Source organism: Saimiri boliviensis, chromosome 13 (assembly GCF_048565385.1).
Source record: "Saimiri boliviensis isolate mSaiBol1 chromosome 13, mSaiBol1.pri, whole genome shotgun sequence".
Lineage (NCBI taxonomy): Eukaryota > Metazoa > Chordata > Mammalia > Primates > Cebidae > Saimiri > Saimiri boliviensis.
The window spans coordinates 31,334,892-31,590,302 of NC_133461.1; the positions used below are offsets into that span (position 1 = coordinate 31,334,892).

The window sequence follows — 255,411 nt, forward strand, 5'->3', positions numbered from 1 at the left end:
CGTAAAGCCAGGAGCAAGATTGATTCATTTCACTGATTCCTTCAGAAGAGATTTACTGAGCACAAAGTATGTGCCAGGCCCATTTATAGTAACTGAAGTTACAGCAGCTACTCTGCCCTTCTGTTGGAAGTTAATCTAAATAAACACTGAACAAGTAACAAGTATAGAGAATATTATGTAAGAAAGTGAAGTGCAGGCAGATACCACCTAGTGAATCTGCGAAAGCTTCTTGGAGGAAGTGTGTCTAACCTGAAATCTGATACATGAGTAAACATTAACTCTGAAGGTGAAGGGTTGGGAGAAGTTGGAAGGGTGAGGAGAGCTTTAAGCAGTGTAAACCTGGTGTGTAAACTCTGAGGCAGGTGAGAACAGGGTCTTAAACAAGACAGTGACATGACCAGATTTGTGTTATTTGCAAGATCCTTCTGGCAACAATATGGGGAAAAGATTGGAAGGGAAAGCAGTGGATGTGGGGAGAGCCATTCTAAATAGGACAAGTAGATGCAAGTGGGTTTAACAGCAATAATTATGATCACTAATACTTATATAGCACTTACATGCAGGATCTGTATCAAGTGTTTTGCATATATTAACTGGTATAGCCTTCACAGCAACTCTATGGGATAGTTTCTTTTTTCATCCCCATTTTCCAATGGGAAACCAGAAGCACAAAGAGAGTAGGTGACTTTCCTAGGAAGCCACGGGTAGAAAGTAGAAAGTGGTGGAGCTAGGATTCAAACTTCATCTTCCAGTGTTCATCTGTTCACCGCTACACAGAAAAGTAGAAGAGATCAAGTTGGGGGTTGAACTGTGTCCCTCAAAAAGATGTGTTGAATTCCTAACCCTTGATACCTATGAAGGTGACCTTGTTTGGAAACAGGGTCTCTTTGCAGATGTAATCAAGTTAAGATAAGATCATACTGGGTTAGGTTCGGCGTTAGATCCAGTGACTGGTGCCCTTATAAAAAAAAGATTTGGAGACACACAGATGCACACACAGAAGACCATGTGACAACCGAGGCAGAGACTGGAGTGATGCATATATTAGACAAGGTATACCAAGGATTTCCAGCAACTTCTGGATGTTAAGAGAGAGGCATGGATGAGATTATCCTTCAAAGCCCCCGGAAGGAACCAACCCTGCTCACGCCTTGATTTCAGACTTTTAGCCTCCAGAATTACGAGAAAGTTTACGTTAAGCCACCCAGTTTGTGCTGCTTTGTTATGGTAGCCCTAGGAACCTTATGTAGCCCTAGGAATCTTATGTAGATCAGAAGATATTTTAAAAGTAGAGGCTATGTACGGTGGCTCACAACTGTAATCCTGGCACTTTAGGAGGCCAACGTGGGCAGATCACTTAAGGTCATGAGTTTGAGACCACCCTGGACAACTTGGTGAAATCCTGTCTCTACTAAAAATACAGAAATTAGCAAGGTATGGTGTTGGGTGCTTGTAATCCCAGCTACTCAGGAGGCTGAGGCAGGAGAATCACTTGTACCCTGGAGGCAGAGGTTGCGGTGAGCCCAGATCCCGCCATTGCACTCCAGCCTGGGCAACAAGAGGAAAAATGCCATCTCAAAAAAAAAAAAAAAAAAAAAACTGCTACAAACTGTTAGAATGGTTCGGAAATACTAATACTTTTCCCTCTAGAACTTTGTCTTCCACATTTTGTCTTCTCTACAGAGGCAGCATAGAAATATTTTGCCCGTGCATGTGTTTGGAATTTGGTCCCCAAACTAAGGGAAGATACTACATTGGCTTGTTTAAGTTGATAAGCTGTTGTTTAAAGATATCTAAATACATTTTAAAATAGAAGTTTAAAATATTTTAAGTATTTATTAAATATAGTTTATATAGGTGCTTTCCTGTTGCCTAGATTTTCTTTGTCTTTTATTTTTTAATTTAGGTTTTAGATAAGCAAATACAGATTTTTATAGCAAACTCCTTACTGGTTATCCTCCAGTTTTGCTTCTCTTGGGTGAAGCTGAGCATGTTCTTCAGTGGTTTGAAATTCTTCAGTTCTTCAATATCTGTAGCCTTCAATATAAACTTCAACACGCTCACATGATTTACAAGCCCACCATAAGGTACCCCTTCCTCCTCCTCCTCCTCGTTTATGCTTTCCCAGTATTTATCCTGTGTACCATTTTTACCACTGCTGAGACTTTACTCCTCAGTGACCTTGATGTAACTCCTTTCTTTAAGCGGCTAGCTCCTCAGCCTGTCAGTTAAGACCATGCCGGCCGCAGTGGCTCACGCCTGTAATCCCAGCACTTTGGGAGGCCGAGGCAGGTGGATCACGAGGTCAAGAAATCGAGACCATCCTGGTCAACGTGGTGAAACCCCGTCTCTACTAAAAATACAAAAAATTAGCGGGGCATGGTGGTGCGTGCCTGTAATCCCAGCTACTCAGGAGGCTGAGGCAGGAGAATTACCTGAACCCAGGAGATGGAGGTTGCGGTGAGCCGAGATCGCGCCATTGCACTCCAGCCTGGGTAACAAGAGCGAAACTCCTTCTCAAAAAAAAAAAAGAAAAAAAAAAAAAAAAGACCTACCTCTGGCATTGCCCTTTCCCACAAACCATCTGTGACCCATCTCCATGGGTCATATCACCACTGTAGTTTCTTTTCTGTCTCCTCCAGTAGACTGAGGAAAAGGATCCTCTTATCTTTACAGTTCTGTCAATCAACGAATGTTTTCTAAATAATTAAATAGCTTTAACATGATCATATTCTTGCAATTCCTGATATGAGGGATGTGTGCATTTTTATAAATAATTTAGCCAGTATTTTCACAGTAATATAGGGAATATGTTGTGTCTTCTAGTTTTCCACAATTACGTTAATTTCTGTTTAGTACAACAAAAAAATGCCACTAGCAAAGTAGATTTTGATGCCTGCAAAAATTGTTCTTACTAGAGTTTTTGTTTGCTTTATCCAATATCAATTTGACAAGTATTTGTCAATATCCAATACTAGGTATATTTTATGAACACCGCAATAGAAACACCTCACACATGAATCAGTGTATTAGTCAGCTCAGGCTGCTAATCACAAAATGCTATAGACTGAGTAGCTTCTCACTTCAATTTTCTCACTGTTCTGGAGCCCGGAAATCCAGGATCAGGGTACAGGCATAACTTGATTCTGGTGAGGGCCTTTTTTCTGACTTCAGATGGTCAGGCTTCAGGCCTTTCTCTAAGAATAGAAAGTGGGCTGCAGTTAACTGAGAACTTACTATATCTTTAAATTATTTCAGTGGTGATGCCTAAATTATGTTAATTCCAGTATTGTAGAGTTTTATCTTGTTTTGTCGAAGAGCAAATTTTTTTTTTCCTGGGAGTCACTCATCTCACATGTAAAAAATATGTTTAAGCAATTTTTTTGAACAGATCTAAAAGAAAAAAGATTGCTGGGAACTATGGTTTCCAATAAAAATGGAGTGCATAGTATTTAAAACAAATCCTTTTTACTATATGAGAAATTGTGGCTGTGGATGGAAAGGATTGATAATTTTACCAATGATAAATTTTTGAAACAAGTGAAGAAAATGAAACTATCAATATCATGTAAACGTGGTTTTAAAACATAATTTTAAATACTCTAGTGTGACACCACAGAACCTATCCTAGCCCTGAGGATGTTCATGCTGTGGGGAGGAAGACCTAATTGCAGAGGGCTTTCTCTAACATGAGCTTCTACAGGCTTTCTTTTTAAATTTTGTTTTTACTTTTATCAAAGCAATATGTATATGTTTTTCAAAGTCAGAAAGCTCTTCAGTTTAAAGAAAGATAGAAACCTTCTGTCTCATTCATCCTCGACCTCAGCCCCATTCCTTAGAAGCAAACTATTGACTTACGCTGTGGAAGGGTTTCACACAATTCTACCACCAGCAGCACACTCAGGCTTGAGTGAGCACGAGCATACTAGTCCTCCCTCAATCACAGTTTCGCGTTCCACAGTTTCAGTTAAACTGCAGTCAATCACAGTCTGGAAATATCGAAACGGTAAATTCCAGAAATGAGTAATTTATCCATTTGAAATTGTGGGCCGTTATGAGGAGCATGATGAAGTCTTGCACCATCCTATTCCATTCCACCTGGCAAATGAATTATTCATTTGTCCAGCATCTGCGAGCTGTGTATGCTACCTGCCTTAGTTACCTGTTAGTCACATAGCAGTTAGTTGTCTTGGTTATTAGAGTAAATGTTGCAGTATGGCAGTGCTTGTATTCAAGTAACCCTTATTTCACTTAGTGACCCCAAATTGTAAGAGTAATGATGTTGGTGTATTGTTCTAACTATTCTATTTTATCATTAGTTACTGTTGTTAATCTCTTACTATGCCTAATTTATAAATTAAACTTTACCATAGGTATGTATATACATTAAAATATATATATATATATTTATTTATATGGTATATATAGGGTTTCAAGCATCCCCTGGGGATCTTGGAACATATGCCACTGTGGATAAAGGGGGATTACTGTAAACATACTTCTCCATCTCTCCCTTCTCCAACTAATTATTGGTTATATTAGAATTCCATATTTACATTACTATCACTGTAAGTATTGCTCATAGCTGAACGGTAAAAAATAATGACTTTTATTCTTATAGTTGATTTGTGATTTAGGTATAGCATTCTAGATTGAAACTAGTTTTTCTGCAGAGTTTTGAAGACATTATACCTTTTAATTTTCTTATTTTTCAGTGTTTCTGTTAAATTTACTGCCATTTTGTTTTCTGGTTCTTTGTAGGTAACCTGATTTGGCTAAGCCTTTAGGATATTCTTGTTATCTTTATGAATTTGAAATTTTACAATAATGTGAACAACACGAGGGTCTTTTTTCATTCATTGGGTGGTTTTCTGATTGGACCCTTTGGTTAAAAAGGCTCATGTCCAGTTTAGGGATATTTTCTCTTAACATTTCTTCAGTAATTGCTTCCTATGTTTTCTTCTCTCTTTTTGGAACTGATTATTTTGACAGATTTATACTCTAATTTTCTTTTTTCTTTAATTTTGTTTGGTAGGTTTTATTAATTTCATCTTTCAACCCCCCTTTATTTTTGAACTTTTTATCTTAATGTAGCAAGAGCTGCTTGACCCCTGGATGGGATCTATTCTTAGGTATTGTGTTCTTGTTTCATAGCTATAATGGCTTTTCTCTAAGGATGTTCATTTAAGAAATTTATTTTTCTACTTCTTGCATCCTCTCTTCCTTAGAGTCTCCATTTCTGTTTGATATGTCTTTCCATATTAAGAATTATTCTTTCTTGACTGTTAGTTTATTTTTAATTGTAAGGCACTGAGAAGCTCTCTGGAAGTTCTATGTGTGGGGTCAGGACTTGTTTACTGGTGGGTCTCACTATTAAGTGAAGGAAGAAATTGGCTATTTCATTGAGGTGAGGCTCCCAAATGTCAGTATTGGAAGGAAGTCTTTGTTCCTAGACAACTGGCCAATTTCCAGAGTCATTTTCTAACTTCCTGACTGTAGAATATAAGTTTTATACATTCAGACATATGTGAGAGATAGAGCACATGGGCAGAAGTCTTACAGGTTGGTATTCAGACTTTTATTCAATCCACGCTCCACGGCTGTCTGCAGGTTCAGAGCTTCTGTGTTTCAGTCTCTTCTGAGAGTAAACAGCCCTTCTTCTGATGGGGTAAGAGAGGCACAGTCTAGGGACAGGAATGAGGGGAGTCGAATTGCTTTTATATAGACTTTCTTTTTTTGTTTGTGTTTTCTTTTTATGAGACAGGGTCTTGCCCTGTCACCCAGGCTGAAGTGCAGTGGTATGATCATGGCTCACTGCATTCTCGATCTCCTGGTCTCAAGTGGTCACTACAGGCACACAACACCAGGCACAGCTAATTATTATTATTATTTTGAGACTGGGTCTCACTTTGTGGCCCAGGCTGGTCTCAAACTCTTGGGCTTAAGCAGTCCTCCGTCTTGGCCTCCTAATGTGCTAGGATTTCAGGTGTGAACCACTATGCCCAACCTAGACTTTCAGTTAATCCCGGTTTTCATCTTTGTCACCTACACTGGCATTTTAAATTTTCACTCACTTTTCTAGAGTTAGCCCAATTCACTTGTTTTGTTTTTTATTATGTACTTCCTGTTGGGTTTAAGTTTCAGCTTTTCTGTGCTAAGTCAGTTATTCTTCTTGAGTTTTTTTTCTTATTTTCCAAATTTTGAAAGATTTCTCTTTCCTGGAGATTTCTTTCTTGTTAACTTATCCTTTTATTGTGATTTTTGGTAGGGTATCCAGAGAAAGCTAAGAAAAAAAGCTTTTTTGTTTATCCCAGAACCAGGCTGCTTTCTTATTGTATAAAGCTGTTATTTTAGGTTTATATGAGTTAGGAAATCTTCCTAGTCATTCTATCTTTCCATAGACATTTTCCAGTAGAAGTTACGCAGTTTAGAAGGTTACAAAGCTGATGGTGATCATTTTGTCATGTATGGCTAAAGAGACTAATATTAAGTAGCTTTTACCATGCTATAATTAGTTAAAGGCCGATCATCTTTGAATTTAAGATTACACAAAGAGGACTGCCATTTAGAGGAGAATGCCGATTGAGCTACCTAAAAGAATGAAAGAGAAATATATGGAAGAAAGAAGTTAGAGTAAAACATTGTACTAATTACACTGAAAGAAAATGTATTTGCTTGCCAGAAAGATAAGTAGACTCAGAAATGAGGGTGATGTTGCCCAGGCAAGATCCAGGTATATTTTGTGTCCTTGCTTCTGCAGCACACATTATTTCACATCTTAACATTTCTGAAATGGTTTTTTAACTTGGGTAGATGTGTACATTTAGTATTGGAGGATTTCTTCCCCCTGCCCTCAAATCTACCATTGAATGATAGGTTTATTTTATAATTCATGTGTCTTAAAAATGAAGAAATAGGCTGGGTATGGTGGCTCATGCCTGTAATCCTAGCACTTTGGGAGGCCGAGGCAGGAGGATTGTTTAAGCCCTGGAGTTTGAAACCACATAGTGAGAACTCATCTCTGTTTAAAAAACAACAACAACAAAAAAATTTATGTATATACAATGAAATAGAGTTCTTTGGAAGTCTTGTTTATGATCCTAGAATTTACCTTATCTTATCCCCGATTAACGGTTTATTCTTATTTAGTTTAATGTCACAGACATTTGCTCAGTACTTGCTGTGAGGTGGGGAGTGGGGAAGAGCAGAAAGTTAAAGAAAGATGGCTAAATTGTAGTCCTTATCCTCCAGGAATCTGTAATCTTTTTTTTTTTTTTTTTTAATCACCAAGGGAATTTGTAATCTATGAGGAGACACCTGAAAACAACTAACCAAGTAGGAGAGCAAAGTCAATACGATCAGTAGATTATTTGGGTAGCAAAGAAAAATGTTTATTCTGACACGTAAGTGGGAATCAGGAAAAGCCCTGACATTGAAGTCAGACCTAGATCAGAAGTTGCCTTTATCATGTACAGCCAGCCGGGCGCAGTGACTCATGCCTGTAATCCCAGCGCTTTGGGAGGCCCAGGCAGGTGGATCACTTGAGTCCAGGAGTTCAAGACCAGCCTGGGTGAGATGGTAAAGCCCCGTGCCTATAAATAAAGTACAAAAATTAGCTGGATGTGTTTGCATGTGCCTATAATCCCAACTATTTGGGAGGCTGAGGCAGAAAGATCACTTGAGCCTGGGAGGTGGAGGTTGCAGTGAGCTAAGATTGTGCCACTGCACTCCAGCCTGGATGAGTGAAACCCTATTGTACAGCAACATGTACAGCAATTAGAGAGTAATTCAGGGGTCCCCAACCCCCAGGCCACGGACCTAGTAGGAACTGGACCACCCAGCAGGAGGTAAGTGGCAGGCGAGTGAGCTAAGCTTCATCTGTATTTACAACCCCTCCCCATGGCTTACATTAGTGCTTGAGCTCTGCCTCCTGTTAGGTAAGCAGTGGCGTTAGATTCTCATAGGAACATGAATCCTGTTGTGAACTGCGCATGTGAGGGATCTAGGTTGCTCACTCCTTATAAGAATGTAATGCCTGATGATCTATCACTGTCTCCCAACACTCCCAGGTGGGACTGTCTAGTTGCCCGAAAACAAACTCAGGGCTCCCACTGATTCTACATTATGGTGAGCTGTATGATTATTTCATTATATATTACAGTGTAATAATAGAAATAAAGTACACAATAAATGTAATGCGCTTGAATCATCCTCAAACCACCACCCCCCTCAACCCCTGTCTGTGGAAAAATTGTCTTCCATGAAACTGGTCCCTGGTGCCACAAAGGTTGGGGACCACTGGAGTAACTGACTTTGAATAGGAATACTTGGAGGGTTGTGGTAGGATATAAAACTAGAATGTCAATTTAAGGAGTTTGATCTTTATTCAGTAGGCAATAGGAATTGAGGTAGTAAGATCTAACCTTTAAGGGAGAAAACTTACGGGGTTGAGACATCAAGATCACAGGAATATCTGTTGAAAGAGTCTTGCAAGAGATAGCAAACGCTGTGATAGTGATAACTGTGATGGTAGTTATACTATGGCCGTCCAAAAAAGAACGAAACCCCTGTGAACTGGAAGGGCTATAAGCAGAGCCTGAGCTAGGTTCTGTGAAGAGTGAGTAGGAGTCAACAACAGCCCTGTTGTAAATTTGAATTTTAAATTAGTTTTTATTATACCACAGCATATCTCATTGACAACAAAGCAAACAACCATTATTTAGCGTTTTATTTCAACCAAATAAAAGTTGATTAAAAGTGAAATCTTATTTCCCGATATTTGAGTCTTTCAGGTATATGTATTTTTAAAAACTGTTCTCTTCAAGTTGAAGGGTTAGCGTGTCAGGAATTAATTAAGCCCTGTAGTCATACGAGATAGGAAAAAGTGGACCTGAAAATGAGGACAAGAGAAGGACAAATTGTAGAAATGAGGACATGTAACTCTTCAGAAGAATGTGTCGCACAATAGAAGGAGTATTAGTGCATTAAAGAAATGATGATCTGTAGTGTCACAGAAAAATGACAAAAGAATGTAAAAGAGTCATTTATAGAGGATAAGAGTAGGGTCGTAGGGTAAAATTCCTCAAGTCAAAATTAATAAATTACGACGAATTATTAAGGAAAAAGAGAAAAAAGGTAGGTCCTGCTGGCAGACTAGATCATGCTTTGGAAGCCCAACCAAGCTATTACAGGTTTGGATCATAATCCAAAAAGACACAGTCCTGGATGCCATAATTCCTAATGTCTCAAATCTCAAAAGATTAAAATCCCGAATCTTGAAAGATTTTCAACTCTGTCAATTTTGGCGAAGGGATTAGTGTGTTTTGGGTATAAGCAGGATAGTTATATCATGGTAGGTGCATCATGTTAGGCAGAACTGTTACCTTGTTCTTGTCTTTATTTGCATTGGGTGGAAGATTCAGGTGAGTGGGTTGACTACTAGATGTTGCAGCGCCAAAAAGTTCGGTTTAAAAATGTGTCACCTCCATTAGCATTCCTTCCAGCTGATGGTATTCCTGGAACTTTGAATGAATTAAAGCCACATTTGCCAGAAGAAGCCAGTGAAGTTACTGTCTGGTTCAAAAATAATTATATGTGGCCGGGCGTGGTGGCTCATGCCTGTAATCCCAGCACTTTGAGAGGCTGAGGCAGGTGGATCACAAGATCAGGAGTTCAAGACCAGCTGGGCCAACATGGTAAAACCACATCTCTACTAAAAATGCAAAAATTAGCTGGGCGTGGTGGTGAGCACCTGTAATCCCAGCTACCTAGGAGGACAAGGCAGAGAACTGCTTGAATCCAAGAGGCGGAGGTTGCAGTGAGCTGAGATCATGCCATTGCACTCCAGCCTGGGTGACAAAGCGAGGCTCCGTTAAAAAAAAAAAAAAAAAGAAAAAGAAAGAAAAAATTATACGCATAGTAGGGTAAGAAGACACTGATGTAGCAGTGTTGCTGCTTGATCACCCATGGATTTCTGGGTACCTAAAACAACATAGAAGCATGGCACAGAGGATGGGAACTTTTAATAGGGAAAGCTCATGTTGTTATATATCAAACCATGGAAGAATTTCAAAAAGAGCAGTGCCACTTAGAAAATGAATGTGAGTAGTATGTCTGAGGAAAGCCAGGTCCTAAAAGAAAAAAAAAAGCAGCTATTCATTGTGACACAAGACATCAAAATATAGTTAATGATGGAGAAAGTCAACTAGCTCTTAAGGAATATCTCCAGGCAATTGCCCATAATCTATCCCTGTAATAACACATTATCATGTCACATTTTTTCAGCTTTTTTTCTTTTTAATTGTTTTCACTATTTTCAATTGTCAGCATTGGTTTCCCAATGCTGTGTATGTATTTCATCTTTACATCATTTGCAATACTGGAGGTATAAACTGTGTAGAGACTTTGAGAGAGTTTTGATTTGTTTTATGCATTCTTTGCAAACTTGACTGCAGAAGGACATTACCACAGTGTTGACTTTGTGTATTGGCGTTGTGCATGTATGTGAAAACATGCTCAGTAAATGAAGAAAGGTTATTTCTGTATATCTGTCTGCATTTGTGAAAAAGAAAATTTGTGATCTCAGCTCTTTCGGCAATTGCATATGTACTGGTGACCCACTGTATTTTTCACTGATCCTGTCAAAAGACTTAGGTTGTTTGTCATGGTATTCAGAGGACCACAGTTACAAAGCTAAGTTAACACACTTACCAACCATAGTGATAATGTGTTTATACATGATAATGTGTTTATTACATTTTCCTTTTTGGCCTGTTTCTTTGTGAATACAGTTCACTTGCTCATGGCTGTTATATCTGTGGGACTGCCATTAGTATACCTTAGTGCCACAAAAATATATGTGCTGTCATTGCCCGTTTTTTTGTGTAAAGTGGCCTTTGAAGTGTTCTATTGTATTTTTATGTTTCTCAAATAACACATTTGCCTCTTTTTAAAACTTTTTAAATTGAGACAGGGTCTCATTCTGTCACCAGGCTGGAGTGCAGTCATGTGATCATGGCGTACTGCAACCTCGACCTTCCCCGGGTTCAGGTGATCCTCCCACCTCAGCCTCCCGAGTAGCTAGGACTATAGGCGCATACCATCACACCCAACTAATTTTTGTATTTTTAAAATACAAAATTAGGCTGGTCTCAAACTCCTGGGCTCAAGTGATCCACCCACTTTGACCTCCCAAAGTAATGGAATTAGAGGCATGAGCCACCATACCCAGCCCCCCAAAATTCTTTAAAAGATAACTCCCCTTTTAAAAATGTAAATGAGGGCTGGGTGCGGTGACTCATGCGTGTAATCCTAACACTTTGGGAGGCCAAGGTGGGTAGATCACTTGAGCCCAGGAGTTCGAGACCAGCCTGGGTAACATGGCAAAACCCCATCTCTACTAAAAACACAAAAATTAGCCAGGTGTGGTGGTGTGTGCCTATAGTCCCAGCTACTCGGGAGGCTGAGGTGGGAGGATCACCTGAACCTGGGGAGGTTGAGGCTGCAGTGAGCCATGATCACACCACTGCACTCCAGCCTGGGTGACTCCAGCAGGGCAACAGAGTAAAACCCTGTCTCAATTAAAATAATAATAGTAATAAAAGAAATACTTAGGCCAAATGTGGTGGCTTGTACCTGTAATCTCAGCGCTTTGGGAGGCTGAGGTGGAGGATCACTTGAGATTAGCCTAGGCAGCAAAGGGAAACCCTGTCTCTATATTATTATAAATGATTTTCTAAAAAGAATCAAAAAATTATTCTTCCTAGAATTACATGCTTGAGATTTCAATGTTTATTGATTGTCATTTTTGGGATTTTAGACTTCAGGGTTTTGATCTGTTGAAATTTCAAGATTTGGGATTATGGCATTTGAGATTTGTGTATTTTGGTATTATGATCAACTCCCACTTTACCAGATTTACTTTAAAAGTTTCCCCAAGTAATGTAGACAATGATTCTCAGCTACAGCATTTTTATACTAATGATTTTGATGGATTTTTATAAATTCTGAATTGAGCTAATTATAATAATTATGTAGCTTGACAGTTTGGTTTTTAGTTGTGACTTGAGAAGTATTTGAATGGTATTTTTAAAAAAGAAAAAAAAGCAGTTACAAAGACCATCTTCACTAAATTAAATGCCATGAAATAATTTAGACTGTAGTTTATTTTATAAAATCAAAGTGTAAATGAAGTGAAATGAGGGTGTTGCTATCAAAATTTTAAAAACTAAAATGTTTAACTCACTATTGTTTTAACTTTCCTTGAAAGTCATGACTTTACGTCTTTAACAAGGTCTCAAGCTAATCTGTTAGAAGATGCTAGTGAGGGAGCAAAGCAAGTATGTGATAACTTTTAACACAGCTAATCTTTATATTATCCAGTTGGCTGGGGAACAGACCAGGGAATTGGTGGATTCGGAGAGGAGCCGGGAATTAAATCACAGCTAATGAACCTTATTCGATCTGTAAGAACCGTGATGAGAGGTAAGAAGAAAAGCTAATAGAGCACTCTTAAGTTTTAATGTTGTGGTTTTATTTAAGTAGCAAAGCTTCTGAATGTGGATACCACATATGCCATTTGTAGTGGGAATTTTTTTTTTCTCTTAAACATGGCTTTACTGCTTGAAAGTTAATGGGTTTTTTCTTTTTCTTAGTTTGCCTCTTATTTCTTTCTAAGCCAGTTGGTACAGAATGCTTATAATCTGTATATTTGTGTGTTACCTGTCACAGCTCATAGAAAATATATATTCTTGCCTTTTGGGAACTGTTGCTTCCAATTTGTAAAATCATGCACAGTATTGGGAGGCTTTCAAGAGAAAGCTGGGTGCGGTGGTTCACTCCTGTAATCCCAGCACTTTGGGAGGCTGAGGCAGGCAGATCACCTGAGGTCAGGAGTTCGAGACCAGTCTGGCCAACATGGTGAAACCCCATCTTTACTAAAAATACAAAATTAGCCGGTGACACATGCCTGTGATCCCAGCTGCTCAGGAGGCTGAGGCAGGAAGATGGCTTGAACCCAGGAGGTGGAGGTTGCAGTGAGCTGGGATTGTGCGATGCCACTGCACTCCAGCCTGGGAGACAGAGTGAAATTCTGTCTCAAAAAAAAAAAAAAAAAAAGAGAGAGAGAGAGAGAGAAATAAAGATCTCATGTCTGTCATTCTACTGGAAAATATTTTTTAGCAATTCAAGAAAAAAGAGTTCAAAAACCTTTTATTTAAAACAATTATAATTAGGGTCCCTTCTCCCTTTAACAACCTTGGATACAATGTTAAATAAGTTCATTTTTAATGTAGTAAATTGACATTACAGAATTTTCTTTGCACTGTATTTCTAATCTTAAGTGTCAGTGGCAACCCTGTGGGTCTACTTCTGCCTGAGTCTGATGCACTTATGTTCCCAGGGTTATACCAGGACCATCTACAGATGTTTCACATTCATCTGATTGTTCCAGTGCAACCCTTATTCCTAGTTATACAGACTTTCTTGAAAATAAGTTTTGGATTTCATGATCTAAAGTATTTTAGAATGTCCCTGTAATAATTATTTATAACATGATAATGATGACATATTGTTAGATATTTCCATCCTTCCTAGAGGCTAATAACTATTTCCTAGTTTTTTCTCTGATTTTTTTTTTTATAGTAACAAACTTTTTTTTTCTCTTTTTGCAGTGCCATTGATAATAGTAAACTCAGTTGCAATCGTGTTACTTTTATTATTCGGATGAATATCACTGGAGGAAATGGAGACTCAGAAGAAGACATGCCAGTAGAAGTTGTTACTTCGGTCATTATTGGAGTATTTATATCACTAGCTCACCTTGCACTTGTCAAAAATGTAAAGCTGAAAATAAAACCAGAGTTTCTATTTATCTGTTTTTTTTTTTTTTTTTTTTTTTTTTTTTTTAATGTTGCACTTGTGGTTTCATTACCAAAAGATCAGATCATGAGAGGGAGTAACTCTTCAGGACTGGAATATCTGATTGCTCACTGTTAATAGTAGTTCATGCTGTGGTGAGATTGTTAAAAGAGTGCAAGACCGTTCCTTCTCTTTTTTTTTTTTTTTTTTAAGATATTTTTCTATCTCTCACTTCTCAGGGATGAATTTTGTTTTGAAAGTTTTGAAGTTCCTTGCAACTTAGCCAGGATGTGAGTGGTTATCCCAAGATAAAATTTAAAATATTTTTTAAAAGTAATTACTGCACATAAAATGAAAAATAGGTAATTTGAATAATTTTATTTTAAACTCCTTGGTTATTTTGTCTATATATTGTCTCAGCTATAAATTCAAATTTATAGATACTATTGACTATTAATACTCTGATTTCAGGGAGAATTCTGTCAGTCACATGATGATTATGTTTTTGTTTAGCATTCTTTCCATGCATTTGTTATTTTATTAATTGGCCTGAATGATGAGACCAGACCAGTATCTACAGATTTTCATTGTCAGAAAAATCTACAGGTCTGCCCTTTTTACAATGCTTTTTTATTTATGCTTTAAAAAAAAAAGCATAAATATTAGTCTGCAAGAGCAGTCCTAAACAATCACAATTAAACTACTACATAAGAAGACCATTTATCGTGAAGCATTTACCTCTCAAAAATCATTACGTTTCTATTTCTTGGTGGAGTAGCACATTGTGGGGTGTGATTCTTAATTCTTATTAAGTTTGACAATAGGACATTCATGCTGGATATGTTGTCTTTTGTTTTATTTTTATGTCTCAGACCATCGTGTGAGGTTGCTCATCTCATAATACAGTTTTATGCAGAAAGGTTGAAACTGTGTAAATGGTTTTTGTTGAAATTATCAGTTACAGTATTTTAAAGGGATACAATGGTGTCTTTGTTTATAGGAGAACATTTGTAAATAAAGTTGAATTTCTAAGTCAAGCATTTGTTTCTGTACCTTAGTATAAACCTGTCAGTGTTAGCTGCATTAATCTCCATTTTTTGTATAGCACCTTTTATTATATGTTCTTTGCTATAAAATTGCCAATTACAGATTTAATGAAAGTAAATATTTACATCTATTTTTTTTCTTCAGTGAATTAACTGAATTGCTGCCCTACATCCAAAAGACTCAGGAGCAACTTTTATTTTATGACTTAAGTTACTTCTAAAACTATGGAGCAGGTATAAGTTACTTCTAAAACTATGGAGCAGGTATTAAGTACCTTTTGGCCTTACCTGAGTTAGAGATGGATGATCTTTGGACTGTGGGCTTGCAGCTAGAGCAAGGAATGTACAAAGGATTCTTAACTGATTACTTGACTCGTGAATAACTGACTAATTTGGTACTTAGAGGCCATGTTCTTTCAGCTGTACAAAGAACTGAAGCATGAGTCTGAGCTACTGACAAGATTCAAAAGAAGCAGTTACTTGAGGGCAGGCCCATTTCCCCAGATGGTATGAGCAGTCCAAAATTTTTTAAAAAGAAAGAAAAGAGTGACCTTGATCTGATGCTATTTTTCATGTAAGATATTACAGCATACCTTCATATTTAATTCATTGTTGGGATATCGTCCCAATATTCTATCAGGGAGTAGTCACAGAAGGGCCAGGATCAAAGTGTTCTGTAGCTAAGTAGTTCTGAGGAAAGTGAAGCACTGGACATCAAAATATGTCATATTAGAAGGCCACTTCATAATTCCACTTTTAATGCGGCTGATGAGGGGTCTGTAAGCTTTCACAGGTCAGTCCTGGCTTCCCCAGAGCAGTTGTGATTCAGTAACCATAGTGTGTTATTTTAGTAGACAACTTAAGTGCCTGTTGGCCTGCCCACGTCCTCCCCTTTATCTGTTCTCAGGATTTACAATTTGTGATTATTCTGGACTCCAGATACTGATGATGTTTATAGTCCTTATATATTCTGGCCCTATGTTTGCATGCCTCTGAACTGAACGAAGGTTCTTCGCTCTACTTTATAGATACTAACTAAATTTATACCCTAATCCCTAATCAAGTACAGTGGTTTTCAAACTCTTATTATTAATAGCAGACTCAGATTTTCAAAGGAATTCTGACATAGAACTGTAACATTCCAATATCGAAAACAGATGAGAGTAGGTCCATTTATTTGTTTTTAGTTGAAATAGGGCTGGGACTCAAAGGCTCACTATTCAGCCTCCACTGTACTCCGTCAAGCGTCCCAAGGCATTTCCATAAAACCCTAAATTTTCAAAAACATAGCTATAAAGTACCTTTTAAAAATCCCTGCTTTAGCTGGGCGTGGTGGCTCAAGCCTGTAATCCCAGCACTTTGGGAGGCGGAGGCGGGTGGATCACGAGGTTGAGAGATCGAGACCATCCTGGTCAATATGGTGAAACCCCGTCTCTACTAAAAATATAAAAAAAAAAAAATTAGCTGGGCGTGGTGGCGCGTGCCTGTAATCCCAGCTACTCAGGAGGCTGAGGCAGGAGAATTGCCTGAACCCAGGAGGCGGAGGTTGCAGTGAGCCGAGATCGCACCATTGCACTCCAGCCTGGGTAACAACAGTGAAACTCCATCTCAAAAAAAAAAAAAAAAAAAAAAAATCCCTGCTTTAGCTGGAAAAAAGAAATAGATCATGTCTTTTGTAGGAACATGGAGCTGGAGGCCATCATCCTTAGAAAACTAATGTAGAAACAGAAAAACAAATACTGCATGTTCTCACAAATGGAAGCTGAATGATGAGAACTCATGGACATAAGGAGGGCAGCAACAGACACTGGGAGCTATTTCAGAGTGGAAGGCGGGAAAAGAAGAGAAAAAATAACTATTGGGTACTGGGCTTAGTACCTGGTTGATGAAATAATCTGTACCAAAGCCCCGTGACACAAGTTTAGCAATTTAACAAACCTGTACGTGTACCCCTAAATCTAAAATAAAAGTTAAAAAAGTAAAAATACAAATACTTTTTAAAAATCCCTACTTTAGGGAGGGTGGGAGGGGTGAGGGATAGAGAAGCTACGTATTGAGTACAATATACAGCAGTCCAGTGATGGGTGCACTAAAATTTCAGACTTTACACCAGTATATAATTCATCCATGTAACCAGAAACCACTTGTACTCCTAAAGCTATTGAAATAAAAAGCTAGCTGAGTTCCCCAACCTTCCTCCCCCTACCAAAATCCTTGCTTTAGATGCATAAGAATAGGGAATCTGATCTGTGCTCTAGATGGGTTACATGTGTTAATACTGGTGAAATAACAAGAGAAAACAAGATACTTGACTAGTAAAAAGAGTAGGAGGCAAGATATTTCTAATATATCAAGCAAACCTTTTACCATGCGACTGAAAGCCAGCTTCCTAGGATCTCAGTAGTTTTTGGTTGTCCTATCTGTAAAATTGGTTAGTAACTTCAGAATAGAAGTCTGGCCAGATTGTCATATATATAATCTTTTACAGATCACTAATATTTGATTCTAGATGTGCTTCAACCAAAGAGATGTTCTCCTGAAGTAAAATGTTTTTTATGAAGTAAATCATTTTCTCATTATTAGTGTCTAAGTTATTACCAATGTAACATTTTGAGGCTGGGCACAGTGGCTCACACCTGTAATCCCAGCATTTTGGGAGGCCAAGGTGGGCAGACTGCTTGAGGTCAGGAGTTTGAGACCAGCCTGGCCAACATGGTGAAACCCCGTCTCTACTAAAAGTACAAAAGCTGGCCAGGTGTGGTGGCACATGCCTTTGATTCCAGCTACTTGGGAAGCTGAGGCACGAGAATTGCTTGAGCCTAGGAGACAGAGGTTGCAGTGAGCGGAGATTGTGCCACTGTACTCTAGCCTGAGCTACACAGTGAGACTCTGTCTCAAAACAGCAACAACAAAAATAACATTTTAATACCAATCAGAATGGAATTCTTCTTTTGTGAAGACTTCTCTTGGCCCTGATTGTTCATTGTAAGTCAAATATTGCGAAAACATTTGGTGCAAGGACCTGGGACACAGTGGGCAATGCCCATGGGTATCAATGGTCAAGGTAAATTTTGGAATCCTGTTGGTGTTCCAGTTCAGATACTACTTTATGTCTTCATTCCTTTGGGTTTTTTGCCCCTTCTTTTTTTTCTGAATCCAGTCCCTCCCTTTGGAGGGTCTGAATTCCTTCTTTATATATCTTGCCTTTCATCAAGTAGGTCCATTTGGAGAGGAGAAAGCCATTAGTCCTATTCCATTATTCTACATAATGTGAATGAAGCGGGGCATTGGTACTCACTCCTGTAATCTCAGCACTTTGGGAGGAAGAGGTGGAAGATTTGCTTTAACCCAGGAGTTTGAAACCAGCTTGGGCAACATTGTGGGACTCCACCCTGTCTACAAAACTCGAAATTAGCCGGTTGTGGGGGTGTGCACCTGTGGTCCCAGCTACTAGGGAGGCTGACGCAGGAGGATCCCTTGAGCCTCGGAAGTCGAAGCTGCAGTGAGCCATGATTGTGCCACTGCACTCCATCCTGGGTGACAGGGTGAGGCCCTGTCTCAAAAAACAAAATAAAACTGTCAGTTACATTACCCAATTGCCCAGTCTTGGAGGCTGACAATTGATGCCTTCTCCCTAACCCCAGTCTAATTTGTCACCAGTTTCTGTTTTGCCCTCTGCTTTGTTTCCACATGTTCTAGTTTAAGTATCTCTCTTGTCGCCCTGCAGTGGGTCTCTTATCTGGTCTCACCCATTCTGGTATCTCTTCTATCCATACTGCAGGCAGAGGCAGCATTTACAAAAATGCATTTCTTATATTACCTACTTAAAATCCTTTAGTGATGTCTTTTTTTTTTTTTTTTTTTTTTTCAAAGACCTTGGATGGTGATGCCTTAATCTGGTCAAAGACTCAGCTGGCTCATAAGAGGAAACTAGGACCAAATTCTTTTTCCTTCAACCAATTATACCCTCACACAGAAAACTTAGCAAATATGAGTAAGGCAAAACAACCTTCAGATCCAGTGGGGAGGAAAAGCAGAAGGCTCCTAGTCCAGGGGACAGAATGGGGGCAGAAAAGCAGAAGGCTCCCAGTCCAGGGGACAGCTCCTAACAGGGCTGACTGCAGCCCTGGGTAGTGGGGCTGCTAGGTTGTGATATACGGGTGGCATATATGGGTCCCCAGTCAAGGACAGAGCAGTGGTCTTAACAAGGAGTACAACCCTGTATGAGGTGTAACCCGAGTCAGTATCCTATTATGTCAAGACTGATCCAGAAAGTCGTTCAGTCATTTTCACAGTGCCTAAGAGTGACCTTTCTGCGCTGTTATTCAGGTCCACACAACTTACCTGGATCAAGAGGAGACAAGTAGAGACCCCCACGAGTGTGGCAGTGGAGCAGGGAAGGAGGTGGTTCTGAGTGCACCAAGATAAGAGCTCCCCTGGAACAGGAAGGCACGGCCTGTGGCGGCTCTAACCCAGAGAGAGGCAGGGTGAGAACACTAAACTTTCGGGATCGCTGAAGCGGAAAAGGAGGGACGTTGCGGCCTGAGGGAGTAGTTAATGGAGAAACAAGTGCCAGGTGTTATTCAAGTAGCTAAGGGGGAAATGGCGACTTCGGAGATTGGGCGTGTTTAGTACAGTATGACTTCTTAAACCTCGAGAGTGAACAAACGGTGGAGGAGGGAGGGTGCAGGCAAACAACGCTACTCAGTAACGCTCGGTTCAACAGTGGTGCTGTAGATTGGCAAACAGCTACCGAGCAAAGGCAGGGGATTATTTTTCCTCGTGCATCCTGACCCAAGAAGCTGCGCCCTTGCGGGAGTGGATGCTGCAAAGGACTGCGCTTTTTGTCAATGGCGGTGCAAGTGGAGGGCTATTCGGCTCGGTGAGTGGATGCAGGCGGAGGACTACTCGGAGGGGCGGGGCGGGGCGGGGCCGGGCCAGGAAAGGCCGAACTTCCGGCGTGGCCTGGCCAGCTTCCGGCGTCCGTCGGTGAGCTGTGGGGCGCTCTAACCCGGCTGCGAGGACCCTGAGGACTGTGCAGCTGACTGGCCTTGCGGTCAGCGGGGTGGGGGCGGCCTTTCCTGAGGACGGCGTGCGGACTGTAGGTGAGGAGCCGTTGTAGGACAGAAGCAGAAGAAGCGGAATTGGGGCCGGGAGGCTGCAGTTTTTGTGACAGGGGTCCGGTACTACCAGCATCGCCCACAGGCCGCCCTTCCTGTGGGGCGGGGCCCGCCTGCGCTCTTGCTGTGTGCTCATCCCACGCCTTCCGCATCGGGACCGCCCCCTTCTTCGTGGCCCCCGCGCGTGCGCACAGCTGGGCGCGAGGCGCGTCGAGTCTCTCTCCGGGGCGGATCCTGACGCTAGTGTGCCAGTCATTCCTCGAAGCGTGCTCTTGGACTGTGTTTCGGAGCTAGCATCCCTCCTGGTCAGTTTGGCGTTTGCCAGGCCCTGGTACTTGGACTAGAACCGAGTGCACTGGCGAGTCTTGAGGAGTCTTCCCAGCCAAGAGATGGGCGGGGGGGATCGAAGTTGAGTTGGTGCTGAGTTTGTTGCTGGGGCCTTACAGCTCTGGACACCGGGATACTTGAGTTTAGTTAATTCAGAATGTTTCTTGAACACTTAACACAGTGGGAAAGGCAACACAGCCCCTTAGGCACAGAGCTCAATAGTTTAATAGGAGAGGCGCGGGCTGGTAACCAGGACAGTGGTAAATGTAGTGGGAGCACAGGTGCCTCCTAGCCCGACTCTGGGAGAAAAGGAGTTGGACCCAGGAGGGGCACGCCAGAGGAAATGATGCTTATCGGAGACTGAGGGCTGAAGGGATTGGGCAGGAGACGGGAGGATGTAGTGCAAGTAGTTTCAGACGGAAGTCCAGCAACGAGAGAGGCAAAGTGTAGAGCTCTTGGCCGATTGCGGTACCATGGAACTTGGGTGCCAGTAGAGACAAATGAGTCGGAGAGGGTAAACCAGGACTCTGTCCGTCAGTGTTCATTGTTCAGACTTAATCCGGAGGACAGCGGGGAGACACTGGAAGAATTTTAACTGGAGAGTGGCTGAATAATGCCATCATTTATTGAATGCATACAGAAAAGTCTGGAACCACATAGGGAAGGAAAGAGAATTTGTACTTCCCAGGGGTTTTAGGAGGCATGTTCTCTAGAGCCCCAGTCTTCCAAGGGAAAGTTTGTATTAAAACCCCTTGTTTTCTTAAGTGTGCAGGTTTTGAATAATATTCCTTAATGTATCTTTAGATAGGTTTTCTCAAATCCCCAAGTTATGCGTTAGAACTTTGCATCATATGTATCCTGTGATTTTTGTAGCTGTTGATATTTTCATAATGTTCCCTCCTTGCTTCTCTCGCCCAGCCCTCCACATGCGTAACCCAACTTTTCTATGAGCGGAACACAGTTCACAATTCTTTATACGTATTACTTCTTTAATCCTTTTATCAGCCATTAGAGTTGTGTTATTATTTCTACGTTAGCAATGGAGAAACTGAGACAAAAAGGTTGAAGTTACCCGGGTGCACCCAGCTAGTGAATGGAGATTTATCCCCAAGCCATGTACAACTCCTTTGTTCTTGTCCTTAACCACTGTACTGTAGCATTTTAGGGAATAATTTAGGGCTGGTAATGAGGGAGAAGATGCAAAGTAGAGAGGACAGTTAAGTTGTTGAAATAGTCCAGATGAGAGACGATTTCACACTTCAAAAAGATGGTTTTAATAATGAGAAATAAGTGGATTTCAGACTGTAAAGGAAGTAGAACTGACATACTTTGGCATCTGGCTTGATGGTGCTGCCAGCCGCTTTTCAGGATGGCTGGGAAAGAGCACCTTTGAGGGTGAAAGGACTTGGAGTGAGATGGCCCTGTGTTATTCAAGCCCAGATGTCCTCTGAAGTATCTGGAAGTGCTCCTCTTGGGATGAGAAAGTTTGCTTTTCTTCTTTTCAGTGAAGATGTACCACTGTCAGTGGTTTATGGCTGTTCTAAGGGGTGTCCCATGTAACTTGTTCCGATTATGAGAGGTGGTGGGTATGGAACCAAGATAAATTCAGGCACTACCTTTGAAGACTTTATAGTTATTTCAAGGGTTATACTAGTATTTTACAATTACATTTGATCAAATACCGGTTTGTAGTTCAGGTACTGAGTATTAAACAGGTTCAAGGCCAGGCATGTTGGCTCATGCCTATAATTCCAGCGCTTTGGGAGGCCAAGGCGGATGGATCACTTGAACTCATCAGTTCGAGACCAGCCTGGGCAACATGGTGAGACCCCCATCTCTACTAAAAGTACAAAAATTAGCTGGGCGTGCACATCTGTGGTTCCAGCTACTTGGGAGGTGGAGGTGGGAGGCGGAGGTGGAAGGATGACTTGAGGCAGGGAAGCAGAGATTGCAGTGAGCTGAGATTGTGTCACTGCTCTCCAGCCTAGTAGATAGAGTCAGACCTTGTCTCAAAAAAAATAAAAAATAAATAAAAAGTTTGGACAAGAAGAGAGGTCATAGTGATGAAGTGATCAAGTTAGTGGGGCTAACTGAAGAAGTAAGTATATTTTGAGGTGTGAGTGGTATGCCTCAATTTTATTCTAGGCTTTTGTCACTCTCAAATATGTGGTGCTCCAGAAGAGCATTTTAGAGATTAAAAGGTATGTTCTGTGGAACTGATGAAAGCAAAGAATACAGGCTTTTAAAATGTTTTGGTAGCATTAAGCCTGTGTGGATGCTTCAATAAGGATTAAAATGATAAATATTTATGACAGTTCCCTGGCTCCAAGTAAATGGTAGAATTCTAACTTTCACTATTTTTCTAATCTTGTTCATATTTTGTTCTTTAACCACCTTCAGAGGTAACATTTTTTATTGAATGTTAGATGTCTCCCATGAAAGTTGGATTTTGAGAGAAGCAGTTTTAGATTCCTCTGTATATATGAAGAGAAAATGCTTTGCCTTTTTTTGTCCATCCTTGTGTGGTGCAGTTAGTGTACTTCAAAGAATTTTTCAACTATTTCACATCCAGATAGAATCCCTAGGAACGGTCTAGTCTTTTGACAAACAAGCTGTTTTCCCTCTCAGGGAGGTAATAGTTGATGCTATTGTTTAATCCTTCAATTCAAGGTCACAATAAAGATCAGAAATAGAATAACATGTGGACTATTACAAAAGGGAGGATTTTACCATTGAAACTTGATTAACCACAGCTCTTACTATATATTTTTAACTTCTGCACTCTTTTTTCTCCCTCTTTCATAAGATACATTATGAAAGACAAACAGAATCAGATATTTACTTAAAATTCAAAATGGTTTGGAGGTGGAGGCTTTTATGTGGAGTGTAGAGTAATTCTCTGGACTGCTGGATTAATTTAGTTTTTTATAACTATTAAATGTATGAGAAATACCTGACTATAAAAAAGACTCATTTTTATTGTGAAATATATCATCTATACAAGAGTTTGTAAAACATAAATGTTTTAAATAATTATAGTAAAATCAAAAGCACTCATATTCTCATTGTCTAGGTTAAGAAGTAGAGTATTGCCAGACCTTAGAGGCTCGCTTTTTACTCCTCTTGGTTTGCATCTACTTCCTATCCTCTGGAGGATAATCAGTATCCCTACTCTTGTGATAATCATTCACTTGCTTCTCTTTACAGTTTTACCACCCATGTATGCATCTGTATTTTTGAGTACTATAATATTAAACCATGCTGTATATATTCTTTTTTCACTTGCTTTTTTCACCCTTAGTAGATTTCTGAGCGTTGTGTAAAAGATGATGTTTATGAATTCTTTCTACTGCCTTTTTTTTGTGTGTGTATAAATATACCACAACTTATTTATTCATTCTGTTGTTGATGGACATTTGTATTGTTTTCATTTTCTGCTGCTGTGGAAGTCTTTGTTCATGTCTCATGGTACACTGTGAAAGAATCTCTCAAAGCGGAATTGCCAGATCGTAGAGTATGGTGGAATTGTAATCTGAAATTACAACATGTGGAAAAGTAATCTAATCTGGAAGTAGAATTGCCAGATCGTAGAATATGGTGATGCCAGACTGATTCCAAAATGCTTGTATTATATTCTTTGACTAACAGCATATGGGAATTCCTGTTGACAACCTTTGGTATTTGCAGACTTAAATTTTGCCCATCTGTAGGTTGGTGCAGTGATCTCACTGTGCTTGAAATTTGCATTTTCCTGATTACCAATGAGTTTTGAGTATTTTCATTTATTTGTTGTTCAGATTTGTTCTTTTTTTCCTTCTTCTTTTGAAACAGAGTCTCACTCTGTTGCCCAGGCTGGAGTGCAGTGGCATAATCTCAGCTCACTGCAACCTCCGCCTCTCAAGTTCGAGAGATTCTCCTGCCTCGGCCTCGTGAATAACTGGGATTACAGGTGCCTGCTACCACACCCGGCTAATTTTTGTAGTTTTAGTAGAGATGGGGTTCCACCATGTTGGCTAGCTGACCTCGGGTCATATGCCCACCTCAGCCTCCCAAAATGCTGGAATAACAGACATGAGCCAGCACACCCAGCCAGATTTACTCTTTTGTGAAAGATATGTTAAGATCTTATGCCATTTTTCTGTTGGGTTGTTCATCTTTTTCATAATATTTATACTTTATATTTCCTGCAATCTTGTCTTTTCCACAGAAAAATAAGGTCTTTTTCTGTATTTTCACTCCGTGGTGCTTTTGAAATATAGTTGAATTTATATGTCTTTTCTTCAATGGTTTGTGCTTTGTATGTCTGATTTTAGAAAGCCTTTCCTGTCCTCAAGTCATGAAGATACTCTCCTATCTCAAAGTTTTACAATTTCGCCTTAAACATGTGGTTGTTTAATCTCCTTGGAAAAAAAATTGTTTTGTATGGTGTGATGTGGGAGTCTAATTTCATTTTTTCTCATATGGATAGTCCGTGGTTCCAACACCATATCACTGACCACTTTATTTTTTCTTTACTAATTTGAAACACTATTTCTATCATATATCAAGTTTCTATACATATTGAGATCTTTTTCTGTATTCTCTGTTCCGTTGATCATTTTGTCTCTATATGTACTAATACCACATCATTTTAATTAATTGCAAGACCTTATTAAGTCTGGATACCAGGCCCGCTTTCTTTGTCTTCTTCGATCTTGGCTGAAGTGTCTTAGCTATGCTTGGCCATTTGTACTGGTTGTAAGCATTTTAGCATCAGCTTATCAAATTCCACAGGATACTTTTTGGGATACAGGGTCTTGCTCTGTTGCCCAAGCTGGAATGCAGTGGTGCCATCATAGCTCACTGCAGCCTTGAACTCCTGAACCCAAGCAGTCCTCCCACCTTAGCCTCCCAAGTAGCTAAGACTACAGGCCCATGCCACCACGCTTGGCTATTTAATTTTATTTATGGGATTTCTTGCTGTTTGGGCTGAAAACTAGTATTTTGAGGGAGTGTTTATATTTGCTCTAGCCAAGCACCTGCTAGTCAAGGTCATACTAATTAAAATCTTGAAGTTTTTCTGAAGCTTGTCTTAGGTAAATTGAATTTGGTCTGCAAATTGGGCCCAGTGCTGGCTTATGGTTCAGATTCTCTGCAGCACTTTCTGCCTTCCACCCTTTTGGGCCACGTTTCAAAGCAGTTGATTTTCTTGTAGTCAACTGAGACAAGATAGGGAGGGAGTGCTCAGGATTGGTTTATTTCTGGCTCACCTTTACAATGAAGTCTTGGGTTTTAGGTCAGAGGATCTCTCTCTTCAAATGGGCTCTGAGTTTATCTTTATTCCCTGAAGAGACCCATGGGGAAAAAAGATAATTCAGGGTCACATAGTATGACAGGTGCCTTTAGAGCCAAAACAGGCCGCAGTGTTCTGCTTATCTCCTGAGTTTCTTGCTTTTATTCAGATCTAACAGTTTCTTTCTTCCTTGCTGCTTACGGCTTACACACGCACACACACATATAGTTTTTTTGATCTAACATTATCAGGTTTTATTTGGAGAGTTAATTTGATACTTAGCCTGGTATATTATGGAAGCCCACGTTTAAAGTAATTTTTAAAAATAGCATACCAGAGTTTATTCATCAATAAATGTTTACTCTTTAAAAGTAGTCAAGGTAGGAAACGATAAACTTCTACATTGTTCAAGATATTTTTGGACTCCTGTTTTGAAATTGCCTTCAGAGCTAGCACATATTCTTTGGGATATTTTTATTGATTAAATTTTGTATGCTTTAAAGGTGGGTATAATTTTGAAAGTGTCAGAATAAAGCCTGCCGAATGAGCTGGGTAGTCAAGAAGAGTAATGCCACTTGGAGTTAAAAATAAAATGGAGCCATTGGTTAATGAGGCTGATTTTCATGTGTGGCTTATATGCCAACATTGATGGTAATTCCTAAAGAGAAAAATCCAAAAATGTTTTGAGTAATAGTTACTTTAATAAATATTTCTTATCATTTCTAATTACCTTCAGTTAACTAGAAAAATAACTTTACTAGAACACTGCATTATTTCTTAAGCATCATGAATAGTTGTGTCTTTATTGTGGTGAGGAAATTTATATACTATATATATATTGTCTCACTATATCGCCCTTCCTGCATATAGCTCACTGCAGCCCCATAGGCTTATGCAATCATTCTGTCTCAGCCTCCCCAGTTGCTGGGACTACAGGCACACGCCACCATGCTTGGCTACTTTTTATTTATTTTTTATAGAGATGGGGGTCTCACTTTGTTGCCCAGTCTGGTCTCAAACTCATGGCTTCACGCAGTCCTCCTGCCTCAGCCTCCCAAAGTGCAGGCATTACAGGTGTGAGGCACTATACTCAGCCAACAGTCTTCTTTTAAAAGAAAAATAGCTTCTTGGACACATGCTTTCAATTTTTTTCATTACATTTTTATTCCTATTGTGTGTCTGATTTTATACATTAATAATTATTTGCATTGATATAATGTATTATAAATAACATGTCAAAGATATATTTAATATTTGTGTGGTATGTCTGGTACATTGTGTGTAGGAAGGTAAATTCTGTTTCACTTAAGAGTAGTTTGTCAGGCACATTGAACCTTTAAAAGAAGAAGGCCAATTTAATAATACATCTTTGTTGGTAATTTCTTCATTTGGCATTGTCATCCTCAAGAGAAGGTAATATCTGCATAGACATTCTCTGAACCTTGGTTTTCCCAACCAAGGTGTAAAACCAGTGTGTGTAAAAAGAGGGGCGAGGGGTGGTTCAAGAGCAGATACTCTTGAAGATCTTGTGTAGCTGTAATGTTCTTTTTGTTCATTACTTAAATATTTATGATCTGTTCTCTTATTCTTGTATAGTCACATATACTTATCTCATTATTTTTTTTCTCCTCAAAGCCCACCTTTTGCCCTCACACTTTTAAATAGAAGCATATACAAGTTTTTTCTTTATGAGAACATGTGTACTCACATTCTGTGACCATATAGGTTATAATGTTATGTGTGTGTCTCTGTAAATAGAATTAGGGGTGTTTAGCTTGCTGGTTTTAGGGTTTTTTGGTGTGGTTTTTCTTTTGTTGTTGTTTTTGCCACTTTTCTCGCATAGGAATCTCCTCCCCTAGCACAGGGTCAATAGACTTTTCCTGTAAAGGGCCAGGTAGTAAGACTTTGTAGGCCAAAAAATAGAATTGAGAATGTTGTATAGATATCTATGTAACAGGAGAGAAAATTTTTTTCTACAAACTTTTTTTTGATGAAATGAAAAGCTTTTATTTAGGGAACTAAAACTTCAATTTCATACTATTTTAATGTGTCATAAAATATAATTCTTTTGATTTTTTTTCCCAATTATCTAAAGATCTATATTATATTAGTTCATTCTTATGCTGTTATAAGGACATACCCAAGACTGGGTATTTATATAGGAGAAAGGTTTAATAGACTCTCAGGTCCACATGACTGAGGAGGCCTCACAATTATGGCAGAAGGAAAAGGAGAAGCAAAGGCACATCTTACATGGTTGCAGGCAAGAGAACATGTGTGGGGAACTGCTCTTTATTAAACCATCAGATCTTGTGAGACTTCACTATCATGAGAACAGCAGGGGAAAACCCGCCCCCATGATTCAGTTACCTCTCACTGGGTCCCTCCCACAAGTGGGGATTATGGGAGCTACAATTCAAGATGAGATTTGAGTGGGAACACAGCCAAACCATATCAAAATGTAATCAATTATCAGCTTACAGGAAAAGACAAGATGAGTTTGGAGTAGCATGTAGTTTCAGAAGCAAAGAAGTGCTCAAAAAAACAAAAGGATGGAGGCACAGGAGCCAGCCTGAAAGAGCTCTCAATGGCCAAAGCTAAAACAATTTCAGCAACAAAATTAATGACTTAGTAGTAGCTTATGGCACAAAGAATAGAATAAATATCTGTGAGCCCATACCAATTACATAAATAAATGATTAAGTAAATAAATGGAGAACAAGTCTTTCTCACAGAAGAATTTGAAATAATATATGAGGATACTCCTATTTTTAGAAGGTAGAGTTTAGTTCCTCTCTACCCTCTTTAATGACTCACTCCCAAAGAATAAAATATGAAAAGGGAAAAATACTGAATGTGGAAAAACCTGAGAAATATCATTATTTATTAAAGTAGCCTTCTGCTGATGGTCATTTAGGCTATTTTTAATCTTTTAGTATTTGAATCTAGCAGTAAGTAAAATAAAGATAATACATCAGGACTGCATTGGATTTGTGCAGGATTGACTTAACATTAACTGACCTTATTGACAGCTTAAGGGGGAAAATCTGCTCATCTCATTGGATACAGAAAAAGTAGTAGGTAAAATCCAATAGCCATTTATGACAAAAATTTTTAGCAAACTGGGAAAGAAGGGAACTTTCTTAACTGGATAAAATATCTGCAGAACCCGACAGCAAGCTTACTTAATGTTTAAATGCTAAAAGCATTCCTTTTAAAATCAAGAACAGAATAAGGATGCATGCTGTCACTACTTCTATTCAATTGTCATGGAGTTCCTAACTAGAATAATAAAACAGAAAATGAGAAAAATAGAAAAAAAATTACCACTTGCAGTTGGTGATTTTTCTCTATGTAGACAATAATTTTCTATGTAGGTAATAATTACCAACTACAAGTGACAGTTTTATTTCTTTTTTTCTTATTTTAGAATTAAGAAAGTTTGGGGTCAAGCGTGGTGACTCACATCTGTAATCCCAGCTCTTTGGAAAGCCAAGGTGGGAGGATCACTTGAGCTTGGGAATTGGAGACCAGCCTGAGAGACATAGGGAGACCCCCATCTTTACAGAATAAGCCAATGTGGCGGTGCATACCTATGGTGCCAGCTACTTGGGAGGCTGATGAGAGAGGATCACTTCAGCATGGGCAGTTGAGGCTGCAGTGAGCTGTCGTTATGCAACCACCCTCCAGCCTGGGAGACAGAACAAGGCCCTGTTTCAAAAAAAGTTTGTAATAGTTAAAGGATATAAAACAAAAGAAAAAAAAAAACCTGTATGTTAGTACACCAACACCAAACTCTTAGAAGAGGTAATTTAAAATAATTTACTATAATATACTATAGCAATGATAGGGTTTTATCTACAAATACATGCAAGCCATTTATGTAGTTGTTTATAAAAGTAAAAAAACTTATGTGAATGGAGAGATACAGTATGTTGATGGATAGGACGGCAATATAATAATGATCTTATTTGTCCCGATGTTGCTGTGTAGATTAAATGCAATTCTAGTAGAATCACAAAAGTTGGATTTTGGTTTTACTTTTGCTAGAATATGAAAGGCACCAATATGGCTGAATCTCAGAAATACAATGTTGAGCAAAATAAATCATGAAAATTGTGAAAGAATGTGTACATTGCAATTTCATTTGTATAACATTCTAAACATTCTAAAATGTATAACATTCTAAACCTTCTAAAACTAAGCAATCGGTAAAAATATGAAGAAAAGAAAGAAAATGATTATCATAAATTCATTGTACCAGTTACTTCAGGACAGAGGAAGGAAATTTAACTGACCAGGTTCTTACAGGAGGCTTCGGCTGTATTGCCATTAGCTCTGTTCTTAAGTTGGCAGTGAGGTAGATACATGGAATTTCATTTTTTATAACTATTACCATTATTGAAGAAAACATTCGAACTGTTTTCTTCTGTCACACCAACACAACAGTCAATACAGAAGACTTCTGTGACCTCAAAATATGTGGGGATTTTTTTCCCACCAGCAAGCAAGCAATCATTTCTGCATTAGACACTAGCTGGATGTCCTCCAATTCAGTTCCAACACTGTCTACCTGGAGATAGTGTCAGATCCCACAAGTTGAGGGCTTAGTCTCCAAGACTGTCTCCTCCATTTTCAGACACCAGTCATGAGTCCTGGCCTGTGGAACTATTTACCGACTGGCTTCAGGTTGAGGTTTTCACAAGTCCCACTTTGGAGAATTTATTAGCACAGCTCACCAAACTCAGGGAAACACTGACTTACATTTATCAATTTATTACAAAGGATTTTTTAAAGGATACAAATAAACAGCCAAATGAAGAGATATATAGGGCAAGGCCTGGAAGGGTCCAACCCCAGCAGGAGCTTCTGTCCCCATGGAGTTTGGGTGTGCCACTCTCACAGCACATGGATGCGTTCTTGTTCACCCTTCCTATAGGCTCCATGTGATCAGCTCTCTGAAAGCCTCCAGTGGAGCCTATCAATGGAGACTTCATTGGACAGGTATGACTGAAGCATGCACAACTTTGTCGAAATGTGATTGGATGTAAAGGGTATGATCTAAACCTAGTAAGGCCTGTTTAGATTCTTAACCCCTCTGCAGCATTCCTTCCTCCAGAGTATGAGACAGAACCTCTCTGGAATCAGGGTCCTTTGACCTATAATCAGGTTAGAGTTCTGCCTTGGGCAGGGTGTAAGGGGGACAGGAGAAGGTCAGAGAGATTGTATTTACTTCAACAAAGGCTATGGGAATTATAAGCCAGGAACCGTGGACAAAAACCATTGCCCATTTTTGTATTTATATATCACACTATTACTAGGTATGAAAACATCCTCCTTTTACCCACTTTGATAAGAGCTGTCTTATCAACTTATTTTTCTCAAACTTTTTATGTTGAAAGTTTATAAGAATAGCGTAGTAAAAACCATATACTCGTCACCTAAACTCACTAATTGTTCATCCTTGCTCCATTGGCTTTATATTACTCTCTTGCATTGCATTTAGTTGCTGTGTCTTTTCAGACTCCTTTAATTTGATATCGTTCCCCAGGCAATTGTTTTGTACAATTTTCTTTAATTTGAATTGCCTGATTTTTTTCCTTATGACTCAACTTGGGTTGAACATTTTCAGTAGGAATCCTACATAGGTGATATTGTCTCTCTTAGGAAACACATCGTGTCAGTTTGTCCCGTTATTAATGGTGTTAATTTGACCGTTTGGTTTATGGTATGTCTGGCAGGTTTTTCCACTGTAAAGGATTATTTTCTGCCGAATATGTGAGTGATTCATTGAGCCTGGAGGAATATTCTACAACAGTTTTTCATCCAGTGGTTCTAGTATTCATTGGTGATTTTTCCCCATATCAGTTATTACCATAGTGGTCGTAAAATGTTGATTTTCTATTTCTAGCATTCTTACTACATTTATTAATTGGCATTCTTCTGTGAAAGGCTTTACCCTTTCTCATCCCTTTTGTTTTTCAGTTCAGTCTGACCTCTTCTCATTTTTTTTTTTTTTTTTGTTGTTGTTGTTTTTATTTTGATGCTCAAATTGCTCCATATTTGGCCAGTGGAAATCTCTTCAAGCTGGCTCCTTTGTCCCTGTCCTGTGTCTTCTGTGACCTGCTGAAACAGCGTATTCCAGCCTCTACTTAACACTTTCCCTGCCCCAGTCCTGGTTTTGTTCAGTGGATTTTAGTGTGCTCAGCACTTTGGAGTGTTATTGCTTCTTGATTCTTTTAGTGGACAGAGCTAAGACATACTTTTTTTTTTTTTTTTTTTTTTTTGAGACATAGAGTCTCACTCTGTTGCCCAGGCTGGAGTGCAGTGGCACAATCTCAGATTACCACAACCTCCACCTCCTAGGTTCAAGCGATTTTCCTGCCACCCAAGTAGCTGGGACTACAGGTGCCTGTCACTGCACAGCTAATTTTTGTATTTTTAGTAGAGACAGGGTTTTACCATGTTGGCCAGGCTGGTCTCAAACTCCTGACCTCAAGTGATCCACCTGCCTTGGCCTCCCTAAGTACTGGGATTACAGGTGTGAGCCAACGCGCTTGGCCCATATTTGTTTAAATCATGAATTCATAATGACACTTCCAATTCTAAATCAATACCACAGGTTCTTCCTCTCCTCCCATTCTGTGTGTATATGTCTTTTCTTCCACTTGAGAACTCTGATTTTTTTTAACGTCAACGTCTTTACTCATTATCTCAACTCTGTGGTACACACAAAATAGTTTTGAAGTCATACTGCTACCGTTACCAACTAGCCTATGAAGTAGGTTCAAGATGTCCTTGCGATTTGTTTTGTTCTTCGAATATATCCTTTTGAAGGAATAGGGTCAGAATGTTAGATTTAAGAGCTTTTCTAGCTAGTTTAATTTGTTTCTGTTTTTCTTCCATTTTGAGACTGGTTTACTTAAATTTGAACATATAAAACACAAACATGGTTCATAGTCAAAACTAAAAGCATGGGCAAGTTAGCAACTTCTCAGTGCTTGTTTCCTCAACTGTGTAGGATTGCTAAGGAGTTTGAAGCGATAAAGATTGCAGAGCACTTCGAGTAGTGCAGAACACACACAGCATCCAAAATGGGAGCTGGTTTTACTTTTCTTCTGTCTCCATAGATTCCTCCCAGATGCCTCTTTGGCTCCTTTCTTGTAGTTTGTGGCCCCAGGCCATACTTGGGAGGGATCTGTCACATCATGATTAGCGAGGAGAAAGAGGTCTCACAGCTTTTACCTACTACGTATGTGCTAACCACTACTGGGCATTTTCCTTGACTTACTGAATGCTCAGAATCCTGTAAGACATAAGACACTTACTCCTCTTCCTTTTCTGCTGCTGCTGTTTCTTCCTCTTCTTCCTCCTTGTCTTCCTCTTCTTCCTCTTTCTCCTCTTCTTCCTCCTTCTCCTCTTCTTCCTCTTTCTCCTCCTCTTCTTCCCCGTCTTCCTCCCTCTCTTCCTCCTCCTCTTCTTCCTCCTCCTTCTTCCTCTTTTACAGATGAGGAAATGGAGGCTTAGGATACTGAATGCACTTGCCCAGGGTCGCTCAGCTAACGTTGAACCTGTCTGACCCTTACTACCTGGCTCCACTTTCCGCATCATCTGCATCTCCCTCAGTTGGGGCCCAGGTTTGAGCTGGGTGAGTGGAAACCCAGCTTAGATCTGGTGGACATGTATAGTGAACACAGCAACCTGGGAGAGCAGGCATGAGGCCTTCCTTCCTGGCTGGTAGGGCCTTTGGATTCAACCAGAGTCCCATCTCTGTGCCTCCTTGGCTCTGCTTCCCTCCCTAGCCCAGCCCATGCTGATAGCTCTATCCTGCAGAAAAATACATTTTTTCCTTCAGTATACCCAGTCCATGTCCACTGTACATGCTAATCAGTAGTCAGTGCTTGCCAGCAGTTTGCATTAGTTCTGGGGTTTGCTCTGTTTTTTTTTTTAATATTTATACCTTGTGTTTGGAAATCACTGACTTGGAAGCAGGGTGGTTGCAGCCACTCAGCAGAAATGAGTGGCTCATCTTTCCTATCCATTTCAAAGGGTAACACTGGACAATCTAGAGTATTCCTGGCAGCCATGGGAGGTGGGCCCAGTGGGGATTAGCAAGCCCAGGTTAAAGGGGAAAAAAAAATCAAGGCTCTGGAGAGTAGTGCAGCACATTGACTCCATCTGCTGGAGGCAGTAGGTAAAGATTGAGGCTTCACCTGCCTCCCTGCTCCATGTGTTGAGGAGAAACAGGCCTGGAGAGGGTAATTTGGCCAAGGTCACACAGTGAGTTTGAGGTAGAACCAGTATCAGCACCTGGGCTTGCTGACTGCCAGGCCTGAGCTCTCGATTGTGTCTCATAGGCAGCTAGCTAGGAGGGAGAATCTTCCAGCCACCTGCTGTCTGTCCCAAGATAAGATTCAACAAGGTACCTGAAAGCCCTTCCCACAGCATTTTCTGCAAATTCTTTATAATTTCTCACGTAACATCTCCCTAGCTTCTTTCTAGCTGAGCATGGACCCTTTGCCTGTGCTTCACCCTTTAAAGGAGATGGCTCCTGCAGCTCTGCTGCTGCATCAGCGCTTGAGATGTAGGAGGTGCTCAGTCAACATTTGCCCTATGAAGATAGGAATGAACAGGGCAACCTAGTGAATCCTGTAAGGGAGAAGATGAGCACACACCCTCAGACCCAGCCAGACCTGAGAGAGATGCTCACACTCGTGTTTACTGGGAGACAGGTGCAAGGATGTTCATAGAAACACTCTATTATATTAAAATATGCAACATTCCCTGAATGTCCATGATTGGGAAGACAGATAATTAAATCATGATGTATTTATACAATGAAGTATCATACAGGGGTGAAAATAAAGGAACTATAGCTACATGTGTTAACATCTCAAACATACAGTGTAGACTGATAAAGCAAGTTGCTGAGTGTACACAGAGTACCATTAATATAAAGCTTTAAATATATCATAGTTAAGAGTGTCTATCTTGGACAGGGGCAGAAGGGAGAATTGGATGGCAGAGGAGTGTATACAGAGAGCTCCAGCTAATCTTGTGCTTTATTTTTGAAGCTGAAGAATAGGTGAAGGAGGTTCCTGAAGCATCTTTGATATCTTTTTGTATGTCTAACATACTTTATTATAAAAACAAGCAAACGGAAAGAAGAAATGACTGAATAAATGGTTTAATTTAAAAAAAACCCTAAAAATTAAAGTACCATCTTCTGTTTAGTTTCCATACTGTTCTTACCTACCTCCTTATTATTTTTAAATGATATATATCTTACACTCTGTATATGGGATAGCTCATAATGTAATTTTTTAATTTTTTTAATTTTTTTTTTTTTTGAGGCAGAGTCTCTATCACCCAGGCTGAAGTGCAGTGGCATGAACTTGGCTCACTGCAACCTCTGCCTCCTGGGTTCAAGCTGTTCTCAGCCTCCAAGGTAGCTGGGACTGTAGGTGCACCACCACGCTTGGCTAAGTTTTTGTATTTTTAGTAGAGACGGGGTTTCATCCTGTTACCCAGGCTACTCTCGAACTCCTGAGCTCAGGCAATCAGCCCACCTTGGCCTCCCAAAGTGCTGGGATTACAGGTATGAGCCACCGCACCTACAGCTCATAATGCAATTTTTAAAAAAGAAAATACAGAAAGGGAAAGTTGTACATTGTAAGGTAAGAAAACTGCCTCCTTCCTGTAAAATTACTGTGTAACTTGAAATTTAATCTGAAAGTACTGGTAACTCCTTAGCCACATATCTGATTTCTTTTTTTTTTTTTTTTTTTTTTTTTTTGGAGACAGGGTCTCATGCTGTCCCTGAGGCTGGAGTGCAATGGCACGGTATCTCAGCTCACTGTAACGTCTGCCTCTCATGTTCAAGAGATTCTCATCCCTTAGCCTCCTGAGTAGCTAGGATTACCGGTGCCTGCCACCATGCCCAACTAATTTTCACCATGTTGGCTGGTCTTCAACTCCTGACCTCAAGTGATCCACCCGCCTCAGCCTCCCAAAAGTGCCAAGCCACTGCACCCAGCCCTATTCTTTTTTTTAACAAGAAGTTTCTTTAAACATCAAGATGCTTGACTTGAAGGGAACACTATCTAGGATTCTTTTTTTTTTTTTTTTTTTAAGAGTAATTTTTATCTCTGCCTAAAGACAGATTGCCCTACATGTAACAGCTACACAAAAGGTATAAAATTGTCCTTGGTTTTACATTGATAAATTAAAAACATTAAAATTCTCCACTTGAACAAGATACGCAGGGATTTTTATGTTTTTTTGTTGTTGTTAAAACAGAGCAAAATAACTTCCTGAAATATAAAGATAGCTGAGTGAACATGCCCCTAATAGAGAAAGGGTATATTTACAGAATTGGTATTTTTCCCCATCTCACTTCTACCTGATGTCAATCAGAATGTACCATTGGCTGTTTAGTTAAAAAAAAAATGCAATATGCTTTTGAAACTATACCATTACTTTAGGTACAGTAAAAGAATGGGGAAGGAGGAAGTGAAAGAATAGAGAAAACTGTAGTCAGCAGGATGTGGTGGAATCAAATTGCCATTTTCTGATTAAGAATGTAATCTTGGTCCATAAGAACAGAATTCTGGAGTAAAGAAATAGGTTCCCTTTTTGCTAGACACTTTCTGTCTGCTGCTGGAATACATCCATTGTATCTTCATCCTCCATTTCCAAATGTGCAGGTGTGTCTGTTTCATTGATTCATGGCCCATCAAATCGGAATCTCATCTGCCTCCCTGACAATCCCTGTCATTCACAGTAGTATTTCATGAGTTTACCAAGTGGTGTATGCCTCTTAATCTTAAACTGCACCACAGAACCATCCTGCCCTGCCACCTTCACATTAATAGGATTGTTGTTCTCAGTTTTGACTTCTTCCTTGGACTTTTTGTTGTCCACGGTGACTGCCTGAGTCTCCTCAGCTGCCACTTCATAAAAAAGGTACCATGTCTGCACCAGGAGCAGCAGAAGGAGGAGGTGGCAGTGGTGGATGAAGGAGAGCCACGTATTCTGTTACAGGATACAGCAGCAAAGAAGGGCAATTGGAATGTTTTCATTTTACGAAACCAAAGATGAAGAAGACTTTGCTAATGACTTAGTCTTTTCATTTACCCATTGTTTATAATATTCTCATGTTGAAAAATAAATGAATGAATTTTTCACCAGAGTTCTTTTAAAAAACCTGAAAGTAAGTAGGGATATCTCTGTAAGCGTTTTCCTTCCTATAGTTTTAATTTCAGTGGTTTTTTTTTTAAGTATTTTAAAAGTTTTATGGATTAAATTTTGGATTTGTAATTTTAAAAACCAGTTTTTTCCAAAATGGAAGCAAGCAGTTTAACACTAAGCAGGATTTTTCTGGATACTAGTGATATTTTTGAAGACTTACCAGTTTTTAATTGTCCATTGTTTCCTAAACTGTATTTTTAATTTCATTTGCTCTCTCCTAGGGAATGAAGGATGGCAGCACGCCGTGCATTAAAAGCCGTTTTGGTAGATCTCAGTGGCACACTTCACATTGAAGATGCAGCTGTGCCAGGCGCACAGGAAGCTCTTAAAAGGCAAGCTATCCTCCAGGTTCAGCTGACAAATATGTTTGTAAGTGCCATTTTACCATGGCAGATCATTAGCTAAATGGATGGCCTTAAGATGGCATTTTACCAACTTACCATATATAGGAACTGCCTTGGGTTTAGCTAGAAGATGTATGCATTATAATTTCCTCCATTGTTTTCTAAGCCTTTATTAGGTTTGGCCTTTTGATCTAGTCTTTTTGTTCTATGTGTGTGTCGTTTTCTAAGTCAGTAATGTAAATGTGGGAATGACGACTCAAGATTCTACAATGTGGAATAAATACCATTGGAAAAAATAACAAATGAATCCTGGAATCACAAAATAAAACACAGACAGGCATAGTGCTGCTCTCTCCTGTTTTCCCTAAGATCTAACATTGAGTGTGCAGCTGCTCAAATAAAGTTTAGCTAAAGAACTTGAAATTTTAGAATTACTTCCCTCAACTAAACGCTTTTAAAGGCTAAGGACTGTCTTACGTTTCTCATCTACCAACTACAGTACTAAATGGAAGTCTGGATACAAATGAGATACCCAGTAAAAGTGTGTTAAAGTAAATGGGTTATGAATGTTTGCTTCTGGGTGTCCTAAAAAAAAAAATACCAACTCATCACAACAGAACTAATAATCTGTATTCTTTATCCTGAAATAATTTAGAGAAGTTTTCAACTCAGCAGTACTTAGTATGTGGTACATATTTGCCAACCTTAAAATGTTCATAGTATGGTGTTAGTCAGAAAAGCTAGTGACTCATATCTCAGTGCCAGTTATTAAGCCAAAAGATTGACACAAACCTCACTTTCTTTCAAGGAGCTTACCTTTCATTTGTGGAATCAAGAAATACATACTTATATATCTGACAGGAATCGGTTGGGAGTTACCAGTTAGGAGTCATAATGTTCATTTTATTAGGTGGAAAAGTAGTGGACAACATGGTGTTTAAAGTGAAAAAAAATCTGTTGCACAGTTGGACTTTGTCTTGACTCAACCTTGACATGGTTTCTGTCTGAGTTAGCTGGATGCCTGTTAATCATTGTGCTCCTGTTGGACAGAGCTTTTACTGCTTTAAAGATGAGCTTTCTACTGTAGATTGAAAGAAAAATATTTTTATATCTGGTGAACAATGACATCTCTAAGTAGCTGTGTAAATTATAAACCTGTCATTCTGGAGGGGCAGGAGCCTACAAATTGTCATGTTGCTGGCACCGATGGGTTCTCATCCCAGAGAAATCACTGTACTAGCACCGCCAGCTTTAGTTTCTGTGACAACAAATAGACTAAGAGAAATTTAGAGACTAGTAAAATGAAAAGTTAAAAAAAAAATTTTAAATAGTGATTATTTCAGTAGACTTCTTCATTTTTAGGATAATAGTAAATAGAAGTAATCAGTTTCTTAAAAGATGAACCACCAAATTTAATATGTTTTGTAGAGAAGAAACCACACAGATATTATAGAGGTAATCATAATTACAGTGAATTATTTAATCATATAAATTTACTTAAAGTTCTTTTGGGTGAATTTTTTTTTTTTTTTTGAGATGGAATCTCGCTCTGTGGCCCAGGCTGCAGTGCAGTGGCGCCATCTCAGCTCACTGCAACTTCCACCTCCTGGGGCCCGGTTCAAGCAATTCTACTGCCTCAGCCTCTCGAGTAGCTGGAATTGTAGGCATGCGCCACCATGCCCAGCTAATTTTTGTATTTTTAGTAGAGATGGTGTTTCAACATCTTGGCCAGGTTGGTCTTAAACTCCTGACCTTGTGATCCACCCACCTTGGCCTCCCGAAGTGCTGGGATTACAAGCGTGAGCCACTGCACCTGGCCTGGGTAAATATTTAAAAATCTCTTTTCTGTTTTATTTACTTGCTTGATTTAAATTGTGATTATCACTTTCATGCTTTGCGGCCTTTTGGGGGCAAGTGTAAAATAAAAGCAACAGGGTATTAATATAAAAATCTAAATTGTAGATACGTTAAAATTATTTTTAAATTTTTTTTGAAACACTATAGGACCAAGAAAATAATTTACATTTTTAAAGAAGGTTAGACTATCATGAATTCTTTCTCTGATACCTGATTGCCAGTTTAGGTTTCAAGAGCACATCTTAGAATCACATCAATCATGTATGTAAGTAGTTTGAAGGGAAAACAGATTTTGGTCTATAAAAATAGAATGTTGCCTTCAGCTATCCAGGTAGTTTCTCTTTATAAACTTAGTAACCCATTAGAGCTTAGCCAGTCTCTAAAGATATTCTGAGGTGTCTTCTGCTCTCTTAGTGTAGGAGATCAAACATTGTACCAAGATACCTAAATATGGAGTTCTTGTCTCAGCTTTACTGCCACCCGGCTGTATAAAGCTGGGCAAATCGCTTAACTCCTCTAGGCCTCTAGTTTTTCATCCTTAAGAAGAAAGTGTGGCACCAGTAGATAATCTCTAAAATACCTTTCACCTCTCATATTTGTATGAGTTTTTTTGTTCTCTCCTTTTTTTTTTGAGACAGAGTTTCGCTCTTGTTACCCAGGCTGGAGTGCAATGGCCCAATCTCGGCTCACCGCAACCTCCGCCTCCTGGGCTCAGGCAATTCTCCTGCCTCAGCCTCCTAAGTAGCTGGGATTACAGGCACACGCCACCATGTCCAGCTAATTTTTTGTATTTTTAGTAGAGACGGGGTTTCACCATGTTGACCAGGATGATCTCGATCTCTCAACCTCGTGATCCACCCGCCTCAGCCTCCCAAAGTGCTGGGATTACAGGCTTGAGCCACCGCGCCCGGCCTTTGTTCTCTCCTTTACTAAACTCTGCAATAGAATGCAGTTAAAGTATAAAAGGTCCTCAGAAAAGGTAAACAGCTTTAACAGTTCAACTTTACAGCCTTTGGATATGAAGCTGCCCAAAGGTTGTAGATAATTTGTAAGGAACGCTGAATAATTTTTTTTTTTTTTTAAAACAACAACAACAACAACAACAAAACCTTTTGACCATAAAAACATTTGACACAGTTTTAACAAATTAGGAGGTTTTATGGGACCAGAAGTAAAAGCTGCCTTTTGACTTGTGAATTTTGCTTCTCTAGGTTACGTGGTACTTCTGTAATCGTTAGGTTTGTGACCAATACGACCAAAGAGAGCAAGCAAGACCTGTTGGAAAGGTTGAGAAAATTGGAATTTGATATCTCTGAAGATGAAATATTCACATCTCTGACTGCAGCCAGAAGTTTATTAGAGCAGAAACAAGTCAGACCCATGCTGCTAGTTGATGATCGGGCACTACCTGATTTCAAAGGTCGGGAAGATTTGGAAAGTTTAAAAATTAGATCTTTGTATGTACTTACAAATAATTTTTAAAACTGGATGTTTGGAGATGTTTATTCTGATTTCCCTGTTAGTGTTGAATATTTGGTAATGCTGATAGTTTGAACCTAAATTGGCATTTCCCAAACCTTTTTTGACTGTAACCCATAGTAAGAGAAACACATTACATAGTAACCTAATATGTATCTATATGTGTGTCTTTATGTAAGTTAAGCAATACTTATTCTTGCTGTATAACATGTATTTTGTTTTCTTTTTGGTTTGATTGTTTATTTGATTACGATGCTGCATAGAGCCCTCCAAATTAGTTTTACAATCTAATAATAGATCAAAATCCACAGTTTGAAAAAACACAGGTCAAAATTACTTTGAGTATTATAATCTAATCCTCAGTGCAGGAGCCACTATATTAACTTGATTAAATGAGATATGCCAGGATCTCTTTGTTTAAAGTAGATGTCATTCTGGATAGTGTGAAGTTTTTACAAGTGAACATGAAATATTTTTCAATCAAGAGAAAAGTGTTTCTCTTTGAAAAAGTCAACAGATTCTGGAAGAATATCATAGTTTTGTGAAGCTTTGCCACATTGCCTCTTTTCAGGGAGGATACTCAGAGTGAAATGACACAATATAGAAAATGGGGTATAAGTTCAGCCTGGCTATAGAGTTGGGCAGACCTCAAAATTAATACAACAATGTACCAATCAGAATTATTATTTGCAAGAAATAGATACAAACTTTGGCTGAATTAAACAGAAAATAAATTTATTAAAAGCATCTGAGTGCTGATGGGAATATAAAATGACATGAAGCCTGTGGAGAGGAATTTGGCAGTAGCTAGCGAAATTACAAATGAAGCAGCACTTGTAGGAATCTATCTTTAAAATATAGTTACAAAAATACACAATGACATATGAACAAGGTTATTCATTACTTCGTTATTTGTAACAACCCAAATGTTTATCAGAAGGGACTGATTGAATAAACTGTGATATATTCACAAAATGGAATGGTTTGTAGCTGAAAATTAAATAATGATGACAAGTTCTATCTCTTGATAAGGAGTGCTCTGCGTAGGATGTATTAAATGAAAAAAGTAAGGTGTAGAAATCTTTACATATTTTCTGTGTAGGAAAATGAGAAGAAAATGGATATACATATTTTATCTTGTATTTGTAAAAGGAAGCCAACGAAGGATAAATGAAAAACTAATAAAAATGGTTACCTAAAGGGGAAGCGAGGGAGGAGGGATGGATCAAGAGAGGCGGCTTTTTAAAAAGTCCCCATTACATATTTTGACTTTGGAACCTTACAGATATTTTGTATAATGGAAAGACAACAAGTGAAAAAACAGTCTCTAAATAGAAATGAACTTAACTCTGTATCAGGCTGATGACATCACCACTCAGAGAAAAGAATTACTTTAAATGACTTTAAAGTACAGTATTTTGACCTGTTCATTCATAGTGGGATAGATAAACTCTAAGGACAAATGAACTACAAAGAGATCTTAAACTTCATTCAGGAGTCTTATTGTTATTAGTAATACTGTTTGTTTTTTTTTTAATTAAAGGCATATATGGGACAAAGTGAAGTAGTAACTATTAGATTTTAAGAGTCAGTGAAAAAAGATGCAAATGTAAAAATCAAGTAAGTTAAATAAAAGTTGTGTATTACTACTTTTAAATAGAAAATATCAACACATGTTTTCTCTTAAATAATACGTATTGTGTAATCCTCCACTGGAAGGGCCTAAAACAGTGATAATGCAGTGCTCAGACTGTGGTATCTACTGTCATTTCCCATTGTAGTTCTTTGGAAAAATTACTGATAACAGATCTGGGCAGACATTGTATGAGTCTGGAATAGCTTATTGTGTTAGCAGAGAAACTACTGGAGAATACTCATGGCTACTGGTAAGGAGGAAGTTGGAAAGCCTGGATATGTGCATCCAGTAAGAGAGGCAAATAGAAATTGGTTTATGGATAATCCATGGAACCTTTAATCAGACTTTTAATAATTATGGAGAATGTCTTTATTTGATTGTCATGTCTGAAGTTCTGTTATAATGCCAAGGCCTTTAATTTAAAAAAAAATTCTGAAACTAAAAGTAGATTAGGCATTATGTAGAAAACTGTAGACTCAGGAGAGAGATCCAAGATGGCTGATCACTAGCAGCTCGGGATTGTAGCTCCCAGTGAAAGCGCAGAGAATGAGAGGATGCCACACTTTCAGATGAATTCTTGCTGCTCACGCACCAAGAGATTCCCAGCGGAGGAGCCCCATGGGTCGCCAGCGCGACTCTTATGACTGGCAAGGCGGTTTTGCCCGTGCCTCGGAGCGTCGGTTCTTGGTGCAGAGTCAGAAAAGCACCATGAATCTTAACACCGCTGTTCTAGTTGGCGCAGTGGGTTGCTCAGATTCCGGTGCTGAGAATCAATAAGTTGGACGTCCACTCAGAAACCCAATTACAAAGACGGTAATTATAAAGACCACAGATGGATAAATCTACAACAAAGGGAAGAAAACAGCCAAAAAAGGCTGAGAATACCCAAGACCAGAACGCCTCTCCCTCTACAAGGGATCACAGTTCCTCATCAGCAATGGAACAAGGCTTGATGGAGAACGAGTGTGTTCCAATTACAGAAGCAGGCTTCAAAACGTGGATAATAAGAAACTTCTGTGAATTAAAAGAACTTGTTCTAACCCAATCCAAAGAAACTAAGAACTTCGAAAAAAGGTTTGACGAAATGTTAACAAGAATACACAATTTAGGGAGGAATGTAAGTGAATTGATGGAGCTGAAAAACACAATACAAGAACTTTGTGAAGTATGCACAAGTTTTAACGGCCGAATTTATCAAGCAGAAGAAAGGATATCAGAGGTTGAAGACCAACTCAATGAAATAAAACAAGAAGACAAGATTAGAGAAAAAAGGACAAAAAGGAACGAGCAAAGTCTCCAAGAAATATGGGACTATGTGAAAAGACCTAATCTACGTTTGATAGGTGTACCTGAATGTGACGAAGAGAATGAATCCAAGCTGGAAAATACGCTTCAGGACATTATTCAGGAAAATTTTCCCAACCTAGCAAGGCAGGACAATATTCAACTCCAGGTAATACAGAGAACACCACAAAGATATTCCTCAAGAAGAGCAACCCCAAGGCACATAATTGTCAGATTCACCAGGGTTGAAATGAAGGAGAAAATACTAAGGGCAGCCAGAGAGAAAGGTCGGGTTACCCACAAAGGGAAGCCTGTCAGACTTACAGCAGATCTCAGCAGAAACTCTACAAGCCAGAAGAGAGTGGGGGCCAATATTCAAAATCCTTAAAGAAAAGAACTTTCAACCAAGAATTTCACATCCAGCCAAACTAAGCTTCATAATTGAAGGAAAAATAAAATTTTTTGTGAACAAGCAAGCACTCAGAGAATTCATCACCACCAGGCCTGCTTTACAAGTGGTTCTAGAAGAACCACTACACACAGAAAGGAACAAACAGTATCAGCCTTTCTAAAAAATACCAAAAAGTAAAGGGCATCACTATAATGAAGAATTTCCATTAACTAATGGGCAAAACAGCCAGCTAACATTAAATGACAGTATTAAACTCACATATATCATTATTAATTCTAAATTTAAATTGACTAAATTCCCCAATCCAAAGGCAGACAGGCAAATTGGATAAAAAACTAAAAGCCATCGGTATGCTGCATCCAGACCCATCTCACATGCAAGGATACACAAAGACTCAAAGGGATGGAGAAAGATTTACCAACCAAACGGAGAGCAAAAATAAATAAATAAACAAAAAGCAGAAGTTACAATTTTTGCCTCTGATAAAATAGTCTTTAAAGCAACAAAGATCAAAAGAAGCAAAGAAGGACATTATATAATGATAAAAGGATCAATGCAACAACAAGAAGAGCTAAAGATCCCTAAATATATACGCACCCAATACAGGACTACCCAGATATACAAGACTTATAAAGAGACTTAGACTCCCACACAATAATAGTGGGAGACTTCAACATTAATATTAGACAGATCAATGAGACAGAAAATTAACAACGATATCCAGCACTTGAACTCAGATCTGGAACAAGTAAACTTAATTAACATTTGTAGAACTCTCCACTTTAAATACACAAAATATACACTCTTTTCAGTACCACACCATATCAACTTAGAAGTTTAAGTGAAATATTGGTTGGCTCCTTGTTTGTTATTCTCTTCCCTCATTTTTTTTCGTGTCTCCATTATTAAGCACAATTATAGGCATACCCATATTTAGACTGCATTCTAGCCCGGGCAATAAAGCAATACCCCCATTCTCTCTCCCTCTTCCTCTTTCTTCTTCTTTATTCTTTTTTTCTTTCTAAAAAAAAAAAAAAAGAAAACTAGACTCTACAGTGCATTTCATATTAATTATGAACATGTTAACCTCAGTTGTGTCAATTAGAAAGTCTAATTTCCCTTGCCTCTTAGATTCTCAGTCCCTTATCTGTTGCTATTGATCTGCTATTTCATAGGGAACTCATGGCAGTTCTTGTTGATTGTAATCAGCAAAGCATTTTAAAGTAAGAAATTGTTATTTGAGGGCATCAGGTTACAATTTTCAATTCAGATCTTCTGGTTACTGAGTACCTGTAGACTGTGTACAAGGAATGTGGAAAAATATTAGATTTTCCTCCTTTCTTTTTCCCTCCCAACCCCCGTTTCCCTCTCCTTCTCCCTCTCCCTCTATGTACTCTTGTACTTCCAAAATACACTGGGGAGGATAATTCATTAAATTTTGGATTATGGCTATAGCAAAAGTTTGCACTTGATTGACTAGAACTATTTTGTTTTAAATGTGACATTGTTTTAAATTGTGTTTTCAACAATTATATTTTTTTCCATTCCCAGGAATAAAAACAAGTGATCCTAATGCTGTGGTCATAGGATTGGCACCAGAACATTTTCATTATCAAATTCTGAATCAAGCATTCCGGTAAATCTAGCTATTTATTTTTCATCTGATCATATAGTCAGTCCCCTTCTTTCTTTCCTTTGTCATGATCATGATTGGGTTTATGTGTTTTACTTTCTGGCCACCTAAATTGTACATTAGGAAAGACATCTTCAAGATCAACGTAAAATAATATTTATTACTATCTTGACTTTTTTGTGTGTGTAGTTTGTTTTTTTTGTTTGTTTGTTTTGTTTTTTTGTTTTTGAGATGGGGTCTCACTCTGTCACCCAGGCTGGAGTACAGTGACATCATCACGGCTCAACATAGCCTTCATCTCCCCAGGCTCAGGCTTGGGTGGTCCTCGCATCTCAGTTTTTGTATTTTTAGTAGAGACGGGATTTTGCCATGTTGCCCAAGATGGTCTCGAACTCCTGGGCTCAAGCCATCTGCCCACCTCAGCCACTCAAAGTGCTGGGATTACAGGCATTTCCACTATGCCCGATCAGCAGTTTTTTCTTTTATTATTACTCCTGTGATTCTCCATTTACTATGCTAATCTCCGAAGGAAAACATTATCCAGGATAATTCACCAAAAACAATAAATGTGATTCTACCTCCAGTGAGAATCCAGGCTATGGAAAAGAGTTGACACATTTTACCACACTTTAAAAGAAATTTATTTGATGGGTGGTAATGATAACAGTGAGCTGTAATAGTGGCAGTGGCTATGAAGAAAAACAGATTCAGATACCATCAACATGTCTTGCTTTCGAGTTTGGTCAGTGAAGTAGAAGAGTGCCACAAGGGTACATCCAGATTTCTAACCTGATCAAGTAAAATTAAGAACACTTGGTTTGGGATTTAAGAGGTGATGAGTTTAGGTTTGGCCTGTGGAATATCCAAGCTGAGAGATATCAATGGCTGTGGGTAGAAGAAGAACTAGTACATAAGATGTTACAAATCTTCAGTTAATGTGTACGTTTCACTTAAATGAACTTTTTGCTGCTACTTCTAAAAGGAAGGCTGCATGATACTTGTTCTTATACTTCCCAAGATAAATTGGATCAGAATTTATCTGCAGATCTGCTATAGAATGAGATTGCAACTTTTTCCTTTGGATTTTGTAATTTTTCATGTTTTGCCTTTTATTTCTTGTTAAACTATTAAACAGTATAATTTACCTTTGAATGTATGTCAAGTATATATTTCAAAATGTTACATAGAGATACATTGAACTAGCTTAGAAAAAAGTTTTTAATAGCCTGGTAAGGTTTTTGTATTTAACTGCAGGAATGCTATTTTAAAAACCCAGAATTTTCTTACCAGTGCAAGGATCTATAAGAACCCTTCTAACTTAGACATTATATAGAATTCATTTCTTCACGGATATACCACAGAATTAGAATATTTATAGGAAACTATAAACATTGGTTTGTGACTCTAGTCACTATGATAGTCAAGCCCTTGTTTAAAAGGAACAAACTCACTTTTCATAGTTGTTCAGTATCTGTTTACTGTAATTATTTCCTGGACATTCACTGTTATGCCAGCTCACTTGAAGATGTACTTCGATGTATATGATATTAAAATTACTTTTGCTTCCCCTACTTTTTTAATTATCCTACTTTGGCTTTTGGTTGAGTGGGAAGAGACTATGCCATCTGCTCCTTAAGTAAGTTCTACAGCTGTACCAATATCAGTTTTCATTTGAAACAGAGCATCTGCCATTATTTCTTCTGAATTTATTCCTTCTACCTTTCACTCATTTATTTAACCACAGAATTCAAGGAAAAGATATTGATTTTAGCTGGTAATTTGGGAAGGACATATTTAATAGGAAATTGAGAGGTCTCTGTCTTAGATGAATACTAGACTTAGGGTAATAAAAATGTATACTGACATAATACTGACTTTGTAATTGCTTGGATGCTGTCTAATTAGTACACTTTCCTAACCATATTGATTTTTTAAACACTGCATTTTAAAACATTACAGTGTACTTATAGGTCAACTCTAATTTCACAAGTGCACTTAACAGCTGGGTAGAGAGTTAACAGAAGGATTTTAGGTCTTGTCCTTCTTTGCATATTGATGTTTCCACAGGGACTGTCTTCCAACCAATGACTGCAGCTGTTTGGATTGTGTGTTGCAAATGTAGACATCTCAAATGAACCACCGATTAGTTAAATTACTGTTTAGGCTGATAATGACAATAAACATTGGATTTTAAAGCCCATTGCCTGCCAGCTTCAGGGGCACGTTACATCAAAGCAGATACATCAACTTTCACATTACGCTGCATCTTATTTACTTTGTTTTTAATGGATAGCCCTCCACAAAAATGCATAGTACAGCCTTTCTACAAATATCTCTTAAATGCCTAAATGGAATTGAGAATAGACTTTTTTTTTTTGAGGTTGTATCTCGCTCTGTCGCCCAGGCTGGAGTGCAGTGGTGCTATCTCGGCTTACTGCAACCTTTGCCATCTGGGTTCAAGTGATTCTCATGTCTCAGCCTTCCAAGTAGCTGAGACTGCAGGTGCATGCTGCTGCACCCAGCTAATTTTTGTATTTTTAGTAGAGGTGGGGTTTTACCATGTTGGCCAGGCTGGTCTTGAACTCCTAACTTAAAATGATCTGCCCACCTCAGCCTCCCAAAGTGCTGGGATTACAGACGTGAGCAACACACCTGGTGACAATAGATTTTAAAGAATTGATTTTGAGGAAGGGTATGACTCAGTTATAGCTGATAGATATGATATAATTTGGGTATGAATTTTATAAAACATTCAAATCCAAAGAGCCGTTGGTAGCTTTTTTTCCTTTTACCCAGTACTGAAAGATATAAAGAACAATGTAATGAATACCTGTATGCCTATCAACCATTTTGAGAAACAGAAATTATTGACACATTTGACACCCTTACGTATCCCTTCCCAATGTTATCAACCAGGACCCATAGGTAATTAGGATTATTAATTTAATGTTTATCATTTTTATGTATTGCTTTTTATTTATAACATGTAAGTAGATATTCCTAAATAGTATATAGTAGTATTTTTGTATGTTTTATACTGTGTTTTCATTGATTTGCTTTTTTCCCTAGTAATATTGTATGATTCATTAGTGTGAATATCCATAGCTCTAATTCATTGATTTGCACAACAGCATTACTCATACTGCCTTATACTAAAATTTTAAAAATTTCAATAGCTTTTGGAGTATAAGTGGTTTTTGTTCACATGGCTGAATTACATAGTGGTGAATTCTGAGATTTTAGTGCAGCCATTACCCTAGTAGTATTCATTATCCCCAATATGTGGTTTTTTTATCCCATACCTCCTCCCACCCCTCCTTTTCTGAGTCTCCAGAGTTCGTTATACCACCCTGTTTGCCTTTTCTTACTCATAGTTTAGGTCCCATTTGTAAGTCAGAACATACAGTGTTTGTTTTTCCATTCCTGAGTTATTTCACTTAGAATAATGGCCTCCAGCTCCATCCAAGTTGCTGCAAAAGACATTATTTTTTTTCCTTTTTATGGCTGAGTAGTACTCCATGGTGTATGTATGCCACATGTATATTTTTACCGACTTTACCGACTCATTGGCCAATGGGCACTTAGGTTGGTTTCACAGCTCTGCAATTGTGAATTGCGTTGCAGTAAACACACGTGTGCATGTGTCTTTTTCATACAGTGACTTATTTTCCTTTGGATAGATACTAGTAGTGGGATTGCTGGATCAAATGATAGATCTGCTTTTATTTCTTTAAGGAATTACCATGCTGTTTTCGATAGAGGTTGTATTTTACATTCCCACCAGCAGTGTATAAGTGTTCCTCTTTCACCATGTCCACACCAACATCTGTTGTTTTTTGACTTTTCAGTAATGGCTATGCTTGCAGGAGTAGAATGGTTTTAATATCTCATAGTGGTTTTAATTTACATTTCCCTGCCTTATAGTTTTTTTTTCATCTTCATACCAGAGTTAAAAACCCGAAGAGTGGCCAGGTGTGGTGACTCATGCTTGTAATCTTAGCACTTTGGGAGGCCAGGGTGGGTGGATCACCCAAGGTCAGGAGTTTGAGACCAACCTGACCAACGTGGTGAAACCCCGTCTCTACTAAAAATACAAATATTAGCCAGGTGTGGTGGCACGTGCCTGTAGTCTCAGCTACTCACTGGGGAAGCTGAGGCAGGAGAATTGCTCGAACCCAGGAGGCGGAGGTTGCAGTGAGTGAAGGTAGCACCACTGCGCTCCAGCCTAGGCGACAGAGTGAGACTCCACCTTGAAAAACCCCCAAACCCCAAAAACCCAAAGTTTGAGCATTTAGGTAATGGGCCAATTATAATTGAACTGATGATTACTATTAGGAAAAAGACAAACAGGTCACTTATAATCTAACCTGAACTTAGTATTAACAAGGCTAAAAATTTTCATAAAGTTAATAATATATCCTCATTGTGGAAAAGTTTAAATACTCAAGAAAGATAAATTAAAAATTACCTATAACCCTGCCACCTAAAGAGAACCACAGTTAACATTTTAGCACATAGCTAGTTTCTTTGTTTCTATGCCCATATATGTTTACACAAAATTTATGTATACCACGTAGTAACATATGTTTTAAAAACCTAATGTATTGTGCATGCTTGGTAGTATTCCTAAATATTCTAAAACCTATTTGATTCCTACAAAATATTCCATTTTAAGAAGCACAATGAAAATTGCTTTGCCACAAGTTCCTATTACTGTTGGTATTCCAGGTTTTTGAAATTTGTTTTAAAAAACTTCTGAGAACATGTATTTATGCCTTCCTTATGATTTTTTTTATTCAGAAGTATAGTTTCCAGGCAAAGGAATTTTGGGAAAAAATTACATGGAATTGCTTAGCCTAGAAAAAGTTTGAGGCCTTTTTTTTCCTGAATTGAGCAACTGCTCTCCACCTCCTAGAGGAGCTTATTAAAATGTCATTATACCTGAAGAGAAATGGCATCACAACTTTCATGTTTAAATGTATAGGCAAAGGCTATTTAAGAATAATGTTATTTGAAGTTTTGTTGATGACATTCTTCCCATAATTGTTATAGAGTTTGAGAGTCCTCCAAAAGTCTTAGAGATGTACAGATTTTTTTTTAAATTTTTCAGGATGAGCTTCTTATCACCATAAGTGGTCTTTGTTGACTGTTGGATTGCTTGCTTTCCCCCATCTCCTTCTTAAGGAAAAATTGTAAGTTTAATTGCTCCAGTATATTCAATCCTTAGTAAAAGGAAGAAAAGAAAGAAAACAAACAAAAATGGCCTCAGTACTGTATTTGTACAGTAACTCCTGAATCTTTTCCAAGTACTTGGAGCCTTGAGCATGAGGAATCCCAGAAAAGTGTAGCAGCAGGATTTAAATTAGAAATATATCTGTGGACTTTTCCCATTTTTGAAAGGGTTGACTGCTATGCAGTATTCTTAATAGTCCATACTGCAAAATATTGTGAAATACTTTGGAGGTGATCAATTGTTTTAAGATTTCAGAACTTCAGCTATTTAAAGCATTTCATTAGTGTGCGTGGGAGAAGTTTATATGCAGATCTGAAAATCATAGAATACAGAATTGAGTTGAATATCAGAATCATTGTTCTTATTTTGTAGTTTGAGGATATATTTACCAGGCAGTTCCTGCTACTCTAAATAAAAAGTTCATGTGAATAAACCACAAAAATGTATTGTTACTGATTTTTCTAAATTGAGGTATAACATGGACTGTACATTATACAAATTTTAAGAATGTAACTCAATACAGTTTTACACATAGATATACCTATGTAACCCCCATTTGGTGACCAAGATATAGAACATTTTCAGCATCCCCGGTGGCTCCCTTTCCCAGTCAGTACCCTCCTTCCCCAGGATAACCATTGCTCTGACTTCTATCATTACTGCCAGTTCTTAATCTTCATGACTGAAATCATAGAATCATAGTGTTTTTTTGGTCTGCTTTTGAGATTTATCCACGTTTTTGCATGCATCAGTACTTTGGTTTTTATTTTGCTTCTTTGTTGTTGTTGTTTGTATAGTAGTAGTCTATTATATGAATATTCCACAGTTTATTTATTCATTCTGCTGTTAATGGACGTGGGTTGCTTCCAGTTTAGGCTGTTATGAATAAAACTGCTGTGAACATTCTTGTATATGTCCTCTGGGGGACATGTGCATTCAGTTCTCTTGGGTACATACCTAGAAGTGAAATTGCTAGCTAGTAGAATAGGTAATTGTTTAGTTTTAGTAAATATTGCCAAACAGTTTTCCAAAGTGATTGTACCAAGTTGTACATTCTTGCTAGCTACAAATGAGAGTTCCAGTGCTTCACATTCTCTGTTTAATAGTAGCTGTTCTGTTTGGTGTATATGGTGGTGTCTTTATTGAGCTTCTATTTTTTTGTTTTCATTTTGTTGTTATTTTTCAAAGACAGGGTCTCACTCTGTCACCCAGGCTAGAGTGCAGTGGCACTATCATAGCTCACTGTAGCCTCAAACTCCTGGACTCAAGAGGTCCTCCTGTCTTAGCCTTCCAAGTAGCCAGGACTACAGGTGTGTGCCACCACACCTGGCTAATTTTTAATTTGTTTTTGTAGAAATGGGTTTTTGCTGTGTTGCTAGATGGTCTCAAACTCCTGACTTCCAGTGATCATCCTGCCCCAGTCTCTCAAAGTGCTGAGATTGCAGGTGTGAGCCATTGCATCCAGCCTCAGTTTCAATTTGTATTTCTCTGATGAGTAATGTTGAAACCTTTTCATATATTTATTAGCCATTTGGATATCTTTTGTTTTATCTTTTCTGATTGGGTTGTCTTTTACTTACAGATTTGTCAGAGTTCTTCGGGTGTTATATCTATGAGACTTTGGTTCAATATGTGTACCACAGATATCCCTGTCTTCATTTTGCCTTTTCACTCTCTTAATAGTATAAGAACATCAAGTTCTTAATTTTGATGTAGTTCAATTTGTCAGTATTTTCTTCTGTTCTAAGAAATTTTTGCCTACCCCAAGGTCATGAAGATATTTTCCTGTGTTTTCTTCTGTAAGCTTTATTGTTTTACTTTTAACAATTAGGTGTAGAATCTATTTTGAATTAATTTTTGTGAATTGTGTGAAATAGAAGCTCATTTTTATCTGTAGATATTCAGTTGTTCCAGCAACAGGTATTGCAAAGATCCGTTCTTTTCCCCATTGAATTGCAATTATGCTTTTGACATAAATCAGGTGACTAGATTCTTTATCTGTACTTAGGCCATTCCACACTGTCTTGATTATTGTAGCTTCATGATAAGCCTTAATATCTGGTAATGTATATCCTCCATCTTTACTCTTTAAGATTTTTGTGGCTATTCTACATCCCTTCTGTTTCCATACAGATTTTGAAATCAACTTGTTAATTTCCACAAGGCCTGCTAGAAATTGGTGCTTCATTAAATCTATGGATTTGGGTAGTATTTATATCCGTACAATAATATATCTTCCAGTCTACGAAAATAAAATGTATTTCTATTTTTTTTGGGTTTTTTTTTTTTTTAACATTTGCTTTCATCAGTGTTTTATAGTTTTTAGAATGTGTGTCTCTTAATTTTTGTCTTTCATGTTGTTTGATGCTATTGTAAATTGTATTCTTGTTTTTGTTTTTCTGAGAGGGAATTTTGTCCTTGTTGCCCAGGCTAGAGTGCAATGGTATGATGTCAGCTCACTGCAGCCTGCACCTCCCAGATTTAAGAGATTCTCCTGCCTCAGCCTCCCTTATAGGTGTGTGCCACCATGCCCAGCTAATTTAGGTATTTTTAGTAGAGACGGTATTTTTAGTTTCGCTATGTTCAAACTCTCGACCTTGTGATCCACCTGCCTTCACCACTTCAGAGTGTTGGGATTACAGGCGTGAGCCACTGTGCCTGGCCTTGTATTTTGTTAAATTTTATTTTTATTTGTTTATTGCTAATACGTAGAAAGCTGATTGGGTTTTTGTATGTTAATATTGTATCCAGCAGTCTTCTTCCATTTACTTGCTAATTGTAATAAAGTTTTGTATTAATAGAATCTTTTGGATGTCATTTTCTACATAGAAAATTGTAGACAATAATGACAGTTTTGTCTCCTTCCAATGTTAAAATTCTTTTCATTTTTCTTGCTTTCTTACACTGTCTGGGACTTAGAGTACACTATCAAACAGATGTGGTAATAGTAGATAGCCTTACCTTCTAAATTCAGGGGTAGAACTTTCAGTATTTCTTACTAGGTCAATAAGCTGTATTTGTTTGTTTTTAATCCCAAAGACTTCAAAACTGTGTTTGTTTTTTTTTTTTTTAAATTCTGATTATAATTAGAAATAGCAGTGTTGAAGTTGTCTTAAGATCTTCTATTTTAATTTTTCATTTTATCTTTCACTTTGGATGTATAGTATTCTTAGTTTTCTATTTTATGTGGAACATTGAGTCTACAAATTCATTATGTTTTCTTCAGTAATTAATGAGAGAATTACTGTGTCAGTGTGAAATTGGAGGTATTTTGGGGGGTTTCAATTAATTAAATGTTAATGGGATTTTTCTTTGGTATTTTTCATGATTTACTAGTTTTAATTTGAGCTTTTGATAGTTTATGTTTGTTGAGTTGATTGGTATTACTTTTAAATGTGTTGAATGTTAACACTTTGGCATTACTTTTGTTCAGCGATTCTCAATCAGGGGACAATTTTGCCCCCTAAGGAATATTTTAACATTTGGAGACATTTTTGGTTGTCATAACTGAGGGAGAGGGGTGCTACTGGCGTATGGTGGGTAGAGACCAGGGATGCTGCTAAATATCATGTAATATATAGGTCAGCCCCCACCACAGGCATTTTCTGGCCTAAAATGGTAGTGCTGAAAAACCCTGATCTAATTTAGCACTTCGTTTGAAACTAAAGCCCACAAATGTGAAGTTACTTGCCATTATTTATTTTTAGTGTAGTTATTATACTTCCTACGTTTACGTATACAAATAGTCATCATAGCCGGGCACGGTGGCTCACCCAGCACTTTGGGAGGCCGAGGCAGGTGGATCACAAGGTCAGGAGATCAAGACCATCCTGGCCAACATGGTGAAAACCCGTCTCTACTAAAAATAAAAAAAAATAGCTGGGCTACCATGGTGGGTGCCTGTAATCACAGCTACTTGGAAGGCTGAGGCAGGAAAATAGCCTGAACCAGGGAGCCAGAGGTTGCAGTAAGCTGAGATCATGCCACTGCATTCCACCCTGGTGACAGAGCGAGATTCTGTCTCAAAAAATAAAAGAAAGTAGTTCAGGACACTGAGGCATACAGAGGCTCATCCATGATTTAATTTATTGAATAAACATTTACCAAAAAGTACCATTTTTTTTTTTTTATATAGGACGTACAGTGATGACTAGAACTGATAGGCATTATGGAGACTGTAGTGAGGAAGACAGACCAACTGTATTCTAGCGAGGAAGACAGACCAAACACAGTAGGATAAAAATTCCCAATCGTGGCAAGTGATACAAAGAAAAAAAAAGGGTTGAGATAGAAATAAAATGTGAAGAGGGAGTCCATTTTATTTAAAGAGACATTGAAAATGACTTCTTTGATTTGCTGACATGTAAGCTGAAACCTGACAAATGAGCGGAAGAAATCTATGTGAAAAGTATGGAGAACCGTTTCAGGTAGAGGGGGCACCATGTGGGGGCTGAAGCAGGAAAGAGTTTGACATTTTTTGAGGAAGTGAGAACAGAGTATATTGTGGCTGGAGCTCAGTCAGTGATTGGGAAAAGTAACTCAAGATGAGAGTGGAGTTGTGGGGTGGGAGGCAGATAGGACAAGGCCTAAGGCCCTAAGATAGGGCAAGGACTGTGCTAAGGACTTTACTGGTTGCAGTAAGAAGCTATTAAAGAATTTTGAGCAGGGAAGGGACATGATCACATCTATCTGCATTTTTAAAACTCCCACAGTTGTTTATACAGTGGATTGGAATAATAGGTCAAGAGTAAAATGCAGGAAGACTGGTTGTAAGGCTATTACAGTTCAGGTGAAGGAGTAAGACAGTTTTGAGATATTTTAATTTTTGTTTCCCAATTGGAAATTACTGGATTTCCTAGTGAATAGGGGGATGTGGAGGTGGTGGGAGAAAGTGAGAAATCAAGGATGACTGCTAGGGTTCTGGCTTGAGTAACTGGGAGAAATTACTGAGCTGGAAAAGATTGGGGAAGGAACACTTTTGGGGAGTGGGGTGAGAGGGTAAGAGGGACTTAACAGTTTGATGTTGGACATATGGTAGGTGTTTAAACTGCAGTCTAATTCATTACTTAAACAGCAGTATAATTTCATTTCCACATGCTTCATCTTCAGGGAAAATAGCTAAGTTATTTAGAACAACAGCGTAGTGTTCAGGCCTACCTCTTTTTATTTCACTTTGCATTATTGCACTTCACAGATACTGCATTTTTTTTTTTTTTTTTAACAATCTGAGTTTGCGGTAACCGTACATTGAGCAAGTCATTGGCACCATATTTCCAACAGCATGTCCTCACTTTGTGTCTCTGTGTCACATTTTGGTAATTCTTGACAATGTTTCAAACTTTTCGTTATTATTATGTATTGTAATGATCAGTGATCTTTGGTATTACTATTGTAATTGTTTTGGGGAGCTACAAACCACACCCATGTAAGATGGCAAATTTAATGTTTTGTGTGTTCTGACTGTTCTGCCAGTCAGCTGTTCCATCTCTCTTCCTCTCCTCTGGCCTCCCTATTCTCTGAGAAACAATGATACTGAGATTACGCCAATTGATAACCCTACAATGACCTTTAAGTGTTTAAGTGAAAGGAAGAGTCATATGTCTCTTACTTAAAGTCAGAAGCTAGAAATGAGTAAGGTTAGTAAGGCATGTTGAAAGCTGACATAGGCTGAAAGCTAGGCCACTTGCGCCAAATAGCCAAGTTGTGAATGCAAAGGAAAGTTCTTGAAGGAAATTAAAAGTGCTACTCCAGTGAGCACATAAATAATAAGAAAGCAAAACAGCCTTATCACTAATGTGGAGAAGTTTTAGTAATCTGGATAGAAGCTCAAACCAACTACAACATTCCCTTAAGTCTCTTCAGTTCTGGGAAGTCTAAGAGAGGTGAGGAAGCTGCAGAAGAAAAGTTTGAAGATAGTAGAGGACGGTTCATGAGGTTTTAAAAAAAGAAGCTGTCTCCATAAACTTGCACTAAAGTACAAGATGAAGCAGCCAGTGCTGATGCAGAAGCTACAGCATGTGTACAGTGGCTCACGTCTGTAATTCCAGCACTTCGGGAGGCTGAGGCAGGTATATCACAAGGTCAGGAGTTGGAGACCAACCTGGCCAACATAGTGAAACCCTGTCTCTACTAAATATACACAAAATTAGCCAGGTGTGGTAGTGCATGCCTGTAATTCCAGCTACTCAGGAGGCCGAGGCAGGAGAGTCGCTTGAACTCGGGAGGCAGAGGTTGCAGTGGACCAAGATCGTGCCTTTGCACTCTCGCCCAGGCAACAGCGCGAGACTCCATCTCAAAAAAAAAAAAGCTACAGCATGTTATCCAGATCTACCTATGATCATTGACAAAGGTGTCTACACTTAACAACAGATTTTCAATGTAGATGAAACTGTCTTTACATTGGAAAAAGATGCCACCTAGGACTTTCATAGCTAGAGAGGAGAAAGTCAGTGGCTTCAAAGGAAAAGCAGACTCTTGTTAGGGTCTAATGCAGCTGGTGACTTTAAGTTAAAGCCTGTGTTCTATAAGTAGAGTAACAAAGCCTGAGTGACAGCACATCTGTTGACATCATGGTTTATTGAATGTTCTAAGCCCACTGTTGAGACCTACTAATCAGAAAAATAGATTACTTTCAAAATAATACTGCTTATTGACAAAGCACCTGGTCACCCAAGAGCTTTGTTGGAGATGTGCCAGGAGATCAATGTTGTTTGCATGCCTGTTCACACAACACCCATTCTGCCACCCTCGGATCAGGGAGTCATTTGACTTTCAAGTCTTACTATTTAAAAATACATATTTTCTAAGACCATAGCTGCCATAGATAATGATTTCCTGTGATGGATCTGAGCAAAGAAAATTGAAAACCTTCCAGAAAGGATTTATCATTCTAGATGCCATTAAGAACATTCATGATTCATGAAAGGAGGTCAAAATGTCAACATTAACAGGAGCTTGAAAGAAGTTGATTTTAACCCTCGTGGATAACTTTGAGGGGTTCAAGACTTCAGTGAAGGAATTAACTGCAGACATGGTGGAAATAGCAAAATAACTAGAATTAGAAGTAGAGCCTGAAGATGTGACTGAATTGCTGCGATCTCATGATAAAGCGTGAATGGATGAGGAGTTGCTTCTTTTGGATGAGCAAAGAAAGTAATTTCTTGAGATGGAATCTACTTCTGGTGAAGATGCTTTGAACATTGTTAAAATAACAAAAGATGTAGACTATTATATAAACTTAACTGATAAAGCAGCAGTAGGGCTTGAGAGGATTGGCTCACAATTTTGAAAGAGATTCTGTCATGGGTAAAATAACTGTCAAACAACATCACCTATTACAGAGAATTCTTTCATGAAGATTAAATTGATGCAGCAGACTTCATTAGTTTGAGACATTGCCACAGTGACTCAGCCTTCAGTGACTACCACCCTGATCTGTTGGCAGCCATCAACATCGAGGCAAGACCTTCTACCTGCAAAAAGCTTATGACTCCCTGAAGTCTCAGATGATTGTTAGCCTTTTTAGCAATAAAGTATTTTTAAATTAACATATGTTTATTTTTTTAGACACAATGCTGTTGCATACTCACAGACTATGGAAAACCAAAAAATTAATGTGACTCACTTTATTGTAATACTTGCTTTATTGCAGTGGTCTGTAGCTGAATCCAAGATGTCTCATAGACATGCCTGTATTTAGAAGAATGCCAGATGTGTTTTCAGGTTCCGGGTTCCAGCACTGGTTCTAGCTCTCCTTGATTGGTGCCAGCATCTCAGATGATCTCATCTGCAAAGTAGGGCACATTGGACTTGATGTTCCTTTGGATCTCTTTCAGTAATACTCTGTGACTCTTTTTTTTTTTTTTTAATTCTGGGGTACATGTGCAGGATGTGCAGGTTTGTTAAACAGGGAAACGTGTGCCATTGTGACTTGCTGCACATGTCAACCCATCACCTAGGTATTAAGCCCAGCAGGGATTAGCTATTTTTCCTGATGCTCTCCCTACCCAACACTCCTGACAGGCCTGAGTGTGTGTTGTTCCCCTCCCTGTGTCCATGTGTTCTCATTGTTCAGCTTCCACTTATAAGTGAGAACATTTACTGTTTGGTTTTCTGTTCCTTTGTTAGTTTGCAGAGGATAATGGCTTCTAGCTCCATCCATGTCCCTACAAAAGGCATGACCTTGTTCCTTTTTATGGCTGCATAGTATTCCATGGTGTATATGTACCACATTTTCTTTATCCAGTCTGTCATTGATGGGCATTTGGGTTGATTTCATGTCTTTGCTATTGTGACTAGTGCTACAGTGAACATATGCATGCATGTATCTGTATAATAGAATGATCTATATTCCTTTGGGTATATACCCAGTAATGGGATTACTGGGTCAAATGGTATTTCTGGTTCTAGGTCTTCGAGAAATCATGTGGCTCTAAATTTAAATCATCCCTTCAGCTTTCTCTTGCTGCCCTGCCTGAGATTTTTATATGGTAGCCCTGCTCCCTGGCTAGGATTTTTTTTACAGTTTATTTATTCACGTACGTGGAATTTATAGCCAGAAATTTTAGAATTAGGCCTTCTTTGTGCCTTTAAAAAACAATTATATATATAATATGTAATTATTATAAGAAATAATTATGTGACTTGCTCTAGAAGCAAAAACCGAAAACCCAAAAAACCAGTCTAGCATTCTTCCAAATACAGGCGTGTCTATGAGATATTTTGGATTTGGTTGCAGACCACTGCAATAAAATGAGTATCACAATAAAGTAAGTCACATAATTATTTCTTATAATAATTACATAGATATTATTTTTAGAGATGGAGTCTCTCAGACTGGTCTGGAATCCTGGCCTCAAGTGAGCCTCCTACCTTGGTATCCCAGAGTGCCGGGATTACAGGCATGAGCCACCATGCCTGGCCTTTGACTTGCTTAGAGTTAGAAAATTTTCAGATTTCCTGCTGACATATTATCTCTGTATTAAAAACAACTATATTTTTCTATTTTGTGCTGCTATAACAATATCTCAGACCAGGTAATTTTTAAAGAACAGAGTTATTTCTTATAGTTCCGGAGGCTGGGAAGTCCAAGGTTGAAGGTCCTGCACCGGGGGAAAGCCTTTCTGCTGCATCATCCTGTGGTAGAAGGCAGAAGGTCAAGAGAGCACGCACGCAAGAGAGGGAAGGGGCCAAACTCATCCTTTTGATCAGGAACCCACTTTGCAATAACTAACCCACTTTCTGAGTAAGGGTAGAATTCTCATGACCTAGTCACTTCTTAAAGGTCCTCCCTCTCAACACTGTTGCCTTGGGAATTAATTTCTCAACACATGAATTTTTGGGGGGACAAGCCATAGTCACAGCCAACCTTTTGTTGCCAGTCTAGTAAGTACAAAAATACTCCAAGTATTGGGGTGGCTCTATTTTATATTTAAAAAAATGTTTTAACTATAAAATATCTTTTAATCTGTGTCCTAGAAAACATTTACTTTTCAGTCCATCCTCAGTATGCCTTGGCTGTTCAAAGATCCAATAAAACTTATGCTTTGCAGAGAAGAACAGGTTAGAAGGAAGAACTGCTTCCCTGAGAGATGTACATCTTCTCTAGCCTCATGAAGAACCAGCTCCCATTTAGAGAAGTGTAGAGGAACCCACAGTTTCAGCTCTTCCAGGGAAGGCACTAAAGTACTGCCTGGGAATTAAGTACACACATCAATCAAGCTGATAAGTCTTATCCCCAGTTAATATATAATAAAATATTAACAAAGCTAAATCAAATGAGTTTTCAGTTTAGCTATATAAGTGGAAAGCAATTTTGAGGTCTGTTGCATAAAGAATTCCAGTTCCGTGGTAGAGTAGCAAATAAGTGGGCTTGGGGGTGGGGTGACAGGAGAGGAGATAGATAAGTCACCTGTTAGTAACTCATTGCTGTCAGCTGTAGGTCTTTAAGGCCAACAGAATGGCTTTGCTAGGTTTCCTAATAGTTGTGTTTCAAGAGAAGCTTTAAGAAATAAATTTGTATTAATATTAGTGAATAAATTTGAAGGATCTGTCCAGTGCTGTGAGCAATTTGTAGTAACTAACAGTAAGGCCCTCTAATAGTATTGGTTTTTACTTAATAAAATATTTAATCATAAATGTCTGAATTCTGCATCTCCCGCAGGAAGGCATTTCCATGCCCACTGACAAAAATAATTTAACAGTTTCATAGTTGAGCGCTTAATTACTCATAATTGTGAAGGGCAAGATATGATGAATTCTTCCTTGATGGACATACTAAATATTTTAACCAAGCATGTGACTTAAAGTAAATTAAGCTAGTGAGATCAATTACTACATTGGTTAAAAGCAGTTTAAGAAATATATCATGTCCCGCGTGCCATTAGATGATAACACGTGCATACTTCTGTCATATGACTGAAGGCTGTATGATTGTGATGGATGGCAGTTGTTTTAGGTTGGGTGCTGGAAAATGAATATTAAACTTTTTGACTTGTTTTATTGTTTTGCCTGAGTCATTAATGATGATTCTTAGCTATATGTAGAATTTGCTTATCAAAACAATGGGAAAACTCTTTATGTCCTTTTGTTCGATGTGAGAGTATTGTTTGTCCTATATCAGGATAAAGGAAGGGAAGATGGCCTGATTTGCAAAATAATGTTGAAAGCAGTCAAAAGGTAAAAGAAGGAAAAGTGCAAGTAGAAACTCTTTGTGAAACACTTCATTAAAAATTTCTGAATTAAAAAGAAACTTAAATTTTGGAGTAGAGGAAACAGGAGTCCAGATATTTTAGGAGTTAACTTAATATGTCACTGCAGCAACACTTGTGTAGTATTGTAAAAGGCTCAGGAGCCTCCTGCCTACCATTGGGGAAGGTTGAAACAACTTGTCTCATTAAGTTAAGCTTCTTCCCTTGAGTGTCTTACTTGCTTTAGTTCTCTTTAATTCTCTTTCCCTGGTGATTTGGGTAAAGTGTCTGAAACCACTAAAGGTAAAAGGTTGAAGCAATCCCAAATTTAATAATCTATCACCTTTCTTTAGTGTAATTCCCAGCAGTTCTTTTTGAATTCATTAGAAGATAGCAAGCCATTAAAAGTTGATAAGAAACTATTTGTTTCTGTGGGTGTGAATAAAGCCACTTTGTAAGTCTAACATTCATTCCAGACATAAAAGCCTTGCTTTCAGCTAGTTTTCTTTTGTTGTTCTCTCTAGGTTACTCCTGGATGGAGCACCTCTGATAGCAATCCACAAAGCCAGGTATTACAAGAGGAAAGATGGCTTAGCCCTGGGGCCTGGACCATTTGTGACTGCTTTAGAGTATGCCACAGACACCAAAGCCACAGTCGTGGGAAAACCAGAGAAGACATTCTTTTTGGAAGCATTGCGGAGCACTGGCTGTGAACCTGAGGAGGCGGTCATGATAGGAGATGTAAGTAGAAGAACCCAGGAGGTGCTCCCGGCTCACCTGCCATGCTGGGAGAGCCAGCTTGGAAACACTGCTTTAGGGAAGGGGACATTCTGTTACAGACAATGTAGACAGTGTAAATGGCTACCTATAAAACGAGGTTTCCTGTCAGTGGTATTCTTCTGAAGAACTGAAATTTTTATTATTCCTGACATTTCTTCATAGTGTAATGGGAGATTTGTGTGTTATACATACATATATATATAGTTAACTCTGAAAATATGTATAAATATATTTATATATATATATAATTCAAAAAACCATTTATTACAAGTCAACTGAATTCCTAAATGTCTTTTTGAGGAAAACCTCTACACAAATGAGAACCTATACCAAAGAATTCTGCCACTACTGTTTTTTCTCTTACATGCTTTATGGAAGAACTTCTCTATATGTGTGCCACAAATAGCTAAAGATATTGATCACCTTAGCCCTGTGAGTGGCAGGGCTGAGCCTGAATTGATTAGAGGCCCTGGCTGGTCACCTGTGGCCTTGAGCACCTTGTCAGTTTACCCCAGTGTACTAGGCAAATGCACTTCCCATGTATGTCATGATGGGAAAAGAGCTGAAAGGCACACTGCCACATGGTAAGTTGGTGGCCAGGATTATATTTCAGTTTTTAAATAAAAACATGAAGCTGGGAGGGATCATCACAGATTTCTGGTCCAAAACTCTCGTTTTATAGACTGGGAAACTGAAGCCCAAAGAGGTGAATCTCTAACCCTGAATTCCCATAGCTAATTAGCACAGTCGGAAGTAGAACTTGAGTTCAGGACTCCCTCCCTAGCTGTCTAACTTGTGATGGTGGAAATGTATCACAGTCTTCCTGATTTTATCTTCTGTTTTTATAATCATTCACTTAAAATTAAATAGGATAATCACTGCGCTCACTAGTATTTTGAGAAACTATCTTTTTAGTCATTTTTAGTCACATGTGTTTCTCTTGGCAAGCCTTTAGCTGCCTTAAATGTGTCTAAAGAAGTGGTTATTTGAGCTGGAGACTTCAGAATCCTTTATCCCAGGAGATGTGCGCCCTGGGACAGGATGAGAGGTGGGAAGGGATGCAGCAGCTGTGTTCAGCTGCATGGAGGATTGTTGGTTATCCAGGAAAGTGGTAGTTCCCCCACTTCTTTTTCCACCTTCACTTTTTCCCATCTCCCTTACTCTTCTGGCCCTCTCTGTTCTTCAACAGGACAAGTTTAGCTGTAACAGGAAAGGTTTGAAGTTGGACCTTGAATGAGGATTTTGACATTCTGAAACTCATTTTCAAGGGCTGTTGCTGAACAATCAATCCTGCTTATAGACATGAGGTGGCGAGATTAATTTTTTTGATGTTTCTTTCAGTCCTTGGAATTTTAGTTACCTTGCATTCATCATCACAGTTAACCAAGTATATTTATCCTTCTCTTGAATAATAACTAGAAAAAGGAGCTTCTTTTTCAGACAGATCTGTTATTCCCAAGTGTGAAATGGACATCAGACAGTCAGAGTCCAAGTGTCTGGATTTAACTTGATGCTACCTGTTACGACAATGGGATGAAAAGTGAGGATAATATACTACATGGTCCACAGAAAAGCTATCTTCTGAGTGTAGCTCATGCACTGTCTGCAGTTGGATTATTTACTGCCAAATGGATAAAATGCGTTTCTCCATGATCTGTTTAACAGGGAGATAAATAGATGTAGATGTGGCAAAGATGGAGAATCGTAACTCTGCTGTGTCTGTTTGGTTACCAGGATTACTACTCTATTGTATACCTTCCACTTCTGAGATACTTCCCTTTCCAAACTTGGAATGCTTCCTTAGAGTACTATGTATGGATTCACCTTTCACATCTTCTCTTTTTTATTTTAATTAAAAAAAAATGGCATTACAGTTGGACATCCTAGGCTAATAAATCAGTTGGTAAGATTTGTTGGCTAGTTTACTGAAGACATCGGACTAAATACTTCCTTTATGCTTTTCTAGGATTGCAGGGATGATGTTGGTGGGGCTCAGGATGCTGGCATGCTGGGCATCTTAGTAAAGACCGGTATGTATCTTCTGTATAAAGCGTTTTCTAAAACAGGATAGTAGAATACACAGTTGCTTAAAGAACAATCTTTGCAGAAATGGCAGAGCCCTGGGCACTTTTGTTCTCTTTCTTCCACAAAGCAAAAATAAAATGGCTTAAGATTATAGGAAACAAGTGGGGAGGGGCCTGTGCTGTACAAAGTGAGGAAGATCAGGGCTCAGAGGTATTTTAACACCTTCCTAGAGATAACCATTCATGGTTGACAGCATTTATATGATTTCCTGGATGTACAATTCACCACAGAGGAATGGAGCAAAGGACCATGGATTGTGGTGCTCTGTAAAAATACCTTTTATTTTCTTGCTGGCCATATGACTATGATACTGATCTCTTTAGGAACTGGCCAGCTAAGTAATCTGATCCTTTGTGTGAATGTTTGAACTTTTACAAAAATACTCAAAAAACTTTTTTCTCTTTATTTGTTGTTTGTAGTGAGCAAAAGGTTAGGAATTATTTCCTCCACCACAATTAGGTCTACTCTATATGATATCGCAAATAAATTTAAGAAAAAGGAAAGACGTTATTGGGAAGGATTCACTAATGCGGTATTATGACTACCATAGACTGGTTAAGTGCCTTGGGTGCTGGTCTCAGCTCTGCACTAACTAGCTGTGTGAGACTTGGGTCAAGGCTCTTCCCCTTTTCAGGCCCCGTAAAAATGATGGGATTGGTCTGGTCCCTTCTCGCCCTCCTAGTTTATGATCCTGTGTAGAGTGTGATCATAAAGTTCTTTCGAGGTAAGGAAAGAACAGGCATAAGATCTGTGAGTAGGGCTGAATATTATTGCATTGGGAACTTAATGAGCTGTTACTGTTATAATGAAAAGCCCTTCTTCCCCTGCATGCTGCCCCTCAAATGGCACCTGCTGCATTTGGAATTAACAGCATATGACAGCCAGAAATCTTGTCCAAGAATTGTTATCAGACTCTTATAAATCAAATAACAGATAAGTGGTTCCATAATGTCTCTGTGAGCTCATTTGCCTGGTTTCATATCATAGTAGTAAAACTATTTAGTAGGCTGTTTACAGAAGGAAATATTTAAACATAAAGTCAAAGAAGAGTTACCACTGGGAAATTTTTTAGAAAAAGTGACTGTGATGTGTGTTCAAGAAAATGTGGTTGCATGAAATCTGTTTTGAATTTCAAATAGAAACAAGAAATGTAGGTGGAGCTACAATTGAATAAGAAGTATGTGGAAAGGCCTGTACAAAGAGTGAAAGCACTGTCTGCTTGTTCCTGGGGCCTGAAGTGAACAGATAACCAGTCACTAGAATTAACACAGTAGGTTTGTTCAAATGTCTCAGTCACAATGACCACCTTCCCAGGAACATAACAAACCCTGTGATGTAAGTAGAAAAGAGGAAGAATGAATTAAAATCTGGAAAAGTAGCGACACTCATCAACCTTCATGTCTCTTTGTTTCAGATTCCTGCCTTTTCCACTTTTATTTTCTGGTTATTGAAGAAATCCTTAGATAACTATTTTTACTTGTGTATTATTCCCATGAACGTTTTCTTTCTTTCTTTCTTTCTTTTTTAGCTCATGTAATTAAGGATTTACACTAAGCTTCAAAATGGTATTTTTGCCAGTGTCTTGATGGGCCCAGCCCCCCTGACTGGTCTCCACTGGCTCTGTTGTATTTTCTGACTGGCATTTGGTTGTGACCAGCCTTTCACAGGCATCATTTTAGTCTTGAGAAGCAATCAGCATAACACAATCAAGTCTAAAATGTGTAATTAGTAAATCAACTAATTATGGCTCACGGAAACAGGCATATCTGTACCTTTGATCTTTGGTCAGAAAAGTCATGAATAACCCTACTGTTCTAAAAAACATGTGGAACAGCCAGCCCCATTGATAAATTTTAACTCAGTTCAGTGGACAAGTGCTAGGCTTCCCATTGTTGAAAATTACCTTAAATATTTTAATTCATATTCAATAACAAGTGCTTTTTGTGAATCATCTTGAGCAATTTTGTTTCTTAAGGGGTAGCACAAGGTAGATCCTCAGTATACATTTGCTCAGTTATTTGTTAGTAACGATTTTTGACTAGTCCTAACCAGAATTTATTTCTGTTTAACTTATGAAACAGTCATCTAGAAAAAAAAAATAGGATCTTTCTTTGCCTTCATGTATCATTAACATAGCATCCTGTTTTCTCCCTTCATTCATCATTTATCCATCCATGAAAGCACAGGCAGCTGCAGTGAGTCAGCCATGAGCAGTGAAGGCTGCTTCATTCACTCAGCGAACGTTACTGGGCCCCTGCTGTGTGCCAAGCACAGTGCTAGGTGCAGGAACTAGAACATACACCTCAGCCACTTTTGTCAATTTGTACTTTGTAGAAACCCCACTTGCAGAGCCAGACTAAGCAGAAGCTTTTAACTCCACAGCCAGGAAGCTTATTTATTTGTCTCTTAGACCACTGGATCTAGAAAGTAAGTCATATACTAATATTTAGTCATTAACTTACCTGTGAGACCAAATAGAAACCTTGCAAAGGAGTTTATACTTAAAGCTTGAGAAGAAAGCTGGCAGTAGAGTTTGCTGTGGGGACCATACTATGGACAGGTGCCTTGAGGGTGCTAACAAGAGTGAGGTGTATATTAATTACCTTGGTACATTTGATGCTGGCTTCCTTCCTGTAAGAAGTTATAATCAGTAAGATCAGACAGGAAGCATCTCCACCATGATGCAAAGATGTGGAAAAGAGGGGTTTTCAGGCTTTGTGTTTGTCCGGCAAAGCCTCTTAAAGAAGCAGTTGTAGAAAACAGTGGGTCTGTTACTGAAAGAGCTGAGTTTAGGCAGAGAAAACTGGGAAAAGCAGAAGAATCAACAACAGAGACCACAAAGGGATGAGAGAGCAAGGAGAAAGGTGAAGGGCAGAGGCAGCCCTGGTAGCTACAGGGCAGGAGCTGTGTTCTGCCATTTCCTCCCTCCCTCCCATCTCTTCTTCTCTCCATTCATTTTTTAAAAAGATACTTACAGGATGGTTACTATGTGCTAGTCACTATATTGGGTACTTGGAATACAGTGGGATGTGTAATAGGTATAGTCCCCGCTCTCAAAGAAGTTAGTCTTCTTAAATGAGAGACAGATGTTAAACAAATAAATGCATAATTACAAATTGTTGTAAATGTTGTGGAGGCAAAGAACAAGGTGAATAACAGGGAGGGGATTTAGTTTGTATGGGAATGTGGGATCTGACCTGAAGCATGAAGGAGGTAGTCAGGTGAGAAGAATGGAATGTGAATGCCAAGGGAATGGCAGGTACGAAGGCCCTCAGAAGAGCCAGGTCCAGCCTGGGACTGCAGCCTGGTGAGCCAGTAGCACATGCTTAGGTGAGAGGGTTGCTGGGGCTGCATGACAAAGGGCATGGTAAACAGCAGTAGAGATTTTGTATTCTTTGTGAAGGGCACTGGCACCCATTAAAGGGTCTTTAAATAGGAACCATGCACCTTCTGACTTACGTTTGTAAAAGCTCTTTGTGACCACTGTGGAATGGTTACTCTGCTGTGTTGGGGTGTTAAATTTTGTGCCAGGTGCTAGGAACAGCAGGCCATCTTGAATTCCAGGGTTGAGGAGAGTCAGGCAATGAGCCTGCTGCTTTATGCCTGCCAGGTGGCCTGCCTGGCCCCAGGCCTGTGAGCATCTATCACTCTTTCCCACCCCACCCCGGGGCGCTCTCATCTGCCAGGCTCCCTGGATCTGTGCGTGGCAGCAGCACATCCTATTCCCAGTTGCCATTGGGAGAAGATGAGTCCTCTGCTTTCTGGGGTCTGGGCTTCTATTTTAAAGCATTGATTTAATCACCAATCTATCTTTGGGGCTGAGGGTGGGGGAAAGAAAATTATTTCATCAGCTGTGGATATGTGAAGGGAACCTTAGCTGTCAGATGACCCAATACCTGTGGTAGTCCATTGTGAATGACCAGAGGGCCTGGGGAAAGGCTGAATGTGACATTTCTTTGAATTGCCTTATTTTACTTCCTGAAGCCACAGTAAAAGGTGATTTGAGAGATGTGTGGCCCCTGATTCTCTCATAATTGTAAGGGTGGTTCTGTGATGAGACAGGTGCTCATGGGGTGTGATTAATTCAGCATTTTGGTGGTAGCCTGTGTTTACTGGCTTTACTTTCATTTCAGGGAAATACCGAGCAGCAGATGAAGAAAAAATTAATCCACCTCCTTACTTAACTTGTGAGAGTTTCCCTCATGCTGTGGACCACATTCTGCAGCACCTACTGTGAAGCACTGTGTGCTTCTGAAGCAACACGAAACGCAGCTTCTTATTGTCTGGAATGACTCCCTTACCAACTCAGTGCCAGCATCGGTAGACACATACCAGTTAGTGCTGATCGCTTTTTAACCCTCCTTTATTGTGCGTTAATTAGAAAGAAAGGTATTGAATTGCAGCCCGCCAGTAAGCCGTGCTAATCCCTTTTATTTTGTAACTGAAGATGAGACCCAAAGAAAGGGAAAGCTGAGATTTTGTGGCATTCCTTTTAAAATATTCATCAGGTTAGGTGGGGCTGAGAGGGAGAAGCTACCACAGGGAAGAGTGTTCTCTGCTGTCTCCTCACTGGAAAACAGGGAGGGAGGAATTCAGACTGTGAATAAAGTTGAGCAGTGGTTTTTAAGTTATAAAATAATGTATTAAAAGGTGCATTAGGCCATAGTTCTGAGTTCAACTGTGAAATCCATCAGAAGTGCCAAATGGAGAAGACAGAAGCAGCAAAGTGAATTGTCCTTTAGCCCGAGTGATACAGTGAATTTGCTTTAACAGATGTTAAAAACTAAATTTTCTACTGTTTTCCCATCACGGGTGACTTCTTCTTCTCTTCATTAGCCAGAGATGACTAATTTAAATTTAGAACCAGATTTTAATTTAAAATAATATTTCCATTAATAACCTATTCATTGCAGATACCTATTATACTGTGTAACAGTTGTTTTGGAAATTTTATGTAAAATTAAAACTATCAGTATTTTACAGATGTTTTAATTAGACATTGTTATTAACAGGAACAGTGCAGAAACTAGAATCAAGCCTTTAATGTCTTATAGACCATGCATTTTTGAAGTTAGTGGCCACTAGGGTCCTATTAACTGTACATTTGCAAGATTTCATTATTTTTGCCTCTGACACTATGGGAAAAATTTTTTGGAAGCTATTGGGACAGATTCAAGCTTTTATATACTTGGTTACTACAGCTGTAAAATGAAATCTCGTCTTGTAGCATGGATTATTCTTCTCATGTTAAACCCACCTAAATGAAGGGGACTAAGTAGGTAATGATTTTCCTAGTGCATTTGCATATCCTGATAATCCTGGGCCTTTGCAGTTGTTTTACGGGGCTCTTGGGCATTGAATTATTAGGATATAATTGTACATCACTGTAGTGTTCACCTTACTGAAGCTCACACTGATGTTAATGAGCTTCGGGTTTTGATGCTTGTTTAGAGATCAGCAGTGTTGGATGGAACGGAACAAAGCTAAATAAATGGTAGTTTGGTGAGCACTGTGTTTTTGTTTTTGCAAATGCCTCACCTTAGTACTCATATATCCCAGAGTGCAAAAGACAGATGTGGTATGACTACCACCCCAAATCAGAAGGATGAGTGGAGTGGTTAAGAACATAGTCTCTGGATCCTGGTCCACACATACCTAGCTCTCTGGCCTTGGGCAAGTCACCTCACCTCTTGTGCCGCCTTTTCCTTATCTATAAAATGGGCCACGTAGGGTTGGTGTATTACATGGATGAACTACATGTTAAGTACTTAGAATATAATTGGGTACCTGGTAAGTGCTCTGCATTGTGATGATGATGGTGATGATGAAGCAGGACTGTCCACATTTAACAATCTGAAAAAGGTTGGTAGAATTTATCTTTACATTTATCTCAGTGGAGAAACTCTTCCTGAGGATTAAAAAAAAAAAAATTCTGTGCTACATTTAGACTTCTTCATAGCAAAGCTGCACAGTGAGAGAGCTCAGCCTGTGGGTAGAGAGCTCAGCCTGTAGGTAGAGAGCTCTGTGGTGCCTGGTGGGTGGGCTGCCTTCAACTTTGGCCTGTTGATTAAATGCCTGGGTCAGTGATGCCTTGGCCTAAGCATTATCAAATGTTTGCTAGTTGCTATGTACTGAGTGCCTGGATTATGGTGGGAAATAAGCATATTAAGAAAAAGATTTTGCCTCAAGGATCCTTTCCAGTTGAAGAGCTAAGGAGAAGAATACACATTACTCAAGAACACTGAAGATCCAACTTGACGTTCCTCTCCTCTGATGTCCATGACTGCAGGATGGGGTGAGGCATCCCCTCCTTCATGTCCATGTGGCACTTTAAAAGTGTACCTAGGTCTTCACATGCTCTTCTCCCCTCTAGACAGGACTGTATCTCATTTTTCTTTTAATTTTGCTACCCAGTTATATTTGAGTTGCATCATTCTTTTCTATATCTGCTGCAACACAGGTAAGCACTCAGATGGATATTGAACCAATAAAAACTAACTATCATAGGAATGTAAGGCTAGAAAGCATAGCTTTGAGTGGACAGGAGAAAATGTTCATTTTAAACTTGTTGTCTTAAGGTTACCTATAGGGGAGGCCCCATTAAATAAACACTTGGAAGTAATGAATCAGATGCTCTGGAGACAGGTTAGCCCTAAAGCCAAGAAGCAAACATCACTGATGGGCCAGGAAGTGAAGAGGGCAAAGGTCTCCTGAGTAAGATGGACCCAGCCAGGAGAAATGGCTTCTCTCCTTTCCTCCATTCCACTTTATCCCTTTGGGCCCTGAAAAATCTTAGTTTGACATATTTAACAAGTATTATATAGGGCTTGCTAACTACCTGGCCCACAGTAAAATTCATGAGAATAACTAAACATCTTATTTATAAACATTCCAATCCATGTAGTCTCAGCTGGCTAGACTGCCTTGGCCTTGTGGAGGAAATTTGGTAACTGAAGTTTTTAAAAGGCTTCATTTTCTGTCTGTCCCATTTCAAGGGCTCTCTGGTATTAACCTCAAGGGTGGAGTTTGCATCAGTTTTATTATAATCCTGCCTTGGGCCAGAAAAGGGACCATGTAACACCTTGGGACTGGACAGGTTGTTAGAAAACATCCATTGTCAGGAGTTGAGTGTCCCACATCTGCTGTGAACCAGGAGTGTGGATCAGGGCAAGAGCTCGAGTCCAGGGGAGGACAGATGGTTGTTCCATCCCCTCCACCACACCTCCAAAGTCAGCCACAGGTTGCAGTAGCTCTAACTGCCATGCATTCTGCATCTGTAAGAGCTAATCGTAATGGCTAGGAAAGGAAAAGGGGGCTAACCCACCTCATTCTAAGTGACAGCTCCATCAAACTTTACCTATAGCTGTGATGTCAGAAATTCCCATGGAATGATAATGTCTCACTTCACACATAGTCCCACATTTTAGAACTTACAGTAGTGTGTTGGATAGGGAAGTTAAAAACACCCACGCTGATTGTGTTCAATTGGTTTTTGGATCAGTGTGTATTCATGTAGGATAAAACTGAAGTCCTCGGGCACCTATAATAGAGAATTTAAAGAACGACACTGATTTAGTTCATTAAAACACTGCCATGAGCAGTAGAATCCTTTTGTCATATTAGCAGTTGTTTGCAGAGGGCTGTATTTGCATTATCATGTTTATTTGACATAAGTCACAAAAGCTTTTTTTAGTCTAAATGCACAAGACTTTTGGTGACTTCTGTATTATACCAGCCATCGAGGCTTCCTATCCCAAGTCATGTTGCTGTCTTTAAGGAGCAGAAATGAGGGTGCCAAAGCACCAGAAATCATTTGTTTCAAACAGTTTGAATGCTTTTTCCAGTGCTTTATGTCATACACAGCCCAACTCCTGTTTGTTAAGCTGACGCTCCCAAGAAAAGCAGTTACTTAATGTTCCCTGTGAGTAAAGCATAAGGGAGATGGAGAGAATACAGCTGTGGCTCCTAAGGTGCATGTCTTTTAGTTGGGAAATTAACACATATAAAAATATGTAACAATACAAAGGACTCTGACAAGTTCAAAATGGTTATATAAGTCCTCTAAGATCACAGGCAGTAAGAAAATGCATGGGAGTAGTAGTCACAGACAGTGCTCAGATAGCTTTTGGCCTATGCCAATTTAAAGAATGTTTAATTCAATGGCAGTAAAAAAAAGTACTCCAGTGTGGAGCTTACGTTTGGAGGAACAAACAGAAGTACATGCATATATACACAGCTGCCTAATACGATGAGAGATTGATGAATGAGATGAATAAGCCCAACAGGAATGTGGTTACTTTAGGTAAGTGTGGTCCGCCAAGGAAGGCATTTAAAGGTAAGTGGGAGCAGGCCATGAGAATTCTACAGGTGTATAGCTAACCTTGATTGCCAGCATCTGAACATCAGGAGATTCTAATGCAAATCGACTACTTGGTTTTCTAGGAAGAAGGGAAGAACTGGCTACGTTAGGTCCAGATTTCTATGTCCAACTGGAGCGGAGTCATTACTCTGTCTTTCAGAGAGTCCCTAGCCCTCTCTGGCTCACCACAGTCTCCACCTCTGCTTTGCCTTACATCCATCTTCTCCATTTGCTACTACATTCCTTGTTTCTGTAGGCCTTTGGGCTGTGACCTCCGCTTGGGAAGAAAATAAACTTTCCTCCAACAGCTATCAGGCCAATCTCCTATGTAAACTTAGACATACACTTCTAATCTACTTTAAAAAATAATCATAGAGACTAAACATAGTAGGTTAGTCATATGTGTTGGTCTCTTTTTCTCAAAGCCACACCAAAATAAGAGTAAAAGGAATAAAACATAAACCCACAGGGTCAGCCCACAAGAGAAGGTATCAGTGGATGAAAAGGTATGATAATCTGAAAGGTGGAAACTGGTTGGAATGTTGATAATCAAAATCAGTGCAAAGAAATACAGCCAAAATTCATCATGTAGAACAACCTTAAAGACTCAAGGCTTGCAGACAGCGGGTAGAGAGGAAGAGAGGTACAAGACAGGATTGAAAATGAGGAAGTGGTTATAAGTTGGAGCCTCAGGAAACTTCCCCACCCTGAGCAGTCAGATGCCAACTTCTAGCCAAGGCAGGAGAATTGAAGTTTTCCATTATTCTCTGGAAAAATGGAACCATGGAAATGAAGGCTTTGGGGACAGTGGGCATGATGATGGGCCGGGGTGAGATGCAGGGCTGGAAATGAGTTAGGTACAAATCTGCTTGTTCTACCATGGTCCTCTGCTCCCCATTCCCTTAGAACACCAGGACCAGAGGGGGTAGGGAGGGAGTGAAACGTTTATCTGGTATGTTTGGCCATTTGGAAAAGAATATTGATGGGTACCTGATAGGTCTAAAAATATATTGTCAAAAAATATATAGATATAGATACTAAGTTAAGCAAACAGAAAAACAAGTCAGTGTTAATTCTAGGAAAGACAAAACTCAACAAGAAAGCAAATGTAATCCCAATTCACTGGCCAGCTCTGCAGTTAACAATGTACAGTTCTAATAAAGATACTAATTATTGAGTTAACTTAAAATCTTAACTTTTGAGATGATGGAGAAAGACATGTATATGTGGTAAGGAAAGAGCAGAGAGATGAAAGAGCTACACTTCATTTCATCCAAAGCAAGAATAAATATATAAAACATTAAAAAGTCACACCTGTAATCCCAGCACTTTGGGAGGCTGAGGCGGGCAAATCAAGAGGTCAGGAGATCGAGGCCATCCTGACTAAAATGGTGAAACCCCATTTCTAATAAAAATACAAAAAATTAGCCGAGTGTGGTGGCACATACCTGTAGTCCCAGCTACTCAGGAGGCTGAGGCAGGAGAATTGCTTGAACCCAATAAGTGGAAGTTGCAGTGAGCTGAGATCACCCCACTGCACTCCAGCCTGGGTGACAGAGCAAGACTCCATCTCAAAAGAAGCCAAAAAGCCACCAAAGTAAATGCATGACTAAAACATCCACATGCCTAAGTATTTGAAGACAAATTTTCTTAGGAAAAAAGGAGTGGAGAATTGAATATGTGATTGAATATAGAGGTAGAAATGTTAAAACCGTGGACTAGGCGGTATTTAACGGGAATGGAGGATGTGGAGATGTGGCAGGCACACAGGCTGCATATGGGGTTTTGGAAGTGGAAGAAGAGTTAAGTGTATTTGCTGTGAGGGATGGCAGAACTGCACTAATCCCGAATGCATTCAGGAACGGGCAGTAAGCAGAAAGCACCCAAATGTATCATCACAAAGCATGCTATCCACAGAAGCATTTCCCCTGTCCCTGTACGCAGGCACTCTTGGGTACACATAGAGCACCAACTTTCCAACCACAGCAAATTAACGGCAGTAGAAATTTTACGAAATTAGAAATAATGGTAATGGCCATAAGCGAATGGACTAGCAGCTACAAGAAATGTCAGCTGATGGCCTGACAAGAACAAACCCCCAAAACCACAAAGACATTGGAACTTGGACAGTATATTAGTCTGAGGCCATTCAATGGAGAGCCTTCCAGATCAGTGATCCTCAACCTTCTTGGCACCAGGGACGGTTTCGTGGAAGACAATCTTCCAATGGACCAGGCCTGAGTTGGGGGCGGGGGGTGGATTATTTTGGGATGAAACTGTTCCACCTCAGAGCAGTAGACATTAGTTAGATTCTCATAAGGCGTGCATAACCTAGATCCCTCACATGCACAGTTCATAATAGAGTTCACGGTCCTATGAAAATCTAGTGCCGTCGCTGATCTGACAGGAGGTGGAGCTCAGACAATAATGCTCCCCTCCTGCTGTGCAACCCAGTTCCTAACGATCCACAGATGGGTACTATGGATCCATGACCTGGGGGCTGGGGACTTTATATGCTTTGTGTCACTGATGCTGCCTAGTGTGGTGCCTCATGGTCATAAAGAAGTTAAGGATGTACTGAGATGAAATCTTTTATTTCCAATTTGTTAAATAAGGTATGTCTTCAATTTGACATTTTCCATGAAATGATGTTTAAAGAGGCATTTGAGGATAATCTCAAAATAATCAATGCCCCCCGAAAATGCAGTGGTTTTGTTTAAAAGCGTAAAATCCTTTGGGTTACTTAGTTATCCAGAGTGTCACTTTTTCTGGAAGGTTTTTCTCTCTTGAAGAGTCTGTCTGCAGGGATGATGAAAACAAAAGCAAGAAAGAAGAAAAAAGGTAATTTCCCGTAGGTGACTTAATAGTAGGGGAAAGAAGTGGCATTACTTAACTGGAAGCCTTCAAAATTTATCAAGGACTGAAAGTAGATGCCTCCGATTGTGCGTTTCTGAGAGAGATGCTTCTAGCTGTTTATAACCCCTTGAGTGGGGAAGAGCCTAAAGGCAGGGAAGACTTGGAACAAGTGTTCTAGAATCTCAGGTGTCCCATCCTAAGCTTTGGATCTGATGAGAAGCTGTGGCAATGGAAAGAGAAGGGCAGAGCACACCGAATGTGAGATGAGAAGAGTGAAAAGTTCTGGTACTGGGGGCCAGAACTCAAAACAGTCAAACTGCCAGCTGGTGGTGATGGTGTGCTAGTCACCCCGGCTATTAGTTCTAGGATCAAAATGCTCAGTGATATTTTTGAGTGGGGCCTACTTTGGGAGGGGTTTGCTGCTGACAGAGCTGGATGGGGTCAGAATTAGGGAGTGCTGATGAGATTCAGAATACTGTCCAGAATGAGAAACAGACTACATTGCCTTCTCTGCTCCTGTCCTCCTCCACCTTGGGACTGTCAGCTGGGCAGTGCCTGTCACTTCTTCTTGGCTGCCCCAACTGTGTGTGGTCAACACAACTTTTCTAAGTACATCTTTTTCTTCAAAAGTTTACAAATGAGCAACAATACAGAAAATTGCTCATTAAACTTTTATGGAGTCTAATTGTCAAAAAATCTACATTGTATAACCTGTGTGTGTGTGTGTGTGTGTGTGTGTGTGTGTGTATAATTGAAACCCTCAATATTTTGCTGACATTAGTAATAGTAAATTAATAAATATATCTCAGCTATTCAAAAGAATACAGTGACCCAAATTAATCCAGTCTTCAAAAATAATTTTCTTTTCCATTCCAATCATTTTGTTCTTCTCCTGCGGACACTAATAAACTAGGAAGCCTTTGTGGTTGCCTTTGTGGCCAGGTTAGGGTGAATGTGGTTTCAAACAGACTCGAACTCTCTTTGCCAGGCTGAGTATCTCTGAGCCAGATTCTTTGCAGAGGGCTTGGTGTGAGTTAGCACATCCAGAAAGTCGGCGGTGGTTACTGTATCCAGCTGAATCCCTGGTAAGTTGCTGCTTTCTAGGATAAGAACACAACAGTAACAGCACAACAATCGACCTCTTGGTGATCAATGCTCTTGAAACGCTAATAGACCTTCTTTCAAGACAATGCATAATGCAGCATTCTTAATGGTTAATGCAGCAAAAGGCAAGACTAAAGAGGGCTGGGGAAAAAAATCTTTAATGTGCAACTGAGTCAGCCCCTAAGGCCCAGACAAAAAATGTGACTTAAATGTATTGTTATCAAAGTATTATTTAATATTTATATAGTGCCTCAAATGGACCCTGCCCAACATCAGTGTGCCAGAGAAATAAAAGCCTGAGCCCTAAGGAGTTTATCATCTGTGAGCAAAGTCGGTCTGAATTAGAACACCCAAGGAAGGAATGAGTTGAGTGCATACGGTATGATTTGACCAAAAAAAACGCATTGCAAGTGTAAAGACGCACCAGGAACGGGCACCAGGCTCCATCTGCTGGTGAGAGTGGGATATTTACACACATTTCCCAGAACACCTTCACCGTGATCCAAACCATACCTGACTGGTGATTTTCAAGTGCATCGAAGATCTTCCTCACAGGCCGCATGGCTGCTTCCCTGCAGACGAGCTTAATGTCTGAACCTGAGTAGCCCTCGGTCTCCTGAAACAGCCACAAAGCCAGCCATTGGCCAGTGGGCAGAATGCTCCTGGCCATTACATTCTTACAGGCAGGACCCAGTATCAGAAGTCCTGTGTAGATTCTGTATCTGTCACCCAGGAACACCCTAAAAAGACTCCCAGATAAACATTGCTTGAGGAAGAGGCCCTGCTAGCATTTTGGGATAACCTAAGCAGCTGGGCAGGCATGGCTTTCCAACACCATCGAAATATGCTATAAGATGCCTGTGAAGGAACAGACTGCCCAAGTTAGCCTATCAGGGCCCCTGTGCTCAAATCCAAGGATGGTCAAATTTGGTAGGTATGTTTGTTCTTGTGAATAAGTACATACCTGCCTTTTAGGAACTTCAGAGAACATGGTGTTCAAATGTTCACCGAAAGCAGGCAACGTGTCTACAACACCCTGGGAATAGACACCAGTGATAATGGGGATAATAGTCATGTACCTGGAGCTTTTCTGTTACGTAATCATCGCAGTCATTCTTTATGGCTCATCTGCTACCCATTTTACAGATGAAGAAACTGAGCTCAGAAAATAAATGACTTCTCTGAGGTCACACAGCTAACAAGCAGCAGGGCCAGGATCTGACCATAGGTTCTCTGAGTCCAAACCCTATGCTGTTTCCACTGCCTCACGTTGTTTCTCCCTCTCTGAATATTTTTAAGTTGACAAGGAGCTTATTATTCCATGAAGAGGCCCATTGCATTACGGGGCAGCTTGGATCTTTTCTAAGTGTCTCAAGCTCCTAGTGGCTCATGGTAAGACCTGGTCTACAAGATGGCCATGTGGTGGGCCTTTGACCTACACGTGCCCCTCTCCAGGGCAGCTGACCTGGCTCAGCAAACTGTACTCCAGCTCTGTGCGCAGCTCTAAGGCCCTGCTCTTGCTCACAGGGGGCAGCCAGTGGTGGATCATGGCCTGCCTGGCTTCCTGGCTGGGGAGATCGACCAGAATCCTCTTCTCCAGGCGGCGTAACATGGCACAGTCCAGCTCCCTGAAATGACACCAGAAATGGAGCTGGACAGGGCTGCAAACACACTTCCTGAATAATAACTGTACTTTAAGAACAATTTAGCATTGCAAGAAACAGTTCTGCATTCTAACTGTCACTCTACATCTGTGCCTGAGTGGATGGGACAATTATTATTATTTGGAGAAAGAATTGGTGAAAGAGAAAAAGGGAAGTGAGGGAGGGAAGGAAAGATGAATGGAAGGAAGGAAGGAAAGAAAAAGAACATATCCTCAAAAACTCTTAATGAAAAGAAAGTAATTTTAGGTGACTTAATTTGGGGTACAAAACCCAACTAACAACCAGCAATCATGAGTATTCTCATTGCAGTTGTAACATGAATTATTCAATCTGATCTTGCCAGTAAGTAAATTACGGCTGACAATAACTTGGGCACTCTAAGTACATTAATTCTTCCAAAACTCTCAGTCCTTCTGGAGTGAATGACCTCCTCACTTCATTACATTGGCGAACTTAGCACCAATGGCCCTGCCTGGGTGCCCAACACAAATACGGCTTTTTCAGACACACTTTTGCTCCTCCCCAAACTGTCAGGCCAAATTTCTGTAATTTTTTTTTTTTTATCTCCTGGCCATTTCCTTATACTTCTTGATATGGTTTGGCTCTGTGTCCCTACCCAAATCTCATCTTGAATTGCACTCCATGATTCCTACGTGTTGTGGGAGGGATCCAGTGGGAGAGAATTTGAATCATGGGGGAAGTTTCCCCCATACTCTTCTCATGGTAGTAAATAAATCTCACGAGATCTGATGGTTTTATCAGCGGTTTCCGCTTTTGCATCTTCCTCATTTTCTCTTGCCACCACCATGTAAGAAGTGCCTTTTGCCTCCTGCCATGATTCTGAGGCCTCCCCACCCATGTGGAACTTGTAAGTCCAATTAAACCTTTTTTTCTTCCCAGTCTTGGGTATGTCTTTATCAGCAGTGTGAAAACTGACTAATAAATTGATACCAGTAGAGTGCTGTGTTGCTGAAAAGATACCAAAAAATGTGGAAGCGACTTTGGAACTGGGTAACAAGCAGAGGTTGGAACAGTTTGGAGGGCTTAGAAGACAGAAAAATGTGGGAAAGTTTGAAACTTCCTGGAGACTTGTTGAGTGGCTTTGACCAAAAGCCTGATAGTGATATAGACAGTGAAATCCAGGCTGAGGTGGTCTCAGATGGAGATGAAGAACTTTTTGCCAACTGGAGGAAAGGTGACTCTTGTTATGTTTCAGCAAAGAAACTGATGACGTTTTGCCCCTGCCCTAGAGATTTGTGGAACTTTGAACTTCAGTGACGTGATTTAGGGTACCTGGTGGAAGAAATTTCTAAGTAGCAAAGCATTCAAAATGTGACTTGAGTGCTGTTAAAGGTATTCCGTTTTTAAAAAGAAGCAGAGCATAAAAATTCGGAAAATTTGCAACCTGACAATGTGATAGAAAAGAAAATCCCATTTTCTGAGGAGAAATTCAAGCCAGCTGCAGATATTTGCATAGGAAACGAGGGTCTGAATGTTAATCCCCAAGACTATGAGGTAAATGTCTCCAGGGCATGGCAGAGAACTTTGCAGCAGCCTCTCCCATCACTGACCCAGAGGTCTAGGAGGAGAGATTGGTTTTGTGGGCCACCAAGCCCAGGGTCTCCATGCTGTGTGCAGTCGAGGGACTTGGTGCCCTACATCCCAGCCACTCCAGCCATGGTTGAAAGGGGCCAACTTAGAGCTCAGGTCATGGCTTCAGAGGGTATAAGCCCCAAGCCTTGGCAGAAATAATTTGAATCATGGGGGTAATTTCTCCCATGTATGCTGTTCCATGGTAGTGAATAAGTCTCACGAGATCTGATGGGTTTATCAGGGGTATACGTTTTTTCCATCTTCCTAATTTTCTCTTGCCACCACCATGTAAGAAGTGCCCTTTGCCTCCCACCGTGATTCTGAGGCCTCCCCATCCAGTCCAATTAACTTTTTTCTTCCCAGTCTTGGGTATGTCTTCATTAGCAGTGTGGAAATGGACTAATATACTTCTTAATATAAAAATTTCAAACAAACATAGAAGTACAATAAAACAATTGAACATCCATATACCTACCATCTTGATTCAACAGCAGTTCACATTCTGCCGAATCTGCTTCATATCTCTTTATCGACCTATTCTTGCTAAATTATTTCAAAGTAATTTATTTCATGAAACCTCATCCCTAAATATTTTAGCATGCATTTCCAAAGAAGGACATTTGCTTACATAGCCACGATATCATTATGACACCTGGCAAAACTGATTCTGGAATGTGTCTAGTGCTCAGTCTATATTCAGAGTTCTCCAATCAAGGTGGAGGGTGGGAGGAGGGAGAGGATCAGGAAAAATAACTATCGAGGTACTGAATACCTGAGTGATGAAATAATCTGTACAGCAAACCCCCATGACACAAATTCACCTACACAACAAACCTGTACATATACCCCTGAGCTTAAATACAAGTTAAAAAAATAAAATTCTCCAACCATTCCCAAAATATCTTTCATTTTCTGACAAAGTCCAGTAAATATGCATTATGTATGTTTATGTCTCTTAAATTTCTTTTTATCTAGGCCAGCTTACTTGCCCTAGACCCTTTTTGAAAACACAGGGTCAGCTGGAGAATGTCCCACATTCTGAACTTGTCTGATGCTTTCCTTGTGATATCATGTAACTGGTTCCTCTATTCCCTAAGAGGGAGGTTAGTTCTAAAAGCTTAATGAGATTCAAGGTAAATATTTTTTGGCAAGCATATTGCATAGATGATGTTGTGTTTTCATATTCATCAGGATCCACATGTCTGTGTGTTTTACTGTTGGTATGGTGTTTGATTTTATATTGGCCATGGAACTCTTCATTGTAAAGAAAAACATCTTCTCTCAGCAAGTAGTATTTTATGTACAATACTTTGGCACCATGGGAATGCCCAATTCCCTACACCCTTTCAACTAATGGTTTTAGCATCTATTAATGATCTTTGTCTGAATCAGTTATTTCACTGGAGGTTGCAAATGCAGATTAAACACACAAACACAGACATATACACATACTTGGATTTTTTTTTTTTTTTTTTTTTTTTTTTTGAGATGGAGTTTCGCTCTTGTTACCCAGGCTGGAGTGCAATGGCGCGATCTCGGTTCACCGCAACCTCCGCCTCCTGGGTTCAGGCAATTCTTCTGCCTCAGCCTCCTGAGTAGCTGGGATTACAGGCACCTGCCACCATGCCCAGCTAATTTTTTATATTTTTAGTAGAGACGGGGTTTCACCATGTTGACCAGGATGGTCTTGATCTCTCGACCTCGTGATCCACCTGCCTCGGCCTCCCAAAGTGCTGGGATTACAGGCTTGAGCCACCGTGCCCGGCCATACTTGGATTTTTTTTTTTTTTTTTTTTTTAGCCAGGGTCTTTCTCTGTCACTCTGGCTAGAGTGCGGTGGTGCCATCTCAGCTTACTGCAACCTCCACCTCCTGGGCTCAAGTGATCCTTCTGCCTCAGCCCTGAAAGTAGCTGGAACTACAGGTGTGAGCCCTGTAGTTCCAAAAAAAATACAACATTTTTATATTTTTTCAGAAGTAGTTTCACCATGTTATCCAGGCTGGTCTTGAACTCCTGCACTCAAGCAGTCACCTACCTCAGCCTCCCAAAGTGCTAGGATTACAGATGTGAGCCACCATACCCAGCCTGGATTTTTCATTCCAAATATATTATTTGGATTTATTATGAAGTTACATAGCACTATTATGTAAAGCAGAGCCTTCCCTCATCAGCTGAGGCTATTTGGTTACTCTAAATCACCATTCTTATCATCAATAGATCATCTTGAGTGTGAGTCTGTGAACTATCTGATGTTCTAGGATAGAACTTAGGAAATTCCTGTATGTTGGCTTTAGCCTAACCACTGATAAAGAGTAAAAATGGCCGGGCGTGGTGGCTCAAGCCTGTAATCCCAGCACTTTGGGAGGCCGAGGCGGGTGGATTCACGAAGTCAAGAGATCGAGACCATCCTGGTCAACATGGTGAAACCCCGTCTCTACTAAAAATACAAAAAATTAGCTGGGCGTGGTGGTGCATGCCTGTAATCCCAGCTACTCAGGAGGCTGAGGCAGGAGAATTGCCTGAACCCAGGAGGCGGAGGTTGCGGTGAGCCAAGATCGCACCATTGTACTCCAGCCTGGGTAACAAGAGCGAAACTCCGTCTCAAAAAAAAAAAAAAAAAAAAAAGTAACAATGAGCTGGGTGCAGGAGTTCACGCCTGTAATCCCAGCCCTTGGAGAAGCTGAGGAAGGATATTCACTGACTAAACTGGGCAACATAGTGAGACCTCATCTCTACACGATATAAATAAAATTAGCTGGGTATGGTGATGCACGCCTATAGGCTCAGCTACTTGGGAGGCTGAGGTGGGAGAATCACCTGAGCCCAGGAGGCCGAGGCTGCAGTGAGCCGAGAGCACACCACTGCATGCCAGCCTGAGTGACAGAAATAAATTATTTTAAATAAAATGAAATTTAATTGCAAAATTTTCTTTTTTAAAAAAATAATGATGAAAATATCACCAGGTATTTCTCATTCAAAAAAACACTGAGAATGTCTAAACTGTCCTCCCCCTTTTTCTTATTCTCATTCTAATCTATGTTACAATATTTCTTTTTAAATTGAAAACATCCTTTCAGGGAACATATCTGAATCCTAAATTACAGCATCCAGATTTTTTTAAAGAGTGTGCCTTTTCCTTTCCTATGTTCGTCTGACCCGGAGCTGAGAATCCATAGTCCAGGGGTGTCTTACCGACAGTAACCATGACCTATTTCTTTTTGCACTTGCTTTGTTCTTTATCAGTCTCACCCTGTTGACATTCATCTCACATCAGAGACTCAGCAGCCACCTCTTGCCTTGCACAATCATTCCCCCTCTCAAGGCACATTTATATTCAAGGCACAGGGTCAAGGAAAAGAAAAAGCCATGCTTCATAGCAGAACTTTGCCTAGCACTCCAATTAAGGATGTGCTCATCTTTGCTTCAAATGCTTTCTTCCTGGTTCATACTCAGCAATAATATGCAGCCAGAAGGCAGCAAGAGTGATGCTCTTTCTGTCGATTGGTCAGCACCCACACCACACCGGTTGTTCAATATTTTGAATATCACCCCTGCATATAAGCCGCAAAAATACATTGTCCTTCCTACCCAAGAATGTTCCAACAGAAGGCTGTCTGTGTTACTAAGGTGAAAATAAAAATACTGTTTTAGTCCATTCTCATACTGCTATGAAGAAATACCCGAGACTGGGTAGTTTATGAAGAAAAGAGGTTTAACTGACTCACAGTTCCACATGGCTTGGGAGGCCTCAAAAAACTTATAATCATGGTGGAAGGCAAAGGAGAGAAACAGGCACTTTCTGTATAGGGTGACAGGACAGAGTGAGTGAAAGCAGAGGAAATGCCAGGCGCTTACAAAACCATCAAGGCGCAGTGAGATTGCACGAGAACTCACTATCATGAGAACAGCATGGGGGAACCACCTTCATGATTCAATTACCTCCACCTGGTCCAGTCCTTGACACATGGGCATTATGAGGATTATAATTGAAGATGAGATATTGGGTGGGGACCAGCAAACCATATTACACTTCATTGTTGATGAACTTTAAATTAACTAAGACTGCACTTAAATTTGGGGATAAACACAATCACCTCTGCTTCCTCCTACTAAATACCACCGAAAGAGTTTTTTAATGGCATAAACCACAAAAGCAAAGAGAATTGGAGAAGAACTGATTGAACCGAAGATTTGAAAGCATAATGATGAGGAAAAGAAACTTAGTGGAACTGAGAAGCTGCTTTCCACATCAGCAGTAAAGAAAGCCAGGAAACAATCTTCATCACAGAATCCCCAACAGACTTGGCAGTGTCTTCTACTTTTAGAGGTGAGTGTGAGGGTCAGTTGAAAATAGGAGGTTTGATTGCCAGTTTGTATAAAAAAAAGTTAGACAACAGATTTTTTTTTCTCCACCTTCAATAGCAGGGGAGTTGCCTCTCTCATACCCTGGCAGAGGGTAAAATGAAGGGTCTCCAGGCTGGGAAACACCAGGCTCAGTTGAAAATAGTGAACTGTATTAAAGCAATGATATACCGACTACCTCTAGACTATCAACAGCCAGACTCTTGCCCTCCAGGCAGCAGATTGTAAGAATCGTCACTTGGCAATCTGACCACCCAAACAGAAAGACCTAAGGACATTGATATTGGGAGTTCTCCAACACAATAACCCAGTCAAATCTCAGTACATGGATCCCACCATTGGCAAGCCTTTCTCACATGCACAGAGCTTCCTGTGTGTTTTTTTAATCCCCTTTCCAAACATTAGGCAGCCAAGAAGATCTACATCTATGAAACTCCTCTAACTTAAAGACAGAGCCCAAAACAAATAAATGGGAGAAAATATAAAGAATCTTGGAGAAAACAGAAATGATTTTTTAAATTTTTAAATGAGAACATTATTACAGAAGAGCCAACAGACAATAGGAGATTTTAAAAAAAAAAAAAAGAAAGAAAGAAAGAAAGAAAAAAAAAAAGGACAGAAAAAACAGAAGGGAGGAAATAATTTAAGAAAACTTTCCGAAACTCTAAGAAATAATTTTCTGCATGTGAAATATTAATAAAAGCAAATGCTTAACTAATACTTACTAAGTGGCAGGCAATGTCTCAAGCATTTTACAGACATTAATTCATTTAATTCTCACAACAACCCTGTGAGGCAGACATGAAGATTTAACTCAGTGAGTCCCTGAGCTTGTGCCTCAATTAACTGCTAGTGAACTCCCAAGTCACATTGTGGTAAAATTTCAGAACCTGGAGAACAAAGAAAAGATCATAGAAGCTTCCAGAGGAAAAAAACGGGTTACGTGCAATAGATCAATAAGACTTCTCAACAGCAATGTGAGACATTAAAAGAAAATAGAACACTGCCTTCAGAATTCAGATGAGAAATAATTTCTAGCATAGAAATCTATCTCTTGATGAAGACATCAATTAAGTTGGAGGATAAAGATATTTTCAACATGCAAGGCCTAAAAAAATATACCTCCCTTGTACCTTTTATCAGGAAAACATTGGGGGATTCTCTCCAAAGGAGGAGAGTAAACCAAACCAAAGGACTATAAGGAATTCAAGAAACAGCAGCTCCGATGCAGAGAGTGAAGGGCCCTCCAGGAGGACGATGGGGAATCCCAGGGTTTCTGCTATGGACTGGGTGCAGGACAAGCAGGTCAGCCTGGAGCTGGTAAGAAGGGTCTTACCAGCCTTCTCTCCAAAGGGATGAAACTCATCGAATGCCTGATATGTCTCAATGTATCAAGAGTCCATCTAGACAGTTAGCAGAGAGTAACTGAATCAGTGGGAGGAAAAGGTGAAGTGATTGGGGAGATGAAAAGGAGAGAAGAGAAGGGAGATTCTTTTTTTTATATTTTTGAGATGGAGTCTCACTCTGTCGCCCAGCCTGTGCACGATCTCAGCTGACCACAACCTCCAACTCCAAGGTTCAAGTGATTCTCCCACCTCAGCCTCCTGAGTAGCCAGGATTACAGGTGTGTGCCACCATGCTGGGCTTTTTTTTTTTTTGTATTTTTAGTAGAAAAGGGGTTTCACCATGTTGACCAGGCTGGTCTGAAACTCCTGACCTCAAGTGATTTGCCCGCCTCAGTCTCCCAAAGTGCTGAGATTACAGGCATGAGCCACTGCACCCATCCGGGAGATTGGGTGCAGTGACTACCAGTCATTACATTTATACCTTAGGAATTCAGTGCCATTCAGCAGTATTTACCACCTGCCATGTGTATTGTTACTGCTATTCCTCCAATATACAGAAACAAATAAGACACCCTCTTCCTTATATGTAATTAAAGGCAGTAATATAGAGGGTTGGGCCTTGGCCTGTGGGATCATTGATCCTACACATTTCAAAGACAAAATAAGAGATGATTTCAGACTGAAAACCCCGAGGGAAGAGAACATAAGCCCTCAGAAATAGCAGAGCAAGGGGTGATGTGCAGTTGCTGTATTTTCTTCCATGCCCTTTCCTTTGGATCAGCTGCTCACTTCTGAAAGACAGGCTGCTAAAGAAGAAAGATTCTTTCATAGGGGTTCCTTCTTCCTGCTGTCCCCATCCCATCCAGAGTGACTTCCTGTCTAAAGGAAGCCCAGAACCCTCCAGAATGCCCTAGGAAAATGGAGTCATGCAGATGGTGTGGAAAACAATCCCTCATTACAGATGTCTGTATTGATCAGCTAATGCCCTAAAGCAAGAGATTCACCTCGAAACTGTTTGTGGGCGCAAAGTAAGTGCAACTCTCTGACAGCCAGGCCTGATGAATGCACTTTTCATGACATCAATAATCATATAATCATATGAGGGAGGAAACGAAGGACAAATGGAATGTACCCAGGAATCATTCTTTATGCCAATATATTTATTATACTAAAAAAAATGTAACCTGTGGGAACCAGAAAGCACTCCCCTTAGCCCCTGCACTTAGAGTTTTGAACCTAGTTGTTCCGTTTTAATGTCTCCTTCTTTTGTTTTGCTGGTACTTCTATCACCTCGAAGGTCAAAACTACCAGCAAGTGTGAAGTGCAGCGAAGGCTTACAGACCTCAGAGTCCCATCCACTGGACCCATGTCCACTGCTGGGTAAAAGATGCAGCACCCATTGGCCACTTCCACAGTTTACATCAGGCTCCAAGGCCTTGCATCTGATCACCTGAGCACCTGTGTCAACCCTCAGGTACCTTCCTAAGTCCCTTGTCCTGTCTCCACTGTTAAACCAGGGTTCCTGGGACAGAGATCATTCCAACTTTTACAGAATGTAGAAGCAACATAATTCTAGTTTATTCCTTCACTAGTTAAAATGTATTAAATTATCAGCATGATAAGAGAAAGCAAACTTCAGTTTTAAAAGTGAAGTCTTTGCAGCATGTCTGTGTAACACCATGAACTGAGCGGTCAGGAAAACTCTGGAAAAGCAGATTAATATTAATATTTATTAACATTCTGTGGTTGATTATACGGAGCCAATGACTAAGCATTCAAGGGTACTTTGTCTTCCACAGTGAGCCCAGCATCAGCTGTCCCCCATCTGCAGTTCCCACTTAGGCCAAACTGATCTGCTTGCCATTCTCAGAATCCACTTTTGCCATCCTAGTTCTCAGTTTCTACTCAGGCCATTTTCCTTATGTGGAACTTTCACTTTGTCTATCAAAAGTGGAGTCTTTCTACCTCATAAAGGCTTTTAAAACTATATGTCATCAGAAATTGACTCTTTCCCTTGTATAATTTTGTTCTACTTATTATTGTCTATACCAGTCACATGGTTCTGGCTGTATGTCCACCTCATAGTTATTTGTGTTTCTTCCCATTGATTGTTCAGTCAGATTGCCAGTTTCCAGAGGCCAAAGATTATTGGACCATATGACATGGATTCCTCCTCCCTCCATCACACAGAATAAATATTCAACAGGTGTCCAAGAAATAATATTTAGGGCCAGGCATGGTGGCTCACGCCTGTAATCCCAGCACTTTGGGAGGCTGAGGGGGCATTATCACCTGAGGTCAGGAGTTTGAGACCAGCCTGACTAACATGGTGAAACACCGTCTCTACTAATAATACAAAAATGAGCCAGGCATGGTGGTGGATAACTGTAATCCCAGCTACTCAGGGGGCTGAGGCAGGAAAATTGCTTGAACCTGGGAAGTGAAGGTTGCAGTCAGTCAAGATTGTGCCACTGCACTCCAGCCTGGGGGACAGAGTGCGACTCTGTCTCAGAAAAAAGAAAGAAAGAAATACTACTTTGGCTGGACACGGTGGCTCAAGCCTGTAATCCCAGCATTTTGAGAGGCCGAGGCAGGTGGATCAGTTGAGTCCAGGAATTTGAGACCAATCTTGGCAACATGGTGAAACCCCAGCTCTACCAAAAACACAAAAATTAGCCAGTCTTATAACCTAGTCTCAAAATAAATATATATATTTTAAAGAAATACTACTTGGACACATGACTGACCTGGAGGTGCAGAGCTACTGACCTCATGTTAAATGGCCTGCTTCCTTAACATCTAGGAATTATTTATGAAGGTGAATCTGCTGTGTTGAAAATTTTAGCATTTTATAATCACGGTTAGTTCTAATCAGTAGAGAAAAGCTGCATCAACTTGGGCAATGGAAATAAGACGTTATATTTTAATCTTTAGTGAAAATAATGGAAACAATGAGTTTATGGGATGATTCATTGAACCCACATGGCTGGGCAGTACTTTTGAAAATCAGCTGACAGATGTGGTCTCCAGAGACCCCACTTCTCATTCTAAGCAGTGAGTTCAGAAACATGAGGCCAGAGGATCCTGCAGGAGAGTCTGCAGCTATCAGTTCAGTTTATGTCCTACTGATGTTTGGGTTGAGAGCATCATTTCTTTATAATGAAGAAGGAAAATTACTTCTAATTGCTACAATTTCAACAAAGAAGATATATTCCTCAATTACTCTTGCCAGAAAATATATTACCAAAATTGAGAGGAAAAAAATGGGAAGGCTGGCTCTGTTTCCAGCAAAAAGATAAACTAGTTTCTCTTGTTATAAAGTCTGAATTAATTATAGGAAATACCTTTTGAATGCACAATTGAGCCCTCAAGGAGATGGTCAAAATTCTCAAGGGCCAAAAATAAAAAGGAAGCTGAAAATGAAAGCTGGGCCATTGAAGCTATGGCTGATTAGGAGTGTTTGTCTCTTGGTTTCAAAAAGGTTTGAGTTTTAAAGACTACATGTAGAATGGCATAGAAGATCTTGGGCCCATTCAAGATGGGAGGTGGCATCAAGGCCCACCACACAAAGTAAAAACTCAGTATTGCTGAAGTGCACATGCCAACTATCAAAGGGTCGATTAGGAAATCTCCCCATTAGCAATGGAAGGCACCAGGGAAATCTGTCTGTCTTGTACTTTGGGGTGAGAGAAAGTGTCCACTGGTAAGTTAGGACCACAGACCTACTCTTGCTGGCATGGTCCGAAAAATACTGAACAGGGAAATTAGCTTAAAGTAGTCTAAAGACTGACACAGTAAAACAAATATTCTCTGGAGAGACACATGCAATAATCCCACAGATAGAGACCACGTCATTAAATTAAGCTCACAATCTAAAATTACAAAACACTAGCCAGGTGTGATGGCACCTATCTGTGGTCCCTGAGGTGAGAGGATCACTTGAGCCTGGGAGGCAAAGGTTGCGATGAGCTGAGATTGCATCACTGCACTCCAGCCTGGGTAATAGAGTGAGACACCCTCTCAAATATGAATGAATAAGTAAGTAAATAAATAAATAACATAAAATTACAAAACACGTAATAAACCATCATAAATGAGAGCTGGCAGAAAAAAAGACTAACAACATAAATAGACTCCACTGATAGACCGTGTAATATAAATTATGTTTATGGACAAATATATGAATAAGACTTTCCCTTTGGCCAAGAGGGAGTAGCCCATTCTTCTCTAGTTCACCCTCTTACAACTAAAAATCCTGGATACAATACAAGAAATAAACATGGAGAGACACTGAATGGTGGGAAGATGTGGACTGGCTAGCTAGGGACCTCAGGACTTGAGGAATGGCGTGGCAGTGAGTTCCCTGGGTTTTCTCTTTACTTCCCACCTATCCCAATAGAATTCAGGCAAAGCCTGCAATTCAGAACTGCTAACATGCACAGATTCAAACACCCCATGACAAGCCTCAGTAGCCAAAGGACTGAGGAAAGGCAGTCTACCAGAACAGAAAAGCTTTTTGATAATACCTGCCCTACTCCAGCTAAACACACAGGCTGGCACCAGATTAAAAACGTTCAAGAAAAAGAAAAGTCAAATCAACTATGGTACACACATACAAAGGGGTTTTATGTGGGATTAGACAGATTTTCAAAGTTGTCCACAATAGATTAAATAAAGGGGAAAAAACAGGCCATAGAACAAATATGATTTCCATCTACAAGACAACACATTTTTGTTGCTGTGTGTGTGCTCTAAACACACACACACGTAAAAGAGTCCGGAGAGACATCATTTCCCAGGGTATAGTTACAGGGGACTATTCACTTTTTTTAAACTTTTATTTTAGGTTCATGGGTACATGTACAGGTTTGTTATATAGGTAAACTTATGTCACGGAGATTGGTTGTACAGATTATTTCATCACTTAGGTACAAAGCTCATTACCCAATAGTTACCTTTTCTCATCCTCTCTCTCCTCCCACCCTCCACCCTCACATAGGCCTCAGTGTCTGTTGTCCCCTTCTTTGTGTTCATGTGTTCTCATCTCACTTATTAGTGAAAATATGCGGTATTTGGTTTTCTGTTCCTGTGTTAGTTTGCTATGGATGATGGCCTTCAGCTCCATCCATGTCCAACAAAAGACATGATCTCATTCTTTTTATGGCTGCATAGTATTCATGGTGTATATTTACCACATTTTCTTTACACTATCATTGATGGGCATTTAGGTTGATTCCATGTCTTTGCTATTTTGAAGACTATTCACTTTCAAACAACAATAAAGCATATAAAATATGATTTTTATAATAAACAAGTTTTACTTTTCTAAATAACCAAAAGAGTGAAAACCGTTTTTCTCTTGGGAACAACAGCAACAACAACAAAATTACCAGAGAAGGATATGGAAGCAAAAGATGATAAATAACTAAACTGTTTTCACCAGAAGGGGTCATACAAAGATGGTAATACTTGCATCACAGTGGTGAAATCAGAAGTATTTTTTTCTAGTTCTCAATTTTTCTATAAAATGGTTATAGTAATTTTGTAATGTTTTAAATTTGATTTGAAATATATGATTCGCATGTCGGCCTTCACCCTGTTAAGAAGAAAAGGTAATGCCAGAATATCCAGTTTGAAAGTTATTTTTGTCTGATGAGATCAAACAAACTGAGTAAGGTGTGGATGAAGCAAGAACAAAGTTACTGCTTAGTAACCTCCTGCTAGTCATCATGTGCCCACCCCACTGGACCTACCAAACCCTACACAGTATACATCTTTCCTGGTCGTTTCGGTTTCACCTGGAAAACATACATGGAAGATGATGGACTTGATATTGTATGGGATAGTGAGGTTTTGTATGTAAGTAATTCCAAGCAAAATGATTTGACCACTAGTAGGCACAAAAATACTATTAAAGATGAAAAGCCTACAGGTAGGACTGAATGCAATTGCAATGAAAGATGCATTCATCATATCAGGGTGAGGTAATATAAACTAATGTCTTCCAAAAGGTTTTCAGATGGAACACTGGTCTTATGTGATGCGAGATGCTCCTTGAGGAAAGGAATGGGGTCAGATTAAGTGTGAAAGTAGTTCTCTATCTTACTTTTCACAGAGAGCCACAAAGCATAATGGCATCTTTTTTTTTTTTTTTTTTTTTTTAAAAAGACAGGGTGTTGCAACTCAGTTGCCTAGGCTGGAGTGCAGTGGTGTGATCATAACTCACTGTGGCCTTAAACTCCTGCCTCAGCCTCCTGAGTGGCTGGGACTACAGGCAGACACCACCGTGCCTGGCTAATTTTTTAACAATTTTTTTTTTTTGTAGAGGTGAGGTCTTGCTATGTTGTCCAGGCTGGCCTCAAGCAATCCTCCTGCCTCAGTCTCAGAAAACACTGGGATTATAAGCATAAGCCGCTGTGCCCAGCCTGCAATAGCATCTTTTATTTATTTATTTTTTGCAATTAAAAAAAGAGTTGAATAAACACAAGGCTGGCCATGCCGCATGGTAAATTGAGTCATTACTCAAATCAATCTCCCCGAAAATTCGGAGGCTAGGCTTTTTCAAGGATAGTTTGGTGGGCAAGTTAATGTGTGGAAAGTGGTCCTCTTCTGGGGGCAGCCACAGGACTGGTTGTTGGGTCCAGGTGGAGCCAGAGGGTGTCAGAAATGCAAAAACCTTAAAAGATATCTCTAAAGGCCAATTTTAGGTTCTACAGTAGTGATGTTATCTGCAGGAGTAACTGGGGAAGTTGCAGATTTTGTGACCTTCAGAATAATGGCTGATAACAACTTAACCGACGTTAGGCTCCTCTCATCCTCCTAACCTGGTGGTCTTCCATTACCTTTAGGAAGGCCATATAGTTTTCAAAAAGGGTTATTATCACTTATGCTATGAACGAAATGTCTCCCAAAGTTAGCTTGGCTTGAGCCCGGGAATGATTAAAGGCAAGATGGAAGTTGGTTAGGTCAGATCTCTTTCACTGCCATAATCTTTACACTGTTAGAATTTTTGCAAAAGCAGTTCCAGCAATAAAACTATTTCACAAATTTTACAAAAACAAAGGACCATGAGGACATTGCTGGGGACTCTCCACGAGCCAAGGAAGAGTCCCAGGAAATCAAGGGGCTGTAAACATTAAGGGCCATTAATTCCAAATTAGTATCACTTCTGGTGACAGCACATAAAACACAAGGCAAGAACACAGCATAGGGAGCTGGGGTTTTAATTCTAAATGGAATGTTGAGCAGATGACATCAGAGCAGACACCTGAAGGTGACCAACAGAGCCCTGCAGATATCCGAAGGGGAAGGGGATGGGAGTGCCACTGCTTTCCAGATTCTAGACCCAGGTGAGTGCGAAAGCCCAGAGGTGGAACCACAATCCCTTCCTTCCTTCCTTCCTTCCTTCCTTCCTTCCTTCCTTCCTTCCTTCCTTCCTCCCTCCCTCCCTCCCTTCCTTCCTTCCTCCCTCCCTCCGTCCCTCCCTCCCTTTCATTTTTTATACAATCTTTGCTGACCTGTGGCAGACTGCTTTTGGAAAAATGTTGATCTATTCAGGGCACAATCAAGGCTACAAGGCCTGACCTCAGAGAGCACAGCTTCTCCCTGGAGCCCAGAAATGCACATGGTTACTATGGAAAGAACAAGGGCCACATCTGCTGATCCCTCCAATCACATGCATGCATTGCTACAGAAATGTTACACCAGCAGGAGAGGGTTCATATGGGAAGAAGTAGGTTAACATAGATAACACAAAGGCATTCCTGTTAGCAGTTGCCCCTTGCAGGTTTCAAATTTGGCTGAAAAAGTAAGTTCAAGTCACCAGACAACGGCACAGGTGAGCCACTACTGACTGACAGCTCTTTTCTCTGCTGATTTTCCCCGAAAGTGAACAAGAACCCTTTTATTCCGAGTGCAATCATCTCTTGGATCTTAAGTTTTTTTCTAAATGTTAAGGGATTTTTTAATCCAGAGTTTGGTATACCAGGTATCTGATTTTTAAGAGTTACTGGGATTTGTTCCCTTTTACAAACTGCGAGGAAAACATGAGTTTCATCGTGTTTCATACATTCAGTCTTCACACCTTATTTGTACAAACTCCCGGGGGTTAAACAGACATTTTAAAATGACATTTGCGTTAATGGTCCTGTTCAGTATTTTGTTTCCTGACTCGTAGGCTTGAGCTTGTGAATACTCAACAATCAAGGGATGTCAAATTAGTCCTAACTGTGTTCACTAAATTTCTTACGTGGCCATTATTTTAAGCAGTAATATTTAAGATGCAGCACTTGTTATTCCTCTCCTTGCTTGTTTATATATCAATTGACACACATGAGCTGTTCTTTCTTCTGGCCTTCTCTGTGATGTTATAGACTGGGGAAGGTGCTCTTTGGAGGAGAAGCGCTGAATAAACAAGTCTGCACACCTGTCACTGCTGGGAAGGGAGAAAATGATTGCCCCTTTGAGACAGAATAGATGTGTCTAGAGAAAATGGTGGTAAGTTAATCAGCAGTAAAGAAGAGCCTAGTGCCCTGGAACATGCAATAGATGAGAACTGCCACTAACTGTAAGGAATTTCTTTGGGGATTTTAAGACTGAGTCTTTACATCATTTGGTATGATTTAGTTATTTCCCCTAGAAGGACAGACTGCTTGAATCAGATAAGTCTATTCCCTCATCTAAGACCCTGAAGCCAAGAAAAATATCTGTCCCAATATTCTTGCTAAAAAATAACACTCTTTTCTCATAGAAAGACTTCAGCAATATGTCACAAGGGACTTAAGAAACATCTAAACCCTCTGCTACAGTAATCTGATTCTAGAAATCCATCCTAAGGAAACAGCCAGAACTTCAGTCAAAGATTTTTATGCAAGGAAGTTCATTTCAGTGTTATTTATAACAGAAAGTTTGGGATCATCATATATGTTCAACAAAAAAGGAATGATGATATATTCATGTGTGGGAATTGTGAGCAGCCATTATAAAATCCAATTTTCAAGGGTTATTTAATGACATTGGAAATGTTCTTACTGTCATGTTAAGTAATGAAAGCAGGACACTAGTGGGAATGCAAAGTGGTACAACCTCTGCAGGGGAGATTTGGCAGGCTCGACCATACTTTCATGCGCATTAGCCCTTTGACCCAGCAAAATCTACTTCGAGGAACCTACCCCAAAGATAGACTAGCAAATATACTAAGTGTGATCTCCCCACTGCTGCTCACTGCAGTGTTCTTTTTAATAGCAAAAGAGCAGGATTAACCCAAATGCCTGTCATTAGGTGGCTGGTGGGATAAATTATCATATACACAAAACGGAGCCCTGCACATCTATAAAGGGAGTAAGGAAGAACTTTATGTACTTATTTGGAAAGATTGCCAGGATATTTTGTTAAAATAAAATCAAGATACAGAAAAATTAATGTAATAAGCTACACTTTGTGTAAGAAAACCAAGTTCAGTTATTTTATGTTTTTTTTTTTTTTTTTTTTTTTTTTAAATAATAACCTTGAGAGTTTAGCTGTGGAATAGACGTCAGTTTGTCTCTATGCGATGTTTATCAAGTCCTTAGATTAGTCCAGTGATCCTCAACTGTGGGGATTTTGCCTCCAAGAAAACATATGGCAATGTTTAAAGACCTATTTTGGTTGTTACAAGTGCTGGGGAGGAGGTGCTTCTGGCATCTAGTGGACAGAGGGCCAGGGATGCTGGTAAACATCATCAGTGCACAGGACAGTCCCACCACAAAGAATTATCTGGCCTGAAAATGTCAGTAGCTCTGTGGCTGAGAAATCCTGCATTATTCTTTCATCTTAGTTAGGCCAGGTCAGTACCATTTTCCTCATCAGAATGTCACTGTCATGACAGTATTGGTGTTATTACTGAGAAACTCTGTGATATACACACATGTATAATATTTACAGATATTTGAGTAAAGTGAATATTAATTATATTAATGCTAAAAACTGAGATTTTCACAGAGAAAAGATACAAATATAAAATGAAATGTATTAAAACTCTGTAATCTTAAATTTGAATGGGAAATACTAGCATGGATCCATTATTTGCCTCTTATTTTAAAGATATGTATTTCCCAGCTCTGTCTAATCAAAAGGCCTAATTGTGAGACCGTGATCTCTAAATATTGATATCATTTCCCACTAAAGGCACCAGGGCTTCATGAATAAATGGCTGATTCCAGGAACAAAATGTACAAAACGGACCTGAGTCATCCTGCACAAATAACAAGGAAACTTGGCCTTGACCACACCTAACAGCAGGGGAAGACTAAGAAAGAGAACTCCCAAGTTGAAATTCTATTCTTCAATTCAAAGGATGAAATAAATGTTGGGAGGCAGTTGTCCATTTCTGCCACAGCAGCATGAGGGAAGACAAATGAGTCTCCGGATCTGTACTCTCTCATATGGTAGCACCAGCCACATGTGGCTTTTGGATATTGAAACACAGCTATTCCACACTGAGGTGCAATGTAAGTGTAAAACATATGCTGGATTTTTCTAATTTAGTATGAAGATAGAAACTACAATATCACAGTAACTTTTATACTGATTTTTTATTGCATTTTAGGTTTTGGGGTACATGTATATTGATTTTAAAATAATGTTTTGAAAATACTGTGTTCAATAAAATACGTTATTAACATTAATTTCACCTATTTAGTTTTTAAAATGTGGTTACTAGAAAACATAAAAGTATGCATGTGCCTCACAATATATTTCTGATAGACAGTGCTGCTGTCGAATAACCAGGTACAGGGTCTTCTGAAAGGTCCCAGGCTTGGGAAATGGGATATACATGGGAAGTTTAATAAAGCAGAGAGAAAAAGGAATAAAAAAGTTCAGAAAGGAAGGAAGAGAGAAAGAAAGTGAGGAATAGAGAGGACAAGGGAGGGATAGAGTGATGGAGGGAAGGACAGAAAGGAAGGAAAGGAAAGAAGGAAGGAGCAAAGAGAGGGAGGGAGGGACTACGGACCACAGGATGGAAGAAATTATTTACAAGTCATATATCCAATAGAGGGCTTGTATCCAGAATATATTTTAAAAGTCTTATAACTCAATAATAAAAAGAAAAAATTTAAAGTGGACATGGGATTTGAAAAGACATTTCTCCCAAGAAGATATGCAATTGGCCAATAAAGACATGAAAAGATGTACAATATCATCAGTCTCAGGGAAATGCAAATCAAAAGCATTTCCCATCCATTCAGATGGCTACAATAAAAGAGACATATAATAACAAGTGTTGGTGAGGTTGTGGAGAAATTGGAACCCTCATCCTTTGCTTGTGACATGTGATTTGTTTCATGTGAAATGGCATATATATATATATATATATATATATATATAGAGAGAGAGAGAGAGAGAGAGAGAGAGAGAGAGAGAGAGAAAGAGAGAGAGAGAGTCAGAGTCTTGCTCTGTCACCCAGGCTGGAGTGCAGTGGTGCAATCTTAGCTCACTGGAACCTCCACCTCCCGGGTTCAAGTGATTCCCCTGCCTCAGCCTCCTGAGTAACTGGGATTATAGGCATGTGCCACCATGCCCAGCTAATTTTTGTATTTGTAGTAGAGACATGGTTTCACCCTGATGGTCAGGCTGGTCTTGAGCTCCTGACCTCAAGATCCGTCCCCCTCAGGCTCCCAAAGTGCTGGGATTACAGGCGTGAGCCACCGTGCCCAACCTAGATAACATTTTCAACTAGAGATTATTTACCTTCTATTTACTGTGCAACATTAAAGAGATCTGCCTCCTAACTTTAAAAAAAAAAAGTTTAATTTTAATACTATAAAATTCAAACATATTATTTCTGGAATATTCTTTGAGTCCTGGAGATTTTAAGCATTTTATAGTTCTATGCCAAAGTCCTACTTAATTTAAACATACTATATAATTTGGCTTTAAACTCTAAATGTCATTTTACGTATTGTCAGTGGTCACCCCGGCCAGAGTTCCCTCTGTTAAGGCACATCTTTCATGGTACAGACAGCAAGGACTGGGGATCTGAGCAGTAAAGCCTTCACATTAATCTTCCAGGGCTGCAGCCAAACCACACAGCTTTGCCCGAAGTGGTCAATATAACATTTTTATTTGTACTTAGTAACTCCTGAAAATGTATTCAAAATGCACTCTCTTGGTCTCTTACCATGGCAGGTTAGAAGCTGCTAAGACAAACACGAGATCTTCTGAGCGCGCCAGCCCATCCATTTGCACCAGTAACTCTGTCTTCATCCGCAAGCTTCCTTCATGTTCTCCCCTACAGAGGGACAAGAGGTGATTCTCCCAAGTGTCAGAGCCTTTGCTCTCATGACAAGAGCAGCATTCACAGCCACGTCCCTGTGACTGTAGAACAGTGTCTGTTCTGATGGCTAATGAAGTCACTCACACTAGAGTTAGGGAAAACAAGCAATTTGGTGTTATTTTCACATAGAGCATAATGGAAAGCAAGTAAATGAATATAATGGTGGTATTTAAAAGAAAACCAAAGGCTGGCAGTGAGCTAGAAAATAACTGAAGGGTATGAAGTGCCACTGGCAGATTAAATACAGCCCAACTGTGTCTACCTGCAGCATTATTTACCTCTTTAAAAATGGCATAATTGAGGATAATCCCTTTCACTTACATAGCACACAGACAAGTACTTTCACACCCTCAGCCTCCTGAGTAGCTGGGACCTCAGGCACAAGCCCCGTTTAAGATACCTCTCGCTAGGTATATGGTTTTTTTTTAGGATCTATGCCCCTTAAATCTCAACTGCCTTTCCTAAGAGAGAAGATCGTCTCTCAGTATATATATAATATTTATTTATTATATATATTACATATATATACTATGTATAATACACATATACTGAGAGAGTCTGATATACTTATATACTTAAAATTAGTAATAATATATAAAATTAGGATTTGCCCATATATTTGCTATATATTTAATTAGCATTTGTGCATAACTGTGAGTCCTTTAACATAATACGATCAAAGAAGTCTTCAGAGCAACCCTCCTTATTTCCTGACCCTTTGAAGACTCTAAGTTCAAAGTCTTTGATCCCAGACAAGGAAACAGAAATTCAGGGCAGAACCTGGAACACACGCAAGGACAGCAGAGAAAGAGTTTTCTAATTAGCCAGATGAAGGCTGTGGGAAACAGGATATTGACAAAGCACGTAAAAACAAGTGCATAGGGAGACCTGGTCTTTGTAGAGTGACTATGAGAGCAAGCTGGTGCATTCTCGTCTGGGTGCCTGTGCAGTTGCCTGCTCCTGTCAGGCCTGGTATAGAAAGCAGAGCACTCCAGCCTAGGGCTGACAAGCACCAGCTCCAGTTAAGCCATGGAAAGTGTCCCGTTTCAATGAATTACATGAATTCCCTATTACTTGAGTACATCTTTATGGTTGGTTTTCCCTGCTGGGAAAATGGTTTCCAATGAATAAAATTTCATAAATTATATTCTATTTATACTTCCAATGGGCTAATTAATTGCTTTTTATTACTATTACTTCTGCTTGATGATAGACCATTAAAGGTCATTAATAAATGCAGCTGTGTTGAGATTTCCCAGAGATCTGTTTTTTCAAGCCAGGGGGTGCCAGATTTAGTAAAAAGCTTCAGTGGGAAATACCTCTGATCAAGACAGAAAGCTGATCTTAAAAACGAAAGAACAAAAAGCACAACACTACTCAGGCGTTTGGAAGCACAAACAGAAGGCTTATTACAGTCTGAGAAGTGTTCCTTCCTGCTGAGGACATTTGGTGACACTCAATCTTTAGAGATAATATATGTGACGTATTTAAAATTAGCCCTGCTGAGCCATAACCTGATGCCACAGAGAAGTGGTGGCTTCCCAGGCTTCACACACCGTCGAGGACTACCTCTCAGGAGTGAAGTCCAGACGTGGCCCTGCACAGTGGCTGAGTGGGCAAGCCTTGTTCCCCGGGAGGCAGCCCCTCGGGCTCCAGAGGAGGCCATCACAGTGGCTATTTTCAGCCAGCAGGACCCATACGGCAGCCTGGGATCCTGGGGCTAGAAGATCTTCAGGCCTGAAAACCACTCTGTGGGGAGCAGGGGAAGGGAGGATGGCATTTCCTCCGGTTATAAAAACTACTTAAATCAGCTATTCAGTTAACAGGATCTACTTTAAAGACCTTTCCATGTGTCTGCAGAAAATCTGTGGGCTTATTAATAGGCTCATTCTGCTGGTAAATGTCGATGGGCTTCCGACTACCAAACACACTTACAAGAGGGGAGAAACGATGACAAAAAGCAACAACAACAAAAACCCCAACCCTGGCCATTACCCAGGAGCCGTGCCTCTCTGACTCATCACTGACTCCAGCTCGTCCAGGAAGATCGTGGATGGGGCGTGGTAGCGGGCAAGTTCAAATAACACCTGGGTGGGGGAAAAGCAAGGAAATGTTCAAGCTTATAGATTTAAAGTCCTCAGATGCTCCCAGGGAGTAAAAGCTTAGAATGACTGTAATGATAGGTATTTATGCTGCACTCTGTTATTTTGCAATAGCTTTATGATCATTACAATTATTTCTCCCTACCTCTACCCCACGAGGTTGGATGGTCCAATTATTTCCATTTATCACTTGATAAAATTAGAGGCAAAGAGAGGGTGGTTACTCCAAGGTTACTAATCATAAATATGAGAGCCTCAGATACAATTTGGTTTCAAGGCTTGCAGTCAGCTGGTTAACTCTTGAAACACTCTGCCAGTACTGTTTCATATGGACACAAGAGCCTTGGAATATGTATAATCATTTGATAATTCTTCCCTTAAACTTTGGGGACAATGGGAGGTTATTCTCAGAAAAAAGGATTTCAGGGGAAGGACTGGGTTCCAGTCATGGTAACAAGGCTGACAAATGTTGCCCCTTTGTGTTCCCCAAATTACTCCACAGCCTTCCCACACTGCCTCAACAAGGCTGCTTGGTAGGTTCAGGTACCAGAAGGCAGTTCTTGATTGAATACAATGTTCTATTCCAGAATAAAATGAAATATTATAGACTGAACAAGAACAGGAAAGGAACCAGCAAAAGAACAGACATATAAAAACAAAATAAAGAGCTCTAAAGGGAGATGTGGTAGTAATGAATAGAATATAACAACCTAAATCTTTTTTTTTTTTTTAACCCTGAAACTGATTTCTTGAGCATCATATACAATCCTTCACCAGCTGATGGGAGAAAACAGTAGAGATTTAGAAAAGAATAGAGATTCTTTAATAGGCATGAGGGATTTATTCTCCATATCACTTAGCACTAGCAAAGCATCACAGAATCAGAGGGAAAGGGTTCTGAAAGAGCCATGTTGTGGTTTTACAAGCAGCAGCAGCTCATCCCTCACAGGTATCCCTGTCACCAAATGGGAAATTCCTCACCTTCCCCACTGCTGGTGGGTACATCCAAGCTCATGCACCAACATCTCTCTTTCACAAAATTGTTTTATTGGAACAATTGGCGGAGTTTAATGAACTGAGAGAACAATGGCAATGCTGGGGCATTCATCACATGCCTTTCAGATACAATAGAGACCACCTAATTCAGAGCAAATAACTTTCTGTCCTTGTCACACACACACCCAAAGAAGCCCCAATATACCTAATATTAAGGGTGATCACAACACTGGCAATTTACCTAATAAGAAAGGAAATATTAGAATCCTTTATTAGACCCATACATGTTTTTCAGGTGCTCGCTAAAGGCGGCGAAACCAAGAGTCTCTGCTAGACCAAACACCCAATTGGAAGAGGAACCACACCTGGAGACTAGCTTCCCATACTGCCCATTGCATTGCTCTTTCCGCTCCCACGGAGTACACAGGATCCTGGGTCAGTGTTTCTAGAAGCATTAGCCTAAAATTTTCAGAGGAACCTGGAGGAAGTTAAATCTTACAACTGAGGGGCAGTGCATTGAAAGACGTAAGCATCAACAGGTGTATGCATTTGCTAAAGAGACTACTCAACTATTCAGTAGTGATCAGCTCCTAAGAGGCATGAGCATTAGGAGTGGAGGGAGGAACATAACCCAATGGTTCCCTATAAATAACTCTTTAATTGGAATAGAAGGAGAAACAAACGGTAGAAAAAGTTTCTCTGCTTTAGGGGAAAGTCCTGAAGGGCTTGCTTTATTTGAAAGCTTCACAGTAAGGAGCCTAACAGCATGACCAAGATTGCTGAGCTGAGGGTCTTCCCAAAAGCTCATAAAACAAGGAGAAAATGATATAATTTCTGAAAGGAAATGAGATGAGCTCCTTCAAGGTTAGCAGAGGTTATCTGTTTCTTCTTGTATTGCTCTTTAAAATATCCAAAATAGGCCAGGAGTGGTGGCCAGGCTCACACCTGTAATCCCAGCACTTTGGGAGGCCAAGGCGGGCATTCACCTGAGGTCAGGAGTTGGAGACCTGCCTGGCCAACAAGGTGAAAACCCATCTCTACTAAAAATACAAAAATTAGCCGGGCGTGGTCTTGGGAGGCTGAGGCAGGAGAATCTCTTGAACCTGGGAGGCAGAGGTTGCAGTGAGCCAAGATCTCGCCATTGATTCCAGCCTGGGTGACAGGAGCAAGACTTCATCTCAAAAAAAAAATCCAAAATAAAAATGCATGTAACAAAAGGATATAAATACTTTCTAAACCTTTCAAAAGATGCTCAAGTTCATTCAGAATCAAAGAAATACACATTCAAGCACTGAAATATTGAAATGTACATTTAATCACTAAAATACACTATTAGTTTTTACTATTAGATTGGCAAATGTTTATTTAAAAAAAAATTGGTGCTACTCAGTGTTGGCCAGGGTGTGGAGAAGCAAACACACTCATGAGCCATTGATGGAACTATAAGCGGGTACAACCCTGTTGGCAAGCAGTCTGGCAATCAATGATGTCTATTTCCTCTGACTCGGCAATTCTACTTTGTAGAAATTGTCCTACACTACTATAAAGGCAAAAACATGTGTACCTATAAGACTGCCCACTCTAGCTTTGTTCGTAATAACAAGAGACTAGAAATAACCTAAAGGCCCATCAAGAAAAGACTGGTTAAATACATTTTGGTGCATTCATGCAATGAACTACCATATAAACAAATAAAAGAACATGCTTTGTCCATCTATAATACTGCGGAACAATATCCAAGTTATATGTAGTAAGTGGGGGGAAAAGCCAGGTACAAAAGGGAAAGAATGGTATGTCTCTACTTGTACTTGGAAAAACAGAAGCCAGGTATGGTGGCTCATGCCTACAATCTCAGCCCTTTGGGAGGCTGAGGCGGGAGAACTGCTTGAGCCCAAGGGTTCAAAAGGAGCCTGGGCAACATGGTGAAACTCCGTTTCTACAAAAACTACAAAAATTAGCTGGGCTTGGTGGCATGTGTCTATAGTCTCAGCTACTGGGGAGGCTGAGGTGGGAAGATTACTTGAGCCCAGGAGGTTGAGGCTGCAGTCAGCTCTGATGGTGCCACTGCACTTTGGCCTGGGAGGCTGGGTGACAGAGCAAGACCTTGCCTCAACAAAACATCCAAAAGAAACAGTTGTTGACATTAATGTAGATAACAGATAAATGTTCTGCAGGGCTACTCTAGCAACTGTTAATAGTAGTTACTTCTGGGGAAATGGAGTCTGTATATCCTTTTATACTTTTTTTATTTAAGGCTAGTTACTTTAAAAACACAGTAAAAGGCCAAGGTGGGCAGATCATGAGGTCAAAAGATAGAGACCATCCTGGCCAACATGGTGAAAGCCCATCTCTACTAAAAATCCAAAAAAAAAAAAAAAAAAAAAACAACTTAGCTGGGTGTGGTGGTGTGCACCTGTAGTCCCAGCTACTGAGGAGGCTGAGATAGGAGAATCGTTTGAACCCAGGAGGCGGAGGCTGCAGTGAGCCAAGATTGTGCCACTGCACTCCAGCCTGGGTGACAGAGAGAGACGTCATTTAAAAAAAAAAGAACAAGAAGAAGAAAAAATTGGAAAAGTAACCATTTCCTCACTCTTTTTTATTTATTTTTATTTTTGCTTCCACTCCACCAGTACTTTTCTTCACTCTTAGAATCCTAATGAAATAATATTGAACCAGAGGAAAACTTTAAGTAAATACAGGGCTCTCACAGGATGGAGAATTCTTGTTAATTGACTTTTCTGGCTATTCAACATTAAACCAGAAAATCCATGTAACTTCAGTCTTTGTTAGGGATATGAAAAACTTTCTGAGTTTCCCCTTCAGCCTAGGTAAGCCCTTTCCCGAGAGTATGTCATCTTTCTTGGTGCACCGTGCAGTGTCTTATGCTCGTGATTCTAAACACCACTTTTCATGATGGGAGATGAACTAAACTAATTCTGGGTGGTATCTTTTAAGAGTTTTGTTGTTGTTCAGCATATAGAAATGAAATGTTAAACAAAACAAAACAAAACAAAAACTTCAGTGTGATAAGAATTCTAGTTAGATGAATTTCAGCTGTAGTCGTCTCTAGGCATATGGAAGATTGGTTTCAGAACCTCTCCCTGCTCTTCCCACACTCTCCCCGGTACCAAAATCTGTGCATACTCAAGTCCCACAGTCAACCCTGGAAAATCCACATATACTCGGGTTTTTCATCCTGTGAATACAGTATTTCACTGAAAAAAAAATCCCCATATAAGTAGACCTGTGCAGTTGCAGGGTCAACCATTGTTCAAGGGTCAACTGTAACTGAACCTCCAGCTAACTAAAATCACATGGAACCATAACTGGAAGTGCAGCTAAATTCAAGCCCCATCTTTGGAACTGGCACTGAGTTAGACACAAGATGAGCAAAGAAATAGAAGTTATTAATGTAAATTTCCACAAATTACCATCTTGAAGGGGTAATAAGAATTTATAAAAGCTTATATATTTGCAACAACTTGAAAATGATATCAAAGTAATATTAGGTTATTTTAGGTAAGTCAATCCTTTAACCATATTCTATTATACCTTCCAAATAGGTCATAATATTTCAAAAGTCATCTAAGGGAGTGTAATTTGAGCATAATTTATTAATCACTTTTCGGAAAATATGTAATATTTTATATTCACTTACATTGATTAGGTATCTGCCATTCTACCGACTGTGATAGTTTAACAGGATTCCCAAGAAGGACCCATCTTACACTGGGACATAAACCATAAATAGAAGTGCTCTTACTGTCATTGGAAGATTCAGTACTATTTTATAATATAAGATACAACATCAACTATAAATGTGATATTGTAAAGATAGAAACAACCTCTTAATGAGAGCAAAAAAAAATCTTACAGGCTATGGGCACTATGGAAGCAAAGGTGCTCAGAACATCTGAAAAAATAATGAAGTTTAAAGTTTCTTGATTCTTTTTTAGAGTATCTAGCACAGGGACTAACATACAGTAGTAGCTTCTCAATGAATGTTAACCAAATATAGTGTACATGTTAAATAATAAATGCCTCTTGAATGAAGAAAAAATATGCCACGCCAGAGATTTTTTTCCCCAGCTTTCATGCCTAAATTGCATGAATCAAAAAAGAGCTGTTGATCAAATTCCCAAAGGAAAGGAGCTCATGTTTTGCTCATGGGGCCACAATTAACAACCTTATGTAATAGTCAATCCATTTCCCAAGCTGGTGGTAATCAAGACCCAGGATTTAATCTAACATAAAATCACCTAAAAGCAAAGCAGTTCTGACATTATTTTGTACCGCTGTACTATACTAGAACTTATTTTTAAAAACAAAACTAAGAATTCCTACCCGAACAAGTTTTTCTGAATCCCCTCTCCATTTGCTGACAATGGTGGAAGCAGAAATGTTAAAGAAGGTTGTCTTACATTCAGTGGCCACAGCTTTGGCCAGTAAAGTCTTTCCTGTACCTAGGGGGAGACACATAAAAGATGAGCAGGCATTTCAACTCCATGAACTCCATCCCCCTGCTTACAGACAGAAGTCAGTCTCACACACGAGGGAGTGGCTGCTCAGCTCTCATGCACCCCAGTCCTGAAGAGAGGACAGAAGGAGCAACTCATCCTCTGCGCACACATTTAACACTGACATCAAAACAGGAAGCTGTGTTTACCTGGAGGGCCATAGAGCAGTAGTCCTTTCCAGGGGGAAAGAATTCCTGTAAATAGCTGGGGATACTACGGAAACAAGGAACAAGGATGAGGTTTGGTGCTGACACATCAACCTGCATATTCTCAGCACAGACAACCCAGGAAAGCTGGAGCAAAAGCAGCACAGATCTAAGATTACGGCTCCCTTTTTTGCTTAAGGTCATCTGCCTCTGACCTAAATAAACAGATCTTATTCATCCCAATTTTATTTTCACCCTCGATTAGAATGCCTGACTTAATTTTTGTGGCTTTTTAAAAGAGGAATTTTTTAAGGAAAAGAAAGGTATATGTAGGTACTCTTCCTCTCTGTTATAACAGTTATTTTTTACATGCATAACATCACTTTCCCCAGACATCTATATGCAGAGCATTTGGCAATCTTTTGAATGTTGTAAAGCAGGTATGAATTTTAAAATACATTCTAGAACCAACTAATAAACATTTACTCGAATAAAGTACAGAGCTATGGGGAAACCTGTTTTAGAAGTTGGGAGTATTCAGGGGCAAATGCATCAAGAGACACTAACTCTGAACAGGACATGCATAGCCTTCAGTAAGTCTCTCCCATTACTTCAAATTCAAACAGTCTGGGGAAGATGGGTGGGAAGGGTTGGTAGAGAACGGGGGAGAGGGGTGTGGCAAGGAATATTAGTAAAATTACAACTGGCTGTCAGTTTCTTGCTAATCCTGATGCCAAATCTTAACACATATGGAGCTTGTAATGCCATAGAGAGAACAAATCCAGAGAATTTCATTGAGATATTCTGTCCTTTCTAAATGTTTTATGCTATAGTTCCACTTAAAGGAAAAGGTGAGTAAATTGCCATTAATTCTGAACACCAGTGTATTTCTTACCCGTAAGTCTGAACACAGAAAGAAAGAGCGGGGAAAGAGACTCCAAATGTATTGATTTTGTCTTTTTAGAGAAAAGCATCCAAAACTCAGGGGCCATGTGGGCTCCGTGGTAAGACTAAATAGGTTATTCAATAAAATAAATGAGTAATCCTGACAGCAGGAGATTACAGAAAATGGCCACGAATTATCTGTCACTCCTTTCATCAGGAAGTAGAACCTGTTTCTCCAACATTTTAATCTGGGCCTGGCCTTGTGACTTGGCCAGTGGGACTGTAGCAAATATAAGAGACTTGAAAATATAAGGCTAGCAAATATAAAAAATAAAAGAGGCATGAAAGATGCTTGTGAATTAGAACTTGCCCTTTCTTGCCTCTTTCTGGGGATCTGCTGCCACCATGTGAGCAGAAGTGGGCTTTCCTGCTAGAAGATGAGAGGCCACATGGACAGACATCTTAGCTGTACTGCTTGCCCCAGACTTTTCACTCTCTCCATCTTTTGCAGCTACTCTGGCTGATGGCTCAGACATGTGATTGAGCCCAGCCAATACCACCATGTAGAAAAAGAAATGAGCCAGCCCAGCTGAGCCCAGTCCCAACTGCCTAGCCACAGAATTACAAACAAATAAATTGTTGTCTTAAGGCACTAAGTTGTGGGGTGGTCTGTTATTCACAAAAGCTAAATTATCACTTACATCCTTATCACCCTATTTGTAAATCAAACATGGAGAGTATTGTTTTTCTATTTTTCTCCCCGGTTTGAGAACAGCACAGAGATGTGTCAATAATAAGTAATGAGTGCAACAGGCTGGCTTTGCTGGTCACTGCCCTGGAAGGGGCTGTTCAGTCTTCACAACCAGCCAGAAGCAAAGCCCCAGATGATCCTGTGGGTAGGTGGGGAGGATAAAGGAAGGATCTGTGGAAACAAAGTGAGAGATTCTCCCCTACCAGAGGCATTTCTACAACGGTAAAATATTTTTAAGGGAGCAGGCTAATTTGAATCAATCTGACAAATCATGTATACCATAGAGTCTTAGATCTTAAAGTTTGACTTAGCTCAGACACCTGTCTTGAACTAATATGTAACATGGTTTTAAATGATCTAGAAAGGACCAGGTTTTGGTGCTCCAGGGTTGAGAAAGCGTTGTAACACAGGCAAAAATTTAACGTGTGGACAGAAAGTCATCCTGCCCTTCCCTTCCTGATAGGTGTGTGACATACAGCTTGTCCAATGGATATTGAACAGAAATAACCCCCAAGAGGCTTCCCGTCCTTACCCTTATAGGATACACAACAGCTTCTTTGACTAACTGCTTGGCTGCATCAAGTCCAATAATGTCATTCCACTTTATGTTTGGATTATGGAGATAAATGTCCTGCAATGCACATTTGATCATTTTGTTAAAACTGGTGTTTTCCTCTACAGCTGTAATAAACTTGGGAGCAGCAGAATACTTGACTTACAACAGGATATAAAGTACTGGTGATAAAAACTGTTCGTATTAGATATATATACGTATATACGTTGTAATTTTGGGTTAGTTCACCAAAGGCATGCCATGAAAATATTCAATGATTTTCTCTAAAAAAGACATCGATAACACAGCATGGTACTTTCCAGGGAGAAAAAAAAACCTCCTAACAACGGACTCTGCCTGTCTTCAGTCAATAGCAAACCAGGTTGATTTATAACCAAAATTAAAGAAGCTACAGAATATGCCTTCAAATTACATTCGCTTTTACTGTGAAACATAGTTCCTAGCCAGCACCTGGCCTTGCTCTTGTTCCTTGATCTCACAAACACTTTCTTAATTTGTTGCATAAAAGAGATAATGCTCCTCTGAAACCAATTTTTCTTTTTTCCCTAGCGATCATTCCTTACTTCCAGCAGGAGCAATTGCTTCTACAAAATTCAAGGAAGCCCACAACGGAGCGAAAGTGCAGTTTTTCCCTCTTAGAGTAGAGCCCTGTAGCAACCATCTAGCGTAATCAATTAAGGTAGCTTTTACTGATAACTAATTTAGTTTCCAAACTTCAATTTCACCAGACATCTCTGAGCAGTCACTAAGGGGCCTTTCTCAGTAGGAGCCGTTTCGGGCAAACTGAATATCTAGAAGGTTTAAGGAAAGAAAAAAAAAAAAAAAACTTCCTTTCCAAAGTCATTCTGAGTGACTACAGAAAAAAAATCTGGAAACTACCGTTATATTTACATAATTTTTTTTTTTTAAATAGAGTCTTGCTCTGTCACCCAGGCTGGAGTACATTGGTGCCATCTCAGCTCACTGCAACCTCTGCCTCCTGGGTTCAAGCAATTCCCCTGCCTCAGCCTCCCAAGTAGCTGGGACTACAGGTACACGCCACCACGGCCAGCTAATTTTTGTATTTTTAGTGGAGACAGGGTTTCACCATGTTGGCCAGGATGATCTCGATCTCCTAACCTCACGATCCACCTGCCTCAGCCTCCCAAAGTGCTGGGATTACAGGCATGAGCCACCATGCCAGCCATAATTTTAAATAAGTAATATATGCACATGGTCCAAAAATATGAATTTTTTTTTGAGATGGAGTCTCACTCTGTCATCATGCTGGAGTGCAGTGGCATGATCTCAGCTCACTGCAACCTCCACCTCCCAGATTCAAGCAATTCTCCTGCCTCAGCCACCCCAGTAGCTGGGATTATAGGCATGTGCCACCATGCTCAACTAGTTTTTGTGTTTTTAGTAGAGATGGGGTTTCATCATGTTGGTCAGGACGGTCTCAATCTCCTGACCTTGTGATCCACTCACTTTGGCCTCCCAAAGTGCTGGGATTACAGGCGTGAGCCACCATGCCCAGCCTAAATACATTTTTTAAACGCTGGTGAAATGTTTGTGCCTACCCCTGCTCCCTACCCATCCAGTTCCCTCCACCATAGGCATTTCACATTTATTTTTAATTTTTCTTAAAACAGGGTCTCACTCTTTAGCCCAGGCTGGAGGGCAGTGGCATGATCACCACTCACTTCAGCCTCAACCTCCTAGGTTCAAGCAATCCTCCCACTTCAGCCTCCCAAGAAGGCACAAATCACTATGTCCAGATAATTTTTTCATTTTTGGTAGAGATGAGGTCTCGCTATGTTGCCTGGGCTGGTCTCAAACTCCTGGACTTTAGTGATCCTTCTGCCTTGACCTCCTAAAGTGCTGAAATTGAGATTACAGGTGTGAATGAGCCACTGTACCCAGCCAACTTTCACTTTTATTAGAGACAGTTTTTTGTTTTTGTTTTTGTTTTTTTGAGATGGAGTCTCACTCTGTCACCTAGGCTGCAATATAGCAACCTCTGCCTCACAGGTTCAAGCAATTCTCATGCCTCAGTCTCCCAGGTAGCTGAGGCTATCGGCACACACCACCACACTCAGCCAATTTTTTGTATTTTCAGTAGAGATGGGGTTTTGCCATGTTGGCCAGGCTGGTCTCAAACTCTTGGCCTCAAGTGATCCACCCGCCTCAGTCTTCCGAAGCGTTAGGATTATTGGCGCAAGCCACTACACCTGATCTAGAAAAAGTATTTATACAAGTGCTTTGGTCTTGCACGATATGTATAATCCATTCTTGGGTGGAATGACAGAGAAAGGACTGAGTCTTCCTCACTCTGTCTTTAGAGCCTGGATCTACAGGGAGGCCCACCAGACACTCACATTCTTATTACCACCCTTCCTCAGGGAAATCTTGGCACACAAGGAAGATTCACTTTCCTAGGTATTCAAGGCATCCATAGATAGCAGAAGTATTTCCTGCCCTCTTCGAAAGTTGAGTTTCACAAGGTAATGTTTAATTTCCCAACTGACAGCTTCTTCTTATAGCAATCCAAAGTTAACAGTCAGAATTCAATAGGACTACCTCATGAGGTGGTGAGCCACTCATGAAACCCTGTAAGTAGGGTTTCTGCCTTCCATGCTACTATAGAAAGGATTCCAGATGGAGTCATCCCAGGCCACTTTCACTCTACAGTTCTATCCTCATAGTCATGTTACCCTTTTGCAAAATTGGTAATAAGATTATTGATTTGGGTTGGTACAAAAAATACTTTGCTCTGCTCTCTTACGCATCCATTACTGCAGCCTGGCTCAGTCCCTCATCCCTCTCACCGGTCAAAACCTCATACCTGGTCTCCCAATCTCCTTTTCTTTGCTATTCATTCACCTCACTGTCATAGAACAAGCTATCCACAAACACATGGGATGATCCCATTCTCCAATGGATGCCTTTCTAAGGTCCCATCTTCTACAGGCATGTCCCCAGCCCTGGGTACTGCTCATGGAGCCCTTCCTCCAGAACTCTGACTCTCTCCACCCATTCCCCCGACTCTCTGCTTCTTAGGTGGCCAATGGGAAATGTGCACAAGCTGCAATTTCTCATGGATGTGCCTATGCCCAGGACGCCTCCCAGCCTCCCTCTTCCCCTTTTTCTCTTAGCGATTTCCTGTTTTCTTTCCTAACACTTTCCCCACCCCTCCCTCCTTCATGCTCTCAAAGCAAACCTTGCCCATGGGATGATGAGACACTCCTGAGGGCAAAGCCTGCTCTGACTCGTTCACCTTTGTGTCTTTGGCCCATAGCACACACCTGGCACATAAGAAACAACTGCTGAGCTGAACAGAGACAGCTTAGGAGCCCTTAGCTTCTCAGAGGAGCTGTGAATTTTTGGGATCATTGTAAACACCCCTCTGAGCCTGCCTAGGTTTCAGTCTTCAATTAAATAAGAAGCATTAGAAATTAGAAAAATATCCTATAACTCAGGAATCTGTTTCCCAGGAACTTGCCCAATGTCACACAGCTAGCAAGAGAAGGATCTAGAAATCAAATACAGGTCGGCTAATTCCAAAGCCTATTCTTCACTGCCTTCTGATTCCACAGTGCAAGCTGGAAAAGCCAGTAGTCTGGATGGTAAAGTCTTTCCTGCTAATCGTGTTCTTCATGGAAATTTTCGATGATAGTATCATCAGACTTCCAATGTCTCCATTTCTAGGCTCTGACTTTTTAAACCAGATACAGACATACTCTTTTCTTCTTTAAGAGGCTTTCTTTCCTTGACTCTTGGCTCTGCTATAAAACCTTTCACCTGTCCCTTCATTCCTAAGTCTTTTCTCTCTCAGTTTGCTTGGCCTCTATCATGAGATGGTGGGCTTTTTATATTGTAATTTTATGATTCTATAATTTATTTATCATGCATTATTGTGCCTCTAAACAATATGAGTGCCTTTGCAAGTGGGGGCACTTTATAAATAAATGATCATATTTATTGTTATTAATAAAAGAAGCAGCCCACAAAGCTCCAGAAGCCCCAGCCCGCCTCCGTAAATTTGTGAATTGAGAATCAGGATCTTACCCGGCTCACCACTGCTGCCAATTCTCGCATCTCACTGTTCATGCCAATAAATGCACTCAGAGGTTTCAGTAGTCGTTCCTGATGAGAGGAGCAGAAAGGCTCACATTACAATATTGCTCTATAATTTAGGAAGAAACCCCGGGCACGTACGGGTCTCGGTGAAACAAAACAATGGCAGGTGGCTCTGGCCTTTGACTTGACCTCAAGGTTTACTCAAAATTGTATTTCCAGAGTTCATCTGGATGTTGGCAATTTGAAAGATGAATGTCACATCTTCGCCACTTACTGAGGGGTCTGGGTTACGGTCGAAGGTGTTCAAGGCAAGTTCACCGCTCGCTCCCTTGATGGCATCTGTGAGCAGCCCTTGGAAGTCAATGATTTGGCCCTGAAAGGTAGGAATGGTTATTTATGCCCTGAGAACGTAAGAGAAAACTCTTCTTAATAACTCACTGTCATTAAACCAAGACATATTTATATACCCTGGTATATAGAGCAAACTTAAAGTTAAGCTTTAAAAAGAACCAGCACTAGTGTTAAACAAGATGATTTCCTCAAGTTGGAGCACCCTAAAAAATTGTAAGTACATTTTTCAGAATGAAGTGGATTTGAATAAAAATTCATGAGTATTTCTCAGTTCCTGACACAGACCATCTGCTTCCTTGTATGTTCACTTTCCCTGTATGGTCTCATCCTTTTAAAATGTTACAAATGCAGAAAGAACTCATTGGCTCAACAGTAACGAGAGTTACTGAGAGTTACTGTAACGAGAGTAACGAGAGTTACTGTCCAACGACTATAATGCATGTTCTCCATTCTGTTGAGTGCTGGGCACAAAATAAGTGTGCAAAGTTCTTTGTGAGGACTATTTCTTTTTTGTTATTTTTAAAATTTTTAATAAATTTTATTTTTTATTTGCATAAATTGATTGGGTACAAATGTAATAAATTTACATTTCCACAACAACGTATGAGTTCCCTTTTCTCCATATCCGGTGAGGATTATTTCTAATCCTTTTTGTTTTTTTCTTTAAGAGACAGGCATGATCTCACTCTGTTGTGCAGTGGCACAATCATAGCTCACCGAAGCCCTAAACTTCTGGGCTCAAGGGATCCTCCCACCTCAGCCTCCCAAAGAGCTGGGACTATAGGTGTGCACCACCACTCTCAGCTGGCTTTAAAAAATTTTTTTTGTAGAAATGGGGTCTCATTATGTTGTCCAGGCTAGTCTCCAACTCCTGACCTCAAGTTATCCTCCCACTTTAGCCTCCCAAAGGGCTGGGATTACAGGTGTGAGCCAGCATGCCTGGCCTTTTCTAATTCTTATAACACTTCCAATAGTCAGGAGTGACACCGGGCTTCATAGATGTGGGAGTAAGTCCAGAGAAGTTAAGTGATTTGCACAGGACCACACAGCTAATAAATGACTTAAATCCAGAATTTAAACCCACTTAATCTATCTTCCAACCCATAATCCTGTCTCCCCTAGAGGTAGAAGGGAAAAAGCAAGGATGCACACAAAAAGCATTAATAGTAGCCAACATTATGCAGTGTTTATTATGCGCGAGGCACTGTACCAAGGCTCTCCTTTCATTATGACGCTTAAAGTGGGCACTAGGATGATTTCCATTTTACAGATGAGAGAAATGAGGCTTGGAGAGATTATAAACAACTTTCCCAAGGTTACATACTGGGGGAGCATCTGAGCTGGGTTTTGAATCCAGACAGGCTGACTCTGAAGCCTATGGCCTTAAGAACAATATACCTACTAAAATTTGCAGGGAGGCTTGGGTGTCCTAAAGCTTGGGTTCTGATATAGTTAGAATGGGTACCCCTTCCAAATCTCATGTTGAAATGTGATCGCCAATGTTGGAGGTGAGCCTGGTGGGAGGTGTTCGGGTCACCGGGGAGGATCTCTCATGAAAGGCTTGGTCTTCTTACCACAGTAACGAGTGTGTTCTCGCTCTATTAGTTTATGAGGGAACTGGTTGGTTAAAGGAGCTGGGCATCTCCCTCCTCTCTTGCTCCCTGTCTTGCCATGTGACATGCCAGGTCCCTTGCCTTCTTCTTTGAGTAAAAGCTTCCTGAGGCCTCATTAGAAGGTGACCAGATCCCTGTGCCATATGGAACTATGAGCCAAATAAATCTCGTTTCTTTATAAACTACTCAACCTCAGATATTCCTTTATAGCAATGCAAAACAGACAGACACAGGTACTAACATAAAGATGACAGATCTGGGTTTTTTTTTTTTTTTGAGATTGGTCCCAAGCCGTATATCCTCATATAACCTACGAACATGTGAAATGCTAGGGAGAAATCCATCTACATTTGGCTCTGAAGATATTTCTGCTGGTAAGAGGATTTATAGTCAGACTATTTCAAAGGTTAAGTGCTGGGTTAAATAGTCCCTTCCTTGTGACCCAATCAAAAACATCCATTCATTTCAACGTGAGGCATTCACAACAGAAACTAATGCCACAAAACAGCCAGGCAAAGGTGACTGAAAACACAATAGCAGCAGTGAAGGTGAACAAGGAAGCATTTTTCAGAGGGTGGCATTGATTCCATTGGTATCATCTCCAGCAATTACCACGTAATTGAGGCTCTGAAAGGGAGTCAGCTCAGGCCAGTGAGGTCACTGCCCTTGATTTTCAGGAAGGTGCTCCAGTCACCCCTCCAAATTCACACACACAGTGTTAGTTTTTCTACGACCTGGCCAGAACTAAGTCAGCTCTCCAGTGGTTTAAGAACTTGGCTGAAGAAAGAAAGAAGACTCTTAAATTCAACCTTGGAGAGTATGATCAAAAGAAACGCTGTTCATTTCCAAATCACATGTTTTAGTCTACCTTTTGACTATATCCACCCAATCTGGGTCTTTTCTTCTTAAGACATTATTATTGACAAATCCAGACATGAGATTGATTATGAAAAAAGTAGAAATAATCTATCAAGGACAAAATCAACCCTGTATCAACAGATGTTTCATGGTTCACATGAAATTACATTTAGACCAGGAGCCATCCCTCCAAGGAGAAAGGTGACACCAGTAATCAGCTGCCACTGACAAAGCAGAGCAGAATGAGTGTGTGTTTCCAACTCACTAAATAATGCAGATGTCCCAGCACTTTGGGAGGCCCAGACAGGAGGATTGCTTGAGGCTAGAAGTTTGAGACCAGCCTGGGCAACATAATGAGACACTATCTCTAGAAAAACAAAAATATAGCTGAATATTGTGGTGCATGCCTGTAGTCCTAGCTACTTGGGAGGCTGTGGCAAGAGAATTCTTTGAGCCCAGGAGTTCAAGGCTGCAGTGAGCCATGATTGCACCATTGCACTCCAGCCTGGGCTAAAGAGCAAGTCACAAAAAAAAAAAAAAAAAAAAAAAAAATGAGAACAATGCAAGATAATCACACCAATGTTTGTCATTGTAATTACAGAGTTTTTAAGCTGATGGGAGCACTAGAGACAATCTCTTCCAAGCCCCTCAATTTACAAATGAGGAAACTGAGCTCCTTAGAGATGGGGCAGTTCATGGCAGATCATGCATGGAGAAAGGGATTCCAGAGAAGAACCCATTTTCTGACCCTCTTCTCCATTTACCTCACAGCAACATTCAAAAATCACATCTTCACTGTCCTGTTTGACAAAAATAATGTTTTTTTGTTTTTATGTTTAAAAAGAAAAATAATTACCCCTTTCAGTGTTAGGTTCAAGAGTTCCACTTACTCTTCGTGGGTGGTGGGCATTTTCCTCTCCACTGTCTTTATTGATTCTTGATACAGTTAGGCCAAAATCGGCACTCTCCAGGCGATTGTTACTAACTACCTCCTGAAGAAAGAGAAACAAGAAAACATGGGCGGTGAGCAGCCGTGGAGAGATGCTGGCTGTACCTGCCTACTCCATCATGCGAAGTCCGACGCTGGATAGCAACTCTGTAAACGCAGGTGTGCTCATGTAGCTTAACCATTTTTGTGCAGACCCAGGAAGATGCGTGAGCTGTCTGCCTGCACTGTGTGGAAGTTGTTGTTCCTGGAAGAATGAGAAGGTGCCAGACCATGGGCCTTGAGCAGCTTTTCCAAAGGAGGAAACAGTTGTGCCTCAACTCAACCCCATTGGCTGGCTTTTTTTTTTTTCCCTGTGATCAGAGGTGTTTTTGGCCAGAAGTGGCTGAATATTAAGTGTGCCAGCCTCCCATGGGACGTATCCTGCCCCACCTTCACCTCTCTTCCGTCTGAGTCAGGCTACAGCAGCCAGAACCGTAGAACCTCCTTGAGGAAAGAGAATCCTTTTGACCAGTCGGGTTTTGTGATTATTCCTTTCCATTATTTGACATTAATTTTTTTTCATTCCTTTTCTCAGTTTCCATTGGTCTTCTTTCCTTTGAAAACTGGAATGTTTTGTCCTAAGAAGGTTCTGGACGTGAGCCTCCTGAGTCAGAAGCCATTGACTTAACTCACCTGCTGGGTTCTCTCCTTGCTGCCCTCTTTGGCCCTGATGAAGTCCAGTGTGAAGGCCTGCGGTAAGGGCTAACCATGTGCGATTTGGAGAAGCCCAACAGGAGACCTAGAGACCCAGCCACACCTGAAACCACGCCTGGCCTCCACTTAGGAACCCAGCAATGTGTTCTGGGGCAGGAAGACCTGCCATCTTGGTTCGCTCAGTTACCTCAGATGAGAAGATCAAGCTTCACAGCAACCAGGCTCTCTTGCTCTGACTGGGCCCCAACCCCACCCTGGCTCATCTCCCAACACCCAGAACAAGGGAAAGACTTGAAGGAGACAAAAGTCCTCCTGCTCGAGTTAAAAAACATTAGGAAATCTAGGGATGTGTCCACGGTTTTAGTCCAGTGTACTAGAAAAAAAACCTAGAATTCAATTAGATCACACCGCAGCATAGGCCCTCAAAAATTAAATAAATGTGACTTTTTTCATAGAGCTATTTTTTCAGCCAAGTTTGCTATTCCCAAAGACAAGCCAAGCCAACCTGACCTGATTAGGATGTTCCTTATTGAGAGACTTGGTGTCCACTGTTTTCCCCACCGTGGTTTTAGAGCGGGGCCTCTGCTGACTGATCTTGGGAAGATTTTGGCAACTGTCGTTCATCACCCTAAGGGAGAGAACAAAGACCTTGGAAGAAATTATTCTAGTCACTTAATTCTAACAACTGTTCTTAAGAACAGCACATTTAAGAAAGCTATGGAAAGATACTCAGGTGGCCACTATAGGGCCCTTCCACCTACGCTATCCCCCCACCAGGTTCATTCTGGTCCTAACTCCCTCCAGGATACTCATAGGGTTCTTCTAAGATCCCTTCCTGGAGCCCCCCAGCTCACCCTCTTCATTTCTCTTTCACATCACATAGCTTCAGCCCTTCTGCAAATAGCTTTAGTTCTTAAGAACACATTGCTTTACAAGCATTCTTCCACTGTTCCTTCCACCTTCCTTAAAAGCAGCATCGGACGAGGGGAAAGGTGTGGGGGAGGGAAAGAGGTTCTCCCATTCAAACTAAGAAACAGTAGGAAATCCAGGGATTGGCCCATGGTTTTAATCCAGTGTCCTGGATGTGCCCTGCCCACTTAAAATACCTCTCAGCATGCTCTGTGTAATAAACGTCAAAAGGGGATTTCACAAAGCAAACAAACCTTCCCTCATCAATGTTATCCCAGACCAATCATAGCTGCCAAACAAATTTTCATCAACAATTGTTTACTTCAGGCAAAACAAACTGATGGGGCTGGAAGTCAGGAGAGTAGCTAACTGTGATGGAGATGGGGAGAATTTGAGAAGGGGCAAAGAGAGCCTCCTGGTGGCTGCAACTGTGGTTACAAGAGTAGATGCATTTACTATAGATATAGTAATATATTCAGCCAGTGCTCGACTTACGACCACAGTCAGGACCGCGAAACGGTCGTAACACGATTTTGGTCGTAAGTTGAGTAGGCTTTATGTACAGTTGAAATGGTGCACGCGGAGATGGTAGTGCTGCCAGAAGCTGGTCCTCACTGTCGTACGCCCAGCTGGGCAACGTTTGCTCTGCCAGACGTGGAGCAGTCATGGCTAGCGATTGCAGTCGTAAAGTCGAATGGTCGTAAGTTGCATAGGTCATAAGTCGATCAATACCTGTATGTGGTATGACTGTATATATGTTAGATATCCATCGAAAGATCAAATAATTTTTTTCACTACATCCTCATAATTAGACATAAAATTCAGTATTGGAATATGTGTATTTTCCCATAGAAGATGACATCCAGAGAGACAGGACTAGCATGGGGGGCAGAACATGAACTCCGCCATTGTTGCTTAGTTCTCTTAGTTCTTTTGTCCCTGTATGTGAGAAACAGTTGCAGAAGGTCCTCTAGAAGCATGTCTCCTCGTGTTCAGAGTGATCTCAGAGAGCTGCTGTTTCAATTTTTTTTCTTGATGGGGTAATAAATGTACACGTCTAATATAAATGCACAGCTATTTGGCCAGCAAGACCACCCATGTCGACAATACCACCAATGTCCACATGGTGACACCTCTGTGAGTGCTGGGCTCACTGCAGGGAGCCTCACGAGAGGTGGACACTAACAGTTCTTGGGGTGCTTTTTTTTCTTTTTCTTTTTTCTTTTCTTTTTTTTTTTTTTTTTTTTTTTTTTTTTTGAGAGAGTCTTGCTCTGCCACCAGGCTGGAGTGCAGTGGTATGATCTCAGCTCACTGCAACCTCTGACTGCCTGGTTCAAGCAATTCTCCCACCACAGCCTCCTGAGTAGCTGGGATTACAGGTATGCACCACCATGCTCAGCTAATTTTTGTATTTTGGTAGAGATGAGGTTTCACTCTGTTGGCCCAGATGGTCTCAAACTCCTGACCCCATGATCCACCTGCCTCGGCCTCCCAAAGTGCTGAGATTACAGGCATGAGCCACCACGCCCGGTGCTTTTTTCTGTCTTTAAACTTGGAATAAGAATGTCTTTTTCCAGCCCTTTGCTGGCACAAAAATGAAATATCTATGAAATGAAAACCAAGCATTTTACAAATGCAAATTTATATTAATGAATAGTGTTGACTTAAGGGAAGTTATATATATATGTGTTTGGGCATGTGTGTGTGTGTTTATGTGTTTGTGTTTGTGTGTGTGTGTGTGTACTTAAACTTGCCTCACCATCCTCACTCCCCTTGTGGAGCTGGCAGGAAACAGGGACTCTATTTTCCCACACTGATTTCCCATTGGATGCAACTGATGCATAAGATCTGCTTTAACATGACCAAAACACAAGAGCACTAATGGACAAAGCAATGCAATTCATTTTCAATCAGCTCTGAGGATTGTAAAATTCTTCTGAACATGGAACCAAATTCACTCTGCTTTCACTTTAACCACTAGTCCTAGATGCACCCTGTGGAATTCTGCAGAGAGGGCCTAATCGCCTTTTAGAGGGTGAACTGAAGCCTGCTCCTGCATTGTTCTAAGGAGGCCCCCTCCACCAACCCTCTGTTCAAGCCCAACATCTCCAGTTGCTCTAGTCATTCCTAAAGTTACCTGGCTCCCAGATTCTTCCTCATCCTGGTCACCTTCCAGAATAGTTTGACCTCCTACTTTTTGGACGCTGTATTTCTATTGATGGGGCTGGGACCACAGTAGCATTGTCACACTGTTGGCCCAGGTAAACTGAGATTTCTAGGTCTCTAATTTTGTAATGAAGGAGCTATTTGTGGTAACTCTTGTTCAAGCTTAAGCCTTATTTTATTCAATTTCAACTTGTTACTTTGAACTCATCTCTGGAATTGCCAAGACCTTCTGAGATCCAAGTTCTGTTATCCATCACATTGGATAACCTTTCCTCCTTTGGTTCATCAGTAAATCTTTAAGCGGGGATTTTCCAAGATTAGGAAAAGACACTTTGGTTTGCTAATATATAGCCAGTCTCGTGATATGTCTCACTTCAGTAACTGTATTTGAGTACAAAATTGTCTGCAGAAACACCATTCATTACTTTCCTAGTTATTCCTCCTGACTCTAACCAATTGCTATTCAGCCTTTACGCTTGCCACGTACAAACATCTACTCAGAGAGGAGCTGAGGAGCCCCCACACTGTCAAATGTGCCACGTGCCCCAACCCTAAAGGGAACAAAGCACCCCAACGCCATTCACTCACAGAGCACTTGCCAGAGAAGAATACTGAGAAGGTTCCAGAAAAATCATCAGAATCCAAAAGCCTTCCGAAGCTGGCCTCAAATGCTCCTCACAATTTCTATGCACAAGCAGTTATCATTTATTACCAGAGTCTGACTAGCTTTGTGGAAACTATAAATAAAAGAATACCACTTTTGTCAAAGCAATAAAACTCTTCCTGCACAACAGCACAAAGCAAAGGTAGCCCGAGGCCAAGTATTACGGTGAGTAGGATTGAGGAGCATTCGTGGGCTCCTCAGCCATTTTTGCAAGCTGTGTCCACCAGCCCTGTGAGCTGTCCTATTCCCTTCTGAGGCTGGAACAAGAGAACTGGAGTCTCAGGAGCAGGGAATGTAGTGGGGGCATGACAGAATCCCTACCTCTTGAGGGCCTAGTAAGTTGCATGTGATTACAATCTAACTTTTCTTTTTCCAAGAGCATTTTAAGATTTTAAACACTTTTTTCACTGCCTGGATGGCTGTGTGGACCCTGCAGGAAGCCTACTCTAGCCTTCCTGTTAGGTTTAGGCTCTACTGTAATAGCAACAGCCCACAGGTTGTGATGCCCCAAAGCTGGCCCTCACTGGCATCCAGCAGCAGCACCCTAGTACCCCGGGGTATTTTGGAACAGCTCTGGGGTAGGGAGTGGGGAGAGGGGAATGGGAAGGGCACTGGCAAGAGTAGGGGCCCTTGTGAGAGAACGTGTGTACCCAGAAAGGTCAAAAGAAAGAGGGGCTCCCATCAGAGGCTACAAGTCCCAAATGAGATTTGGACTTGAGAAGCTGGAGAAAGGAATGCATGATGAGCCATGAATAGAAGGGAAAAGCGAGAGAAGAACGGCTCCCCGCAGGCCAGGACTAGCGAGGGCAGAAGCGTGAGCTCGTACCTCCTGGCTCATTATTGATCTTTAGACAGGTCAGGACATCTGATTTGGGAGTGCTTGAAATTAACTAAATGATGAAAAGAGAGAAAAATAATATTTCTTGGGTGCTCAGTGTGTGCCAGGAACTGTGTCCAAACTTGCTCCATACTTGTAAACAGCAGAGCCAGGAATTGAACCTGATCTTTTAACCTCTAAGGTTCAGACTTTTCATACCACATGTTCTGGAAAGACAGAGCATCACAGGATGCGCTTATTTACAGTAAAACCAGGAGAATAAACAGACACTGGCCCAAATCTGGAGCAGCTGTAAAGAGAGAAGTCCTGGGCTGGGCCAGGTCGCATGACTGCGGTCAGTATTGCTGGGAGACAGTCACGGAGCTGTGCTGGCAAAGGTTCTGGAAAGGGATCCCACAAGCTCCTTTAGCTCAGTTGACTAAGATAATTACCATTCACTTTACCTTCTGGTCTTCCCTCCACTTCTTTGTGGTAAATTATTTTCTGCTGTGACAGAACAAACACAGGGAGGAAAAGAAAATAATTTTAAGAGTGACAAAGTGATTTTTCTCAAGTAGGTTTCCCCTTTATGCATTGTTCTTAAAATTTGTGCTATAGACAACTGAAATCTAGAGACTTTAAGCTATTCTCATGTAGAGAGAACCGAAATTACCAGTGAAGAGAAAGAGGCCCGAGCTTCTCAAGCATCTCCTCACAGAGAAGGATGGCAAAGGCCTCAGATATTAAATGTGTTAAAGACTGGACGTAGTGGCAACTCCAATATAGGCTAGCTTTACAGCTACCATTTCATTACGCTTTCACGAACTTGGCACCATTTTGCTGTGTTACATGGGGCACCAGGATGATTGCACAAATCTGGCAGGGAATATTTAAGTCATACTCTGCTAGTTAAAATAAAAATAATGTGTCCAATATCATAGGAGAATTTTGGTATCATGCTAGATGGGAACTAGCCATCTAGAAATGAGATCATGTCACTAACAGTGCCGAGCACCCTGTGGTTAGGAGTCTGGGCTTTCTCTACAAGACCCATGAATGCTGCATTGGAAGGGAGCTCAGACAAAATACCTCTTTGACCTTTTCTGGCTCTGAGATTTGGCCCCGGCTATTTTAAATTGATGTTCCTCTTGGTTTCCCGGTCCCTACATGAAATGTTAAAGTCTGTGGCTTAACAAGTGCCTTGTAAACAGGACAATGATCTCCCTTGGTTTATAATTACTTCCCCCACTTACAGACTTCTCAGTCAATGTTACTACAAAGCACAGGGCCCTCACTTTAGATCTTTCCTCCAGCCAGCCTCGTTGACTGCTAACCTATACTGGGTCTTTGTATTATATTGATCATTATCTGGATTGATGGCTTTCAAAAGCATTTCATTATCTATACATGAGCTATTAGCTTCCCCAATACTCATTTTCATAGTTATTTTCAAAATAGACAATAGGTCTCCTAAGAAGAAAAAGTCTTTTATCATTTATCCTCTTCCAACAGCTCTTTTCATCTCTAAAAAAAAACGTAAGTAGGCTGGGCATGGTGGCTCACGCCTATAATCCCAGCACTCTGGGATGTTGAGGTGGGTGGATCATGAGGTCAGGAGATCAAGACCATCCTGACCAACATGGTGAAACCCCATCTCTACTAAAAATACAAAAAATTAGCCAGGTGTGGCAGCACACTCCTGTAATCCCAGCTACTGGGGAGACTGAGGCAGAAGAATTGCTTGAACCAGGGAGTTGGAGTTTGCAGTGAGCCAAGATCGTGCCACTGCACTCCAGCCTAGGTGACAGAGCAAGACTCCTTCTGAAAAAAAAAAAAAAAAAGGAAAGGAAAGGAAAAGAGATTAAAAGTAATGTTAATTATCTGAAAAGTACCTATGATACACTGGGGTTTTGCTTTTATTGCCTGAAAATGCATTTCCTCAGACAAATGCCAACATGACTAAAGGGATGTCAATGTCCAGATGATCATATTGCAGTTGTCTGTGCTGGATGTGAGGATGGCCACACAATCCTTTGGTGTACGCTTTTGGTGCAGGGTGAGGGTCTCCATCTATCTGGGAATAAGATGAGAAAGAAACACTAATCTTACAGATGAGATAAAGGCTTATTTCTAGAAAATAGCTATGTACCTGTGTCTGATGCCTTTTTGACAATTTTGGGGTATTTCTGAAATTTTACAAAATAATAACTCTCATATTCCATCAAAATAGTTTCAAGATCAACGTTGTCACAAACTTCAAAGCGTCGTAACCCCAGTTTAGTTTCTTGCTCCAAAGCATTTGCTGTATCGATATATCTGGCAGTTTCACAGAAGAAAAAGAAGAAATTAACTCAGGTGAAAAGAATAATGGCTAACAGGCATTACAAGTCTAAAGGGATGTAATACAAAAAGTAAGCCTATATATAGCACATTAGACCAAAACTAGTATGTGCATATGAGGTTTGCCTATACAGAGCCCAATGGTTGTTAAGTATATTTAACTATTTCTTTCAGAGCAGTTGCCTTTGAAAGTTACATATTTATTCTGGTGATGTCACCACTGTTTAGGATGTTTTTGGAAGTGCTTAAAAAGTTAAATAAGTAAATCAACCAAGAAACATCTTGTGATTTGTCTTTACTCATTTGCATCCTAAAATGGGAATTTCCCCAAACTTGGTTACCGCTTTATTCACAGTTATTCATTTTAGGTAACATTTGGCAAAGTGATAAAACCCAAATTTAACCCAAATTTGCCATCACTGAGGTAATTCAAATGAACAGGTCATGAGCACTGAAGGAAGTTCCAAAGATCTACTAATCAAGATCATCAAAGAACTTTCATATAAGATAACTTCCACTTGGAATGTATTATTTGGGTAATTTTTTAATCAGTCACACATTGCACTACAGGGTGTTTCTGTATAAAAGTAGCACCTTCACCTTGGTTCCTCACTGTCATTTTTACCTTGTTCAGTTGCAAAACTATCCAATTTAAGTAGTCTTAGCACAAGAAGCAAGGGATTTGTCTCAAAATCCTCTGAAAGATGAAAGACTTTCCAGGTTTTAAATTTTAGTTCTTAACTTCTTTTAAAACCAACAATTTTCTCCTGAAAAGTGTGCACATGTGCAAATTAGCATATAATTTCAGGAGCTCATCCAAGGATCCCAGATTCAGCTCATCAAAGGACCCCAGATTCCGATTTCTGCTGCAAGTTAGAGTTCTTTCTGTCTCATTTGAATCTAGATCTAGGAAAGTAGAAAGAGAAAACTTTCTTTTTTATTATACCCTCTTTCTCTTTTTCTCTTTCTTTCTTTCTTCAGACATGGTCTCCTTATGTTGCCCAAGCTGGTCTCAAACTTCTGGCCTCAAGCGATTTCCTTCTTGGCTTCTCAAAGTGTTGGGATAGCAGGTGTGAGCCACCATGCCCAGCATAAACTTTCTTAAAAGAGGTTGCCATGATTATTTTCAATGACCTTGAAATGTATATATCTCTCCTAAGCTAATTTTAAAGAAGCTGCAAATAACAATCACTTGACTCTAGTCTATCAGCTCTATATTTTTTCATGTTTCACCATGCTTCTATAACTATGTCTTATTCCCCATTTTGCAGAGAGAAAAACTAAATCAGTTTTTTATGAATAACTTTAGTATGGAGTAATACATATTCACTTAAGAAAAAAACTAGAAAATGCTGGTAAATCAAAAGAAAATTCTGCCTCTCAGAGAAAATGACTAACATTTCCTCTGTCTTTAGAAACTTTAACATTTTTTTTTCTTTTTAGAGACAAGGTCTTGTTCTGTCACCTAAGCTGGAGTACAGTGGCACAATCTTGGCTCACTGCAGCCTTGAACTCCTGAGCTCAAGCAATCCTTCCACCTCAGCCTTTTGAGTAGCTTGGGCTACAGTTGTGCACCACCGTGCCCAGTTATTTATTTTACCTTTTTTTGTGTGTTTAGAGACAGGGTCTTGCTATGCAGCCCAAGCTGGTCCCAAACTTCTGGTCTCAAGTGATTCTGCCTCCTTGGCCTCCTAAAGTGCTGAGATTATAGGCATGAGTCACTGCACTTGGCCCAAACTTTTAAAATGATTAAATACTTATACATATGCACTTTTAAAACAAAAAGAGGCCAGGAGCAGTGGCTCACGCCTATAATCCTAGCACTTTGGGAGGCCGAGGCCGGCAGATCACCCGAGGTCGGGAGTTCGAGACCAGCCTGACCAACATGGAGAATCCACATCTCTATTAAAAATACAAAATTATCCGGGTGTGGTGGTGCATGCTTGTAATCACAGCTACTCAGGAGGCTGAGGCAGGAGAATCACTTGAACCCAGGAGGCAGAGGTTGCGGTGAGCCAAGATCGAGGAGATCACAGCATTGCACTGTAGCTTGGGCAACAAGAGTGAAATTCCATCTCAAAAAATTTAAAAAAAAATGGAGAGAGGGAGAGAAAGAAAGAAAAAGTGAGAGAAGGAGAGACAGGAAGGATAGAAAGAAAGAAGATGGAAAATGGAAACTTGCACCATAGATTGCTTGTAGTCTTTACTAACTTAACATTATATTCTGAACTCTTTCCAAGATCATGAAGCCTTACCTAAAACAAAAATTACAAAAATAAATGACTGCAAGCCCCATGTTTCCTAAACTAATTGGCCAGAAGAACAAAACTGCTTCTGTGTTTTCCTGTTACACTGAGTTTGAATGAGGTTTGAATTCAATGTGGTTGGCAGGAGGAGCCGCTAGAGATTCTTAACCAACAGAGGGACAGGACAGGACTTTAGAGAAGAGTACTTTTCGGTAAGTAGTGTGCAGTCGTGTGCAATAGTGGGCCTTAATAACAAGACACAAGAGAGAGACGGGGAAGCTGCTAACATAACCCAAGCCTGAGAAGATGGCAATGGAGGACTATTAATAGAAGAACCGGCATCCACGACCCTCCATTGCCTGCTGCACCAATTCTCACTCACACATTCAAACTCTGGTCTTCCTGTTTACTTAATTGTTCCACTTAGGCTGTGCCGCCTCTTCCTCTGCGCCTCTGCCAGGAATGGCCTCACCATCACAGTGGTCTATTCATATTCTACACATCTTTCAAGTCCAGCTCACGTCACCCTCTCTACAAAGCTTTCCCTGCTTGCTTATTTTAATCCATAGTAATCTAACCTCTTGCTGAATTTATAGAACTTCATTAAGGCAGATCTCTTTTACTGACATTCATATGTCCTTAAAAGTACCTGTAGTTAACTGTCATTTTGATAATCCACTTATGTGTCCCTTTTCTAGCAGGGTTTCGGGAAAACGATCAACTCTAGTAGAACTTTCACTGATTCGCGATACAAAGAGCCACCTCGTGGCAGAAAGGAAAAATGCATGCTTTGTAGGCAGCACACTCTTGGCCTTAACAACTACATCTGTGACTTTTATTCGTCTGTCTTTTTGTTTTTACAGTTCTTCTTTCTGTTACAATTTATGGAACACAAAATACATTGTAATAAAAAATCAGGGATTATTTGTGAAAATGGTTTTGTCTTACTTTCTAATTATTCTACCCATCTACATTCTAGTAAGTTCCTCATTGGCTATGCAAATAACATTTACTGAGCATCTAATACTATGTTCACAGTACTGGGCCCTGGCATGGTGAGTTTAAGTTTTATAACAGGCAACTAATCCAGGAAGGCAGCATTCTCAAAGTGATCTGTGGAAAACTAGTCTCTAAAGATGGTTTCATGGGGGAAAAAAAGGAATTCCTTAGGCCAGGAGTTCCTTAGGCCACTTCCTTAGTGCTGAGATTATGCCAGTAATCTCAGCACTGTGGAAGCCAAGGCGGGTGGATCACTTGAGCCCAGAAATTCCAGACCAGTCTGGGCAATATGGCTAAATCTCATCTCTACCAAAAAACAAAACAAAACAAAAAGTAGCCACAGTGGCATGTACCTGCAGTCGAGCTACTTGGGAGGTGGAGGTGGGAGGATTTCATGAGACCACAAGTTCAAGACCAGCTAGGTCTACATAGCGAGATTCCATCTCTAACATAAATAAATAAATAAACAAATAACCGTGTGTGGTGGCACATGCCTGTACTTTCAGTTACTCAGGAGTTTGAGGTGAGAGGATCACTTGAACCCAGAAATTTGAGGCTGCAGTAAGCCATGATCAGGCAACTGCACTCCAGCCTGGGCGATAGGCGAGACCCTGTCTCCAAAACAACAAGAACTTCAAACCCCAGGAAAAACCTTGGTCAAATTGGTTTGCAAGACCTTGAATACTGTGACTTTAGTGTGATATTTACATTGCACATAGAAAATTAGATGGTCCGAGAAGTCCTGAAATAAGGAAACTTGTTTAGTTGAATCCAATATCTGCCAAGCTTACCTGATCACGAAACTCTTAAAGTAACACCTGTTAACACTCTGATAACTACTGTTCCAAGTGTTGCACACACTTAGAAAAGTACTTTGAGGTATTTTAACTCAGGATTCTTTGGATAGAGCTAGTATTCCAGCAAAAGTTAATGTAAAATGGGCCAAACCCACATTCCAATTTCTTTAAGTTCTTTGCTAAACCAAGTTGGTTATTAAGAGAATAAAACCCAAATCCTATCAATAGTAGAAGTATAAGTGTAACTGTTGGGCACAATTCTAAGCAAGTTACATATTTAATCCTCTTAATAATGGCATCTACCTGATACTTAGCTATACCCCATTACTCCATTCTACAGACGAGGGAACTGAAGCATAAAGAGAATAAGTAACTTGTCCAAGATCACAGAATAGCAAAAAGAAGAGTGGGCATCTGAAAGAAAACAGTCTGGTTCCCAAGTCTATCTGCATATCCTAGAAGCCCCCCCATGACAACAAGCCCCACAGCCTTGCCTTAGAGTGGACGCTTGGTGCTTTTTCATATGCTACCCTGGGGGTTACATTTATTAGGTGTCGGGCGAATAGAGCAGAGCAGCCTACTGCCAACATGCAGACTGTCTGGCTTGTCAATTTCAGAAATGCCCTTATAGTCCAGATGGAGAAACAGAGGCATGGAAAGGACCAAAGTCAGCCCTGCCCTGCTCCGAGGCTTGATATCACCCCACTATTCTGTGGAGATACAGTGTTTGAGCCTACACTGAGAAGTGACCGTTCTGTCTGCTAACCATGGGGTGGGCACACTCATTTCTCTAGTCTGGGAGTGGTGGGGCTGTGGGAAGAATGAGCTGTTTTCTCAATAAAATGTATTTCTCTGAACACCAAAAAGAGAAGTGTCTAATAAAATCATGTGTTTCGGCCGGGCGCGGTGGCTCAAGCCTGTAATCACAGCACTTTGGGAGGCTGAGGCGGGTGGATCACGAGGTCAAGAGATCGAGACCATCCTGGTCAACATGGTGAAACCCCGTATCTACTAAAAATACAAAAAATTAGCTGGGCATGTTGGCGTGTGCCTGTAATCCCAGCTACTCAGGAGGCTGAGGCAGGAGAATTGCTTGAACCCGGGAGGCAGAGGTTGCGGTGAGCCGAGATCGCGCCATTGCACTCCAGCCTGGGTAACAAAAGCGAAACTCCGTCTCAAAAAAAAAAAAAAAAAAAAAAAAAAAAAAAAAAAATCATGTGTTTCAAGGTGAGTAAGAAATGTTTTTGTGTTTAAACTGTTGCAATTCATTGTATTTACCAAAAGGAAGTCATTCTCAAAATTCTGATACTAAAGTGTTATGAGGAAGGAGGAAGGCTACATTTTGCAATTAAACAGCTTACATGGTCAGTCAAGGGGAGAAAATAAATCAGATTACTCAATAACAAAGTTTGTTCAAAGGTGCAGTGTCGTAATTGACTACCAAATGCATATACCTGAAATTTTGGGAAAAAGCCCACAAAGAGAACCCCAGATCCTTTAATGACATAAATAATTTTTAAAATGCTTAAGTGCAATTGGAGAGATTTCATTTTCTTTAAAAGACTTTAGGGGCACATGTTCTCAGGATCTCCTAAGGGCTGTGTCATGGAATTAAAAAACAAAAACAAAAACAAAAACAAAAAAACAAACTTTAAAAGATCATAATTCTAGGCTGGGCATGGTGGCTCACACCTATAATCCCAGCACTTTGGGAGGCTGAGGCAGGTGGATCACCGGAGTTCAGAAGTTCAAGATCAGTCTGACTAACATGGTGAAACCCCGTCTCTACTTAAAAAATTAGCCAGCATGGTGGTAGACTTTTGTAACCCCAGCTACTCAGGAGGCTGAGGCAGGAGAATCACTTGAACCTGGGAAGAAGAGGTTTTGGTGACCTGAGCCTGCACCACTGTACTACAGCACTTTAGCCTGGGCAACAGAGCAAGACTCTGTCTCAAACAAAACGAAACAAAACAAAACAAAACAAAACAAAAATCGTCACTCAAAACAAAACCTCAGAAAACATGACCCACACACATTATGATTTTTCCGATGTGATCCTCAAGCAAAAGCAAATCTTCAACACTGGAGCAGACAAATAAAGACCCTGGAAGGCTTTTGGGTCAGGACAAGCCTGGAAAGTTCTCCCACTTAGACCCAGGTGGCCTCCTGACACAACCTTTGACTCTTTGAAGACTGAAAGTCTTCAAGCATAAGATAGATACCCTGATATCTACTATAAAATATAGAGAAAAATACCTCAAAGTCTCTACAATGGCCATTCCCTTCAAGGGGGCAATAGGTTTGTTAAAAACCACAGAGGCTGGCATGGCTGAGAGAAGCAACGGGAACTCTCAGTTCCTTGTCAACTGCCTCCTACCCGCCCCTCCTTTTTCCTTTGTACTTCTCTAGGACTAGGTTCACTGGAGTCTCAAAACTGGCTTTTAGTTCCAGTAGCTCCCTTATTTCACTAGTAGCTGCCATATTTAATAAAGGAAAAGATGCTCATCAGACTTTCTGTGAAAATATCAAAAGTTGGTTTTTCTTGCTCTAACTGCAGATTTCTCCATCTTGGCACTGTTGACATTTGAAGCCAGATAATTATTTATTATGGTGCTGTCCTGTGCGTCAGATGGCATTTGGCAGATTCCTTGGCCTCTACCCACTAGGTGCCAGTGCGACAGCAAAAAGACCTCTAAGCACTGTCGAATATCCCCCAAGGGGTAAAGTCACCCTGAATGAGAACAACTGCTCTAACTCAAAAGTTTTAAAGCCCTAATTCAAATGACCGGAAGGTTGAGGCAGGAAGATCACTTGAAACCAGTAGTTCAAAACCAGCCTGAGCAACAGCAATAAAATAATTGCTCCTGCCTCTTAAAATAATTTAAATATTAGCTGGACATGGTGACATGTGCCTGTAAATCCTAGCTACTAGGGAGACTGAGGCAAGAGGATCCCTTGAGCCCAGGAGTTAGAGGCTGTAGTGAACTATCATCATGCAGCCTAGGCAAGAGAGTGAGACCCCGTCTGTAAAAGAAAAAGTTTGTATGCTCTTAGTCTGAAACCTAAATGTTTTCTTCCTGGCTGAAATTTAATAAGAGAATATGAAGTAGACGTGTCCTTCCAACAGTTTGCGGACCAGTTCTCTTCCCGTTATACCATCCAGCACAGTAGCAGCAGCCCTTACTGTAATTGCTTGTGTGTTTTTAATGAGGTAGGTGGTCAAACCCAAAAGTTTTCAAATTTCCTCTCCCTGCCAGTTATAGAATGGGTATTGCGAAGAAGAGAGCTGGGCTTAGGTTGTCCAAGTAAATGCAATACTTTTATTTTGAGGAAAGGAAAAGTGATTAAGAGATTTATCTTTGTGTATACAGCTACCAGTGGGACTATAGAAAAACCTCTTTATTATGCCGTCTTCAAGTGTGTAGAGGAAAGGAAAAGTACTTTATATACTGGATAGGCCTGTTGAAAAAGTGAAATATATCTAGGTAAATGAGGCAATAAAGGCATACGTCTGAGGCCAGGTGCAGTGGCTCACACCTGTGATCCCAGAGTTTTGGGAGACTGAGGTGGGCTGATCGTTTGAGCTCAGGAATTCGAGACCAGCCTGGAAAACATGGTAAGACCCTGTCTCTATAAAAAAAAAATGCAAAAATTAGCCAGGCATGATGGTGCACGCCGGGAGTGCCAGCTACTGGGGACGTTGGGAGCAGGGGTATGTGGTTAGAGGTTACAGTGAGCTGTGATTACACTCCAGCCTGGACAACAGAATGAGACCCTTTCTCAAATTTAAAAAAAAAAAAAAAAAGTGCATGTCTGGGTTGCTGGGGCAGGATGAGGAATCAGCATTTTTAGGGAAGCAAAAAGATTCCGTATGTTACCATATTGGCAAATACATGACCATTATACATTTGTCAAAACTCACAACACAATATAACTCAAAGAGCATACCCTAATGCAAACTACGGACTTCAGTTAATAATGTATTGGCTCATCAACTGCAATAATATATCACATCAATACAGATGTCACTGGGAGGGAAAACTGGAAAAGGAAAGGGGTGTACAGAACTCTGTACTTTCTGCTCAAATTTTCTGTGAATATAGAACTGTTTAAAACAAGAAAGTCTATTGTATTTAGAAGTACACATCTGGGAAAGTGGAGGGCAGAGAAAGAAGAATTATCTCTGTAAATGTTTGCAATGTAACATACCCTTCTCGTGTTAAATAATGCAAAATCAAAATGAGAAGATTTTTTCGTCGTGCTTCTGTCCTCATCTCGCACTGTGAACAAAAAGAAAAATTTAGGTAGGACCACAAGAAAAATAACACTGCTGTTGTAGCAACAAACCCTGGAAGGTAAATGTAACTACCTTTCAAAACCAAGCAGCAGGACTTAAAGGCTGGAAAACAGTTCAAAGTCTCTAAGGACGTATAAAGTTGTTTTCCATTGTTATTTTCTTCTTAAAGCTGCCTTCTCAATTGTAAACTTAAGGGACAATGATTTAAATTAGGATCGCTCTTTATCACTTGGACTTCTTACTGCCGAGCCAGTTGGCCTTTTATTGCTTATAATCGTGAAGAAACAAACGCACATCTACTACTATTGGGACCAGTTTAACGAAAGTGATTAGAGTAAGATAATCAGCTGTGAGCCAGACATCAGCTGTGACAACACAGGCACTTGCCTGCTCCCATATTTTAGTTCACTCAGAGCCCCACCCAGTCCCTACCAAATGCAGAGAGGAGTTCCCACAAACTATTCAGGGGTGACTGCACAGGTAAGCATTTAGAATAGCCACTGAGAATAGCAGAGACCATAAAAGGACAACTCCTGTGTAATAAGGTCCTTGCTCAAACTGGATGAATCTGTGCATTTATTCTCAGTGTTAATGTGCTACATTTGGAAATCTCGTATTTACAAAATAGTCATGTTTAGTAATACTTCCCTTATTTGAAAATAACTTATCTATCTTTATCTAAGGAGAATACAGGTAAGGACTAGATAAAAGCCGTAAAAGGTCTTTGTGTGGCCTAAATTACATCATAAACTCTAAGCAAAAACACTTATATTTATGATACATATAAATACTTCAGGAGCTGGGCATGGTGGCTCACACCTGTAATCCCAGGTATCTGGGAGACCAAGGTGGATGGATCAATTGAGGTCAGGAGTTCAAGACCAGCCTGGCCAACATGGTAAAACTGCATCTCTACAAAAAATACAAAAATCAGCCAGTGATAGTACCACGCATCTGTAATCCCAGCTATTTGAGAGGCTGAGCCATGAGAATCACTTGAACCTGGAAGTCGGAAGTTGCAGTGAGCCAAGATCTTGCCACTGCCCTCCAGCCTGGGTGACAGAGTGAGACTCTGTCTGAAAACAAAAAGTGAAATACAAACAAACCAAAAAACACTTTTCAAGCATTCATGCTTGAAAATTAATGTTGTAATAAAATTAAAATTAATGTAATAAAATTAAAACGTATATAATTACTTGAAAATAATACTAAATTTTTTTCTAAGTTGCTTTTTGTTGTGGTGAAATATATGTAATGTAAAATTTACAATTTTAACCAGTTTTTTCTTTTTTAATTTTTTTTGAGACAGTGGTGTGATTAGTTCGTATGGCAGCCTTGCCCTCCCCAGGGTCAGGTGATCCTTCTGCCTCAGCCTCCCGAGTAGCTGGGACTATGGGTGCACACTATCACTTAGATAAAACTAATCTGGCTGATTTCTATACTTTTTTATAGAGATGGGGTCTCACAGTGTTGGCCAAGCTGGTCTCAAACTCCTGGCCTCAAGCGATCTTCTTACCTTGGTCTTTCAAAGTGCTGGGATTACAGGTGTGAGCCACCACACCTGGCCCATTTTAATCGTGTGTGTGTGTGTGTGTGTGTGTGTGTGTCAAGCCTTGCTCTTGTGTGACAGGCCACTCCTTGCTGGAGTGCACTGGTGCGATCTCGGCTCACTGCAACCTCCGTCTCCCAGGTGCAAGCAATTCTCCTGCCTCAGTCTCTGAAGTAGCTGGGATTACAGGTGCTTGCCACCGCGCCCAGCTAATTTTTGTATTTTTAGTAGAGACAGGGTTTCGCCATGTTGGCCAGGCTGGTCTTGAACTCCTGACCTCAGGTGATCCACCCGCCTTGGCCTCCCAAAGTGCTGAGATGACAGATGTGAGCCACCATGCCCAGCCATCATTTTAACCACTTTTAAGTGTACAGTTCAGTGTCATTAAATACATTCTCATTGTTGTACAATCATCATCACCAACCATCTCCAGAAAGTTTTCATCTTCCCCAATTGAAACTTCATTCCCATTAAAGAGGAACTCCACATCTCTCCTGCCCGCAGCCCCTGGCAACCACCTCTCTACTTTTCTGTCTGTGGGCCGGGATAGCTTTGAATGCAGCCAAACATAAATTCGTAAATTTTCTTAAAACATTATGTTTTTTTAAAGCTCATCAGCTATCATTAGTGTTAGTGTATTTTATGTGTGGCCCAAGGCAATTCTTCCACTGTGGCCCAGGGAAGCCAAAAAATTGGACACCCTTGCCCTAGAGGAAACAACCTTAATTATTTTAGCTGTTTCTTCTGATATTTACTTTCATGTTTCTAAATAATTCATCATTGTTTCATGATATGTGTGTTAGGCATTAACTATTCACTTCCATTAAGGTAGATGAGAACTGAGCTGTCTTATACGCTGTTTAAACTATCCTTCCCTACAGTTGGATCAATATTTAGTGATTACATTATTAGGACTAGGTAAAAATGGTTTACTGTAGAGCCAAAAATACCACGGTTACTTTTACATTTCCGTACATTTTTTGAAATGAATAGCCACCCCATTTTTATTGGGTTACTTTTCAACATACCTATTGTTAATAATCAAAACACTCGAACATCTCCTATCACTTCCCATGCCATCAAATACATCAAATTTTGTGTCCTTTCTACTCACTCATCTCTTGCTTCCCTCTTGGAGCCACTATCCTCCTGTTCTGCTGCAGAGGCTGACTCTTACACCTGCAATAGATGGTTTTTCTGGGATTTCCTTTTGACATTTTCCTGCATTGGATCCCCTAGAAACTGAGTCTTTCTCTTTTCGGGTCCCTCTCTTGTTTTGATAGCACACATTATCTTGAGTAAAGGTGTATAGGATATAAATGTTGAGAATTTGTATGTCTGAAACTGTCTTTATTCTACTTTAAGCTTGATAGCCTAAAAAGGTATAACATTACCTTCTTATTCCTGATCCTCCACATGTAGTGTAATTTTTCTTCCCAGGAAACTTTTAGGATCTCATTTTTAACTCTAGGGTTCTAAAATTACACAATTTCTTTTTTGGTGTGGGTCATTTTCAATTCACTGCCTAACCATTGTCAAGCTAGAAATTCTCATGTTATCCTTTTTGGAAAACTTCTTTTATTATTTCTTTGGTAAATTATTTTCCTATTTTCTCTGGTTCATTTTCATAAATACGTATTAATTGGATAAGGGATATTCTGGATTGACTTTTAAAGGCTTTTTCCAACACTGTTCCATTCCTTTGTCTCTTTTGTTCTATAATCTGGGCAATTTCCTTGGCCTTATTTTTGAGCAGAATTTATTTAGATGATAAAATTTTTGATTTCCAGAAGATTCTTCTTATTCTCTGATTCTTCTTTCATAGCATCTTATTCTTGTTTTTTTTTTTAGCATATTCTTTTACCTTATGATTTAAAGTCATAACAAAGAGGTTCAGTTATATTCAATATTTGATGTGTAAGTAGTCAGGTAAAACAGTAACCTATTTTATAAACACGTTCATCCAAAAGAATTCAAATAGAAAGCTTTGTGCTTAAGATGATAAGCCTTTATTCAGCTTGCTAGAAAACACAACACATAAGGCAACCTGTGTTTCAGACAAGATCGGGCGCGTTCAGGGTAGTATGGCAGTAGACAAGGCAACCTGTGTTTCAAAATGTTTGTAAAGGGAGCATACTAAGTACCATTTGTTTGACCACTTTTGCTCTCTGCCATTCAAAAACTAGTAGTTGCTTTGAATTTAGTCTGAAATAAATAAAAGTCAGGACTCTCAGATGTCCAAAAGAAAAAGAGATTTAAAAACATAATCCTTGAACTTTTAAGGTAGATGACATAAAAAGTAGTGATTCAGAATGAGAGAAATAGTTGCGAAGGTCACGTTTAATAAAGGACTGGTCTCCAAAATATACAGACCCAGAAAAACCCTCTTAAAACTCAACACATACACACACACACACACACACACACACACACACAATCCACTTAAAAATGGGCAAAACACATGAACTGACACTTCACAGAAGAAGATATACAGATGGCAACCAAGCATATGAAAAGATAACATTATATGTCATCAAGGAATGGCAAATTAAACAACAATGAAATACCACTACACACTTACTGGGATGGTGAAAATTCAAAATACCAAATGCTGGTGAGGATGTAGAGCAGCAGAAACTCATTGATTGCTGGTGGGATGCAAAACAGTGCAAACACTTTGGAAGACACTTTGACAGGTTTTTTAAAGTAAAGACTAACCATACTCTTACCCAGCAATTACTCTGACTAGCAATTGCACTCCTTGGTATTTACCCAAATGAATTGAAAACTTATGTTCACAGAGAAACTGGCACAGTGATGTTTATAGCAGTTTTATTCATAACTGCTAAAATTTGGAAGCAACCAAAATGTCATTCAGTAGGTGAGTGGATAAATAAACTGTGGTACATTCAGACAATGGAATATTATTCAGAGCTAAAAGAAATTAGCTATCAAGCCATGGAAGAACATGAAGGAAATTTAGATGCATATCACTAAGTGGAAGAAGCCAATTGAAAAGCCTATAAACTGTATGATTCCAAATATATAAACTTCTGGAAAAGGCAAATCTATGGAGACAGTAAAAGGATCAGTTATTGCCAGGGGTTGGGGAGAAGAAGGGATGAACAGGTAGAACACAAGATTTCTAGGGCAATGAAACCACTTTATATGATATACTATAGTGAGAGATATGCATCATTACACATTTGTCCAAACCCACAGAATGTACAACAGCAAGCATAAACCCTCATGTAAAATGGACTTTGATTGACAGTGTAGATTCGTCAATTTAACAACAACTTAATCACTGTAGTTTGGGATGTTGATAGTGGGGGAAGGTGAGCTTGTGGAGAGGGAGGTATGTGGGAATTCTCTAAACTTTGTTCACTTTGGCTGTAAATCTAAAACTGCACTTAAAAAAATTCTATTTTTTAAAAAGTAGTGACTAATTTTTAAACAAACATGTCAGGCCTACTGTACTTAAATGGATGTTTATGCTTTCAAATTAGTTCCTTGGCAGATCATGTTCTTATTCCATTGCTCAAAAAACTTCTGAAACTCTTATTATAAAATTGTATTCAATACAGATTAATGACCACGTCTTCCCCTCAAACTGTATTTACAAAAATAATCATTGTTGAAAAATGGGACAATGCATAAAACCATGAGAAAAAAACACACGTGGTCACATTCTTTTTTAAAATTTATTTTTATTTGTTTAGAGATAAACGGGGATCTCACCATGTTACCAGGCTGGCCTTGAATTCCTGGCTTAAGTGATCCTCCCACCTCAGCCTCCCAAGTAGCTGGGATTACAAATGTGCACCACTCCATCCAGCCTATACTTTTTAAGTCCTCTTACAAAGTAGTACCCTCATGTGATATGATAACTTGTTTTATAAAATAATATTTTGTACATATTTTTCCAAGGCATTAAATGTTTTTACAATACTTGACTTTTTTTTTTTTTTCTTTGATTCTCAGGCATCAGAAAGGCTAAACTAATCAGATGATTAGGTTTGGTATGAAAGGATTCAACTCAGAGCAGATAATTACTTGGAATGAATTATGGGGAAGATTATGAATGAATTATGAGAAGACCTATGGGGATTGGACACCGACCCTAGGGTGGTTCAAGGGGCGGGTCATTTGGATTCCTTATTAAGGACAGAGCCCAGGCCCTTCCTCACTATTTCCAAGTCTTTGGCCAACTGGTTGCTTGGACTTGCCCTCTTCTGAATCTGGTCAGAGCAGAGCATGGACATGAGAACAAGAACTGTCACCGAGAAGCCGTGGTGGACCCTGCCCGAAAACTTTGATGCTCCAATGGTGTTCCACATGGAAGCGGACCAGGAAGAGCTTATCTTCGGTGAGTGGCTCTTGCTAATGTCCCTTTCTTCAGCCTTGTCTTCTCGGGTTTCAATCTTTCCCTACTCTGCCACCTTCATAGATCTCGGCTCCCTTCCCCCAAGGCCACCTCCCCACTCCCCAAGGGCTGGTGGCTGACATTCCCTCCTCTCACCTCTTCTGCTCCCAGGGCACAGTGACACATACCTTCCCTGCATCGAGATGAACAGCCGCACCCTTATTCAGCTGGAAAGCTGGTTCACAGCTACAGGCCAAACTCGTGTGACTGTAGTGGGACCGCACAGGGCCAGGCAGTGGCTGCTGCACGTGTTCTGTTGTGTGGGGAGCCAGGACCCCTATCGTCATGCTCGAGGTAGGTATCCTCGGCTGAACTGTGGTGGTGGAGGGGCTTGATGGTGGAGTTCTGGCTGAGTTGTGTGGCATCTTGGGTTCTTGAAGAATCCCTTGTGTGGCTGGGGAATCCAGGTGCTTCCCAGAGTCCATTAGGAAAGGAAGGGCTCATTTCTGTGGCCAGGTAGCCAGGAGGTATAAATGGGTTACCTTGGAAAGCCAAGGCTGGGGTGACATCCACCTTGCAATGTCCCTGGTGGAGTCCCGGCCTGCCAAGGGCCCCAGTAATGGGCTTTGCTTCAGCAGCCCTGGACCTTTCTTTTTTTGCAGGTCTTGAGATGCTGGAGCGTGTCCGGAACCAGCCCCTGACCAACAATGACCTGGTCGCCTCCATTAGCCTGCCACTGTACGCCGGAGACCTGTCTTTGGCTCCCAGGATAAGTGGAACCATCTGTCTTAGCATTCCTCAGCCTTCCCCTTACCAAGTGATTGGCTGCTCGGGATTCCATCTCTGAGTTCACTCTATCCATAATTAAGGACTGATCTCCCCTGGGAAGTGCGGATGAGAGAAGTCTTGGCTTTGCTTTTGGTGAGAAAGTCAAGAAACACACTGAAGAAAGCTTGAATTTCTGGGTCGAGTCCTGCCTGTCCCTCTCATGCCTTCTAGGCATGTGTCTGAGGGAAATCCGAATGTAAAAAAGCGTTATATTGGCAAAGCAATCCAATAAAATAAGCTACTTAAGATGCAAAGCCTTTCATGTGCTGTCCTCTTTTTCCTTGGGATGAACTTATTTAGCCCTGCAGGGGCTTCTCTGGGCAAGGCCAGTGCTGAGGTCTGGGGAGTCCCAGCCCAGGGAAGGAGCCAGGCACAAAAGTCAGCTCTTTCGGGAACTAGTCCTCTCAGGCCTGGAGCCTGGTTAGGCTGCTCTGAGTTGAGTGAAAACAGGGGCTTCTGAAAAGGGATCCTCCTCAAAGTCCAAGGGTTTTCCTGGACCTTGAAGTGTAGACCAATGGGGAGAATGGAAAGGTGGGAGGAAGGGTCCAGATAGAGGTTCTGAAGTCCCTCAAACTGTCAATTAATACCTTCCAGAAGTTTCTCCAAATGCCAAATCTACATTTGGATCTGTCTAGTCAAGATTGTGGCAAGCTAATCTTGTCCTCAGTTGAACCCTTCCTGTTCCAATTTGTTCTTTCTCCAGCAGTCTGTATCTTTTTTTTTTTTAAAGAAAGAAAGAAAGAGAGAGAGAAAGAAAGAAAAAAATAATAATAATAAAATAAAAAGATGCCGGGCGCGGTGGCTCAAGCCTGTAATCCCAGCACTTTGGGAGGCCGAGGCGGGTGGATCATGAGGGCAAGAGATCTAGACCATCCTGGTCAACAAGTTGAAACCCTGTCTCTACTAAAAATACAAAAAATTAGCTGGGCATGGTGGTGCGTGCCTGTAATCCCAGCTACTCAGGAGGCTGAGACAGGAGAATTGCCTGAACCCAGGAGGCGGAGGTTGCGGTGAGCCGAGATCGTGCCATTGCACTCCAGCCTGGGTAACAAGAGCGAAACTCCGTCTCAAAAATAAATAAATAAATAAATAATAAAATAAAATAAAAAGAATAAAGAAAAGGAAGAAAGAAAAAGAGAAAGACGGAGAGAGAATGGGTGTTGCTTTATTGCCCGGGCTAGAATGCAGTCTAAAAATGAGTATGCCTATAATCGTGCTTAATAATGGAGATATGAAAAAAATGAGGGAAGAAAATAACAAGCAACCAACCAATGTTTCATTTAAACCTGTAAGTAGGTATAATGTGGTACTGATAAGAGTGTGTCTTTTGTGTATTTAAAGTGGAGAGTTCTATAAATGTTTATTAAGTTTACTTGTTCCAGATCTTGAGTTCAAGTCCTGGATATCGTTAATTTTCTGTCTCATTGATCTGTCTAATATTGATGTTGAAATCTTCCACTACTATTGTGTGGGAGTCTAAGTCTTTTTATAAGTCTTATATATCTGGGTATTCGTGTATTGGGTGCATATATATTTAGGATCTTTAGCTCTTCTTGTTGCATTGATCCTTTTATCATTACATAATATCGTTCTTTGCTTCTTTTGATCTTTGTTGCTTTAAAGACTATTTTATCAGAGGGAAAAACTGCAACTCCTGTTTTTTGCTTATTTATTTATTTTTGCTCTCCATTTGGTTGGTAAATCTTTCTCCATCCCTTTGTTTTGAGTCTTTGTGCATACTTGACTTTTAATGTACGAAGAGAATGTATCATAACTTAATCAATCTTCTATTGTTATGTAAATATATGCCTCTTCCAATTTACAAATACTATTAGGAGATCTGGCTATTTCTAAAATCCAAATTAATCCTCAAGGACAGATCAGATACATTAAGGGAGCTTTAAAAGCATACAACAGTCCACTTGGAAACAATGTTACTGGGAACGTTTGTACCTCCGTCCTTGAAGACAGTGGTGAAGAGGGGAAAATGGCTAACAAACCCAAAAACAAACTACTAAGAAAGAATCAAGAAGGCAATTACAGTAATCTTCTTTGCTGTATTTTATGTTATTGTAATATATACATATAATTTATACAAAAAAGTATATAACACAGCCATTAATTTTTAATAATAACCACCACCTAGATTATGACCCAGAGCACCTTCCGTATCTTAGAAGCTCCCTTGGGTGCTCCCTGCAGGTGGCTCTCCTCCCTCTCTCCTGGTAATGACCATCCTGAATTTTGTGCTAATCATTCCCTTTTTCTTTCTGATTTTTACCAGATACGTATGTATTCTTTAAAAAAATGTATCTGTTTAGTTTTCTCATGTTTGAACTTTATATGAATGAAATGTGCATCTGTTTTTGGTGACTACTTTTGTCCAACAGTATGTAATTTTCTCAATGAAAATTAATATCAACATAAAGATTCAGAAATTAGCCAGCTATTCCATGAAATTTTCATTTAAATTATCTGCTCTGAGGAATCACCACAGCATTTTTCACAATGGTTGAAATAATTTACATTTCCACCGACAGTGTAAAACAATGGAGCTATGCTCTTATGAACATTCATGTTTCTGTTTTTAATGTATGTGGAAGGAGTATTGTTCCTTGTTGCCCACTTCTGAAGGATAAAAATGTGCTAAGGATATTAAAGACATTCATTGCCAGATCAAGGTTGACCCTTCTTTTTCTGAAGAACATTAGACTGGAAATAATGTAGCCTTGGCCCACATCCCCTCACCGAAATTTGAAAGTGCTGAGTAATGGTTTGTTTGTGCTTTTTGTTTGTTTTTGGGTTTTTTTGTTTCTGTTTTTGAAATGGAGTTTTGCTCTTGTTGCCCAGGCTGGAGTGCAATGGCATGATCTCGGCTAACTGCAACCTCCACCTCCTGGGTTCAGGTGATTTTCCTGCCTCCCCTCCCAAGTGAGTGGCTGGGATTGCAGGCACCTGCCATCACACCTAGCTAATTTTTTGTATTTTCAGTAGAGATAGGGTTTAGCCGGGGCTTAGTCATGTTGCCCAGGCTGGTCTTGAACTCCTGACCTCAAGTGGTCCACTTGCCTCAGCCTCCCAAACTGCTGGAATTATAGGCATTAGTCATCGTGCTTGGCCAAGTGCTGAATAGTAGGGTTTTTGTTTTTTGGTTTTTGGGTTTTTTAAAGACAGAGTCCCATTCTATCGTCCAGGCTGGAGTGCAGTGGTGCGATCGCAGCTCACTGCAACCTCTGCCTCCAGGATTCAAGTGATTCTCCTGCCTCAGCCTCCCAGGTAGCTGGGACTACAGGTGCATGCCACCACACCCCACTAATTTTTGTATTTTTAGTACAGACAGGGTTTCACCATGTTGGTCAGGCTGGTCTTGAACTCCTGATCCGCCGGCCTCAGCTTTCCAAAGTGCTGGGATTGCAGGCGTAAGCCACCACACCCGGCCTGAATAATAGTTTTTAAAGCTTCCACCAATTCAGATATGTTTTTAAACATGTGACATAAGAATAAAATCTTGACTTTTTTTTTTTTTCTTTGCTGGAGAAGTGACTTTTTGGATAAGGGAAGAAAAGCCAAGGGCTGTGAACATTTACTGCCATACTGAAAGAAAATTTAGCATTTTTTGGACACATTTTTTCTGTAGGTTTTGATACAAATACAAAATACTCTGGGTGCAATGGCTCATGCCTGTGATCCCAACACTCTGGGAGGCCAAGGCGGGTGGATCACCTGAGGTCAGGAGTTCAAGACCAGCTTGGCCAACATGGTGAAACCCCATCTCTACTAAAAATACAAATACTAGCTGGGCGTGGTGGTGGATGCCTGTGGTCTCGGCTACTCGGGAGGCTAAAGGAGGAGAATGGCTTGAGCCCTGGAGGCGGAGGTTGCAGTGAGCCAAGATCATATCATTGCACTCCAGCCTGGGTGACTGAGAGTTTGTCTCAAAAAAATAAATAAATAATATAATAAAATATGTAGATAAACATACACAAATACACTGGGTTATGTAAATATGTCTGTGTAATGTCCATCTGTGAGTATTTTTTGCAAAAACTTTCAAAATAGAAGTCAGAGGTCATTTCTCTACCCAGCCTCCTCAGAATCGGCGAATTCAGTCAATTAGCTCAGCTCAGATGATTCCAATTAGTCAATTAGCTCAGCCCAGGTGATCCTAAGATGATAATTAGCTCAGCTCAGGTGGATTCCATCAGACAATTATCTAAATAGGAACTGTGGCTTTATCAGTTCAGTCAAGTAATTGATAGTTAACATAAATTGTGCATTGATATAAGAAATAATGTAGTACCCTGAAATGCTAACCTGGAAATATAGCATTACATAACTGCACTGACAGCTTACTTCTTAGACTTATTCCCAGAACCTAAAGCTTTATGTTTACACAAACAACATTGCTTGGCTATGTTTTATTGTGAGATGCTATTGTGCCATAGAGTACCAACATAAGTCTACATCTGTATTCTCAATATATACTAGAGCATTTAAAATATCTTTTAAGAGCATGCTTTAAATTTATAAATATTTATGTAAACATACTCATATAATCCTGAAAAAAAATTATCTGCATCTATGGTTTTCTGGTCTATCTGGGCCAATTTCAAAGGGTATTATAGGTTGCTTCTCCAATGTCTCTTAAAGTAACATCTTTTTGCCAGAAAACAGAAATATCATTAATACTTTTAGCTGCCCACAGCACCTGGCATGGTGCCAAATGCCAAGCAGAAACTATTTCTTTATTTTTCGTATTGTTTATTTAATTTTCTTATTGTATTTTCTTCTCTCCTCATCAGCTTTATTAAGGTATAATTGACTAATAAAAATTGTTTATGTTTATTTACATACGATTTTGTGGTGAGAAGATTGATATTTCTTGATAGGTTTATTAGATAACTTTTTTTCAAACTATAGGTCATAAAGTCAACTTTATAGGTTATAAGCAGCGTAGTTCAGTAAAGTAGAATTATTGCAGAATGCATAACAGGTAAGGAGGATTAGTATGGTGTCAGGAAACTTTTGTTGTATTTGTGTGTGGGTATGTGTCTATGAGAGAGAATTCTGAATTTCAGTCTAAGATGTCTTACAGTTGGTCACAGTAAAAAAAAGTTTGAAAGCCACTATACAAAATGACACTATTTTGATATAAAAGATATCTGACATTTGTAGTTTCCACTTATCTTTCTGAAGTTTTTTTTTTTTTTTAATTGCATTTTAGGTTTGGGAGTACACGTGAAGAACATGCAAGATTGTTGCATAGGTACACACGTGTAAGTGTGATTTGCTGCCTTCCTCCCGCCTATATCTGGCATTTCTGAAGATGCTGACATGACAACTCTTGGTGAAGACTGAACCCTTTCTAATTTGCCAAAGTTAACCTCGGCCGTAAAAGTCTTTCCCTCGTTTTTTTTGTAATTAAATTTGCCTAACCTATAGTGCCATCTAGTGTATTAGAAGGGGAAGCCCTTCATAAAATTTAGGTCATTCCAAAATGACCATTATTTGCATAATAAAAATGACAATCATCATAGAATTCAGTCCAGATCAAGTTGGCAAAACAAAATTATAACTGTGTATTAAATAGGCAGAAATAGGATTGATGGGATATGTTTCTAAATGTATATGGTCTCAAACCTATGTTTGGAGTTTTGGTCCAGAATTTTAAGTCTGAAGGGTACCTGTAAATCACTGAATCTCAGGGGCCCCTGGAGATTATTTGAATCTCAGGAACCTGAGATCTAAAAGAATAAAGGAATTTGCTGAAAAGCCTGAAGAGGTGAGGGCAGAATCTTGGCTTCTGAGCCAGTGCTGCTCCCTTCATCAATGCCTCCTCGTCATTCTCTCTGCCGTTTACATTCATTCTAGACCAGAGATAATCCACTCTTTTATATCACTTCATAAACTCCATATCCTGCACAACCAGTAGTTTAATTTACCAAAATCTGTGTGCTGAACTTGCCAGAAACAAACAACTATGGTTACTAGCCAGTATTCCCTAGTTGCAGTAACGAACAATGTATGTTACAGTTTCTCAAACTTAATTTCCCACAATACTAGCAACCATTTCAAAGCTGTTATTGGCTAGACCTCCTTCAAAAAGTCACCCTGCTGCACCAGGAGTAGTATGTCTTATAGGAGATTATGTCTTGTAATTGCTGAATAGTTGCAGACCTGCTAAATAAAACTAAACCATTTCATATGCATGTAAAAGTCTTTGAGAATGCAAAGATTGAAATTGGCCTAAAGAGCCATGATAGTGGTCTACATTTTCAGAGACTGTATATGGGATGCTGATTTGTCCCATTTCTAACGATGTCCACATCCCTCCATATGAGAGGTTCGAATGCAACGTCCTGTACATCACATGAAATAAAGCCTGGAAAGTGCTTTGAACATGGTGGGAGTGCTATGCCAATATTACGGATAGTAATTGATGGGTGCCCAGCAGCTGTTAGTTACTTTGCTCATGTATTTCAGAGTGTCTCTATTCTTCACTCTAGAAGCATTTGCTTCTTCCTAATTGAAACATGTATTTGTGCAAATGTTCTCTTCCACTAGGTCACTGAGAAAAAGTAGCTAGTGTTCTGCGTGTGCACCCCAGTACTGGATCCACTGCACTGCGTTTGGCTGAATTTCTTAAAGATGAGGAGAGTCAATTATACTATATTACAGAAATACTCCGTGTATGCACAGACACGCATATACCCAGAAAAACTCATTAGGGAAAACTCGTTAGATTTATTAGAGGGACAGAAAAGAAGATCCTGGAAGAGATGTTTAAAAGCAGGGAGGAGAGGGCTGGGGAGGATGGGAGAATTGGCAGGGTAGGCGGGTGGGGGGTGGGCAGGTAAGGAAACAGAATTTCTCTTTGGACTAATGAAAAGGTTCTAAAATTAATTGAGGCAATGGAAGTATATCTCTGTGAATATCCTTAAAGTCATGGAATTGCACATTTTAAATGGGTGAATTGTACCGTATATGAATAAAGATGTTTTAAAATGCAAAAGGTGGGAGAGGGACAGAGAAAAGAAGGCTTAAATAAATGTAAATAATTTAAGTAAAATTTTGCCCTGATATATAAAATAAATAGTCTAACTGAAAATAGAAATCATCTTATGCAATATTTTGAAGCTATTCAAGATGGAAATGATGGGGGTAAAAGAACTGGTTATCACACACCGTGAGGGCCTGCTTCTCAACCCCTAGAGCCGATTTCTGATTTGGGGTGTAGCAATGACACTTCATTACTAGCCAACCTTGCTGCATCAGTGACAACAGGAACAGATTTACTGAACAGAAGAGTAACACAGATATTTCCGTGTTCAGAATCTTCACATGTTTATGGCATGTTCATTTACAGCAGACATTTTTCTTTACAGTTTTTCTTTTTGGTTTTATAATAATTCACAATGTATATAAAAGTTTAAGAAACCACCTTAAGTATGGTCTATACTTCTTCAGTTCATTGGTACAAAAATAAGTTTCTTTCAATAAGAATCTCAAAAGTTTTAAAGTGCGGCTATATTTTTTTTTTTACATTTTTACATCCAGATTTGGTAAGGTATGAAACAATATTGTATTTCAGATACAATTGGTTGGAATGTAACTTGGTATAACCCTTTTGCAGAGCAAATTGACAAAATCTATCAAAAAGAAAAATGCGCATACCTGTTGACCCAGCAATATCACTCAGCAATTTATACCATAGAAGAGCAGTCACACTATATTATAGAAATACTTCATGTGAGGACATACATGCACATACACAGAGGCAGAAAAATGCAGTTTATTGTCTACTACCCATAGGTAGGATAGTGAGTCTCAATAAAACCAGAATTGAAACATTTGTCAGAATTATTTCCTTCAAACTCCTTTTTAGAATCCCAGGACACTCATTTAAACAGTGAACCACTGACCTACTTAACACAGTTGATCAGGATGAATATGAAAGCAAAAGCTCTAATTCTTGAGACAGAGCTCTAATTCTTAATCCTAAACAAATCAGAGCAATGTTAATCATACTTTTGAAAGAACAGCCTATCAGAGAAGCTTGCTCAGAGTTTTTACTCAATTTCTGCAAAATGGTAGCTGCTTCAACCCCAATCAGAAGTATTTCCATTTATTTTTTAAATTAGAATCACAGTTTGCAAAAGAGTCAATCTCTATAATGGGAATTGACTGAGTCCTTTAGAACTCTGTCTGGTAATGAGGCTGCATCTGAAACGGCTTGTCATGGTCAGGCACCATGACTCACTCCTGCAATCCCAGCACTTTGGGAGGCCAAGGCAGGAGGATCACTTGAGCCCAGAGTTTGAGAGTAGCCTGGGCAACACAGGGAGACCTCCATCTCTAATTAAAAAAAAAAAAAAAAAAATTGGCTTTCCTAACATGTGGACTGTGAAGCAGCTTTTACTTGTGGTGACCAGGTCTTAAAGCAATAATGTGATTTTTATTTTGAGGCAAGACTGACAAAAATTCAGAATTCAGTAACAGAGAAAGAGATTTTAAAAGCACTATTGAAAATGTAGTGTTAAACATTTAAGATGAGCTTCTGTTACTGAAAACACAGAATGCAGTCTTACAAATTTCTTAATTAAAGGTATAAAGTTGGTAAGATCTACATCTTTCTGCCCAGGCCATTCAAATTAACATAGAAAATTATCTTCTGAATTAAAAACAAAAACAAAAACTAAGAATGAGCCACCCCCACAAAGAAGGTCAGTTTAAACTGTAAGAGATGGTGTGCCCCTGAAATGGACACAAATACATGCTCAATTAATTTCTGTGTATAAAGAAAGGAGGCCCAGAAGTGAGCATCTAATCTAGGTGTCTCATTTGCCCATTTCAATATTCTGACTGTTTTCTTCTTCCTTCATTTCCTTTGTGGGCTATTGTACCACAAATATACCTCCATTATCAGATTCGAAATTGAATCCTATGATACTACAGCCTGAGGAAAAGGAAGCATTGAATATCATTCCCAGTTTTAGACCCAGAAGATATTTAGGAAATGTTACTGTATATACACCACATGCAACATTAGTGCTTTTAATTTCCTTTCTACGGGTGCAATGGAGATTAATTTGCATGAGCTCGTTTCAATTTCAGTAATAAGATCCAAATTTTGTATTAAGCTTTCCATCTCAAAAACAAACAGTTAAAAAGGACACATCTCTTCTTTCAAATGTTTTTATTATACTTCTATTTTACAGTCCTTGCATCTAATATTCACTTAAAACCTTGAATATATATATACCCGTAGGTTCTAATTTGTTTTTTGTTTGTTTCCTGATTATCTCCTAGCTCTACCAGGAAACTTGCTAAATTTCAAATGCTTTACAATCCAACAAAATGCTATAACTATCAAAAGGAGTGTCTACTGATCCAGAAAAGACATTTGTTAAATTTAAAACAATGTCAGAATTGGTCAACTATGCTCAGAAACATAGGACCAAGTATTCTCTAATTTGAGAGGACAAATAAGTTACAGCAGAAGAGAAAATATCATAGACATTTCAAATAATCCTGTTTTTATAATTTTGACCAAAAAATTGAAGTTCAATTCAGATATCAAAGCCATTTCAGTAACAAGAGCTACAGATGAGAGTAAAAATTTCCTTCAAAATTTAAAACAGGTGGGAGGAAAATCCTGAAGTATTTATTCCAAGATTTGTAAGAGGAGATGAAATATGGCTATACTGGTACCATCCTGAAGACAGAGCATGAAGCAAAGGCTACCAAAAAATGGCAGCACTCTAGTGAAAGCCAGAGAGGACTAGTCAAGAGAAGAGGTCACGGCAACAGATTCGGGGAATGCTTAAGAGATGTGACTCGATGACTTTTTGAATGGCCAAACCATAATTAAATGTACTTATTAGAAGAGGTTTTTTGAAAAAGTTAGCCAAAGCTTGAGATGAAAAATCATTACCAGAGAGTTCTTCCTCACCATGACAAAGTGCCTGCTCATGCATTTCATCTAAAAAAGGGGAGTCTGGAAAGAGTTTCCATGGAAAATATGAAGGCGTCCACTGTAAACCCATAATGTGGCACCTGGTGACTTCATTTCCTTTCCCAATCTTAAAATACGTGTAAATGAAACAAAGTTAACTTCACTTAATATTAGAAAAGACATTTCATAGAAATAGATACATTCGCAGGACCCAGAGGGTTTTAAGGATAGACTACAGGGTGGGAAAAAGACATTGCTTCCAGAAGCATCTGGACCTTGATGGAGCAGAGGTTGAGAATGTATATTCTATCATTCTTATTTTAATTATTTAAAACATTTTCTACACATTAAAAGAACCATCCCACAACATAAATCCTAAAGAAACAGTTGTTACCCTACATTGGTTATTCTTTCTATAATTTTGTCTTGCTTTCTTGTGATTTTCTATTTTACTCCCAAATAGAATTCAGAACCCACCTGAGAATCCTACTCTCACATTACCACACTGACCAAAAACAGTTCAATTCTCTGCTGACCTGTCTACAGAATAATCCTCATTTCCAGCGCTCTGCAAGCATTGCCAGCGTTGCACTGGGATCCCCTTGCTGAGGTAGCTGAATGTCGGGAAACAGAGCAAATTTACCTGGTTTTTCTACATATCACGGAGGTTAATTCTCAGAAAAGGGTTACCACCCGACACTTCGTCCCCTGATTCTCGGGCTATTAGGATTTTCGTTCTTCAGAAATACATTCACACGCACAGAGACACACACAGATGCTCGCACAAACACACAGATGGATAGACACACACAGGGAAAGAGACCAAAAGTCACAGGAGCATTTGAAAATGAGGCGAAACCGCCATCGAGAGGAGAAACAATAGCTGGCACCTTAGACACTTCTTATGGTTCTGCTGTCCTTATTCTGACTGAAAGATGAGAATGGAACTCGACTGCAGGGACCGCTGTTGCAGCAACCTCAGCAGCAGGCCAGAGAAAGCATTACCGTGGAGATTTTAAACAGGAGAGGACAAGATGCAGAAGCATTTCTTTCAAGATTTGTCACAGGAGATAAAATAGGGCTCTTGCGCAAGGATCCTGAACACAAAGCACGAAGCCACGGCTACCAAGAGGCGGCAGCCCTGTAGGCAAAGCCACAAGGCACCTGTCAAGAACAGAGGTCATGGCGACCGTTTTGGGGGATGGGACGCTAGAGGGAGTCTGCTCGTCGACCTTCTGGAAGGCCAAACCATGATCCCATCAGCTCTCCTTCCTAGTAAGGGAAGCATTGTGAGAAAGTTGGCCAAAGCTTGAGCGGAAAAACATTCCTCAGCACAACGTTCTTCTCCACTCCACGGCACCAACGTTCCCGTGCCTGCCTTTCCTCAAATAAGGGCAGTCGGGCAAGAGTTTCCATGGAAATCATGAGCGTCCACTTGACAGTTCTCATTTGGCGCCTGCTGACTTATTTCTGTTTCCCAGTCTTAGAAAATCTGAAACGGGCACCACCCAGGTTTCTTCCCTTCATAAGGAAAAAGAGAGGTCACGGAGGTAGCTACATTCCCAGGACCCTGGGGGATTCAGGAATGGACTAGAGGGCAGGGCAAAGACATCGCTTCCAAAAGCGTCTGGAACTCCATGGGGCCGACGTTGAGGAGTAAAATCTACCTTTTCTCCTTTTCTCTTTTCATCCCACTTTCCTCCGAATGCTGGGAATTCCCCCCCAACCCCCCTTCCCGCACAACGTCCGTTCTAGGTCACGAGTTGCTATCCTGTGTTGGTTCTTCTTTCTCGGATTTCTGTCGCGCTGTGTTGTTATTGTCTATTTTCCTCCCAAGAAGTTTCAGTCTGTGTTTTATGGAATCCACAGATGCGGAACCTGCGAACATGGAGGGCCAACGATGGAACCCAAGAAGGATGTGTTGAGGCTCATCCCCCCTCGAGGGCACAGCAGTCCACCTGGCGTGGACCCTCCCGATTGGCTGCATGGTACTGACGGAATGAATTCCTACGGGGGCTGGGCAGCCCAGCAGCCAAGGGGGTCAGGGCCTGAGCCGTGGGCGGGCCTAGGGCTGCCTATATAAGGCCGAGCCCTGGCAGCTGCGCTTCATTCCCCGTTGGACAGCTCACCGCAGAGGTCGCTCCAGGCTGTGGCTCCACATCCCGAGGACCAGAAGCGGATCTGCTCAGCTGTCTGCAAGGACCGGACCGGCGTTCTAGACCCGGTGGCCCCCTCGCGCCCCGCTATCCCCCCTTTCCCCGCCCCGCTCCCCACGCCGCACGGAGGATTCGGCCGCTCCGAGTTCGCTGACTCCACACCCCGAGGCCTGTGGTGTGCGAGGACCAGCGCCACAGAACCAGTGGCCCGCTGCTCCGAGGGCCGAGCTCGCTCCAGGCTGTGACTCAACATCCCGAGGCCTGCCTGGCGACCGGGCAGCCAGGGAGGACCGGCGCCCCGAGACTTCACCTCCCGCTGCCCAAGGACATCTCTGCGACCGGCCGACCAGGGACAGCGACGCCTGCCCAGATCTGGTGAGATGGCGGCAGGCTCGACTACGCTGCACGCAGTGGAGAAGCTGCAGGTGCGTCTGGCAACTAAGACGGACCCGAAGAAGCTAGGGAAATATCTGCAGAAACTCTCCGCCTTGCCCGTGACGGCAGACATCCTGGCGGAGACTCGAATCCGAAAGACCGTGAAGGGCCTGCGGAAGCACCAGCACGTGGGCCCCATTGCCAGAGACTTAGCGGCCCGGTGGAAGAAGCTGCTTCTCGTGGACCCAAACACCAGGCCCGGGCCCGACCCACGGGACCGGGAGGAGAGCTCTTCCCGAGAGCGCTTCGGGGAGGCTCTTCGGGACCAAGAAAAGGCCTGGGGCTTCCCGGAAAACGGGACGGCCCCCAGGAGTCGATCTCACAGCCCTGAGCACAGACGGACAGCACGCACAGCACCTACGGGGCTCCGGAGACCTGAGCGAAGCTCCCCCAGCCGCCAGGACGGAGCCCAGAGAAAGCGCCCCAGAAATGCCTCGGCTGATTCCGGCCCCAATCGGGCCCCTCAGTCAGGGCGCGCCGGACCTCTCCCGATGAGCGAGGGCCTGGAGCCCGGGCAGCAAACCCGAAGAGGCCACGCTGACACCGCCCAGGGCCTGCCCCTGCTCGCTGGAGGCTGCCAGGGCCAACCCCAGGACGAAGCGGTTGGGGGCCGCAGAAAGAAGCGCAAATCCTCCCGCCGGGAAGAACGCCCTGTGGGTGCCCAGGGCCGCGGGCAGTCTCCCGCTTCCCTCATGGAGACATCCTCCCGGGCCTGCACCAGAGGGGAATCCCCAAGGCCGTCCTCCCGGGAAAGCCCCAGGGACACAGCGCCCTCTGCTAGCGCCGGGACACGGAAGGAAGGAGGGCGCGCCGGCGGCAGTGGCCAGCGTCTCCCCGCCTGGGCAGTGGCTCCAGACGGCCACCCGGAGAGGCCTAGGCACAGACGCTCGCACAAGAAGAGGCCAGGTCTAGACGGCCCGGACCCACGAAAGGGGACACACGGCCTCTCCCCCGGGGTCAAACAGCAGCTTTCCGGCGAACCAGAGACTCGAGAGGGGAAGCCACGCACTGCTCACTTGGACGCAGTAGCCGTGGGCTCCCTCTCTGACGTGGAGGAGGGAGAGGGGGCTGAGGAATTCCAGCAGCCCGCTCTGTCCTTCGAACAATACCTCACCTACGACCAGCCGCAGAAGAAGGCGAAAAAGACCGCGAAGTCTTCCGGCACCGCTCGTGGAGATCAACGACGGAGAGCAAGCCGTTCCAAGGACACCGGCGAGTCCCGGGCTTCGCCTCCGAAATTGCCTCCTGTCAAGGAAAGCCACTCCCCGAGGCCACAGGCGGCCGGTGCCGATTCCTCCGGGCGGAAAACCGTGCTCAGCCACGGCTTCTCAGAGCTGTGGGACCTCTCAGAGCCCTGGATGCAGGCCAACTACGATCTGCTCTCCGCCTTTGAGTCCCTGACCGCCCAGACACAGACAGAACCGGCACTCTCCGCACCGAAGTTCCAGGAGGAAACTGGTTCCCCTGGACGCAGAAAGAACGCCAAGATGCAGGTGTACTCCGGCTCCAGGCCTGCCCGCCAGCCCGGGTGGCTGACCTTGCGCCAGCAGTGCGTCCGGGCGCTTAGAGACAACCCCGGCGTCCTGGGCCGAGCGGGACGCGTCCCCTCTTGGGTTTTTGAACTTGTCCTGGAGGGGTGTACGCCTGACCAGCTATATCGCAGAGAGGAAAACAATCACGCACCCATTGGACAGACAGACGGACTCTGGAGGATTCACTGCCTCCGGGACTTCAAGGGAGAAAATCCGCAGGAGCACGAGTCTTGGCGGGAGCTGTACCTGCGTCTTCGGCATGCCCGAGAGCAGCGGCTGCGTGTAGTGACGACCAATATCCGGGCTGCACGTGACAACAAGCCCCACGGCCGACGGACGAAGATGATCTGTTTCAACTCGGTGGCCGAGCCGCCTAACGGTGCTCCGAGGAGGCAAGAGAAGTCTGCAGGAGCCGCTGACCCCGAAAATGGCAACATCAACCCAGATCCGCATCCCCCAAAGAGCAGCCGCCCGCCGCCCGCTAGCGAGGGCGGCGGGGCAGGCAGCGGCCTTCCCAGGCGCCCTGAGAAGCGGGCCTACGCCTGCCTGAGCTGGAGCAACGCGCGGGCGACGCCCGAGGCCAAAATCCGGAAACAGGCTGCCAAGAAAGTGGCCCCGCTGATGGCCAAGGCCATTCGAGACTACAAGAGAGCAATCTTACGACGATAAACTCAAGACTCCTCTTACAGATGGAATCGAAGGGGAGGAGGACCAATGCCAAGTCCATGCGGGTTAAGGAACGCAGCTCCCAACGGACACCAGAACCTTTGGCTTGGTGCAAAGCTGCGCTTCTGAATTCTGCAGGTGTCCACGGCTGGCCCTGGGATTTGGCCTCCCATACCCAGCCACTGCCTCCCTGCTGGGAGGACACCTCGGAGCCCAGAAGATGTGAACGCTTTCAGATCGATTCCGCTTTGGTGGTTAACTGATCGCTTCCTAAATCATGCCCTAGTTAAAATCATCAACGAGGTAGAGTTCCCTATAGTTTGGTTTTTAAATCATCAGCTAGATAATTCCTTTTTAGACACAAACTCACCAGGCATTAGTTAACACTGACAAATCCCACTACACAAATGGTTTTTTGTTGTTGCTGTTGTTTTGTTTTTTAGCAAAACCTGGCCATGAAACTATAATTGTGAGCCATCCTCCTATGGGAGGCTGAGAAGGGTGGGTGGCTTGAGCCCAGGAGGTGGAGACAAGCCTGGGCGAAACCCCACCTATAGAAGAGGTATCTAAATTAACCAGGTGTGCTGGCACGGCCCCTGGGGCCCCAGCTTCTTGGAGGGCTGAGGTGGCAGGATGGCCTGAGCCCGGGAGGCAGAGGTTCCAGTGACCCTTGATCATTCTACTGCACTCCAGCCTGGGCGACAGAAACAGAGCATGTCTCGGAGGAAACCGCTGTTTCTTTGAAAAATGGAACTGTGGACTGGGCGCAAGGGCTCACGCCTGTAACCCTAGCACTTTGGGAGGCCGGGGTGGGTGGATCACCTGAGGGCAGGAGTTCAAGACCAGCCTAGCCATCACGGTGAAACCCCATCTTTAAAAAATGTCAACAACAACAAGAAGAAGAAGAAGAAAACGAACTGTGGGATTTCATCAAACAGTGGCAATAACCGCTACCTTTGTTAAGTCAGACTACTTTCACTAAGCACCAAAGAGAATCGTTCCCAATCTTTTCACCCAGAACCCCTATGGAAGAATGGCAGAAACTTCATCACTGTAGCTAATTGGCCTCTGAATCAAGAAATCTAAAGCCACCAATCAGAGTTTCTAATTACCATGAGATGACCAGGGTAACATCCTTCAGTTCGGATCACATGAGCTTCTGCCGGCTTTGTTGAGCCTTTAGTTTTCAACTGAGGGCATGAGTTGGCATCATACGGACGGGTAATCGCAGGTCCGTGTGCCAGATACCTCCCCACCCTCCCCGACACACACCCTTGAGTAAATCTGATTTCCTTGATGAGATTTCCTGATGCCTACAGTTAGTGAGAAGCCAAGAGACAGACAGAAAGGCCTATCCCACAAAGCAGAACCAAGCAAGGACAGTAAAAGAGATCAAACTCCTGTGCCCCGGGGTGGGGGGGGGGGGCGGGCAGTAGAGCAGGTGCTGGGAAGCTTCTGGAATCAGGCATCAGAGCAAATGCCAGTGCAAGAGGGAAGGGGCCTTCAAGGCTGAAGAACACGAAGGAAGCCAGGACAGGCAGCCACAGGGGTGCTGCTCCGGGGGGATGACGTCTTTTTTCTGGGGAAAGAAAGACGTGATGCAAGCAGGGACTGTATACAATTCAGGGGAGACTCCCTGAACCACCCCTCCTACCCCGCCCGCCCAGCAAGGGACACACAAGGCCAGTCTCTATTTCTTCACGGCAATACAAGAGCGGGTCTGTGGTGTCCTGCAAAACTTATGAGAGAGCCAAATCTCCTCCTCGTGGCACAAGAGCCACACGTTCTTCCTGGAGGTGGAGTAGCCACTGATCACCCTGCAGCTTCTCCCCGCTCCCACCGAGACATTCCAGTCCCCCGGACTCAAATCCGCTGGCAACAGCCTTCCTTTGTGGAAAATGTTTCCCCTCCCAAAACAGAAAGCAAACAGGATACAAGCAAACACAGCTCAAAACATGAAGAGCTAGCTCAAGCCCCTCACAGCTCACCGATGCGCCCACTGTCACTCTGCTGACAATGGCGTCTGCCCCCACTGAACTCATTCATGACTGCAGAACCTGACTGACAAGCTTTAGCGGGTCACGGCTCCCACCGAGACACGCCCTCTCGAAGAAAGGACTAGATAACAAACCCCACACAAAATATAAACCTAACCCAAATAGAATTCAGCACCCACCTGTGGATCCTACTGTCACATTACCACACTGACAAAAAACAGTTCAATCCTCTGCTGACCTGTCTACAGAATAATCCTCATTCGGAGCGCTCCGCAAGCATTGCCAGCGTTGCCCTGGGATCCCCTTGCTGAGGTAGCTGGATGTCGGGAAACTGAGCAAATTTACCTGGTTTTCCTACATATCACGGAGGGTTCATTCTCAGAAAAGGCTTACCACCGGAATCCTCGTCCCCTGATTCTCGGGCTGTTAGGATTTTCTTGCTTCAGAAATACACGCACACGCACAGACACACACACAGACGCACATACACAGAGATGCACACACACACACACACACACACACACACACACACACACAGACGCATACGCACACACAGAGAAAGAGACCAAAAGTCACAGGAGCATTAGAAAATGAGGCGAAATCACCATCCAGAGGAGAAACAATAGCCAGCACCGTAGACACTTCCAGTGGTACTGCTGTCCTTATTCTGACCGAAAGATGAGAGTGGAACTCGGCTGCAGGGACCGTTGTTGCAGCAACGGTCAGACGAAGATGATCTTTTTCAACTCGGTGGCCGAGCCGCCTTATGATGCTCCGAGGAGGCAAGAGAAGTCTGCAGGAGCCGCTGACCCCGAAAATGGCAACATCAACCCAGATCCGCATCCCACAAAAAGCAGCCACCCTCCCTCTAGCCGGGGCGGCGGGGGCGGCGGGGGCGGCGGGGGCGGCGGGGGCGGCAGTGGCCTTCCCAGGCTCCCTGAGAAGGGGGCCTATGCCTGCCTGAGCTGCAGCAATGCGCAGACGACGCCTGAGGCCAAAATCCGGAAACAGGCTGCAAAGAAAGTGGCCCCGCTGATGGCCAAGGCCATTCGAGACTGCAAGAGAGCATTCTTCCGACGATAAACTCAAGACTCCTCTTACAGATGGAATCGAAGGGGAGGAGGACCAATGCCAAGTCAATGCGGGTTAAGGAACGGAACTTCCAACAGACACCACAAACTTCGGCTGGGTGCAAAGTTACGCTTCTGAATTCTGCAGGTGTCCACTGCTGGCCCTGGGATTTGGCCTCCCATACCTAGCCACTGCCTCCCTGCTGGGAGGACACCTCCGAATTCAGAGGATGTGAACACTTTCAGATCCATTCCACTTTGGTGGTTAACTGATCACTTTTTAAATCATGTAAGAGTTAAAATCAACAACGAGGTACAAGATGTAGAATTCCCTGTTTTCTGGTTTGTAAATCATGAACTAGATAATTCCTTTTTAGACACAAACTCACAAGGCATTAGTTAACACTGACAAATCTCACTATATAAATGGTTTGTTGTTGTTGTTGTTGTTGTTTTATTTTGTTTTGTTTTGTTTTTTTGAGGCGGAGTTTCGCTCCTGTTACCCAGGCTGGAGTGCAATGGCACGATCTCGGCTCACCGCAACCTCCGCCTCCTGGGTTCAGGCAATTCTCCTGCCTCAGCCTCCTGAGTAGCTCGGGTTACAGGCACGTGCCACTATGCCCAGCTACTTTTTTTTTTTTTTTGTATTTTTAGTAGAGACGGGGTTTCACCATGTTAACCAGGATGGTCTCGATCTCTTGACCTCGTGATCCACCCGCCTCGGCCTCCCAAAGTGCCGGGATTACAGGCTTGAGCCACCGCGCCCGGCCCCGTTGTTTTGTTTTTAAGCAAAACCTGGGCATGGAACTATAACTGTGAGCCATCCTCCTACGGGAGGCTGAGAAGGGTGGATGGCTTGAGCCCAGGAGGTGGAGACAAGCCTGTGCGAAACCCCATCTAAAGTAAAGGAATCTAAATTAGCCAGGTGTACTTGCACGGGCCCCTGGGGCCCCAGCTTCCTGGAGGGCTGAGGTGGCAGGATGGCCCGAGCCTGGGAGGCAGAGGTTGCAGTGCCCCTTGATCATTCCACTGCACTCCAGCCTGGGCGACAGAAACAGAGCATGTCTCAGAGGAAACTGCTGTTTCTTTGAAAAATGGAACTGTGGGCGGGGCCGAGGGGCTAAGGCCTGTAATCCTAGCACTTTAGGAGGCCGAGGTGGGTGGATCACCTGAGGTCAGCAGTTCAAGCCACGGCTACCAAGAGGCGGCAGCCCTGTAGGCAAAGCCACAAGGCACCTGTCAAGAGCAGAGGTCATGGCGACCGTTTTGGGGGATGGGACGCTAGAGGGAGTCTGCTCGTCGACCTTCTGGAAGGCCAAACCGTGATCCCATCAGCTCTCCTTCCTAGTAAGGGAAGCATTGTGAGAAAGTTGGCCAAAGCTTGAGCGGAAAAACATTCCTCAGCACAACGTTCTTCTCCACTCCACGGCACCAACGTTCCCGTGCCTGCCTTTCCTCAAATAAGGGCAGTCGGGCAAGAGTTTCCATGGGAAATCATGAGCGTCCACTTGACAGTTCTCATTTGGCGCCTGCTGACTTATTTCTGTTTCCCAGTCTTAGAAAATCTGAAACGGGCACCACCCAGGTTTCTTCCCTTCATAAGGAAAAAGAGAGGTCACGGAGGTAGCTACATTCCCAGGACCCTGGGGGGATTCAGGAATGGACTAGAGGGCGCGGCAAAGACATCGCTTCCAAAAGCGTCTGGAACTCCATGGGGCCAACGTTGAGGAGTAAAATCTACCTTTTCTCCTTTTCTCTTTTAATCCCACTTTCCTCCGAATGCTGGGAATTCCCCCCCAACCCCCCTTCCCGCACAACGTCCGTTCTAGGTCACGAGTTGCTATCCTGTGTTGGTTCTTCTTTCTCGGATTTCTGTCGCGCTGAGTTGTTACTGTCTATTTTCCTCCCAAGAAGTTTCAGTCTGTGTTTTATGGAATCCACAGATGCGGAACCTGCGAACATGGAGGGCCAACGATGGAACCCAAGAAGGATGTGTTGAGGCTCATCCCCCCTCGAGGGCACAGCAGTCCACCTGGCGTGGACCCTCCCGATTGGCTGCATGGTACTGACGGAATGAATTCCTACGGGGGCTGGGCAGCCCAGCAGCCAAGGGGGTCAGGGCCTGAGCCGTGGGCGGGCCTAGGGCTGCCTATATAAGGCCGAGCCCTGGCAGCTGCGCTTCATTCCCCGTTGGACAGCTCACCGCAGAGGTCGCTCCAGGCTGTGGCTCCACATCCCGAGGACCAGAAGCGGATCTGCTCAGCTGTCTGCAAGGACCGGACCGGCGTTCTAGACCCGGTGGCCCCCTCGCGCCCCGCTATCCCCCCTTTCCCCGCCCCGCTCCCCACGCCGCACGGAGGGTTCGGCCGCTCCGAGTTCGCTGACTCCACACCCCGAGGCCTGTGGTGTGCGAGGACCAGCGCCACAGAACCAGTGGCCCGCTGCTCCGAGGGCCGAGCTCGCTCCAGGCTGTGACTCAACATCCCGAGGCCTGCCTGGCGACCGGGCAGCCAGGGAGGACCGGCGCCCCGAGACTTCACCTCCCGCTGCCCAAGGACATCTCTGCGACCGGCCGACCAGGGACAGCGACGCCTGCCCAGATCTGGTGAGATGGCGGCAGGCTCGACTACGCTGCACGCAGTGGAGAAGCTGCAGGTGCGTCTGGCAACTAAGACGGACCCGAAGAAGCTAGGGAAATATCTGCAGAAACTCTCCGCCTTGCCCGTGACGGCAGACATCCTGGCGGAGACTCGAATCCGAAAGACCGTGAAGGGCCTGCGGAAGCACCAGCACGTGGGCCCCATTGCCAGAGACTTAGCGGCCCGGTGGAAGAAGCTGCTTCTCGTGGACCCAAACACCAGGCCCGGGCCCGACCCACGGGACCGGGAGGAGAGCTCTTCCCGAGAGCGCCTCGGGGAGGCTCTTCGGGACCAAGAAAAGGCCTGGGGCTTCCCGGAAAACGGGACGGCCCCCAGGAGTCGATCTCACAGCCCTGAGCACAGACGGACAGCACGCACAGCACCTACGGGGCTCCGGAGACCTGAGCGAAGCTCCCCCAGCCGCCAGGACGGAGCCCAGAGAAAGCGCCCCAGAAATGCCTCGGCTGATTCCGGCCCCAATCGGGCCCCTCAGTCAGGGCGCGCCGGACCTCTCCCGATGAGCGAGGGCCTGGAGCCCGGGCAGCAAACCCGAAGAGGCCACGCTGACACCGCCCAGGGCCTGCCCCTGCTCGCTGGAGGCTGCCAGGGCCAACCCCAGGACGAAGCGGTTGGGGGCCGCAGAAAGAAGCGCAAATCCTCCCGCCGGGAAGAACGCCCTGTGGGTGCCCAGGGCCGCGGGCAGTCTCCCGCTTCCCTCATGGAGACATCCTCCGGGGCCTGCACCAGAGGGGAATCCCCAAGGCCGTCCTCCCGGGAAAGCCCCAGGGACACAGCGCCCTCTGCTAGCGCCGGGACACGGAAGGAAGGAGGGCGCGCCGGCGGCAGTGGCCAGCGTCTCCCCGCCTGGGCGGTGGCTCCAGACGGCCACCCGGAGAGGCCTAGGCACAGACGCTCGCACAAGAAGAGGCCAGGTCTAGACGGCCCGGACCCACGAAAGGGGACACACGGCCTCTCCCCCGGGGTCAAACAGCAGCTTTCCGGCGAACCAGAGACTCGAGAGGGGAAGCCACGCACTGCTCACTTGGACGCAGTAGCCGTGGGCTCCCTCTCTGACGTGGAGGAGGGAGAGGGGGCTGAGGAATTCCAGCAGCCCGCTCTGTCCTTCGAACAATACCTCACCTACGACCAGCCGCAGAAGAAGGCGAAAAAGACCGCGAAGTCTTCCGGCACCGCTCGTGGAGATCAACGACGGAGAGCAAGCCGTTCCAAGGGCACCGGCGAGTCCCGGGCTTCGCCTCCGAAATTGCCTCCTGTCAAGGAAAGCCACTCCCCGAGGCCACAGGCGGCCGGTGCCGATTCCTCCGGGCGGAAAACCGTGCTCAGCCACGGCTTCTCAGAGCTGTGGGACCTCTCAGAGCCCTGGATGCAGGCCAACTACGATCTGCTCTCCGCCTTTGAGTCCCTGACCGCCCAGACACAGACAGAACCGGCACTCTCCGCACCGACGTTCCAGGAGGAAACCGGTTCCCCTGGACGCAGAAAGAACGCCAAGATGCAGGTGTACTCCGGCTCCAGGCCTGCCCGCCAGCCCGGGTGGCTGACCTTGCGCCAGCAGTGCGTCCGGGCGCTTAGAGACAACCCCGGCGTCCTGGGCCGAGCGGGACGCGTCCCCTCTTGGGTTTTTGAACTTGTCCTGGACGGGTGTACGCCTGACCAGCTATATCGCAGAGAGAAAAACAATCACGCACTCATTGGACAGACAGACGGACTCTGGAGGATTCACTGCCTCCGGGACTTCAAGGGAGAAAATCCGCAGGAGCACGAGTCTTGGCGGGAGCTGTACCTGCGTCTTCGGCATGCCCGAGAGCAGCGGCTGCGTGTAGTGACGACCAACATCCGGGCTGCACGTGACAACAAGCCCCACGGCCGACGGACGAAGATGATCTGTTTCAACTCGGTGGCCGAGCCGCCTAACGGTGCTCCGAGGAGGCAAGAGAAGTCTGCAGGAGCCGCTGACCCCGAAAATGGCAACATCAACCCAGATCCGCATCCCCCAAAAAGCAGCCGCCCGCCGCCCGCTAGCGAGGGCGGCGGGGCAGGCAGCGGCCTTCCCAGGCGCCCTGAGAAGCGGGCCTACGCCTGCCTGAGCTGGAGCAACGCGCGGGCGACGCCCGAGGCCAAAATCCGGAAACAGGCTGCCAAGAAAGTGGCCCCGCTGATGGCCAAGGCCATTCGAGACTACAAGAGAGCAATCTTACGACGATAAACTCAAGACTCCTCTTACAGATGGAATCGAAGGGGAGGAGGACCAATGCCAAGTCCATGCGGGTTAAGGAACGCAGCTCCCAACGGACACCAGAACCTTTGGCTTGGTGCAAAGCTGCGCTTCTGAATTCTGCAGGTGTCCACGGCTGGCCCTGGGATTTGGCCTCCCATACCCAGCCACTGCCTCCCTGCTGGGAGGACACCTCGGAGCCCAGAAGATGTGAACGCTTTCAGATCGATTCCGCTTTGGTGGTTAACTGATCGCTTCCTAAATCATGCCCTAGTTAAAATCATCAACGAGGTAGAGTTCCCTATAGTTTGGTTTTTAAATCATCAGCTAGATAATTCCTTTTTAGACACAAACTCACCAGGCATTAGTTAACACTGACAAATCCCACTACACAAATGGTTTTTTGTTGTTGCTGTTGTTTTGTTTTTTAGCAAAACCTGGCCATGAAACTATAATTGTGAGCCATCCTCCTATGGGAGGCTGAGAAGGGTGGGTGGCTTGAGCCCAGGAGGTGGAGACAAGCCTGGGCGAAACCCCACCTATAGAAGAGGTATCTAAATTAACCAGGTGTGCTGGCACGGCCCCTGGGGCCCCAGCTTCTTGGAGGGCTGAGGTGGCAGGATGGCCTGAGCCCGGGAGGCAGAGGTTCCAGTGACCCTTGATCATTCTACTGCACTCCAGCCTGGGCGACAGAAACAGAGCATGTCTCGGAGGAAACCGCTGTTTCTTTGAAAAATGGAACTGTGGACTGGGCGCAAGGGCTCACGCCTGTAACCCTAGCACTTTGGGAGGCCGGGGTGGGTGGATCACCTGAGGGCAGGAGTTCAAGACCAGCCTAGCCATCACGGTGAAACCCCATCTTTAAAAAATGTCAACAACAACAAGAAGAAGAAGAAGAAAACGAACTGTGGGATTTCATCAAACAGTGGCAATAACCGCTACCTTTGTTAAGTCAGACTACTTTCACTAAGCACCAAAGAGAATCGTTCCCAATCTTTTCACCCAGAACCCCTATGGAAGAATGGCAGAAACTTCATCACTGTAGCTAATTGGCCTCTGAATCAAGAAATCTAAAGCCACCAATCAGAGTTTCTAATTACCATGAGATGACCAGGGTAACATCCTTCAGTTCGGATCACATGAGCTTCTGCCGGCTTTGTTGAGCCTTTAGTTTTCAACTGAGGGCATGAGTTGGCATCATACGGACGGGTAATCGCAGGTCCGTGTGCCAGATACCTCCCCACCCTCCCCGACACACACCCTTGAGTAAATCTGATTTCCTTGATGAGATTTCCTGATGCCTACAGTTAGTGAGAAGCCAAGAGACAGACAGAAAGGCCTATCCCACAAAGCAGAACCAAGCAAGGACAGTAAAAGAGATCAAACTCCTGTGCCCCGGGGTGGGGGGGGGAGGGCGGGCAGTAGAGCAGGTGCTGGGAAGCTTCTGGAATCAGGCATCAGAGCAAATGCCAGTGCAAGAGGGAAGGGGCCTTCAAGGCTGAAGAACACGAAGGAAGCCAGGACAGGCAGCCACAGGGGTGCTGCTCCGGGGGGATGACGTCTTTTTTCTGGGGAAAGAAAGACGTGATGCAAGCAGGGACTGTATACAATTCAGGGGAGACTCCCTGAACCACCCCTCCTACCCCGCCCGCCCAGCAAGGGACACACAAGGCCAGTCTCTATTTCTTCACGGCAATACAAGAGCGGGTCTGTGGTGTCCTGCAAAACTTATGAGAGAGCCAAATCTCCTCCTCGTGGCACAAGAGCCACACGTTCTTCCTGGTGGTGGAGTAGCCACTGATCACCCTGCAGCTTCTCCCCGCTCCCACCGAGACATTCCAGTCCCCCGGACTCAAATCCGCTGGCAACAGCCTTCCTTTGTGGAAAATGTTTCCCCTCCCAAAACAGAAAGCAAACAGGATACAAGCAAACACAGCTCAAAACATGAAGAGCTAGCTCAAGCCCCTCACAGCTCACCGATGCGCCCACTGTCACTCTGCTGACAATGGCGTCTGCCCCCACTGAACTCATTCATGACTGCAGAACCTGACTGACAAGCTTTAGCGGGTCACGGCTCCCACCGAGACACGCCCTCTCGAAGAAAGGACTAGATAACAAACCCCACACAAAATATAAACCTAACCCAAATAGAATTCAGCACCCACCTGTGGATCCTACTGTCACATTACCACACTGACAAAAAACAGTTCAATCCTCTGCTGACCTGTCTACAGAATAATCCTCATTCGGAGCGCTCCGCAAGCATTGCCAGCGTTGCACTGGGATCCCCTTGCTGAGGTAGCTGGATGTCGGGAAACTGAGCAAATTTACCTGGTTTTCCTACATATCACGGAGGGTTCATTCTCAGAAAAGGCTTACCACCGGAATCCTCGTCCCCTGATTCTCGGGCTGTTAGGATTTTCTTGCTTCAGAAATACACGCACACGCACAGACACACACACAGACGCACATACACAGAGATGCACACACACACACACACACACACAGACGCATACGCACACACAGAGAAAGAGACCAAAAGTCACAGGAGCATTAGAAAATGAGGCGAAATCACCATCCAGAGGAGAAACAATAGCCAGCACCGTAGACACTTCCAGTGGTACTGCTGTCCTTATTCTGACCGAAAGATGAGAGTGGAACTCGGCTGCAGGGACCGTTGTTGCAGCAACGGTCAGACGAAGATGATCTTTTTCAACTCGGTGGCCGAGCCGCCTTATGATGCTCCGAGGAGGCAAGAGAAGTCTGCAGGAGCCGCTGACCCCGAAAATGGCAACATCAACCCAGATCCGCATCCCACAAAAAGCAGCCACCCTCCCTCTAGCCGGGGCGGCGGGGGCGGCGGGGGCGGCGGGGGCGGCGGGGGCGGCAGTGGCCTTCCCAGGCTCCCTGAGAAGGGGGCCTATGCCTGCCTGAGCTGCAGCAATGCGCAGACGACGCCTGAGGCCAAAATCCGGAAACAGGCTGCAAAGAAAGTGGCCCCGCTGATGGCCAAGGCCATTCGAGACTGCAAGAGAGCATTCTTCCGACGATAAACTCAAGACTCCTCTTACAGATGGAATCGAAGGGGAGGAGGACCAATGCCAAGTCAATGCGGGTTAAGGAACGGAACTTCCAACAGACACCACAAACTTCGGCTGGGTGCAAAGTTACGCTTCTGAATTCTGCAGGTGTCCACTGCTGGCCCTGGGATTTGGCCTCCCATACCTAGCCACTGCCTCCCTGCTGGGAGGACACCTCCGAATTCAGAGGATGTGAACACTTTCAGATCCATTCCACTTTGGTGGTTAACTGATCACTTTTTAAATCATGTAAGAGTTAAAATCAACAACGAGGTACAAGATGTAGAATTCCCTGTTTTCTGGTTTGTAAATCATGAACTAGATAATTCCTTTTTAGACACAAACTCACAAGGCATTAGTTAACACTGACAAATCTCACTATATAAATGGTTTGTTGTTGTTGTTGTTGTTGTTTTATTTTGTTTTGTTTTGTTTTTTTGAGGCGGAGTTTCGCTCCTGTTACCCAGGCTGGAGTGCAATGGCACGATCTCGGCTCACCGCAACCTCCGCCTCCTGGGTTCAGGCAATTCTCCTGCCTCAGCCTCCTGAGTAGCTCGGGTTACAGGCACGTGCCACTATGCCCAGCTACTTTTTTTTTTTTTTTGTATTTTTAGTAGAGACGGGGTTTCACCATGTTAACCAGGATGGTCTCGATCTCTTGACCTCGTGATCCACCCGCCTCGGCCTCCCAAAGTGCCGGGATTACAGGCTTGAGCCACCGCGCCCGGCCCCGTTGTTTTGTTTTTAAGCAAAACCTGGGCATGGAACTATAACTGTGAGCCATCCTCCTACGGGAGGCTGAGAAGGGTGGATGGCTTGAGCCCAGGAGGTGGAGACAAGCCTGTGCGAAACCCCATCTAAAGTAAAGGAATCTAAATTAGCCAGGTGTACTTGCACGGGCCCCTGGGGCCCCAGCTTCCTGGAGGGCTGAGGTGGCAGGATGGCCCGAGCCTGGGAGGCAGAGGTTGCAGTGCCCCTTGATCATTCCACTGCACTCCAGCCTGGGCGACAGAAACAGAGCATGTCTCAGAGGAAACTGCTGTTTCTTTGAAAAATGGAACTGTGGGCGGGGCCGAGGGGCTAAGGCCTGTAATCCTAGCACTTTAGGAGGCCGAGGTGGGTGGATCACCTGAGGTCAGCACTTCAAGCCACGGCTACCAAGAGGCGGCAGCCCTGTAGGCAAAGCCACAAGGCACCTGTCAAGAGCAGAGGTCATGGCGACCGTTTTGGGGGATGGGACGCTAGAGGGAGTCTGCTCGTCGACCTTCTGGAAGGCCAAACCGTGATCCCATCAGCTCTCCTTCCTAGTAAGGGAAGCATTGTGAGAAAGTTGGCCAAAGCTTGAGCGGAAAAACATTCCTCAGCACAACGTTCTTCTCCACTCCACGGCACCAACGTTCCCGTGCCTGCCTTTCCTCAAATAAGGGCAGTCGGGCAAGAGTTTCCATGGGAAATCATGAGCGTCCACTTGACAGTTCTCATTTGGCGCCTGCTGACTTATTTCTGTTTCCCAGTCTTAGAAAATCTGAAACGGGCACCACCCAGGTTTCTTCCCTTCATAAGGAAAAAGAGAGGTCACGGAGGTAGCTACATTCCCAGGACCCTGGGGGGATTCAGGAATGGACTAGAGGGCGCGGCAAAGACATCGCTTCCAAAAGCGTCTGGAACTCCATGGGGCCGACGTTGAGGAGTAAAATCTACCTTTTCTCCTTTTCTCTTTTAATCCCACTTTCCTCCGAATGCTGGGAATTCCCCCCCAACCCCCCTTCCCGCACAACGTCCGTTCTAGGTCACGAGTTGCTATCCTGTGTTGGTTCTTCTTTCTCGGATTTCTGTCGCGCTGAGTTGTTACTGTCTATTTTCCTCCCAAGAAGTTTCAGTCTGTGTTTTATGGAATCCACAGATGCGGAACCTGCGAACATGGAGGGCCAACGATGGAACCCAAGAAGGATGTGTTGAGGCTCATCCCCCCTCGAGGGCACAGCAGTCCACCTGGCGTGGACCCTCCCGATTGGCTGCATGGTACTGACGGAATGAATTCCTACGGGGGCTGGGCAGCCCAGCAGCCAAGGGGGTCAGGGCCTGAGCCGTGGGCGGGCCTAGGGCTGCCTATATAAGGCCGAGCCCTGGCAGCTGCGCTTCATTCCCCGTTGGACAGCTCACCGCAGAGGTCGCTCCAGGCTGTGGCTCCACATCCCGAGGACCAGAAGCGGATCTGCTCAGCTGTCTGCAAGGACCGGACCGGCGTTCTAGACCCGGTGGCCCCCTCGCGCCCCGCTATCCCCCCTTTCCCCGCCCCGCTCCCCACGCCGCACGGAGGGTTCGGCCGCTCCGAGTTCGCTGACTCCACACCCCGAGGCCTGTGGTGTGCGAGGACCAGCGCCACAGAACCAGTGGCCCGCTGCTCCGAGGGCCGAGCTCGCTCCAGGCTGTGACTCAACATCCCGAGGCCTGCCTGGCGACCGGGCAGCCAGGGAGGACCGGCGCCCCGAGACTTCACCTCCCGCTGCCCAAGGACATCTCTGCGACCGGCCGACCAGGGACAGCGACGCCTGCCCAGATCTGGTGAGATGGCGGCAGGCTCGACTACGCTGCACGCAGTGGAGAAGCTGCAGGTGCGTCTGGCAACTAAGACGGACCCGAAGAAGCTAGGGAAATATCTGCAGAAACTCTCCGCCTTGCCCGTGACGGCAGACATCCTGGCGGAGACTCGAATCCGAAAGACCGTGAAGGGCCTGCGGAAGCACCAGCACGTGGGCCCCATTGCCAGAGACTTAGCGGCCCGGTGGAAGAAGCTGCTTCTCGTGGACCCAAACACCAGGCCCGGGCCCGACCCACGGGACCGGGAGGAGAGCTCTTCCCGAGAGCGCCTCGGGGAGGCTCTTCGGGACCAAGAAAAGGCCTGGGGCTTCCCGGAAAACGGGACGGCCCCCAGGAGTCGATCTCACAGCCCTGAGCACAGACGGACAGCACGCACAGCACCTACGGGGCTCCGGAGACCTGAGCGAAGCTCCCCCAGCCGCCAGGACGGAGCCCAGAGAAAGCGCCCCAGAAATGCCTCGGCTGATTCCGGCCCCAATCGGGCCCCTCAGTCAGGGCGCGCCGGACCTCTCCCGATGAGCGAGGGCCTGGAGCCCGGGCAGCAAACCCGAAGAGGCCACGCTGACACCGCCCAGGGCCTGCCCCTGCTCGCTGGAGGCTGCCAGGGCCAACCCCAGGACGAAGCGGTTGGGGGCCGCAGAAAGAAGCGCAAATCCTCCCGCCGGGAAGAACGCCCTGTGGGTGCCCAGGGCCGCGGGCAGTCTCCCGCTTCCCTCATGGAGACATCCTCCGGGGCCTGCACCAGAGGGGAATCCCCAAGGCCGTCCTCCCGGGAAAGCCCCAGGGACACAGCGCCCTCTGCTAGCGCCGGGACACGGAAGGAAGGAGGGCGCGCCGGCGGCAGTGGCCAGCGTCTCCCCGCCTGGGCGGTGGCTCCAGACGGCCACCCGGAGAGGCCTAGGCACAGACGCTCGCACAAGAAGAGGCCAGGTCTAGACGGCCCGGACCCACGAAAGGGGACACACGGCCTCTCCCCCGGGGTCAAACAGCAGCTTTCCGGCGAACCAGAGACTCGAGAGGGGAAGCCACGCACTGCTCACTTGGACGCAGTAGCCGTGGGCTCCCTCTCTGACGTGGAGGAGGGAGAGGGGGCTGAGGAATTCCAGCAGCCCGCTCTGTCCTTCGAACAATACCTCACCTACGACCAGCCGCAGAAGAAGGCGAAAAAGACCGCGAAGTCTTCCGGCACCGCTCGTGGAGATCAACGACGGAGAGCAAGCCGTTCCAAGGGCACCGGCGAGTCCCGGGCTTCGCCTCCGAAATTGCCTCCTGTCAAGGAAAGCCACTCCCCGAGGCCACAGGCGGCCGGTGCCGATTCCTCCGGGCGGAAAACCGTGCTCAGTCACGGCTTCTCAGAGCTGTGGGACCTCTCAGAGCCCTGGATGCAGGCCAACTACGATCTGCTCTCCGCCTTTGAGTCCCTGACCGCCCAGACACAGACAGAACCGGCACTCTCCGCACCGACGTTCCAGGAGGAAACCGGTTCCCCTGGACGCAGAAAGAACGCCAAGATGCAGGTGTACTCCGGCTCCAGGCCTGCCCGCCAGCCCGGGTGGCTGACCTTGCGCCAGCAGTGCGTCCGGGCGCTTAGAGACAACCCCGGCGTCCTGGGCCGAGCGGGACGCGTCCCCTCTTGGGTTTTTGAACTTGTCCTGGACGGGTGTACGCCTGACCAGCTATATCGCAGAGAGAAAAACAATCACGCACTCATTGGACAGACAGACGGACTCTGGAGGATTCACTGCCTCCGGGACTTCAAGGGAGAAAATCCGCAGGAGCACGAGTCTTGGCGGGAGCTGTACCTGCGTCTTCGGCATGCCCGAGAGCAGCGGCTGCGTGTAGTGACGACCAATATCCGGGCTGCACGTGACAACAAGCCCCACGGCCGACGGACGAAGATGATCTGTTTCAACTCGGTGGCCGAGCCGCCTAACGGTGCTCCGAGGAGGCAAGAGAAGTCTGCAGGAGCCGCTGACCCCGAAAATGGCAACATCAACCCAGATCCGCATCCCCCAAAAAGCAGCCGCCCGCCGCCCGCTAGCGAGGGCGGCGGGGCAGGCAGCGGCCTTCCCAGGCGCCCTGAGAAGCGGGCCTACGCCTGCCTGAGCTGGAGCAACGCGCGGGCGACGCCCGAGGCCAAAATCCGGAAACAGGCTGCCAAGAAAGTGGCCCCGCTGATGGCCAAGGCCATTCGAGACTACAAGAGAGCAATCTTACGACGATAAACTCAAGACTCCTCTTACAGATGGAATCGAAGGGGAGGAGGACCAATGCCAAGTCCATGCGGGTTAAGGAACGCAGCTCCCAACGGACACCAGAACCTTTGGCTTGGTGCAAAGCTGCGCTTCTGAATTCTGCAGGTGTCCACGGCTGGCCCTGGGATTTGGCCTCCCATACCCAGCCACTGCCTCCCTGCTGGGAGGACACCTCGGAATCCAGAAGATGTGAACGCTTTCAGATCGATTCCGCTTTGGTGGTTAACTGATCGCTTCCTAAATCATGCCCTAGTTAAAATCATCAACGAGGTAGAGTTCCCTATAGTTTGGTTTTTAAATCATCAGCTAGATAATTCCTTTTTAGACACAAACTCACCAGGCATTAGTTAACACTGACAAATCCCACTACACAAATGGTTTTTTGTTGTTGCTGTTGTTTTGTTTTTTAGCAAAACCTGGCCATGAAACTATAACTGTGAGCCATCCTCCTATGGGAGGCTGAGAAGGGTGGGTGGCTTGAGCCCAGGAGGTGGAGACAAGCCTGGGCGAAACCCCACCTATAGAAGAGGTATCTAAATTAACCAGGTGTGCTGGCACGGCCCCTGGGGCCCCAGCTTCTTGGAGGGCTGAGGTGGCAGGATGGCCTGAGCCCGGGAGGCAGAGGTTCCAGTGACCCTTGATCATTCTACTGCACTCCAGCCTGGGCGACAGAAACAGAGCATGTCTCGGAGGAAACCGCTGTTTCTTTGAAAAATGGAACTGTGGACTGGGCGCAAGGGCTCACGCCTGTAACCCTAGCACTTTGGGAGGCCGGGGTGGGTGGATCACCTGAGGGCAGGAGTTCAAGACCAGCCTAGCCATCACGGTGAAACCCCATCTTTAAAAAATGTCAACAAGAAGAAGAAGAAGAAGAAGAAAACGAACTGTGGGATTTCATCAAACAGTGGCAATAACCGCTACCTTTGTTAAGTCAGACTACTTTCACTAAGCACCAAAGAGAATCGTTCCCAATCTTTTCACCCAGAACCCCTATGGAAGAATGGCAGAAACTTCATCACTGTAGCTAATTGGCCTCTGAATCAAGAAATCTAAAGCCACCAATCAGAGTTTCTAATTACCATGAGATGACCAGGGTAACATCCTTCAGTTCGGATCACATGAGCTTCTGCCGGCTTTGTTGAGCCTTTAGTTTTCAACTGAGGGCATGAGTTGGCATCATACGGACGGGTAATCGCAGGTCCGTGTGCCAGATACCTCCCCACCCTCCCCGACACACACCCTTGAGTAAATCTGATTTCCTTGATGAGATTTCCTGATGCCTACAGTTAGTGAGAAGCCAAGAGACAGACAGAAAGGCCTATCCCACAAAGCAGAACCAAGCAAGGACAGTAAAAGAGATCAAACTCCTGTGCCCCGGGGTGGGGGGGGGGGGCGGGCAGTAGAGCAGGTGCTGGGAAGCTTCTGGAATCAGGCATCAGAGCAAATGCCAGTGCAAGAGGGAAGGGGCCTTCAAGGCTGAAGAACACGAAGGAAGCCAGGACAGGCAGCCACAGGGGTGCTGCTCCGGGGGGATGACGTCTTTTTTCTGGGGAAAGAAAGACGTGATGCAAGCAGGGACTGTATACAATTCAGGGGAGACTCCCTGAACCACCCCTCCTACCCCGCCCGCCCAGCAAGGGACACACAAGGCCAGTCTCTATTTCTTCACGGCAATACAAGAGCGGGTCTGTGGTGTCCTGCAAAACTTATGAGAGAGCCAAATCTCCTCCTCGTGGCACAAGAGCCACACGTTCTTCCTGGTGGTGGAGTAGCCACTGATCACCCTGCAGCTTCTCCCCGCTCCCACCGAGACATTCCAGTCCCCCGGACTCAAATCCGCTGGCAACAGCCTTCCTTTGTGGAAAATGTTTCCCCTCCCAAAACAGAAAGCAAACAGGATACAAGCAAACACAGCTCAAAACATGAAGAGCTAGCTCAAGCCCCTCACAGCTCACCGATGCGCCCACTGTCACTCTGCTGACAATGGCGTCTGCCCCCACTGAACTCATTCATGACTGCAGAACCTGACTGACAAGCTTTAGCGGGTCACGGCTCCCACCGAGACACGCCCTCTCGAAGAAAGGACTAGATAACAAACCCCACACAAAATATAAACCTAACCCAAATAGAATTCAGCACCCACCTGTGGATCCTACTGTCACATTACCACACTGACAAAAAACAGTTCAATCCTCTGCTGACCTGTCTACAGAATAATCCTCATTCGGAGCGCTCCGCAAGCATTGCCAGCGTTGCCCTGGGATCCCCTTGCTGAGGTAGCTGGATGTCGGGAAACTGAGCAAATTTACCTGGTTTTCCTACATATCACGGAGGGTTCATTCTCAGAAAAGGCTTACCACCGGAATCCTCGTCCCCTGATTCTCGGGCTGTTAGGATTTTCTTGCTTCAGAAATACACGCACACGCACAGACACACACACAGACGCACATACACAGAGATGCACACACACACACACACACACACACACACACACACACACACACAGACGCATACGCACACACAGAGAAAGAGACCAAAAGTCACAGGAGCATTAGAAAATGAGGCGAAATCACCATCCAGAGGAGAAACAATAGCCAGCACCGTAGACACTTCCAGTGGTACTGCTGTCCTTATTCTGACCGAAAGATGAGAGTGGAACTCGGCTGCAGGGACCGTTGTTGCAGCAACGGTCAGACGAAGATGATCTTTTTCAACTCGGTGGCCGAGCCGCCTTATGATGCTCCGAGGAGGCAAGAGAAGTCTGCAGGAGCCGCTGACCCCGAAAATGGCAACATCAACCCAGATCCGCATCCCACAAAAAGCAGCCACCCTCCCTCTAGCCGGGGCGGCGGGGGCGGCGGGGGCGGCGGGGGCGGCGGGGGCGGCAGTGGCCTTCCCAGGCTCCCTGAGAAGGGGGCCTATGCCTGCCTGAGCTGCAGCAATGCGCAGACGACGCCTGAGGCCAAAATCCGGAAACAGGCTGCAAAGAAAGTGGCCCCGCTGATGGCCAAGGCCATTCGAGACTGCAAGAGAGCATTCTTCCGACGATAAACTCAAGACTCCTCTTACAGATGGAATCGAAGGGGAGGAGGACCAATGCCAAGTCAATGCGGGTTAAGGAACGGAACTTCCAACAGACACCACAAACTTCGGCTGGGTGCAAAGTTACGCTTCTGAATTCTGCAGGTGTCCACTGCTGGCCCTGGATTTGGCCTCCCATACCTAGCCACTGCCTCCCTGCTGGGAGGACACCTCCGAATTCAGAGGATGTGAACACTTTTCAGATCCATTCCACTTTGGTGGTTAACTGATCACTTTTTAAATCATGTAAGAGTTAAAATCAACAACGAGGTACAAGATGTAGAATTCCCTGTTTTCTGGTTTGTAAATCATGAACTAGATAATTCCTTTTTAGACACAAACTCACAAGGCATTAGTTAACACTGACAAATCTCACTATATAAATGGTTTTTTGTTGTTGTTGTTGTTGTTTTATTTTGTTTTGTTTTGTTTTTTTGAGGCGGAGTTTCGCTCCTGTTACCCAGGCTGGAGTGCAATGGCACGATCTCGGCTCACCGCAACCTCCGCCTCCTGGGTTCAGGCAATTCTCCTGCCTCAGCCTCCTGAGTAGCTCGGGTTACAGGCACGTGCCACTATGCCCAGCTACTTTTTTTTTTTTTTTTTTTTTTTTTTTTTTGTATTTTTAGTAGAGACGGGGTTTCACCATGTTAACCAGGATGGTCTCGATCTCTTGACCTCGTGATCCACCCGCCTCGGCCTCCCAAAGTGCTGGGATTACAGGCTTGAGCCACCGCGCCCGGCCCCGTTGTTTTGTTTTTAAGCAAAACCTGGGCATGGAACTATAACTGTGAGCCATCCTCCTACGGGAGGCTGAGAAGGGTGGATGGCTTGAGCCCAGGAGGTGGAGACAAGCCTGTGCGAAACCCCATCTAAAGTAAAGGAATCTAAATTAGCCAGGTGTACTTGCACGGGCCCCTGGGGCCCCAGCTTCCTGGAGGGCTGAGGTGGCAGGATGGCCCGAGCCTGGGAGGCAGAGGTTGCAGTGCCCCTTGATCATTCCACTGCACTCCAGCCTGGGCGACAGAAACAGAGCATGTCTCAGAGGAAACTGCTGTTTCTTTGAAAAATGGAACTGTGGGCGGGGCCGAGGGGCTAAGGCCTGTAATCCTAGCACTTTAGGAGGCCGAGGTGGGTGGATCACCTGAGGTCAGCACTTCAAGCCACGGCTACCAAGAGGCGGCAGCCCTGTAGGCAAAGCCACAAGGCACCTGTCAAGAGCAGAGGTCATGGCGACCGTTTTGGGGGATGGGACGCTAGAGGGAGTCTGCTCGTCGACCTTCTGGAAGGCCAAACCGTGATCCCATCAGCTCTCCTTCCTAGTAAGGGAAGCATTGTGAGAAAGTTGGCCAAAGCTTGAGCGGAAAAACATTCCTCAGCACAACGTTCTTCTCCACTCCACGGCACCAACGTTCCCGTGCCTGCCTTTCCTCAAATAAGGGCAGTCGGGCAAGAGTTTCCATGGGAAATCATGAGCGTCCTCTTGACAGTTCTCATTTGGCGCCTGCTGACTTATTTCTGTTTCCCAGTCTTAGAAAATCTGAAACGGGCACCACCCAGGTTTCTTCCCTTCATAAGGAAAAAGAGAGGTCACGGAGGTAGCTACATTCCCAGGACCCTGGGGGGATTCAGGAATGGACTAGAGGGCGCGGCAAAGACATCGCTTCCAAAAGCGTCTGGAACTCCATGGGGCCGACGTTGAGGAGTAAAATCTACCTTTTCTCCTTTTCTCTTTTAATCCCACTTTCCTCCGAATGCTGGGAATTCCCCCCCAACCCCCCTTCCCGCACAACGTCCGTTCTAGGTCACGAGTTGCTATCCTGTGTTGGTTCTTCTTTCTCGGATTTCTGTCGCGCTGAGTTGTTACTGTCTATTTTCCTCCCAAGAAGTTTCAGTCTGTGTTTTATGGAATCCACAGATGCGGAACCTGCGAACATGGAGGGCCAACGATGGAACCCAAGAAGGATGTGTTGAGGCTCATCCCCCCTCGAGGGCACAGCAGTCCACCTGGCGTGGACCCTCCCGATTGGCTGCATGGTACTGACGGAATGAATTCCTACGGGGGCTGGGCAGCCCAGCAGCCAAGGGGGTCAGGGCCTGAGCCGTGGGCGGGCCTAGGGCTGCCTATATAAGGCCGAGCCCTGGCAGCTGCGCTTCATTCCCCGTTGGACAGCTCACCGCAGAGGTCGCTCCAGGCTGTGGCTCCACATCCCGAGGACCAGAAGCGGATCTGCTCAGCTGTCTGCAAGGACCGGACCGGCGTTCTAGACCCGGTGGCCCCCTCGCGCCCCGCTATCCCCCCTTTCCCCGCCCCGCTCCCCACGCCGCACGGAGGGTTCGGCCGCTCCGAGTTCGCTGACTCCACACCCCGAGGCCTGTGGTGTGCGAGGACCAGCGCCACAGAACCAGTGGCCCGCTGCTCCGAGGGCCGAGCTCGCTCCAGGCTGTGACTCAACATCCCGAGGCCTGCCTGGCGACCGGGCAGCCAGGGAGGACCGGCGCCCCGAGACTTCACCTCCCGCTGCCCAAGGACATCTCTGCGACCGGCCGACCAGGGACAGCGACGCCTGCCCAGATCTGGTGAGATGGCGGCAGGCTCGACTACGCTGCACGCAGTGGAGAAGCTGCAGGTGCGTCTGGCAACTAAGACGGACCCGAAGAAGCTAGGGAAATATCTGCAGAAACTCTCCGCCTTGCCCGTGACGGCAGACATCCTGGCGGAGACTCGAATCCGAAAGACCGTGAAGGGCCTGCGGAAGCACCAGCACGTGGGCCCCATTGCCAGAGACTTAGCGGCCCGGTGGAAGAAGCTGCTTCTCGTGGACCCAAACACCAGGCCCGGGCCCGACCCACGGGACCGGGAGGAGAGCTCTTCCCGAGAGCGCCTCGGGGAGGCTCTTCGGGACCAAGAAAAGGCCTGGGGCTTCCCGGAAAACGGGACGGCCCCCAGGAGTCGATCTCACAGCCCTGAGCACAGACGGACAGCACGCACAGCACCTACGGGGCTCCGGAGACCTGAGCGAAGCTCCCCCAGCCGCCAGGACGGAGCCCAGAGAAAGCGCCCCAGAAATGCCTCGGCTGATTCCGGCCCCAATCGGGCCCCTCAGTCAGGGCGCGCCGGACCTCTCCCGATGAGCGAGGGCCTGGAGCCCGGGCAGCAAACCCGAAGAGGCCACGCTGACACCGCCCAGGGCCTGCCCCTGCTCGCTGGAGGCTGCCAGGGCCAACCCCAGGACGAAGCGGTTGGGGGCCGCAGAAAGAAGCGCAAATCCTCCCGCCGGGAAGAACGCCCTGTGGGTGCCCAGGGCCGCGGGCAGTCTCCCGCTTCCCTCATGGAGACATCCTCCGGGGCCTGCACCAGAGGGGAATCCCCAAGGCCGTCCTCCCGGGAAAGCCCCAGGGACACAGCGCCCTCTGCTAGCGCCGGGACACGGAAGGAAGGAGGGCGCGCCGGCGGCAGTGGCCAGCGTCTCCCCGCCTGGGCGGTGGCTCCAGACGGCCACCCGGAGAGGCCTAGGCACAGACGCTCGCACAAGAAGAGGCCAGGTCTAGACGGCCCGGACCCACGAAAGGGGACACACGGCCTCTCCCCCGGGGTCAAACAGCAGCTTTCCGGCGAACCAGAGACTCGAGAGGGGAAGCCACGCACTGCTCACTTGGACGCAGTAGCCGTGGGCTCCCTCTCTGACGTGGAGGAGGGAGAGGGGGCTGAGGAATTCCAGCAGCCCGCTCTGTCCTTCGAACAATACCTCACCTACGACCAGCCGCAGAAGAAGGCGAAAAAGACCGCGAAGTCTTCCGGCACCGCTCGTGGAGATCAACGACGGAGAGCAAGCCGTTCCAAGGGCACCGGCGAGTCCCGGGCTTCGCCTCCGAAATTGCCTCCTGTCAAGGAAAGCCACTCCCCGAGGCCACAGGCGGCCGGTGCCGATTCCTCCGGGCGGAAAACCGTGCTCAGCCACGGCTTCTCAGAGCTGTGGGACCTCTCAGAGCCCTGGATGCAGGCCAACTACGATCTGCTCTCCGCCTTTGAGTCCCTGACCGCCCAGACACAGACAGAACCGGCACTCTCCGCACCGACGTTCCAGGAGGAAACCGGTTCCCCTGGACGCAGAAAGAACGCCAAGATGCAGGTGTACTCCGGCTCCAGGCCTGCCCGCCAGCCCGGGTGGCTGACCTTGCGCCAGCAGTGCGTCCGGGCGCTTAGAGACAACCCCGGCGTCCTGGGCCGAGCGGGACGCGTCCCCTCTTGGGTTTTTGAACTTGTCCTGGAGGGGTGTACGCCTGACCAGCTATATCGCAGAGAGAAAAACAATCACGCACTCATTGGACAGACAGACGGACTCTGGAGGATTCACTGCCTCCGGGACTTCAAGGGAGAAAATCCGCAGGAGCACGAGTCTTGGCGGGAGCTGTACCTGCGTCTTCGGCATGCCCGAGAGCAGCGGCTGCGTGTAGTGACGACCAACATCCGGGCTGCACGTGACAACAAGCCCCACGGCCGACGGACGAAGATGATCTGTTTCAACTCGGTGGCCGAGCCGCCTAACGGTGCTCCGAGGAGGCAAGAGAAGTCTGCAGGAGCCGCTGACCCCGAAAATGGCAACATCAACCCAGATCCGCATCCCCCAAAAAGCAGCCGCCCGCCGCCCGCTAGCGAGGGCGGCGGGGCAGGCAGCGGCCTTCCCAGGCGCCCTGAGAAGCGGGCCTACGCCTGCCTGAGCTGGAGCAACGCGCGGGCGACGCCCGAGGCCAAAATCCGGAAACAGGCTGCCAAGAAAGTGGCCCCGCTGATGGCCAAGGCCATTCGAGACTACAAGAGAGCAATCTTACGACGATAAACTCAAGACTCCTCTTACAGATGGAATCGAAGGGGAGGAGGACCAATGCCAAGTCCATGCGGGTTAAGGAACGCAGCTCCCAACGGACACCAGAACCTTTGGCTTGGTGCAAAGCTGCGCTTCTGAATTCTGCAGGTGTCCACGGCTGGCCCTGGGATTTGGCCTCCCATACCCAGCCACTGCCTCCCTGCTGGGAGGACACCTCGGAATCCAGAAGATGTGAACGCTTTCAGATCGATTCCGCTTTGGTGGTTAACTGATCGCTTCCTAAATCATGCCCTAGTTAAAATCATCAACGAGGTAGAGTTCCCTATAGTTTGGTTTTTAAATCATCAGCTAGATAATTCCTTTTTAGACACAAACTCACCAGGCATTAGTTAACACTGACAAATCCCACTACACAAATGGTTTTTTGTTGTTGCTGTTGTTTTGTTTTTTAGCAAAACCTGGCCATGAAACTATAATTGTGAGCCATCCTCCTATGGGAGGCTGAGAAGGGTGGGTGGCTTGAGCCCAGGAGGTGGAGACAAGCCTGGGCGAAACCCCACCTATAGAAGAGGTATCTAAATTAACCAGGTGTGCTGGCACGGCCCCTGGGGCCCCAGCTTCTTGGAGGGCTGAGGTGGCAGGATGGCCTGAGCCCAGGAGGCAGAGGTTCCAGTGACCCTTGATCATTCTACTGCACTCCAGCCTGGGCGACAGAAACAGAGCATGTCTCGGAGGAAACCGCTGTTTCTTTGAAAAATGGAACTGTGGACTGGGCGCAAGGGCTCACGCCTGTAACCCTAGCACTTTGGGAGGCCGGGGTGGGTGGATCACCTGAGGGCAGGAGTTCAAGACCAGCCTAGCCATCACGGTGAAACCCCATCTTTAAAAAATGTCAACAACAACAAGAAGAAGAAGAAGAAAACGAACTGTGGGATTTCATCAAACAGTGGCAATAACCGCTACCTTTGTTAAGTCAGACTACTTTCACTAAGCACCAAAGAGAATCGTTCCCAATCTTTTCACCCAGAACCCCTATGGAAGAATGGCAGAAACTTCATCACTGTAGCTAATTGGCCTCTGAATCAAGAAATCTAAAGCCACCAATCAGAGTTTCTAATTACCATGAGATGACCAGGGTAACATCCTTCAGTTCGGATCACATGAGCTTCTGCCGGCTTTGTTGAGCCTTTAGTTTTCAACTGAGGGCATGAGTTGGCATCATACGGACGGGTAATCGCAGGTCCGTGTGCCAGATACCTCCCCACCCTCCCCGACACACACCCTTGAGTAAATCTGATTTCCTTGATGAGATTTCCTGATGCCTACAGTTAGTGAGAAGCCAAGAGACAGACAGAAAGGCCTATCCCACAAAGCAGAACCAAGCAAGGACAGTAAAAGAGATCAAACTCCTGTGCCCCGGGGTGGGGGGGGGGGCGGGCAGTAGAGCAGGTGCTGGGAAGCTTCTGGAATCAGGCATCAGAGCAAATGCCAGTGCAAGAGGGAAGGGGCCTTCAAGGCTGAAGAACACGAAGGAAGCCAGGACAGGCAGCCACAGGGGTGCTGCTCCGGGGGGATGACGTCTTTTTTCTGGGGAAAGAAAGACGTGATGCAAGCAGGGACTGTATACAATTCAGGGGAGACTCCCTGAACCACCCCTCCTACCCCGCCCGCCCAGCAAGGGACACACAAGGCCAGTCTCTATTTCTTCACGGCAATACAAGAGCGGGTCTGTGGTGTCCTGCAAAACTTATGAGAGAGCCAAATCTCCTCCTCGTGGCACAAGAGCCACACGTTCTTCCTGGAGGTGGAGTAGCCACTGATCACCCTGCAGCTTCTCCCCGCTCCCACCGAGACATTCCAGTCCCCCGGACTCAAATCCGCTGGCAACAGCCTTCCTTTGTGGAAAATGTTTCCCCTCCCAAAACAGAAAGCAAACAGGATACAAGCAAACACAGCTCAAAACATGAAGAGCTAGCTCAAGCCCCTCACAGCTCACCGATGCGCCCACTGTCACTCTGCTGACAATGGCGTCTGCCCCCACTGAACTCATTCATGACTGCAGAACCTGACTGACAAGCTTTAGCGGGTCACGGCTCCCACCGAGACACGCCCTCTCGAAGAAAGGACTAGATAACAAACCCCACACAAAATATAAACCTAACCCAAATAGAATTCAGCACCCACCTGTGGATCCTACTGTCACATTACCACACTGACAAAAAACAGTTCAATCCTCTGCTGACCTGTCTACAGAATAATCCTCATTCGGAGCGCTCCGCAAGCATTGCCAGCGTTGCACTGGGATCCCCTTGCTGAGGTAGCTGGATGTCGGGAAACTGAGCAAATTTACCTGGTTTTCCTACATATCACGGAGGGTTCATTCTCAGAAAAGGCTTACCACCGGAATCCTCGTCCCCTGATTCTCGGGCTGTTAGGATTTTCTTGCTTCAGAAATACACGCACACGCACAGACACACACACAGACGCACATACACAGAGATGCACACACACACACACACACACACAGACGCATACGCACACACAGAGAAAGAGACCAAAAGTCACAGGAGCATTAGAAAATGAGGCGAAATCACCATCCAGAGGAGAAACAATAGCCAGCACCGTAGACACTTCCAGTGGTACTGCTGTCCTTATTCTGACCGAAAGATGAGAGTGGAACTCGGCTGCAGGGACCGTTGTTGCAGCAACGGTCAGACGAAGATGATCTTTTTCAACTCGGTGGCCGAGCCGCCTTATGATGCTCCGAGGAGGCAAGAGAAGTCTGCAGGAGCCGCTGACCCCGAAAATGGCAACATCAACCCAGATCCGCATCCCACAAAAAGCAGCCACCCTCCCTCTAGCCGGGGCGGCGGGGGCGGCGGGGGCGGCGGGGGCGGCAGTGGCCTTCCCAGGCTCCCTGAGAAGGGGGCCTATGCCTGCCTGAGCTGCAGCAATGCGCAGACGACGCCTGAGGCCAAAATCCGGAAACAGGCTGCAAAGAAAGTGGCCCCGCTGATGGCCAAGGCCATTCGAGACTGCAAGAGAGCATTCTTCCGACGATAAACTCAAGACTCCTCTTACAAATGGAATCGAAGGGGAGGAGGACCAATGCCAAGTCAATGCGGGTTAAGGAACGGAACTTCCAACAGACACCACAAACTTCGGCTGGGTGCAAAGTTACGCTTCTGAATTCTGCAGGTGTCCACTGCTGGCCCTGGGATTTGGCCTCCCATACCTAGCCACTGCCTCCCTGCTGGGAGGACACCTCCGAATTCAGAGGATGTGAACACTTTCAGATCCATTCCACTTTGGTGGTTAACTGATCACTTTTTAAATCATGTAAGAGTTAAAATCAACAACGAGGTACAAGATGTAGAATTCCCTGTTTTCTGGTTTGTAAATCATGAACTAGATAATTCCTTTTTAGACACAAACTCACAAGGCATTAGTTAACACTGACAAATCTCACTATATAAATGGTTTGTTGTTGTTGTTGTTGTTGTTTTATTTTGTTTTGTTTTGTTTTTTTGAGGCGGAGTTTCGCTCCTGTTACCCAGGCTGGAGTGCAATGGCACGATCTCGGCTCACCGCAACCTCCGCCTCCTGGGTTCAGGCAATTCTCCTGCCTCAGCCTCCTGAGTAGCTCGGGTTACAGGCACGTGCCACTATGCCCAGCTACTTTTTTTTTTTTTTTGTATTTTTAGTAGAGACGGGGTTTCACCATGTTAACCAGGATGGTCTCGATCTCTTGACCTCGTGATCCACCCGCCTCGGCCTCCCAAAGTGCCGGGATTACAGGCTTGAGCCACCGCGCCCGGCCCCGTTGTTTTGTTTTTAAGCAAAACCTGGGCATGGAACTATAACTGTGAGCCATCCTCCTACGGGAGGCTGAGAAGGGTGGATGGCTTGAGCCCAGGAGGTGGAGACAAGCCTGTGCGAAACCCCATCTAAAGTAAAGGAATCTAAATTAGCCAGGTGTACTTGCACGGGCCCCTGGGGCCCCAGCTTCCTGGAGGGCTGAGGTGGCAGGATGGCCCGAGCCTGGGAGGCAGAGGTTGCAGTGCCCCTTGATCATTCCACTGCACTCCAGCCTGGGCGACAGAAACAGAGCATGTCTCAGAGGAAACTGCTGTTTCTTTGAAAAATGGAACTGTGGGCGGGGCCGAGGGGCTAAGGCCTGTAATCCTAGCACTTTAGGAGGCCGAGGTGGGTGGATCACCTGAGGTCAGCACTTCAAGCCACGGCTACCAAGAGGCGGCAGCCCTGTAGGCAAAGCCACAAGGCACCTGTCAAGAGCAGAGGTCATGGCGACCGTTTTGGGGGATGGGACGCTAGAGGGAGTCTGCTCGTCGACCTTCTGGAAGGCCAAACCGTGATCCCATCAGCTCTCCTTCCTAGTAAGGGAAGCATTGTGAGAAAGTTGGCCAAAGCTTGAGCGGAAAAACATTCCTCAGCACAACGTTCTTCTCCACTCCACGGCACCAACGTTCCCGTGCCTGCCTTTCCTCAAATAAGGGCAGTCGGGCAAGAGTTTCCATGGGAAATCATGAGCGTCCACTTGACAGTTCTCATTTGGCGCCTGCTGACTTATTTCTGTTTCCCAGTCTTAGAAAATCTGAAACGGGCACCACCCAGGTTTCTTCCCTTCATAAGGAAAAAGAGAGGTCACGGAGGTAGCTACATTCCCAGGACCCTGGGGGGATTCAGGAATGGACTAGAGGGCGCGGCAAAGACATCGCTTCCAAAAGCGTCTGGAACTCCATGGGGCCGACGTTGAGGAGTAAAATCTACCTTTTCTCCTTTTCTCTTTTAATCCCACTTTCCTCCGAATGCTGGGAATTCCCCCCCAACCCCCCTTCCCGCACAACGTCCGTTCTAGGTCACGAGTTGCTATCCTGTGTTGGTTCTTCTTTCTCGGATTTCTGTCGCGCTGAGTTGTTACTGTCTATTTTCCTCCCAAGAAGTTTCAGTCTGTGTTTTATGGAATCCACAGATGCGGAACCTGCGAACATGGAGGGCCAACGATGGAACCCAAGAAGGATGTGTTGAGGCTCATCCCCCCTCGAGGGCACAGCAGTCCACCTGGCGTGGACCCTCCCGATTGGCTGCATGGTACTGACGGAATGAATTCCTACGGGGGCTGGGCAGCCCAGCAGCCAAGGGGGTCAGGGCCTGAGCCGTGGGCGGGCCTAGGGCTGCCTATATAAGGCCGAGCCCTGGCAGCTGCGCTTCATTCCCCGTTGGACAGCTCACCGCAGAGGTCGCTCCAGGCTGTGGCTCCACATCCCGAGGACCAGAAGCGGATCTGCTCAGCTGTCTGCAAGGACCGGACCGGCGTTCTAGACCCGGTGGCCCCCTCGCGCCCCGCTATCCCCCCTTTCCCCGCCCCGCTCCCCACGCCGCACGGAGGGTTCGGCCGCTCCGAGTTCGCTGACTCCACACCCCGAGGCCTGTGGTGTGCGAGGACCAGCGCCACAGAACCAGTGGCCCGCTGCTCCGAGGGCCGAGCTCGCTCCAGGCTGTGACTCAACATCCCGAGGCCTGCCTGGCGACCGGGCAGCCAGGGAGGACCGGCGCCCCGAGACTTCACCTCCCGCTGCCCAAGGACATCTCTGCGACCGGCCGACCAGGGACAGCGACGCCTGCCCAGATCTGGTGAGATGGCGGCAGGCTCGACTACGCTGCACGCAGTGGAGAAGCTGCAGGTGCGTCTGGCAACTAAGACGGACCCGAAGAAGCTAGGGAAATATCTGCAGAAACTCTCCGCCTTGCCCGTGACGGCAGACATCCTGGCGGAGACTCGAATCCGAAAGACCGTGAAGGGCCTGCGGAAGCACCAGCACGTGGGCCCCATTGCCAGAGACTTAGCGGCCCGGTGGAAGAAGCTGCTTCTCGTGGACCCAAACACCAGGCCCGGGCCCGACCCACGGGACCGGGAGGAGAGCTCTTCCCGAGAGCGCCTCGGGGAGGCTCTTCGGGACCAAGAAAAGGCCTGGGGCTTCCCGGAAAACGGGACGGCCCCCAGGAGTCGATCTCACAGCCCTGAGCACAGACGGACAGCACGCACAGCACCTACGGGGCTCCGGAGACCTGAGCGAAGCTCCCCCAGCCGCCAGGACGGAGCCCAGAGAAAGCGCCCCAGAAATGCCTCGGCTGATTCCGGCCCCAATCGGGCCCCTCAGTCAGGGCGCGCCGGACCTCTCCCGATGAGCGAGGGCCTGGAGCCCGGGCAGCAAACCCGAAGAGGCCACGCTGACACCGCCCAGGGCCTGCCCCTGCTCGCTGGAGGCTGCCAGGGCCAACCCCAGGACGAAGCGGTTGGGGGCCGCAGAAAGAAGCGCAAATCCTCCCGCCGGGAAGAACGCCCTGTGGGTGCCCAGGGCCGCGGGCAGTCTCCCGCTTCCCTCATGGAGACATCCTCCGGGGCCTGCACCAGAGGGGAATCCCCAAGGCCGTCCTCCCGGGAAAGCCCCAGGGACACAGCGCCCTCTGCTAGCGCCGGGACACGGAAGGAAGGAGGGCGCGACGGCGGCAGTGGCCAGCGTCTCCCCGCCTGGGCGGTGGCTCCAGACGGCCACCCGGAGAGGCCTAGGCACAGACGCTCGCACAAGAAGAGGCCAGGTCTAGACGGCCCGGACCCACGAAAGGGGACACACGGCCTCTCCCCCGGGGTCAAACAGCAGCTTTCCGGCGAACCAGAGACTCGAGAGGGGAAGCCACGCACTGCTCACTTGGACGCAGTAGCCGTGGGCTCCCTCTCTGACGTGGAGGAGGGAGAGGGGGCTGAGGAATTCCAGCAGCCCGCTCTGTCCTTCGAACAATACCTCACCTACGACCAGCCGCAGAAGAAGGCGAAAAAGACCGCGAAGTCTTCCGGCACCGCTCGTGGAGATCAACGACGGAGAGCAAGCCGTTCCAAGGGCACCGGCGAGTCCCGGGCTTCGCCTCCGAAATTGCCTCCTGTCAAGGAAAGCCACTCCCCGAGGCCACAGGCGGCCGGTGCCGATTCCTCCGGGCGGAAAACCGTGCTCAGCCACGGCTTCTCAGAGCTGTGGGACCTCTCAGAGCCCTGGATGCAGGCCAACTACGATCTGCTCTCCGCCTTTGAGTCCCTGACCGCCCAGACACAGACAGAACCGGCACTCTCCGCACCGACGTTCCAGGAGGAAACCGGTTCCCCTGGACGCAGAAAGAACGCCAAGATGCAGGTGTACTCCGGCTCCAGGCCTGCCCGCCAGCCCGGGTGGCTGACCTTGCGCCAGCAGTGCGTCCGGGCGCTTAGAGACAACCCCGGCGTCCTGGGCCGAGCGGGACGCGTCCCCTCTTGGGTTTTTGAACTTGTCCTGGAGGGGTGTACGCCTGACCAGCTATATCGCAGAGAGAAAAACAATCACGCACTCATTGGACAGACAGACGGACTCTGGAGGATTCACTGCCTCCGGGACTTCAAGGGAGAAAATCCGCAGGAGCACGAGTCTTGGCGGGAGCTGTACCTGCGTCTTCGGCATGCCCGAGAGCAGCGGCTGCGTGTAGTGACGACCAATATCCGGGCTGCACGTGACAACAAGCCCCACGGCCGACGGACGAAGATGATCTGTTTCAACTCGGTGGCCGAGCCGCCTAACGGTGCTCCGAGGAGGCAAGAGAAGTCTGCAGGAGCCGCTGACCCCGAAAATGGCAACATCAACCCAGATCCGCATCCCCCAAAAAGCAGCCGCCCGCCGCCCGCTAGCGAGGGCGGCGGGGCAGGCAGCGGCCTTCCCAGGCGCCCTGAGAAGCGGGCCTACGCCTGCCTGAGCTGGAGCAACGCGCGGGCGACGCCCGAGGCCAAAATCCGGAAACAGGCTGCCAAGAAAGTGGCCCCGCTGATGGCCAAGGCCATTCGAGACTACAAGAGAGCAATCTTACGACGATAAACTCAAGACTCCTCTTACAGATGGAATCGAAGGGGAGGAGGACCAATGCCAAGTCCATGCGGGTTAAGGAACGCAGCTCCCAACGGACACCAGAACCTTTGGCTTGGTGCAAAGCTGCGCTTCTGAATTCTGCAGGTGTCCACGGCTGGCCCTGGGATTTGGCCTCCCATACCCAGCCACTGCCTCCCTGCTGGGAGGACACCTCGGAATCCAGAAGATGTGAACGCTTTCAGATCGATTCCGCTTTGGTGGTTAACTGATCGCTTCCTAAATCATGCCCTAGTTAAAATCATCAACGAGGTAGAGTTCCCTATAGTTTGGTTTTTAAATCATCAGCTAGATAATTCCTTTTTAGACACAAACTCACCAGGCATTAGTTAACACTGACAAATCCCACTACACAAATGGTTTTTTGTTGTTGCTGTTGTTTTGTTTTTTAGCAAAACCTGGCCATGAAACTATAATTGTGAGCCATCCTCCTATGGGAGGCTGAGAAGGGTGGGTGGCTTGAGCCCAGGAGGTGGAGACAAGCCTGGGCGAAACCCCACCTATAGAAGAGGTATCTAAATTAACCAGGTGTGCTGGCACGGCCCCTGGGGCCCCAGCTTCTTGGAGGGCTGAGGTGGCAGGATGGCCTGAGCCCAGGAGGCAGAGGTTCCAGTGACCCTTGATCATTCTACTGCACTCCAGCCTGGGCGACAGAAACAGAGCATGTCTCGGAGGAAACCGCTGTTTCTTTGAAAAATGGAACTGTGGACTGGGCGCAAGGGCTCACGCCTGTAACCCTAGCACTTTGGGAGGCCGGGGTGGGTGGATCACCTGAGGGCAGGAGTTCAAGACCAGCCTAGCCATCACGGTGAAACCCCATCTTTAAAAAATGTCAACAACAACAAGAAGAAGAAGAAGAAAACGAACTGTGGGATTTCATCAAACAGTGGCAATAACCGCTACCTTTGTTAAGTCAGACTACTTTCACTAAGCACCAAAGAGAATCGTTCCCAATCTTTTCACCCAGAACCCCTATGGAAGAATGGCAGAAACTTCATCACTGTAGCTAATTGGCCTCTGAATCAAGAAATCTAAAGCCACCAATCAGAGTTTCTAATTACCATGAGATGACCAGGGTAACATCCTTCAGTTCGGATCACATGAGCTTCTGCCGGCTTTGTTGAGCCTTTAGTTTTCAACTGAGGGCATGAGTTGGCATCATACGGACGGGTAATCGCAGGTCCGTGTGCCAGATACCTCCCCACCCTCCCCGACACACACCCTTGAGTAAATCTGATTTCCTTGATGAGATTTCCTGATGCCTACAGTTAGTGAGAAGCCAAGAGACAGACAGAAAGGCCTATCCCACAAAGCAGAACCAAGCAAGGACAGTAAAAGAGATCAAACTCCTGTGCCCCGGGGTGGGGGGGGGGGGGCGGGCAGTAGAGCAGGTGCTGGGAAGCTTCTGGAATCAGGCATCAGAGCAAATGCCAGTGCAAGAGGGAAGGGGCCTTCAAGGCTGAAGAACACGAAGGAAGCCAGGACAGGCAGCCACAGGGGTGCTGCTCCGGGGGGATGACGTCTTTTTTCTGGGGAAAGAAAGACGTGATGCAAGCAGGGACTGTATACAATTCAGGGGAGACTCCCTGAACCACCCCTCCTACCCCGCCCGCCCAGCAAGGGACACACAAGGCCAGTCTCTATTTCTTCACGGCAATACAAGAGCGGGTCTGTGGTGTCCTGCAAAACTTATGAGAGAGCCAAATCTCCTCCTCGTGGCACAAGAGCCACACGTTCTTCCTGGAGGTGGAGTAGCCACTGATCACCCTGCAGCTTCTCCCCGCTCCCACCGAGACATTCCAGTCCCCCGGACTCAAATCCGCTGGCAACAGCCTTCCTTTGTGGAAAATGTTTCCCCTCCCAAAACAGAAAGCAAACAGGATACAAGCAAACACAGCTCAAAACATGAAGAGCTAGCTCAAGCCCCTCACAGCTCACCGATGCGCCCACTGTCACTCTGCTGACAATGGCGTCTGCCCCCACTGAACTCATTCATGACTGCAGAACCTGACTGACAAGCTTTAGCGGGTCACGGCTCCCACCGAGACACGCCCTCTCGAAGAAAGGACTAGATAACAAACCCCACACAAAATATAAACCTAACCCAAATAGAATTCAGCACCCACCTGTGGATCCTACTGTCACATTACCACACTGACAAAAAACAGTTCAATCCTCTGCTGACCTGTCTACAGAATAATCCTCATTCGGAGCGCTCCGCAAGCATTGCCAGCGTTGCACTGGGATCCCCTTGCTGAGGTAGCTGGATGTCGGGAAACTGAGCAAATTTACCTGGTTTTCCTACATATCACGGAGGGTTCATTCTCAGAAAAGGCTTACCACCGGAATCCTCGTCCCCTGATTCTCGGGCTGTTAGGATTTTCTTGCTTCAGAAATACACGCACACGCACAGACACACACACAGACGCACATACACAGAGATGCACACACACACACACACACACACACACACACACACACAGACGCATACGCACACACAGAGAAAGAGACCAAAAGTCACAGGAGCATTAGAAAATGAGGCGAAATCACCATCCAGAGGAGAAACAATAGCCAGCACCGTAGACACTTCCAGTGGTACTGCTGTCCTTATTCTGACCGAAAGATGAGAGTGGAACTCGGCTGCAGGGACCGTTGTTGCAGCAACGGTCAGACGAAGATGATCTTTTTCAACTCGGTGGCCGAGCCGCCTTATGATGCTCCGAGGAGGCAAGAGAAGTCTGCAGGAGCCGCTGACCCCGAAAATGGCAACATCAACCCAGATCCGCATCCCACAAAAAGCAGCCACCCTCCCTCTAGCCGGGGCGGCGGGGGCGGCGGGGGCGGCGGGGGCGGCAGTGGCCTTCCCAGGCTCCCTGAGAAGGGGGCCTATGCCTGCCTGAGCTGCAGCAATGCGCAGACGACGCCTGAGGCCAAAATCCGGAAACAGGCTGCAAAGAAAGTGGCCCCGCTGATGGCCAAGGCCATTCGAGACTGCAAGAGAGCATTCTTCCGACGATAAACTCAAGACTCCTCTTACAGATGGAATCGAAGGGGAGGAGGACCAATGCCAAGTCAATGCGGGTTAAGGAACGGAACTTCCAACAGACACCACAAACTTCGGCTGGGTGCAAAGTTACGCTTCTGAATTCTGCAGGTGTCCACTGCTGGCCCTGGGATTTGGCCTCCCATACCTAGCCACTGCCTCCCTGCTGGGAGGACACCTCCGAATTCAGAGGATGTGAACACTTTCAGATCCATTCCACTTTGGTGGTTAACTGATCACTTTTTAAATCATGTAAGAGTTAAAATCAACAACGAGGTACAAGATGTAGAATTCCCTGTTTTCTGGTTTGTAAATCATGAACTAGATAATTCCTTTTTAGACACAAACTCACAAGGCATTAGTTAACACTGACAAATCTCACTATATAAATGGTTTTTTGTTGTTGTTGTTGTTGTTTTATTTTGTTTTGTTTTGTTTTTTTGAGGCGGAGTTTCGCTCCTGTTACCCAGGCTGGAGTGCAATGGCACGATCTCGGCTCACCGCAACCTCCGCCTCCTGGGTTCAGGCAATTCTCCTGCCTCAGCCTCCTGAGTAGCTCGGGTTACAGGCACGTGCCACTATGCCCAGCTACTTTTTTTTTTTTTTTTTTTTTTTTTTTTTTTTGTATTTTTAGTAGAGACGGGGTTTCACCATGTTAACCAGGATGGTCTCGATCTCTTGACCTCGTGATCCACCCGCCTCGGCCTCCCAAAGTGCTGGGATTACAGGCTTGAGCCACCGCGCCCGGCCCCGTTGTTTTGTTTTTAAGCAAAACCTGGGCATGGAACTATAACTGTGAGCCATCCTCCTACGGGAGGCTGAGAAGGGTGGATGGCTTGAGCCCAGGAGGTGGAGACAAGCCTGTGCGAAACCCCATCTAAAGTAAAGGAATCTAAATTAGCCAGGTGTACTTGCACGGGCCCCTGGGGCCCCAGCTTCCTGGAGGGCTGAGGTGGCAGGATGGCCCGAGCCTGGGAGGCAGAGGTTGCAGTGCCCCTTGATCATTCCACTGCACTCCAGCCTGGGCGACAGAAACAGAGCATGTCTCAGAGGAAACTGCTGTTTCTTTGAAAAATGGAACTGTGGGCGGGGCCGAGGGGCTAAGGCCTGTAATCCTAGCACTTTAGGAGGCCGAGGTGGGTGGATCACCTGAGGTCAGCACTTCAAGCCACGGCTACCAAGAGGCGGCAGCCCTGTAGGCAAAGCCACAAGGCACCTGTCAAGAGCAGAGGTCATGGCGACCGTTTTGGGGGATGGGACGCTAGAGGGAGTCTGCTCGTCGACCTTCTGGAAGGCCAAACCGTGATCCCATCAGCTCTCCTTCCTAGTAAGGGAAGCATTGTGAGAAAGTTGGCCAAAGCTTGAGCGGAAAAACATTCCTCAGCACAACGTTCTTCTCCACTCCACGGCACCAACGTTCCCGTGCCTGCCTTTCCTCAAATAAGGGCAGTCGGGCAAGAGTTTCCATGGGAAATCATGAGCGTCCACTTGACAGTTCTCATTTGGCGCCTGCTGACTTATTTCTGTTTCCCAGTCTTAGAAAATCTGAAACGGGCACCACCCAGGTTTCTTCCCTTCATAAGGAAAAAGAGAGGTCACGGAGGTAGCTACATTCCCAGGACCCTGGGGGGATTCAGGAATGGACTAGAGGGCGCGGCAAAGACATCGCTTCCAAAAGCGTCTGGAACTCCATGGGGCCGACGTTGAGGAGTAAAATCTACCTTTTCTCCTTTTCTCTTTTAATCCCACTTTCCTCCGAATGCTGGGAATTCCCCCCCAACCCCCCTTCCCGCACAACGTCCGTTCTAGGTCACGAGTTGCTATCCTGTGTTGGTTCTTCTTTCTCGGATTTCTGTCGCGCTGAGTTGTTACTGTCTATTTTCCTCCCAAGAAGTTTCAGTCTGTGTTTTATGGAATCCACAGATGCGGAACCTGCGAACATGGAGGGCCAACGATGGAACCCAAGAAGGATGTGTTGAGGCTCATCCCCCCTCGAGGGCACAGCAGTCCACCTGGCGTGGACCCTCCCGATTGGCTGCATGGTACTGACGGAATGAATTCCTACGGGGGCTGGGCAGCCCAGCAGCCAAGGGGGTCAGGGCCTGAGCCGTGGGCGGGCCTAGGGCTGCCTATATAAGGCCGAGCCCTGGCAGCTGCGCTTCATTCCCCGTTGGACAGCTCACCGCAGAGGTCGCTCCAGGCTGTGGCTCCACATCCCGAGGACCAGAAGCGGATCTGCTCAGCTGTCTGCAAGGACCGGACCGGCGTTCTAGACCCGGTGGCCCCCTCGCGCCCCGCTATCCCCCCTTTCCCCGCCCCGCTCCCCACGCCGCACGGAGGGTTCGGCCGCTCCGAGTTCGCTGACTCCACACCCCGAGGCCTGTGGTGTGCGAGGACCAGCGCCACAGAACCAGTGGCCCGCTGCTCCGAGGGCCGAGCTCGCTCCAGGCTGTGACTCAACATCCCGAGGCCTGCCTGGCGACCGGGCAGCCAGGGAGGACCGGCGCCCCGAGACTTCACCTCCCGCTGCCCAAGGACATCTCTGCGACCGGCCGACCAGGGACAGCGACGCCTGCCCAGATCTGGTGAGATGGCGGCAGGCTCGACTACGCTGCACGCAGTGGAGAAGCTGCAGGTGCGTCTGGCAACTAAGACGGACCCGAAGAAGCTAGGGAAATATCTGCAGAAACTCTCCGCCTTGCCCGTGACGGCAGACATCCTGGCGGAGACTCGAATCCGAAAGACCGTGAAGGGCCTGCGGAAGCACCAGCACGTGGGCCCCATTGCCAGAGACTTAGCGGCCCGGTGGAAGAAGCTGCTTCTCGTGGACCCAAACACCAGGCCCGGGCCCGACCCACGGGACCGGGAGGAGAGCTCTTCCCGAGAGCGCCTCGGGGAGGCTCTTCGGGACCAAGAAAAGGCCTGGGGCTTCCCGGAAAACGGGACGGCCCCCAGGAGTCGATCTCACAGCCCTGAGCACAGACGGACAGCACGCACAGCACCTACGGGGCTCCGGAGACCTGAGCGAAGCTCCCCCAGCCGCCAGGACGGAGCCCAGAGAAAGCGCCCCAGAAATGCCTCGGCTGATTCCGGCCCCAATCGGGCCCCTCAGTCAGGGCGCGCCGGACCTCTCCCGATGAGCGAGGGCCTGGAGCCCGGGCAGCAAACCCGAAGAGGCCACGCTGACACCGCCCAGGGCCTGCCCCTGCTCGCTGGAGGCTGCCAGGGCCAACCCCAGGACGAAGCGGTTGGGGGCCGCAGAAAGAAGCGCAAATCCTCCCGCCGGGAAGAACGCCCTGTGGGTGCCCAGGGCCGCGGGCAGTCTCCCGCTTCCCTCATGGAGACATCCTCCGGGGCCTGCACCAGAGGGGAATCCCCAAGGCCGTCCTCCCGGGAAAGCCCCAGGGACACAGCGCCCTCTGCTAGCGCCGGGACACGGAAGGAAGGAGGGCGCGACGGCGGCAGTGGCCAGCGTCTCCCCGCCTGGGCGGTGGCTCCAGACGGCCACCCGGAGAGGCCTAGGCACAGACGCTCGCACAAGAAGAGGCCAGGTCTAGACGGCCCGGACCCACGAAAGGGGACACACGGCCTCTCCCCCGGGGTCAAACAGCAGCTTTCCGGCGAACCAGAGACTCGAGAGGGGAAGCCACGCACTGCTCACTTGGACGCAGTAGCCGTGGGCTCCCTCTGACGTGGAGGAGGGAGAGGGGGCTGAGGAATTCCAGCAGCCCGCTCTGTCCTTCGAACAATACCTCACCTACGACCAGCCGCAGAAGAAGGCGAAAAAGACCGCGAAGTCTTCCGGCACCGCTCGTGGAGATCAACGACGGAGAGCAAGCCGTTCCAAGGGCACCGGCGAGTCCCGGGCTTCGCCTCCGAAATTGCCTCCTGTCAAGGAAAGCCACTCCCCGAGGCCACAGGCGGCCGGTGCCGATTCCTCCGGGCGGAAAACCGTGCTCAGCCACGGCTTCTCAGAGCTGTGGGACCTCTCAGAGCCCTGGATGCAGGCCAACTACGATCTGCTCTCCGCCTTTGAGTCCCTGACCGCCCAGACACAGACAGAACCGGCACTCTCCGCACCGACGTTCCAGGAGGAAACCGGTTCCCCTGGACGCAGAAAGAACGCCAAGATGCAGGTGTACTCCGGCTCCAGGCCTGCCCGCCAGCCCGGGTGGCTGACCTTGCGCCAGCAGTGCGTCCGGGCGCTTAGAGACAACCCCGGCGTCCTGGGCCGAGCGGGACGCGTCCCCTCTTGGGTTTTTGAACTTGTCCTGGACGGGTGTACGCCTGACCAGCTATATCGCAGAGAGAAAAACAATCACGCACTCATTGGACAGACAGACGGACTCTGGAGGATTCACTGCCTCCGGGACTTCAAGGGAGAAAATCCGCAGGAGCACGAGTCTTGGCGGGAGCTGTACCTGCGTCTTCGGCATGCCCGAGAGCAGCGGCTGCGTGTAGTGACGACCAATATCCGGGCTGCACGTGACAACAAGCCCCACGGCCGACGGACGAAGATGATCTGTTTCAACTCGGTGGCCGAGCCGCCTAACGGTGCTCCGAGGAGGCAAGAGAAGTCTGCAGGAGCCGCTGACCCCGAAAATGGCAACATCAACCCAGATCCGCATCCCCCAAAAAGCAGCCGCCCGCCGCCCGCTAGCGAGGGCGGCGGGGCAGGCAGCGGCCTTCCCAGGCGCCCTGAGAAGCGGGCCTACGCCTGCCTGAGCTGGAGCAACGCGCGGGCGACGCCCGAGGCCAAAATCCGGAAACAGGCTGCCAAGAAAGTGGCCCCGCTGATGGCCAAGGCCATTCGAGACTACAAGAGAGCAATCTTACGACGATAAACTCAAGACTCCTCTTACAGATGGAATCGAAGGGGAGGAGGACCAATGCCAAGTCCATGCGGGTTAAGGAACGCAGCTCCCAACGGACACCAGAACCTTTGGCTTGGTGCAAAGCTGCGCTTCTGAATTCTGCAGGTGTCCACGGCTGGCCCTGGGATTTGGCCTCCCATACCCAGCCACTGCCTCCCTGCTGGGAGGACACCTCGGAATCCAGAAGATGTGAACGCTTTCAGATCGATTCCGCTTTGGTGGTTAACTGATCGCTTCCTAAATCATGCCCTAGTTAAAATCATCAACGAGGTAGAGTTCCCTATAGTTTGGTTTTTAAATCATCAGCTAGATAATTCCTTTTTAGACACAAACTCACCAGGCATTAGTTAACACTGACAAATCCCACTACACAAATGGTTTTTTGTTGTTGCTGTTGTTTTGTTTTTTAGCAAAACCTGGCCATGAAACTATAACTGTGAGCCATCCTCCTATGGGAGGCTGAGAAGGGTGGGTGGCTTGAGCCCAGGAGGTGGAGACAAGCCTGGGCGAAACCCCACCTATAGAAGAGGTATCTAAATTAACCAGGTGTGCTGGCACGGCCCCTGGGGCCCCAGCTTCTTGGAGGGCTGAGGTGGCAGGATGGCCTGAGCCCGGGAGGCAGAGGTTCCAGTGACCCTTGATCATTCTACTGCACTCCAGCCTGGGCGACAGAAACAGAGCATGTCTCGGAGGAAACCGCTGTTTCTTTGAAAAATGGAACTGTGGACTGGGCGCAAGGGCTCACGCCTGTAACCCTAGCACTTTGGGAGGCCGGGGTGGGTGGATCACCTGAGGGCAGGAGTTCAAGACCAGCCTAGCCATCACGGTGAAACCCCATCTTTAAAAAATGTCAACAACAAGAAGAAGAAGAAGAAGAAAACGAACTGTGGGATTTCATCAAACAGTGGCAATAACCGCTACCTTTGTTAAGTCAGACTACTTTCACTAAGCACCAAAGAGAATCGTTCCCAATCTTTTCACCCAGAACCCCTATGGAAGAATGGCAGAAACTTCATCACTGTAGCTAATTGGCCTCTGAATCAAGAAATCTAAAGCCACCAATCAGAGTTTCTAATTACCATGAGATGACCAGGGTAACATCCTTCAGTTCGGATCACATGAGCTTCTGCCGGCTTTGTTGAGCCTTTAGTTTTCAACTGAGGGCATGAGTTGGCATCATACGGACGGGTAATCGCAGGTCCGTGTGCCAGATACCTCCCCACCCTCCCCGACACACACCCTTGAGTAAATCTGATTTCCTTGATGAGATTTCCTGATGCCTACAGTTAGTGAGAAGCCAAGAGACAGACAGAAAGGCCTATCCCACAAAGCAGAACCAAGCAAGGACAGTAAAAGAGATCAAACTCCTGTGCCCCGGGGTGGGGGGTGGGGGGGCGGGCAGTAGAGCAGGTGCTGGGAAGCTTCTGGAATCAGGCATCAGAGCAAATGCCAGTGCAAGAGGGAAGGGGCCTTCAAGGCTGAAGAACACGAAGGAAGCCAGGACAGGCAGCCACAGGGGTGCTGCTCCGGGGGGATGACGTCTTTTTTCTGGGGAAAGAAAGACGTGATGCAAGCAGGGACTGTATACAATTCAGGGGAGACTCCCTGAACCACCCCTCCTACCCCGCCCGCCCAGCAAGGGACACACAAGGCCAGTCTCTATTTCTTCACGGCAATACAAGAGCGGGTCTGTGGTGTCCTGCAAAACTTATGAGAGAGCCAAATCTCCTCCTCGTGGCACAAGAGCCACACGTTCTTCCTGGAGGTGGAGTAGCCACTGATCACCCTGCAGCTTCTCCCCGCTCCCACCGAGACATTCCAGTCCCCCGGACTCAAATCCGCTGGCAACAGCCTTCCTTTGTGGAAAATGTTTCCCCTCCCAAAACAGAAAGCAAACAGGATACAAGCAAACACAGCTCAAAACATGAAGAGCTAGCTCAAGCCCCTCACAGCTCACCGATGCGCCCACTGTCACTCTGCTGACAATGGCGTCTGCCCCCACTGAACTCATTCATGACTGCAGAACCTGACTGACAAGCTTTAGCGGGTCACGGCTCCCACCGAGACACGCCCTCTCGAAGAAAGGACTAGATAACAAACCCCACACAAAATATAAACCTAACCCAAATAGAATTCAGCACCCACCTGTGGATCCTACTGTCACATTACCACACTGACAAAAAACAGTTCAATCCTCTGCTGACCTGTCTACAGAATAATCCTCATTCGGAGCGCTCCGCAAGCATTGCCAGCGTTGCCCTGGGATCCCCTTGCTGAGGTAGCTGGATGTCGGGAAACTGAGCAAATTTACCTGGTTTTCCTACATATCACGGAGGGTTCATTCTCAGAAAAGGCTTACCACCGGAATCCTCGTCCCCTGATTCTCGGGCTGTTAGGATTTTCTTGCTTCAGAAATACACGCACACGCACAGACACACACACAGACGCACATACACAGAGATGCACACACACACACACACACACACACACACACACACACACACACAGACGCATACGCACACACAGAGAAAGAGACCAAAAGTCACAGGAGCATTAGAAAATGAGGCGAAATCACCATCCAGAGGAGAAACAATAGCCAGCACCGTAGACACTTCCAGTGGTACTGCTGTCCTTATTCTGACCGAAAGATGAGAGTGGAACTCGGCTGCAGGGACCGTTGTTGCAGCAACGGTCAGACGAAGATGATCTTTTTCAACTCGGTGGCCGAGCCGCCTTATGATGCTCCGAGGAGGCAAGAGAAGTCTGCAGGAGCCGCTGACCCCGAAAATGGCAACATCAACCCAGATCCGCATCCCACAAAAAGCAGCCACCCTCCCTCTAGCCGGGGCGGCGGGGGCGGCGGGGGCGGCGGGGGCGGCGGGGGCGGCAGTGGCCTTCCCAGGCTCCCTGAGAAGGGGGCCTATGCCTGCCTGAGCTGCAGCAATGCGCAGACGACGCCTGAGGCCAAAATCCGGAAACAGGCTGCAAAGAAAGTGGCCCCGCTGATGGCCAAGGCCATTCGAGACTGCAAGAGAGCATTCTTCCGACGATAAACTCAAGACTCCTCTTACAGATGGAATCGAAGGGGAGGAGGACCAATGCCAAGTCAATGCGGGTTAAGGAACGGAACTTCCAACAGACACCACAAACTTCGGCTGGGTGCAAAGTTACGCTTCTGAATTCTGCAGGTGTCCACTGCTGGCCCTGGGATTTGGCCTCCCATACCTAGCCACTGCCTCCCTGCTGGGAGGACACCTCCGAATTCAGAGGATGTGAACACTTTCAGATCCATTCCACTTTGGTGGTTAACTGATCACTTTTTAAATCATGTAAGAGTTAAAATCAACAACGAGGTACAAGATGTAGAATTCCCTGTTTTCTGGTTTGTAAATCATGAACTAGATAATTCCTTTTTAGACACAAACTCACAAGGCATTAGTTAACACTGACAAATCTCACTATATAAATGGTTTGTTGTTGTTGTTGTTGTTGTTTTATTTTGTTTTGTTTTGTTTTTTTGAGGCGGAGTTTCGCTCCTGTTACCCAGGCTGGAGTGCAATGGCACGATCTCGGCTCACCGCAACCTCCGCCTCCTGGGTTCAGGCAATTCTCCTGCCTCAGCCTCCTGAGTAGCTCGGGTTACAGGCACGTGCCACTATGCCCAGCTACTTTTTTTTTTTTTTTTTTTTTTTTTTTTTTGTATTTTTAGTAGAGACGGGGTTTCACCATGTTAACCAGGATGGTCTCGATCTCTTGACCTCGTGATCCACCCGCCTCGGCCTCCCAAAGTGCTGGGATTACAGGCTTGAGCCACCGCGCCCGGCCCCGTTGTTTTGTTTTTAAGCAAAACCTGGGCATGGAACTATAACTGTGAGCCATCCTCCTACGGGAGGCTGAGAAGGGTGGATGGCTTGAGCCCAGGAGGTGGAGACAAGCCTGTGCGAAACCCCATCTAAAGTAAAGGAATCTAAATTAGCCAGGTGTACTTGCACGGGCCCCTGGGGCCCCAGCTTCCTGGAGGGCTGAGGTGGCAGGATGGCCCGAGCCTGGGAGGCAGAGGTTGCAGTGCCCCTTGATCATTCCACTGCACTCCAGCCTGGGCGACAGAAACAGAGCATGTCTCAGAGGAAACTGCTGTTTCTTTGAAAAATGGAACTGTGGGCGGGGCCGAGGGGCTAAGGCCTGTAATCCTAGCACTTTAGGAGGCCGAGGTGGGTGGATCACCTGAGGTCAGCACTTCAAGCCACGGCTACCAAGAGGCGGCAGCCCTGTAGGCAAAGCCACAAGGCACCTGTCAAGAGCAGAGGTCATGGCGACCGTTTTGGGGGATGGGACGCTAGAGGGAGTCTGCTCGTCGACCTTCTGGAAGGCCAAACCGTGATCCCATCAGCTCTCCTTCCTAGTAAGGGAAGCATTGTGAGAAAGTTGGCCAAAGCTTGAGCGGAAAAACATTCCTCAGCACAACGTTCTTCTCCACTCCACGGCACCAACGTTCCCGTGCCTGCCTTTCCTCAAATAAGGGCAGTCGGGCAAGAGTTTCCATGGGAAATCATGAGCGTCCTCTTGACAGTTCTCATTTGGCGCCTGCTGACTTATTTCTGTTTCCCAGTCTTAGAAAATCTGAAACGGGCACCACCCAGGTTTCTTCCCTTCATAAGGAAAAAGAGAGGTCACGGAGGTAGCTACATTCCCAGGACCCTGGGGGGATTCAGGAATGGACTAGAGGGCGCGGCAAAGACATCGCTTCCAAAAGCGTCTGGAACTCCATGGGGCCGACGTTGAGGAGTAAAATCTACCTTTTCTCCTTTTCTCTTTTAATCCCACTTTCCTCCGAATGCTGGGAATTCCCCCCCAACCCCCCTTCCCGCACAACGTCCGTTCTAGGTCACGAGTTGCTATCCTGTGTTGGTTCTTCTTTCTCGGATTTCTGTCGCGCTGAGTTGTTACTGTCTATTTTCCTCCCAAGAAGTTTCAGTCTGTGTTTTATGGAATCCACAGATGCGGAACCTGCGAACATGGAGGGCCAACGATGGAACCCAAGAAGGATGTGTTGAGGCTCATCCCCCCTCGAGGGCACAGCAGTCCACCTGGCGTGGACCCTCCCGATTGGCTGCATGGTACTGACGGAATGAATTCCTACGGGGGCTGGGCAGCCCAGCAGCCAAGGGGGTCAGGGCCTGAGCCGTGGGCGGGCCTAGGGCTGCCTATATAAGGCCGAGCCCTGGCAGCTGCGCTTCATTCCCCGTTGGACAGCTCACCGCAGAGGTCGCTCCAGGCTGTGGCTCCACATCCCGAGGACCAGAAGCGGATCTGCTCAGCTGTCTGCAAGGACCGGACCGGCGTTCTAGACCCGGTGGCCCCCTCGCGCCCCGCTATCCCCCCTTTCCCCGCCCCGCTCCCCACGCCGCACGGAGGGTTCGGCCGCTCCGAGTTCGCTGACTCCACACCCCGAGGCCTGTGGTGTGCGAGGACCAGCGCCACAGAACCAGTGGCCCGCTGCTCCGAGGGCCGAGCTCGCTCCAGGCTGTGACTCAACATCCCGAGGCCTGCCTGGCGACCGGGCAGCCAGGGAGGACCGGCGCCCCGAGACTTCACCTCCCGCTGCCCAAGGACATCTCTGCGACCGGCCGACCAGGGACAGCGACGCCTGCCCAGATCTGGTGAGATGGCGGCAGGCTCGACTACGCTGCACGCAGTGGAGAAGCTGCAGGTGCGTCTGGCAACTAAGACGGACCCGAAGAAGCTAGGGAAATATCTGCAGAAACTCTCCGCCTTGCCCGTGACGGCAGACATCCTGGCGGAGACTCGAATCCGAAAGACCGTGAAGGGCCTGCGGAAGCACCAGCACGTGGGCCCCATTGCCAGAGACTTAGCGGCCCGGTGGAAGAAGCTGCTTCTCGTGGACCCAAACACCAGGCCCGGGCCCGACCCACGGGACCGGGAGGAGAGCTCTTCCCGAGAGCGCCTCGGGGAGGCTCTTCGGGACCAAGAAAAGGCCTGGGGCTTCCCGGAAAACGGGACGGCCCCCAGGAGTCGATCTCACAGCCCTGAGCACAGACGGACAGCACGCACAGCACCTACGGGGCTCCGGAGACCTGAGCGAAGCTCCCCCAGCCGCCAGGACGGAGCCCAGAGAAAGCGCCCCAGAAATGCCTCGGCTGATTCCGGCCCCAATCGGGCCCCTCAGTCAGGGCGCGCCGGACCTCTCCCGATGAGCGAGGGCCTGGAGCCCGGGCAGCAAACCCGAAGAGGCCACGCTGACACCGCCCAGGGCCTGCCCCTGCTCGCTGGAGGCTGCCAGGGCCAACCCCAGGACGAAGCGGTTGGGGGCCGCAGAAAGAAGCGCAAATCCTCCCGCCGGGAAGAACGCCCTGTGGGTGCCCAGGGCCGCGGGCAGTCTCCCGCTTCCCTCATGGAGACATCCTCCGGGGCCTGCACCAGAGGGGAATCCCCAAGGCCGTCCTCCCGGGAAAGCCCCAGGGACACAGCGCCCTCTGCTAGCGCCGGGACACGGAAGGAAGGAGGGCGCGACGGCGGCAGTGGCCAGCGTCTCCCCGCCTGGGCGGTGGCTCCAGACGGCCACCCGGAGAGGCCTAGGCACAGACGCTCGCACAAGAAGAGGCCAGGTCTAGACGGCCCGGACCCACGAAAGGGGACACACGGCCTCTCCCCCGGGGTCAAACAGCAGCTTTCCGGCGAACCAGAGACTCGAGAGGGGAAGCCACGCACTGCTCACTTGGACGCAGTAGCCGTGGGCTCCCTCTGACGTGGAGGAGGGAGAGGGGGCTGAGGAATTCCAGCAGCCCGCTCTGTCCTTCGAACAATACCTCACCTACGACCAGCCGCAGAAGAAGGCGAAAAAGACCGCGAAGTCTTCCGGCACCGCTCGTGGAGATCAACGACGGAGAGCAAGCCGTTCCAAGGGCACCGGCGAGTCCCGGGCTTCGCCTCCGAAATTGCCTCCTGTCAAGGAAAGCCACTCCCCGAGGCCACAGGCGGCCGGTGCCGATTCCTCCGGGCGGAAAACCGTGCTCAGCCACGGCTTCTCAGAGCTGTGGGACCTCTCAGAGCCCTGGATGCAGGCCAACTACGATCTGCTCTCCGCCTTTGAGTCCCTGACCGCCCAGACACAGACAGAACCGGCACTCTCCGCACCGACGTTCCAGGAGGAAACCGGTTCCCCTGGACGCAGAAAGAACGCCAAGATGCAGGTGTACTCCGGCTCCAGGCCTGCCCGCCAGCCCGGGTGGCTGACCTTGCGCCAGCAGTGCGTCCGGGCGCTTAGAGACAACCCCGGCGTCCTGGGCCGAGCGGGACGCGTCCCCTCTTGGGTTTTTGAACTTGTCCTGGACGGGTGTACGCCTGACCAGCTATATCGCAGAGAGAAAAACAATCACGCACTCATTGGACAGACAGACGGACTCTGGAGGATTCACTGCCTCCGGGACTTCAAGGGAGAAAATCCGCAGGAGCACGAGTCTTGGCGGGAGCTGTACCTGCGTCTTCGGCATGCCCGAGAGCAGCGGCTGCGTGTAGTGACGACCAATATCCGGGCTGCACGTGACAACAAGCCCCACGGCCGACGGACGAAGATGATCTGTTTCAACTCGGTGGCCGAGCCGCCTAACGGTGCTCCGAGGAGGCAAGAGAAGTCTGCAGGAGCCGCTGACCCCGAAAATGGCAACATCAACCCAGATCCGCATCCCCCAAAAAGCAGCCGCCCGCCGCCCGCTAGCGAGGGCGGCGGGGCAGGCAGCGGCCTTCCCAGGCGCCCTGAGAAGCGGGCCTACGCCTGCCTGAGCTGGAGCAACGCGCGGGCGACGCCCGAGGCCAAAATCCGGAAACAGGCTGCCAAGAAAGTGGCCCCGCTGATGGCCAAGGCCATTCGAGACTACAAGAGAGCAATCTTACGACGATAAACTCAAGACTCCTCTTACAGATGGAATCGAAGGGGAGGAGGACCAATGCCAAGTCCATGCGGGTTAAGGAACGCAGCTCCCAACGGACACCAGAACCTTTGGCTTGGTGCAAAGCTGCGCTTCTGAATTCTGCAGGTGTCCACGGCTGGCCCTGGGATTTGGCCTCCCATACCCAGCCACTGCCTCCCTGCTGGGAGGACACCTCGGAATCCAGAAGATGTGAACGCTTTCAGATCGATTCCGCTTTGGTGGTTAACTGATCGCTTCCTAAATCATGCCCTAGTTAAAATCATCAACGAGGTAGAGTTCCCTATAGTTTGGTTTTTAAATCATCAGCTAGATAATTCCTTTTTAGACACAAACTCACCAGGCATTAGTTAACACTGACAAATCCCACTACACAAATGGTTTTTTGTTGTTGCTGTTGTTTTGTTTTTTAGCAAAACCTGGCCATGAAACTATAACTGTGAGCCATCCTCCTATGGGAGGCTGAGAAGGGTGGGTGGCTTGAGCCCAGGAGGTGGAGACAAGCCTGGGCGAAACCCCACCTATAGAAGAGGTATCTAAATTAACCAGGTGTGCTGGCACGGCCCCTGGGGCCCCAGCTTCTTGGAGGGCTGAGGTGGCAGGATGGCCTGAGCCCGGGAGGCAGAGGTTCCAGTGACCCTTGATCATTCTACTGCACTCCAGCCTGGGCGACAGAAACAGAGCATGTCTCGGAGGAAACCGCTGTTTCTTTGAAAAATGGAACTGTGGACTGGGCGCAAGGGCTCACGCCTGTAACCCTAGCACTTTGGGAGGCCGGGGTGGGTGGATCACCTGAGGGCAGGAGTTCAAGACCAGCCTAGCCATCACGGTGAAACCCCATCTTTAAAAAATGTCAACAACAAGAAGAAGAAGAAGAAGAAAACGAACTGTGGGATTTCATCAAACAGTGGCAATAACCGCTACCTTTGTTAAGTCAGACTACTTTCACTAAGCACCAAAGAGAATCGTTCCCAATCTTTTCACCCAGAACCCCTATGGAAGAATGGCAGAAACTTCATCACTGTAGCTAATTGGCCTCTGAATCAAGAAATCTAAAGCCACCAATCAGAGTTTCTAATTACCATGAGATGACCAGGGTAACATCCTTCAGTTCGGATCACATGAGCTTCTGCCGGCTTTGTTGAGCCTTTAGTTTTCAACTGAGGGCATGAGTTGGCATCATACGGACGGGTAATCGCAGGTCCGTGTGCCAGATACCTCCCCACCCTCCCCGACACACACCCTTGAGTAAATCTGATTTCCTTGATGAGATTTCCTGATGCCTACAGTTAGTGAGAAGCCAAGAGACAGACAGAAAGGCCTATCCCACAAAGCAGAACCAAGCAAGGACAGTAAAAGAGATCAAACTCCTGTGCCCCGGGGTGGGGGGGGGGGGGGCGGGCAGTAGAGCAGGTGCTGGGAAGCTTCTGGAATCAGGCATCAGAGCAAATGCCAGTGCAAGAGGGAAGGGGCCTTCAAGGCTGAAGAACACGAAGGAAGCCAGGACAGGCAGCCACAGGGGTGCTGCTCCGGGGGGATGACGTCTTTTTTCTGGGGAAAGAAAGACGTGATGCAAGCAGGGACTGTATACAATTCAGGGGAGACTCCCTGAACCACCCCTCCTACCCCGCCCGCCCAGCAAGGGACACACAAGGCCAGTCTCTATTTCTTCACGGCAATACAAGAGCGGGTCTGTGGTGTCCTGCAAAACTTATGAGAGAGCCAAATCTCCTCCTCGTGGCACAAGAGCCACACGTTCTTCCTGGAGGTGGAGTAGCCACTGATCACCCTGCAGCTTCTCCCCGCTCCCACCGAGACATTCCAGTCCCCCGGACTCAAATCCGCTGGCAACAGCCTTCCTTTGTGGAAAATGTTTCCCCTCCCAAAACAGAAAGCAAACAGGATACAAGCAAACACAGCTCAAAACATGAAGAGCTAGCTCAAGCCCCTCACAGCTCACCGATGCGCCCACTGTCACTCTGCTGACAATGGCGTCTGCCCCCACTGAACTCATTCATGACTGCAGAACCTGACTGACAAGCTTTAGCGGGTCACGGCTCCCACCGAGACACGCCCTCTCGAAGAAAGGACTAGATAACAAACCCCACACAAAATATAAACCTAACCCAAATAGAATTCAGCACCCACCTGTGGATCCTACTGTCACATTACCACACTGACAAAAAACAGTTCAATCCTCTGCTGACCTGTCTACAGAATAATCCTCATTCGGAGCGCTCCGCAAGCATTGCCAGCGTTGCCCTGGGATCCCCTTGCTGAGGTAGCTGGATGTCGGGAAACTGAGCAAATTTACCTGGTTTTCCTACATATCACGGAGGGTTCATTCTCAGAAAAGGCTTACCACCGGAATCCTCGTCCCCTGATTCTCGGGCTGTTAGGATTTTCTTGCTTCAGAAATACACGCACACGCACAGACACACACACAGACGCACATACACAGAGATGCACACACACACACACACACACACAGACGCATACGCACACACAGAGAAAGAGACCAAAAGTCACAGGAGCATTAGAAAATGAGGCGAAATCACCATCCAGAGGAGAAACAATAGCCAGCACCGTAGACACTTCCAGTGGTACTGCTGTCCTTATTCTGACCGAAAGATGAGAGTGGAACTCGGCTGCAGGGACCGTTGTTGCAGCAACGGTCAGACGAAGATGATCTTTTTCAACTCGGTGGCCGAGCCGCCTTATGATGCTCCGAGGAGGCAAGAGAAGTCTGCAGGAGCCGCTGACCCCGAAAATGGCAACATCAACCCAGATCCGCATCCCACAAAAAGCAGCCACCCTCCCTCTAGCCGGGGCGGCGGGGGCGGCGGGGGCGGCGGGGGCGGCGGGGGCGGCAGTGGCCTTCCCAGGCTCCCTGAGAAGGGGGCCTATGCCTGCCTGAGCTGCAGCAATGCGCAGACGACGCCTGAGGCCAAAATCCGGAAACAGGCTGCAAAGAAAGTGGCCCCGCTGATGGCCAAGGCCATTCGAGACTGCAAGAGAGCATTCTTCCGACGATAAACTCAAGACTCCTCTTACAGATGGAATCGAAGGGGAGGAGGACCAATGCCAAGTCAATGCGGGTTAAGGAACGGAACTTCCAACAGACACCACAAACTTCGGCTGGGTGCAAAGTTACGCTTCTGAATTCTGCAGGTGTCCACTGCTGGCCCTGGGATTTGGCCTCCCATACCTAGCCACTGCCTCCCTGCTGGGAGGACACCTCCGAATTCAGAGGATGTGAACACTTTCAGATCCATTCCACTTTGGTGGTTAACTGATCACTTTTTAAATCATGTAAGAGTTAAAATCAACAACGAGGTACAAGATGTAGAATTCCCTGTTTTCTGGTTTGTAAATCATGAACTAGATAATTCCTTTTTAGACACAAACTCACAAGGCATTAGTTAACACTGACAAATCTCACTATATAAATGGTTTGTTGTTGTTGTTGTTGTTGTTTTATTTTGTTTTGTTTTGTTTTTTTGAGGCGGAGTTTCGCTCCTGTTACCCAGGCTGGAGTGCAATGGCACGATCTCGGCTCACCGCAACCTCCGCCTCCTGGGTTCAGGCAATTCTCCTGCCTCAGCCTCCTGAGTAGCTCGGGTTACAGGCACGTGCCACTATGCCCAGCTACTTTTTTTTTTTTTTTGTATTTTTAGTAGAGACGGGGTTTCACCATGTTAACCAGGATGGTCTCGATCTCTTGACCTCGTGATCCACCCGCCTCGGCCTCCCAAAGTGCCGGGATTACAGGCTTGAGCCACCGCGCCCGGCCCCGTTGTTTTGTTTTTAAGCAAAACCTGGGCATGGAACTATAACTGTGAGCCATCCTCCTACGGGAGGCTGAGAAGGGTGGATGGCTTGAGCCCAGGAGGTGGAGACAAGCCTGTGCGAAACCCCATCTAAAGTAAAGGAATCTAAATTAGCCAGGTGTACTTGCACGGGCCCCTGGGGCCCCAGCTTCCTGGAGGGCTGAGGTGGCAGGATGGCCCGAGCCTGGGAGGCAGAGGTTGCAGTGCCCCTTGATCATTCCACTGCACTCCAGCCTGGGCGACAGAAACAGAGCATGTCTCAGAGGAAACTGCTGTTTCTTTGAAAAATGGAACTGTGGGCGGGGCCGAGGGGCTAAGGCCTGTAATCCTAGCACTTTAGGAGGCCGAGGTGGGTGGATCACCTGAGGTCAGCACTTCAAGCCACGGCTACCAAGAGGCGGCAGCCCTGTAGGCAAAGCCACAAGGCACCTGTCAAGAGCAGAGGTCATGGCGACCGTTTTGGGGGATGGGACGCTAGAGGGAGTCTGCTCGTCGACCTTCTGGAAGGCCAAACCGTGATCCCATCAGCTCTCCTTCCTAGTAAGGGAAGCATTGTGAGAAAGTTGGCCAAAGCTTGAGCGGAAAAACATTCCTCAGCACAACGTTCTTCTCCACTCCACGGCACCAACGTTCCCGTGCCTGCCTTTCCTCAAATAAGGGCAGTCGGGCAAGAGTTTCCATGGGAAATCATGAGCGTCCTCTTGACAGTTCTCATTTGGCGCCTGCTGACTTATTTCTGTTTCCCAGTCTTAGAAAATCTGAAACGGGCACCACCCAGGTTTCTTCCCTTCATAAGGAAAAAGAGAGGTCACGGAGGTAGCTACATTCCCAGGACCCTGGGGGGATTCAGGAATGGACTAGAGGGCGCGGCAAAGACATCGCTTCCAAAAGCGTCTGGAACTCCATGGGGCCGACGTTGAGGAGTAAAATCTACCTTTTCTCCTTTTCTCTTTTAATCCCACTTTCCTCCGAATGCTGGGAATTCCCCCCCAACCCCCCTTCCCGCACAACGTCCGTTCTAGGTCACGAGTTGCTATCCTGTGTTGGTTCTTCTTTCTCGGATTTCTGTCGCGCTGAGTTGTTACTGTCTATTTTCCTCCCAAGAAGTTTCAGTCTGTGTTTTATGGAATCCACAGATGCGGAACCTGCGAACATGGAGGGCCAACGATGGAACCCAAGAAGGATGTGTTGAGGCTCATCCCCCCTCGAGGGCACAGCAGTCCACCTGGCGTGGACCCTCCCGATTGGCTGCATGGTACTGACGGAATGAATTCCTACGGGGGCTGGGCAGCCCAGCAGCCAAGGGGGTCAGGGCCTGAGCCGTGGGCGGGCCTAGGGCTGCCTATATAAGGCCGAGCCCTGGCAGCTGCGCTTCATTCCCCGTTGGACAGCTCACCGCAGAGGTCGCTCCAGGCTGTGGCTCCACATCCCGAGGACCAGAAGCGGATCTGCTCAGCTGTCTGCAAGGACCGGACCGGCGTTCTAGACCCGGTGGCCCCCTCGCGCCCCGCTATCCCCCCTTTCCCCGCCCCGCTCCCCACGCCGCACGGAGGGTTCGGCCGCTCCGAGTTCGCTGACTCCACACCCCGAGGCCTGTGGTGTGCGAGGACCAGCGCCACAGAACCAGTGGCCCGCTGCTCCGAGGGCCGAGCTCGCTCCAGGCTGTGACTCAACATCCCGAGGCCTGCCTGGCGACCGGGCAGCCAGGGAGGACCGGCGCCCCGAGACTTCACCTCCCGCTGCCCAAGGACATCTCTGCGACCGGCCGACCAGGGACAGCGACGCCTGCCCAGATCTGGTGAGATGGCGGCAGGCTCGACTACGCTGCACGCAGTGGAGAAGCTGCAGGTGCGTCTGGCAACTAAGACGGACCCGAAGAAGCTAGGGAAATATCTGCAGAAACTCTCCGCCTTGCCCGTGACGGCAGACATCCTGGCGGAGACTCGAATCCGAAAGACCGTGAAGGGCCTGCGGAAGCACCAGCACGTGGGCCCCATTGCCAGAGACTTAGCGGCCCGGTGGAAGAAGCTGCTTCTCGTGGACCCAAACACCAGGCCCGGGCCCGACCCACGGGACCGGGAGGAGAGCTCTTCCCGAGAGCGCCTCGGGGAGGCTCTTCGGGACCAAGAAAAGGCCTGGGGCTTCCCGGAAAACGGGACGGCCCCCAGGAGTCGATCTCACAGCCCTGAGCACAGACGGACAGCACGCACAGCACCTACGGGGCTCCGGAGACCTGAGCGAAGCTCCCCCAGCCGCCAGGACGGAGCCCAGAGAAAGCGCCCCAGAAATGCCTCGGCTGATTCCGGCCCCAATCGGGCCCCTCAGTCAGGGCGCGCCGGACCTCTCCCGATGAGCGAGGGCCTGGAGCCCGGGCAGCAAACCCGAAGAGGCCACGCTGACACCGCCCAGGGCCTGCCCCTGCTCGCTGGAGGCTGCCAGGGCCAACCCCAGGACGAAGCGGTTGGGGGCCGCAGAAAGAAGCGCAAATCCTCCCGCCGGGAAGAACGCCCTGTGGGTGCCCAGGGCCGCGGGCAGTCTCCCGCTTCCCTCATGGAGACATCCTCCGGGGCCTGCACCAGAGGGGAATCCCCAAGGCCGTCCTCCCGGGAAAGCCCCAGGGACACAGCGCCCTCTGCTAGCGCCGGGACACGGAAGGAAGGAGGGCGCGCCGGCGGCAGTGGCCAGCGTCTCCCCGCCTGGGCGGTGGCTCCAGACGGCCACCCGGAGAGGCCTAGGCACAGACGCTCGCACAAGAAGAGGCCAGGTCTAGACGGCCCGGACCCACGAAAGGGGACACACGGCCTCTCCCCCGGGGTCAAACAGCAGCTTTCCGGCGAACCAGAGACTCGAGAGGGGAAGCCACGCACTGCTCACTTGGACGCAGTAGCCGTGGGCTCCCTCTCTGACGTGGAGGAGGGAGAGGGGGCTGAGGAATTCCAGCAGCCCGCTCTGTCCTTCGAACAATACCTCACCTACGACCAGCCGCAGAAGAAGGCGAAAAAGACCGCGAAGTCTTCCGGCACCGCTCGTGGAGATCAACGACGGAGAGCAAGCCGTTCCAAGGGCACCGGCGAGTCCCGGGCTTCGCCTCCGAAATTGCCTCCTGTCAAGGAAAGCCACTCCCCGAGGCCACAGGCGGCCGGTGCCGATTCCTCCGGGCGGAAAACCGTGCTCAGCCACGGCTTCTCAGAGCTGTGGGACCTCTCAGAGCCCTGGATGCAGGCCAACTACGATCTGCTCTCCGCCTTTGAGTCCCTGACCGCCCAGACACAGACAGAACCGGCACTCTCCGCACCGACGTTCCAGGAGGAAACCGGTTCCCCTGGACGCAGAAAGAACGCCAAGATGCAGGTGTACTCCGGCTCCAGGCCTGCCCGCCAGCCCGGGTGGCTGACCTTGCGCCAGCAGTGCGTCCGGGCGCTTAGAGACAACCCCGGCGTCCTGGGCCGAGCGGGACGCGTCCCCTCTTGGGTTTTTGAACTTGTCCTGGAGGGGTGTACGCCTGACCAGCTATATCGCAGAGAGAAAAACAATCACGCACTCATTGGACAGACAGACGGACTCTGGAGGATTCACTGCCTCCGGGACTTCAAGGGAGAAAATCCGCAGGAGCACGAGTCTTGGCGGGAGCTGTACCTGCGTCTTCGGCATGCCCGAGAGCAGCGGCTGCGTGTAGTGACGACCAACATCCGGGCTGCACGTGACAACAAGTCCCACGGCCGACGGACGAAGATGATCTGTTTCAACTCGGTGGCCGAGCCGCCTAACGGTGCTCCGAGGAGGCAAGAGAAGTCTGCAGGAGCCGCTGACCCCGAAAATGGCAACATCAACCCAGATCCGCATCCCCCAAAAAGCAGCCGCCCGCCGCCCGCTAGCGAGGGCGGCGGGGCAGGCAGCGGCCTTCCCAGGCGCCCTGAGAAGCGGGCCTACGCCTGCCTGAGCTGGAGCAACGCGCGGGCGACGCCCGAGGCCAAAATCCGGAAACAGGCTGCCAAGAAAGTGGCCCCGCTGATGGCCAAGGCCATTCGAGACTACAAGAGAGCAATCTTACGACGATAAACTCAAGACTCCTCTTACAGATGGAATCGAAGGGGAGGAGGACCAATGCCAAGTCCATGCGGGTTAAGGAACGCAGCTCCCAACGGACACCAGAACCTTTGGCTTGGTGCAAAGCTGCGCTTCTGAATTCTGCAGGTGTCCACGGCTGGCCCTGGGATTTGGCCTCCCATACCCAGCCACTGCCTCCCTGCTGGGAGGACACCTCGGAATCCAGAAGATGTGAACGCTTTCAGATCGATTCCGCTTTGGTGGTTAACTGATCGCTTCCTAAATCATGCCCTAGTTAAAATCATCAACGAGGTAGAGTTCCCTATAGTTTGGTTTTTAAATCATCAGCTAGATAATTCCTTTTTAGACACAAACTCACCAGGCATTAGTTAACACTGACAAATCCCACTACACAAATGGTTTTTTGTTGTTGCTGTTGTTTTGTTTTTTAGCAAAACCTGGCCATGAAACTATAATTGTGAGCCATCCTCCTATGGGAGGCTGAGAAGGGTGGGTGGCTTGAGCCCAGGAGGTGGAGACAAGCCTGGGCGAAACCCCACCTATAGAAGAGGTATCTAAATTAACCAGGTGTGCTGGCACGGCCCCTGGGGCCCCAGCTTCTTGGAGGGCTGAGGTGGCAGGATGGCCTGAGCCCGGGAGGCAGAGGTTCCAGTGACCCTTGATCATTCTACTGCACTCCAGCCTGGGCGACAGAAACAGAGCATGTCTCGGAGGAAACCGCTGTTTCTTTGAAAAATGGAACTGTGGACTGGGCGCAAGGGCTCACGCCTGTAACCCTAGCACTTTGGGAGGCCGGGGTGGGTGGATCACCTGAGGGCAGGAGTTCAAGACCAGCCTAGCCATCACGGTGAAACCCCATCTTTAAAAAATGTCAACAACAACAAGAAGAAGAAGAAGAAAACGAACTGTGGGATTTCATCAAACAGTGGCAATAACCGCTACCTTTGTTAAGTCAGACTACTTTCACTAAGCACCAAAGAGAATCGTTCCCAATCTTTTCACCCAGAACCCCTATGGAAGAATGGCAGAAACTTCATCACTGTAGCTAATTGGCCTCTGAATCAAGAAATCTAAAGCCACCAATCAGAGTTTCTAATTACCATGAGATGACCAGGGTAACATCCTTCAGTTCGGATCACATGAGCTTCTGCCGGCTTTGTTGAGCCTTTAGTTTTCAACTGAGGGCATGAGTTGGCATCATACGGACGGGTAATCGCAGGTCCGTGTGCCAGATACCACCCCACCCTCCCCGACACACACCCTTGAGTAAATCTGATTTCCTTGATGAGATTTCCTGATGCCTACAGTTAGTGAGAAGCCAAGAGACAGACAGAAAGGCCTATCCCACAAAGCAGAACCAAGCAAGGACAGTAAAAGAGATCAAACTCCTGTGCCCCGGGGTGGGGGGGGGAGGGCGGGCAGTAGAGCAGGTGCTGGGAAGCTTCTGGAATCAGGCATCAGAGCAAATGCCAGTGCAAGAGGGAAGGGGCCTTCAAGGCTGAAGAACACGAAGGAAGCCAGGACAGGCAGCCACAGGGGTGCTGCTCCGGGGGGATGACGTCTTTTTTCTGGGGAAAGAAAGACGTGATGCAAGCAGGGACTGTATACAATTCAGGGGAGACTCCCTGAACCACCCCTCCTACCCCGCCCGCCCAGCAAGGGACACACAAGGCCAGTCTCTATTTCTTCACGGCAATACAAGAGCGGGTCTGTGGTGTCCTGCAAAACTTATGAGAGAGCCAAATCTCCTCCTCGTGGCACAAGAGCCACACGTTCTTCCTGGTGGTGGAGTAGCCACTGATCACCCTGCAGCTTCTCCCCGCTCCCACCGAGACATTCCAGTCCCCCGGACTCAAATCCGCTGGCAACAGCCTTCCTTTGTGGAAAATGTTTCCCCTCCCAAAACAGAAAGCAAACAGGATACAAGCAAACACAGCTCAAAACATGAAGAGCTAGCTCAAGCCCCTCACAGCTCACCGATGCGCCCACTGTCACTCTGCTGACAATGGCGTCTGCCCCCACTGAACTCATTCATGACTGCAGAACCTGACTGACAAGCTTTAGCGGGTCACGGCTCCCACCGAGACACGCCCTCTCGAAGAAAGGACTAGATAACAAACCCCACACAAAATATAAACCTAACCCAAATAGAATTCAGCACCCACCTGTGGATCCTACTGTCACATTACCACACTGACAAAAAACAGTTCAATCCTCTGCTGACCTGTCTACAGAATAATCCTCATTCGGAGCGCTCCGCAAGCATTGCCAGCGTTGCACTGGGATCCCCTTGCTGAGGTAGCTGGATGTCGGGAAACTGAGCAAATTTACCTGGTTTTCCTACATATCACGGAGGGTTCATTCTCAGAAAAGGCTTACCACCGGAATCCTCGTCCCCTGATTCTCGGGCTGTTAGGATTTTCTTGCTTCAGAAATACACGCACACGCACAGACACACACACAGACGCACATACACAGAGATGCACACACACACACACACACACACACACACACACACACACAGACGCATACGCACACACAGAGAAAGAGACCAAAAGTCACAGGAGCATTAGAAAATGAGGCGAAATCACCATCCAGAGGAGAAACAATAGCCAGCACCGTAGACACTTCCAGTGGTACTGCTGTCCTTATTCTGACCGAAAGATGAGAGTGGAACTCGGCTGCAGGGACCGTTGTTGCAGCAACGGTCAGACGAAGATGATCTTTTTCAACTCGGTGGCCGAGCCGCCTTATGATGCTCCGAGGAGGCAAGAGAAGTCTGCAGGAGCCGCTGACCCCGAAAATGGCAACATCAACCCAGATCCGCATCCCACAAAAAGCAGCCACCCTCCCTCTAGCCGGGGCGGCGGGGGCGGCGGGGGCGGCGGGGGCGGCGGGGGCGGCAGTGGCCTTCCCAGGCTCCCTGAGAAGGGGGCCTATGCCTGCCTGAGCTGCAGCAATGCGCAGACGACGCCTGAGGCCAAAATCCGGAAACAGGCTGCAAAGAAAGTGGCCCCGCTGATGGCCAAGGCCATTCGAGACTGCAAGAGAGCATTCTTCCGACGATAAACTCAAGACTCCTCTTACAGATGGAATCGAAGGGGAGGAGGACCAATGCCAAGTCAATGCGGGTTAAGGAACGGAACTTCCAACAGACACCACAAACTTCGGCTGGGTGCAAAGTTACGCTTCTGAATTCTGCAGGTGTCCACTGCTGGCCCTGGGATTTGGCCTCCCATACCTAGCCACTGCCTCCCTGCTGGGAGGACACCTCCGAATTCAGAGGATGTGAACACTTTCAGATCCATTCCACTTTGGTGGTTAACTGATCACTTTTTAAATCATGTAAGAGTTAAAATCAACAACGAGGTACAAGATGTAGAATTCCCTGTTTTCTGGTTTGTAAATCATGAACTAGATAATTCCTTTTTAGACACAAACTCACAAGGCATTAGTTAACACTGACAAATCTCACTATATAAATGGTTTGTTGTTGTTGTTGTTGTTGTTTTATTTTGTTTTGTTTTGTTTTTTTGAGGCGGAGTTTCGCTCCTGTTACCCAGGCTGGAGTGCAATGGCACGATCTCGGCTCACCGCAACCTCCGCCTCCTGGGTTCAGGCAATTCTCCTGCCTCAGCCTCCTGAGTAGCTCGGGTTACAGGCACGTGCCACTATGCCCAGCTACTTTTTTTTTTTTTTTGTATTTTTAGTAGAGACGGGGTTTCACCATGTTAACCAGGATGGTCTCGATCTCTTGACCTCGTGATCCACCCGCCTCGGCCTCCCAAAGTGCCGGGATTACAGGCTTGAGCCACCGCGCCCGGCCCCGTTGTTTTGTTTTTAAGCAAAACCTGGGCATGGAACTATAACTGTGAGCCATCCTCCTACGGGAGGCTGAGAAGGGTGGATGGCTTGAGCCCAGGAGGTGGAGACAAGCCTGTGCGAAACCCCATCTAAAGTAAAGGAATCTAAATTAGCCAGGTGTACTTGCACGGGCCCCTGGGGCCCCAGCTTCCTGGAGGGCTGAGGTGGCAGGATGGCCCGAGCCTGGGAGGCAGAGGTTGCAGTGCCCCTTGATCATTCCACTGCACTCCAGCCTGGGCGACAGAAACAGAGCATGTCTCAGAGGAAACTGCTGTTTCTTTGAAAAATGGAACTGTGGGCGGGGCCGAGGGGCTAAGGCCTGTAATCCTAGCACTTTAGGAGGCCGAGGTGGGTGGATCACCTGAGGTCAGCACTTCAAGCCACGGCTACCAAGAGGCGGCAGCCCTGTAGGCAAAGCCACAAGGCACCTGTCAAGAGCAGAGGTCATGGCGACCGTTTTGGGGGATGGGACGCTAGAGGGAGTCTGCTCGTCGACCTTCTGGAAGGCCAAACCGTGATCCCATCAGCTCTCCTTCCTAGTAAGGGAAGCATTGTGAGAAAGTTGGCCAAAGCTTGAGCGGAAAAACATTCCTCAGCACAACGTTCTTCTCCACTCCACGGCACCAACGTTCCCGTGCCTGCCTTTCCTCAAATAAGGGCAGTCGGGCAAGAGTTTCCATGGGAAATCATGAGCGTCCACTTGACAGTTCTCATTTGGCGCCTGCTGACTTATTTCTGTTTCCCAGTCTTAGAAAATCTGAAACGGGCACCACCCAGGTTTCTTCCCTTCATAAGGAAAAAGAGAGGTCACGGAGGTAGCTACATTCCCAGGACCCTGGGGGGATTCAGGAATGGACTAGAGGGCGCGGCAAAGACATCGCTTCCAAAAGCGTCTGGAACTCCATGGGGCCGACGTTGAGGAGTAAAATCTACCTTTTCTCCTTTTCTCTTTTAATCCCACTTTCCTCCGAATGCTGGGAATTCCCCCCCAACCCCCCTTCCCGCACAACGTCCGTTCTAGGTCACGAGTTGCTATCCTGTGTTGGTTCTTCTTTCTCGGATTTCTGTCGCGCTGAGTTGTTACTGTCTATTTTCCTCCCAAGAAGTTTCAGTCTGTGTTTTATGGAATCCACAGATGCGGAACCTGCGAACATGGAGGGCCAACGATGGAACCCAAGAAGGATGTGTTGAGGCTCATCCCCCCTCGAGGGCACAGCAGTCCACCTGGCGTGGACCCTCCCGATTGGCTGCATGGTACTGACGGAATGAATTCCTACGGGGGCTGGGCAGCCCAGCAGCCAAGGGGGTCAGGGCCTGAGCCGTGGGCGGGCCTAGGGCTGCCTATATAAGGCCGAGCCCTGGCAGCTGCGCTTCATTCCCCGTTGGACAGCTCACCGCAGAGGTCGCTCCAGGCTGTGGCTCCACATCCCGAGGACCAGAAGCGGATCTGCTCAGCTGTCTGCAAGGACCGGACCGGCGTTCTAGACCCGGTGGCCCCCTCGCGCCCCGCTATCCCCCCTTTCCCCGCCCCGCTCCCCACGCCGCACGGAGGGTTCGGCCGCTCCGAGTTCGCTGACTCCACACCCCGAGGCCTGTGGTGTGCGAGGACCAGCGCCACAGAACCAGTGGCCCACTGCTCCGAGGGCCGAGCTCGCTCCAGGCTGTGACTCAACATCCCGAGGCCTGCCTGGCGACCGGGCAGCCAGGGAGGACCGGCGCCCCGAGACTTCACCTCCCGCTGCCCAAGGACATCTCTGCGACCGGCCGACCAGGGACAGCGACGCCTGCCCAGATCTGGTGAGATGGCGGCAGGCTCGACTACGCTGCACGCAGTGGAGAAGCTGCAGGTGCGTCTGGCAACTAAGACGGACCCGAAGAAGCTAGGGAAATATCTGCAGAAACTCTCCGCCTTGCCCGTGACGGCAGACATCCTGGCGGAGACTCGAATCCGAAAGACCGTGAAGGGCCTGCGGAAGCACCAGCACGTGGGCCCCATTGCCAGAGACTTAGCGGCCCGGTGGAAGAAGCTGCTTCTCGTGGACCCAAACACCAGGCCCGGGCCCGACCCACGGGACCGGGAGGAGAGCTCTTCCCGAGAGCGCCTCGGGGAGGCTCTTCGGGACCAAGAAAAGGCCTGGGGCTTCCCGGAAAACGGGACGGCCCCCAGGAGTCGATCTCACAGCCCTGAGCACAGACGGACAGCACGCACAGCACCTACGGGGCTCCGGAGACCTGAGCGAAGCTCCCCCAGCCGCCAGGACGGAGCCCAGAGAAAGCGCCCCAGAAATGCCTCGGCTGATTCCGGCCCCAATCGGGCCCCTCAGTCAGGGCGCGCCGGACCTCTCCCGATGAGCGAGGGCCTGGAGCCCGGGCAGCAAACCCGAAGAGGCCACGCTGACACCGCCCAGGGCCTGCCCCTGCTCGCTGGAGGCTGCCAGGGCCAACCCCAGGACGAAGCGGTTGGGGGCCGCAGAAAGAAGCGCAAATCCTCCCGCCGGGAAGAACGCCCTGTGGGTGCCCAGGGCCGCGGGCAGTCTCCCGCTTCCCTCATGGAGACATCCTCCGGGGCCTGCACCAGAGGGGAATCCCCAAGGCCGTCCTCCCGGGAAAGCCCCAGGGACACAGCGCCCTCTGCTAGCGCCGGGACACGGAAGGAAGGAGGGCGCGCCGGCGGCAGTGGCCAGCGTCTCCCCGCCTGGGCGGTGGCTCCAGACGGCCACCCGGAGAGGCCTAGGCACAGACGCTCGCACAAGAAGAGGCCAGGTCTAGACGGCCCGGACCCACGAAAGGGGACACACGGCCTCTCCCCCGGGGTCAAACAGCAGCTTTCCGGCGAACCAGAGACTCGAGAGGGGAAGCCACGCACTGCTCACTTGGACGCAGTAGCCGTGGGCTCCCTCTCTGACGTGGAGGAGGGAGAGGGGGCTGAGGAATTCCAGCAGCCCGCTCTGTCCTTCGAACAATACCTCACCTACGACCAGCCGCAGAAGAAGGCGAAAAAGACCGCGAAGTCTTCCGGCACCGCTCGTGGAGATCAACGACGGAGAGCAAGCCGTTCCAAGGGCACCGGCGAGTCCCGGGCTTCGCCTCCGAAATTGCCTCCTGTCAAGGAAAGCCACTCCCCGAGGCCACAGGCGGCCGGTGCCGATTCCTCCGGGCGGAAAACCGTGCTCAGCCACGGCTTCTCAGAGCTGTGGGACCTCTCAGAGCCCTGGATGCAGGCCAACTACGATCTGCTCTCCGCCTTTGAGTCCCTGACCGCCCAGACACAGACAGAACCGGCACTCTCCGCACCGACGTTCCAGGAGGAAACCGGTTCCCCTGGACGCAGAAAGAACGCCAAGATGCAGGTGTACTCCGGCTCCAGGCCTGCCCGCCAGCCCGGGTGGCTGACCTTGCGCCAGCAGTGCGTCCGGGCGCTTAGAGACAACCCCGGCGTCCTGGGCCGAGCGGGACGCGTCCCCTCTTGGGTTTTTGAACTTGTCCTGGAGGGGTGTACGCCTGACCAGCTATATCGCAGAGAGAAAAACAATCACGCACTCATTGGACAGACAGACGGACTCTGGAGGATTCACTGCCTCCGGGACTTCAAGGGAGAAAATCCGCAGGAGCACGAGTCTTGGCGGGAGCTGTACCTGCGTCTTCGGCATGCCCGAGAGCAGCGGCTGCGTGTAGTGACGACCAACATCCGGGCTGCACGTGACAACAAGCCCCACGGCCGACGGACGAAGATGATCTGTTTCAACTCGGTGGCCGAGCCGCCTAACGGTGCTCCGAGGAGGCAAGAGAAGTCTGCAGGAGCCGCTGACCCCGAAAATGGCAACATCAACCCAGATCCGCATCCCCCAAAAAGCAGCCGCCCGCCGCCCGCTAGCGAGGGCGGCGGGGCAGGCAGCGGCCTTCCCAGGCGCCCTGAGAAGCGGGCCTACGCCTGCCTGAGCTGGAGCAACGCGCGGGCGACGCCCGAGGCCAAAATCCGGAAACAGGCTGCCAAGAAAGTGGCCCCGCTGATGGCCAAGGCCATTCGAGACTACAAGAGAGCAATCTTACGACGATAAACTCAAGACTCCTCTTACAGATGGAATCGAAGGGGAGGAGGACCAATGCCAAGTCCATGCGGGTTAAGGAACGCAGCTCCCAACGGACACCAGAACCTTTGGCTTGGTGCAAAGCTGCGCTTCTGAATTCTGCAGGTGTCCACGGCTGGCCCTGGGATTTGGCCTCCCATACCCAGCCACTGCCTCCCTGCTGGGAGGACACCTCGGAATTCAGAAGATGTGAACGCTTTCAGATCGATTCCGCTTTGGTGGTTAACTGATCGCTTCCTAAATCATGCCCTAGTTAAAATCATCAACGAGGTAGAGTTCCCTATAGTTTGGTTTTTAAATCATCAGCTAGATAATTCCTTTTTAGACACAAACTCACAAGTCAGTAGTTAACACTGATAAATCTCAGAACATAAAATTTTTTGTTTGTTTAATTTCCTTTGGGTTTTTGGGAGGTTTTTTGTTTTTTCTAAAATGCAGTTTTGCTCTTGTTGCCCAGGTTGGAGTGCAGTCGCATACTCTCAGCTTACTGCAACCCCTGCCTCTTGGCTTCAAGCAATTGCCCTACCTTAGTTTCTCAAGTATTTGGGATTATAGGTACTTGTCGTCATGCCAGGTTCATTTTTTATTTTTAGTACAGAGGGAGTTTTTTCCATTTTGGTCATTCGGGTCTCGACTTCCCAACCTTGAGATGATGCACAAGCATCCGCCTCCCAATGTGCTCGGATTAGAGTCGTAAGGCACTGAGCCTGCCCCGCTCCCTCCTTTTTTTTTTTTTTTTTTTTAAATAAATGGCTGGGCATGATCCTGCAATCATGAGCAATCTTTCTATGGAGGCCAAAAAGGGCAAATGGCTGGAGCCCAGGATGTGGAGACAAGCCTAGACAAAATGCTAAACCCAGTCTCTACAAAAGATATCCAAATTTTCCCGGAATGGTGGCATAGCCCCTGTGGTCCCAGCTTATTGGACAGCTGTTATGGCAGGATTGCCTAAGCCTGGGAGGCGGAGGTTGCAGTGACCCTTCATCATTCCAGCCTGGGTGACAGACCAGAGCATATCTCAAAGAAAACTACTATTTATTTGAAAAATGAAACTATTGGATTTTATTAACAATTCCAATAACTGGTACAGTCGGTCAATGAAAATAATTTCTCTAACACCAAATAGAATCATTTTCAGTCTTTTCACCCGGAATCTCTATGACATAATAGCGAAAAATTAATCATTTTATTTAAGTTCTGAATCAAGAAGTCTAAAGCTGCCAATCAGAGCTTTTTTTTTTTTTTTTTTTTTTTTTTTTTTGAGACAGAGTTTCACTCTTGTTACCCGGCTGGAGTGCAATGGCGCGATCTCGGCTCACTGCAACCTCCGCCTCCTGGGTTCAGGCAATTCTCCTGCCTCAGCCTCCTTAGTAACTGGGATTACAGGCACGCGCCACCATGCCCAGCTAATTTTTTGTATTTTTAGTAGAGACGGGGTTTCACCATGTTGACCAGGTTGGTCTCGATCTCTCGACCTTGTGATCCACCCGCCTCGGCCTCCCAAAGTGCTGGGATTACAGGCTTGAGCCACCGCGCCCGGCGTTTTTTTTTTTTTTTTTGAGATGGAGTTTGGCTCTTGTTACCCAGGCTGGAGTGCAATGGCTCACTCTCAGCTCGCCGCAACCTCCACCTCCTGAGTTCAGGCAATTCTCCCGCCTCAGCTTCCTGAGTAGCTGGGATATCAGGCACGCGCCACCATGGGGTTTCACCACGTTGACCAGGATGGTCTCGATCTCTTGACCTCGTGATCCACCCGCCTCGGCCTCCCAAAGTGCTGGGATTACAGGCTTCAGCCACCGCACCGGGCCCAGAGTTTCTAATTACCATGAGATGACCAGGTTAACAACCTTGAGTTCAGATCATATGAGCTTCTACAAGCTTTATTAAACCTTTACTTTTTAACAGAGGGCATTTGTTGGCCTCATGCCGGCTGTAATCACAGGTCCATGTGGCAGATATATACACACATGTGCACACACACACGCATACACTCACATAAATACACACACACATACACACGCACACTAAGTAATACGTTCCATGTATAGAAGATAAACACTACAGGGTCCCTGTACTTTTCAGGGGAATAATGTCTCATTTTTATGGGTGTACAATTAGTGAGGGGAGAGAAGCAGATAAAACAGCTGCCCCACAAGGCAGAACCAAGCAAGGTCAATAGAACATATGAAAGTCCTCTGCCCTGGGATTGCAGCAGAACAGGTCCTGGGAACTTTCCTGAAGGAGGCACCTGAGTGGATGCCAGGGCAAGTAGGAAGCGGCCTTCAAGGCTGAAGAACACGAAAGAAGCCAGTATAGGAGTACTGCGAGTATGGAAGACAGGGAGCATTCATTCCAAAGAAAAGGATGTGATCCAATCAGAGACTGTAGAGAACTCAGAAAAGCTTCCCCTAGTAAGGGCTAGAGACTATACTGGTCTCTTTCTTCACAGCAATTTCAGAGAAAATCTGAGGTGGCCTGCAAAACTGACAAGAGAGCAGAATATCCTCCTTATGGCAGAGGAGCCACACGTCTTCCTGGAGGTGGAGTAGACACTGATCTCCCTGCAGCTTGTCCCCACTCCCACTGGGACATTCCAGTCCTTTGGAATCAAATCCATTGGCAACAGCCTTTCTTCCTTGAAAAGGTTTCCCCTTCCAAAATGGAAAACAAACATGATACAAGCAAACACAACTCAAAACACAAAGAGACAATCGAAGCCAGCTCAAGCCCCTCATAGCTCACCTATGCCCCCACTGTCACTCTGTTGAAAACGGCGTCTGCCCCTACTGAAGTCATTCATGACTGCAGAGCGCGACAAGCTTTAGCAGATCACTGCTCCCACAGCGACATTCCCTCTCAAAGAAAGAAAAAAACCCACACAAACTACAAACCTACCCCAAATACAATTCAGCATCAACCCGAAATCCTACTATAACATTACCACAATGAGGTGGTAATGAGGAAAATGTTTTCTCTCCCAAAATGTAAAACAAAAAAAGACACAAGTAAGCACAACTGAAAACACAAAGAGACAATCAGAGCAATGTTTTGTCTTTCATCGCTCACCTATGCCCCCGTTGTCAAGCTTCTTAAAACCAGCTTCAAATCAAGCTGCTTTAAATAATATCTGCTCCATCTGATTACTGCGGAATGCAACATTTACCAGATAATGACTCCCTCTACATCCCTCCCTCTCCAAAAAAGAGTAAACAAACACTACACAAACTACAAATTTTTTCCAATAGAATTCAGCGTGAATCTAAGGGATCCTACTCTAAGATTACTTTACTAACCCAGGATAGTTTGATCCTTTTCCAATTTATTTACAAAATAATTCTCATTCTGACAGTTCTGGAAGTATTATCAATATTCTATTTGATTCCTTTTTTTCAGGCATTTGAAGTCTTGAAACAGAGCAAATTTATCTATTTTTCTACACACCACTGAGGAATAATTGTCAGAAATATCTTACAATCAGAATTTTTATTTTCTGATATTCAGGCTATTATAAATTTTTCCTTCAGATAATACAGTGGGCAAAACAGCTAAAAAGATGAAATGTCATACCAAAATTAAAAAGCAATCAAAACCACCATTCACATGTAAGTACTTGTGCCATCACACTAACAGTCTAAACTGCTGAAGACAAAGAATACATAAACTTACTTAGTTTGCCCAAAGTATAGGCAGTTTTAATGTGCCAAATAAATATTAAAATAGTGGAAAATATTTCCATGGGAGCATACAACTATAGTCAACTATTCTCTGGCAAAGAGTGCTTCCAAAATGTGCAGCCAAACTCCAGCCCTAGCCCACCCTCATGTCAACAGCTTCTGCTCTGCTCAGGTTGGCTTCAGAGCTGCAGGGATGTTGGAGACACCTGCTCAAGGTAGGCCAATGAGCCCTGAGGGTCGTTGGCTGGCTTTTTGTGCCACACACTGATGTCCTCCAACACCTGCTGCCAATGACTCTACTTGGGCAAGTGCTTTCCGACTAGTGTGCCTTTCCGCTGTAATTTATTTCTTAGTTTTGAGACATCCTCTGTGATAACTTGTTATGGTTTCTGGACAGATAATTGCATCTTTTTTGTAAAAAAAAAAAAGAATATTATGCAGGCTAGGCACCGTGGCTCACGCCTGTAACCCCAGCACTTTGGGAGGCCAAGGCTGGTGGATCACCTGAGGTCAGGAGTTCAAGACCAGCCTGCCCAACATGGTGAAACCCCATCTCTACTAAAAATGCAAAAATTAGCCAGACCTGGTGGTGCACGCCTGTAATCCCAGCTACTCTGAGGTGGGAGAATTGTTTGAACCTGGGAGGCAGAAGCTTCAGTGAACCAAGACTGCACCATGGCACTCCAGCCTGGGTGACAGAATGAGACTGTGTCTCAAAAAAAAAAAAAAAAAAAAAAAAAAATATATATATATATATATATATATGTATACACACACATATATATTTTTTTATATACACACACATGTATATATATATACACATGTATACACACACATATATATTTTGATACTTATGTGTGTGTGTATATATATATATATATATATATATATATATATATATCATTGTATCCAGAAGTTTCTGGATATTTTAAGACAGACAGAATATGTGTGTGTGTGTGTGTGTATGTGTGTGTGTGTGGGTTATGCCTGTCTTAAAATATCCAGAAACTTCTGGATACAATGATCAACACCAGGTTGGGCTTGGTGGCTGATGCCTGTAATCCCAGCACTTGGGTGATGCCTGTAATCCCAGCTAATGTGGGTGGATTGTTGAGCCTCGAAGTTTGAGACCAACCTGGGAAATATGGCGAAACTCTGTCTCTACCAAAAATACAAAAAAATTAGCCAGGTGTGGTGGGGCATGCACTTGCGCTCCTAGATACTTTGGGCACTGAGGTGGGAGGATCACTTGAGCCCAGGAAGTCTAGGCTGTGGTGATCTGAGATCACGCCACTGCAATTCAGCCTGGGTGACAAAGTGAGACCCTGTCTCAAAAACAAATACATACATTTAAAAAATTAAACAAAATTTAAAATGAGCAACACCAGCTGGAATTTCTTCCTGATTGGTTCCATTGACATAGTCTTGACTCACCAGAGAAGCAAAGCAAGCCTCAAAAGATGACTCCAACTTATCCACCAAAGTCCTTTAAGAAGGCCTTGGAGTTCTCGTAGCTGCCTGAAGAAGCAAAGCCTGGCCTGAGGCCAGGCAGGGGTAGTGGGAGCCCCAGTGGTTGTTAAGACACTGGCTGGTCAAGGTGACTCACACTTGTAAGCCTAGCACTTTGGGAGGCCAAGGCAGGTTGATGGCCGGAGGTCAGGAATTTGAGACAGCCTTGCCAACATAGTGAAACCTCGACTCTACTAAAAATACAGAAAATAGCTGGGCATGCTGGTGGGTGCCTGTAATCCAAGCTACTTGGGAGGCTGAGACAGGAGAATCACTTGAACCTGGGAGGCAGAGGTTGCAGTGAGCAGAGACCATGCCATTGCACTCCAGCCTGGGCAACAGAGCAAGACTCCCTCTCAAACACACACACACACACACACACACACACACACACACACACACACTGTGTTATTGGCATAGGGAGTAAACAAATATACCAGAGAAAGAGAAGTAAGGGTCCAGAAACAGTCCCACATATATGTGAACAAAAAACAACGTGGACATCTTTCCAATATGCATTTTCAGAAAAAAATCATACATCCCCAAAAATGCCTACGTCATCTCTTTCACACACATACCAAGGAATCAGTTTCACATGGATTACAGATGTAAATGTGAAAAGCAAAATAATAAAATTTTTAGAAGACAGTATGAGAATATTATAAATTTAAAATAAAGATTTTTTGAGAGCACAAAAAGTACTAATTAAAAGTGACCCTTATTTAAACTATAAATTCGTGCTCATAAAAATAAAATCCAAAAAGAGAAGGAAAAGACCTGTCATAAAATGGGAGAATATATTGGTATGTTGCAAATATCAACATATATAACAAAGGACTAAAATACAAATTTATAAGGAATTCAAATGAGTCAATTTTTAAAAAGAGAAACTAAATAGAAAAATAAGCAAGAGACATAAATTATTCACAAAGTGAGATATCTAAATGGCTAATAAAAAAAGGAAAAGAAATTTGACTCCATTTGTAATCAAAGAAGTACGGAATGATGATTATTGAATGATAATACCAAATGTTGGTGAGGATGTGAAGCAATGGAAATGCTTACCTGCTATAAGGAGAATACAAACTGATTTAACCACTGGCATTACCTACTATAGTTAAATTTATGGCTATTCTACGTCACAGTAGTTCCACTCCTTGGATCATGTTTCCTGTCCCCCTACTAGAATATAATCACCATGAAGGTAAAAGCAGTGTCTTTTTTCATCATTGTATCCCCAGTACTTACAGTACCTGACTCAGGCACTCCATAAATATTTGTTGAATGAAAGTGTATGGAAAGTCTATCAAGATATATCATAGACTGAAGAGGAAAATATTGAATGAGGAAAATAGGCTGGGTGCAGTGGCTCACATCTGTAATCTCAGCACCTTGGGGGGCTGAGGCGGGTGGATCACAGGTCAGGAGTTCAAGACCAGCCTGGCCAAGATGATGAAACCCTGTCTCTACCAAAAATTCAAAAGTTAGGCCAGGAGCAGTGGCTCATGCCTGTAATCCCAGCACTCTGGGAGGCTGAGGCAGGTGGATCACGAGATCAAGAGATCAAGACCATCCTGGCCAACATGGTGAAACCCTGTGTCTACTTAAAAAATACAAAAATTAGCTGGGCATGGTGGCACGCACCTGCAGTCCCAGCTACTCGGGAGGCTGAGGCAGGAGAATTGCTTGAACCCGGGAAGCGGAGGTCGCAGTGAGCCGAGATCATGCCACTGCATGCCAGCCTGGTAACAGAGAGAGATTCCACCTAAAAAAAAAAAAAAAGGCCGGGCGCGGTGGCTCAAGCCTGTAATCCCAGCACTTTGGGAGGCCGAGGCGGGTGGATCACGAGGTCGAGAGATCGAGACCATCCTGGTCAACGTGGTGAAACCCCGTCTCTACTAAAAATACAAAAAATTAGCTGGGCATAGTGGCGCATGCCTGTAATCCCAGCTACTCAGGAGGCTGAGGCAGGAGAATTGCTTGAACCCAGGAGGCGGAGGTTGCGGTGAGCCGAGATCGTGCCATTGCACTCCAGCCTGGGTAACAAGAGCGAAACTCCGTCTCAAAAAAAAAAAAAAAAAAAAGAAAAGAAAAGAAAAGAAAAGAAAGAAAGAAAGAAAAGAAAAGAATTTATAGCCAGGCTCCTGGTATGGTAATACACACCTATAGTTCCAGCTGCCTGGGAGGCTGAGGCAGGATGATCACTTGGGCTCAGGAGTTCGAGGCTACAGTGAGTTGATGTTGCCACTGCACTCCAGCCTGGGCAACAGAGCAAAATTCTATCTCTAAAAATAGTAATAATTAATTTAAAAAGAAAATAAGATGAAAAGAAAGATTTCTTCTGTGTAAATAAAACTATCTAGGTTGGTGTGGTAGCTCATGCTTGTAATCCCAGCACTTTGGGAGGCACAGGTGAGTGAATCACCTGAGGTCAGGAGTTCGAGACCAGCCTGGCCAACATGTTCAAACCCCATCTCTACTAAAAATACAAAAATTAGCCAGGCATGGTGGCAGGTGCCTGCAATCCCAGCTACTCGAGAGGCTGGGGCAAGAGAATTGCTTGAACCTGGGAGGCGGAGGTTACAGATAGCTGAGATCATGCCACTGCACTCCAGCCTGGGCAAAAGAGCAAGACTGTCTTAAAAAAAAAAAAAAAAAAAAAAAAAACAAACAAACAAAAAAAAACAATTAAACATACATGCGGTTATGACATATAAATATATTTCCTAATAGTTAAGCAAGAAACTACTGATGACAGTTTCCTATAGGGTGAGACACAATATGGGCAGGGAATGAAGAGTGAGAAAGAAGGAATTTAATTTTCATTGCATACCTTCCTGTTAAATACTGTTGGAATTTTTAAAGTTGATATCAAAAACAGTATAAAAATTCCAACAGTATTTAACAGGAAGGTATAGAATGAAAAGTAAATCATCGGTAGTTTCTTGCATATCATTTACACATAATAAAATACATCCATTTTAAGTATGCCATTCAATGAGTTTTGAAAAATGTACACATACATTTAATCAACACCCCAATCAAGATTTAGAACATTTCTATCACCCCAGAATGTTTTTTCTGTCTCTATGGTTGTTAGCAGAACTCAGTTCTTTATGAGTTGCAGGACCGAGGGCCTCAGTTTCTGGTTGGCTGTTAGCTGGAAGCTTTCCTCAGTTCTTTGCAGTGTGGGCTTCTCCAAAGGGCACCTCACAACACAGCAGCTTGTTTTGTCAAAACCAACTCTGTATCCTGCTTGGATGTGTTTGAGTTTCCAGGATCTATGGGGAAAATTTTGGCCATGATTTCTTCATATATATTTTTCTCCTCTCTTTCTCCACTCTGGGATATAAATTGCATATGTGTTAGACCACTTGATATTGCCCTTCAAATCATGGAGGCTTTGTTAATTTTTCCTTGAGTCGTTTCTCTAGTGCTTCAGTTTAGATAGTTTCTTTTTTTTTTTTTTTTTTTTTTGAGACGGAGTTTTTGCTCTTGTCACCCAGGCTGGAGTGCAATGGCGCGATCTCGGCTCACCGCAACCTCCGCCTCCTGGGTTCAGGCAGTTCTCCTGCCTCAGCCTCCTGAGTAGCTGGGATTACAGGCACGCGCCACCATGCCCAGCTAATTTTTTGTATTTTTAGTAGAGACGGGGTTTCACCATGTTGACCAGGTTGGTCTCGATCTCTCGACCTTGTGATCCACCCACCTCGGCCTCCCAAAGTGCTGGGATTACAGGCTTGAGCCACCGCGCCCGGCCTAGATAGTTTCTAGTATAATTTATTCAATTCACTAATCTTTTCTTCTGCAGTGCCTTGTTATACTCATCCAGTGAATTTTTCAGTTAATATACTTTTTTAACTCTAGATGTTTCATTTTATTCTTATGATCATGTTTTCTTTTAAATATATAAGCATATTTAGACCAGCTGTTGTTAAAGTCCTTTCCTGCTAATTTCATCTTCACCATCATTTCTGGATCTATTTCTATTGACAGATTTTTGTCCTGGTTTTGTCACATTTTCCTGTTTCTTATGACCACTAGTAATTTTTGATTGGATGCCAGATATTGTGAATGTCTGGGTTTTATTGTCATCTTGGAAATGTGTTGAGTGTTGTTTTGGCATATAATTTAGTTATCTGCAGATCAGTTTCATCATATCAGACCCTGTTGTTAAGCTTTATCAGGTAAGGGATATCTAAAGTAGCATTTATTCTAGGCTGTGCCTAGCTTTTCTTACTCTGATGCATAGCCTTTCTCGGATCTCTACTAAATGCTCTGCTGTCCCACAAGATTTCACCTCTTAAGTTGGTCAGAACGCAAATGTCAGCAGGGTGTGGTGGCTCATGCCTATAATCCCAGCACTTTGGGAGGCCAATCACTAGGTCAAGAGATCCAGACCATCCTAGCCAACATGGTGAAACCCCGTCTCTACTAAAAATACAAAAAGTAGCCTGGTATGGTGGTGCTCTCCTGTAATCCCAGCTACTCGGGAGGCTGAGGCAGGAAAATCACTTGAACCCAGGAGGTGGAGTTTGCAGTGAGCTGAGATAGAGCCAATGCACTCCAGCCTGGGTGACAAAGTGAGACACCATCTCAAAAAAAAAGAAAAAAAAAAAAAAGAACAAACACAAATGTTTCTAAATGCTATGAGAGCAGCTTCATATTTATCTGGGTGGTGAGATTTATACTTTGGGTATTTAAAATTAAAACCTGGCATGGCGTGGTGGCTCACACCTGTAATCTCAGCACTTTGGGAGGCTGAGACGGGCAGATCACTTAAGATCAAGAATTTGAGATCAGCGTGGCCATGGTGAAACCCCATCTCTACTAAGAAAAATACAAAAATGAGTCAGGCATAATTGTGGACACCTATAATCTCAGGTACTCAGAAGGCTTAGACAAGAGAAGAGCTTGAACCCAGGAGGTGGAGGTTTCAGTGAGCCAAGGTTGTGCCACCACTCCAGCCTAGACAAAAAAGAGAGACTCTGTCTCAAAAAACCATTAAAACAAAAATAAAATTAAAACCTAACAAACATTATTTTTACAAAAGAAAGCAAGTATGTTTCAACACAAAACATAAAATATACAAATTTATGTCTGTATATTCTCAGTTCGTGATTAAAAAAAAAGTTTCCAAGAGTACCAATGGGGCATTATCAACATGTTCCAGGTTATCTAATTACTCTCTCTTTCTTGGTCCAAGTATGGAGAGAAAATAGTTCAACAGCATTTTTAGAGATGCCCACAAGGCCGCAGCAGTGGTCAGAACAAAGGGGTTAATCTTCCTTGTATATGAGCAGAACAGAGCACTTAAAACGTAAGAGTTACTTAAAATTCAGCTTAGCTTTATGGTGATTTAGAGTTTATTTAATTAGTATTTAGAACTGCACACTGTTTATAGCTATTGGTATTTCAATAGATGCTTAAATGGTTGAACATTTGAAGTTTAATAAGCTTCAGTTCTTTGAAGAAAAACACTGATGTAATTAAATTTTCAATTACTCTTTTTTTTAGGAGCCCATGCAATTAATAAAAACTAAGGCATTTTAACAACACTCATTTTAAAAACTAGTCAACGACCTCATTAATTACCTAACACAGTAGATATTTTGCAATATAAAAGGTTCACCTAGGCAGAGTAGCAACTTTTGAAAAGTGCATTATCATGACACATGAGAATAAATAAAATGACTTTGTTTCAGGATGATTTTGTCCATACACGAGTGTGTGGATCAATTCCAGCTTTCAAAAAAACCATTATTATTTACTGACTCCAATTATTATTTGTTTGTTCTTAATTGTGAGGTCAAATTAAAAAGTGACATAATTGCTCCCCAGAACTTCCTTAGCCTTAGAGCATTATAGAGGATTCTTACATTCAGGTTAAGAAAAAGAAAGTGGAGTCTTCCACCCAGATGGCCAAATAGGAACAGCTCCGGTCTGCATTTCCCAGCAAGAACATACCAGAAGACCAGTGATCTCCACATTTCCCACTGAGATACCAGGTTCATCTCATTGGGATGGGTTAGACAGTGCCCAAAGTGAGCAAGCCGAAGCAGGCTGAGGCATGGCCTCACCTGGGAGGCACAAGGGGCTGGAGAACTCTCTCTCCCAGCTAAGGGAAGCCATTAGAGACTTTTCCAGACACTCAGGCACTCTGGCTCAGATACTGCACTTTTCCCAAGGTCTATAAAACACACAGACTAGGAGTTTCGCTCTGGCACCTACATTGCAACCCCCTCCCCCCGGGCTTCCGGTGCAAAACCGGGTGGCCTTTTTAGTCGAGTGGCTCCTGGAACGCCAGCAAGACAGAACTGCTCATTCCCCCTGAAAATGGGGTCTGAACCCAGGGAGCCAAGTGAGCTGGCTCTGCAGGTCCCACCCCAACGAAGACCAGCAAGCTAAGGTCCATTGGCTTGAAATTCTCACAGATTTTGATTGGGCTAAATGCCCCACTCAAAAGACACAGACTGGCAAGTTGGATAAAAAGTCAAGACCCATCAGTGTGCTGTATTCAGGATACGGACTACATCTTACGTGTAAAGACACACATAGGCTCAAAATAAAGGGATAGAAGCAGATTTATCGAGCAAATGGAGAGCTAAAAAAAAAAGCAGGGGCCGGGCGCGGTGGCTCAAGCCTGTAATCCCAGCACTTTGGGAGGCTGAGGCGGGTGGATCACGAGGTCGAGAGATCGAGACCATCCTGGTCAACATGGTGAAACCCCGTCTCTACTAAAGATACAAAAAATTAGCTGGGCATGGTGGCACGTGCCTGTAATCCCAGCTACTCAGGAGGCTGAGGCAGGAGAATTGCCTGAGCCCAGGAGGCGGAGGTTGCGGTGAGCCGAGATCGCGCCATTGCACTCCAGCCTGGGTAACAAGAGCGAAACTCCATCTCAAAAAAAAAAAAAAAACAAAACAAAAAAAACAAAAAAAAAGCAGGGGTTTCAATCCTAGTCTCTGATAAAACAGACTTTAAACCAACAAAGATCAAAAGAGACAAAGAAGGGTGTTACATAATGGTAAAGAGATTAATGCAACAAGAAGAACTAAACTATCCTAAATACATATGCACCCAATACAGGAGCACCCAGACACATAAAGCAAGTTCTTAATGGCCTACAAAGAGACTTAGACTCCCACACAATAATAGTGGAAGACTTTAACACCCCACTGTCAATACTAGGCAGACTGAGACAGAAAATTAACAAGGATATCCAGGACTCGAACTCAGATCTGGACCAAACAGACCTAATAGACATCTACAGAAATCTCCACCCCAAATCCACAGAATACACATTCTTCTCAGCACCACATCGCACTTATTCTAAAACTGACCACAAAATTGAAAGTAAAACACTCCTCAGCAAATGCAAAAGAATGGAAATCATAACCACTATCTCTCGGACCACAGTGCAATCAAATTAGACTCAGGATTAAGACACTCACTCAAAACCGCACAACTACACGGAAAGTAAACAACACGCTCCTGAGTGACTACTGGATAAATAATGAAATGAAGGCAGAAATAAAGATGTTCTTTGAAACCAATGAGAACTAAGACACAATGTACCAGAATCTCTGGGAAACATTTAAAGCAGTGTCTAGAGAGAAATTTATGGCACTAAATGCCCACCAGAGAAGTGAGAAAAAATACAAAATCAACACGCTAACATCATGATTAAAAGAACTAGAGGAGCAAGATGAAACAAATTCAAAAGCTATCAGAAGGCAAGAAATAACTAAGATTGAGCAGAACTAAAGGAGATAGAGACACAGAAAAATCTTCAAAAAAATCAATTAATCCAGGAGCTGGTTTTCTGAAAAGATGAACAAAATAGATAGACCACTAGCCAGAATAATTAAAAAAGAAAAGAGAGAAGATTGAAACAGATGCAATAAAAAATGATAAAGGGGATATCACCACCAATCCCACAGAAATAAAAACTACCATCAGAGATTACTACAAACACCTCTACGCAAATAAACCAGCAAATCTAGAATAAATGGATAAATTCCTGGATACTTACACCCTCCCAAGACTAAACCAGGAAGAAGTTGAATTCCTGAATAGACCAATAACAATGTCTGAAGTTAAGGCAGCGATTAATAGCCTAACAACAACAAAAAGTCCGGGACCAGACAGGTTCACAGCTGAATTCTACCAGAAGTACAAAGAGGAGCTGGTGCCATTCCTTCTGAAACTATTCCAAACAATACAAAAAGAGGGAATCCTCCCTAACTCATTTTATGACACCAGCATAACCCTGATACCAAAACCTGGCAGAGACGTAATTAAAAAAGAAAATTTCAGGCCAACATCCATGATGAACATTGATGCAAAAATCTTCAATAAAATACTGGCAAACCAAATCCAACAGCACATCCAAAAGCTTATCCATCATGATCAAGTTGGCTTCATCCCAGTGATGCAAGTCTGGTTCAACATCCACAAATCTATAAATGTAATCCATCACATAAGCAGTACCAAAGACAAAAAACACATGATTATCTCAATAGATGCAGAGAAGGCCTTTGACAACATTCAACAGCCCTTTATGCTAAAAACTCTCAATAAACTAGGTATTGATGGATTGTGTCTCAAAATAATAAGAGCTATTTATGACAGACCCACAGCCAATATCATACTGAATGGGCAAACCTGAAAGCAATCCCTCTGAAAACTGGCACAAGACAAGGATGCCCTCTCTCATGACTCCTATTCAACACAGTATTGGAAGTTCTGGCTACAGCCATCAGGCAAAAGAAAGAAATAAAGGGTATTTGAATAAGAAGACAGTACGTCAAACTGTCTCTGTTTGGAGATGACATGATTGTATATTTAGAAAACCCCATTGTCTCAGCCCAAAATTTCATTAAGCTGATGAGCAATTTCAGCAAAGTCTCAGGATACAAAATCAATGTACAAAAATCACAAGCATTCCTATACCCAATAAGAGACAAACAGAGAGCCAAATCATGAGTGAACTCCCATTCACAATTGCTACGAAGATAATAAAATACCTAGGAATACAACTAACAAGGGACGTGAAGGACTTCTTCAAGGAGAACTACAAATGACTGCTCAAGGAGATAAGAGAGGACACAAACAGATGGAAAAACATTCCACGTTCATGGTTAGGAAGAATCAATATTGTCAAAATGGCCATATTGCCCAAAGTAATTTATAGATTCAATGCTATCCCCATCAAGCTACCAATGACTTTCTTCATAGAACTGGAAAAAACCAGCTTAAACTCCATATGGAACCAAAAGAGAGCCCACATAGCCAAGACAATCCTAAGCAAAAAGAACAAAGCTGGAGGCATCATGCTACCAAACTTCAAACTATATTATAAGGCTACTGTAATCAAAACAGCATGGTACTGGTACCAAAACAGAGATATAGACCAATGGAACAGAACAGATGTCTCAGGAATAATGCCACACAACTACAACCATCGGATCTTTGACAAACTTGACAAAAACAAGCGATGGGGAAAGGATTACCTATTTAATAAATAGTTTTGGGAAAACTGTCTAGCCATATGGCAGAAAGCTGAAACTGAATCCCTTCCTTTCGCCTTATACAAAAATTAACTCTAGATGGATTAAAGATTTAAACATGAGGCCTAACACCATAAAACCTCTAGAAGAAAACCTAGGCAATACCATTCAGGACATAGGCATGGGCAAGGACTTCATGACTAAAACACCAAAACAATGGCAACAAAAGCCAAAATAGACAAATGAGATCTAATTAAATTTAAGAGCTTCTGCACAGCAAAAGAAACTATCATTAGAGTGAACTGACAACCAATAGAATGGAAAAAATTTGTGTAATCTATCAATCTGACAAAGGGCTAATATGCATAATCTACAGAGAACTTAAACAAATTTACAAGAAACCACCACCAAGAAACAAACAAATAACTCCATCAAAAATGGTGCAAAGGCTATCAACAGGCACTTTTCAAAATAAGACATTTATGCAGCCAACAAATAAATGAAAAAAAGCTCATCATCACTGCAAATCAAAACCACACTGAGATAGCACCTCATGCCAGTTAGAATGGCAATCATTAAAAAATCAGGAGACAACAGATGCTGGAGAGGATGTGGAGAAAAAAATAGGAATGATTTTAAACTGTTAGTGGGAGTGTAAATTAATTCAAGCATTGTGGAAGACAATGTGGTGATTCCTCAAGGGTCTAGAAATAGAAATACCATTTGATCCAGCAATCCCATTACTGGTTATATACCCAAAGGATTATAAATCATTCTAGTATAAAGATACATGTGCACATATGTTTACTGTGGCACTGTTCACAATAGCAAAGACTTGGAACCAACCCAAATGCCCATCAATGATAGACTGGATAAAAAAAAGTGGCACATATACACTATGGAATAAAAAAGGATGAGTTCATGTCCTTTGCAGGGACATGGATAAAACCGGAAACCATCATTCTCAGCAAACTGACACAAGGACAGAAAACCAAACACCGCATGTTCTCACTCATAAGTAGATGCTGAACAATGAGAACACATGAACACAGGGAGGGGAACATCACACACCAGGGCCTCAGGGGTGGGGAGGCTAGGGGAGGAATAGTAGGAGGTGGAGGAAGTAGGGAGGGATAGCATTAGGAGAAATACCTAATGTAAATGACAGGGCGATGGATGCACAAACCACCACCATGGCACGTGTGTACCTACGTAACAAGCCTGCATGATTGGCACATGTACCCCAGAATTTAAAGTATAATAAATAAATTTTTTTAAAAAAAGAAAAAGAAAGTGACTGTTGGGGGTGTGGGGGACTAGGGGAAGGATAGCAGGTGGTAGGGGATAGGGGAGGAATAGTATTAGGAGAAATACCTAATGTAGATGACGGGGTGATGGATGCAGCAAACCACCATAGCACATGTATACCTATGTAGCAACCTGCACGTTCTGCACATGTACCCCAGAACCTAAAGTATGAAAATTGTAAAAATAAATAAATAAATAAACAAATAAGTGACAGAGGTATACAGACTAGATATAGTCTTATTCATATTAAACACTAAATTTAAAATGGAGTAGGAGAAAATTCTTCATTCCATATATTTGCTACCCAAAGATTACCAGCAGCATCAGTAGTAAAACAGAAGCTTGTGATACAAATCTGTATTAGTCACAGCTCTCCAGAGAGGCAGAACAAATTATACAAATACAAACACACACACACACACACACACACACACACACACACGTGTGTGTGTATAAATATGTGTATGTATATATTTTACTAGATTTATTATTTGCTAGATTATTTTGTGCTAGATTATTATTTTTACTGGATTGTTAGATTTACTATAAGGAATTTATTATTATAAGAATTTATTATTATAATGCTCTATGTGATTATAGAGGTTGATAAGTCCCAAGATCTGCAGTCAACAAGCTGGAGACCTAGAAGAGCCATGATACAGTTTCAGCACAAGTCTAAAGACCCGCGAACTAGGAGAGTAGATGGTGTGGTTCTAGTCTAAAAGCTAGCAGACTCAAGACTCAGGAAAAGACAATATTTCAGTTTGAGTCTAAATGCAGGAAGAAAAAAAAAAAAAAACCGTCCCAGTTTAAAGACAGTCAGGTAAGAGGAATTCCCTCTTACACGTGGGAGGGTCAGTTGTTTGTCTACTCAGACCTTTGACTAATTGGATACTGGATGAGGCCAATCCACATTAAAGAGGGCAATCTGCTTTTTGCAGTCTACTGATTCAAATGTTTGTCTCCCCTAGAAACACCTTCACAGACAATCAAGGATAATGTTGACAAAATGCCTGGACCCCATTGTGCAGTCAAGTTAACACATAAAATGAACTGGCACAGCATTCCCACCCCAAAACTTCTGGATCAGAATATTAAGTTTCAAAACCTCCCAGGTGTTTAATGTGCACATTAGAGACTGAGAAGCTCTGCAAAATCATGATCAATTTGCTGGTCAGAAAAGAAACTTGCCAGAGTTCTTGCTTTTAAGGAGCCTACAGTCTACTGGAATGGGGGAAATAAAGAAACAAGTACACATTCAAATATGATTTCCTGGGATAAGAATGGTGTGGTGATACATACTCCCTGCATCAAGAAGGGACGCTTTATTAAATTGGTAAAGGGGCTGGTCAGGAAAGATAAATTTAGATCCTAAAGAACAAGAATGTAAGGGTCAAAGAAGGAGCAACTCATCAAAGAGGCCAGAAAGAAATGTAGGAAACAAGGAAATGGTAGCATCATGAAAACCAAGAGAATATGGCCTTTCTAAAAATAATCCCATCTAGGCATATCTCAAAACACCAGTACCATGTTTTACAGAAAGTAGACACTAACTTGTGTTTATCATATGAGTTAATGAATAAATGCACATTTGCCTTAGTGTTAGTCAGGTGAAAACCAAGATATAAATTAAAAGCATCTAACACCCATTCTCATGCTCAGCCATTAGACCCTACGATAGCCAAAGAAATAACCATATTGAAAACTCAGTTTGAATACATAAACATATGTGTGACAAATGCCTAACTTGAAATCATTTTTAAAAACTTTTAGATATGAATCATGTTTGTCAATTTTTAAAATGTGCACTTCTCTGAAACCACCTTCTGCAATAGCAACTAGTAGGATTCTGTGTACCCAGTAGGCACTCAATAAATATCTAAATAAAATTGTTCTTGAGATCATTGATTTCTGCCGCTTCCCAAAACCACATTAAAATGATGGTAAAGGAAGAAAAATCTATGACCCAAACAAGGCAAGGTGGCAGATGGGAAGCAAGTGGATAAACACCAACTGACTTAGGAAAGCAAAGAAAGCCAAAAGCAAAGAAAACTAAAAATAGAGAAAATCAGCATCTACAGAGAAGGAAGCCAACAAGAAGCAGAGGCCAGGCACAGTGGCTCACACCTGTAATCCCAGCACTTTAGCCAAGGCCGAGACAAGCAGATCACTTGAGGTCAGGAGTTCAAGACCAGCCTAGCCAACATGGTGAAACCCTGTCTCTACCAAAAATAAAAATAAAATAAAATACAAAAATTAGCCAGATGTGGTGGCATATGCCTGTAGTACCAGCTACTCAGGAGGCTGAGGTGGGAGAATTGCTTGAATCCAGGAGGCAGGGGTTGCAGTGAGCTGAAATTTGTACCAATGCATTCCAGCCAGGTGACAGTCGAGTGAGACCCTGTCTAAAAAAAAATAATAATAATAGAAAAGAAGAAGAGGAAGAAGAGCAGAAGAGGAGGAGGAGGAAGAAAAAGAAGGAGCAAACAGACCTTTATGACAGAACCCTAGAAAGTTCCAGGAATGGGCCAGGCACAGTGGCTCATGCCTGTAATCCCAAAAATTTTGGGGGGCTCGAGGCGGGCAGATCATGAGCTCAGGAGATCCAGACCATCTGGCCAACACAGTGAAAGCCCATCTCTACTTAAATACAAAAAATTAGCTGGGCATGGTGGCATGAGCCTGTCTGTAGTCCCAGCTACTCTGGAGGCTGAGGCAGGAGAATCGCTTAAACCCAGAAGGTATAGGTTGCAGTGAGCTGAGATCATGCCACTGCACTCCAGCCTGGGCGATAGAGCAAGACACCAGGTTCCTCTGGAGTCATCAGGCACCTCCAAGGTCAGAAGTGAGGTGCAAACAGCACGCTGAACAGAGTATTACAGGTTCCCTCCTCCTCTCCAATCAGATTACAATTCCTCCCCTGCTCAGGCAGAAGACTGGAAGTTTACTCTTTCAAAGGACACTCACCCAGAGAAACTTTGAACTTGAGGTTACCAGGACTACCTGAAGAAAGGGATAATTCAGTGCAAGCCTCTATATTGAAGAGGGAAGTGAAACCACACCTTCTGTTCTCTGCCTTCACCCCCACGAAGTCTTCCTCTGTTCCCTCCAATAATGCTGGCAACCAAACTTATTGTGCCCTTATTCCCTGAAGGAGAGCACAGAAATTGAAGACCTCAGAAAGAACACCTACACATACTGGCATTTGGCATCCCTCCAATGATAAGGTCCTTGGCTACCTGATGATCCTACAGAAAAACTGTCTTTATGAGACAAGCCTCCTCTAAAACACACAGATTCTAATTAACTTTTAGGTGTCTCAATTATTTCATTTTTATTTTATTTTATTTTGAGACAGTGTCCCCATCTGTTGCCCAGGTTGGAGTGCAGTGGTATGATCACGACTCACTGAAGCCTCAACCTGCTGGTCCTGAGTGATCTTCCTATTTTAGCCCCCCAGGTAGCTGGGACCACAGGCACTTGCCACCATGCCCAGTTCATTTTGCTTATTTTTTATTGCAATGAGGTCTCACTATGTGGCCCAAGCTGGTCTTGAACTCCTGGACTTAAGCAGCTCTCCCACCTCTAACATAGGGGTGGTGCCACCATGCCTGGCTAACTTTCTATTTTTAGTAAACACGGGGTTTTACCACGTTGCCCAGGCTGGTTTCAACCTCCTGGCCTCAAGCGCTCCACCTGCCTCAGCCACCCAAAGTGATATTAGAGGTGTGAGCCACCATGCCCAGCCTAGGTGTCTCATTCTTAAAAATAAATGAACAGCCGTGTATCAAAGACTTTTAAGGAAAATATCTCACATGAAAGACAAAACCACAAACTTAAAAATACAAAAAGGAACATAAAGGGAAACAGATAAAATGATAGAAGAAAGAAAGAAAAAGAAAAGAAGGAAGGAGAGGAAAGGGGAAGGGAGGGGAGGGGAGTGGAGGGAAGGGGAGGTGGGAGGAAGGAAGGAAGGAGGGAACGAAGGAAGGAAGGAAGGAAAACAAGGAGAAGGGAGTAAGGAAACAAAAAAAAAGTAAAGAGAGAGAGAGAAAGAAAGAAAAAGAAAGGCAGGAAGGAAGGAAGGAAAGGAAAACCTTCTCAGAGAGACAAAAGAAACCGTGACATCTTGCAAGAACAAGATAAAGTGAAAAAGGAACATTTAGCTCATCCACTAAAAAAATACCTGCAGGCTGAGTGCAATGGCTCATGCCAGTAATTCCAGCACTTTGGAGGGCCAAGGTGGTGGGTGGGGAAGATCACTTGAGACCAGGGGTTTGAAACCAGCCTATGCGACATAGTGAGACCTCTGTCTCTACAAAAAAAATTAAGAACTTAACCAGATGTGGTGGTATACACTTGGAGTCCCAGCTACTTGGGAGGCTGAAATGGGAGGATCATTTGTGCTTAAGCATTCAAGACTGCAGTGAAATAAATCTTGCCACTGCACTCAAGCCTGGGAGAAACCCTGTCTTCCTTTAAAAAAAGAAAGAAAGTAAGTAACTGGGGCTTGGCATGGTGGCTCACGCCTGTAATCCCAGCGCTTTGGGAGGCTGAGGCAGCCGGAGTGCTTGAGGCCAGGAGATTAAGACCAGCCTGGTCAACAAGGTGAAATCCCGTGCCTACTAAAAATAGAAAGTTACAGGCACCCCTGTAATCCCAACTACTTGGGAGACTGAGACATGAGAACAGCTTGAACCCAGGAGGTGGAGGTTAAAATGAGCCAAGGTCGGCCCACTGCTGACAGAGCAAGTGCTCAAACAACAACAACAAAAAAAAAACAAAAAACAAAAAACAAAAAACAGGTAATAGCACAATGCTTTCTCAATTGAGATGAAATCAATCCCAACCTAGAGTATTAATCTCAGCCAAACCATCAATCAAGGTGAGAGGAGAAGTTTCATAGGTATTTTGTTTCCAAAACTTTTACCTCCCATATATCTTTTCTCAGGTAGTTATTGGTTGATACGTTTCACTACAAGAGGGATACAGGGCAAGAAGAGGGAAGACATGGGGCCTGGAAACAGGATTTCTAACACAGCGAAGGGAGGAAGAGATTTCCTAGGGAAAGAAACACTGTATAGCAAGCCCAGAGAGCAACGAGTTGACACAGCAGGAGAACATCAGAGATCCAGAAAGCATAACACCCAGGAAAAAACAAACAAACAAACAAACAAACAAAAAACCATGGGATTTAGAAACTACCTGATAAGCTTCCCTACACTGAGAATTTTACAGTTCTACTGCAAAGTCTGGGAAGGAAGTGGTATCAAATATACAGAAAAGTAAACCAAAGAAGAAAGCATTGGTGAACATATGATTGAGTCTTGTCCCAAAAGTTAAATAAAAAGTAAAATGTAACCAAAGTGCACCATATGGCTCAGTTCTAAGTAATATTTACACAATCAGATTATAAATACTGAAAATTGGTTTAACAAAAATTATGACAGAATTCCTGTCTATATTGAGAGAATGAGGGAAGGGAAGTATGTGCTTATGGTGGGGAGGGCCAGGGAGAGGGAGAGGGAGAGGGAGAAGAGAGCTCAGTGCTCATCTTCTGTAAAGGTGAGACGACTATAACTGATGATGAAAAATCAAGCTTTAGGAGTAAGAACATGTCATTTTGAAGAAGCTGCTAAAACTCGAAGTAGTTACTTCTGGGGAGCAGTAATTAAATAAGGGCCAGGTAAGGTAAAGCAGGAGACTTGTTTTTTTCAAATTTTGTTGAACTACTAAAATTTTAAATAACGTGCTGCCATTATTTTGCTAAAAATTAAAAATTGAAAATATATACGTAAATAAAACAACAAAAACCAACTGCAAAGAAAATATTCTAAAAATCTCAATACAGTAGCTGACGTAGGTGATCAGAGTTCCTTCAGGACGTGCAGTCCTCTTTATATTTAATACACCAGATCACCTCCCCTCCTCCAGCTTCTCCAGATCCCTAATCAGCACAGTTCCTTGCACATAGACCCCAAGAGATCAAACCATCAGGGAGCATACCTAAATATTGCTCTTAGCGCCATCTAGGGACTAAAACAAAAAATAAGGCTTGGGTTCCTGCCTTGCTTTCAAGTTATAAGAAATTTATATTATCGGTTCCATGTGAGTAACAGACAACAATATAATTAATCCAATTAAACACTAAATTGATAGCATAGACAATATGAAGTTGGGAGACATGTCAGATTAGGGAGAATGTGGCTGGAGCACTGAGAGGCAACACAGAAAATGAAGAGGAAGCCCATGGAGGCAGAGGTTGGGCTTTATTGCAGTGCTTTGTAGGTCTTGTCAAGATTTGGGGGGGTTAATGGAAAGCCATTAAAAGGATCCCATTAAAAGAGTGACACTATTTTAAGAAAATCACCCTGATCATTGAATGAAGATGGACTGGAGAGAGGCAAAAACCAATGGGGAATAACCAAGACACTATTAAAGTGGTTCCAGTGAGAGGTATGGAATTTTAGATCAGGATAGTAGATGTGAAGATATGAATTATTAAATGCATTATAGAAGTAGAATCAGGCCGGGCGCGGTGGCTCAAGCCTGTAATCCCAGCACTTTGGGAGGCCGAGGCAGGTGGATCACTAGGTCGAGAGTTCGAGACCATCCTGGTCGACATGGTGAAACCCCGTCTCTACTAAAAATACAAAAAATCAGCTGGGCATGGTGGCGTGTGCCTGTAATCCCAGCTACTCAGGAGGCTGAGGCAGGAGAATTGCCTGAACCCAGGAGGCCGAGGTTGCGGTGAGCCAAGATCGCGCCATTGCACTCCAGCCTGGGTAACAAGAGCGAAACTCCGTCTCAAAAAAAAAAAAAAAAAAAAAAAGAAAAGAAAAAAGAAGTAGAATCAGGCTGGGCACAGTGGCTCACACCTGTAATCCCAGCACTTTGGGAGGGTGAGGTGGGTGGATCACAAGGTCAGGACATCGAGACAATCCTGGCTAACATAGTGAAATCCTGTCTCTGCTAAAAATACAACAAATTAGCCGGGCATGCTGGCAAGTGCCTGTAGTCCCAGCTACTCGGGAGGTTGAAGTAGGAGAATTGCTTGAACTTGGGAGGTGGAGGCTACAGTGAGCTGAGATGATGCCACTGCACTCCAGCATGGGCAACAGAGCGCGACTCTGTCTCTAAAAAGATAAATGGAAAAAAAAATAGTATTAGAAGTCATGAAAATATATGAGAATGTTTACGGCTATGTTTTTCAAACGTGGAGTTCATGCTTAAATTAATGCAAGTTTCAAGAAACCATTCCGGGAGTTTCTGATTCAGTGTCTTGGTGAGGCCCAAGAATCCGCTGGGGTAACCCAAAAGATTCTGAGGCAGGTAGTTTACGCTCAGATTGAAACAGGAAGCAGCAACATGTGTAGCCAACCCCTTCTAGAAGATGAAGAGAAATAAATAGAGGTTGGTAACCCTAGAGGGGTATGAAGCCAAACAGAGGATTGCTTTTTTGTGTATTATTAATTTTTAAAAGGTAGGAGATACTAGAGCTGCGGTTCATAACCTTGCCTACCCACTGTAATCACCTGTTGAACTTTCTAAAAATATTAATGCATAGGACTCATCCCAAGCCAGTAATTCTGAACCTCGGAGATGAGATCAAGATAGAAGGCTTTTTTTGTTTTGTTTCGTTTTGTTTTGAGACTGAGTCTCACACTGTCTCCCATGCTGGAGTGCAGTGGCCCAGTCTTGGCTCACTGCAATCTTTGTCTCTCCGGTTCCAGCCATTCTCTTGCCTCAGCCTCTCAAGTAGCTGGGACTACAGGCGCGCGCCACCATGCCCGGCTAATTTTTGTAGTTTTTAGTAGAGAAGGGGTTTCACCATGTTGGCCAGGCTGGTCCCAAACCCCTGACCTCGTGATCCGCCCGCCTTGGCCGCCCAAAGTGCTGGGATTACAGGCGTGAGCCACCGCGCCCAGCCCATATAGAAGTATTTTTTTAACCTTAATTTTATTTTTCCTTCCACCGCCCCCACATTTTTATCTCCCCAGTGCCTGGCAGACAAATATGTCCTCAATTCATGTTCATCGCTGTGGAAAGAATTGCCGGCCAGTAGCAGATGATACAGACCACAGGAAACTACTTAATGTATTGTAGAGCTCATGCAATCTTCGTGTGAAAAAGATAACAGTCCAATTCCCTGACTTCCAAATGAAGAAACTGAAACCCAAGGGGGAATTAAATGCCTAAGATCTCTGGCCTTAGTAATGGCGAATCAGGATCGGAAGCCAATATTTTAACCAACGCCCAGGTTAATGTTTTCCTGCCTTTCAACAGTCTAATTTGTCCACTCCCCAAGTCCACTTACCCAATCAAGATCCAGCGTCTAATAACACCTCCCCCGCAATACCTCATTTCCTCAATCAGGAACCGACCCCGCCGTCCCTTTCATCCGACCCGTTGTCACCCCCAAACCCGCCTGTGTCTCATTTATTTTCCCCCCATCACTGCTGCAAGCCACAGCGCGGGATTTAACCACAGGCGCTGAGCGTCTCTCACTCTGTTTGCGCTGCTCCAGTAGCGGACTCTGTCGCCATAGCAACCGGAGACTCGGAATCGGCCTGCAGCAACAGGAGGAGAGGGAATCTTGGTATCGTTATTTTTTATATGTGCGCTCCTTACCGCTTCCCGCGCCTGATGCGTGAATTTGAGGGTCTGGTAGGAAAGCTCCATCAGACACTGAGCTAGGGCCCGAGAGAAGGGAGAAAAAGGAGTCAGTTACTGTGCTGACCCGTGGAGCTAAGGAACCTGACGCTTAACCAGCCCGCCCCTTTCCGGATTGGCTAGAGCCTAGACACGCTGGCCAATCGCCGGCCACAGACGGATTCTTTAACATGCCAATCAATGCTAGACCTTGCATATTTTATCCAGGGTGTTTGCGTGGCACTAGCCAATCAAGAGATCGATGAGGGATGATTGGTAGAGCATGGGGCGGGCTTCGCAATTGTTTTGGTTTTCTTAATTCGTTTTTAAAATGCAAGTTAAGGATTACGTACCATACTATTTGTCCTTGATTTCGACAGTTGTTCAGGCCTTTGCGACCCAATGCTTCTATCCTCAAGACTGTATTTCGACGTCTCCTCTTCTCCCCGGATTAGGGTAAAGGTTTGGAAATCTCGTCTGCTTTTCTTTGAAACTCTGTGCACAGTCCATCTAGACTGGATGAATCTGCTGTGTACACTGGTTGTCAGCCTCCTTCTGGGATGCAAACTGTGCATCAAACTTTCCCTTCTCCTCCAACTCCCTTCGCGTTGCACCTGTTCTCATTAGACGTGGAGAAACATGAATGTGTGTTCCTCTGCCCCATTTTCTTCATGTGTTAACAACTAGTCTGATTCTTCAATGTCTTTTCCTCCGGGCTCTCTTGCTGTGAATCCTATTCCAAAGCATCCCCTCATGATTATCTTCGGTCTTCATCCATTTCTCCCTTCAGAATACAAAAATATTCAAGACTCCTCAACCCTCCCCCCCCCCAAAAAAAAATGGTTTTCATAAGTGTTGAATTGAATCACTTCTCTCCCATTCAGGACAAGCTGTCTGAAAGGACTAGCTATCTCTTCCTCACTTGCTTACCTCATACCCATTTCTCAACACATTCTGGTCCTGCCCCTTTGAAGCAGTTCTTGCCAGAGTCATCAATAACATCCTAATTGGGAAATCTGAATGCAGGTTATTTTATGTTCTTTATCTTATATAAACTTGGCACCATGTGAAATTATTGACCACTTTCTAATTAATAATAATAACTGTAATTTATTAAACATCTACAGCACCAATGTACTATGTGATTTACTTGACTACTATAATCCTAAAACAACATGAAGAAGTTAGTAATGTCCTCAATTTACAGCTATGCAAACAGGCTCAAAAAGCCAAATCATTAATAGGTAGCTCTAGGAAGAGTTAGGATACAAACCTGTTTCCTGACTGAAGCCAATGCTCTTTTCACTCTTCCTTGCTTCCACCCTTCCTGTCCAGTCTCACCTTTAATTCTCACCTAGATACAGGCACCCCCACTCTAACACAAGCGAACTGCTTACAATGCTTGTGAACCACTAACGGGTAGTTGCTTTGGCTTGGAGGACCACTCTCACCCCTGCTGCCTAAGGAAGTCTATTTTGCCTGCAAGACAGCTCAAAAATTACCTTCTAGGATAATTCAATGGCATTTTCTCCTAACAATAACTATACTTACCCCAGGCAAAGCTTAGGCAGAGAACAAATTAATTCCTGATTCCACAACATACTTTTCATACTGTACTTATCACATTATTTTGTTGAAATATGGATTTCAAAAAGTTAAAAATGTGATCCTTTTATATGAATAGACACCTATCAATTATTTTGCCCAACTCATTAATGAGGGAGCCAATAAGATGGTAAAGCTGGTTTGAAGAACATTATAAGGTGGGGTGTATTGGCTCACTCCTGTAATCCCAGCACTTTGGGAGACTGAAGAGGGCGGATCACCTGAGGTCAGGAATTCAAGACTAGCCTGGCCAACATGGTGAAACCCTGTCTCTACTAAAAATACAAAAATTAGTCGGGCATAATGGTACATGCATGGAATCCCAGCTATCCAGGAGGCTGAGGCAGGAGAATTGCTGGAACCCAGGAGGCGGAGGCTGCACGGAGCCAAGACTGTGCCACTGCACTCCAGCCTGGGTGACAGAGAAAGACTCTTTCTCAAAAAAAAAAAGAAAAACATATTATAAGGACATGGATATTTATAGACATTTTGAAAACCAATGTTAGTACAGTGTCCCTCAGGATCTACTGGAAACTGGTTCTACAAAATTGGGAATTCTTCTTCTTCTTCTTCTTTTTTTAATAAGAAAAAGAATAAAGAAGAGGAATAAAGAGAAAGAGGAAGAGGGAGAGAGGATGGGGGTATTGCTTTATTGCTCGGGCTAGAATGCAATCTAAATATGGGTATGCCTATAATTGTCCTTACTGATGAAGATATAAAAGAAAATGAGGGAAGAGAATAACAAACAAGGAGCCAACCAAAATTTCATTTAAACTTCTAAGTTGATATGATGTGGTACTGATAAGAGTATATATTTTGTATATTTAAAGTGGAGAGTTCTATAAATGTTAATTACATTTACTTGTTCCAGATCTGAGTTCAAGTCCTGGATATAGTTGTTAATTTTCTGTCTCACTGATTTGTCTAATATTAATGTTGAAGTCTCCCACTATTATTATGTGGGAGTCTAAGTCTCTTTATAAGTCTTGTATGTCTGGGTATTCCTGTATTGGGTGGGTATATATTTAGAATCTTTAGCTCTTCTTGTTGCATTGATCCTTTTATCATTGTATAATGTCCTTCTTTGCTTCTTTTAATCTTTGTTGCTTAATTGTAACTTCTGTTTTTTATTTATTTATTTTAGCTCTCTGTTTGGTTGGTAAATCCTTCTCCATCCCTTGTTTTAAGTCTTTGTGTGTCCTTGAATGTGAGATGGGTCTGGATGCAGCATACTGATGGGTTTTAGTTATTCATTCAAATTGCCTGTCTGTCTTTGGATTGGGGGATTTAGTCAATTTAAATTTAGAATTAATAATAATATATGTGAGTTTAATACTGCCATTTAATATTAGCTGGCTATTTTGCCCATTAGTTGATGTAAATTCTTCATTATATTGATGCTCTTTTTGATAATTTTTTTAGAAAGGCTGATACTGTTTGTTCCTTTCTATGTGTAGTGGTTCTTTCAGAAGCTCTTGTAAAGCAGGCCTGGTGGTGATGAAATCTCTGAGTGCTTGCTTATTCACAAAAAAACTTTATTTTTCCTTCACTTGTGAAGCTTAGTTTGGCAGGATGTGAAATTCTGGGTTGAAAGTTCTTTTCTTTAAGGATATTGAATATTGGTCCCCACTCTCTTCTGGCTTGTAGGGTTTCTGCTGAGAGATCTGCTGTAAGTCTGATAGGCTTCCCTTTGTGGGTAACCTGACCTTTCTCTCTGGCTGCCCTTAGTATTTTCTCCTTCATTTCAACCCTGGTGAATCTGACAATTATGTGCCTTGGAGTTGCTCTTCTTGAGGAATATCTCTGTGGTGTTCTCTGTATTACCTGGAGTTGAATATTATCCTGCCTTACTAGGTTGGGAAAATTTTCCTGAATAATGTCCTGAAGCATATTTTCCAGCTTGGATTCTTTCTCTTTGTCACATTCAGGTACACCTATCAAGCGTAGATTAGGTCTTTTCACATAGTCCCATATTTCTTGGAGACTTTGCTCGTTCCTTTTTATCCTTTTTTCTCTAATCTTGTCTTCTTGTTTTATTTCATTGAGTTGGTCTTCGACCTCTGATATCCTTTCTTCTGCTTGATCAATTCAGCTGTTAAAACTTGTGCATACTTCACGAAGTTCTCGTATTGTGTTTTTCAGCTCCATCAATTCACTTATTTTCCTCTCTAAATTGTGTGTTCTTGTTAACATTTCGTCAAATCTTTTTTCAAAGTTCTTAGTTACTTTAGGTTGGGTTAGAACAAGTTCTTTTAATTCACAGAAGTTTCTCATTATCCACATTTTGAAGCCTGCTTCCGTAATTGGAACACACTCATTCTCCATCAAGCCTTGTTCCGTTGCTGATGAGGAACTGGGATCCCCCGCTGAGGGAAAGGCATTCTGATCTTGGGTATTCTCAGCCTTTTTTTGGCTGTTTTCTTCCCTTCGTTATAAATTTATCCATCTGTGGTCTTTGTATTTACCGTCTTTGTAATTGGGTTTCTGAGTGGACGTCCAACTTATTGATTCTCAGCGCCGAAATCTGAGCAACCCACTGCGCCGACTAAATCAGCAGCGTTAAGATTGATGGTGCTTTTCTGACTCTGCACCAAGAACCGACGCTCCGAGGCACCGGCAAAACCGCCTCACCGGTCACAAGAGTCGCACTGGCGACCCATGGGGCTCCTCCGCTGGGAATCTCCTGGTGCGTGAGCAACAAGAATTCATGTGAAGGTGTGGCGTCCTTTCGTTCTTTGCACTTTTACTGGGAGCTACAATCCCGAGCTGCTAGTGATCAGAAATCTTGGATCCCAAAATTGGGAATTCTTATATTCTTTATATGAACTGTCATACTACTTGCATTATAAGCACATCATCCCATATACTTTATTTATTTATTATTTTGCTTTATCACCCAAGTTGGAGTGCAGTGGCACGATCTTAGCTCACTATAACCTTCGTCTCTTGGGTTCAAGCAATTCTCTTGCCTCAGCCTCCTGAGTAGCTGGCATTACAGGCACATGTCACCATGCCTGGCTAATTTCCATATACTGTATTTTATTTATTATTTATTTATTTATTTATTTATTTTGAGATGGAATCTTGCTCTGTTGCTTAGCCTGGAGTGCAGTGGCATGATCTTGGCTCACTGCAACCTCTGCCTTCCTAGTTCAAGCAATTCTCCTGCCTCAGCTTCCTGAGTAGCTGGGATTACAGGTGCCCAGCTACAACATCCAGTTAATTGTTGTATTTTTAGTAGAGATAGGATTTCACCATGTCGTTCAGTCTGGTCTCGAACTCCTGACCTCAAGTGATCCGCCTGCCTCGGCCTCCCAAAGTGCTGGAATTACGGGCATGAACTGCTGCGCTCAGCCCATACTGTATACTTTAAATCATCTCTAGATTGCTCTAATACCTAATACAAAGTAAATGCTCATTATACTGCATTTTATATTAGTTTTTATTGTTGTACTATTTATTTTTAGTTTAATATTTTTAATTCTTAGTTGATTGAATCCCCAGATGCCAAACCCATGGATACAGAGGGCCAACTTTATAAGACTGCTAGGTTCGATACAAAACTGGTTAATGTCTTGGGAGGCAATAAAAGTATAACCTTTGAAATTGTCTTTTCTAAGGTACACAAATTTGTTAGTTAACATTATTTGACTCAGTCAGAGTCCTTAATTAAGAGTAAACTGTCATGGTGCTGGTGGGAGTGTAGCAGTGAGGACGATCGGTCACTTTCATCGTCATCTTGGTCTTGGTGGGTTTTGCCAGCTTCATTACTGCAACCTGTTTTATCAGCAAGGTCTTTATGACCTGTATCTTATGCTGACCAGTCTGGTAGGACTGGATGCTGATCCTTTTCCTGAAATTTAATCTGCTATTAAGCTCATCCAGTAAATGTTTAATTTCAGAAGTTCATTTTGTTCTATGATAATATCTTCTATCTCTCCTCATTATGCTCAGTCAGGAATGCAGTCCTGTAGGACTCAGCCTCATTTTACCCAGTTCCTATTCAAGACGGTGTTGCTATAGTTCAAATGCCTGACAAAATTACTGGAAAAGAATAAGTACATAGAAAAAGAATTCTAGAAATTTGTATAGGAGTGTCCTGGGGTCCTTGGATGAATTCTAACTTGGGTATGCAAAGGATGAGAGTCCGTGAGACTATACACATCAAAAAACATGGAAAGAACAACTTCCAGAGAACTGCAAGTAGAAAAATTACCATTATACACACAGGCCCGAAAGAAATCCAAAGTTGGAATAATCAGAGTGGAGACACCTTCTTGAACATCTAAGGCATTCACAAGAGAAGGACCAAACCCCGACAAGTTTTAAAACAAACCTCAAAAGGATGGAGTTAATCTGCAAGTAACTTATCTGCCTGACAAAAGAAAACCCAGCATTCTTCAAAGGAAGAAAACGAAACTTAGGTAGTCAACAACATCTTAATCACAACACCCAACATCCAACCGAAATTGCTAGGTATGAAAATTACAAAGGCAGAATAATGTGACCAATGAACAGGAGAAAAATAAATCATTAGAAACATATTCCGGAATTACAGAGATGATCGAATAGCAGACAAGGACCTTAAAATAACTATTATTATGGTCGAGAAAGGAAAACTGTGAGCATAATGAGGAGAGATAGAAGATATTATAGTAGAACAAAATGAACTTCTGAAATTAAAAATTTACTGAACAAGCTTAGTAGCAGATTAAAATCGCAGAAAAAGGATCAGTGAACATGGTGATGTAACAGTAGAAACTATCCAAGATGAAATATATGGAGAACAAAAGGCTGGAAAACAAAAATAAACAGAGCCTTTTTAGGACAACATTAGGCAGTCAAATGTGTGCAAAATTGACTCCAAAATGGAAGAAAGTAGAACTTTTTTTGTAAAAAATTATTTACGCACCTATAATCCCAACTACTCAATAGGAGTGAAACCCTGTCTCAGAAAAAAAAAAAAGCTATTTGGTGGATATGAAAATACAGCACAAGTCTACCGTTTGTTTCTCAAGGCCTATTATTTTTATTTTCATTTTTTTTCTTTTCCTCCCCACCCCTCCCCACCTCCAATTCACATTATTTTTTAAAGCTTTGAAAAAAAATACAATCCAGTTTCAGTTGGAGGAAACCAGTTGCTCCGCTTATTCTTTCTGTTACAGCAAAGATGTTTTGTAAGATGATTTCTGAATGTTTTTTTTTTTCAACCCCCACACCACCTCCTGGGATTAAGTGATTTTCCTGCCTCTGCCTCGCCGCGCCGCCCCCCCGCCTCCCCACCCCCACCTACAGTAGCTGGGATTACAGGCACTCACCACCATGCCTAATTTTTGTTTGTTTGTTTGTTTGTTTTGATACGGATTCTCGCTCTGTTGAGTAGGTTGGAGTGCAGTGGAATGGTCTCAGCTCACTGCAACTTTTGCCTCCCAGGATCAAGCGATTCTCCTGCCTCAGGCTCCCTGGGATTACAGGCACCTGCCACCACAACCCACTAATTTTTGCATTTGTATTAGAGACAGGGTTTCACCATATTGTCCACGCTGGGCTCAATCTCCTGACCTCAGGTTATCCACCTGCCTTGGCCTCCCAAAGTGCTGGAATTACAGATGTGAGCCACTGTGCCCTGCCGCCCTTTTGTTGTTGTTGTTTTGTTTTTTGAGACAGAGTCTCCCTCTGTCACCAGGCGGAGTACAGTGGCACGATCTCAGCTCACTGCAATCTCCGCCTCCCAGTTTCAGGAGATTCCCCTACCTCAGCCTCCTGAGTAGCTGGGACTGAGGTGCAGGCCACAACGCTCAGCCAATTTTTTTGTATTTTAGTGGAGATGGGCTTTCATCATGTTGGCCAGATGGTCTCGATCTCCTCATCCCATGATCCGCCCACCTCGGCCTCCCAAAGTGTTGGGATTACAGGTGTGAGCCACTGTGCTCTGCCTAATTTTTGTATTTTTATTAGAGACCGGGTTTCACCATCTTGACCAGGCTGGTCCTGAACTCCTGACCTCAGGTGATCCACCCCCCACCCCCCGCCTTGGCATCCCAAAGTGCTGGGATTCCAAGTGTTTTTTAATCATAAATTTGTTTGTTTGTTTATTTTTCAAGACAAGGTCTTGCTCTCTCAGGCTGGAATGCAGTGGCACCATCATAACTCACTGCAGCCTGGAACTCCTGGGTTTAAGCCATCCTCCCACCTCAGCCTCCCAAGTATCTAGGACTACAGGAGTGTGCCACCACAATCCAGGCAATTTTTAAATTTTTCTGTAGAGACAGGAGTCCAGCTATGTTGGCCAGGCTGGTCCCAAACTCCTGGCCTCAAGTGATTGTCCCAACTCAGCCTCCCGAAATGCTGGGATTATGGCTAATCATAAGCTTTTTGTTTTATTAACTCTCTTCAAACACACATTTTTCATCAAACCCTTTCTTTCCTCATCCCCTCCCCACCTTGTAATTCTGTCTTCATAGCCTCATTTATGCCAAACTGTCTTCAGCAGAGCTTCTCTAGGCATGCAAGAATGAGAGGGAGTTTTCAAGAATGGCAAGAAACGTGGCTGCCTAACTGCAAACCTTCTGACACTCAACTATAAGCTATCTCTGAATATGTATTGTTAAAACTCCATTGTTTTATGTTGCTAAAAAATGTATCCTGTCATTCTTTGAACATTGTCAACTCTGTCAAAGAGAGAGAACATTTTAATCACACAGACATTCTCTGTTGGTATGTATCCTGTCTGCCAATGATTGTTGGAATGTAAAACTAAAGAGCTTTTATTGTGTCTTATCCACAGACAGAGTGAAATCTGGGTTTTGCCCCATCACTGTGTTATTTTTTAATTTACCCTAAACTGTATCCCAATGTTGGCCCTGTCTTCCTAACTTCATCCCCTCTGCAGTCCTATTACCGCCTTTCCTACAGCCCCACATAGCATTCAGAGCTCTGCTCTACAGTCAGACAGGCCAGGGCTGGAATCTTGCCCTGTCCCTAACTCCTGATTAAGAAAGGTATTGGAGGCCGGGCGCGGTGGCTCAAGCCTGTAATCCCAGCACTTTGGGAGGCCGAGGAAGGTGGATCACAAGTTCAAGAGATGGAGACCATCCTGGTCAACATGGTGAAACCCCGTCTCTATTAAAAATACAAAACAGGCCGGGCACGGTGGCTCAAGCCTGTAATCCCAGCACTTTGGGAGGCTGAGGCGGGTGGATCACGAGGTCAAGAGATCGAGACCATCCTGTTCAATATGGTGAAACCCCGTCTCTACTAAAAATACAAAAAATTAGCTGGGCATGGTGGCGCGTGCCTGTAATCCCAGCTACTCAGGAGGCTGAGGCAGGAGAATTGCCTGAACCCAGGAGGCGGAGGTTGCGGTGAGCGGAGATCAAGCCATTGCACTCCAGCCTGGGTAACAAGAGTGAAACTCCGTCTCAAAAAAAAAAAAAAAGAAAAAAAAAAGAAAGGTATTGGACCTGTTCAAGCCTTGTTTCTTCATATGCAAAATGGGAACAGTAATAATCTCTCACAATGTGGTAGGGATTAAATGAGACAATGTGTGGAAAGAACTGCCTTACTCAAATGCGACAATGCATGGAAAGGACTGCCTTACTCAACTTTCCTTGATTTTTTTTTTGACATGGAGTCTCACTCTATTGCCCAGGGTGGAGTGTAGTGGCACGATATTGGCTCACTGCAACCTCTGCCTTCCAGGTTCAAGTGATTCTCCTGCCTCAACCTCCCGAATAGCTGGGACTACAGGCACCTGCTACCACACCTAGCTAATTCTGTGCGTGTGTGTGTGTGTGTGTGTGTGTGTGTGTGTGTGTGTTTTAGTAGAGATGGGTTTCACCATGTAGCGCAGGCTGGTCTCAAACTCCTGAACTCAGGCAATCCGCAAGCCTCAGCCTCCCAAAGTGCTGGGATTACAGGCATGAGCCACTGTTCCTGGCCGCTTTTTTGTTTTTAAGAGAATGAATAATCAACAAAACAAAGAGACTTAGCTCTGTTTGTTTTAAAAATGAAGGGGGTGTATTTTACTGGAAGGGATAGTAGCGGTAACCTATGTCATTAAGCCAAGGAAACTGAGCAACAAGGTTCAGAAAGGGCAGAGACCAGTGTAGCTTCAGGGGCCTCAGCAGCTGTTCCCTTCACTCAAAAGTGTCCTGCCATTAGTATGACTCATCCTCAAACTTCTTCAGCCTACACATCGCTCAGCTCAAACTTGCAAGGAAAACAATGCTGTTTCTGGCTAATGGATGGACTTTTCTCTCAATCAATGTGGTTTTCAAATCAAATCAATTGTGGCTATCGTGCAGGATCTCTGATATGAATAGGTCTGCAGGGCCTATAAGAAGGAAAACAAAGTTGGCATGCACCCCAAGAAGTATGTGATTCCAGTGCTTGGAAATGCCTGGCACACAATGAATACTTTATCGGTCTTGGCTATTAGTGTTGTTACTGTTGATAGAATACCCTGCAATTTTCAGCCTCCATACATTTGATTCTGCCATATTTGACCACTGAGATGACATCCCTTCTCTTTTAGAATGAAAATAAATCATTCATTTCTTCATTTGTTCTGGAAAATACTTATTTCACACTTGATGTGAGTGAAACAATGTTCTTGGCAATGGGGATACAGTAGAGAATGAAGTCCCTGCCTTCATGGAACTTATATGCTAGTAAAGGACTGGGGGTGCAGAATTTATTATACCCCTAATACCTGAATTAATATAATTTGAGGTACTGACATATTCCATAAAGAAAATCAAGCAGTTTGAGAAGATAGATCATGATATTGGAGGAAGAACCGTGATACTAAGTGAACCAGGAAAAAAGGCAGTTGAAACAAGGAACTGTGGAATGTGATAAGGCATTTGATTCTTATTTTTAGAGTAATGTAAATCCACTGAGAGGTTTTGAATAGGAGGATGGTGAGACCTAATTTATGTTTATAAAATATCATTCTGGATGTGAAATGGAATGAGAGAGAAAGAAAGGAGATAAGATAGAAGCCTACTGTAAGTTATCCAGGTCAAATGGTAGCAGTAAGCAGTGGAAGTATTGAAGAACCATCAGAGTTAGGATATATTTTGTGTTTATTTTGTTATAAAATACCTTAAGCATAAAAGTGTAGAGAATAATTCATTGGTATATTCACCCTCCAGGTCTATCAAATCCTAACATTTTGCCATATTTGCTTCAGATCTTCTCTTTTCTTTTTTTGAGACGGAATCTCACTCTGTCACTCAGGCTGGAGTGCAGTGGCACGATCTCAGCTCACTGCAACCTCCATCTCCCAGGTTCAAGGAATTATCCTGCCTCAGCCTCCTGAGTAGTTGGGACTACGGATGTATACTACCACCCCCAGCTAATTTTTTGTATTTTTAGTAGAGATGGGGTTTCACCATGTTGGCCAGGATGGTCTTGATCTCTTGACCTTGTGATCAACCCGCCTAAGCCTCCCAAAGTGCTGATTACGGGTGTGAGCCACCGCTCCCGGCCATCTCTTTCCTTTTTTAAAGGAAGAAAACTGTGTAAGTACAGTGGAATCCCCAAAATAGACCTTACAGATCCTAATCCCATGCCCCAGAGGTACCAGCTGTCCTGGTTTTGATAGTCATCATTCACATGTAAGGCTTTGAATTTCTATCACATACGTATATATCCATAAATATATAGCATTTATGTTTTTTCAAAAATTTATATAAAAATAACTTTTTCCAACTTGATATCTTCATTTAAGATTGTTTTTGAGATTTGCCCATGTTTTTATATGTAGCTCTAATTCATTCATTTTTTTCCTTTTCTTTTTGGAGATGGAGTCTCTTTCTGTCACCCAGGCTGGAGTGCAGTGGTGTGATCTCAGCTCACTGCAACCTCTGCCTCCCGGGTTCAAGCAATTCTCCTGTCTCAGTCTCCCAAGTAGTTGAGACTACAGGTGCACACCATCATGCCCAGCTAATTTTTTGTATTTGAGTAGAGACGGGGTTTCACCATATTGCCCAGGCTTGTCTCGAACTTCTGAGCTCAGGCAATCCACCCACTTCAGACTCCCCAAGTGCTGGGATTACAGGTGTGAGCCACCGCACCCGGCCCATTTTTTTCTTATTCTACACACAAAGCTGGCTTGTCTCTCTCTTTCTCTCTCTCTCTCTCTCTCTCTCTCTCTCTCTCTGTCTGTCTCTCTCTCTCCCTCTCTCTCTCTCTCTCCTTTCTTTCTTTTTTTTTTTTTTTGAGACAGACTCTTGCTCTGCAACCCAGGAGTGCAGTGCAGTGGCACAAACATGGCTCACTGCAGCCTCAACTTTCCAGGTTCAAGTGATCCTCCTGCCTCAGCCTCCAAATTAGCTGGCACTATAGGCGTGCATCACCATCACAGCTAATTTTTTATTTCTTGGTGGGCGGGCAGGTGGGGATCTCCCTATGTTGTCCCAGCTGGTTTCTAACTCCTGGGCTTAAGTGATCCTCCTGCCTCAGCTTCCCAGAGTGCTAGGATTACAGGTGCAAGCCACGGAGCCTGCCCCACATAGCATTCTTTTGTAGGACTATTATCACGGTATGTACTGTCATGTTGAGGGACAGGTTCAGTTTTCATTTTTTCACAATTACAAATAATGGTGCAATAAATATGCTTGTACATGTCTCCTAATGCACATGTACATGTATGAGAGTTTCTGTAGGTTAGTGCTTCCTAAACTTTTTCAGGTCATAGAACTCAGAAATGATAAAATTTGTGTGTTACATTGGTAAGCCGGAGGGAATTTAGAAGCCTCTATATATGAGACTTGGTGAAAAAGATCACACAAACATTGACACATTATTATTAACTAAAGCCAATACTTTATTCAGATTTCTTTAGTTTGTACCTAGTGTTCTTTTCTGTTTCAGGATCCTAACCAGGATACCATATAACATCTAGCTATTAAAAATAATAATAATAAATTCAAAAAACAAAAAACGTTTAGCTATTATGTCTCCTTAGTCTCCTCTATGCTATGACAGTTTCTCTGACTTTGTTTTTGATGACCTTGACACTTTTAGGGGTACTAGACAGGTATTTCGTAGAATGCCCCTCAATTGAAATTTGTCTGTGTTTTTCTCATGAAAAACTGGGGTTGCGAGATTTAAGAATATCACAGAAGTAAAGTGCCATTCTCATCAGACCATATTAAGAGTTCATACTCAGCTGGGCACGGTGGCTCATGCCTGTAATCACAGCACTTTGGGAGGCCGAGGCGGACAGATCACGAGGTCAAGAGGTCGAGACCATCCTGGCCAACATGGTGAAACCCCGTCTCTGCTAAAAATACAAAAATTAGCTGGGCTTGGTGGTGCATGCCTGTAGTCCCAGTTACTTGGGAGGCTGAGGCAGGAGAATCGCTTGAAACCAGGAAGTCGAGGCTGCAGTGAGCCAAGATTGTGCCACTGCACTATAGACTGGGCGACTGAGAGAGACTCTGTCTCAAAAAAAAAAAAAAGTTAAACATACATCTCTATATTCCAGCAATTCCATTCTTGAATATTTATTTGAGAGAAATAAAATTATTTATCTATAAAATGCCTTGCAAAAGAATGTTGACAGCATCTGTTTGCAATAATCAAAACCTGGAAACAATTTAGATGTCCATCAACAAGAAAAAGGATAAGTTGGGGTCTATTCATACAATGGAATACTACTCAGCAATAAAAAGAAATGAACTGTGGCCAAGCATGATAACCCATGCCTGTTAATCCCAGCACTTGGGGAGGCTAAGGCAGGTGGATCACCTCAGGTAAGGAGTTTGAGACCAGCCTGGCCAATATGGTGAAACTCCGTCCTATTAAAAATACAAAAATTAGCCAGGCATGGTGGCACGAGCCTGTAATCCCAGCTACTCAGGAGGCTGAGGCAGGAGAATCACTTGAACCTGGGAAGTGGAGATTGCAGTGAGCTAAGATCACCGCACTGCACTCCAGCCAGGGCAACAAGAGCAAAAATCCATCTAAAAAAAAAAAAAAGAATTGAAACATGCAACATGTCAATTTATGCTTGAACATGTCAGTTTATGCTGAATTTAAAAAGCGAAGCAGAAGAGCATATGCCATGAGTCCACTTATATGAAATGTTAAAATAATATAAAAAACTAAACTATAGTATTAGAAACTAGAAACAACATCTGGTGGGAGGTTTGACTGGGAAGGGGCAGCAGGGATCTTTCTGGGGTGGATGAGAATGTTCTGTATCTTGATAAGAATATTTTTAATTTTTTTTTTTTGAGACAGTCTCGCCCTGTCACCCAGGCTGGAATGCAATGGCTCTATCTCGGCTCAGTGCAACCTCTGCCTCCTGGGTTCAAGTGATTCTCCTGCCTCAGCCTTCTGAGTAGCTGAGATTACAGGTGTGCACCACCACACCCAGCTAATTTTTTTGTATCTTTAGTAGAGACAGAGTTTCACCATATTGGCCAGGCTGGTCTTGAACTCCTGACCTTGTGATTCACCCACCTCGGCCTCCCAAAGTGCTGAGATTACAGGTGTGAGCCACCGCGCCTGGCCAAGAATTTTTCTATATGGATTGAAGTCTTTACTTCAGACATAAGGA

General features: G+C 44.8%; 13 protein-coding genes and 1 pseudogene across 24 annotated transcripts in view; 12 read left to right on the forward strand and 2 right to left on the reverse strand.

Annotated features, from left to right (window-relative positions):
* The window catches only part of IER3IP1 (immediate early response 3 interacting protein 1), a 15,802-nt gene extending 908 nt beyond the window's left edge, over positions 1 to 14,894 (forward strand). The window contains exons 2-3 of the mRNA XM_039463582.2: positions 12,382 to 12,483; positions 13,671 to 14,894. Of these exons, the coding sequence (XP_039319516.1) occupies positions 12,382 to 12,483; positions 13,671 to 13,726 (158 nt within the window). The 3' untranslated portion in view covers positions 13,727 to 14,894. The remainder of the gene's footprint in view (positions 1 to 12,381; positions 12,484 to 13,670) is intronic.
* A 4,979-nt stretch (positions 14,895 to 19,873) lies between these two features.
* On the forward strand, positions 19,874 to 69,809 carry HDHD2 (haloacid dehalogenase like hydrolase domain containing 2). Of its 3 annotated transcripts, none has more exons than XM_074383506.1 (7): positions 19,874 to 20,008; positions 37,094 to 37,209; positions 40,290 to 40,493; positions 45,436 to 45,520; positions 61,963 to 62,179; positions 64,185 to 64,248; positions 68,437 to 69,809. In XM_074383506.1, the coding sequence occupies exons 2-7, from the start codon at positions 37,104 to 37,106 to the stop codon at positions 68,538 to 68,540; spliced, it is 780 nt and encodes a 259-aa protein (XP_074239607.1). In that variant the 5' UTR covers positions 19,874 to 20,008; positions 37,094 to 37,103; the 3' UTR covers positions 68,541 to 69,809. The 3 variants fall into 3 exon arrangements, with proteins under 3 accessions (XP_074239607.1, XP_074239609.1, XP_074239608.1); XM_074383508.1 differs by having other exon boundaries at positions 19,884 to 19,959; XM_074383507.1 differs by lacking the exon at positions 19,874 to 20,008 and adding an exon at positions 20,214 to 20,328.
* LOC120361640 (small ubiquitin-related modifier 2 pseudogene) lies at positions 36,219 to 36,703 on the reverse strand (annotated as a pseudogene).
* On the reverse strand, positions 57,565 to 241,386 carry KATNAL2 (katanin catalytic subunit A1 like 2). 10 transcript variants are annotated; one of them, XM_039463586.2, is made up of 16 exons: positions 241,212 to 241,378; positions 131,541 to 131,611; positions 123,099 to 123,265; positions 121,414 to 121,456; positions 116,904 to 117,021; positions 115,642 to 115,743; positions 112,204 to 112,302; positions 111,918 to 111,995; positions 107,829 to 107,927; positions 105,664 to 105,727; positions 105,342 to 105,460; positions 99,895 to 99,986; positions 97,744 to 97,854; positions 78,088 to 78,250; positions 77,136 to 77,238; positions 57,565 to 58,536 (listed from the first exon to the last, which is right to left on the reverse strand). In XM_039463586.2, the coding sequence occupies exons 1-16, from the start codon at positions 241,260 to 241,262 to the stop codon at positions 58,523 to 58,525; spliced, it is 1,494 nt and encodes a 497-aa protein (XP_039319520.1). In that variant the 5' UTR covers positions 241,263 to 241,378; the 3' UTR covers positions 57,565 to 58,522. The 10 variants fall into 10 exon arrangements, with proteins under 10 accessions (XP_039319520.1, XP_039319518.1, XP_039319519.1 ...); XM_039463584.2 differs by lacking the exon at positions 57,565 to 58,536 and adding an exon at positions 71,515 to 76,618; XM_039463585.2 differs by lacking the exon at positions 57,565 to 58,536 and adding an exon at positions 71,515 to 76,618 and having other exon boundaries at positions 121,414 to 121,453; positions 241,212 to 241,307.
* Positions 137,427 to 138,625, forward strand: LOC101035975 (KH homology domain-containing protein 1-like). Its single transcript, XM_074384263.1, has 3 exons — positions 137,427 to 137,546; positions 137,715 to 137,897; positions 138,206 to 138,625. Exons 1-3 carry the CDS (start codon positions 137,435 to 137,437, stop codon positions 138,388 to 138,390), a joined length of 480 nt encoding a protein of 159 aa, XP_074240364.1. The 5' UTR covers positions 137,427 to 137,434; the 3' UTR covers positions 138,391 to 138,625.
* Positions 150,863 to 153,118, forward strand: LOC141580983 (elongin-A3-like). Its single transcript, XM_074384296.1, has 3 exons — positions 150,863 to 151,570; positions 152,135 to 152,967; positions 153,007 to 153,118. Exons 1-3 carry the CDS (start codon positions 150,863 to 150,865, stop codon positions 153,116 to 153,118), a joined length of 1,653 nt encoding a protein of 550 aa, XP_074240397.1.
* LOC141580984 (elongin-A3-like) lies at positions 158,793 to 161,048 on the forward strand. Its single transcript, XM_074384297.1, has 3 exons — positions 158,793 to 159,500; positions 160,065 to 160,897; positions 160,937 to 161,048. Exons 1-3 carry the CDS (start codon positions 158,793 to 158,795, stop codon positions 161,046 to 161,048), a joined length of 1,653 nt encoding a protein of 550 aa, XP_074240398.1.
* Positions 166,708 to 168,963, forward strand: LOC141580985 (elongin-A3-like). Its single transcript, XM_074384298.1, has 3 exons — positions 166,708 to 167,415; positions 167,980 to 168,812; positions 168,852 to 168,963. The coding sequence occupies exons 1-3, from the start codon at positions 166,708 to 166,710 to the stop codon at positions 168,961 to 168,963; spliced, it is 1,653 nt and encodes a 550-aa protein (XP_074240399.1).
* LOC141580986 (elongin-A3-like) lies at positions 174,657 to 176,912 on the forward strand. Its single transcript, XM_074384299.1, has 3 exons — positions 174,657 to 175,364; positions 175,929 to 176,761; positions 176,801 to 176,912. Exons 1-3 carry the CDS (start codon positions 174,657 to 174,659, stop codon positions 176,910 to 176,912), a joined length of 1,653 nt encoding a protein of 550 aa, XP_074240400.1.
* LOC141580987 (elongin-A3-like) lies at positions 182,561 to 184,816 on the forward strand. Its single transcript, XM_074384300.1, has 3 exons — positions 182,561 to 183,268; positions 183,833 to 184,665; positions 184,705 to 184,816. Exons 1-3 carry the CDS (start codon positions 182,561 to 182,563, stop codon positions 184,814 to 184,816), a joined length of 1,653 nt encoding a protein of 550 aa, XP_074240401.1.
* On the forward strand, positions 190,498 to 192,751 carry LOC141580988 (elongin-A3-like). Its single transcript, XM_074384301.1, has 3 exons — positions 190,498 to 191,205; positions 191,768 to 192,600; positions 192,640 to 192,751. The coding sequence occupies exons 1-3, from the start codon at positions 190,498 to 190,500 to the stop codon at positions 192,749 to 192,751; spliced, it is 1,653 nt and encodes a 550-aa protein (XP_074240402.1).
* On the forward strand, positions 198,447 to 200,700 carry LOC141580989 (elongin-A3-like). The gene is made up of 3 exons (XM_074384302.1): positions 198,447 to 199,154; positions 199,717 to 200,549; positions 200,589 to 200,700. The coding sequence occupies exons 1-3, from the start codon at positions 198,447 to 198,449 to the stop codon at positions 200,698 to 200,700; spliced, it is 1,653 nt and encodes a 550-aa protein (XP_074240403.1).
* LOC141580990 (elongin-A3-like) lies at positions 206,361 to 208,616 on the forward strand. The gene is made up of 3 exons (XM_074384304.1): positions 206,361 to 207,068; positions 207,633 to 208,465; positions 208,505 to 208,616. The coding sequence occupies exons 1-3, from the start codon at positions 206,361 to 206,363 to the stop codon at positions 208,614 to 208,616; spliced, it is 1,653 nt and encodes a 550-aa protein (XP_074240405.1).
* On the forward strand, positions 214,292 to 216,547 carry LOC141580991 (elongin-A3-like). The gene is made up of 3 exons (XM_074384305.1): positions 214,292 to 214,999; positions 215,564 to 216,396; positions 216,436 to 216,547. The coding sequence occupies exons 1-3, from the start codon at positions 214,292 to 214,294 to the stop codon at positions 216,545 to 216,547; spliced, it is 1,653 nt and encodes a 550-aa protein (XP_074240406.1).
* Positions 241,387 to 255,411: the final 14,025 nt, after the last annotated feature.

What these genes read in the sequence shown, in the direction of transcription:
- HDHD2 (XM_074383506.1), top strand. Translation starts at nt 37,104, where the DNA reads ATGGCAGCACGCCGTGCATTAAAAGCCGTTTTGGTAGATCTCAGTGGC. An exon ending in GGCACTACCTGATTTCAAAG is followed by an intron (nt 40,494 to 45,435) that starts GTCGGGAAGATT and finishes TTCCATTCCCAG; the next exon opens with GAATAAAAACAAGTGATCCT. An exon ending in AGGCGGTCATGATAGGAGAT is followed by an intron (nt 62,180 to 64,184) that starts GTAAGTAGAAGA and finishes ATGCTTTTCTAG; the next exon opens with GATTGCAGGGATGATGTTGG.
- LOC101035975 (XM_074384263.1), top strand. Translation starts at nt 137,435, where the DNA reads ATGGACATGAGAACAAGAACTGTCACCGAGAAGCCGTGGTGGACCCTG. An exon ending in CCAGGAAGAGCTTATCTTCG is followed by an intron (nt 137,547 to 137,714) that starts GTGAGTGGCTCT and finishes TTCTGCTCCCAG; the next exon opens with GGCACAGTGACACATACCTT. An exon ending in CCCCTATCGTCATGCTCGAG is followed by an intron (nt 137,898 to 138,205) that starts GTAGGTATCCTC and finishes CTTTTTTTGCAG; the next exon opens with GTCTTGAGATGCTGGAGCGT.
- LOC141580983 (XM_074384296.1), top strand. Translation starts at nt 150,863, where the DNA reads ATGGCGGCAGGCTCGACTACGCTGCACGCAGTGGAGAAGCTGCAGGTG. An exon ending in CCCGCCGGGAAGAACGCCCT is followed by an intron (nt 151,571 to 152,134) that starts GTGGGTGCCCAG and finishes GACACCGGCGAG; the next exon opens with TCCCGGGCTTCGCCTCCGAA. An exon ending in GCAGGCAGCGGCCTTCCCAG is followed by an intron (nt 152,968 to 153,006) that starts GCGCCCTGAGAA and finishes CCTGAGCTGGAG; the next exon opens with CAACGCGCGGGCGACGCCCG.
- LOC141580984 (XM_074384297.1), top strand. Translation starts at nt 158,793, where the DNA reads ATGGCGGCAGGCTCGACTACGCTGCACGCAGTGGAGAAGCTGCAGGTG. An exon ending in CCCGCCGGGAAGAACGCCCT is followed by an intron (nt 159,501 to 160,064) that starts GTGGGTGCCCAG and finishes GGCACCGGCGAG; the next exon opens with TCCCGGGCTTCGCCTCCGAA. An exon ending in GCAGGCAGCGGCCTTCCCAG is followed by an intron (nt 160,898 to 160,936) that starts GCGCCCTGAGAA and finishes CCTGAGCTGGAG; the next exon opens with CAACGCGCGGGCGACGCCCG.
- LOC141580985 (XM_074384298.1), top strand. Translation starts at nt 166,708, where the DNA reads ATGGCGGCAGGCTCGACTACGCTGCACGCAGTGGAGAAGCTGCAGGTG. An exon ending in CCCGCCGGGAAGAACGCCCT is followed by an intron (nt 167,416 to 167,979) that starts GTGGGTGCCCAG and finishes GGCACCGGCGAG; the next exon opens with TCCCGGGCTTCGCCTCCGAA. An exon ending in GCAGGCAGCGGCCTTCCCAG is followed by an intron (nt 168,813 to 168,851) that starts GCGCCCTGAGAA and finishes CCTGAGCTGGAG; the next exon opens with CAACGCGCGGGCGACGCCCG.
- LOC141580986 (XM_074384299.1), top strand. Translation starts at nt 174,657, where the DNA reads ATGGCGGCAGGCTCGACTACGCTGCACGCAGTGGAGAAGCTGCAGGTG. An exon ending in CCCGCCGGGAAGAACGCCCT is followed by an intron (nt 175,365 to 175,928) that starts GTGGGTGCCCAG and finishes GGCACCGGCGAG; the next exon opens with TCCCGGGCTTCGCCTCCGAA. An exon ending in GCAGGCAGCGGCCTTCCCAG is followed by an intron (nt 176,762 to 176,800) that starts GCGCCCTGAGAA and finishes CCTGAGCTGGAG; the next exon opens with CAACGCGCGGGCGACGCCCG.
- LOC141580987 (XM_074384300.1), top strand. Translation starts at nt 182,561, where the DNA reads ATGGCGGCAGGCTCGACTACGCTGCACGCAGTGGAGAAGCTGCAGGTG. An exon ending in CCCGCCGGGAAGAACGCCCT is followed by an intron (nt 183,269 to 183,832) that starts GTGGGTGCCCAG and finishes GGCACCGGCGAG; the next exon opens with TCCCGGGCTTCGCCTCCGAA. An exon ending in GCAGGCAGCGGCCTTCCCAG is followed by an intron (nt 184,666 to 184,704) that starts GCGCCCTGAGAA and finishes CCTGAGCTGGAG; the next exon opens with CAACGCGCGGGCGACGCCCG.
- LOC141580988 (XM_074384301.1), top strand. Translation starts at nt 190,498, where the DNA reads ATGGCGGCAGGCTCGACTACGCTGCACGCAGTGGAGAAGCTGCAGGTG. An exon ending in CCCGCCGGGAAGAACGCCCT is followed by an intron (nt 191,206 to 191,767) that starts GTGGGTGCCCAG and finishes GGCACCGGCGAG; the next exon opens with TCCCGGGCTTCGCCTCCGAA. An exon ending in GCAGGCAGCGGCCTTCCCAG is followed by an intron (nt 192,601 to 192,639) that starts GCGCCCTGAGAA and finishes CCTGAGCTGGAG; the next exon opens with CAACGCGCGGGCGACGCCCG.
- LOC141580989 (XM_074384302.1), top strand. Translation starts at nt 198,447, where the DNA reads ATGGCGGCAGGCTCGACTACGCTGCACGCAGTGGAGAAGCTGCAGGTG. An exon ending in CCCGCCGGGAAGAACGCCCT is followed by an intron (nt 199,155 to 199,716) that starts GTGGGTGCCCAG and finishes GGCACCGGCGAG; the next exon opens with TCCCGGGCTTCGCCTCCGAA. An exon ending in GCAGGCAGCGGCCTTCCCAG is followed by an intron (nt 200,550 to 200,588) that starts GCGCCCTGAGAA and finishes CCTGAGCTGGAG; the next exon opens with CAACGCGCGGGCGACGCCCG.
- LOC141580990 (XM_074384304.1), top strand. Translation starts at nt 206,361, where the DNA reads ATGGCGGCAGGCTCGACTACGCTGCACGCAGTGGAGAAGCTGCAGGTG. An exon ending in CCCGCCGGGAAGAACGCCCT is followed by an intron (nt 207,069 to 207,632) that starts GTGGGTGCCCAG and finishes GGCACCGGCGAG; the next exon opens with TCCCGGGCTTCGCCTCCGAA. An exon ending in GCAGGCAGCGGCCTTCCCAG is followed by an intron (nt 208,466 to 208,504) that starts GCGCCCTGAGAA and finishes CCTGAGCTGGAG; the next exon opens with CAACGCGCGGGCGACGCCCG.
- LOC141580991 (XM_074384305.1), top strand. Translation starts at nt 214,292, where the DNA reads ATGGCGGCAGGCTCGACTACGCTGCACGCAGTGGAGAAGCTGCAGGTG. An exon ending in CCCGCCGGGAAGAACGCCCT is followed by an intron (nt 215,000 to 215,563) that starts GTGGGTGCCCAG and finishes GGCACCGGCGAG; the next exon opens with TCCCGGGCTTCGCCTCCGAA. An exon ending in GCAGGCAGCGGCCTTCCCAG is followed by an intron (nt 216,397 to 216,435) that starts GCGCCCTGAGAA and finishes CCTGAGCTGGAG; the next exon opens with CAACGCGCGGGCGACGCCCG.
- KATNAL2 (XM_074383498.1), bottom strand. Translation starts at nt 241,262, where the DNA reads ATGGAGCTTTCCTACCAGACCCTCAAATTCACGCATCAGGCGCGGGAA. An exon ending in ACTGCTCTATGGCCCTCCAG is followed by an intron (nt 105,461 to 105,663) that starts GTAAACACAGCT and finishes GTCTCCCCCTAG; the next exon opens with GTACAGGAAAGACTTTACTG. An exon ending in CAGAGAGGCACGGCTCCTGG is followed by an intron (nt 97,855 to 99,894) that starts GTAATGGCCAGG and finishes GTCCCTCTGTAG; the next exon opens with GGGAGAACATGAAGGAAGCT.